Source organism: Leopardus geoffroyi, chromosome A2, assembly GCF_018350155.1.
Source record: "Leopardus geoffroyi isolate Oge1 chromosome A2, O.geoffroyi_Oge1_pat1.0, whole genome shotgun sequence".
Taxonomy (NCBI): domain Eukaryota; kingdom Metazoa; phylum Chordata; class Mammalia; order Carnivora; family Felidae; genus Leopardus; species Leopardus geoffroyi.
This window is the reverse complement of record NC_059331.1, coordinates 16,964,147-17,234,056: the sequence shown is the minus strand read 5'-3', so window position 1 is coordinate 17,234,056 and position 269,910 is coordinate 16,964,147. Positions and strand designations below refer to the sequence as shown.

Below are 269,910 nucleotides of genomic sequence, written 5' to 3'. Positions count from 1 at the left end.
CGGTCAGTTAAGTGTCTGCCTCTTGGTTTTGGTTCAGGTCATGATCTCACAATTTGTGAGTCGGAGCCCATGTCAGGCTTTGTGCTGTCAGTAGGAAGCCTACTTGGGATTCTCTCTCTGCCTCTCCCCTGCTCGCTCGCTCGCTCTCAAAATAAATAAACATTAAAAAAAAAAAAAAGAAATGCCGTTGTGAATGTTAAGTCTGAAGATGCGGTCCCTACTGTAGAAGACGTTCTGACAGAATGAGAAAAGCGTGTAAGCAAGTCTTGAAACCTAGAGGAAGCACTGCGAAAGAGACACAAGTGAAGCATTCTAAGTAGTTTTACTTCCTGCAGATTTTCTGTTTTTAGTTTTCTTTCTAAAGGTCCTTTCCTTTTTCTTGAGCCTTTAACTATTCTTAATGAATGGTTGTATCTGGTGGAAGTTGATAAAGTGATGCACTTTATAATAGGATGAGTGCCAGTTAGTGTCTTTTTTGCTTTCTCCCACATCTTTCATCTCTTGTTTGCTGCTCATTTCCTTATCACTACCTTATTTTCCTGGGTCCGGTCCATAGATCTCATTCTTTGGTAACATCTCTGTCTAGAAACTTCACTTCAGACCGTTGAATGCCTTTGAATTTCTATGGCAGTTTATTTTTCTCCGTGGGGCAGCACTCCAAGGTATTTCTTTGCTCCATCTTCCCCAACTAGAACACCAGCTTCTTTGTGTTATATTTGAGTCCCCAGTGCCATGTTTGGATAATTACCTCCCATCAGATTATTGTCCTGTGGATTCATGCCACTCAGGTTACTTTTCTTCAGTTTCTTAAAGTTGAAGTGTTGGTAGAACCAATTTTATTTTATATATTGAAGTGGAATTTGTGGCTCAAGGCCATTGAGCCACAGGAAATAGGGTAGAAGAACATAATTTTTGTCATGGGATCTACAGCCATGAGGAGTGAGATCTAGGACCTCTGTTACACCCCCAAGCTAATGTCACTGTGTGCCTATGGGAGATTCTGTGTTGCTAGCCCTACAGTATTTCTTGGATTCGTTTAAACCTGCCCACAATTTGTGTCAATAGCCTCATTTGTAAACTCTCTTCAGTTGCCTAGTTTGAGTGGCATTTTCCCCCCTTATGTTTGCTACTCCAGACTGAGGTAATTTTGTGGGTACTTCAAAGTAGGTTTTCAAAAAAGGCTAAACACTCCCTTTCTGTGCTTTGTCAAAGTCAAAGGGGACATTTAGCAAGATGTACTGTAGAGTTAGAAGATTAAGTCAGAACAAAGTTGAATGAGATGACTTTTAAGGCCATTTCAATTCTGAAATTCCATTACTCTAAACAATTCCATTTACAGTGAACTGGTACTTTTTCAGATCTCTATGTAAATATGGAAAATTCCATAAACTGGTTTTCATTAAGGTAGGGAATTAATTTCCTTAATATGCTGAGTTCAAAGATTAATTTTTTTTCAGTTTATTTATTTTAAGAGAGCGAGAACACAAGTGGGAAAGGGGAAGAGAGAGGGGGAGAGGGAGAGAGAGATCCCAAGCAGGCTCTGCACCACCAGTGCAAAGCCTGATGTGGGGCTTGAAACTCAAGAACTTCGAGATCATGACCTGAGCCAAAGTTGGACGCTTAGCCAACTGAGCCACCCAGATGTTTCCACAGATTAATTTTTTAACATCCATAATTCAACAGAAAATGGGTATTGATGGGGTCCCTGGGTGTGCCTGGTTAAGCATCCGACTCTTGGTTTTGGCTCAGGTCATGATCTCACAGTTCACAAGTTTGAGCCCCATGTCAGGCTCTGTGCTGACAGCTTGGAGCCTGAAGCCCACTTCGGATGCTGTGTCTCCCTCTGTCTCTGCCCTTCCCCTGTTTGCATTCTGTCTCTATCTCTCAAAAATAAACATTAAAATTTTCTTTTAAATGGGTATTGGGCATGAATAGGAAGTGAACAAAAATACATTGCATAATGACCATTAGGTCTAGGAAGAGAAAGTTCAACTTTACTTTTTTTAATGTTTATTTATTTTTGAGGTGGGGGGCAGAGAGAGGGACAGAGGATCTGTGCTGACAGCATAGAGCTTGATGGGGGCTCGAACCCACAAGCCATGAGATCATGACCTGAGCCAAAATTGGATGCTTAACTGATTGAGCCACCCAGGTGCCCCTACCTTGCTTTTTTTTTTTTTTAAATGTGTTATCTTTTATTGTAGCAAAATATGCATGACATAAAATTCAACATTTTAACCATTTTCAAGTGTACATTTCAGTGGCATTTGGTACATGTACATGTTGTTCAACCATAACTACTCTCTAGTTCCAGAACATTTTCATTACCCCAAAAGGAAGTCCCATATGTACCTGCTAAGCACTTTCTCCCCATCCTCCTCCTCCCATCCTCCCCAGCAACAGCCCCTGGCAACCACTAAACTGCTGTTTCCATGGATTTTCTCATTCCAGATATTTCATATAAATGAAATCATATAACATGTGGCCTTTTATATCTGGCTTTTTTTCAGTTAGCATAATGTTTTTAAGATTTATCTGTTTTGTAGCATATGTCATTGCTTCATTTTTTTTTATAGTTGAATAATGTTTCATTTTGTTCTATTCATATGTTGTTGGGCATATGGGTTATTTCCACCTTTTGGCTATCAGGAATAGCACTGCTGTGAACATTGATGTACGCATTTTTGTTTGAATACCTGTTTGTATTTCTTTTGGGTACTTAGCTAGGAATAGAATTGCAACTTTGCTTATTTTTTAAAGATACTTGGAACTATGAAACACACTTAGCATTCTTTCTTCAAGTATTGGTAAGATTTGTTTTCTCTCTTCATCTGGGTCTCTGCTCAGATGTTATCTCAAAGACAACTTCTCAGACCACCTTGTGTATTTATTTGTGGCATCCTTATTTATTGCTGGTTTCTCCCCTAGAATAAAGATCTTGAGGGCAGGGACTTAATTGTCATCGCTGTCTCATTAGCACCTTGCCCAATGTCTGGCACTGTCAGAAGTAGGTGCTGAATACATGTTGAATGAGCACTTGCACATGGGAGACAAGCATTCACATACTATTGTGGGAACTGTAAATTGGTAGTATTTATTTAGAAGTCAGTTTGGCAGTATCAGATTTAAAATGTGCATGCCCTGGGGTGCCTGGGTGGCTCAGTCCATTGAGCATCCAACTCTTGATCTTGCCTCATGTCAGGATCTTGTGGTTTGTAGGTTCAAGCCCCACATCTGGCTCTGTGCTGACAGTGTGGAGCCTGCTTGGGATTCTCTCTCTGCGCCCCCCCCCCCCAACCTGTACACAATGTGTGTGCACATGCTCTTTCTTTCTCAAAATAAATACATAAACTTAAATAAAATATGCATGCCCTTTGACCCATTTCACTTCTAGGAGTTTATCTCACCATACCCCGATATGTGACAGAAAATTCACTGCTGATTATTCATAATGTTTAAAAAAAGAAAACCTCCTAGGCACCTGGGTGGCTCAGTCATTAAGCATTACTTTGACTCAGGTCATGATCTCATGGTTTGTGAGTTCGAGTCCCACATCAACTAAGCTTGAGCCCTGCTTCAGGTGAGCCCTGCTTCTCTCTCTCTCTGTCTCTCTGTCTCTCTCTCTCTGCCCCCCTGTGGAATTTTCTCTCTCTCTCTCCCTCTGTCCCTCGATCACTTGCACTGTCTCTCTCTCCCTCAAAAAATAAAAATAAATACATAAGTAAACCTACCTATCCCTTATTATGGGGCTAGTTGAATTAAATAGAATATATCTGTATTGGGGTGCCTAGGTGACTCAATCGGTTGAGTGTCTGACTCTTGATCTCTGCTCAGGTCATGATCTCACAGTTTGTGGGATTAAGCCCCACATCAGGCTCTACACTGATAGCCCAGAGCCTGCTTGGGATTCTCTCTCTCTGCCCCTCCCCCATGTTCTCTCTCTGTCTAAATAAACTTAAAAACAAAAGGAATATATCTGTATTAGTCTCCAGATGTCATTATGAAATGCCACAATCTGGGTGGCTTAAAAAACAGAAATTTACCTTTTCATAGTTCTGTGGCCAGAAGTCCAAGATCAAGGTACCATCGGAGTTGCTTTCTGCTGAGGCCCTTATCCCTGGCTTGCAGATGGTTGCTGTCTTGCTATGCCCTCACATAGCCTTTCCTCTGTGCTTGTGTGGAGAGAGAGAGGTCTCTGGTGCCTGTTCTTTTAAGGACACTAATCCTATCAGATTAGAGTCCCACTCATGACCTCAATTAACCTTAATTAACTCCCTAAAGACCCTATTTAAATACAGTCATGTTGGGGGCTAGGGATTCAACATATGAGTTTGGAGGAGACACAAATCAGTCCATGATAACATCAATTAAATGAAGTAGTATGCAGCAATTTAAAAGAATGAGTTATGGGGCGCCTGGGTGGCTCAGTCAGTGAAGCATCCAACTCGATCTCAGCTCAGGTCTTGATCTCAGGGTTGTGAGTTGAGGCCCTGCATTGGGCTCCAATAAGTAAATTAATTAATTAACTAATTAATTAATGAGTTAGATCTAGTGTGAAACACTGAAAAATATCCAGGAAATGTTGAGCATAAAAAGGCATGTTTTGTGATAGTATGTTTATGATTCCAACTATGTTTTTAAAAAGACCATGTGTTTATACATATGCTTTTGTAAGCATAGAACATCTCTGCAAGAATATATCAGAACTGTTGTTTTTTGTTTTGTTTTTTTAAAGTAAGCTCTACGGCCAATATGGGGCCTGAACTCACAACCCACGGATCAAGGGGCTTCATACTCTACTGATCAAGCCAGCCTGGTGCTCCTATATTAGAATTATTACCTGTGCAGCTAAATTAGAGTCTCTTAGTTTCCACTTTATACTCTTCTACATTGTTGGATTTTGGGTGACCAAAAGTGTGTATTCCTTTTATGATAATAAAAAAACAAAGTATCTGGAATGTGTAGGGTTCCTGAGAAAGAAATTTATAGTGTTATATTTTATAACGGTAGCCATTCATGCATTTTCAAATATATTAGACTCAGATGTATGTTTCTTTTTAAAACATTTAGAAGTTTATTTATTTTGAGAGAGAGAGTACACACAAACAGGGGAGGGACAGAGAGAGGGAGAGAGAGAGAAACCCAAGCAGGTTCCACACTGTTAGTGCAAAGCCTGATGTGGGGCTTGAACTCATGAACCACGAGGTCATGGCCTGAGCTGAAGTCAGACGCTTAATCGACTGATCCATCCAGGCACACCTATATTTACTTTCTATTATAATTAGATAAGTTTATAGTAATTTCAAAATACACAAAAGTGATGAGATAGTATATGTTATGTCATGGACCTTAAACATCCCTGCAAGTTCACGTTGGATATACCAAGAATGCATGGCCCTACCTGCTCTTTACCTAGACTGTTTTTCAGGGCTGTGTTTTCAGCAGAAACCTGGAGAGATGAAGTATTGTCTCCCCCAGGACAAAGAGCAGATTTAACTTCCACTTGCTATAAAAACAATCTCCCAAATTCAGTGTATCTCTCTGATAATGAAACACTATGTGAGCAGACAACTATGGTCAACATTTTCATATTACACCCAGGAAACTTGGGGGGCATAGGGAACTGTTATGAAGCTCGGCTACTCATGAGGCTCAGCTACTGCTTTTGCTGTGATTGAAGTCCTTTGTGTCTGATCCAGGAGTCTTGTGTCTTCTGTCAACACCTACCAGGTAGTAACAGGGTAACTACCAGTTTAGCTTGTAAGTGGGATAAAATTCCAGACCTGCACCTGCATAGTTCCTGACAGTGACCCAATGTCCACCACCCTGGATTTTAAAAATCAGATTACAGCATTTCATTTGTAATTATACCAAAGTGCATCTCTATAAGATTTCTTTTATTTAAACTTATCCCTGTCCTTTGCACCGGTATTTTAAGCTTTGTATCATTGCAACATTGAAACATGAATATATTTCATTTATATATGTACTTCTTTCAAAGCCTTGAGTTCATTTTTGTCCCCAAACTGCAGAAATACGGGGATTTGGGTAATGGAGTATCACATTTTTCATTATGCACGCTGTTATAAATCAATTATGTTTTTAATGTTTATTTATTTTGAGAGAGAGAGAGAGTGCACGTGCATGCACGCACAGGGGAATGGCAGAGAGAGAGGGAGTGAAAGAATTCCAAGCAGGCTCCATGCTGCCACCACAGAGCCCGACGTGGGGATTGAACTTACAAACCATGAGATCATGACCTGAGCCGAAACCAAGAGTCGGACGCTTAACCAACTGGGCCACCCAGGTGCCCCTAAATACTTTATTTTTAAGCAATCTCTTCACCCAACTTGGGGCTCGAACCCACAACCCTGAGATCAAGAGTTGCACGCTTCACTGACTGAGCCAGCCAGATGCCCCTAAATCAGTTATTTCAGAAGAAAACTCTAGCTAGTGTCATTGGCCAAATTGCACAAATCAGTTACTCATTTCAATCTAGAAAATATTTTTTGGTAAAACTGGAAAGAGAATGTATAGCTCCCAGGCTGCCTTTTAGCTATCACTGTTAACCATGGGGTACTGCGAAAGTGCCAACATACAGTCTTTTTAAAAAATGTGAATGAAACTGGGCTTCTGGTCAAGGTAGCCTTGTACACACTTTGATGCCACTCCCTTTGTTTCAAACACATGGTAAAATTAATAAAAGATTAATATTACATTCCCGGGGTTGCCTGGGTGGTTCAGTTGGTTAAACATCGGACTCTTGATTTCCACTCGGATCATGATCTCACAGTTTGTAGGTTTGAGCCCTGCGTGGGGCTCCAAGCTGACAGCACTGAGCCTGCTTGGGATTCTCACTCTTCCTCTCTGCCCTCCCTACACTTGCATATGCATGCTCTCTCTGGCTCGCTCACTCTCTCAGATAAACTTTTTTTTTAAGTTGTTTTATTTTTTTTTTTTTAATTTACATCCAAATTAGTTAGCATATAGTGCAACAATGATTTCAGGAGTAGATTCCTTAGTGCCCCTTACCCATTTAGCCCATCCCCCCTCCCACAACCCCTCCAGTAACCCTCAGTTTGTTCTCCATATTTATGAGTCTCTTCTGTTTTGTCCCCCTCCCTGTTTTTATATTATTTTTGTTTCCCTTCCCTTATGTTCATCTGTTTTGTCTCTTAAAGTCCTCATGTGAGTGAAGTCATATGATTTTTGTCTTTTTCTGACTAATTTAACTCAGCATAATACCCTCCAGTTCCATCCACATAGTTGCAAATGGCAAGATTTCATTCTTTTTGATTGCCGAGTATATACATTGTATATACATACCACATCTTCTTTATCGGTTCATCCATCGATGGACATTTGGGCTCTTTCCATACTTTGGCTATTGTTGCTAGTGCTGTTATAAACATGGGGGTGCATGTGTCCCTTCGAAACAGCACATCTGTATCCCTTGGATGAATGCCTAGTAGTGCAATTGCTGGGTCGTAGAGCAGTTCTATTTTTAGTTTTTTGAGGAACCTCCATACTGTTTTCCAGAGTGGCTGCAACAGCTTGCATTCCCATCAAATAAACTGTTAAATAAATAAATTACATATCCATATTAAAAAGCAAGACAAAATTTTATGTTGGCCAGAAACAGAGTTGTAATCTTGGACTATATGGATCTAGAAATAGAGGCAATTTGAAGTTTATAACCTATAAGGTAATGTGATTGAGTGGGTGGGGACAAGTGCCCCATGTAATGTGGATAACTGGGCCCAGGATTACTGCATGCATTTAGGAATTTAGGTGGGGTTCCCTGAATTTAACAGAGACTAGAAAAAAATCCATCTATGCCTAAAATGTAGCTTACATGAAATTGTATACCTAGGAAGTAGACACAACCTTGAGTCCAAACCTAAATCCACCTACCCTCTCACTGGATGTGTAGATCTCCTGTCTCCCAAATTTTACAGTGGAAACAGAGTCTCAAGTTACTAATGTAAGGCTTGTTTCTGGTTGGGGTTCCTGGAGGATTGAGTAGAGATTATCACAAAACCATCAGGGGAGGAGATACATGTGTAAGGGAAAAATTCCCATTCATGAGTTGTTTATAAATCAAGCTTCCAAACATACAAGAAAACCTATCCAAAAGAAAAAACCAACAAAATCAACATTAAGAGATGAATTCACTGCAATTAAAATGAAAATAATGGAGGGGGCGCCTCGGTGACTTAGTAGGTTAAGCAACCAACTTCAGCTCAGGTCATGATCTCAAGGTTTGGTTCGTGAGTTTGAGCCCCGCATTGGGCTCTGTGCCAACATCTCAGAGACTGGAGGCTGCTTCAGATTCTGTGTCTCCCTCTCTCTCTGTCCCTCCCTGGCTCACTCGTTTTCTCATTCTCTCTCTCTCTCTCTCTCAAAAATAAAACATTTAGAGGGCACCTGGGTGGCTCACTTGGTTAAGCGTCCAACTTCGGCTCAGGTCATGATCTTGTGGTTCGTGAGTTTGAGCCCCGTGTCAGGCTCTGTGCTGACAGCTCAGAGCCTGGAGACTGCTTTGGATCCTGTATCTCTCTGTCTCTGCTCCTTCCCCACTCGCATTCTGTCTCTGTCTCTGTCTCTCTCTCAAAAATAAAAAAAAAACATTTTAAAAATCCTGTTTTAAAAATAAAATGAGGGGCGCCTGGGTGGCTCAGTCACTTGAGCATCTGACTTCGGCTCGGGTCATGATCTCACGGCTGGTGGGTTTGGGCCCCATGTTGGGCTCTGTGCTGACAGTTGGGAGCCTGGAGCCTGCTTCGGATTCTGTGTCTCCCTCTGTCTCTGCCCCTCACCCACACTCACTCTATCTCTCAAAAATAAGTAAACATTTAAAAAAAAATAAAATGATGATGGAGTAACCTAATAACTTGAAAATACATATTTTAGAGTATCCAAAGATATAAAGGAAGGATATCTGTTTTAAAAGAATACGAAATTATGAAATAAAAATTACCAGGAATGAAAAGTTGACAGGTAAATATTTAAAGAACCAAATGGAAATCCTAGAAATTAAAAATGCAATTGTTGAATAAACACAGATGTCATGAACTCCAGATAGGTCTTAGTGGAAAGAGGTTTAGTGAGTTGGAAAGTTATGTTGTATTCTGAGTGCATAGTTTATTACTAAGAGAAAAACAAAACAGAACAATTAAAAAACATGAAGACTAGGAGTGCCTGGGTGGCCCAGTCAGTTAAGTGTCCAATTCTTGATTTCAGCTCAGTTCATGATCTCATGGTTCGTGAGTTCAAGTCCCAAGTCAGGCTCTGCGCTGACAGCACAGAGCCTGCTTGTGATCCTCTCTTTCCCTCTCTCTCTGACTCTCCCCTGCTCACTCATGCTCTCTCTCTCAAAATAAGTAAACTTATAAAAAAAGACTAGATTGAAGGGCTTTAATATAAGTGTATGAGTTGCAAAAGATTACACTAGAGGGACTGCAGAGAAGTAATCCTGCATTTAACATGACGTTTGGAAATGTTCCAGAATTGAAGATGCATACCCTTAGAACAAATGTGCACACTGAATGGCATGCAAGATAAATAAAAATAATCACCTAGACCCAGTGCAATGAAACTACAGATATTAAGGATAAAGAAATCTTACAAGCTACTAAAGAGAAAAGGCACAAAACCACAGTGGAAAGCAATTTAACAACATTCTTCACAATAATAAAAGAAGACAGTGGAGTAATCTACAATTTGCTAAGAAATAACTGTCAACTTAGAATTCTATATCCAGCTAAACTCTTTGTAGGATGAGGAAGTGATAGATTTTCAGTTTCATAATGAGTAAGAGATGATCTCAGCCAGTGACCCTTACTGAAAGAAGAAACTAGAGAATGTACTTTACAGAAGAAAAGATAACCCAATGGGATACAATAAACAATGACGAGAACTAATATTAGAAAAATAAATTGGTAGGGATGCCTGGGTAGCTCAACCAGTTAAGCATCCAGCTCAGGTGAGATCATGACTTTGGCTAAGGTCATGATCTCACAGTTTGTGAGTTCAAGCCCCATGTCGGGCTCTGTGCTGACAGTTCAGAGCCTGGAGCCTGCTTCGGATCCTGTGTCTCCCTCTTTCTCTGCCCCTGCCCCGCTTGTACTTTTTTTTTTTCTCTCTCTCTCTCAAAAATAAATAAACATTAAAAAAAATAAAAATAGGGGTTCCTGGGTGACTCAGTTAAGTGTCCAACTCTTGGTTTCAGCTCAGGTCATGATCGCATGGTTTGTGGGTTCGAGTCCACATCAGGCTCCACACTGACAGCGCGGAGTCTGCTTGGAATTCTCTCTCTCCCTTTCTCTCTCTGCCCCTCACTCTCTGTCTCTCTCAGAGTAAACAAGCTTTTAAAAAAAGGGTTTTTTTCTTTTAAGATTTTATTTTTAATTTTTTTTAACGTTTATTTACCTTTGAGACAGAGAGAGACAGAGCACGAACAGGGGAGGGTCAGAGAGAGGGAGGCACAGAATCCGAAACAGGCTCCAGGCTCCGAGCTGTCAGCACAGAGACCGACGCGAGGCTCGAACTCCCGAACCGTGAGATCATGACCTGAGCTGAAGTCAGACGCTTAACCGACTGAGCCACCCAGGCACCCCTAAGATTTTATTTTTAAGTAGCCTCTACACCCAGTGTGGGACTCAGACTCATAACCCCAAGATCAAGAATCTCATGCTCTACTGACTGAGCCAGCCAGGTGCCCCTAGAAATATAATTTATAGCTTCTGATCCAGTCAAGGAAGATAAAGAAAAAATATTAATTGAACAGAAGGCAGGAGAATGAAAAAAATAGAAGAAGAATGAGGTAAACAGTGCACAAAACAACATATAAGATGATAGCATGGGCGCCTGAGTGGCTCAGTCGGTTAAGCGACCAACTTCAGCTCAGGTCATGATCTCGCGGTTTGTGAGTTCGAGCCCCGCATCAGGCTCTGTGCTGACAGCTCAGAGCCTGGAGCTGCTTCGGATTCTGCGTCTCCCTATGTCTCTGCCCCTCTTCTGCTCATGTTCTGTCTCTCAATAACAAATAAACGTTAAGAAAAAAAAAAAAAAAAAGATGATAGCAATACATTGGGCACCTGGCTGGCTCAGTCAGTTAAGCATCCGACTTTGGCTCAGGTCATGATGTCATAGTTTGTGAGTTCGAGCCCAGCATTGGGCTCTCTGCTCTAGGCATGGAGCCTGCTTCAGATCCTCCCCCACCCCCCCCACCCCCCCCACCCCCCGCCGGCTTGTTCTGGCTCTCTCTCTCTCAAAATAATAAATAAACTGAAAAAAAAAAAAACAAAAGATGATAGTAATACATCAAATCATACCAATGTTTGCGATCAGTGTAAAAGGTTTAAACTTGCCTGATTATTGTCCTCACACCAGAGAACACCAGTGGTTTTTTGGTACCAGTACTGTTTGGGTGTTTTGAGTGGGAAGTGTAATTCTTCTATTAAGCACTAGAGGTCAGCAGCATTCATTACTGAATTTTTTCACTATAAGATTTGTCGTACCTCTGTCAGATTCTCAGGAATCAGAAATGCGTTTCTTTTAGAGCTGACATATAATCTTTCATCTAAGGATCATTTCCAAATTTGAAAAAAAAACAGTTTCATAGCACTTAGAATTTCAGCTACTCAAAATAGTTGCCAAGAATGTATTTAACTGCCTAGTAGATCTAGCAGACACCCAAGCCAGCTTTTTTTATGGATTGCACTTTTTAATTGATGGGGATTAGTTAGATGTTTTGTGAATATAGCTTCTTTAGCTACAAGGATTCACACAGGACATAGGCAGCTGGAGAACCTTCATAGAATCTAAGGACAACTAGATTTATACAAGTTAATGGCCTTTATTGTTGCTGAAAGGCTGTTATCTTTCTGACTAATGGTTACCTTGGAAAAATCATACGACTTGTTCACTCTCTGGGAGGTGTATTACCAGATAGGATTCTTTTTCTCACTTCTATCTTTTTGTTTTATCAAAAGCTCATTGGACTTTGTTTTAAGTCCTGCTAGAAGATGCAGAACATGAACAGGGATTCATAAAGGGAGCACCCTTCTTCTCTGACTACTTGTCCAGTTTTGCTATTTTCATCTTTACTTTTACCTTTACTACATTAATTCTAGTGGCAGTGGCAACTAGTCAAGAGTCACTGACTGAAATTAATATTTGGTTACTTGTGCTGAGTTTAAAACCAGTAATTATGTTTAACTTGTGTTTAAGTAGACAATGGCTCCTTTTAACTTCATTTATTTGATGCCGTCATGTGGGAAAGTAATTTCATTGTGTTATACAAAGACATTATTACAGCCCATCATCGATGTCTAATACCTTTATGGAATCAGTATGAATTGGCTAATAGAATCTTTTCTTTCAGGTTTAACTACTAACAAATATAACCTTTATTTTTTTTAAGGTTTATTTTTTTTAAGTAATTTCTACACCCCATATGAGGATTGAACTCATGACTGTGAGATCATGTGTCACATGCTCTACTGATGGAGCCAGCCACGCACCCCAGGCAACTGATAGAACTTTTGAGGTTGAGCTGTAAAATTCACTTTTTGGTATATGCCTTTTCCAGAAATGAACTGTTCCATTTGTTAAAGTTTTAAAACCAGTAGTGAACTCTCAGAATTTCTGCCTTGGGTATGAATTATTTGTATGTGAAAGAAAGAAAGAAAGAAAGAAAGAAAGAAAGAAAGAAAGAAAGAAAGAAAGAAAAGAGAAAAAAGTGTAATTTTATTTTATTTATTTATTATTTTAGTTTTTTATTTTTTTTTACATTCATTTATTTTTGAGAGACAGAGCACGAGTGGGGGAGGGGCAGAGAGAGAAGGAGACACAGAATCTGAAGCAGGCTCCAGGTTTTGAGCTGTCAGCACAGAGCCCCATGTGGGGCTTGAACCCACAAACCGTGAGATCATGACCTGAGCTGAAGTCAGACGCCCAACCGACTGAGCCACCCAGGCACCCCAAAAGTCTAATTTTAAAAGTAAGATTCAGTTTTAAAAATCCTGAGCAATTTAAAGTATTATCAAAGTGGTAAAACTAACATCTGGTGCAGGAAGTCAAGAGAGTGGTAATCTCTGAAATTAAGAAGCGGTAGTGTTGGGGCGCCTGGGTGGCGCAGTCGGTTAAGCGTCTGACTTCAGCCAGGTCACGATCTCGCGGTCCGTGAGTTCCAGCCCCGCGTCGGGCTCTGGGCTGATGGCTCAGAGCCTGGAGCCTGTTTCCGATTCTGTGTCTCCCTCTCTCTCTGCCCCTCCCCCATTCATGCTCTGTCTCTCTCTGTCCCAAAAAATAAATAAACATTGAAAAAAATTAAAAAAAAAAAAAAAAAAAAAAAGAAGCGGTAGTGATTGGGGAAGGCATGGAGAGAAGCTTCTGGGCTCATTCCAAGGTTCCAGTTCATGAGCTGGGTGGTGATTACACAAACATGTCCACTTTGTCATAATCTGTCAAGCCCTACACTTACAATTTATATGCATTTCTGTAACTCCAGCAAAATTTTCAAAAAATTGTTGTTTACTGAATTTCATTTTCATCCAAACTGTATCCTAAAGTTCCATCAGATACAGGAAACTTTTCCAGGGTAGTCTTTACCCTGCTTTTTAAATACTTTGGTTTCTTTGTGTTCTGGGAGTCTGACTGAGATGTGTCTTCCACAGTTTATTCCAAGTAAAACTCAGGGGGATATAGAAGTGATGTCATCAGTATCCTCATGATGGTATTGTACTTTATGTTTTATGTTTGAATATTTGTGTCTTTGGTGGTTTTATTTCTTCAAAGTTCATTTATTTATTCTGAGAGAGACAGAGAGAGTAAGCAGGAGAGGGGCAGAGAGAATGAGGGACAGAGGAACCAAAGTGGGCTGCACTCTGACAGCAGAGTGCCCGATGCTGGGTTCGAACTCATAAACTGTGAGATCATGACCTGAGTCGAAGTTGGATGCTCAACAAACTGAGACACCCAGGCGCCCCTCTTCTGTGTTTTTATTTGATTCCCAGTCCATGTAGGCTCAGAGAAGGAGACTAGAAATGGCCTGGGAGCCATTACTTCAGTCAGCACATGAACAAATTATTAAACCTGGTTTGATCTTTATAAAGTTACTGTCCCTACTGTGATATCAAAAATTTGTCATAAGTTTTGGACTATAGTGTCAGCTATATCTAAGTGTATTTTTTTATATTTTGAAGTAATTTCACCAATAGAAAAGTTTAAAAAATATTGCAAAAAACTCCTTTGTACCTTTTACCAAAGACCCCTATTGTTGACGTTACCATATTTCCTTTATATTCTCTTTCTCTTTTGGGGCACCTGGGTGGTTCAGTCGGTTAGGCGTCCAACTTTGACTCAGGTCATGATCTCGTGGTTTGTAGATTCGAGCCCCGCATCGGGCTCTGTGCTGACAGCTCAGAGCCTGGAGCCTGATTCAGATTCTGTGTCTCCTCTCTCTGCCCCTCCCATGCTCATGCTCTGTCTCTGTGTCTTAATGATAAATAAACGTTAAAAAAAAAAATTTATATTCTCTTTCTGTTTTAAAAGTAAGTTGCAGGGCACCTGGGTGGCTCTGTTGATTAAGCATTTGACTTCCGCTCAGGTCATGATCTCATCATGCTTTGTAAGTACAAGCCCTGCATCAGGCCCTGCGCTGACAGTGTGGAGCCTGCTTGGGATTCTCTCTCGCTCCCTCCCTACCTGCCCCTGCCCCCGCCACCTGTGCACAGGCATGCACGTGTGTTCTCTATGTCAAAATAAATAAAACTTAATTTAAAAAAAGAAAGTAAGTTGGGGCACCTGGGTGGCTCTGTTGGTTAAGCGCCGACTTTGGCTCTGGTTGTGATTTTGCAATCTGTGGGTGCTAGCCCCGCGTCCGGGCTCTGTGCTGACAGCTCAGAGCCTGGAGCCTGCTTCAGATTCTGTGTTTCCTTCTCTCTCTGCCCCTCCCCCACTTGCACTCTATCTCTCTCTCAAAAATAAATTTAAAAAGATTTTTTTAATAACCCTGAGGCTCTGACACCCCATGTCAGACTTCCTCTCTGTGTAGAGGCTGTCCTCTACACAGACTTAAGACATGACTTAAAACATAAAATCTTAGAATCCCACAAGACATCTTTCTTGTTTTACAACATTAATATTGAGAGTTACTCACTACCACTTATTTTTCTCTTCATTTTTTTTGCAAATCAGGGATCATCTTGGTCTGATACCTATCTTTTAGAATTTCTGCAATTTTACTAAAATGAGTCTAAATGAGAATTTCTTAAAAAAAAATTTTTTTTTAACGTATATTCAATTTTGAGAGACAGAGACAGAGTGTGAGTGGGGGAGTTGTAGAGAGAGAGGGAGACACAGAATCCAAAGCAGTCTCCAGACCCTGAGCTGTCGATACAGTGTCCAACACGGGACTCGAACCCAAGAACCATGAGATCATGACCTGAGCCGAGTCCACTGCTTAACCAACTGAGCAACTCAGGAGCCCCTAAATGAGAACTTCTACTAGTCACACTTGGGATTTGTTATGCTTCTTGACTCTATGAATATCTGTAATCATTTTGGGTAATTCTCCATCATTATTCAGTTATTGCCTCTGTTCTCTCTCTCATCCTTTGAGACTCCAGCTCATTAAACAATAACTCCCATTTCCCCTTCTCGAGCCCCTGACAATCATCATCTACTATCTATGATTTTTGACTAGTCTATGTACCTCATATAAATGGACTCATACAGTACTTGTGTATGATGTGTGGGGGGTGGGTGGGGTGGGTGGGTGTGATAGGCTTATTTCACTTACTGTAATATCCTCAAGGTTCATTCATGTTGCAGCATATGTCCTATTTGTCTAACTTTTGTCTTGTTGCCTTTGCTTTTGGATGTCATATCCAGCAAATCATTGTCAAGTCCAATGTCATGAAGCTTTTTCCCTGTGTCTTCTTCTAAGAATTGTATAGTTTTCTCTCCTACATTGAAGTCTTTGATCATTTTTGGTTAGTTTGTATATAGTGTGAGATAAGTTCATTCTTTTGCATGAAGCTAGCTAGTTTAACCAGCGTTGTTTGTTCAAAAGACTATCCTCTCCTCATTGAATAGTTTTGGCACTCTTGTCAAAAATCACTTCGCCATATATGCAAGACTTTATTTCTAGGTGCTCTATTCTTTCCATGATCTATATGTTGTCTTTATGCCAGTACCACACTGTTTTGAAGTTAGAAAATGTGAGTTCTTCAGCTTTGTTACTGTTTTTCAACACTGTTTTGGCTATTTGGGAGTTTGAGGTTCTACATGAATTTGGAATGGGATTTTCTACTTCTGCAAAAATCATCTTTGGGACTTTAATAGGGATTGCGTTGGATCTATAGATTGCTTTGGGTAGTATTGACATTTTAACAATATTAAGGGGCGCCTGGGTGACTCACTTAGTTAAGCGTCCAACTCTTGATTTCAGCTCAGGTCATGATCTCACAGTTTGTAGGATTGAGCCTGCATCAGACTGTGTGCTAACAGTGCAGAGACTGCTTGGGAATCTCTCTCTCTCTCCTCCTCCCCTGCTCATGTTCTCTCTCTCCCTCCAAATAAATAAATAAAACATTAAAAAAATTAATTCTTCCAATCCATGAACAAGGGATGTGTTTCCATGTATTTATGTGTCCTTTAATTTCTTTCAGCAATATTTATGGTTTTCATCGGAAAATTCTTTCTCTTCCTTGGTTAATTCCTAAGTATTCTTTTTGATGCTATTGTTAAGTGGAATTGTAATTTCCTTTTCAGATTGTTCATTGTTAGTATACAGAAATGCAACTGACTTTTGTGTGTTGACTTTATACCCTGCCACTTTGCCAAAATCATTGTTATTATAACAGTTTTTGGGGGGAATCTTTAGGGCTTTCTACATATGAGATCATATCATTGCAAACAGAGACAATTTACTTCTTCCTTTCCAATCTGGATGATTTTTATTTCTTTTTCTTGCCTAATTGCTCTGACTAGAATCTCTAGTACTGTGTTGAACAGAAGTGGTGAAAGCAGGCATCCCTGCCTTATTCTTGATCTTAGAGGAAAAGCTTTTAGTCCTTCACTATTGAGTATGATGTTCACTGTAGATTTTTCTTATATGGCTTAAAAAATATATTTTTTAAAATTTTTAATGTTTATTTATTTTTGAGAAAGAAAGAGAGAGAGAGACAGAGCACAAGTTGGGGAGGGTCAAAGAGAGAAGGAGACACAGAATCTGAAGGAGGCTCTGAGCTGTTAGCACAGAGCCCAACACAGGATTCGAACTTATAAACCACAAGATCATGACCTGAGCCAAAGTCAGCACTTAACCGACTGAGCCACCCAGATGCCCCTAAAAAATCTTTTTTAAGTTTATTTGTTTTGAGAGAGAGAGAGCACGTGCAAAGTAAGGGAGGGGCAGAGAGAGAGAATCCCACGCAGACTTCATGCTCAGCTCAGAGGGCTTGATTCCATGACCATGAGATCACTACCTGAGCCAATATCAAGAGTCAGACACTCAACTGATTACACCACCAAGGCACCCCTCTTATATGGCTTTTATAATGCTGGGGTAGTTTTCTTCTATCTCTACTTTATTGAGTATTCTTATCATGGAAAAGTGTTCAATTTTTTCAAATCCTTTTTCTACATCAGTTAATGATCATGTGTGTTTTCCCTATTATCCTGTTAATTTAGTATATATGTTCATTGATTTCTGTATGTTGAAACATTGTTATGTTCTAGGAATAAATCCCACTTGGTTATGGTATATTGGTTTGCTAGTATTTTGTTATGTTTTACATCAAAGTTTATAAGTGATATTAGTTTGTCATTTTATTTTCTTATAGTGTCTCTGTCTGACTCTGGTATCAGGGTAATGTTGGACTCATGAGTTTGGAAGTGTTCCTTCTGGCCCAATATTTTGAAAAAGTTTGAGAAGTATTGGTATTAATTCTTCTCTAAATTTTGCTAGAATTCACCATTAGGCCCAGGGCTTTTCTGTGTTGGGAGGTTTTTGATTACTGATCTATCAGTATATTGTTTTTATAACTTATGAAAATGGATAATTTAATTTTTTAAATTTATTTTTTCAAAGAGTTTATTTTTGAGTAATCTCTACACCCAAAATGGGGCTCAGATTTACAACCCTGAGATCAAGAGTCTCATGCTCTACTGACTGAGCCAGTCAGGTGCCCCAAAATTTTCTATAAATTGGATGAGTTTAAATGTGTGACACAAAGGTGTAGATAAAAATATATCTAGAGGCACCTTGGTGGCTCAGTTGGTTAAGCTCGGGTCTTGATCTCAGGGTCATGAGTTGAATCCCTGCATTGGTCTCCATGATGGACATGAAATCTACTTAGAAAAATAAAAATAAATAAAAATAAATAAAATATATCTAATTAACTAAACCTTGTGGTAAAAGTATTTTAGGGGTGCCTGGCTGGCTCAATCTGAAGAGCATGCAACTCTTGATCCTGGGCTTATGAGTTCAAGCCCCATGTTGGGTGTAGAGATTACTCAAAAATAAAATCTTAAAAAAAAACCATAAAATATTTTACCATAAATATTGTAATTTTAAAAGTTTAATGAAATTAACAATAGTGTAATTTTCTCAAGCAGATCTCAGTAAAATTGAGTTAAAACAAGATGTTTCTATGTCAAAGGAACAAATATAACAGTCTTTGTCAGAGATCAACAAACTATGGCTTGCAAGACCCAATCTGGCTTGCCTTCGGTGTTTTGTTGTGTGTGTGTGTGTGTGTGTGTGTGTGTGTGTGTGTGTGTATGGGTTTTTTTTTTTTTTTTTGGTGGTGGTGGTAAAATATTATGATATTTACCATTTTAGCCATTTTTAAGTGCATAATTCAGTGGTATTTATTAGGTATATATTCACAGTGTTGTGCAACAACCCCCACTATCCATTTCCTGAACTTTTTCAATATCTGAAACAAAAGCTCTGCCCCACCGCCTGTTTTGTAAATAAAATGTCATTAGAACACAGCCATGCTCATTTATTTACTTATTGTCTACAGCCGCTTTTGCAATACAATGGCACGACTGAGTAGCTAGCTGTAACAGGGAACTGTGTCCTGCAAGTCTAAAACAATTGCTATCTGACCCTTTATAGAAAATGTTTGTGTTAAATCCTAGTCTTTGGTACATTATAGAAAAGCCTTCTCCGTATCCTTCCCAGAAGCTGAGGAAAATGACTATCATGCAGTTTCCAATTCTTTCCTTTTCCTCAAAACTGAAGAAACCTAATCAAATTTCACCTATAGATCAATAAAAATAATTTTTGACAGATCACTGTGTGAATTTAGTGTATAATTTGGAGAAGTAGGTGAAAAGTACATTTCATCTCTAAGCACTCTGGCATGCATATTTTTAACAAGAGCTCAATATTTGTCTAGAGTTATTTTTTCTTTTGAGGGAAAATTTACAGTGAAATGCACAGATCTTGCATACCATTCCATAATTGGTATGCACACTTCTGTGTAATGCAAATCTGTTGCAAACTACAGCTTATTACTATCACCCCAGAAAATTCCCTTATGCCCCTTTCCCTCCACTCTCCTGAGGCAACCATACTTTGTAGTTTAAGCCTGTTCTATAACTTCATCTATATTGAATCATACCATATATATATATATGCTTTTGGATAAGACTTATTTCACCCAATATAATGTGTGTGAGATTCATCCATAATGTTACATGTACCAAGTTTATTCTATTTGGTTATTAATTAGTCAACTGGGTTATTGGTCTTTTCATATTTGAGTTGTAAGAGTTCTTTCTATATTCTAGATACAAGTCTCTTATCAGATACATGATTTACAAGTATTTTCTTGTTTTTTGTTGTTTTGGTTTTTTTTTTTTTTTTTTCATTTTCTTATTGGTGTCCTTTGAAGCACAATTTTTTTTTTATTAGTTTCAGGCATACAACATAGTGATTTGACAATTCTATACATTACACTATACTCTCCACAATAAGTATAGTTGCCATCTGTCACCATACAGGGTCATTACACTATTATTGACTGCATTCCCTATGCTGTATTTTTTTATCCCTGTGACTTATTTATTTTATGAGTGGAGTTTCTTCTTCTTCTTCTTCTTCTTTTTAAATTTTTTTAATGTTTTTATTTATTTTTGAGACAGGGAGAGACAGAGCATGAACAGGGGAGGGTCAGAGAGAGGGAGACACAGAATCCGAAGCAGGCTCCAGACTCTGAGCTGTCGGCACAGAGCCCGACGCGGGGCTTGAACTCACAGACAGTGAGGTCATGACCTGAGCCAAAGTCGGACGCTTAACCGACTGAGCCACCCAGGCGCCCCTCTTCTTCTTTTTTTTAATGTTTGTTTATTTTTGAGAGAGAGAGAGCGTGAGCGGCGTAGGGGCAGAGAGAGAGGGAGACACAGAATCCAAAGCAGGCTTCAGGCTCTGAGCTGTCAACACAGAGCCCCATGTGGAGCTCAAACACACAAACTGTGAAATCATAACCTGAGCCAAAGTTGGATGTTAGACTGAGCCACCCAGGCTCCCGTAAGTGCAAGTTCCTACCTCTTAGTCCCCTTCACCTCAAAAGTTTCTTTCCTTCCTTCCTTCCTTCCTTCCTTCCTTCCTTCCTTCCTTCCTTCCTTTCTTCCTTCCTTCCTTCCTTCTTTTTCTATAGGCTCCATGCCCAGTGTGGGGCTTGAACTCACGACCCTGAGATCAAGAGTTGCGTGCTTTACTGACTGAGCCAGTCAGGCACCCCAAAAGTTCTTTTTTTTTTTTAAGTAGGCTCCATGCTCAAAGTGGGGTTCAAATTCACAACCCCAAGATCAAGAGTCGTATGCTCTACCTACCAACTGAGCCAGCCAGCCACCCTTACCTCAAAAGTTCTTAATTTTGATAAAGTCCAATTTATTTTTCTTTTGTTGTTCATTTTTTTTCCTAAGAATTCTTTGCCAAATCAAGGTCATGAAGGTTTGCCCTCATGCTTTCTTCTAAGAATTCTGTAGTTTTAGCTCTTACATTGAGGTCTTTGACTCGTTGTGAGATAACGTTTGTATATATTGTGAGGTGAGGATTCAACTTCATTGTTTTGTGCATAGCTAACCCCCCCTCTTTTTCCCAAGCACTATTTGTTGAAAAGGTTATTCTTTCCTCATTGAATGATCTTGACAGCCTTGTCAAAAAATTAGTTGACCGTAAATGTGTGGGTTTATATCTGGACTCTCAGTTTTATCCCACCAACCTATATGTCTATACTTGTGTCGGTAGCACAGCTGTCTTGATTACCACTGCTTTATAGTAACTTTTGAAATCAAGAGGTGTGAGTCCTTCCACTTTGTTCTTACTTTGGGCATTGCTTTGGCTATTCTGGGTCTTTGGCAATTCCATATACATTTTAGAATCTGCTTATCAATATTAACAAAGAAGTTAGTTGGGATTCTGATAGCAATTTTGTTGAATGTGTACATTAGCTTGAGGAGTTTGCCTGTCTTAGAAATGTTGTCTTCTTGGGGTGCCTGGGTGGCTCAGTCGATTGAACGTCCGATTCAACTCAGGTCATGATCTCACAGTTCCTGAGCATGAGCCCTGTGTCAGGCTCTGTGCTGACAACTAAGAGCCTGGAGCCTACTTCCGATTCTGTGTCTCCCTCTTTCTCTGACCCTCTCCCCCTCACGCTCTGTCTCTTTCTCTCAAAAATAAATAAACATTAAAAAAAAAATGTTGTCTTCTGATCCATAAACATGTTTTTCTATTTATTTATATCTAATTTCTTTCAACAATATATTGTTAATTTTCAGAGTATGAGTGTTACACTTCTTTTAAAATGTATTCCTAATATTTTACTCTTTTTGGTAGCATTGTGAATGTAATTTTCTTAATTTCATTTTAAGATTATTTATTTCGGGGTGCCTGGGTGGCTCAGTCGGTTAAGCAGCCGACTTCGGCTCAGGTCATGATCTCGCGGTCCGTGAGGTTGAGCCCCGCGTCGGGCTCTGTGCTGACAGCTCAGAGCCTGGAGCCTGTTTCAGATTCTGGGTCTCCCTCTTTCTGACGCTCCGCCATTCATGCTCTGTCTCTCTCTGTCTCAAAAATAAATAAACGTTAAAAAAAAAAAAAAAGATTATTTATTTCAAGTGTGTAGAAATACAACTGATTTTTGTACACTGATCTTATATCTTCCAACCTTGCTGAACTCATTAGTGTTTTATTTAATTTTTAAATATTTATTTTTGAGAGAGAGAGAGAGAAAACAAGTGAGTGGGGGAGGAGCAGAGAGAGAGAGGGAGACCCAGAATCTGAAGCAGGCTCCAGGCTCCAAGCTGTCAGCACAGAGCCTGCCATGGGGCTTGAACTCACAAAACACAAAATCATGACCTGAGCTGAAGTTGGATGTGAAGGTGGCCTGCGCCTGGGGAGTTCAGTTGGTTAAGTGTCTGACTTTTGATTTTGGCTCAGGTCATGATCCCACAGTTCTCAGGATCAAGGCCTGAGTCAGGCCGTCTACTGACAGCACAAAGCCTGCTTGGGATTCTCTCTCTCTGTGCCTCTCCCCAACTAGCATACATGTGTATTCTCTCTCAAAAAAAAATTTAGTTTAATTTTTTTTTAGCAGATTGCTTAAGATTTTCTTCTTTTTTAATGTTTATTTATTTTCGAGAGAAAGAGACAGAGCATGAGTGGGGGAGGGGCAGAGACAGAGAGGAGACACAGAATCTTAAACAGGCTCCAGTCTCTGAGCTGTCAGCACAGAGCCCCACTTGGGGCTCAAACTCCAGGACAGTGAGATCATGACCTGAGCCGAAGTCAGACGCTCAACCAACTGAGCCAGCCAGGCACCCCTAGGATTTTCTATATAAAGGTCATGCCATCTGCAAATAGAAGTGAGTGTATTTCTCACTTTCTAATCTGAGTGTGTGTGTGTGTGTGTGTGTGTGTGTGTGTGTGTGCGTGCCTATTTTCCTGGTTAAAACTTCAATGCTCTGGGAATGCAAGCTGGTGCAGCCACTCTGGAAAACAGTATGGATGTTCCTCAAAAAACTAAAAATAGAACTACCCTACAACCCAGCAATTGCACTACTAGGCATTTATCCACAGGGATACAGGTGTGCTGTGTCGAAGGGACACATGCACCCCCATATTTATAGCAGCACTATCAACAATAGCCAAAGTATGGAAACAGCCAAATGTCCGATGAATGGATACAGAAGATGTGTTGTGTGTATATATATATATATATATATATATATATATATATACACATACACACACAGACACACACACACAATGGAGTATTACTCGGCAATCAAAAAGAATGAAATCTTGCCATTTGTAGCTATGTGGATGGAACTGGAGGGTATTATGCTGAGTGAAATTAGTCAGAAAAAGACAAAAATCATGACTTCACTCATGAGGACTTTAAGAGACAAAACAGATGAACATAACGGAAGGGAAAGAAAAATAATATAAAAACAGGGAGGGGGACAAAACAGAAGAGACTCATAAACATGGAGAACAAACAGGGTTACTGGAAGGGTTATGGGAGGGGGGATGGGCTAAATGGGTAAGGGGCATTAAGAAATCTACTCCTGAAATCATTGTTGCACTATATGCTAACTAATTTGGATGTAAATTTAAAAAAATAAAAAATAAAATTATTAGAAAAAAACAAAAAACCCTTCAATGTTCAAGTGGTAAGAGCAGATATCTTTGTTTCTGATGTTAGGGGAAAAGCAGTCAGTCTTTCACCATTAACTATGATGTTAATGTTAGCTATGGGTTTTTCACTAATGCTCTTTATCTGGTTGAGGAAGTTCCCTTCATTTTCAGATTTGTTGAGTGTTTTTATCACAAAGGGTATTGGATTTTGTCAAATGTTTTTCCTCCATCTATTGAGTTGATTGGGTAATTTTTGTTTTTTTTTTTTTTTTTGTTGTTCTATTGATATGAAGTGAAATTCAAATCAAATATAAATAGCATTACAGAAGAAACAGCTGACCATGAAAATATTGACCTTGAAGCTCTTCCAGAGACTCTTGAGGAAATTTGTATGCCAAATATATCCATGTAAATGAAGAAAGTGATTGTGAATAAAAGGATGAAGACATTTCAGAGGAGTTGATACTTGCCAAAAGCTTCACATTAAAAGTGCAAAGAACAAAATGTTGGAAGCTGATCCCAACTTAGAAAGGGGTATGAGAATTTGACAAAACACAGAAAAAAATGCTTGCTTATAACTTATACGATGAGAAGTTCAACAAACTGCTTTTGGTGAAGTTGTTCACTAAAAAATAAAACACTTTCTTTTTTTTAATATTTATTTATTTTTGAGAGGGAGAAACAGAGTGTGAGCAAGGGGAGGGCAGAGAGAGAGGGAGGCACAGAATCCAAAACAGGCTCCAGGCTCTGAGCTGCCAGCACAGACCCTGACACGGGGCTCAAACTCATGAACCGCAAGATCATGACCTGAACCAAAGTTGGACGCCCAACTGACTGAGCCACCCAGGTGCCCCTAAAACACTTTAATTCTTAATGTGTCTGGTTTTTGAAAGTATTATTGTTAAAATTTGTTTATTTATATATACATAATCTCTATTTATATTTATAATATGTATTATCTCTACACCCAACATGGGGCTTGAACTCAAGACCCTGAAATCTAGAACTGCATGCTCTTCTGACCGAGGCATCCAGGCATCCCAATGTTCCTAATGTTTTAGATTGTATTATATAAATTGCATTTTACTATATACATTTCCTTATATGTTTATAACTGATAGGGTTTTTTAATGTTTTGATAAAAAAGTTTAAAGGCATGGAGTAATTGCAATTTTCTCCATTGATTATTAAGGTTGCTTTGTGTAGTTTAAGGTATTGTACTCCTGGGCAAAGAGAGGACTGTCTCTGTTATATTATGACCACTAAATTATTACATATTTAGACTTCATTAGGTTTAAGAATGATATCTTAAAATTTTTTTTAATGTTTATTTATGTGTTTTTGAGAGAGAGCGAGTGTGATAGAGAGCAGCAGTGGGGAAGAGAAAGAAGACAGAGAATCTGAAGCAGGCTCCATGCTGCAGAGCTCCAACCCATGAACTATGAGATCGTGACCTGAGCTGAAGTTGGATGCTTAACCAAATGACCACCCAGGCATCCTGATATCTTTTTTTTTTTTTTAAGTGTATTTATTTTGAGAGAGCAAGTGTGGGGGGAGGAGCAGAGAGAGGGAGAGAGAGAATCCCAAGCAGGCTCCACACTGTCAGCCTGGAGCCTGACATGGGGCTTGAACTCAGGAACCACTAGATCATGACCTGAGCTGAAATCAAGAGTTGGACGCTTAACTGACTGAGCCATCCAGGCCCCCAGAGAGTGATGTCTTATTACTTTTCCTATTTCCTTACCATCTCTTCTCAAATAATTCAGTTCTAAAGCCTATGGTGGTGTCAGTAAGATAGATAAGCATATTAGAGCAGCTTAGAATGTGATTGTAGGGGCCAAGAAGAGGGTACCTATACGGGAGGGTACCCCAGTATAGAGAATGGTTACATGTAGGTGAACTGATAAAGTAAGTAAATATAGTAAGGATAATGGCAGCCACATTTCTTATTGTTAGAGTTACAAATATGTACTTACTCAAATTTGGAACTGTTTGAGTTTATCTGATAAAAATAAGGGGGAAGTTTGATGAAGAATAGGGTATTTAATCTTCAGAATATCTCTCCAGAAAATACTAATTAATTACAAAGGCACAATGGATGACTTCACAGTAGGGAAGCCTGGCAGATACTCTCTTAATCAACTCATCAAAGTTATGGAAGAAATGAAATCATGTGCATTTATATGCAGTAAAATAACACAGCATGAAGAACATCAGCCAAACTCAATTGAGGAACATTCCAAAAAATAACTGGCTTGTAATCTTCAAAATTGTCGATGTTGTGAAAGTTAAAGACTGAGGACACTGTTCCAGATTGAAGGAGACCTGACACCTGATCTAATGCATGATTCTGTACTGGAAACTTTGGTGTAAGAGAGCTTACAGGGGCAGTAAGAAAAACTTGAATGGAATCTGAGGATAGTATAAACGTTAATTTCCTGGAGTTGAGGGTTGTATTGTGATTATCTAATTTTGTACCATGATATACTTGTCCGTAGGAAATAAACACTAGCATTTTTAAGAGTGATGGGTATCATGTCAGCAACATAAGCTCTTTGTACTGTATTTGCAACTTTTTTGTAAGTTTGAGATTATTTCAAAATAAAAACTTTTAAAACATGATCTAACCATTTTACTTAAAAATGTCCATCTTTATAATGTGCTCAATTATTTTTAATGAAAAATTTTAGAGGTTTTTCATCAAAAAAGAAAGTATACTGTTTTCCAAAAAGTTATATGAGCAAAAAAGTTAGAATACCACTGGCCTGGAAGAACTAACTTCCTTCTCCATGGCTCTTGGAAAATGAAATAGTTTTCTGAACTCCTCCAGGGCATTTTCTCTGCTCTGCTAATAAGCTGTTAATAGAAAACACAGTATACTTGGGAAGGGGGGGTGGGAAGGTTTAATTCCTGGGTGCAGGAATAATACTCTAATACCCATTAGCCAGTTACTTAACCTCTCTCTGCCTCAATTTCCTTATCTGCAGTAATACAGGTATACTTAGCATAGAGCACAACACATAAAAATGCCCATAAACACTAGCTATTATCAGTATTTCAAATTTTTTAACGTTTATTTCTAATTTTTTTTAATATTTATTTGTTATTCAGAGAGAGAGAGAGACAGAGCATGAGCGGGGGAGGGGCAGAGCTTAAGAGAGACACAGAATCTGAAGGAGGCTCCAGGCTCTGAGCTGTCAGCACAGAGCCCAATGCGGGGCTGGAACTCACAAGCCGTGAGATCATGACCTGAGCTGAAGTCGTATGCTTGACAGACTGAGCCACCCAGGTGCCCCTATTATCAGTATTCCTAAAGTCTGAGCTCTCAGAGGGCAAGATTCACACTTACTCATAACTTACTCTTTATTCTTATTTTTTTTAACGTTTTTATTTATTTTTGAGGCAGAGAGAGACAGAGCATGAACGGTGGAGGGGCAGAGAGAGAGAGAGACACAGAATCGGAAGCAGGCTCCAGGCTCTGAGCCATCAGCCCAGAGCCCGACGCCGGGGCTGGAACTCATGGACCGCGAGATAGTGACCTGAGCTGAAGTCGGGCGCTTAACCGACTGAGCCACCCAGGCGCCCCAATTCTTCTTATTTTTTTTTTTTCAACGTTTATTTATTTTTGGGACAGAGAGAGACAGAGCATGAACGGGGGAGGGGCAGAGAGAGAGGGAGACACAGAATCGGAAACAGGCTCCAGGCTCTGAGCCATCAGCCCAGAGCCCGACGCGGGGCTCGAACTCACGGACCGCGAGATCGTGACCTGGTTGAAGTCAGACGCTTAACCGACTGCGCCACCCAGGCGCCCCATCTTATTATTTTTTAAGGTAGGCTCCACACTGGGGAGCTCAACACAGGACTTGGACTCACCACCCTGAGTTCAAGACCTGAGTTAAGATCAAGAGTTGGATGCTTAACTTAGTGAGCCATTAAGGCCTACCACATTTTTTTCTTTTGATTTTTAGAAAAAGTTTATTTATTTTGAGAGAGTGTGTGGGAGGGGCAGAGAGAAAATCCCAAGCATGCTCTGCACTTTCAATGCTAGGTGCCCCGCATCTTACTCCTATTTTATTCTCATTGTTTCTGTCCTAAACTGTATCAGGTCATCTTTTTTTTTTTAATTAAAAAAAAATTTTAACGTTTATTTATTTTTAAGAGAGAGAGAGAGTGTGAGTGGGGGATGAACAGAGAGAAGAGGGAGACACTGAATTCAAAGCAGGCTCCAGGCTCTGAGCTGTCAGCACCAGCACAGAGCCATATGCTAGGCTCTAAATTACGAACTGTGAGATCATGACCAGAGCTGAAGTCAGACGCTTAACCTTAACCAACTGAGCCACCCAGGCTCCCCTCAGGTCATCTTTTTTCATCTTCTTCCTGTAATGTATCACCCACATATGCAATTGTTTTCTTCCTAATCTATAAACCTGATCATGTCATTCTCTGTGTTCAAGCTGGTTTCCCAATGCTTATAGGATTAAGTGAAAATTCACTGCCACAACCAAGTAATATTCCTGCTTCCACACCATAGGCTCAAGGAGGGTTTCTCCCAGCTTGCTTTCACACTTTAAAGCCTTTGATCCAGTTTTCCTGTGTCCGAATGTCCTTTTCTCCCTGATCACATTCTATTCATTCTTAAAAGTTGATCTCAAAAACTCACCAGACTTTCTCACAACCAATTAGTCGTCTGCTGTTCTATAATATTATAACTCCATAATGGCCAATCACATTTGTTAATAATTTAAAATCTTTCTGCCCCCCTATAGGTCACTCATTCACTTACTCAGCAAATATTTACGGAACATTAGGTAACAGGCTCTGCTCTCAGCACCGAAAGTACACCTGTGAATAAGTAAAAATTAAGTTCTCATGTGGTGAAGTGAGAAAATAAGAAAAATACCAGATCGTGGTGAGTGGTGCACAGAGAATGTCGAGTGAGTATGATTAGCTGTTCAGTTTTTCTGAAGTACTTTTAAGCTATGAATTCGAAAAAGCCTAAGCGACAAAGGGGAAGAGCTGTCCAGGTGGCGCCAACAGCTGGTGCTAGGGCCCCCGAGACAGGAAAGAGCTGGTGGTGCGGCTGGGGCCACGAGGGGGAAGTAAAGTGTGTGCCGCTGGAGCAGCTCCGGGTGGTGGTCCCAGATGGATGTTTACAAAGGCTACGGCGGCTTGATGTAGAAGGTCTGAGGGCAAGAGAAGGCAGACACAGATTCCCACCCTTCCCGTGGGTTCCTCGGCCAGCACTCGACACCCTAAACGGGCTTCCCCCTCGGAACTTCTCGCCAGGTCTTTTCTCCCCGGCTGTAGCAGGGGATGACAGAAGCTCCCTGCACTGGTTGACGGGACGCAGGAAGGAACTTGGATACAGCAAGACACGCAGAGGGCCAGACTGGGTAGCGGAGGAGGTGCGCAGCCTGCCTCGACTGGCGGAAGAGGCGGGCACAAGAGTTCGTCTGAGACCTGCCTGGCCCCGATGCTGCGCATGCGTGCGCGCGTGCCCTCTTCGGTTAGGGACCGGGTCCCCAGAAGGGGCGGGGCCGGCCCTCCGCGCCGGAAGGGGGTTGACTGGGCGGGGCCGGGAGGTGGCGGTGGCGGCTGCGCGCGCGCGCGCGCGGGTGCGAACGGGGAACGCTGCGAGGGCCGGGCCGGGCGGTGGGACGACGGACGGCGACGATGGCCGCGGCGGCGGGCGGCGGCGGGCTGGGGGCGGCGGCGGGCGCCGCGGGCGCGGGAGGCGCGGCGGCGGCTGCGGGCCTGGCCGTTTATCGGCGGAAGGACGGTGGCCCGGCCAGCAAGTTTTGGGAAAGCCCGGAGACGGTGTCCCAGCTGGATTCGGTGCGGGTCTGGCTGGGCAAGCACTACAAGAAGGTGGGTTCTCGCGCCCGTGGGGACTAGGGGCCACGCGACAGGAGCCCGGCGCAGCTTCTGGCCTCGCGGGCCTCGGGCCGCCCCTCCCCCCCCCCCCCCCCCCCCCCCCAGCGCGCCACGAGGGACAACAAAGGCAGGCGCCCGGGCCCGCCACGCCCCCGCCGTCCGCTCTCGGCGCCCGCGCGCCCGGGGCTCCACCGGGCCCTCGGGGCCGGGCCTCTGGGAGTTCCCGCACGCGGGCGAGAGCCACAGCTCACTCTAGTGTGCAAGGGGCAACTGGAGCTCTGCAAGAGGGAGGGCGTGAATCTCTTTTGTTAGCTGCATTGGGTGTGCGAACAGTAATTTTTACAAACTGTCCGAGCCTGTGTTCTAAGAGCAGCTTCAAGTTTTGTTTATAGACTCGCCTTCAAAGTCAAGTGAGGTAGCTAATGGTCTCCTACCTGTTGTTCATTTGTTAAAGAATGACTTTACGATTGTACTAGGAAGTTAACAGGCTGATATTATAGATGATAGACTCGATGAGCACTGATATTAAAAAATGATAGTTTTTACTTGTACTTTTAGTTCCGTATAGTGTGCGCACAAGAATTAACGTTCACTCGTACCTAATGTGTTGCTTAATGAGGCCTTCCCTGAGAACCCCGTTTATATTAGATTGCCCCACTTCCTATCACCTTTATTTTCTTGGCACCACTATCTGAGATAATTTTTTTTTTTTCATTTAGCTGTTTCTCCTGCTTTGGGGAGGTAAGTTCCGCTGAGTCAGTGGTATTGAAAGTTGTGACTTAATCTCTTATTTATCACAAGTGTTTTTTAACTTCCCCTTGCAGATATATAGGAATGACTCCCTTGGAAGGTGTAATGAAAAAAAAAAAAAAAAAAGAAGGTGTAATGAAGCAAACAGCCCAGATATTTCTCCCAGTGGAGAATATCCACTCTGCCCCAGATTTCTGAGCACTCTTTTCAAGTTCCCGAATTCCCCCTTTGAGAACCATACCACTGGGGCAAGGACCTTGTCAGGCCTCTTCACTGCAATGCCACCCCTCAACATGGTACTCATTGCCTCGCCCTTAATAGTTGCTTAGTAAATATTTATTCAGTGAATGAAAAGGTGAAGTAGTGTAGGAGCCTATTCATTTGAGTTCCGCAGCTCAGTGGAGTCTGTCAGCTTTTGGAGGTTGATAGGCAGGGGCAGGATGTTGTGTTCCTTCGACGTTACGTTGTGTGCTTTCAGAAATGACTGTTTCTTACAGAAGTTTTAGGAAGTGAGAGACCAAATATATTTTTATTTATGATATATTTTTAGATAATTTGACTTTTTTCTGCCTAAAATTTTGCAGTCACATTTGGGATTCCCAGTGTTTCTCATCTGCATGTATGCAGACAAGAATATTGCTCTCCCTAATACAGTGATAAATTGGTCACTTTTCTTGTGTAGGCAGCAGAGCTTCTAGAAGTTATGGGAATTGAATATATATTGGGTTATATATATATATATGGGTTATGGGAATTGAATATATATTATGAAAGTGTTATTTTTTATCACATGCCCTTCAGCCAATGCTTTGGGTTTTAAATTCAGTGTATCTTAATGTAGCCTTGCCCCTCCCCTATTTGGATATCTTTATTGAGGTATAATTGACATATTAGTTTATCGATGTAGTTTAAAAATTTTTTTTTATGTTTATTTTTGAGAGAGAGAGAGGGAGAGCGCACGCGTGCATTAGTGGGAGAGGGTCAGAGAGAGAGGGAGACACAGAATCTGAAGCAGGCTCCAGGCTCTGAGCTGTCAGCACAGAGCCCAATGCGGGGCTTGAACTGACGGACCACGAGATCATCACCTGAGCCAAAGTTGACAGCTTAACCGACTGAGCCACCCAGGTGCCCCAAGTTTATCAATGTAGTTTTAGCAGAAATATGAGGAATATTCCTTTGGATATCAAGGAAGAGAAAGGAAAAAGAGAAATAGTCATTTCTACCTCCAAACTTTGTGTGCATCTGTTTGGGCCCAGTTCTAAGAGAGCAGCTGAAGGCTTGGTTGTGTTTGGTGGGCGAGGAAGTGGTTATGAGGCTGGCTCAAGGATTTGTCTTAGAGTATTGAGGCCATTGGGTGAATATTCTCAGGGTTTCATAAGGCCAGAGTATATTCCCTGGGTCCCCTCCAATTCAGAATTGTATATTCCTTAGACCTGACACCCAGAATCCTGTCAGCCTCAGAGAGTGGTGTTTGGAGTGGTGAAAGTATTATCCAGAACACCCTATATATCTCTACTTGGTGTACACATTGTTGGGTTTTAACTAAACTTTTCTGTAGCACTTAATACTGCATTTTCAGATTCATAAATATCAGCAATTATGAAATAAATATGACATTGGTAGTCCCATTTATATTGATAAGTTTATCCATGCATTCTGCTAACAACTTGGCATCTAATCATATCTGGGCACTTAAACCATAACTCACTGAAATTCTTATAACAGTCTTAAGTAATAGATATTTATTTAATTTTATACATGAACGGAACCCACAGCTCCAGATTTAAGTGACTTCTCAAGATTACAAGTAGGAATGGCAGATTTAGAATTCAATGAAGGTCTTCCCTGGCTGTAAATCCCCATTTTTTTTTTTTTTTTTTTTTGCCACACTTAATGCCTCTCATCAAAGAACTTAGTGGAACGTAGCAGAAAATGTAGTGGTAAAGGTAGGCATAGACACCTACTTGTAACACTCACGTGGTTTCAAATTGAAAGAAAACTTGTATTTTTATTTTCTCTGTGTCCTTAGTGCTCTGTCCATGTTTGTTCAATGAATGAATGAACAGATTAACTAGGAACCTATTTGTTTAAGCTTTGTTGATGAATTTGGCTCAGCAGCACACAAAGGAGAGTGAATATTTTTTCACTGGAATGAGCTTCAGCTAGGCCAAAGAAGTCCAGAGGAGGTGACTCCTGGAGGGAAGCATAGGGCGGTTACCTATTAGCTTGAAATTGCATTTTTATTTTTATTTTTTTTTAATTTATTTTTTTTTTCAACGTTTATTTATTTTTGGGACAGAGAGAGACAGAGCATGAACGGGGGAGGGGCAGAGAGAGAGGGAGACACAGAATCGGAAACAGGCTCCAGGCTCTGAGCCATCAGCCCAGAGCCCGACGCGGGGCTCGAACTCACGGACCGCGAGATCGTGACCTGGCTGAAGTCGGACGCTTAACCGACTGCGCCACCCAGGCGCCCCGCATTTTTATTTTTTTTTAATTTATTATTTTTTTTAAATTTTTGAGAGAGAGAGAAAGAGACAGTGCGAGTGGGCGAGGGGCAGAAAGAGAGGGAGACACAGAATCTGAAGCAGGCTCCAGGCTCTGAGCTGTCAGCACAGAGCCTAACGTGGTGCTTGAACTCATGAACCCTGAGATCATGACCTGAGCCGAAGTCACACGCTCAACTGACTGAGCCACCCAGGTGCCCTGCATTTTTATTTTATTTTTATTATTTAGAGAGCGGGGGAGAGGGGCTGGGGGGGGGGGGGCGGAATCTCAAGTAGGCTCCATGCTCAGCACAGAGCCCGACATAGCGTTGAATCTCACGATCCTGGGATCATATCAGAGTTGAAAGCAAGAGTCAGATGCTTAACCAGCTGAGCCACCTAGGTGCCTTGAGGTTGCATTTTAAGTCCCAGCTGCAATGTAGAAGCTTGTTCATCTCCTGCCTGAGCTGCCTTCTTTCTATTATTGGGTACATGTCTTTCATTCTAACTTTGATGAAGATGAGAGCTGTATTTCTGAGTATAGTTTCTGAGTGGTTTTAAAATGATAACACCTCACTGATCTTAAATTGATTCAAGTCAGATACCTTGAAGGTGAAGTATATCTGTAAACCATTAAGATCCCAGGTAAGTTTCTTCCTGGTTTGGCTTATTCCTTAAAATAAGATTTAAGATGTCAGGATGATTTCAGGATGATTTCAGGATGATTTAAATCTAAGGGTGATCACTAAAACAGACCAGATTGCCTAAGGAATGCATTTCAGTACTCTTTACATAAAGTATTTAACAGTTAAAGACAGTTTTTTGTTTGTTTTATGGGACCTTGGCTGCAATAGGATTGTTCAGAGACAAGTTGAACTTTGGATACTCAATGTTATAGGTAACATAAACAGATGCATTGATACAATTTTCTAAACTTAGATCTTCTTGCCATTCTTAATCAAAACTCTTCAGACTAAAAGTCTTTGGTTGTCTTCAGTAAAACATGCTGTTGAACTTCTTTTTGATCAAAAGATAAAAAAATTATTATTTAAATTCAAGTTAGTTAACATATGGTGTAGTATTGGTTTCAGGAATAGAATTCAGTGATTCATCACTTATGTACAATACCCAGTGGTCATCTCAACAAGTGCCCTCCTTAATGTCCATCACCCATTTAGCCCATCTCCCCATCCACCTTGTTTGTTCTCTGTATTTAAAGAGTCTCTTATGGTTTGCCTCGCTGTTTTTATCTTATTTTTCCTTCCCTTCCACTGTGTTCATATGTTTTGTTTTGTTTTTTTTACTTTTTTTAATGTTTGTTTATTTTTGAGAGAGAGAGAGCATGAGCAGGAGAGGGCCAGAGAGAGAGGGAAACACAGAATTCAAAGCAGACTCCAGGCTCTGAGCTGTCAGCACAGAGCCTGATGTGGGGCTCAAACTCACGAACCATGATATTATGACCTGAGCTGAAGTCAGATGCTTAACCAACTGAGCCACCCAGACGCCCTGTTTTGTTTCTTAAATTACACATATGAGTGAAATAATATTTGTGTTTCTCTGACTGATTTATTTTGCTTTGCATAATATCCTCTAGTTCCATCCATGTTGCAGATGGCAAGGTTCCATTCTTCTTGATCGCCCAGTAAGATTCCATTGTGTATATATACCACATCTTTATCCATTCATCAGTTGATGGACATTTGGGCTCTTTCCATAATTTGGGTATTGTTGATAGCACTGCTATAAACATTGGGGTGCATGTGCCCCTTCCTTCAAATCAGCATTTTTGTATCCTTTGGATAAATACTAGTAGTGCAATTGCTGGGTTGTAGGGTAGTTCTGTTTTTAACTTTTTGAGAAACCTCCATACTATTCAAAAGATAAAATGATTATGACTGAAATAGTCTATAGTCATTAATTTTTGTTAATCAGGATTCAGTGTTTTAAAAGCTGTCAAGAGCCTTTTATGTTAAAAAATTTTTTTTGTTTATTTATTTTTGAGAGTGAGAAAGATAGAGCACGAGCATGGGAGGGGCAGAGAGAGAGAGGGAGACACAGAATCCGAAGCAGGCTTTAGGCTCTTGAGCCGTCAGTACAGAGCCTGATGCGTGCTTGGACTGACACATTGTGAGATCATGACGTGAGCCGAAGTAGGACACTTACCTGACTGGGCCACCCAGGTGCCCCAAGAACCTTTTATGTTTTAGGTGATATTTTTGAAAGCTTTTGAAATGAGCTCTATTATAGCAGTATGGGATGTGAAGAGCATTACACTTTGGAAGCTGTGAGTTCAGTACTCTTGGCTGCTAATTGGTGGTGTCCTTGAGCAGATGACTTGATTCCTGTTTTAATTTTCCATTTGTAGATTGGGAGTAAGACTAACTCCCATAAGACTGTTGTTTGATTCAAATGAGATAGTAATTGAAGATGGGATTATGTAAATTTGAGGTGATAATGATACTTTTGTGTACATCCCATGGTGATCTTGCTTCATTCTTATTGGTTAAATAGAATGTTAATTTTAGACATTTAAAAGTTGATTTAAAAACTTTAGTGGGGGGGCGCCTGGGTGGCGCAGTCGGTTAAGCGTCCGACTTCAGCCAGGTCACGATCTCGCGGTCCGTGAGTTCGAGCCCCGCGTCAGGCTCTGGGCTGATGGCTCAGAGCCTGGAGCCTGTTTCCGATTCTGTGTCTCCCTCTCTCTCTGCCCCTCCCCCATTCATGCTCTGTCTCTCTCTGTCCCAAAAAAAATAAATGTTGAAAAAAAAAAATTTAAAAACTTTAGTGGTATCTGGCTGACTCAGAGCACGTGACTCTTAACCTCAAGGTCGTGAGTTCAAGGCCCACATTGGGTGTGGAGCCTACTTAAAAAACAAATAAAACGTTATAGTCCTACATTGGCTGCATTTTCAGTGAGTGTGAGGTATGGTTTACACTAATGCATTGATGTAGCAGTTTATTTATGAGTTAAAAATGTTATGTTTCTAATTTCTTTTTTTCTTTTTGAGGGAGGGAGAGAGTACAAGTGCGAGTTGGGGAGATGGGCACAGAGAAAGGGAGAGAATCTCAAATAGGCTCCACACTCAGCATGGAACCCGATGTGGAACTTGATCTGATGACTATGATATCGTGACCTGAGCTGAAATCAAGAGTCGGATGCTTAACCAACTGAGCCACCCATTGCCCCGGAAAAAAAAGTTTCTAACCAAGGTTAAATATTTTGTAATTTAAAAATTGGATTTTAAAATAGCTAAATAATACTGAATGGACTTTGAACTTGGCCATCTTTATTCTGAAACTATAAGGTTGTCCATATGAAACTTTTACATGTTTTTTGTATTCTGAATGACAGTATATCAAATGAAACATGCATAATAGTGTAATTTAGGATGTATATGAAGCTATGTATGTAACAGTTACTAAGTTTAGTGTTTGCCTGAAGGGTTGATTTGGTTTTTGCTGACAACCTTCCTGTAAGGTGGTGTCTTTTTCAGTTTCAGGATTTGGCATTGTTCAGTGATCTGCAGGTATCTGAAAGATAAAAAAGTTAGGCTTATTAGTCTTTCGTGCTTTACGATGTGCAAAAAAAACTGCAGTACATTGTATGACTCCTTTGAGAAACCTATACTTATTAAAGATAATAAAGTTACCTTTTGGATATATATTCCATATTTTGTCAGTTCTGTAGGATACATTTGAAGAGTCTATTAAGATAATTTGAAGGGTGCCTGGGTGGCTCAGTTGGTTAAGCGTCTGACTCTTGATTTCACCTCAGGTCATGATCTCACAGTATGTGAGTTCGAGCCTCACATCAAGCTCTGCACTGACAGTACGGAGGCTGTTTGGGATTCTCTCTCTCCCTTCTGTCTCTATCCCTACCCTGCTTGCTCTCTCTCTCAAAATAGATTAAAAAAAAAAAAAAAGATAATGTGAGTGTTACAAATTACTTACCAATTGAGTATTTGTTAAAAGATTTACTATGTTGGGGCGCCTGGGTGGCGCAGTCGGTTAAGCGTCCGACTTCAGCCAGGTCACGATCTCGCGGTCCGTGAGTTCGAGCCCCGCGTCAGGCTCTGGGCTGATGGCTCAGAGCCTGGAGCCTGTTTCCGATTCTGTGTCTCCCTCTCTCTCTGCCCCTCCCCCGTTCATGCTCTGTCTCTCTCTGTCCCAAAAATAAATAAACGTTGAAAAAAAAAGATTTACTATGTTGAATAAATCGGAAAAAACCTGATACTGAATTTTCACTTGAAAGTGTATGGTTCTTAATTTTTTTTTTTTTTAACGTTTATTCATTTTTGAGACAGAGAGAGACAGAGCATGAACGGGGGAGGGTCAGAGAGAGAGGGAGACACAGAATCTGAAACAGGCTCCAGGCCGTGAGCAGTCAGCACAGAGCCTGACGCGGGGCTCGAACTCACGGACCGCGAGATCATGACCTGAGCCGAAGTTGGCCGCTTAACCGACTGAGCCACCCAGGCACCCCGAAAGTGTATGGTTCTTAAAAATGTAAACTTGATAGTTTTTGTAGGAATTGGTGATATAGGAAATGGAAATTGTAGTAGTTTTTAACATTTAAAAATTGTATAAATGTGTTTTAACTTTTGAGTTATAGTAAACTGTATTCTTTAAGACATAGTAATATCTGAAACATATTTTTTAAAAAGTTTAGGGGTCCTTAGGGTACCTGGGTGGCTCAGTCGGTTATGTATCCAACTGTTGATCTCAGCTCAGGTCTTGATCTCCTGGTGGTTGAGTTCAAGCCCCTCATTGGGCTCTTCGCTAGGTGTGAAGCCTCCATAAAAAAAAATGAAATAAAAAGTTTAGTGGTTCTTTTTTAGACACGATGTTTAAAAATTTTTTTTTTTGTTTATTTTTGAGAGAGAGAGAGACAGAACTCAAGTGGGGGAGGACCAGAGGGAGGGGGAGACACAGTACAAAGCAGGCTCTAGGCTCTGAGCTGTCAGCATAGAGTCCAAGGTGGGGCTCGAACTCAGGACCCACGAAATCATGACCTGAGCCATAGTCAGACGCTTAACTGACTGAGCCACCCAGGTGCCCCTTAAACACTATTTTTAAAAAATGTTTATTGATTTTGAGAGAGAGAGAAAGAGCATGAGTCTGGGAGGGGCAGAGAGAGAGAATCCCAAGCAGGCTTCGCACTTTCTTTTTTTTTTTTTTTTTTTTTAATTTTTTTTTTTTTTCAACGTTTATTTATTTTTTGGGGACAGAGAGAGACAGAGCATGAATGGGGGAGGGGCAGAGAGAGAGGGAGACACAGAATCGGAAACAGGCTCCAGGCTCTGAGCCATCAGCCCAGAGCCCGACGCGGGGCTCGAACTCAGGGACCGCGAGATCGTGACCTGGCTGAAGTCGGACGCTTAACCGACTGCGCCACCCAAGCGCCCCAGGCTTCGCACTTTCAACACAGACTTAGGGCTCAAACCCACGAACTATGAGATCATGAGCTGAGCTGAAATCAAGAATCAGATGCTTAACTTACTGAGCCACCCACGTGCCCCAAAAGTTTAGTGGTTCTTAAAGTAGGTTCCCAGTCTAGTTGTGTCACCTGGAAGTTGTTAGAAATGCAAATTCTTGGTCCTGACCTATTGAATTGGAAACTCTGAGTAGGTCTGAAATTTGAAAATATTTTAGATCAACAGAATTGACGTCTTATGTGCTTAATGGTATGAAACTTGTTAACATTTTTTTGACTGGTGTTCTACTTTGTGGTCTTATGGAAATGTGTTTTGACGGAATACACTTCATAAAAAACTTAAAAAATTTTTTTAAATGTTTATTTTTGGGAGAGAGAAAAAGACAGAATGTGAGCAGAAGAGAGGCAGAGAAAGAAGAAGGAACAGAATCCGAAGCAGGCTCCAGGCTCTATGCTCTGAGCTGTTAGCACAGAGCCTGACTGGGGCTCCAACTCACAAACCGTGAGATAACAACCTGAGCCGAAGTCAGACACTTAACTGACTGAGCTGCCCAGGCGCCCCTAGAAAAGAAAACTTTTTATAAGGATGACAGAGGAGTTGTCTAGAACAGGAATAGGCAGAATTTTTCTATTAAGGGCAGGAGAGTAAATATTTTAGGGTTTGCAGGTCATGTCATCTCAGTTGCAACTGCTCGACTCTGCTGTTACATGAAAGCAGCCATAGACAGTGTGTAATGAATGAGTGTGCTGTGTTTGGATAAAACTTTAATTATGGACAGTGAAATTTGAATTTCATCTAATATTAGTGTGTCAGAAATATTATTCTTTAAAATTTCTTTCCAGCCAGGTTTTTCAAAAAATTAAAAATAGAACTATTCTACAACCCAGCAATTGCACTACTAGGTATTTATCCAAAGGACACAGGTGTGCTGTTTTGAAGGGGCACATGAACCTCAATGTTTATAGCAGCACTATCATCAATAGCCAAAGTATGGAAAGAGCCCAAATGTCCATCGATGGATGAATGGATAAAGATGTGGTACACACACACACACACACACACACACACACACAATGGAGTATTACTCAGCAATCAAAAAGAATTAAATCTTGCATTTGCAACTACGTGGATGGAACTAGAGGGTATCATGCTAAGCGAAATTAGAGAAAGACAAATATATGACTTCACTCATGAGGACTTTAAGATACAAAACAGATGAACATAAGAGAAGGGAAGCAAAAATAATATAAAACCAGGGAGGGGGACAAAAACATAAGAGACTCTTAAATAATGGAGAACAAACAGGGTTGCTGGAGGGGTTGTGGGAGGGGGGATGGGCTAAATGGGTAAGGGGCATTAAGGAATCTACTGAAATCTTTGTTGCACTATATGCTAACTAACTTGGGTGTAAATTACAAAAAAAAAAAAATCAAAATCAAAAATAAAAGATTACCACCCTAAAGAAAAAATTTGTTTCCAACCATTTAAAATGTAAAAACTGTTCTTAGCTTGTGGGCTACAGAGAAACAGGCAGTGGGCTAGATTTTACCAACCTTTGGTCATGTAATATAAAGCATGTCAACAAAATACCAGTCTTAGCAAAGTGAACTGCATGCTGGTTGTTTGATTTAGAGTGGAAAGCTAATGCACCTGAATAGATAAAAATGTGGGAGGATACTAAGCTTTAAGAATTGCCTTTTTATATCATGCTTTATCTTTGCTTGGCCGTAGTACAAATTGAGAGCCATTCAATCTAGTAACAGTAGACTGCCGCTGATACCATTTTGCCATATATAAATCACTTAAAAATTATTTGTTGTAATAGAAACTTACCTCATTAATCTTCAAATGTTGGGTGATACTGGGAAAGAGGTTTGTTCCAGGAAGAAAAATTTGTTATTTTTTCAATTTCAAGGAGGTAGAGATGTTTTTTCCTGCTCAAAATTGGAGGTTTAACAAAAATTACTGAATGTATTGGCTTTTCAAAGTGATATTGAACATTCAATGCCTAATTAAACTTTTATATTTAATTTATGCTTGCTGATTTGTGCTTTTCCTATCATGTTGCCCGTTATCTTTCCTTGCTGTGGAACTATCTTGCTGTCTTCCACTAGTTTGAACATTGTCGACAGCCATGCGGATAAGTTTTCACATGTGCTTGTTTAAAAAAATGTTTTTTGTTGTAAAAAACAACAGAATTTACCATCCTAACCATTTTTAAGTTTACATACATATATTTTTTGATGCATAAAACTAACCATTTTATTATATTCAAAACTTCTTGCCATAAAATAACCATTTTATTATGCTTAGAGTTTCTGTGTGTCAGGAATTTAGAAGTTTCTGTGTGTCAGGGTGCAGTGGGGACAGTTGTCTCTGCTCAATGATGTCTAGGGCTTCGACTGGATAGATTTGATGATTGGGGATGACTTGACAGCTGGGGGCAGAATCATCTGGAACCATTTTTACTCATGTGTCTGGTGGTGGTTCCATCAGTTTTCTGGAATATCAGCTGGGGCTTCTGGCCATAGCATATCCAAGTGGCTTCTCTATGTAGCCTGTGCTTCCTCAAAGTATGATGACCTTTAGGTAGTTGGACTTCATGGTAGTTCAGGGCTCCGAAGGTGACTTGCCCCAAAGGACTACATGGAAGCTGTAGAACCTTTTTTGACTTATTCTCAGAGGTTCACAATATCACTTTTTTCCCCCTATTGCATTCTAACGGTTCCAAGTTCATCATTAAGGTTGGTCTTGATTCAGCAAAAGAGGGCATACACCCTACTTCTTTTTTTTTCTTAATTTTTTTTTTTTAATGTTTGTTTATTTTTGAGAGAGAGAGGGAGGGAGACACAGAATCTGAAGCAGGCTCCAGGCTCTGAGCTATCAGACACAGCCCGATGTAGGGCTCGAACCCACAGACCACAAGATGATGACCTGAGCTGCATGAAGTCAGACACTTAACCGACTGACCCACCCAGGCATCCCTGCTTCTTAATGAGAAGAGTGTCAAAGAAATTTGTGGGTCTGTTTTAAAAACAGTACAGTCTACTCTCTCGTCAGAAGTTATTTATATTCATCTCACATAACAAAATACATTTGCTAGTAGGTCTCATCTCACTACAGTGACTGTCAGGCTCAAGTTTGAGGTTTTGGATCTCACCGTCTACTTTAGGTCTAGGTGCACACGAGGTGACTTGGATTCATTGCTAGGACATGGTTTCTCTCATTCTGAAACCTGTTAACTAAAGAGACAAAGTTATTTCTCCTCACCGCCCTCAGTATTTGTTTTTTGTAAGCTCCTTTACAGCAGAGAGCATGGTTCAGACCTCTGCAAATCTGTCACCTTGTCAGTGCTTAGTATGTAATAGGAAGTAAGGGAACATTCTCTTCCACATGATTGTCCTAGATTTTGAGTTCCTGTCTTTATCTTGCAGTATGTTCACGCAGATGCTCCTACCAACAAAACGCTGGCTGGGCTAGTGGTACAGCTTCTCCAATTCCAGGAAGATGCCTTTGGGAAGCATGTCACCAACCCGGCCTTCACCAAACTTCCGGTAAGTACATCAACTTACAGTAACACTGGGGAATCAGTGGTTTCTGTACGAAGTACTGTCTACAACTCTTTCCTTTACTGCTACTATCCAACAGAAATAACAACAAAAAAAGAGCCTCAACAGAATTTTACCTATAGAATATTACCGTTTTTTAAGTGTGGGAAACTTTCAGGAGTCATTTAATATTTGCATTAAACATCATAACAAGTATTTATAGACTTAACATTTTAGTATGTTGTAGTTTTCCTTGTAGTCTCTACTATACTGAGTCTTTTCCATTCTTCAGTTCTTGTGGCTAGGATACTTTTTTGTGGAATTTTTATCTTCTGTAGCCAAGACTCTTCTGAGCTTGTGTGAAAATTTAATTCTGTTGTCCTTGCAATTGATACTTCGATAGTTTGGTCTCAGTTATGCTTTTTTTCCTTTTGAAATATGTAGGTTTTGTTCTTTCATTTTTTTATGTTTATTTATTTTTAATAGTTTATTTTTAATAATCTTTAACCAAGTGTGGAGCTTGAACTCATGATTTCAGAGATCATGAATCACATGCTCTACTGACTGAGTCAGCCGGAGCCCTGGTTTTGTTCTTTCCTTAACATTTGAATTTGTAGACAAGTTTGATACTTGATTTATTTTTGAGAGAGAGAGAACGTGCACTCAAGCAGGAGAGGAGCAGGGAGAGGGAGACAGGATCTGAAGCGGGCTCCGCACTTCAGTACAGAGCCCGATGTGGGTTTGAACTCATAAACTATGAGATCATGACCTGAGCTGAAGTCTGATGCTTAACCTACTGAGCCACCCAGGTGCCGTATTAAACTTTCTGTTTTAACAGCCCATTGATATCTCAGGTATAATTGAGAATAGGAGATAGTGTATGTTTTTTTACTGGTCTTTCAGTAAATGTATTTAGTTTGCTTATCATATTTTTGTTATCCAGACATTTTATTTATTTATTTATTTATTTATTTATTTATATTTTTTAATGTTTATTTTTGAGAGAGACCAAGCATGAGCTAGAGAGGGGGAGAGAGAGGGAGAAACAGAACTCAGAACTCAAAGCAGGCTCCAGGCTCTGAGCTGTGAGCCTAGAGCCCGACACGGGGCTTGAACTCACGAACTACGAGATCATGACCTGAGCCGAAGGTGGACGCTTAACTGATTAAACCACCTAGGTACCCTCCAGACATTCATTTAGTCAGATAACGAATTGTGGTATTTAAAAAAAATTTTTTTTTAACGTTTATTTTTGAGAGCGAGAGAGAGAGCATAAGGCAGAGGCAGAAAGAGAGGGAGACACAGAATCCAAAGAAGGCTCCAGGCTCTGAGCTGTCAGCATAGAGCCTGACATGGGGCTTGAACCCACAGACTGTGAGATCATGACCCGAGCTGAAGTTGGCACCTGACCGACTGAGCCACCCAGGCACCCCAAGAATTGTTTTTTGTTTTTAAGTAATCTCTACCTCCAACATGAGGAAATCTCTACCCTCAGTATGGGGCTTGAACTAACAATCCTAAAATCAAGAGTCACATGCTCTATTGACTGAGCCAGCCAAGCATAGAATTGTGTTTTTTGAATCAAGTTAGGAAGCTTTCACTTGTAGTGATAAGAAATTTAGTCAAGTGTTCTTCTAGTACTTGCATGGTTTCATTTTTTACACTTAATTCTCATCTGTTTAGAATTTGTCTTGGTATTCAGTGTGAGCGATGGATCCATTTTTTTTCTTATGATTATCTGGTTACCCCAGTGACATTAAAAAGTGCTTCTTTTCCCCCATTGATTAGAACTCAACAAGTAGGTCTGAAGCATTTGGTTATTTACCAAGTTGTGAGAATTTAAAGAGCAGGGTGGTGTATTGTCTGTCCTCGGGGGGCTCATGCTCTAGTGAGCTGAATGAATAAAGCCTTTGACTTTCCTGGTGATCTCAGGTAATGTTTTCCAGAGGAAAGGACATTTGAATTTGAAACCTGAGAGTTGAGTATGAGTTCTTCAGGGAAATGCTGGAGGATGGAATTTTCAGGTAGTGATAGCAACATGTAAAAGCATAAAGGCTTGAGAAAATGTGGTACTTTACAGTTGCAGATAGTTCAAGATTAAAACTGAGGACAATAGGTAGAGAAATGGGCTAGAATCAGTCTTTTTTTTTTTTTTTTAATTTTTTTAACGTTTATTTATTCTTGAGACAGAGACAGAGCATGAACAGGGGAGGGGCAGAGAGAGAGGGAGACACAAAATCTGAAACAGGTTCCAGGCTCTGAGCTGTCAGCACAGAGCCCGACGAGGGGCTTGAACTCAGGGACCGTGAGATCATGACCTGAGCCGAAGTCAGAGGCTTAACCGACCAAGCCACCCAGGCGCCCCTAGAATCAGTCTTAATAGGCCGAGTTTACTATGCTAGATTTGTAGTCTTTATCTCGAAAGTGATGGGGAACCACACAAGAGAGAGAGTGGAAGGTGGCTTAGTTGATTCTGGGTTTTAGAAAAATCCCACAGGCTTCAGTGTGAAGAATGGATTGGAAGCTGTTGAGATTGGAGGCTTTGAAAGTTTTGCATGAAGAATCTGCTCTCATAATCCACTATAATGACAACCTGCAGAGCAAGCAGTGGATTTAAAGAGGACAGAAAGGAATTGAAAGAGTTTAAGGGGGCAGAACTTGGTAATACTTTGGTGGGGGCAGTATAGGGGCTGGAAAAAGAATTTACTAAGGTGACTGTACCAAGCATTCAGACACCCTTAGTACTAAGGGGAAAGCCAGAGTAAAAGCAGGTTTCTAGGGAAAGGTACTCAATTTAGTTTTAATTGTGTTAGGGTTGGTTCTCCTATAGGCACCTTGGGTTTAGAAATTCTGTAGGTACTAGGAAATAAGATCTGGAATTTAGACTACGGGGTTGAATTAGAAGAGATTTGGGAGTTACTGGGTACTGGTTGAATTTGCAGTTGTAGAGCAAGATCATTCCTTCTGTTTTGATTCACTTTTTAACTTTATCCTTTTGATATACTTATATTTTAATGTGTGATTTAAGTTATATATACATGATGTATTAGCATTGTATAAGTGCATTATATAATTTGTGGATAGATTTTTAGGTATTAGAGGTATATGCTCATTTTTTACTAATGGGAATTACTCAACTGGATAATCAGTGTATTTCATTTTGTGAACTGTGTGACTAATTGAAATTTTTTTTGGTGACTTTTGTAAATTTAAAATTATTTCAAAGTAAAAATTTTGCAAGAATAGTACAAAGAACTTTCATTTTCCCTTGATTCAGAACCTCTGATTGTTAACATGTTACTACAATTGCTTTATCATTCTCTTTTAGTTTATGTGTATCTGTATTTTTTTCCTGAATCATTTGAAAGGTTCATGTTCCTTTACCTCTAGTTACGTGAGATTTTAGTTCTTATTCTTGTATATTATGAACCAGATTAGAATTATTAAATCAGGGGCTATTTGAAGTTATCATTTAAAACAGTGTAACATGGGGTGCTTGGGTGGCTCAGTCGATTGAGCGTCTCTTGATTTCAGTTTAGGTCCTGATCTCACTCACGGTTCATGAGTTTGAGCCCTGAGTTGGGCTTGTGCTGACAGTGCAAAGCCTGCTTAGGAGTCTCTCTTTTCCTCCCCTCGTCACACTCTCTCTCAAAATAAGTAAATAATCTTGGGGCGCCTGGGTGGCGCAGTCGGTTAAGCGTCCGACTTCAGCCAGGTCACGATCTCGCGGTCCGTGAGTTCGAGCCCCACGTCGGGCTCTGGGCTGATGGCTCAGAGCCTGGAGCCTGTTTCCGATTCTGTGTCTCCCTCTCTCTCTGCCCCTCCCCCGTTCATGCTCTGTCTCTCCCTGTCCCAAAATAAATAAACGTTGAAAAAAAGAAAAAAAATTAAAAAAAAAAAAAAAAAGTAAATAATCTTAAACAAAACAAAACACTGTAACATAATACATAGAGATTGCACTTTATCAAGTATAACATCGTTTAGAATAAAATTTATAGATAACATTACATGATGTATTTTATATAATGTGATTCACATTATGATTATATGAATGGTCTTAAAAAATAGTATCTACAGGAGGCTTTATTTATGGGATGTTTAACTCTTGGGAACTAAACCATTATTTTTTTCCAGATTAAAGATTAGGGAAGAGTATTTTTAGGCATAAGCCATAAATAAAAATAATTCATGGCTTAGTGCCAGTGGGACCAGATGTACTTCTCTTCCTCTTAAAATAGTGTTTAGCATTTAGCATTTTTCCAAATGAAAGGGATTGATGTAACGTATAATGGTGTCAAGCAAAAGTGGATGAGAGAGGCAATGAAGCCAAGAACGTTTTAGTGGAACATGTCAGCTACTTAACCTTAAAAGTTTTTTTTCTTCTCTTTTTTTCTTTCTGAATAAATAGTACTGGTGTAAGAGTTCACTATTTGGACTGTTTTTTTTTTTTAATCAAAGTGGAACTTTATATACTAACGTCTTAAGTCATACCAGATATTAAACAGCTGGCTCAGTGTAGGGTATGTCCTATATAATGCTAAACTGAGATGTAAGAGGATTTAGAGAAAATTTAAGGATTTATAAGGCTAAAAATATGTTGTATAGGCAGGGGTACCTTCCTGGCTCAGTAGAACATGTGAGTCTTTATCTTGGGGTTGTGAATTTGAGCCCCACATTGGGCATAGAGCCTACTTAAAAAATAATATGTTGTGGGGCGCCTGGGTGGCGCAGTCGGTTAAGCGTCCGACTTCAGCCAGGTCACGATCTCGCAGTCCGTGAGTTCGAGCCCCGCGTCGGGCTCTGGGCTGATGGCTCAGAGCCTGGAGCCTGTTTCCGATTCTGTGTCTCCCTCTCTCTCTGCCCCTCCCCCGTTCATGTTCTGTCTCTCTCTGTCCCAAAAATAAATAAACGTTGAAAAAAAAAAAAAAATTAAAAAAAAAAAATAATATGTTGTATAGACAAACAGCATGAATTGAAACAGAAGAAAAAAGTGTTCTTACCTCCACCACAAGTAAAAATTCTTGTTTTTCTATAATCTCTTCAAGGCTCAGTGCATGTGCATACATAATATAGTGATAAAGACAGGTTAGAGCCAGTTTTGTAATCTGCTTTTTAAAAAATAGATTATAAGGGTCTATGTTTAAAAACAACAAAGCTCTAAGACTTGGAGGACTACTATAGGGTCAAATCAGAGTCTAAAGTAGTGGAAGATTTTTTTTTTGTTTAAAGATTTACTTATTTTTGAGAGAGAGAGCACAAGTGAGGAAGGGGCGGGGGCGGGGGGACAGAAGATCTAAGTGGGCTCTGCGGTGACAGCAGCAAGCTTGATGTGCGGCTTGAACTCACGAGCCATGAGATCATGACCTGAGCCAAAGTCGGATGCTCAACCAACTGAGCCACAAAGGTGCCCCAAGTAGCAGAAGATTTTGAATATGTTCATGAGATGTTCAAAATTTTCAACTTACCATTACTCTTAAAAAAACTAATGATTTCATTTGCAACTATAACCTGACTACACCCTGCCACTCCATTAACTACACCCTGCCATTCCATTAACTTCGGAGTGGAGAGACTACCGTTGGGAACATGGAACTAGAAAGAAATCTTAAGTGTTTTATATGTATTGGAAGTTAGTTCTTTAAGTTTGTAGCTTAGACCTCTGTCTGATGAAAGTGGAATATAAGTAACTAAGTGAAATGATGTGGGATATTTACTTTGTGGAGCAATCAATGATTTACTTTAATTTTGCTTTTCTTTATATGGATCACTATGTTTGTATGCATCTCTAAAGAGAATCGTGTAGTCTTGGTGGTCTTTGAATTTTATAGGAATAGAATCATAAGTATTCCTCTGTGTTGTGAGCCTTGGAGGAAGTATTTGTAAACATGAAAAAACAAGTTGAGCCAAACATGAGGGAGATAGTCCAATTGAGCTGTTCAACTGTGTACCTGTAGATAGTACAATTTACTGTAGATAAAAGGATAAGTCTGAAACTAGTCCATTGTAATTCACCTACAAGGGCAGTGAGCCACTGGTCTGGCATGACTGGTCAGAGCTCAGTGGACTGCAGAGTATGGGCTTTTATAGCCAGGATCTGTATGCCAGGCTGAGGACATGCTGGGCCAGGTGTTGACCACAGCTCCAGAAAACTGTAGGACCAGTGTTAATGGCAGGCCTATAGTCCCATCCATACCGTGTGGATACACAAGTAGAAACCTTAGTTTAGTGGCATTGTATTTCTGATTTGTCTGGGTGATGCTTTGTTTATTTTTTACCTGTTTTTTTTCCCCCTTTGACTTTTTTTTTTCCCTTTTCTCTCTTTTCCCATACTGTTTATCTCTCTAGCTTTACTGAGGTATATGTCTGATTGATGTATTATAAATGGCACATATTTAAAATAATGATGAGTTCAAGGTAATGAACATTTCCATCACCCCCAAAAGTTTCTTGGAAGCCATCTTCCACCCAGTCCTCTGGCAACCAGTGACACTACAAATTCATATACAGCTTCATCAAAAAACATGTTTTTAAAGATCTTTTTTTTTTAATGTTTATTTTTGAGAGAGCACACACATGAGTGGGGGAAGGGCAGAGAGATAGGAAGACAGAGGATCCCAAGCAGGCTCCGTGCTGTCAGCGCAGAGCCTGATGCTCGGCTCAAACCGTGAGACTGTGACCTGATCTGAAATCAAGAGTCTGACGTTTAACCGACGGAGCCACTAAGGCACCCCAGATTCAGGAAATTTATATAAGTAGAATCACATAATACACTTTTTTTGCCTCGGTTCTTTTACTCATCATAATGGATTTTGAGATGGGCGTTATCTGTGTTCTACGTATTATTTTTCCCTTTTTTTTTTTTTGAGAGAAGATTGCGTGAGTGGGGGAGGGGGAGAGAGAGAATCCCAAGTAGGCTCCATGCTGTCAGCGCAGAGCCCAGTGTGGGACTCAATCTCACAGCCTGCAGAATCATGACCCGAGTTGAAATCAGGAGTCAGATGCTTAACTGACTCAGCCACCCAGGTGCTCCAAATCATAGTTCATTTATCCCTTTACCCTTTAATGGACATTTGGGTTGTTTCCAGCATTGTAAGTAAAGCTGCCATCATTGTTAATGTTCACATCTTTTTGTGGACATGTTTTCATTTCTCCTAGGTAAATAATCTAGGAGTAGAACGTTTGGATCATAGAATTGATAGCGTTCAACTTCTGAAGTAACTGCCATACTGTTTTCTCAAGTGGTTGTATCATATTACATACCACCTGGCAGTGCATGAGAGTTCCAGTTCCTTTGTATTCTTGTCAACAGTGGGTATGATTAATCTTCATAATTTAAAAAAAATTTTTTTTTTAGTGTTTATTCATTTTTGAGACACGGTGAGAGAGTGCGAGCAGGGGAGGGGCAGAGAGAGAGGGAGACACAGGAACTGAAGCAGGCTCTAGGTTCTTAGCTGTCAGCACAGAGCCCGATGCGGGGCTTGTACCCACGAACCGTGAGATTATGACCTGAGCTGCAGTCAGATGCTTAACTGACTGAGCCACCCAGGCGCCCCTTTCTCAATTTTTAAACAAATTTTAACTCCAGTGTAGTTAACATGCAGTGTTATATTAGTTTCAGGTGTACAATATACTGATTCAACAATTCTATACATTACTCAGTGCTCATCATTATAAATGTACTCTTAATCCCCATCACCTGTTTCACCCATCCCCCCCCCCCACCTCTCTAGTAACCATCAGTTCTCTGTAGTTAAGAGTCTGTTTCTTGGTTTGTCTCTCTTTCTCCCTCCCTCCCTTTTTTTCTTCTTTGTTTTGTTTCTTAAATTCTACTTATGAGTGAAATCATATATTTGTTTTTCTCTAACTTATTTTACTTAGCATAATAGTCTCTATCTCTATCCATGTCATTGCAAATGGCAACATTCTTTTTTTTAATTTTTTTTTTTTCAACGTTTATTTATTTTGGGGACAGAGAGAGACAGAGCATGAACGGGGGAGGGGCAGAGAGAGAGGGAGACACAGAATCCGAAACAGGCTCCAGGCTCTGAGCCATCAGCCCAGAGCCCGATGCGGGGCTCGAACTCACGGACCACGAGATCGTGACCTGGCTGAAGTCGGACGCTTAACCGACTGCGCCACCCAGGCGCCCCATCAAATGGCAACATTCTTTATCCGTTCATCTTTTGATGGACACTTGGGCTGCTTTCATAGTTTGGCTTTTGTAGGTAATGCTGCAGTAAACATAGGGGTGCATACATCCTTTCAGTGTTTTTGTCTTCTTTGGGTAAATACCCAATAGTGGAATTACTGGATCATAGGGTAGTTCTCTTTTTTTTTAAGTTTATTTATTTGAGAGAGCATGTGAGTGCAAGCCAGGGAGGGGCAGAGAGAAAGAGTGAGAATCCCAAGTAGGTTCCACGCTGTCAGTGCAGAGCCAGATGCTGGCTCAAATTTACAAACCTTGAGATTATGACTTGAGTGGAAATCAAGAGTTGGGACACTTAACTGACTGAGCTACCCAGGTGCCTCAGGGTAGTTCTACTTTTAACTTTTTATTTTTTTTAATTTTTTTTTTTCAACGTTTATTTATTTTTGGGACAGAGAGAGACAGAGCATGAACGGGGGAGGGGCAGAGAGAGAGGGAGACACAGAATCGGAAACAGGCTCCAGGCTCTGAGCCATCAGCCCAGAGTCCGACGCGGGGCTCGAACTCCCGGACCGCGAGATCGTGACCTGGCTGAAGTCGGACGCTTAACCGACTGCGCCACCCAGGCGCCCCAAAAATTTAAATTTTTAATGAGTTACGTGGCCGCAAGCAGGGGAGGGGCAGAGAGAGAGGGAGACAAAGAATCCGAAGCAGGCTCCGGGCTCTGAGCTGCCAGCACAGAGCCCGATGGGGGCTCGAACTCACAAACCATGAGATCATGACCTGAGCTTAAGTTGGACGCTTAACCGACTGACCCTCCCAGGCACCTCAGTTCTAAAGTATTTTCTAATTTGTTTTGATTTCTCCTTCAATCCTTGCATTATTATTTCAAAAGATAATTGGAATGATTGGTTTTTTCTTATTAAAATTTCTAATTTGATTACATTAAGAACATGTAATATTTTTTGTAACTTACTAAGATTATTGATGTTGAAAAATCTGTCAGTCCAGTTTTTTTGTTTTTGTTTTTGTTTTTTTAGGTACTCTCTTTCCCTATGGTTGCTTTTAAGATGTCTTTGTCTATACTGTTATGCAATTGTGTTATAGTGTTGAGGTGTAGGTTTTATTACATACTTTTAACATACCCCTCAAAATTGATATGCTTCTTGAAGCTAAGGGTTTAAGTCCTTAACAGTTTTAGGGAGACTGGGTGTCTCCCTCTCTCTCTGCCCCTCCCTGTTAGTACTCTGCCTCTCTCAAAAATAAACATTAAAAAAAAAAAAAAGTCCTTCACAGTTTCTAAGAAATTTTAAACTTTACTCTTCTGTGTGTGGTTGTCTATATAACCTGACAGGTGTGCTTTTACTTTCATTGAATGTTTATGTGCCAGAAGTTACATGTATTTATTTTTCAAATCTTTCTCTTTAGTGTTTTTAAAAAAAAAAATTTTTAAAGTTTATTTAGTTTTGAGAGAGACAGAGCACGAGTGGGGGAAGGGCAGAGAGAGAGGGACACAGAATATGAAGAAGGCTCCAGGGGGCGCCTGGGTGGCTCAGTTGGTTAAGTGTCAGGCTTCGGCTCAGGTCATGATCTCTTGGTTTGTGAGTTTGAACCCTGCGTCAGGCTCTGTGCTGATAGCTCAGAGCCTGGAGCCTGCTTCAGATTCTGTGTCTCTCCATCTCTTGGCCCCTCCCCTGCTCATGCTCTGTGTCTCTCTGTCTCTCAATAATAAATAAACGTTTAAAAAAAAAAAAAAAAAAAAAAGAAGGTTCCAGGCTCCGAGCTGTCATCACAGAGCCTGATGTGGGGCTCAACCTCACGAACCGTGAGATCATGACTTGAGCCAAAGTTGGATGCTTAGCCAACTAAGCCACCCAGGCACCACTCTTTAGTGTTTTTAATCATTCTATATATTCCAGTTATACAAATCCTATCATTTTGTTCTATTATCTGAAATATTAGGATTCTTCTTTTTTGTTGTTGATGTAAAGGAAAAAAAAGTTTTTGTGTATTTGAATTTTGGAATGTCAGCACTTCCTTCAGTGGAATTTTACCTGGGAATCCTGTTGGTCTGGGCTGAGAATTTGCTCTTTAAGGCACTTCAGAGGACCTGCTAAATTTAGGCCCAATTCTTATGTTAATTTGGTGTGGACTTCCTAACTGAGTGGTTAGTTAAGTTCCAAACTCAAATTGTCTTGAGATGGCAGCTTGTTATCCTCTTTGAATTTTGGCTGGCAGATATTTTTTTCCAATGTATGCTTTCCCTACTGATGCAACATTTTGATAGCCCTGCTTCTCCGCGTGTGTGGTGGATGATTGTTTTAGTTCTAATGTCCTCCCTTGCTTAGGTCTATTCCTGCACCATCATGTTGATGAATAGACCAGAACGTGGCATTATGTATGTGTGTTCTCCCTACCCATGTATACATCCTCCTCCTCCTCTTTTTTCCAGTTGTTAGCACTACCTTGTCTTTAATAAATAAGCCAAAGAAATAAGGACACTGTGGCACAGATTTTAAGCACTTCTAAGTATCGCAGTTAAATTTATCTTTTCTCCATTTCATCAGTTCAGCAGAATTTTTGGTGGACTATAATTAGTCAGGATGAGACCACTTACATACATCCAGAATAAGATTAGATTAAATTTCCCAGTTAGTTAACCAGAGATGGAACAGCTTATCAAAAGCAGTGTAGTCACATAGCTGGGAATAGAAGCAACCTATTAGAGCTGTCCTTGACCCCCAGTCTCTGATTGGGGTGTGTAGCTGCTGAGATAACTTACACAAAGTAGCATCTCGCTGGCTCTGGAAAGCTCAAGTTTGGGTATCCTCTTGTCCTTTTATTCTTTAAGTTTTTCAGCACTAATCAAGAGGAATTTACAATTAACAATTCATGCTTCTCTTGTGTTTGAATAACATCCAGTGTCAGTGAGGGCAAGGCCTCTTCATTCAGGGTGGCGGTGGTTGGGATGAGGGTTGAGTGAGGAAATACAGTTAGGGTCCAATAGGGGTGCCTGGGAATTCTCCTGTGTCTGCTTCCAGCTTTCCATCCCCTGACTCTGATCTGCTTTTTTACCCTGGTGATTTTGATACTGAGCTTATCATTAGAACCAGAATCCCAAATCCATTTCCATGCTAGCACTAGGAATCCTTGACGTGTGTGTGGTGAGTGTCCCTTTTTGGGTTTTTTTTGCCACACCTTTACAGATGTTTTCCTTTTTGTGCTTGTTACTGGAACTAGTGCCGTTGACAGGTTCCTGAGCTTCCCTCTTGCCCTTTATTCAGATGTTACTTCTGGAAAATTGGAAGTCTCAGTTTCTACTTCTTCAGTCATTACTTGTTCCTGTGGTGGTTGATAGAAGTTACTGTGTCTGTCGTAAGCATGTATCTGATAATAATGTTCTGGTCTGATCGATAAGTAGCACGACTGTGAACTTTTAAATGATCATAGTACACTTGAACTGTTGAGAAAAGTTTTATGGAGTACCTACATTAGCAGGCACTCTGCTGAATACTGATGTTAAATTTTTGAATAAGACACTGCTCCTGTTCTCAAGGACTTCATATTACAGATAAATCTACAGTCATTTCAGTATTCTGCTGTGAGTGGTTTGCATATGTACTGTAGTGATATGCATGTGTGGTTGGAAAGAGCATTTTAGTCTAGTCTCTAGGGGTTCAGGGAAGGCTTAGGAGGAGAACTAATTTCATTCTACTCTTGAAGATACCTCCCAGCATATTATTCTCATTTAAGATGCCAAAACTACAAAATTGTAATAACTTGTGCATTTTCTCAGATAAATAACATGTTGTCAGTGATAAGAATTGCACCTGGATGTATTTAAGAATATGTAATGCAACATTTGGGATGTACTGGGAATTAATTGTGTTGGGCAAGATATTAGGAACTCCAACTCATGTATTTAAAAAGCAAAAGGATAACCAGAATGACTTGGAGGCCTTACTTGTTAGCTTAATTTGGAAGAGCTCCTCTTAATGATTCTTCTTAATAGTTTTATTTATTAAAAAAATTTTTTTAATGTTTATTTTCGAGAGAGAGAGAGCACATGAATGAGGGAAGGACAGAGAGAGAGGGAGGGAGACAGAGAATCTGAAGCAGGCTCCACGCTGTCAGTGCAAAGCCCGATGTGGGGATTGAACCCTTGGACTGTGAGATTATGACTTGAGCTGATGTTGGACGCTCAATTGAATGAGACACCCAGGCACCCTGATAGTTTTTAAAGATGTTATTTAATTTTCACTACATTGAAAATATTTTGTTTTTTAAAACATTTTTCAACTGCCATAGCATTTTTTTTGCCATAGTATTTTATTTTTTTAATTTATTATTATTTTTTTAATGTTTATTTATTTTTGAGAGAGAGAAAGAGACAGAGTGCAAGCAGGGAAGGGGCAGAGAGAGAATGGGAGACACAGAATCTGAAACAGACTCCAGGCTCTGAGCTGTCGACACAGACCTGATTCGGGGCTCAAACTCAAAAACCATGAGATCATGACCTGAGCCGAGGTCAGACGCTTAACCTACTGAGCCACCCATGCTCCCCTTAATTATTTTTAAAAAATGTTTATTCATTTTGAGAGAGAGGGCATGAGCGAGTATGGGGTAGGAGAAGGGAGAGAGGGAGAGAGACATTCCCAAGCAGGCTCTGCAATGGCAGCTCAAAGCCTGATGAAGAGCTCAATCCCACGAACCATGAGATCATAATAACCTGAGCTGACACCAAGAATCAGATGCTCAACTGACTGAGCCAACCAGGCACCCCTAAAATATTTTAATTGCTTTTAAGTGTATAGTTCAGTGACATTATTATTATATTCACATTGTAGTCCAACAGTTACTACCATCCATCTCCAGAACTTTGTCATTTTTCCAAATTGAAACTCTCTGGGGTGCCTGGGTGCCTCAGTTGGTTAAGTGTCTGACTACGGCTCAGGTCATGATCTCACGGTTTGTGGCTTTGAGCCCCACGTTGGGCTTTGCACTGACAGCTTGGAGCCTGCTTTGGATTCTTGGTCTCCCTCTGTCTTTGCCCCTCCTCTGCTTGCACGTGCACTCTCTCTCTCTCTGTCTCAAAACTAAATCAGTAAAATTAAGGAAAAAAAAGAAAGAAACTGTGTACTCATTAAATAGAAACTCCCAGGGGCACCTGGGCAGCTCAGTCGGTTAAGTATCTGACTTCGGCTCAGGTCATGATCTCGCGGTTTGTGAGTTCGAGCCCCGCATCTGGCTCTGTGCTGACAACTCAGAGCCTGAACCTGCTTCGGGTTCTGTGTCTCCGTCTGCCCCTCCCCTGCTCATGCTCTGTCTCTCTCTGTCTCTCAATAATAAATAAACGTTAAAAAAAATTTAAAAAAATTGTAACTCCTCATTCCTCCCTCTCCCCAACCCCTAGCAAACGCCATTCTGTTTTTTGTCTTCTTAATATTTGACATCATGCTGTTCTTTTTATTATATTATTTTGTAAGAATCATTTTCAAGGAAAAAATGCAGGGTGTATTTTTTTTATATTTTAATGTATCTTTTAAAAAAATGTTTACTTATTTTGAGAGAGAGCAAACAGGGGAAGAGCAGAGAGAGGGAGTGAGAGAATCCCAAGCAATCTCCGTGCTGTCAGCTCATAGCCCAGTGCGAGGCTCACACACACAAACTGAAATCATGACCTGAGCCGAAATCAAGAGTTAGATTTTTTAAAAGTAAAAAAATTTTTTTTTAATGTTTTATTTATTCTTGAGAGAGAGACAGAGCACGAGTGGGGGAGGGGCAGAGCGAGAGAGGGACACAGAATCCAAAGCAGGCTCTAGGCTCTGAGCTGTCAGCACAGAGCCCGACGTGGGGCTCAAACTCACAAGCCATGAGATCATGACCTGAGCCGAAGTTGGACACTTAACCGACTAAGCCACCCAGGCACCCCTAGAGTTAGATTCTTAATAGGAGCCACCTAGGTGCCTTTGCATGGTGTATTTCTAATATTTTCATCTTACTAGCCTATTTGATGATCAGTTTATATGAAACTTTTACTTCCATAATATGGAAGTCATTCAGCATTTAAACTATTTGAGCTTTACTTTTATAATCCATAAAGTGCACTTCTCTGAAATTGTACAGATTTCAGCTATGGGTTTACATATAATTTATAGTTATACCATGTTTCAGTGGTCGTTAAAATATTATAGCAAGAGTTCAGTTATAATTTTTGTGTAATTTAAAGTCAGGAATTGGGGAAAAAAGTCTAACATATACTAATATTTTCTTATTCTATAGTAAAATTGTTGGAAATTGTTACTAGAATTTTATAATTTTAAAAATCAGGTTTTAATTAATTAATAAAGTTTATTTTGAGAGTGAAAGAGTGAACAGTGGAGAGGCAGAGAGAGAGGATCCTAAGCAAGCTCCATACTGTCAGCATAGAACTGATGCGGGGCTCAATCTCACGAACCATGAGATCATCACCTGAGCTGAAATTATTCAGGAGTTGGACGCTTAACCAACTGAGCCACCCAGGCACCCCCAAAAATCAGATTTTACATTTACTAACGGAATTTGTAGTATATCACTATTCTGTCCATTACTGTTTCCTGCTGAAACATTTTATCTGTTGTAAATCTTGTTTTTCAGTGACTTTGCTTAAAGAATAAAATGTTAGTTGAATTAAAAAAAATTTTAATCCACTTTTGGAAAAATTTCTTTATAAAACCTTATTTGGTTCCAGGAATTATTTAAGGAGGTTATTAAGTTTGCAGTTGTTGATATCTTTTGCATTTATAAAACTTTGAATTCAGATATACTCAGAGTAATCTTGTCAGAACTTTTATTTTTCTCATGTGTAACTTGTATCATTTTTAGGCAAAATGTTTCATGGATTTCAAAGCTGGAGGCACCTTGTGTCACATTCTTGGGGCTGCTTACAAGTATAAAAATGAACAGGGATGGTAAGTTTTTGTGTTACTTTGTATGTTTTGATGTGTTATTTAAGTTATTTAATGTTAAATCCTCTTCCTTCTTTGTGTGATGTTAGAGAATTCTATAAGCACATTATAATTTGCAAAGTGAAAGTTTTGTCTGGTATTCGAATTTACTTTGTTCCTACATCCAGGAAAAATATCAGACAACTGTTGCACTTGTTAGGTAAGTTATTTCTCATGTATGGTTGTATCTATATAATAGATGAATGTGCACTGTTAGCAAATTTGAAGGTAGGCTCATTGTGAAATGTATGAACATGTATTGTGAACTTAAGTTGTGCCAAAAGATAGTTTTTTTTTTAATGTTTATGTATTTTTGAGAGACAGCGTGAGTAGGGGAGGGGAAGAGAGTGAGGGAGATGCAGTATCTGAAGCATGCTTTACGCTCTGAGCTGTTAGCACAGAACCCGATGTGAGGCTCGGACCCATGAGCTGTGAGGTCGTGACCTGAGCCGAAATCGGATGCCCAGCCAACTGAGCCACCCAGGCACTCCTGAAAGATAGCAATGTTAACTGCTATGGTGAACATTTTGCTGATGAACATTTCTTCAGAATGAGAGATGTGTACTGTGTGTCCTCAGGATAGGGATGAAAGGAAGCTGGCTCCGGAACATGGTTACTAGGGCAGTGATGCAGCAAGGAGGGGAATTGCTGTTGCTTCTCCCTACATTCTTCTTTTTCCCTTTTCTCACACTGTCTCTCTGGTGCTTGCTTTCTTTTCTCTCTTGAACTCTGGGGTTTTTGCCATCTCTTGGTGGGAAGTTGAGCTGCTGAGACTAGTGAGTGTTTCAAGGTGATGGTTCTGAGTTCAGGGAGGGTAGGGAGTCCTTTCTCTGGCAGAGGGTAAGGGGATGCTGAAGTATATAGACTCGAAGTCGTTTCATGGTTTTAGTTGTGTTGTCTGTGTGCAGTTCAATCTTAGCATCTTTCCAGGAGAATACTCCTGTAAAGTTAAGCTAATCCGGTGTTTTACGGCTGGGAAATGTAAATAAGTGTCCACATCAATAAGTAGTACAAGTTTACAAGTAAATTATTTACAATAATTTGTATATCTGCCAAACTTTTTATGTATAGGTGGGTGTTTAATACTGGTTAATTGATGAAATGAGCATGAGGGTGTTGTCATCGGAAGTAGCTTTCTGTTTTGCAGCTCTGCTTCTGGCTGTGGTACTGTAACTCTCACAGGGTGTTCCTGAGCTAGGACTGACAGACTGACAGCCTGTCTGACTGCTGTCATACATGGTCCGTTCCCTACTGTTTGCTCTAGATTCCTAGATGGAACTCTCTTCTTAATTTCTTGATCAGCTTGTGTCCCAAATCCTGACCTGGACTCGAAGAGGACAGTCCCACAGTGAAATGACTTCTCCTAAGTCACATGTTACAGAACTTGCTTTGTGTGTCAGTATAATAGAATACTTTCATGTGGAAGGATTTGAGGTGGTTTAGAAGGATATGTAAAATAAAATGTCCTTAAATTAAAAGAAGGTCCAAAAAAGAAGGAAAGGATAAAATTAAGAGACTTTAAGAGGAGTGAGGAATAAGAATTTTCCCAAAACTTTTACTCAGATTGTACCAAAATCTTCCCCTTTGGGGCGTAATTAGACACTTAACTGCAATGCACACCTTTCCCCACCTCCTGTGACTTACACACTTGCAGTGAATGGATCTCTTACACTCTGACAGTACATATTTTAGTAACCACCCACCCATTTGGAGTCTGAATGGCCTGTCAACTTGACAGTGCCTGAAGTTTCCTCACACACAGCATTAGCCCTGTGAACCTAGTTTGTGTCCTCTCGAACCTCACAGTCTGGCTCCAGAGTTTGCTCATTTCCTTCTTTCAGCCAAACACTCTGCCTCTTGTTTCTGTTTGGTTCTTTCTTGCTTCCTGCTGTCTTTTAGCTTTCAGTGATGTCCAGCTGGAGTATCATTTATGTGGTTGAGTAGAAACACCAGGTAATTATTAGCATCTCTGTGAATAGACCACACAGATTAAGATTCCAGAGTGTTTGAGTTTGATCTTTCTGGGTGTCTGTTTTTGTTTGTTTGTTTGTTTGTTTGTTTATTGAGAGAGCAAATGCAAGCAGGGAGGGTTGGGGCTGGGGGGAGAATCTTAAGTAAGCTCCAAGGTAAGTATGGAGCCTGATGCTGGGCTTGATGTCACAAACCGTGAGATCACTATCTGTGTCGAAATCAAGAGTTAGACGTTTAACTGACTGAGCCACCCAGGTGTCCCAAAAGAGGTTATTGATTGAAAATGTTTTGTTTGTGTTTTGTTAGTTTTTTTTTTTTTTACATGTTTATTTACTTTTTGAGAGAGAGAGAGAGAGAGAGAGAGAGAAACAGAGCTTGAGCAGGGGAGGGGCAGAAATAGAGAGGGAGACACAGAATCTGAAGCAGGCTCCAGGCTCTGCACTATTAGCACAGAGCCTGATGCGGGGCTGGAACCCAGAACTGTGAGATCATGACCTGAGCTGAAGTTGGACGCTTAACCACCTGAGCCACCAGGTTCACCTGTTTTATTAGTTTTTTGTTTTTTTTTTTAATCTATTTTGAGAGAGAGAAAGTGCATACAGGCGAGTTGGGGAGGGGCAGAGAGGGGGTGGGGGAGCATTGCAGAGCCTGACCCGGGGCTCAATCCCACAGACTGAGATCATGACCTGAGCCAAAATCAAGGGTCAGATGCTTAACCAGCTGACCCACTCAGGCGTCCTGTGTTTTATTAGTTTTGCTTGGCAGTAGTGAACTAGGCTTAGCATAAAGTTAAGGCTGTGTCTTAACTTTAGAAGTGGCCTTTTTTCCCCCTATGACATGATTTGCTGCTGACCTTCATTTCTTGCAGACAAGCTCAGACCTACTTTTCTTTCTACCTTAAGACTTGGTTGTTCGGCTTTTATCTCCCCCACACCCTAAAGTCTCCTTTTGATTTTTGTTTTTCAGATATTACCACAAAAAGTTAGTCTCTGCTAGTGGCTTTTAAACTTCAGGAATCCCTTGGAGTACTTTTATTTTTTTCCTTTTTTTAAAAAAATATGTATTTTTGGGAGAGGAAGAGTGTAAGCATGAGAGGAGGAGGGGGGGGGGTGGTGGGGACAGAGGATCTGAAGTGGGCTCTGCTCTGACAGCAGTGAGCCTGACATGGTACCTGTACCCATGAACTATGAGATCATGATATGAGCCAAAGTTGGACACTCAGCTCACTCAGTCACCCAGTGCACCAGAGTACTTTTAATTATTATCTTTTAAGGTTTATTTTCATCAGAGAGAGAGAGAGCATGTGTGTGAGAGAGGGAAAGAGAGACAGAGAAGGTGGGAGAGAGAGATTCCCGAGCATGGGATTCTGATTGTCAGCACAGCCCCCTGCGGGGCTCAATCTCAGGAACCTTGAGATCATGACCTGTGCCGAAATCGAGAGTTGGATGCTTAACTCAGGTGCCCCCACTTGAAATATCTTTAAAAAATACAGATGACTGGGCTTCATGACATACATTATTAACTACTAAGTGTGGTGTGAAAACTGAGAATCTGCGTTTTCAAAAAGCACTCTCTGTGGTCCTCAGGCCTTATTTTGATAAATGTTGGTCAGTGAGATTGTCATTTTTTTTTTTTTTAATTTTTTTTTTTCAACGTTTGTTTATTTTTTTTGGGACAGAGAGAGACAGAGCATGAACGGGGGGAGGGGCAGAGAGAGAGGGAGACACAGAATCGGAAACAGGCTCCAGGCTCTGAGCCATCAGCCCAGAGCCCGACGCGGGGCTCGAACTCCCGGACCGCGAGATCGTGACCTGGCTGAAGTCGGATGCTTAACCGACTGCGCCACCCAGGCGCCCCAGTGAGATTGTCATTTTAGCACAAACATGGTTTAGATCTTTTGTGAAGAATTATCCATTTTTTAAAAATTTAAATCCAAGTTAGTTAACATATAGTGTAATAATGATTTCAGGAATAGAATTTAGTGATTCATCACTTACATGTAACACCCAGTGCTCATCCTTAATGCTTGTCCTTAATGCCCATCACCCATTTCGCCCATCCCCTCACCCAGGCATCCTGTCTTGCCTTTTAGAAGTTTGCTTCAGAAGCCCTTCACACCCCTCTCGCAGGAGTTAAACTCATTCTCCAGGATCCATTGTTGATTATTTTTATTCAGACTGGATTTTCTATATGTAGCTGAGAATGAGAAGAGAGCATCCCTGACTGTAGTCACAAGAGTCAGCAAAATGAGAGCAATACAGCTAATGAAGGCCCTTTAGACACAGTATGTAATGCTTCAGGTTGAAAGGCTGCTAGGAGACATTGCCCAGCAGATTGCCAGAGGAAAACAAAGCAGAAGACTCATTAATTATTAAATTCTCAGTGGACAGCTCATATTTACAGTCTAAGTGACCAAAGGTTTTATTTATTATTTATTTTTTTACATGACCAAAGGTTTTAAAAGCTAGAGAGAAACATGTTCATTTTTTGCCTTTTCTATAGGGCTGCATTAAGATTCAAAAAGTCTTTGTAGGGGGGTGCCTGGATGGCTGTCAGTAGACCACGCGACTTTTGGTGTCATGGTCATGGGTTCAAACCTCACGTTGAGCGTGGAGCCTGTTTAATAAAAAAAACAAGCCCCAAAAGACTTTATAATTTTAGTTTTTTAATTTGTATTTCTCTTGTGGGTAAGTTTGAACATCTAGATTTCTATATTGTAAAAAGTAAAGCTTATTTAAATATTCTTGTTAATTTCAAAGTAAGATTAAATCTTTCAACTAAAGGTTATACCATATTTACCTGACTTCATTTCAGGTTTTTTTTTTTTTAGTTAAAAATTTTTTTAAAAGTATTTATTTGAGAGAGGGAGAGAGCGAGCGAGCGAGCATGAGCTAGGGAGAGGGGCACAGAGACAGAGAGAAGACCCTAAATAAGCTCCACACTTAGCATGGAGCCTGATGCGGGGCTTGATCTTCCAACCATGAGATCATGATCTGAGACGAAATCAAGAGTCGGATGCCTAACTGACTAAGCCACCCAGGTGTCCCAAATACCTCTTTTGCTTACATAGCATGCTGCTGAATCAGGAAAGCTTTCATCTGTCATGTTATTAAGTCATTGTCTGGCAAACCATTTTAGTTATTTATTGTAGAAAATATTATTTATTGTGGAAAATATAAACTATATGTAAAAGGAGAGAGAATAATACAGTGAATTGTCATTTACTTTCATCTCCTTTATATAATTTCATCTAGATATACTAGTAATCTCTGTGCCCAACGTGGGGATTGAACTCATGACCCCAAGATCAAGAGTCACATGCTTTACTAAGCCAGCCAGGTGCCCTTACTAAAAAGCATAGGGGGGGCGCCTGGGGGGCTCAGTCGGTTAAGCGTCCGACTTCGGCTCAGGTCACGATCTCGCGGTCTGTGAGTTCGAGCCCCGCGTCGGGCTCTGTGCTGACAGCTCAGAGCCTGGAGCCTGTTTCAGATTCTGTGTCTCCCTCTCTCTGCCCCTCCCCCGTTCATGCTCTGTCTCTCTCTGTCTCAAAAATAAATAAATGTTAAAAAAAAAAAAATTAAAAAAAAAAGCATAGGATTGGTTTATTTTTTTATTTTTTTTAATGTTTATTTATTTTTGAGAGAGGGACAGAGTGCAAGTGGGGGGAGTGGCAGAGAGAGAGGGAGACACAGGATCGGAAACAGGCTCCAGACTCCCAAGCTGTCAGCACAGAGTCCAATGTGGGGCTCAAACTCATGAACTAGGAGATAATGACCTGAGCTGAAGTTGGACGCTTAACCGACTGAGCCACCCAGGCACCCAAACGTAGGACTTTTTTGAAGAGCATAATAATGTACTGTTATCAACTAAGAAAATTATCAATAATTTTTCAGTGTTATAGGGGCACCTGGGTGGCTAAGTCAGTTAAACATCCGACTCTTGGTTTTGGCTCAGGTCATGATCTCGTGGTTTGTGAGTTCAAGCCCTGCATTCGGCTTCACGCTGACAGTATGGAGTCTGCTTGAAATTCTCTCTCCCCCTCTCTCTCTGCCCCTCCCCTGCTTGCTCTTTCTGTCTCTCTATCAAAATAAATAAGCTTAAAAAAAAAATTTCAGTGTTATTAAATACCCCCTTAGTGTTCAAGTTTCCCTGATTATCTCATGGATGGTATTCAAACGAGTCATATATGGCATTTGGTTGATATGACTAAGTCTCTAAGAAAATTAATAGTTTTCCATTTGCCTTATCCTTCCAAGTTTTTTTTTTTTCTTTTACAGAAACAAATTTTCTTATAGAATGTTCTGTGTTCTAGATTTTGCTGATATGTCCCTAGTTTATTATTTACCATAGTCTTTCTAAATTTCTAGAAATGTGGTAGTTAGAAGCTTAGTCTGATTTTGTTTTGTTTTGTTTTGTTTTTGGCAACAGTACTTCATAGACACTGTGGTGTTCCTTTCTCTGGAGACATATAATATCTTGTTTCTGCTTTAAATAGACAGAAGCTGATGTTCAGTGCCTAGAATCATGCTATCATTACAATGTTATTAAGTGGTAGTGTTCATATTTTGAAAAAAAAAAATAGAAAAGAGATACTGTAGGGGTGCCTGAATGGCTCAGTCGGTTAAGTGTCTGACTTCGGCTCAGGTCATGATCTCGTGGTTCACAAGTTCGAGCCCTGTGTGGGACTCTGTGTTGACAGCTCAGAGCCTGGAGCCTGGTTCAGATTCTTTGTCTCCCCTTTTCTCTGCCCCCTCCCCCACTCATTCTCTCTCTCTCCCTCCCTCTCTCTCTCTTTCTCTCTGTCTCTAAGATAAAACACTTAAAAATTTTTTTTAAAGGTAGATATTATAACGTATAGATACAGCTCCTTATTTTAGTAATTTTTTGTAAGACTGTTATTCTCTCATTCCTTCTTCACTTATTAGCTGGAATACTGAGAAATTTAACTCACCAATAATTAGAAAGCTAGAATAAATTCTTGATTCTTTCTCTATTACCAGATGCATTTAGCTTTTCATCTTCATTTGCAGGTAAATCCAGGCAACCCTATTTTAATTTGTTTAACGGCTACTTTCAAACTATTTCTCAGATTTCTAGGAGAGATAATTTCCTTTAGCCTCATTTATTTTTTAAATTTTTCTGTTTTTTAGCATGTATTTTTTGAGAGGCAGAGATCAAGCATGAGTGGGGGAGGGGGCGACAGAGAGAGAGAGGGTGTCAGAGATTCCAAAGCAGGCTCCAGTCTCCGAGCTGTCTGCACAGAGCCCAACGCGGGGCTTGAACTCACGAACCATGAGATCATGACCTGAGCCGAAGTCGGACACTTAACCGACTGAGCCACCCAGGTGCATCAGCCTCATTTATTTATTTAGTAAGGAAGCAGTTTATGAATAACGAAATGGGTAAAGTGTTAAGTAAGCCACTCTGAAGTGAGACATTTTTAGACATAGTTCTTTTGTTATCAGAAGCCTATTTGTGACTCCTTCTTTAGAAAGGGGAGACACTCACATGTCTCTCCTTTTGTTTTGCTGAAAGAACCCCTGTCTGCTCTAATAGGGTTGTCCTGGTTAGTCGTGTGTTTTTCTTTTGTTCTGCCAGTTAATGGAAATTGCTTGGAAGAGGTTAGGGAAGGAGAATACTAAACAACCCCAAAAATGGAGTTTAAGAAAAAGTTCTGTGTACCAAGGTTAAATCAAGATATAGTTACTTGGGACAAAGGTCCCTCTTACATGTACATGCCATTTTTGAAGCTGCAACTACTTCTATTCTGAATTACCTGTTTCTGGGCTTTAGTGGACACTTTGCTTAATTTCCGAATTGGAATTCTTCAGGAAACATTTCAGTCTTGTCCTAGCACACTAATGAAAAAGTCATAATAAATATTAGACCTTAGTCATAATAAAAATTTCCTGAATGGTTTGCTTTATAAAGCCACACATTCTGTTAGCCACTAAGGATACATAGGACAATTTTCAAAAAACCTGGTCTTTGCTCTGAAGGTATCAAATGAGATGTCTTACAAACAAGATGATTCTGTTGTGGGCCCGTAACAGCAGTGTGCACAGGATATATTAGGAACATGACAGAAGACAGGAATAACTTCGTAGGGAAAATGGCTTGTGATAGGCCCTGGAGGTGATAGTATCAGGTCCATGGAGTAGGTAGTGACATCCAGGAAAGGCTGCAGAGTGGGGAAAAATGGTTGGAAGTGTGGGGAGCATTTCCAGGATAAAACAGGATGATCTGAGAGAGCATGAGCTCTAGACGCAGATTGCCTAATCCTAGCTAGCACATGGTAGTAATGATTTAAGAATGTTATAACCGTAGTTTAACATTGATTAATCACTTAGAGACTAAGCATAAATAGTGTCTCAAGCCCTTAGCATGTATACCTAATTTAACCTTCACAAAAACCTTATGGGCCATTGTTACTCATGAAGAAATTGATCCTTGGATTAGTAAATCACTCCCGACTACATAAATAAAAATGGGGTCAGGATTAGAACCCAAAGCAATTTGACTCCACAGTGCACACGCTCTCAATCACTGAGCAAAATTAAAGTTAGTGTTGAATAAAAAATAGGGAAAAATAAACATTCAGATTTGTAAAAATTGAATCATGTGGAAGTGACTGAGAATAGGCAGACAATAGCAGAATGTTATGCTTGGGTACTTACATAAAAAGACATCAAGAAAAGAGGAAAGGTAAATAGATGAATTTTACCACATTTAGGGCAATAGTAGGCTCAAAGAGAGCACAGACACTGTTGAATTTGAACAAATGACTTTGAAGCACATATAAAGTAGATAAACTTTCCTTACACTTAAAGAATGGTATAGTAGTTCACTGTCTTTAGATCCTGTGGGTTCCTATTCTTTATGATGTAAAATATTTTAGATTTAAGGGTAATGGCATACTTCATGGAATTAGTACTTCATTTTGATTGGAGTGGATCTTATTGTCACAACATTTAATATTTTGTGATGTTGACCTTGCTTTCTTACACTACTGAGAAAATACCCTCATATGGTTTTAGAGTGCTATTTTAATTTCTGAATCTTTGCAAATTCATTTTTGTTGAGTGCTAAAACTAAGTTTTCACTTTTGTTTAAGGTAGAGAATAAATTAATGATTTTCTTCTCTTTTAGGCGTAGGTTTGATCTACAGAATCCATCTCGAATGGATCGTAACGTTGAAATGTTTATGAATATTGAAAAAACATTGGTGCAGGTAACTCAGGAAGTTAAATTATTAAAATTTTTTTCCTTTAATGTACTTTCAGTTCTGTGATTGGCTTTATTGGATTGCCAAAAGATCAAAGGAAGAAAAATTTTCTGAAATCTATTGTTCCATTATTTTTATGGGTTTTGGGGGATTAGAGCTATAAAATATGACTAAAACTTGTCATTTTTAGAATATTGATCCTAAACTTCTGACAAAAGAATCTATGGTATTTTCTTTATTTCAACTAATCCATTATTTGAATCTCTTTCATATCTAACATAAACACTCTCAATCTACTGGTCACTCATTTATACAGCCCTTTTCTTTGGATATGTTTCATGGTTGTGCCATTAATATAGATCTTATTTCCCCAAGTAGATATAACATGGAAGAGAGAACACTTAATTTTCTTCTTTTCTTTCCTAATATTTTTATTGATTGGTAGTTTTTAATGATCACTGAACTGAATTAGCCTTCCTGGGGAAAAGCAGCTGGCAAGAATTCGCTAGGTATTATCAGAAACTTAATGCCTGAAACTTGTCTCACAGATGAAATAACTGTTTTTTGGTTAGTACGTTGATTTTTGGTGATGATTTGAGGAGTTAAAATATGCATGTTGTAATCACTGCTATTTGTAAGGTTAGAAATGGGAAAAAGAGCTATAATCTACAGCCTTTGTTTTTTAAGTAACTTACACAATGAGCCAAAATGGACATCTCCCCCTGAGCCCTACAACCCCCCCCCCCCCCCCCCCCCCCACCAGTTAAAGGTGTAGGTGGAAACTCTACATTAGATTTGGGCTGTTAACGTCAGTTCAGGTAAGATTGGCTATAGGAGTACCAATATGTCAGTGTGGTACCTTAATGAATGAAAAATATGATGAATTTCTTTAGGTTGTGATTCCCAGCATTTTTTGTCTGGGTGTACTTAGCTGCAGAGAAAGGATCTGGGGATAACATTAAGTGGCCTGCTGAACACTTAGCTTTTATATTGAGATGAGACTTCTGCAGTCTATATTAAAAAACATCTTCCTATTTTAAGCACTGTGGCTTTGAATGTCAGTTTTTGCCATTAGGGAATTCATGAGTAATGTGATATCATTTCAAAACCAAGAGAATTGCAAAATCTCTTTTTTCTTCCTCAGAGCAATTGTCTGACCAGACCCAGCATCTACCTCATTCCAGACATTGATCTGAAGTTGGCTAACAAATTGAAAGATATCATCAAACGACATCAGGTAATAGACATGATCACTTCAGAAAAGTGTGTAGTAGTAAGCTTCTTATAAATCTCAATTATAACGTCTTTTAGTTTCTGTATATGTCTGCTTTAAATGAGTTATCTCTTTTTGGTTCTTACAGTACCAAGTTTTTTTCCCTTCCACTCACCTCTAATTCTTAGCCTAGACTAGCATTTTCCTATTTAACATTATTGAGGTACAGTTGACACATAACATTGTGGAAGTTTAAGGTGTACCATGTGGTGATTTGATGCACATGTATATCCAAGATTAGCATTTAATAGTCATTGGTATGGAGTTATTATAGTCTTATTGTGAAATGTGCTTATGTAATTTAAAGAGACTGTGGTCTGAATCACAAACAGAGTAGGAGTTGATGACACAGTTGTTGGTAGGATATCAAATATTGTTTCCAGTAAACCTGTCTTCCCTCATTGCCTGCCCCTTTGATATGTGTTGTATTTGTATATGCGAACTGGAAAATTCTGTTTTCCTCATAAGCTTACTTTGTTTTGATTCACACGTACCAGTGCTATCTTCGGACATCTTTTTCTCCCTCCTTGAGCCTCATGTTAGGTTGAGACCTAGGGTATTTACTGCATGTAGGTTTGTGACTACACATGGCTGAACTGTAAGCAAACCCTTATCATGGTAAACTAGCTGAGGACAACCAGATGCTGTTTCCAAAACAACATTTGAGTGACAAAGTGTTTCTAATCCTTAGGGTTAGTTGAGAAGCCTCCTGAAATAATCTTTCTTCTTTCTGCTACAAGAAAGATTGCCAGTGGAATTATGTTTCAGTAATTAGTAAAATATCTTCTGAGTTCCTAAAGCAAGGATGTCTTTTTAAAAAATTTTTGAACATTTTTAAGGCTCTTGGTTCATATTGTCTATTCCAGTTTTTCTAATATTTATTAATTTTTGAGAGAGAGAGAGACCATGAGTAGGGGAGGAGCAGAGAGAGAGGGAGACAGAGAATCCAAAGGAGGCTCCAGGCTCTGAGCTGTCAGCACAGAGCCCGATGGGAGGCTTGAACTCACAAGCTGTGAGATCATGACCTGACCTAAAGTCAGACGCTTAACTGACTGAGCCACCCAGGCGCCCCTGAAGTAAGGATTTCTAATACTGCTTACATTTGGAGATTTACTATGGTCCTTACATATACTGACCCTACTGTCTCAAGTCTGGTTGCTCTTCTCACTTAACATTAGGATTTGGAACAAGTCAACTTAATCTTCATTTCTCTTCTGGACTATTCATTGGAGTGGCTGTCAAATGTAGTTTATTTAAAAGTTTTATTTATTATTGAGAGAAAGCAACACGCGAGTGAGCAGGGGAGTAGCAGAGAGAGAGAGAGAGGGGGTCAGGGGATTCAAAGTAGACTCTTCTGACAGCAGAGAGCCTGATGCAGGGTTTGAACTTACAAGCTGTGAAATCATGACCTGAGCTGAAGTCAGATGCTTAACCAGCTGAGCCATCCAGGTGCCCCAAGTGTAGTTTAATTACATGTGGAATGTTAGAAGGCAAAAATGGAACAAATTAGCCTGTTGGCTATTGCCTTCAAGCTGGAATTAGCTATATTCTTCTTGCTACCAGGTCATCCTGGAAGAAACTTACATATTTTCCTACAGTTGATACTGAACATTCAGTTGCCGTTTTTCTTCAGAAATCTGGTTGGCTTCGTGATTGTTCACTAGGGATAACCTCTAGAGAGATGTAAAGATCTCCCTGGTTTCATAGAGTCTTACAGAAGAGACCTTAAGCTAATATCATTGAATACTGATGATTAATCTTTTGTTCTGACATTCAGAATGCATCAGTAACTCCATTGTTTGAGTACCTGTCACCAGTCTTTGCTAAATTGCAACAAAATCTTGTGAAATACGTATTATTACCACTGTATGTCACAGAAGACACTGAAGCACAAAAAAAACTTAGGATTTGTGATGACTTTGGAGTGACTTTTAGAATTAGAAGTACTCATACTCCTGGTAAGATTACCTAGAGAGAGATAGGGAATTAGCCCAGAGGCACTTGCATGATTTTTCTCTACAATATAAACTGTGTCTGTAGATAATTTATGTGTTTTTATTTGTTCTTATTAACAATTATCCTTTTCCTGGACTAAAAATAATAAAAATATTACAGTCTTAAAACACAGAGTAATGTCTTGGAGATTCTCAGGCAGGTTGCATCTGGCGTTGCATACTTTGTTAGCCATGTGCTTTACTCTTATGTTGCTTATTCATTTGTTTTCCAGGGGACATTTACTGATGAGAAGTCAAAGGCTTCCCACCACATTTATCCATATCCTTCCTCTCAAGAGGATGGTAAGTTCATTGTTGGTTGTGAACTCGTTTCACTAGATTTTAAATTTTATCAGATTTATTTAAACGATATAACCCATGTTTTGCAGAAGAGACTTGCAGTACTAATAACTTACACAGATTATTTAAATGTAGTTTTCTGGTTTTTGCTGAATTGGCTAATAAGCAAACTAATTCTGTGATGTCCAACTTTCTAATCATTGGACTTTTATTTATTTGTCGGTTATATTATCTGGGTGTTAAGTTTAACGTATATTTATTTTTGAGACAGAGAGAGACAGAGCATGAACGGGGGAGGGTCAGAGAGAGGGAGACACAGAATCCAAAACAGGCTCCAGGCTCTAGGCTCTGAGCTGTCAGCACAGAGCCCGACGCGGGGCTTGAACTCACGGACCGCGAGATCATGACTTGAGCCGAAGTCGGCCGCTTAACCGACTGAGCCACCCAGGCGCCCCATCTGGGTGTTAAGTTTAGACATGCTTTATGTATTAACTTTGTTAATGTTTGCTATGTTGCTTGTGTTCTCAAAATTAAGAGACATTGCAAAATGAAAGAAAATCTCTGGGGAAGATGGGCTTAGTGGCTGTCTGAACAAGGCCTACTATATTTTAGTTTGGTGAATGTAAAATGGTTCAGATTCTGAACTTTTACTTCTGCTATCCTGAAAGTTGATTTTGTTAGTGGCCTGAGTTCTATAGAGCTATGGAAACTGATTTGTTGAGAAAGAAAATATGAATTAATAAGTTAACCACATTAATTTGAGAAACCCATCTCTTATAGGGCTCAAGTCTTCTGGTTAATATAACCTATCCCTGTAGGACATCTATATAAGAAGCCAAATTATGTCAGGTTTGAGTTGCTAATTGCCCCATGCTCAGTACTTTTTCTTGACCAGTGCAATTGTGCTAGAAGTCAGGAACAAAAAGATTACCAGACAATCCCTATATGTTTGAAAATTAAGAAACGCATTGCCAAGTAATCCATGGGGCAAAGAAGAAATTACAATGGAAGTAGAAAATCTTCAGAATTAAATGATTATGAAATGAATAATAAAGTGCAAGAACATTCTGTTGGATGCAGCTGAAGCTGTGTCCAGAGAGAAATGTATGTTTTTAAATGTGTATTTTAGGAGGGCACCTGGGTGGCTCAGTCTTTTAAGCATCTCTCTCTCTCTCTCTTTTTTAAAATTAATTAATTAATTTTAATGTTTGTTTATTTTTGAGAAGAGAGAAAGACAAAGTACAAGCCGGGGAGGAGGGCAGAGAGAGGGAGACACAGAATCCAAAGCAGGCTCCAGGCTCTAAGCTGTCAGCACAGAGCCCATTGCGGGGGATTGAACCCACAAGCTGTGAGATCCTAACCTGAGCCAAAGTTGGACGCTTAACTGACTGACCCACTCAGGCGCCCCTTAAGCATCCACCTTTTGATTTTGGCTTAGGTCATACATCATCTCACAGTTTGCGAGATGGGACCCTGCATCGGGCTCTGTGTTGATAGAGTGGAGCCTGCTTGGGATTCTCTCTCTGCCCTTCCCCATCTTGTGCTCTTGTGCTCGCTCTCTCTCTCTCTCTCTCTCTCTCTATCTCTCTCAAATAAACATTTAAAAAAAAATGTTTATTTATATTTGGGAGAGCACAAGCAAGAGAGGGGCAGAGAGAGGGAGACAGAGGATCCGAAGCGGGCTTTTTGCTGACAGCAGTAAGCCTGATGTGGGGCTTGAACTCAAACTGTGGGGTCATGACCTGAGCCAAAGTTGGAGGCTCAACCATCTGAGCCACTCAGGTGCCCCAGTAAATAAACATTTTTTAAAAGTTGTATATTAGGAAAGAAAGACTGAAAAATCAGTGGTGCACACATCTTTCTTATGAAATTGGAAAAATAATAGCAAATTAACCTAAAGAAAGAAGGAAATAATTACAGACAAAACTTAATGATGTGGAAAATAAACAGCAAGGCGTGCTCAGCAGTGTCAGAAATGGCTCTCAGAAAAGATCAATGAAGCTATTGCAGTTGTTCTGCAAATAAGCAGGGAAAAAAAGAAAACAAAGTAGAGAATGGAAGGGAGACATTGCTACGGATCCTACAGGTATTGAAAACAATTACAGGAGGTTAGGTTAGGTTTGTTTGGTTGCTTTGTTGCTTCTGTGTTTGGTGTCAAATCTAAGAAACCATTGCCTCATCCAGAGCCCTGAAGTTTTACAACCTGTCTCCTCTTATGAGACTTTAGTTTTGCTGTTACATTTAGGTCTTTACATCATCAGTGTGATAACTAAAAGTTTGATTTTATTTGTTACAGTCAGAATCTCAGCCCTGTGATTGTTGTGCTTTTATAAAGTGAGAAACTTCATCCTTCATTGTTGAACAGGTTCTCAGCCTTTATCCTGTTAGGTAATAGCCACTGATCTCCACTAGATGGGGGTAGTGGATTGCTGTGGTATTAGAATACTGATTCTGTTGCAGGCTCTGTTTCTCCAATAAGACTGATAAAAAAACTTTTAGCATGTGAACTTTATGAAAAAAATCACCTTTTACAAAAGATTTGACCTGTAATTGTTATACAAGCTACTAGTGATTCCTTACTGGTGCTGGTTTTATTTTTCTCCTTGGTTTAATACAACCTAGTTTACTGCGTACTGATGCTTGCTTGATATTATCAGTAGTTACATCACTACAGTTGCTCTAACTACTGATAATATTCTACTCTAGTATAATCAATAAGACAGGATTGTGCACACTGTATGATTTACCTTAGAGTAACGGACTGTCAGGTAAATGTTGACCCTTAGCAAAGCCCTGTGCTGGGCTCCCTACATGTATTTGTTTCAGGTAAGTGTGTAGATGATAGCAGTACCAGCCAGAAACAGATTAGAAACTGTGTTGTAAGATCCTCAAAAATGCCACATGTCTTTAATGAGGATTAGTCAAAATTTTAAATAAAATGTGATATTTAATTGGCCTTAATCTTTTGGTAAGATTTTGGGTATGGCATCCTAGAAGAGAATGCAAAATAAGCAAAAGTATAGAGGTAAAAAATTAGGATCCTTTGCTTATTTTTTAGTTAGACTATGTCTTTATTGTTGAGTTGTGAGAGTTATGTATCTGTCCTCAGTTTGGGCTAATTTTTACTCATAAAACTGGTTGTTTTATTGGTTCTGTGTAGCTTATAATCATCTCTGGGAAGAATGTGGATTTACATCTTTAACCTTTAGTTAGTTTTGCTACCAGGCAAACTTCCAAAGGCAATCAGTGCCATAGTTTCTTTCTATCAAAGTCACTTGTAAAAAGGAGGATTTTTTTTTCTTTACCTCCAAAAGCTGCACAACCTTTGAAGATAGATTTAGTATTCTTTTTTTTAATTTTTTTTTTAACATTTATTTATTTTTGAGACTGAGAGTGACAGAGCATGAACGGGGGAGGGTCAGAGAGAGAGGGAGATACAGAATCCGAAGCAGGCTCCAGGCTCTGAGCTGTCAGCACAGAGCCTGACGCGGGGCTCAAACTCATGGACCATGAGATCATGACCTGAGCCGAAGTCGGACGCTTAACTGACTGAGCCACCCAGGCGCCCCTAGATTTAGTATTCTAAAGGGCAGCTCTTATTAGTTAAGAGTCAGTATATTTTGTCACTACATAGTGAGTTATGAAAGACCCACTGACCTCTTCACTTTTTCCTTGGCCATTTTGAGAAATCAGGCTAAGGAACAGTGCTTGATTTCTTCCTTTTCACATTTCTTTCAAGATAGTCGGGTGAGCAATTGGATGCTTGAAAAAGAACACAGGCACTGGACACTCAGCTGGCTTTTGATCTCAGGGTTGTGAGTTTGAGCCCCATATTGGGCGTGGAGCCTACTTAAAAGAAAATGCGTGTGCGCGCACACACACACACACACACACACGCACACAGAGGTATGTGGTCTTTCATGCCTTTAGTCAGTGAACCTGGGGCTATTTCTTGTTGAAATTGGCAACGTAAAGCCCCTTTTACTTAGCTGGTTTCACTTTGTTGTTCTGTTTTGCTATTTCTTGGGTTTCAAAGGGCTGGCTTGACTAGTTCCCTCTGAGCAATAGAAACAGGTTATTAAGCTAAATTTAGACTACCAAAGAAACAGACACACAAGTGCTGAAATGTAGATATAATCCAACTATGATTAAAATCAGTAAGAATCATCTTGTTGTATAAATTTGCACCTATCTTTGCTAAGGAGGCTCAAAATAAAAATATCCAATGTGATCATACTGCTTACATTGTTGATGGAAGGACTAAATTAACAGGATGCCGTTAAAAAATAGTAAAAATAGTATTGATAAAAGCTTTGGTGTAGCACTGCGTGAAGTACTATAGGATGCCAGAGGCAGTAAATATAGAGGAAGAAGACCATGTAGTAAAACTTCCATCAAGGACATGAAGCATGACTTACACCTTGAAAAATGTACAGTAATTGTAAAGCTTCACACAAAAAGGGAGGAGAGGTTTTACATGGAAAACATGGCAGTAAAGAATATATAGTGTTCATGATTTAGATGGAATTGCAGACAAACAGGCAGGTGGATAGGAGGAGAGTATTTTACTGTGTGGACAATTGGATTTGCTAAGAGCAATGGATAATAGGTCTAGAATCTAGTAATTCTGAATACATGGCTGAAAAACTTCTCCTTAATATGATAGACACAATGTTTAATTATGAGAAGAATTTTTTGGAGTTTGCTTACTAGCAAACTAAAAATTCTAAGTAGAAATTTAGTTAAAATAATAATTTATTCATTTATTTTGTCAGCCCGACTAAAGTATTTTCTTTTTCCCTTTCAGAAGAATGGTTGAGACCGGTGATGAGAAAAGATAAGCAGGTGTTAGTGCACTGGGGGTTTTACCCAGACAGGTAATGTCGATGTGTCCTAAGATATGGGACAAAGATTTTTAATTTCCGTGCAAGCCAGACTTATTTACATGTAGTTTCACTTTCCCAGTAATGACAACTTTGTTTCATTGCTTGATCTCAATTTTTGAGTATTACTGATTTTTCTTATTTATGGAACTCAGTTCAGTCACATGGCTTTATTTATCTTAATAAACTGATAGGTTGCTGCATTTGCCAAAGCACCCCTTTAGCACAGTATTAGAATGCTAATCTAGATTTGTTTCCTTCAAGAAATGAATTTTTCTAATATTTTATGACTATTTTATTTATTTTTTCAAAAAAAATATTCATCCCATACTATAAGGGATGAATTATTTTATGTCTAAAGAGGAGACTTTTTCTTCTTGGCAGAAATTTATTTCCCTAGTGTTATTATTACTTTGAGATAATCATAACTCATAGTGTGTTTCAGTTTTCAAATATAAAGAGTATTGTAAGAACTAGATGTTAGTGATGTTAATGAAAATGGTGGTCCTTGTTTAATTAGTATTACACCTACATAGGATGCTTCCGAATAAAGGATAACCTTCCATGAAGTTCACGAGAGTCTGTCCATAGTGGGTTTTTGATGTCAGACCAGTCTTCCTTCACCTATACCCCCATCCACTTTTAGCCTTCTCATATTATTGGAAGCAAATCCCAAATATAACATTTTAATAGTAAATATTTCAATTTGTATTTCTAAAAAAACAAGGCCTCATTTAAAAAAAAATGGTAAAGTAATATTACTGTCAAATCTAAAAACACTTAACAGAATTCCTTAATACAGTGTCCTCTATCCAGTCATTGTCATATAAGTGATACATATGATTATTTTATAGATTGATATTTGTTGAAAGTAGAATTCAGCCACATTTTGTGATTCATTGATATATTTGTAAGCACATTTTTCAGTTTCTAGGTTCTGTCTCTGTCTTCCCTACTCCCACCACAGGCATTGTATTATTGTATTATTTAAGAAACCAGGTTCCTTGTCCTGTAAAGTTTACCACACTGTGTGTTTGTTTTTTTTTTTTTTTTTTTTTTTAATGGCATCACTGGTGTTTTTGAACATGTTTCTCCTTTCTCTGTATCTCCTTTAAATTGGTAGTTAGATCTAGAGTTGATCAGAGTCCATTTCAGTTTATGGAAGGAATAAGACTATTGCATAGGTTTGTATTTTTCATCATCAAACGATGACACATTATGTCTGGTTATGCACTCTTTTTAAGTTAATCTATTTGAGTCTCTCTATTTTACTTGTAAAGGTATTTTTGAAGAAGAAAATAATGTTTTTAGATACGTTCAAAATTTGAGGAGTATATGCACAGTTTTCGTATAGGTTGAGTTGATTAGGACAAGATTAAGTCAGTTTGCTAATCAGCCTCTTCTGAACCAGAATTGATTACTTTAAATGAACTAACAGGTTTTTAATATTTAAATGCTTTCTGTATAACATTTCTAGTCTTGAGGCATCAAATAGTCCTTGGTACTGTTAAACCTTCCAAGGGTGTAGGAAGTCTTAATAGGAAATCAATTTGCCCTTTGAAACATTTAGGTGGAAACTCGAATTTGTGATGACAAGCTTCGTAAGTATACAGTTGAAATAAATTTTATAATATTAAGAGATGTTAAATATATAACAGTAAAAACATGTTAGCCTGTTTGCCAACTTTTTCTTTATGTATCACATAAGATAAAGCATCTAGTGTGAGTCTTGTCTTCTCAAGGGGCCTTGTTCACTGTTCACTTTATTAACTCTACAGCAGTCCCCCTGACACCCTCATCTGCAGGGGATTTGTTTTAAGGCTCCCAGTGGATACCTGAAACCATGGATAGTACCAGACTTTTCATATGCTATATTTTTTCCTATATGTACATACCTAAGGTAAAGTTTATTAGGCACAGTGACAGATTAACACCAATAACTAATGATAAAATAGAATGATTGTAACAATATACTGTGATAGAAGTTACGTGAGTGTGGTCTCTCTTCTGTCAGAATACCTTATTGTACTGTATTCACCCTTCTTGTGATGATGTGAGATGATAAAATGCCTTCGTGATGAGTTGAAGTGAGGTGAGTGACACAGGCACTGTGGTGTTGTCTTAGGCTGCTGTCGACCTTCTGATGAAAGGTCAGGAGGAGGACCATCTGTCTTCAACCATGTTTGACTGGATAACTGAAAGTGTGGAATGGGGGACCCTGGGAAGGGGGGATTGCTCGAGTTTGTGCCTTTCTATCTTTATAATGTTTTGAACTCAAGACTTTGAGAGAATGTAAGGTTATCAGACTCATCATTGTAATCTTTACCTGGTATAATTCATAACTTGGCAAAGGAACTTTTTTCTCCAACTCATGTTTTAAGTGTTACTGGGAAACTTACCAGAGTGCTGTGAATAGGTATGTAGAGCTGTGCTTGTTCCAGACGCTTTTGAATTAACTTCTGAGTAGTAGCTACAGGAAGCCCATGCTTGTTACCATACTTGTGTTTCATTTAGGTATCTCTTGGTTTTACAGTTAATTTGTTGGCTAGTATAGTAGCATTGACACAGTTTCAGTTTGGTAGATAATTCTATGCTCATTTCAAAATTGTGGAGGAGCAGGAGGAGTACTTGAAAGAGCGAACCCGTTGAGCAAAGAGATGTGAAGATAGGAGGGTGAGCCATATGATTCCTGGGTAGTGAGGAGCCTCTGTAAAGGGCTTGAAGTGGCCACTGCCTGGCATGTTTAAAGAACCCAACAAACGCCCACATGCCTTGACTATAACATGAGTGAGGGGAGAGTATTAGGAGATGGACTCAGAGTGACAGTCACGGGACTAGATCATGAGGCCTTGGCAATCCAGTAAGGATTTTGGCTCTTACTTTGAGTTGTGTGGGAGTTGTTGGAACATTTTGAGTAGTGGTAATGTGGACTGACTTGATTTTCAAAAGGATCACTGTGGCTGCTTTATGAAAAATTGACTCGGGCTTTGGGCAGAAGTAGAAGGGTGAGAAGTAGATAGATACTGGGCATATTTTGAAGGTGGAACAAACTATAGAAGTTGCTGATGGTTGGATTATAGGAGGTGATTGAGAGTGAAGTCAGGGATGTCTCCAAGGCTTTTGGCCAGAACAACTGGAAAGATAGAGTTGGCATTTACTGAGATGGAGATGATTGCCTAGGGCATGTTACTGAGGTCAGGATGGCATTATGTGTTTAAATTCAGTGTTAGTTTTGAAAGCCTTAGTAAACATGTAGGTAGATACAGAATTGGCAGTTGGATTCATGAGTCTGGCATTTAGAGAAAAGGGCAGATGAGTATATAGTTGAAGCCATAGGGTTGTGTGAGATCAAGAGAATGAATAGAGAAGAAAGGGATTGTTTCAAAAACTGAAACTTAGGACTTTCCAGTGTTGAAGAGGTTTGGGAGAAGAGGAGAAACTGGCAATGAAGACTGAGGAGAGGCTGGTGACTAGAAGGAACATTGGAGGATACTGCTGTCTTAGAGGCCAAGTGAGGGAAGTGGCTTTGAGGAGAGAGTAATCTACCCATTAAAATTCTGTGCACTGAGGCTTGAACTTTGGATTTAACAGTGTCAGGATCACTACAGACCTCTACAGAAGAGTTTTTTTGTCAGAGTAGCAGAAACAAAAATGTATGAAATATTATGTTACTAGATCCTAATAGTATTTCTAAAATATATTTTTACCTTTTGATGAAAAGTCTTTTTAGTGAATGAATCTGAATTCTAATCTGTTTTTCCCTTTTCTCATTTCCTTTGTAGCTATGATACTTGGGTCCATAGTAATGATGTTGATGCAGAAGTTGAAGATCCCCCAATTCCGGAAAAGCCATGGAAGGTGAAAGATCCCTTTTTAAAAACATTCTTGTGTAACTTAATAGCATTTCTCAGCTCTTTTCCATAACTATGTTTCAAGGAAATACAGAATGAGGATCTTTCTTTCTTGTTATCCTATTAAGATATCCATGGCTATGAGACAGTGGTGTTTGAGGAGACCCCAGAATCCAGTTACCTTGTGGTTTGAGACAATTGAGAGAGGCGCGTGAGGAGTACGGTTGAACATTGGTCGTGTCATTTAGGAAGGCTGGAAACCATGTTCATGGCTCTTATTATAATAGTCATTTCTATTCTAGTCATTGTAATAGTAATAATCCACGCATTAACTCTTATTTTCTTGCTTTTTTAAAGAATGTTTATTTTTGAGAGAGAGAGGCAGAGGAGAGAGAGAGGGAGACAGAAGATCTGAAGTTGGCTTGCACTGACAGCAGAGAGCCCCATGCACATGGGCTCAAACTCATGAACTGTAAGATCATGACCTGAGCTGAAGTTGGATGCTTAACCAGCTGAACTACCCAGGCGCCCCATTTTTTGGCTTTTAACATGGAAGTAATTCTGAAAGTTGCAAGAATAATACAAAACAAAATGCTGCTTTATGCCCTTCTTCCAGATTCGCCTGTTTTTCGTTATTTAGGATATTTAAATTTTTTTTTTTAACATTTATTTATTTTTGAGACAGAGAGAGACAGAGCATGAACGGGGGAGGGTCAGAGAGAGGGAGACACAGAATCCGAAACAGGCTCCAGGCTCTGAGTTGTCAGCACAGAGCCCGACGTGGGGCTCGAACTCACGGACCACGAAATCATGACCTGAGCCGAAGTCGGCCACTTAACCGACTGAGCCACCCAGGCGCCCCCTAGGATATTTAATTTTTGAAGCAATATTAATACCTGATACAGAGCCTATATTTTGTTTGCACCAAATGTCCCATTGATAGAGTAATTTTTTTTTTAAATTTTTTTATAATTTATTTTAATGTTTTTATTTATTTTTGAGACAGAGCATGAGCAGGGGAGGGGCAGAGAAAGAGGGAGAATCCAAAGCAGGCTCCAGGCTCCGAGCTGTCAGCACAGAGCCTGACACAGGGCTCGAACTCACAGACTGTTAGATCATGACCTGAGCTGAAGTTGGACGCTTAACCAACTGAGCCACCCAGGCACCCCGGTAGAGTAAGCTTTATACTGTGTCTCTTCCCTGATCCAGGATCCAGTTCAGGATCACACAATGCATGTAGTTGTTAGATCTTTTTAGTCTACTTTAATGTTGAAGTTTCAGCCGTTTTTTCCATGACACTAGCAGTTTTGAAATGTATAAGCTAGATTTGTGTGTGTGTGTGTTTTTAGAATGTCTGAATCTGAATTTATATGGATATTTTCTCGTTATTATATTCAGGCTATGCATTTTTGGCTGCAAAACTACTTCAGTGGTATTCTGGTCTCAGTGTGTCACATCAGGGGGCATGTGTTTTGATTTTTCCCATTATGGCTCATTGTTAAGGTATTATCTGCCTGGTTTTCCCACTGTAACATTACCATTTTTCTTCTTGAAATTAAAAATATGCAGAAATACTTTGACATTATATAAATATCCTTTTCTTTTTTTTTTTTTTTAATTTTTTTTTTTTCAACGTTTATTTATTTTTGGGACAGAGACAGAGCATGAACGGGGGAGGGGCAGAGAGAGAGGGAGACACAGAATCGGAAACAGGCTCCAGGCTCTGAGCCATCAGCCCAGAGCCTGACGCGGGGTTCGAACTCCCGGACCGCGAGATCGTGACCTGGCTGAAGTCGGTCGCTTAACCGACTGCGCCACCCAGGCGCCCCTAAATATCCTTTTCTTCATCAAATTTGTATCCCTAAGTTTGCTCACTCGTAATTCCTGCCTGATTGAATTAGTTACTACTAGTGGTTTTCTCACTCTGTCCATTCTATGCTTGTTACTGACATTTTACATGGTAATGAGCTTTCTTTTCTCCCTCTACATGTATCTATAGTCTCACTATGCAGTCGTGGAGCAGTGACATTGCCATTCTTCAGTGTGATGAATGGTCCAGAATTTGGCCAGTGGGAACTCCTTTAAGCTGCCTCCTGTGACTTTTTGGTATTATTCGATTCATTTTTGCATATTTCCTATTTTCTGGGACAAAAAGAATTTCCAACCTCTTTTTGCAGTTCTATATCCCAGTCCTGGAATCAGTTATTTTTGCAGGGAGATCTCACTTTCCATGAGAAATGGTAATTATACATAGTTTCTATTGGCTGTTTTATGTGGTATGCTGAACACTTAAAAATATTAGATGTTACACCTGATTCAACCTAGTTTGAGTTGTGTGATGTTCAGAAAGACTTAAAGCTTCAGATTTCATATGAGGAAGCTGGGATTAACAATTTAGTCTTTTTTTGAAACCCTTTTATTTGGAAATATTTTCAAACTTAAATAGCAAGAGTAAGAACAGTAGGTGGCATACCTGTACACCCCTTATCCAGATTTGCCTATTTTTTACATTTTACTCCCATTCTGACCTATCACTTCTTCTCTGTGTGTTTTTATTTTTTATTCATAACCTTTTGAGATAAGGATGCATATATCACAGGCCTTTAAGACATGTTTGTGTTTCCTAAGAATATGAGATTCTCCTACATGAGCACATTGCGGTTGTCAAATTCAGTAAAATTTAATGTTGCCACAATACATTACTGTCTGTATTCCAGTTTTGTCACTTGACCCAAAAAAGTTTTTTGTAGCATTTTTTTCTGCTACAGAATACTGTTTAATATCAGCTGTTACAGTAAAATATCCTGTCTCTTTCGTTCCCTTTAACCTGAAACATTATCCTGGTATTTCCTTGCCTCCTAAGACATTTTTGAATTTGAAAAGAATATTTCTCATTTGGCATTTGTGATCTTTTTTAATGGTTAAATCAGGTTCTGTATTCTAGCCAGAATATTGCATAAGTGATGTTGTGTCCTTCTCAGGGCGTCATACTGGGAGGCATGCCTTGTCCATCTGTTACTGGGTGGTGACACTGATCACCCAGTTAAGGTGTGCTGTGATGGATCCACTGTATAGTTCCTTTCTTTTTTTTTTTTTTTTTCACTTGCAATTTATAAGCAATCTGTAAGAGATTCTTTTAGACCATACAGATACCCTGCTTCCCATCAAAATTCTCCATTCGTCACCCAGATTTAACATCAACTTGAAATTCTTGCCTGAGCCAATCTTTTCTTTGATGATTGCACAGTGATAATTTTCTATTCCAGCCCTTCCTCCACATTTACCAGTTGGCTTTCAGAGTTCTATAAGCAAGAGCCCTTCCTCTCCCCTTATTTATTTGTTACCAGTATGGATTTATGGAGTTCTCGTTTTTCAGTGGTCAGTAACTTATTTAATTTAATTATTTTCATGCTGAAATTATTTTGCATTTGTCTACACAGGGAAGAATTGTCTAGTCCCAATTTCCAGTGTACTCCCTATGAGAAATTGTATTGGATAATTCCTGTTATAAGCTAGGTCTGTGGTTTAAATATCTGTATGTATATAACATTCAGAAAACCCATCATTTTATTAATTCTTACTCAAAAACATTAACAAAACAAGAGAAGTTGCCATGTAAAGGGCTTGTAAGAATCCTGAATCTGATTTTCACTTCTCCACCCGCTCCCCTACCTTGGCTATTCCTGAAAGGTTTCCAGAAAGCACCTGTGTACTTGACGCTCTGTAAATGTTCTCTTTCGTCATTCCTTAGAATTTTGTCGAATGCATAAACATAAAGACATCCTTCATGCCTAGAGCAATGGCTAGCTTTGGCCTATTGCTGTTGAATTTTTATCAGTGGTTTTCATCAAGATAAAGATGACATGATTAGTGAAATAAGCCAAACAGAGAACAGTAAATACTGCATGATAGTGCTTTTATATGGAAGTTCTAAGTTCTATGGAAGTTTTATATGGAAGTTCTAAGTTCTAAGGTAAAACATGGTGACTATAGTTGATAACACTATTGTATAATTGGAATTTGCTAAGAGAATAGAACTTAAAATGTTCTCACACATAAGGAAGATAAGTATGTAAGGTGATGGTTGTGTTAATTAATAGATGGGAGGATCCTTTCTCAGTGTATATGCATATCAAATCACCATAATGTACACCTTGAATATCTTACAATTTTATTTTTCAGTTATAACTGAATAAAGCTGAAATAACAATGACGTGATTATCAAATATAAGGGTCTTAGTTATCAAAACTTTAGGGGCCCCTGGGGGGCTCAGTCAGTTAAGCATCCAACTTCGGCTCAGGTCATGATCTCATGGCTCGTGAGTTTGAGCCCTGTGTCCGGCTCTGCTGACAGCTCAGAGCCTGGAGCCTGCTTCTGATTCTATGTCCCAGTCTGTCTTTGTCCCTCCCCCTCTGTCTGTCTGTCTGTCTCTCTCTCTCTCTCTCTCTCAAAAGTAAATAAACATTAAAAAAATTTTAAAAAAATCTCAGTCTATGCAAAACCAATGATACTTTCTTACTATACTCAGTAACATGAAATAAAAATTAGAAATGGTTAAGTTGCCATTCACAGGTCTTTAATGGTCTCATGTTTTTAAACTCTTCTATGCATTTGAGGCTTTGAGAATAAGAAGTCAGCTTCTTTTGTTCTGAATACTTTATACAAACTGTAGTGATTTATTATTTATATAGATACACATGCTTCATTGTGGTTTTAGGTTCATGCAAGATGGATTTTGGATACTGATGTTTTCAATGAATGGATGAATGAGGAGGATTATGAGGTGGATGAGAACAGGAAGCCTGTGAGTTTTCGTCAGCGAATTTCAACAAAGAATGAAGAGGTATTTGGTTTGGTACCGTTTTTCTCCTCTAGCTGTTTCTTCTCTGGGCCTCATTGTTGTCAGATTTTCACTAATAAACTCTCACATACAGCCCAAGGTGTATCAGGTATATTATATAAAAAGTTACCAAATGGCCATACAGCCTTCTCAGGAGCTGGCATTCCCACAAAAGGGGCAAGGAAGTCTCAAAGGGTCATTGAGATTTCAAGTGACGCATGCAGTGTGGCAACATTCCAGCTGATTTTTCTGTGTAATCTCTACACCCAGCACAGGGCTTGAATGTAACCCCAAGATCAGGAGTCGCATGCTCTACCAACTGAGGCAGCCAGGCACCCCTAGTGTAGTTGATTTTCCTTTCTAGATCTGAGTTTTAATTTTGTGAACCAAATATTATCACGGGATAATTTAATTTAGGTGTTGATTTTTCAAGGGAAAATTGGTTTTGTCTTAGTAGTTTTGAATAGCTTTGTTGCCATATACATACACAGTAGGTAGTACAAAGTATAGGCCTTCAAGGTCTCAAAGGTATGGTTCAGCCCTTTTTTAAGGTGGGAGGATGTGAGATTTATTACTCTTTAAAGTGTTAAGAAGCCCAACCACCTAATATTTATCCATGATTCTTGAGAAGCCACAACTTGGGAGGTAGATGCGTCACGAGAGGGAGGGGGTTCTGAGAAGAAGGTTTGGATGTGTTGGTCTGTTGGCTGATGACCCGCTTCGGTAAGATTCTCATTCCCTTTTACTGGGGATGCATAAAGTTTTTGCTTTTTGTTTTGTATTTTATTTCTTTGAAAAATTGTTGAGACAGAAATACTTTTAACTGTTCACTTAGAATGTACAGTTTTTTCATATCTCTTTTCAGCTGACACTTTCTTACTAAAACTCTTTGTCATGCTGTGTGTATTTTTTTATTTTTAAGAAAAATTTTTTAAAAGTGGGTCTTTTTCGAGGTGCCTGGGTGGCTGAGTCATTTAAGTGTCTGACACTTGATCTCAGATCAGGTCTGGATCTCACGGTTGCGAATTGAAGATCCACGTTGGGCTCTGCAGTGGGCATGAAGCCTACTTAAAAGAAACTGGGACGTTTTCATAGCCTTTGATTTTTAATTTGTCCTTATTTGCTTTGGAATTTGACTTAAATCTTTTTTTTTTTATTTAGCGCCCCCCCCCCATATGCTTACATATTTGTTTTCCTTTACTGTATTTCCAACCAAGTCTTTTTTGTCACTAGGAATAGTCTCATTTCTACATCACATTATTAAACAGGTCTGCCCATAGCCATTTCTGTTCAGATTTAGATGGTTTATTTATTAATTTATTCACTTATTTTTAGGGAGATTCTGTAAAAATCGATTTAAAAAGAATTTTTTTTTAACATTTATTCATTTTTGAGAGACAGAGCATGAGCGGGGAAGGAGCAGAGAGAGAGGGAGACACAAAATCTGAAGCAGGCTCCAGGCTCTGAGCTGTCAGCACAGAGCCTGACGTGGGGCTCGAACTCCCCAACCGCGAGATCATGACCTGTGCTGAAGTTGGGTGCTCAACTGTCTGGAGCCATCCAGGTGCCCCAAAATCGATTTAATCTGTATTTTTAGGGGCGGGCACCAGGCTGACTACGTTGATAGAGCAAACAACTCTTGATCTTAGGGTCACGAGTTCAAGACCCACGTTGGACGTGGAACCTACTTAAATGTTAAGGGGTGCCTGGGTGGCTCTTGTGATTGAGCATCTGACTCTTGATTTTGGCTCAGGTCATGATCCCAGGGTCGTAGGATTGAGCCCTGTGTCAGACTCTGCACTGAGCACGGAGGTTGCTTAAGATTCTCTCTCCCTTTGCCCCTTTCCCCCACTTGTGCTGTCTTTCTTTATCTAAAATTAAAAAAACAAGAAAACGTTAATAGCTCTTTTTAAAAATTTAACTTCAGGAGTGTCTGGGTGGCTCATTCGGTTAAGCGTCTGGCTCTTGGTTTTGGCTCAGGTCATGATGTCACACTTTGTGAGCTTGAGTCCTGCATTGGGCTGTGCTGACAGTGTGGAACCTGCTTGGTATTCTCTTTCTGTTTCCTCTCTAAAATAAATAAATAAAATTTAAAAACCTGGGTGGCTCAGTCATTTAAATGCCTGACTTCAGCTCAGGTCATGATCTCATAGTTCGTGAGTTCGAGCCCCGCGTTGGGCTCTGTGCTGACAGCTCAGAGCCTGGAGCCTGCTTCCGATTCTGTGTCTCCCTTTCTCTGACCCTCCCCTGCTGTGCTCTGTCTCTCCCTCTCTCTCAAAAATAAATAAACATTAAAAAAAATTTTTTTTAATGTTTAGCTTCAGACTTACTGTACAGTGTGTGCAGTTTAGATTTTTTCTAAAGCTTCTTGTATAGCTCTGTACAATGACTCAGATTTCCATTTGATGCTACAGAGCTTCTGAAAGGAAGCAGATAGTTGTAAGGAGTATGATGGTACCAGAGATAATGAATGTTTAATTGATGTTTTAATCTCTGTTTTTTTTATTTTTATTTTTTGCACCTCAAATATAGTACTTTGGGTCATCTTAGGTGTTAACTCTTTATTGTCTGTTTTATGAAATCCATAGTTATCATCTACAGGTTGACTCTTGTATATTGATATGTGTATCCTGCACCTGCTGAACTCTTTAGCTCTGAAAGTGTTTTCTAGATTCCTTAGGCTTATCTATGTATAAGATCATGCCAGCTGCAAATAGAGATATTTGTACTTCTGTAGATTGACTTTTAAATCATAAATTGCAGTCTTATTTAACATCTCTTATGTCATAAAATTTTCTCATATTCCTTTTACTGATGTGTCAGGAGCAGTTTCAGAGACATTTCCACAAGATTATTCACCAGTCTTTGTATATTATTAGTCTAATAGCATATGTTTCATATTCTTCAGTAGTTGTTGAAAGTGCTTTTCCCATCTGGAAATAATGTGAACAGGAACATATTTTAGTTGTGCAGGATTTGGGCATGTCTGTTTTGTAGCATAGTTTGAATACTTGGGGGATGGTTTTGATATTTCCATTGGTGCTGCATCACCTGGAGGGTCAGAGAAAGTCTTGACTATGGGTGGTCCAAGACACTTAATGATGTTCCTTTCAATTGCTCTGAGCTAGGTGAAAACCCACCTTGGGCAAAGGTTTGTTGAAATGGAGGAGTCCGAAAAGCTGGCTGATATTTATTTCCATTTACTTCTTCCTAGCCAGTCAGAAGTCCAGAGAGAAGAGATAGGAAAGCATCAGCTAATGCTCGAAAGAGGAAACATTCGCCTTCCCCTCCACCTCCAACACCCACAGAATCCCGGAAGAAAAGTGGAAAGAAAGGGTAAGAACTGCAGCGTGACTCAGAAAGCATTAAAACAAACTCTAAAGGATGTTCCACGTTTTTACATTTATACTGGAAGTTTTGCTCAAGGGAAGTTGGCTGACTTACATTTATACTGGAAGTTGGCTGACTTTGGCAGCTCATCTTGTCAGATGTTATCTGATAGCCATCTTACGTTGTATTTATGCTAAGGCACCTTGTGTTCAAGGAGATCTGTACAGTGACATAATCATAGTCTAATTAACATCCAACACCACACAGTTAGAATTTTTTCTTGTGATGAGAACTTTTAAGATTTACTCTTTTAGCAACTTCCAGATACACAATATAGTGTTAACTGCAGCCACTATACTGTATATTACACCCCCAGGATTTATTTATTTTATAACTGGAAGTTTATACTTTTTCACCAGCTTCACCCATTCTCCACACCCCTTGCCTTTGGCAACACCAGTGTATTCCCTCTATGATTTTTTTTCCTAGATTGCACATATAAGAGAGATCATATGGTATTTATTTTTCTCATAGTTATTTAACTTAGCAAAATGACCTCAAGGTCCATTCCTGGTGTCTCAAGTAACAGAATTTCCTTTTTTTTTTTATGGCTGGATAATAGTGCGTCATACACACACACACACACACACACACACACACACTTATTTAACTTTATATTCCACAGAAAATATACTATGATATCTAATTTGTATTTAAAATATAGCCACTCCAATTCCATGATCAAATTCAGAGAGAATCTATTTTTCTCTCTCTGGGGTAGCTGTGGGAAGGCAATAAACCTTGGGCTTCTGGATTGGAGCTTTGGTTCACAGCTTAGTGAGAGTGGAAACCATGTACAGAATCTTAAAACTGAAAGGGATCTTTGAAGTATCATAAACATCTTTATCTTAGGAAGCAGGGATTGAGGTTCAGGGTAGAGAGGTGACTCTTCCAAGGTCACATAGAGATTTTTGCTTAGAGTCAGGATTCAAAGCTGGACGCTCAGCTTCCTGTTCCTGTATCCTTTCAACTAAATTCTATCACCATCAAGGTCTGAGGGTAGATTGTTTGGCTCTTCGTCTTTCTTTCCTTTTCCTCTTCCCCTCTCTCTTCCTTCCCCTTTCTTCATCTCCTTTGTAAGATGGCCATCTGATGTTGGCACCTTGAATACAGTCTTTTTTCTGTATCTAATTGTATATTGAGCAATGTGGCTGGTAAGGAATTTAATAAATTATATATTCACTAATTTCACCAAGAAATTAGTGTCTCTCATTTTACCACCTGTCCTATTTGTGATCAGAATGACTCCTAGAGGAAATGAACCTATGTCCATTTCATGTTCCAACGTAGTGCCTTGTTCAGGGCATCACATTTGTACTTAGTAAATCTTGCTTGAGTGGGGATTTTGGTTTCTGTTGAATAAGTTGTTTTGGGGATTAAGTGAGACTTTAAAGCCCCTGTGCAGGTTCTGGCCTGAAATAGATACTTAATAAATGGCAGATAATACTTAACATTTATATATTAAGTAGATACTTAATTTCAGGTTTGTCTGGCTCAAAATAATTTTAGTCTTAGAAAATGACAGCTTGCAAAATTTATGCTTTCATGTGACTATAAATTGGTTAAATTTTTGGCTGTTGACTGGACTGTAAAGATGTATTTTGTATCTTCTTTCCACTAGCTTCCTCTTACTGACTCTGTGGCTAAATTAGCCTTTCTTTATGCCCAGAACATGCCTTGAATCATGTTATTTCTTGAAGGGTAGGGTTATCTGAACCATTGTTAACTATGCCTGGAAACTTTTAGGGATGTGAAAAAGGTCTAAGTTTTGTCATTTTGTCAAATATACTGTGATATAAAAAACTCACAAAAATAGATTTTTCTTTAACTATTATGAGAGTAACCTTATTTCTTAAATCTCTAATCTGAGCCTTATGGTTGATGTGCAGAGAATTCAGCGCTCCCTGATAGCCCTGTGAAGAAAGCCACACAACTTTGCCAGGTGTTCCTGGGCCTGAAATCGATGTACCCTTCTTCCCACTTAAGGGCTGAGGTGCAGTGCCAGGACACCAGTGGTCACCAAACCAAGACATGGTGTCTAGGAGGCTCACAGTGATCTTCCCCTCTGAGTGTAAAGCCCACCAAATTGAGTCTCCAGATAGATGTGTGTATGTCCTTCAAGTGAATACATCTGTCCCCTCATGAACAGGCATTTGAGCTTCATTGTAAGTTCCCTTTAACAAAAAAAACACTGACATTTATTTTCCTAATGTTTGTTTTATTGATCTTCCCTGCTTCTTTCCTTCCTTTTTTTTTTTTTTTTTTTAAACATATTTTATCTCCCTGCCACCTTTAGGTTCATACACTTTTAAACAATTGTCATGGAGTTTTTATTAAAATTTTTAAAAATATTTTTGCCTATATACCTGATTCTAATCTATTCCAGTATCTTTTCCTTCTTAGAAGAGAACTTTGCTCACTCTCTCAGCAGTGTGAGGACTCGTGCTGGCCCACTGTGTGTTCCCATCACTTCTTTCTCCACTGCTTCTCACTTGCCAGTGTGCTCAGGGTTCCTGCTTATTCCTCCCCAGAACAGGTTATTTCTTTTCTTAATACCTTTATTCCTTCATTCATCATCCTGAAATATTGCCTACTTTTTGGTGAATTGTTAGAGTTCCAAGTTAGCTTAACTGTCCCTTCAATCCTGATTAACTCTTATTTTCTTGGAATATTTAATTATTTGTTTATTATAAAAAATATATTTTTATTTCTTTGTGTTGGTACACATCATGTTATTGGAGGTTGATGATAATTTCTGTCTTGTATCCTGTGTAATTCCTCAAGGTAAGGAATTATTCCATTCTTGTTTGAACCCTAATCTGCTTTCTGGAATATGTTAGTTTTGAAATAAACTAAAGAAAGAGCAATAGCAATTTTTACAAAAAAAAAACCAAAAAAATAGTACCATCCTAGGTGATTTTACTTTGCAGTTCCTGATATTTGGATGATACAAAGAGCTAGGAAAATATGGTTGTACGTATCTTTGAGAAAATTTCTTATGTAAGTGATTGTTTATGATGTGAGATAAAGTATGTGCCGTATATCCTTAGCAGATGTTCTTTTATTACACTAATTTAAAACCCTTTAGGATGCTGTCTGCAGTTTGTATCGTAGGATTTCTGTACTCATTTCTTATGCCCAATAACCTTTATTTTCCTTTTGGCTGGTTAGATGTAATTTGGGAATGTACCTACTTCTTTTTTTTAATTTCTGTTTGTCTTTTAAAGCAATTCTGAGCATAGGTTATAACAATGAGGTAAAGCCTTTGAAATTGTCTGCTAGGAGTAGCTATAGTCATTCTTATTTACATATTTACATACCTTGTGTGTTTTAGCCAAGCTAGTCTTTATGGGAAGCGCAGAAGTCAGAAAGAGGAAGATGAGCAAGAAGATCTTACCAAGGACATGGAAGACCCAACACCAGTACCCAACATAGAGGAAGTGGTACTTCCAAAAAATGGTTTGTATTCTTCTGTCTAGACTATGAGAGTATTAGTGTGATTTAATCATTCTTAGCAGTGCTTTGGAATGAATCATTTCTTGCTCTGTGTCCCTGGTTACCAACTTTCAAGGTCAAAATGTTTATGAAATTACCTGGTTCACAATCTTTTGGTGTACTTTTGCTGCTTATTGAGAAAAACACTGACTGAAAAGTTCTCTAGATTTAGCAATACTTTAAAATTAATGGTTCTTGGGGCGCCTGGGCGGCTCAGTCAGTTAAGCGTCCGACCTCAGTTCAGGTCGTGATCTCACAATCTGTGAGTTCGAGCCCCACGTCGGTCTCTCTGCTGACAGCTCAGAGTCTGGAGCCTGCTTCGGATTCTGTGTCTCCCTCTCTCTCTGCCCCTCCCCTGCTCATGCTCTGTTTCTCTCTGTCTCAAACATAAATAAAAACATTAAAAAAAAAAAATTGTTCTTAAATCCTAGTAGAATGAATATACATATGAGAAGGTGGAGCACTTATCCATGTACATTTTAATCTATTTAAATCAGTTATTGGGAGTAGGATGTTAGTTAACTGTATTTGTTTTTGTCTCTGATTCCTGTGAATTTTTTTTCTCTTACGTATTTTCATATACTTTGAAGCTCTGTTACTAAAGGGCATATACATTTAGTACCATCATGTCCTCCTGATGAACTGACTCTTGTGTTGTGTGTCTCTAGGTGCCATTGTAGTGCTTGTCTTGAAGGCCAGGTTCTCTGCTAATAGTAAAGCTCATCAAACCACACTGTTCTTTACTTCTACATTTTTTGTATTAGTCCTTATGTACTCCAATATAGCAGTTCTGTAAATTACATAGCTTTGTTCTTACGCTTTAGTTTTTAAAGTTTATTTATTTAAAATTTATTATTTATGAATAAATATTTATTTTAAGGTTTAGTTATTTCTCTCTGTCTTTCTCCTGTGTGCGCATGGGGGAGGGGCAGAGAGAAGGGAGAGAGAGAAACCCAAGCAGCTTTACACTGTCAGCGCGGCGCCCTATGTGGGCCTTGATCTAATGGTGAGATCATGACCTAAGCCGAAATCAGGAGTCATATGCTTGAGTCACCCAGGTGCCCCTGTTCTTACACTTTAGATTTCTGACTTACATCTCTCTTGCATCCTGTTAGTTTCACTTTGATTATGTAAAGTATATCACTTTTAAACAGGATATTGTTGAGTCTTGTTTTTATTCTCCTAAAAAAACACATTTTTAAAATCTGTTTATTATTTTTTAGAAAGTCTGTTCTCACCACATTCTTTTTCAAATTTATTTATTTTGAGAGACAGCGTGTGCATGCTGCATGCCTAAAGAGTGAGTGGGGGAGGGGCAGAGAGAGAGGGAGAGGGAGAGAGAATGCCAAGCATGCTCTTTACTGTCACCTCAGAGCCCATCGTGGGGCTCCATTCCAGGAACCGTGAGATCGTGACCTGGGCCGAAATCAAGAGTTGGTCGATTAACTGACTGAGCCACCCAAATGTCCCCACATTTTCTGTTTTTAATTAGAATATGAAGCCCACTAAAATGTAACAGAATTGTTGATGTGGTTGGGCATAAGTCTGCCATTATGATTTTTTGAACAAGGGAAGGGTGAGAGAGAGAGAGAGAGAGAGAGAGAAGGAGAGAAGGAGAGAAGGAGACAATCTGAAGCAGGCTCTAGGCTCCAGGCTCAATCTGTCAGCACAGAGCCTGATGCGGGGCTTTAACAAACTCAAACCTGTGAGATCATGACCTGAGCCAAAGTTGGGCGCATAACTGACTAAGCTACCCAGGCACCCTTCGTTATTTTATTTTATTTTTTTAAGTTTATTTATTTAAGTAATCTCTGCAGCCAACGTGGAGCTCAAACTCACAACCCCAAGATCAAGAGTTGCATGTTCTTTGGACTAAGCCAGCCAGGCACCCCCGAAATATTTATTTTAAATAAAAAAACTAAGAAGGTGGTGGTAGTCTTAATAGATAACTGTCTAAACTATAAACCTGTAATAATGAATAGTGTATGATTTCGACACAGGAATGGCTGAATCCCTTAGTGGGGTAGAATGGTTGGTTCAACTGTAGATCCATATTTGTTTATAAATTTAATTTACTGTGACTTTCGCAGTGCCAGTTTGTGGGAAAAGACCAAACGGTTGCATAAATACATCTGGAAAAATTTTGTATTCTTTTTTGTGTCATAAATAAGAAGTTAAGCTTCAGGTGGATTCAAGTTCCAAATTTAAAAACAAAATTATTTAAGTAAACTTCCAAATATTGATGTACTTAATGCAAGTGTTAGCCTTAGATGAAATATTCATTAGTCATTTAACAGAGAATTCGAACCCTAAATTTGTATTCCTCCCCTCCCCACTGGAAGACCTACTTTATTATTTATTTATTTTTAAAATTTAAATCCCAAATTAGTCAACATATAGTGTTAATGACTTCAGGAATAGAATTTAGAGATTTATCACTGACATATAATACCCAGTGTTCATCCTAACAAGTGCCCTCTTTAATGCCCATCACCAATTTAGGCCATACCCCCACCCAACACCCTGCCAGCAGCCCTGTTTTTTCTTTGTATTTAAGAGTCTACCTCTCTGTTTTTATCTTATTTTTGCTTCCTTTCCCCTAGGTTCATCTGTTTTGTTTCTTAAATTCTATATATGAGTGAAATCATATATTTTTCTCTGACATATTCTGCTTAGCTTATTATACTCTAGTTCTATCCATGTTGTTGCAAATGATAAGATTTCATTCTTTTTGATCTCCTAGTAATATTCCTCTTTGTGTGTGTGTGTGTGTGTGTGTGTGATGTCTTTTTTTTTAAATTTTTTAAATGTTTATTTTTGAGAAAGAGACATAGAATGCAAGTGGGGGATGGTCAGAGAGAGAGGGAGACACAGAATCTGAAGTGGGCTTCAGGCTCTGAGCTGTCAGCACAAAGCCCGACACAGGGCTCGAACTCAAGAATGGTGAGATCAGATCTGAGCTGAAGTCAGATGCTTAACTGATCCACCCAGACGCCCCTACACCACATCTTGTTCATTTATCAGTCAATGGACGTTTTGTCTCTTTCCATACTTTGGCTGTTGTCAATAGCACTGGCAGAAAACATTGGGGTGCATGTACCCCTTTCAATCAACACCCGTATCCTTTGGATAAATACCTAATAGTGCAATTGCTGTGTTGTAGGGTAGTTCTATTTTTAACTTTTTGAGGAACCTCCCTCCTGTTTTCCAGAGTGGCTGCACCAGTTTGCATTCCCACCAGCAGTGCAAAAGGATTCCTCTTTCTCCACATCCTAGCCTACATCTCTTGTTGTCTGAATTGTTAATGTTAGCCACTCTCACCGGTGTGAGGTGGTATCCCAATGTGTTTTTGATTTGTATTTAAGGGCAAAGTATTTATGTACTGGTAATTTTATCAAATTTCAGGGCCATTAAATGTGTGGAAAGATGCTCAACCTCTCTTAATCAAGGATATATAAATTATTAAAGTAACACTTTTCATCTATTAGATTTTCCAGACTTAGAAAATAGATGATTCACAGAGTACTGATGTTTTGAGAAAGTGGGTATTTTCAGATGCTGTTGGTAGAAGTATAAATTAATGAAGCCACTTAACACAATTTATTTGTTCAATTTTAATGTGTATGTGCAGTAGCAGTTTTAATTTCAGAGCCCATTTTAAGTAATTATAGGCACGCTTAGAGATGAACGTAAGATGGGGCACCTGGGTGGCTCAGTTGGGCGTCTGACTTTGGCTCAGGTCATGATCTCACAGCTTGTGAGTTCAAGTCCCGCATTGATCTCTGTGCTGACAGCTCGGAGCCTGGAGCCTACTTCAGATTTTGTGTCTCCCTCTCTCTCTTTCTCTCTCTCTCTGCTCCTCCCCCGCTCATACAAAAAAAGATGAATGTAAGAGGATGTGGATTATGTTATAGTGAAAAATTGAAAATAAACAACAGTTGCCATCAATATAGGGCTGGTTACCTTATGTATGACCCATCCATGGACACAGTGGATTCATTTCATTTCATTTAAATGAAATCGTTGTATATAATTTAACTATAAATGTAACTAAAAACACTTAACATGGAATGGTCATATAGGCACACAGTTGAATGACATGGGTAGAATGCTAAGGAAGAAGCACAGTATGGATAACAGAGCTGTAAGATTTAAACCCCTCATACAGGTTTTGTGGGTTTTTTTAGGTTTATTTATTTACCTTGAGAGAAAGAAAATATGAACAGGAAGGGTCAAACAGTGAGGGAGAGAAGCTCAAACAGGCTCCACGCTCAGCATGGAGTGGGACATAGGGCTTGATCCTATGACTGTGAGATCGTGACCTGAGCCGAAACCAAAAGTCAGATGTTTAATTGACCAAGCCACTCAGGAGCCCCTAAACCCCTCATACAGGTTTTGAAGTTTACAGAGATATATAATAGGTATCAGTTCTCCCTGAGTTTATTTACCTAAATGAATGCCACAAAAATGGGAATCCACAAACACACAGAAAATGTAATAAAAAATACTTTGGGGGAAGGGATTGAAAGGTTCTTTTCAGGTTTTGCTCTCTATATTTGTGTATTGTGTACTTTTATCATGAAAAAATTGATGCTTGGGTAATTAATTGCAAAATGGCAGTCTTATATTAAGTGTTAGTATTTTTTTCATCAGATTTACAGTTTTTCATGAAGGTGAACACTGGATGGTGGTGGTTTGCAATGAGATTCGTGTACTTTTTAATCATCTTTTATTTTTTCTTCTTTTAAAAAAGTAGAACTTTCCCCCTAAATCATGACTCTTTTTTTTCTTTCTAGTGAACCCAAAGAAAGATAGTGAAAATACACCTGTTAAAGGAGGAACTGTGGCAGATCTAGGTAAAAACCAAACAATCTGTACATTTCTGTGTTGTTGTCTCTCTTATTGATTCAGCTCCTCTAATGATTCTTCCTTTCCTGAGAGATGTTGCTTCCAGTTGCTATGCTTTCCAGCGCAGACAGTGACTATGGTCACCCTAGCACCACTGTTAGTTTGGTTTGCTGCCATATTAGGAAATTTAAATTCCTGTGATCATTTTTTTCTACTCTTTACTGATTTGATTTTTGCATCTTTAGAGCAAAAGTCTATTGCCTTTTTTTTTTTTTAAGTCTGTTGACTCTTAAATACTTCAATAGAAGTATTTCTTCTAGTTGGCTAAATAGTATAAAATGAGAATCCTATCATCCATTCATAGTAGTATTTACAAATTATACAGAGTACATTTTTATGAGGACATCATGGTCCTTGGATGTGCTGGAGGGTGGGAGAGAGGAACGTAGTCACTTGTTCCACTTAAAAAAAGTAGAGGTGGTTGTAAACATCTTTGTTTTTGAGAATTGTATATGGATCTCAGTTTCTCTGTTCACTTGTAAAAATTAAGGGAGAACCTAGTGTTTTCAGGATTTATATAATTTATATATTTATAAATTTATACTGAATTTTTGACTTTAGGGAATTTTATACCTGAAAGGGTTTTTGAGGTCTCCTTATGTGGAAAATGAAACTTCAGTTTCTTTATCTTTTCACTAAGTGAATTCTGTATTTCAAATAAATTATAGAGATTCTTTTTTTTTTCAACGTTTATTTATTTTTTTGGGTGGGGGGACAGAGAGAGACAGAGCATGAACGGGGGAGGGGCAGAGAGAGAGGGAGACACAGAATCGGAAACAGGCTCCAGGCTCTGAGCCATCAGCCCAGAGCCTGACGCGGGGCTCGAACTCACGGACCGTGAGATCGTGACCTGGCTGAAGTCGGACGCTTAACTGACTGCGCCACCCAGGCGCCCCAAATTATAGAGATTCTTGATGGCAGCTAGTAGGTAGTGAGGGTTTTTTTTTTTTTTTTTTTTTTCACTTCATTTCACTATATCATCCTTTTCTGGCTTAAAGCCTGTCATTGAACATCAGGTCCAATTTTGATGTCAGAAATAGAAATAGAAAATTATCTTGATGACAGTTTATGTAAAGTTGGTGTTAGGTCAACAAAATAAATGAAACAAATGCTGTCAAAACATTTCTATCTTAATTGTCTTTTAACATTCTTAATAGAATATTAATAACTATTAATAATTTCCATTTTCTATAAGCTTGTCTATTCCACAACTGGTACTTGTCCACTGAATCAAAGGCCAAGAAAACAAAACTAGCTATACATAGACTTTTAATGTTTTCTGTAATGTGACAGAGTAAATGATTGTTAAGACTGGATACTCTTTACTGGGACAGTTTGTTAAATAGAATTATAGTTTCAATTTTTTTTTTAATTACCCATTTTATTTTATTTTACCTTTATTTTAGAGAGCTTGGGAGAGGAAGGGAGGGAGAGAGAGCGCACAAGAATATTAAGCAGGCTCCACGCTTAGCACAAGCCCATGCTTACCTTGACCCCATGACCCTGGGACCATAACTTGAGCCGAAAGCAAGGCTTGGATGCTCAACCCACTGGACCATCCAGGCGCCCTGATAGTTTCTGTTTTTTAATTACATATCCTAAAAAGGAATCAATCTGTAGTTTTATGAGTGTAGACAATTGTCCTTTTAAAAATGGGAGCTACTATGAGAGTGTTGTTTTTTTTTTTTAAAGTTTTTTTTAACGTTTATTTATTTTTGAGACAGAGAGAGACAGAGCATGAATAGGGGAGGGTCAGAGTGAGAGGGAGACACAGAATCTGAAGCAGGCTCCAGGCTCTGAGCTGTCAGCACAGAGCCTGATGCAGGGCTCAAACTCACAGACTGTGAGATCATGACCTGAGCCAAAGTCGGACGCTTAACCGACTGAGCCACCCAGGCGCCCCGAGAGTGTTTTTTTAATGGACTTTATCAAAGTAGTCAAATCGAAGCCAGTTTTAAGAACTGGATAGAAGTTTCAATTGGATCTAAAACTTTCAGTGCTGGGTATAAGAGCTCTTTGTGTTTGCGAATGGCTCGAGGTCTAAACAGCAGGGGTGTTATGGCTGAATGAAGATGCTGCTCATCGCAGCTGGAGAGCTAGAGTCTGTGGAATTTTAAATTGTTGTCCTGGCCTCTCATCTAGGAACCAACAGGCTTTTCCACGTATCACTTAATCATCTGGCTTTCTGCATTAGATATAACCTGAACCATGTGCCAAGGGTAACTGATTCATCAACTGGGAATTCCGCTTCACAGAGTTGTTTATTGTTTTATTAACTGGTCCATATTCTGCCTTACATGTCACCTAGCTAAATATCCCCAGTCCTTCTTTCCTTCCTTCCTTCCTTCCTTCCTTCCTCCCTCCCTCCCTCCCTCCCTTCCTTCCTTGAGATCACTGAAAGGTCCAGATTCCAGGGGCTGAGGTGAAAGTGTGATTGTCCACATCTAGAAGGAGGAAGAGAACATTTATGAGTACTGTTTAGGAATCCATAAGCAGGTGGCCCTCCTACTTTAGTATTAGCAGAAGTGAATTTCCTTTGGGTACCAAGACTACCTCTGGGACAGAAATCTGTTAAATATATTTTTATTTTATTTATTTAAAATTTTTTATTTAATGTTTATTATTTTTGAGAGCGCACGAGTGAGAGCGAGCGCTTGAGCGGGGGAGGGGGAGAGAGAGAGGGAGACACAGAATTCAAAGCAGGCTCCAGGAGGGGCGCCTGGGTGGCGCAGTCGGTTAAGCGTCCGTCTTCAGCCAGGTCACGATCTCGCGGTCCGGGAGTACGAGCCCCGCGTCAGGCTCTGGGCTGATGGCTCAGAGCCTGGAGCCTGTTTCCGATTCTGTGTCTCCCTCTCTCTCTGCCCCTCCCCCGTTCATGCTCTGTCTCTCTCTGTCCCAAAAGTAAATAAACGGGAAAAAAAAAAAAAAAAAAAAGCAGGCTCCAGGCTCTGAGCTATCAGCACAGAGCAGGGCTTGATCCCATGAACTGTGAGCTCATGACCTGAGCCGAAGTTGGAAGCTTAACCGACTGAGCCACCCAGGCGCCCCTGTCAAACTAAATTTAAATGGTGTGTTTTGACCAGAGAGAGATCATTAAGTTGTGTTACCACCATCTAGTGAAAAATTGGTTATCATGGGGTTTACCAAGATCCAAAGAACAAAAAATTCATTTTGACAACCTTATTTAGAACTGTTAGTCACTTCCTGGAAAAAAAGTAGTCCCTGTGCAGAACTGGGTGACCATAAGTTATTTACCACATGGTGAATCTCCTATTCCTGCTAGCAGTTGTTTGTCTAACTTAGAAATCAAACAACAGTGCCCATCTCTGTTTTGCCTAAGTACCTGCCAGGTATCATTCTACATATGTTCACATTTCATTGTAAAACCATGTTAGTCTTGTGTTATGTTTTTTTAAAGAAATAATTTTTTAATGTTTATTTATTTTTGAGAGAGAGAGAGAGACCGACAGAGCTTGAGTAGAGGAGGGGCAGAGAGAGAGGGAGACATAGAATCTGAAGCACGCTGCAGGCTCTGAGCTATCGGCACAGAGCCTGATATGGAGCTCAAAGTCCCAGGCAATGAGATCATGACCTGAGCTGAAGTTCGATGCTTAACTGACTGAGTCACCCAAGTGCCCCAGTCCTGTGTTATTAATGAGGAAATGAGCCTAGAGGGGTTCGGTAATGTTTCCAAACATAAAGCTATTAAGCGGCAGAGCACAGACTCCGGTCTAGGTCTAACTTTAGTGCCAGTGCTTTGTGTCACTGCACTCTGCTCTTGTGCTCATTTCTTCCAGCCTTCAAAGCTCATAGTGACCTTTCAGATTTGTGAAGGTGTCAGGTTCGTCCCCACCTGAGGCTCTTTGATCAGGCTGCTTCCTGTCCCTGGAATGCTTTTGTCCTTCCCTTATGTTTCAGCTAAAATGTTACCTTTTCAGAGACGCTTCCCTCTTTATTTAGAAGGGTTCACCCACCCAATCCCTCTCTAAAATATATTGTTTTTCTCTGTATACCAGCTTTCATCATCTGAAATCTTTTTGTGTATTTTCTCTCTAGTCTGCCACTCCCAACTGGGGTGTAAACTCAGTGAAGACAGGGACCTTTTCTTGTTTTTCATTGTGTCCTTAGCATTTGGACACATAGTAGAGGCATTCTATAGAATATGGTTGAACGTTTGAGTACTAATTGTTCATGTATTACTGATCTTTTTATATTCTCTAATGTAGATGTTGGCATACTTATCTGGAAAGGGCCAGCTGGTATTTTATACAGTATGGGCTATATGGTCTCTGTCACAGTTAATCAACTTTGCCATTGTCATGTAAACGCAGCAATAGTTAATATATAAACAGATGTCCACACTGGCACTTTTACTTTTTGCTGTGGAAATCAGCTGCCTGGTTTAAATTATACTTGGGTTTATTCCTGTTCTTTTGCAAGGCCAGCATTTAGGTTTTGGAGTCTTCTATCCTCAGAAGGTATTAACACTCTTACCAGGACTTTGTAGTGATTGATTCTCACCTCTTTTCTTTACTCCTCATTTCTTAACTCATTTCCTCTGAGATCCAAAATGTCATTACTTTGTTTCGTTAAATCTCAAGTGGCTAGAGTCCTAATCAAGTCCCTTACCTTTTATTAGCAAGATCATAACTGAGATTAGTAGCCTAAGCAGTAATTAATTATAAATTCCCTGTTGTTGGAAATTTTAATTATTTAATGCTTGAAGCTCTATTCATCTTTGTGCTTCTGTGTACAGTACCGCTTTACTGAATTATTAGAGGTGGGTTTGCTTTAATAATGTTTTATTTCTTTCCTTTTCCCTCTCTAGTAATAATTATATAAAGTTTTAAAAATTATCTTGAAGTTTCCAAGTAATCCAAAGAGCGCATATACCTGATTTTTACATAATTGTATATTTTGATTTTGCAGATGAGCAGGATGAAGAAACAGTCACAACAGGAGGAAAGGTAACAATTTAATTACGCCTGGTGCAAAAGTAGCTATCTAAGGGTTCAATGTATGGAGCAGTAGAAACACTGATTGAAAGTGCCTTAGAAATACTCAATTTTGAGGCCCTTCTAATTTTTTGTTTTCAACCCATCTCTGAAATAATTTGTCTTTCTCGACTCCTAAGATTTTTCAAAAGGAAATTTCTATCTTCTCATGTAGTGTCTCTCCTATGCTAATTTCCGATTCCATTATAGCTCTGGTTGCAAGGTGGTAATCAGAGCTGAATGCAGTGTTCCAGGTGTTATCCGATGGTACAGGTGAGCAGGGACCATACCTTGCCTTGATTTTCTCCCTTCCATTTATATCAGTACAATTTCAGTCCACAGCCAGTACAGCTTTTGATCATGCTCTTAACCTTTTTGGAGCCATTACAGTCAGCTGCTTCCTGTTTGATCAGTTCTACGGTGGAGACATATCAATAATTATGCTGTTGAAAGGTGTTGGATTTAAGGCAGGATTTTACTTTTCTTTTTAGTAGATGGCCCATTGTTCATTCAAAGTGTCGTTTGTGTTATTAGTAAGTGTAACCAATCCCTAATCTCTCTGAAATAACTTTCTTCTTTTGCTGAAAATGGATAGTTCTTTTTCATTGAGTCAGAGAAATCCCCCAAATTGACATTTATTGTTTTTATACATTCAAGGAATGAATGTATTTATGACAGGATTGCCCTGAAAAGTATTTCAAGAAACTCCTCTATGTAAGGCTCTTCATCTGAATTGTCCTTATGATTTTAATTTTTTTTTTTTTTAAGCTTTTAATTTTAAGTTATCCCTTATCCAGTGTGGGCCTTGAACTCATAACCCTGACATCAAGAGTTGCATGTTACACTGACTGAGCTAGCCAGGCACCTCTATGATTTTCTTTTTTAAATCAGACTTCTTCAGTTAACCAACTACTTAAAATCATCAACAGATGTTACATTTATAAAAATATGTCATCATCTTGTGTAAGTACTCTTATGTGGTAGTGAAAGAGACCCAAATAAAAAGCCAAACAATTGGGCATAGGAGATTTTGTTTATGCCAGGGGCAGGGGACATTTTGAAACCAAGGCTAAGTCTGTTGTATAACTGAACCCAAAACTTGTTAGACGTATTTACTGTAACACCTCGTCCCACGATGCCATCCCGTGTGATTCCTTACTCAGATAATTAAACCATAGACTGTTGGCCTTTATTTGTTTATTTTTTTATCAAGAAAAAAGTTTTTTTTTTTTTAAATCTTTATTCATCTTTGAGAGACAGAGCATGAGCGGGGGAGGGGCAGAGAGAGAAGGGGACACAGAATCCGAAGCAGGCTCCAGGGTCTGAGCACTCAGCACAGAGCCCAGTGCGGGGCTTGAACCCACGAGCCGTGAGATTATGACCTGAGCTGAAGTTGGACGCTCAACCGACTGAGCCACCCAGGGGAGGGGCAGAGAGAGAGAGGGACAGAATCTGAAGCAGGCTCCAGGCTCCAGGCTCCGAGCTGTCAGCACAGAGCCTCACACAGGGCTTGAACTCATGAATGGTGAGATCATGACCTGAGCCCAAGTCGGAGGTTTAACTGACTGAGCCACCCCGGTGCACCCTCTTGGCCTTTATTAATTGCAGTGCCATTCTCTCCTGAATAAAGGATATATTTTGTGTTCTAATTGAGTTTGTGAAACCTTCATTTCAAAACCACTTTAACCATGTGCATATTTTTTGCTAGCTCCCCTGATTTGGGAAATAACATTTTTTACTTTTGTCATCAATATTAGCATACTTGTTTCACCATCATTTAAGTAACAACCAGAGTTCCTTGGGGCTTTCAAACATTACCTTTTTTCTATACTCATTGATCTTAAGGAAATTACTGTCTTAAGTTTCTAGGCAGTAATACTAGATCCTCACTTCAAATAATGCCGCACAGATATTTACACTGAATGAAGTTAAAGATAGAAATTAAAGTGTAGAACTGGTTTTTAATAGGAAAGAATTTCATAAGAATAAAAACAGTAAAAACACAGATGAAAGGTTGTAGATTTAACTGTACAAAATTGGAAAACATCTGAGTGTCAAAAAACTTACTTCCTGTAATATTTTTGATAAAAATGTTTAATTGCAAGTTAATTATGAAGAATCAATAAGATAAATAGAAATTGTTAAACATTGTACAAGTCGTGTGGTCTGGAGTTTTAAAACCTTTGAATTTCATTAAATACACCCCCAGAGGGAGGCAGGGATTAAAGGTAACTGAAGAGATGCAAATGTTACTTAATACGGATTTCTTGATTAGGTTCTGATTTGGGGACAAAAATGTATAAAGGGCATTTTTGGGTTAATTGGAACCATTTGAATACAAACTTTGTATTACATGATATTATTTAGAAGTAATTATTACTATTTTTTATTGGAAGCATAAGAAATGTTCTTGTGTTTTGACCCACAGCAGTGATTTTTAAATTATTGTATTAGCCAGGCCAGGTTTTCAGGTGGAATCATTAGTTAAAACCTCTTTAAATTGGATAAAAATCAGAGCTGACTTTTATTAGTGAAAATGATTAAGAGTGTAGGCCCTCTATCCGGGATTTCTGGAATTCTACCTACCCTGTTTATTTATTTATTTATTTTTTTTTTTTTTTTTTATTTTTTTATCTTTACTTACTTTTGAGAGAGAGACAGAGTGTGAGCAGGGGAGCAGCAGAGAGAGAGGGAGACACAGAATCGGAAGCAGGCTCCAGGCCCCGAGCTGTCAGCACAGAGCCCGATGTGGGGCTTGAACTCACGAACCGTGAGATCATGACCTGAGCCGAAGTCGGATGCTCAACCGACTGAGCCACTCAGGCACCCCTACCCTGTTTATAACTTAATAGCTCTGTGCATCATTTTCTCACCCACAAAAGTAGTAGTAATCGCTGCTGTTACTGTGAGGAATGAATAAAGTGCATGTAGCTGCTAGCAGATACTTACTGATGAATCTTTGGGATAGGGGAAAGCTTGTCATTATGCCTCATTAGGGTCTTTGAGTCACCTCCTTATAAATCACTTGAGAGCTAGATATGTGATCCCAGGATTAGATAAAACTGGACAAGCAAGAAGCAAGCTATTGTGAGAAAAGTTTTGAGTCTTCTCTGAGTTGATTCCCTCATCTGTAAAAGCAAGGAATAAAATCTGCTGTGTCATCTGGGAATCTTGTGAAGGTACCTTAAAACTGTGAAGGGTTGTTTTTATTTGAAATTTGTTTTTCTAATCCTTGAAATTGGATCAACTGGCCTCATTTTATGCCCTAATATCAGAAGTTTGAAAGCTGTTACATATCTCTCTGTAGTTCTCTGTTTCTCTCAACTCTGGCTTCTTTTCTATAGGAAGACGAAGATCCTAGCAAAGGTGATCAGAGTCGTTCACTTGACCCAGGAGAAGATAATGTGACAGAGCAGACCAATCACATTATTATTCCTAGTTATGCATCATGGTTTGATTATAACTGGTGAGTGGGCCATGTATACCTGTGAATAAGATACTTAGGTGTGGGAGAACTTCTTGAAGTTATCTTATGCCTTTCTGCCCAAGTCCCTCTTGTCACTAATCATTGTCAGATGGATGAAGGAAGATGGAAAGTGATTTTAACTTTGGAATGTGTTCTTTTTTTTCTTTCTTAAGTTTATTTATTTATTGAGAGAGAGAGAGACAGAGACAGACTTTGTGCATGCGAGTGGAGGTGGGTCAGAGAGCGAGGGAGTGAGTGAGAATCCCAAGCAGGTTCCACACTGTCAGAGTCTGAATCGGGGCTTGAACCCATGAACCGTTATGTATGATAACTTGAGCTGAAACCAAGAGTCGGACGCTTAACTGACTGAGCCACTCAGGCTCCCCTGGAATGTGTTCTTTAAAGCAGTTTAGAGATGGAAACTAAGTTGTGTTGTAACTTGGGGGTGTAAAATTTTGTAAGCTTAGACTTAATTCATTTAGAATCCGTTATGATTCAGATGGGCAAATAGTTAAATATTTAATAATTATAAAATATTGGCATTCATTACATGATTTTGAAACACTAGGGGTGCCTGGTTGGCCCAGTTGGTAGAGCCTGCAACTCTTGATCTCGGGGTTGTAAGTTCGATCCCCATGTTGGGCATAGAGATTACTTAAAAATAAAATCTTTAGTAATGGCTTCATTTTAATATGATTTTTTTTTTTTTTTTTTTTTTTTTTTTTTGTGAGTGTGCTCTAATAACCAATGTGGGGCTTGAACTGATGACCCTGAGATGAAGAGTCACATGCTGTACCGACTGAACAAGCCAGGTGCCCCAGTAGGAAATATTTTTAACATTAGGCTTTTCATGTATAAACATTTCAAGAAAACACTCTCCTCAGCATCTTCCCTGTTATTTTTACCAAAACCGTTTGACATCATTGGAGTGTGGTTGGAAATAACTAGTCCTAGGTATTTTATTTATTGATTACTTATGAAGTGTGACTGTTTCATGTCAGGCTGATTTTTATCTGGCTTTTTATTTTTTAATTTATGTTCCAGAACTTACCCCTCCAAATAGTTAGCTTCTTTAAGGTATTTTCATTGGAAAGTTATATATATAACTTACGCTTAAGTGATGGATGGTGCCCTTTCTCAGAATCTTGTGGTCTTACTTGGATCTGTTGCCTGCTCTCAATAATTATACATTATCATTTTTTAAGGATAGGTGTGATTTTATGTATGTGTGTCTTTCTACATGGCATTTAGACATATATACATCTTTAGAAGCCAATTTAAAAGGGTAGATGATCCATTTGGAGCTATATTTTTTTCCAAAACCACAAAATATGACTCTAATATTGAGACTTCTCTGCATGCCTTTAACATTTCTGAATGCAGTTCCTAAATGTTTTGAATAAATAGAAGCTGGAACAGAATAAGTATATAGCTCTTCTTTGAAGGTCAATCTTCATTACATTGATTGTGTTAAATTATTTTTATATTTGGAAGTGTCTCAGTATCAGTGTTATTAATTATAATTACATGTTCAGGTTCCGAACAGTTGAAAAGGACACACTTGAGGAAACTAGTGTTCTTTTCCTCTAAAATGAAAAAAGTCTTAATACTACATAACTTGGTAAGTTTTTATAGGTTACAGAAACACTCATTTGCATCATAACCATTGTGTGTCATAAAGCTTGCTCTAGTGGATAGTGGAGGTGTGTGTCACACCCCTGTTTTGTAGATAAAGGTAAATACTGTGTCCGTGTAAGCGCTCAAAGTCACATTTGACAATTGGGAGAACTCAGATTTTCTGATTCTGAATACCCCACTTCCTTACTCATTTTCAGAACCTAAGCAATTAGCTGCCTGCACGTAAGGAAAAGAAAGTTCTTTGGATTAAGCATTCATGTGTGTTTTGTTCTTGGTGAATATAGAAATTGTATTGTTTTGTGGGCCTTTCCTAACCTGTAACAATAAAACAATGAGAGGTATATTAGAACTATATAATTAATTGCTTACAGCTATTCTCTTCATAGTAAAACTTGGAAAGTCATTACACATACGTATATAGCATTAATTTGTCTTAGGGATTATCTTCCTAGAAGTTTCCAGGTAATTCATTGTATTTATAGTATTTGGCAGTACAGATCCAGTTCAAACAATTTATATGTTCCCAAATAATGCAAGAATGAATGGTTTTTAAGTAAACTCAATGTGGGGTTCAAACTCATGACCCAGCGTCAAGAGTCACATGCTCTACAACTGAACCAGCCAAACGATGCTTTTTGTTACATTCACAGATTACTGATTTGCTCTTCTCTGTGTAACCAGTACATGTTGCATATCTGGAAAGCCACTGAGAAACTAGAAAGTGTCATCAGTAAAAAACATTGATTTGTAGTAGTGTCAAAACCTTTGTACTAGATACACAGGTGGGTCATTTGTATAGTTCATGAGGCCTGATTTTTACATGGTCTCTATAGTGCTTTCATCTGTAACATTTTGCAAAATTATCAGGGCCTTTACATAAATAGTAAAAATTAGTTCTGTGATTGATTTCTTTGTTTATAAATGTTTATATTTTTAATTAAAAAAATTTTTTTAAATGTTTATTCTTGAGAGGGAGAGTGTGTAAGCAGGGGAGGCACAGAGAGAGGGGGAGACACAGAATCTAAAGCAGGCTCCAGCTCTGAGCTGTCAGCATATAGCCCGATGTGAGGCTCAGACTCATAAACCATGAGATCATGACCTGAGCCAGAGTTGGATGCTTAACTGACTGAGCTATCCAGGCGCCCCTATAAATGTTTATTTATTTTTTTTTTTTTTAATTTTTTTTTCAACGTTTATTTATTTTTGGGACAGAGAGAGACAGAGCATGAACGGGGGAGGGGCAGAGAGAGAGGGAGACACAGAATCGGAAACAGGCTCCAGGCTCTGAGCCATCAGCCCAGAGCCCGACGCGGGGCTCGAACTCAGGGACCGCGAGATCGTGACCTGGCTGAAGTCGGACGCTTAACCGACTGCGCCACCCAGGCGCCCCTATAAATGTTTATTTTTGAGAGAGCACAAGCAGTGGAGGGGCAGAGAGAGGGGGGTACAGAGGATTCAAAGTCGGCTCTGCACTGAGAGCAGAGAGCCCCATGTGGGGCTCAAACTCAACGAACCATGAGATAGGACCTGAGCTGAAATTGGACACTTAACCGAGTGAACTACCCAGGCATCCCTTGTTCTATGATCTTTATAAAGGCAGTAGATTGCCGAAATCTTTTTTTTTTTTAATGTTTATTTTTTCTTTTTCTGAGAGACAGTGTGAGCAAGGGAGGGGCAGAGAGAGAAGGAGATACAGAATCCAAAGTGGGCTCCAGGCTGTGAACTGTTAGCACAGAGCCTGACACGGGGCTCGAACTCAAGAAGTGCAAGATCATGACCTGAGTGGAAGTCGGACGCTCAATCGACTGAGCCACCCAGGTGCCCCGATTACTGAAATCTAAAAAAAAAAAAAAAAAAAAAAGAGTTTATCACAAAGTTTCTGAGGGCTGGAAAAAAGTTGCATTGATATGAAAAACCCAAGAAACTGATCATTGTAAATTCCATCATCTTTTGGCTGGTTGTTCACTTCACCAGTTTGTTTCTGTGCCAGCTGCTACGATGTTCGTCAGCCAGTATCCAAAGAGCCTTTAGTATTTTGTGGTTCATCATGTGGTCATGATATGTTATGTCAAGTACATAATAAAATGTATTGCTTTCAGTGTGTTGATTGAAGTTTTTGAGTTTGGTTATTGGATTAGAAAAACTACAGTTACATATTGAGGGTTAGAGAGGGAAACCTTTATTATATGCTCTTCATACATAGGAACTTGTGCAAGCTAGTTGATTTTTTAAAATAATGCTTGAGGGGCGCCTGGGTGGCTTAGTGGTTAAGTGTCCAACTTCGGCTCACAGTTCGTGGCTTCGAGCTCCACATCAGGCTCTCTGCTGTCAGCACAGAGCCTGCTTTGGATCCTTTATCCCCCTTTCTATCTGTCCCTCCCCTCAAAAACAAGCATTAAAAAAAATAATAATTGTTTGCCTTTTGGATTTATATCAATTCTACTTTGAAAATTACTTAGCTTAAATTTTAAGATTTTATTTTTTTAAGAGGACTTTTTGTTTTTTATTCCCCAGTATTCACGTGATTGAACGGCGTGCTCTTCCTGAATTTTTCAATGGGAAAAACAAATCCAAGACTCCAGAAATGTGAGTGAAATATAAAGATGTAATCCTGATACTACTTTAGAATGGGGCTGAAGTATAGAGAAATTGTTAATTTGCATGTGTTTGGCAGGGGTTTCTTCAAATTGTTTTAAATTTTTTAAAAAAGTATTTATTTATTTTGAGAGAGCATGTAAGTGGGGGAGGGGCATAAAGAGCGGGGAGAGAGAATTCCAAGTAGGCTTTGTGCTGTGCTGTCAGCTCAGAGCCCAACTTGGGGCTTTATCTCCCAAACCGTGAGATCATGACCTGAGCTGATACCAAGAGTCGAACACTCATTTTTGCTAATGTTTGGAAGTTTGCAAATATGTTACTCCATGCAGAACAGTGTTCATACCTCAGCCGCACAGAATTCCATGCTGTAAAGGAATTTTTTCTACATTTTTTCTTCTTCCATTTGTATCTTGAACTATATGCATGTGAGCTCTTACAGCCATGATTGAAATTAGTAATAGTCATTCACCAAAATGAGCTGAGGTTTCTCCTTAACAGTTCCCAATTTATGTTACAGATTATGTATATTTATGTATGGTAATCTGAGAGACGGTGGAATCTTTATCTTGTTTTCTTAATGAATGATTACTAATTGAAAGAATACCAGATATGATGACATAGCTGCCTATAAATTGATCTTAATTACATAAAGCATTGTTGTGCTTTTGCATTGGAGATAAAACCTTTTTGGAGATGGAAGAATCTTTTGGGGAAGTATTTTTGTATATTTGCCTGGTGACTGTTAAATACACATTTCTGGAAACGCTTGCCCCCAAATAAATCCACACCTGTCATACTATAAATACTTTTCCATATATTATCTTTATAGTATTAATTCATTGCTTGTTATACTCATGTGACTTCACAAATAGATGTCTTTTGCTTAAATTGTTTGGGAAGGGTGATTTTCCACATTGAACGCATGACAGAATATAGATAATTGAATAATAAATATTTTCTTATAGTAGATTGTCCACAATAGTTTGAGGTTGTAAGTTTAGATAATTCTAGCCTTTCCATAACAAAAGTGTAAGGATTCATTTAAAACCACAGTCAAAGATTTGGCATAAGAAACCCTGATAGTCTTTCCATCTAGTGAGACATGGTATATTCTTCTAGCTAATTTGCCAATTGCCAGTGTTTGTAAATACTTCTGGTTCTTGGCAGTCTTCTGTTTAAAAGCACAGTTTATCATTTTAGTCCGCTTAAATCTGAAAATTTACGGTTTTTATTTATTCATCTATGCGTATACTAGACCTTTTTTGAGCAGTGTACCTTTTCTATTCTGATGTAGCCCACCTTAACTTTGCCAGACTTTTGTTTTTCTTTTGTGGCTAGGTCTGTAGCTTCTTAAAATCTTGTTTTAAATATTTTATCGCAGAGGGGCGACTGGGTCGCTCATTCAGTTAAGCATCTGACCCTTGATTTCAGCTCAGGTCATGATCTCACAGTTTGTGAGATTTGGCCCCAAGTTGGGCTCTGCATTGACAGCACAGAGCCTGCTCGGGATTCTCTCTCCCTCTCTCTCTCCCACTCTCTCTCTGCCCCTCTCCCACTTGCACATGTCTTCTCTCTCTTGCTCACAATAAAAAAAGGTTGTTGCTTAAAAAAGACAGTAATAAATAAGTAAATGAATGAATGAATGAATAAATATTTTGTCACAGAAGTGTTTGGGTTTGTTGTAAAATAAGTCTCCTGTGACTCTGAATCCCAGTTTCTCTCTCCTTTTTTATCTGTTCTTGGTTTAGCTTTGATTTTGGCCTCATGGGTTCTGCTCATCGCCTGGCTGGGTATATAGCCATTGTCAGAGCCAGATCAATATGTGGCTCTACTAAGAATATAGAAATGAGAGGCAGCACGTGTTAAGAGCATGGATTCTAGAGCAGCCCCCCCCCCCCCACTCTGTTTGCTAAATTCTGGCTCCACACTTACCAGCCTTGTGGTCTAGGGCACTTTTTTTTTTAATGTATATATTTAAAAATTTTTATTTTATCTATTTTGGTGGGTGGGGTGGGGCAGAGAGAGAGAGAGAGAGAGAGAGAGAGAGAGAGAGAATCTCAAGCAGGCTCCACTGTCAGCATGGAGCCCAGCACAGAGCTCGAACTCACAAACCATGAGATCATAATCTGATCCAAACTCAACAGTCAGATGCCTAATTGACTGAGTTACCCAGGAGCCCCTAGGACACATACTTTAATCACTCTGTGCTTTAGTTTCTTCATCGATAAATGAGATGATAGTGTACCTTTCCTTAGGGAGAGATTGTGAGGTTTAAATGAATTACTGTGGATACACAGTAGTTCTGCAGACAGCATAAATAACCAGGTGTTTATCCATTTACCCCTGTGACCAAGCTTGTATTTATATTAGCTCGTGTTATTATTTTAACCTATCTATTTTTAAGTAAACTCTATGCCCAATGTAGGTCTCAAACTCCTGTCTCCAAACACAAAACCCGCCTGCTCCACCAGCTGAGCCAGCCAGACACCCCTATGTTACTTTACATTAACTTCATCGTTTTATTCTGTTACTTATCGTTAATATTAGTAAATAGTTGTTTTGCATATTAACTATTATCCTTAATTACATTAATGACTGTGAGCACTCAATAGTATTTGTTGGAATATAAACTTTTTGTTGGATTTGGTTATAGGGAATCAGAAGATTATTGGCTCTATGAGTTATTATTTCTGAAAGGATGTGTGTTCACCTTATGAATTTTGCCACTGCTTTTTAGATACTTGGCATATCGAAATTTTATGATTGACACATATCGCCTAAACCCCCAAGAGTATTTAACCAGCACTGCTTGTCGGCGAAACTTGACTGGAGATGTGTGTGCTGTGATGAGGTAAAATGCCTGACTTTTTCTTTTTTTTTTTTTAATTTTTTTTTTTTTTTTTTCAGCGTTTATTTATTTTTGGGACAGAGAGAGACAGAGCATGAACGGGGGAGGGGCAGAGAGAGAGGGAGACACAGAATCGGAAACAGGCTCCAGGCTCTGAGCCATCAGCCCAGAGCCTGACGCGGGGCTCGAACTCACGGACCGTGAGATCGTGACCTGGCTGAAGTCGGACGCTTAACCGACTGCGCCACCCAGGCGCCCTCCTGACTTTTTCTTAGACACTTCACTGCAGGTGGTTACTGATTCATTGCTGTTTAATGTTTGATTGATCCAACTGGATATTTTCTTTGTTGATAAAATACCTTAATCAAATGTTTTTTATTTAGGGGTTGAGTATTTTTAATACCTTGGCATTTTCTCTTCTTTTTAAGATTTTACACTTGATATCTTTTATTTTATGGTAAAATCGTAAAATGACCAGGGATGGAGAGTGGGTTGATCTGGAGAGTGGATAAACTCTCTACACTAGATCTGTCTAAAGAAACAAATCAAATGGGAATCTCCTGGTTTGAATTTGGCCTGTGTGTGAGTTTTTTCACCATGGACTAAGTGAACATTTGTTTTCTTCTTTCTGTGATGGAAATAATCAGGCTTTGTATTAGGTTTTGGGTGTTATGTTATCAACATGATGTTGAGTTTGTAGAAATTGTCCCTCATACAACAAACCAAAATTGTCAGTTAACTTTGTGGTGCTTCATAGCCTATAGAGAACATTTTACTTGTTTTATTGTTTTGATTTTTTAGTGAAATGTGATGATGGTTAATGGAGGAAGTGAGTTACAGTCTCTAGATGTTAAGTTTCAGAGCTTTACTCTTCCAGGGTTCATGCCTTTTTAGAGCAGTGGGGGCTTGTCAATTACCAAGTGGATCCAGAAAGTCGACCCATGGCAATGGGACCTCCTCCTACTCCTCATTTCAATGTATTAGCTGATACCCCTTCTGGGCTTGTGCCTCTACATCTTCGATCACCTCAGGTAAATTAATGATTACACAAATATTATTATAATTCTGGTTTTTGTAATTATTACTCTAATAACCTAATATTAGGCATTTTTAATATTACACTAATTATACACTGTATGAAACTTCTTCCCCTTCCTAACATTTGGAAAGTGAACAAACACATGTTCTTGAAAAGATTACTATGTCAACCAGATTTTATATAGCCTTAAGTTGGAATAACATGAGTCTAAGGTGTAAATTGTTCTTCACTATGAAATGGGGTAGCATATTAAAGAAAATTTATTGTCGATTTTCTCTGGGATTTAAATGAGGCAGAAAAGTGTTGCTTATACGCAACATTTGTTGCCTATGTTGAAATGTTGTTAGAAGTGTAGGGCAAAGGTGTGGTTATTTATTTTATTCTGAAATCTCTCTACGTGTCACTATTATACAGTGCTTTAAAAATTCTATCCCTTTAACTTTGTAGAGATTAATAAAGCCATTCATCATTTTTCTGACTCCTAGGTCCCTGCTGCTCAGCAGATGTTAAATTTTCCTGAGAAGAACAAGGAAAAACCAATTGATTTGCAGAACTTTGGTCTTCGTACTGACATTTATTCCAAGAAAACCTTAGCAAAAGTAAGGACTTTGTTTCTAGACCCACCTGGGCTGCAATGCAGCATGTCCTCTTTATTCTTCTTTGTAAGAAGTATCAGTTTTCATAAGAAACGTAACTTTCTATGGCATAAGAATGTGAGCATTCTAATTAATCTATTGGCATTTTATAAAACCACAATCACTTATCTTACCACTTTTTCTGTATGGTTAGAATGTAGGTATGTTAAAGTAATGATGAATAATATGTTAAAACAGGAAAAAGTGGAGAATTTCAACATAATTGGAATATATAGACTCAAAGGAGTATTGTATAATTGAGAAATGTGCCTGAAATTAACCTCGTTGGGTGGTTTTATTTATTTTTATTTTTTTTTTTTTATTTTTTTTTTTTCAACGTTTATTTATTTTTAGGACAGAGAGAGACAGAGCATGAACGGGGGAGGGGCAGAGAGAGAGGGAGACACAGAATCAGAAACAGGCTCCAGGCTCTGAGCCATCAGCCCAGAGCCTGACGCGGGGCTCGAACTCACGGACCGCGAGATCGTGACCTGGCTGAAGTCGGACACTTAACCGACTGCGCCACCCAGGCGCCCCTCGTTGGGTGGTTTTAACAGCAGGCTAAACACAACAGAAGACAGGAATAGTGAGCTCAGACAGGTTAGTAGCTACCTTGAAATTGAAGCACCAAGAGAAAAATAAATTTGATCAAGGTGGCGGAGGGGGTCAAAGAGAACAGACTTTAAAGGACACGTGAGAAATGGTAAAAAGAATTCATGTTTATCATTAGAGACCTATAAAAAGAGAAAGAATGAAACAGAAGTGATATTTGAAGATGTGATGGCTAATCAGTTTTGATAAATAATAAAAAGATACCAACTCAGTAGAGAGTCTAAACTGATCCACATTTGGATACAGAGGAAAACATGTTTAGGCACATCATGCTTAAACTTACCTTAAAAACTAACATCTTAAACAGGGCGCCCGGGTGGCTCAGTTGGTTAAGCATCTGACTCTTGATTTCGGCTCGGGTCTTGTGGGATCGTTCCCCTTTCAGGCTCCATGATAAGTGTGGAGCCTCCTTGAGATTTTCTCTCCCTTTCTCTCTGCCCCTTTCCTCCATTCACACACATGCATGCTCTCTCAAACAAAAGAAAACAAAAAAACTAACACCTTAAAAGTAGCCACCACATTGGGCAGTGAGTGGCGTTGGAGAAGAACACATTAAATTCAAAGAAATAATCATAAAACTGATGTCTGACTTTTCAGCAGAAATGACAGAAGCCAGATGTTTATTTTTTGAGAGCGAGAGAAAGAAAATGCAAGCAGGGGAGGGGCAGAGAAAGAGGGAGACACAGAATCCGAAGCAGGCTCCAGGCTCTGAGCTGTCAGCACAGAGCCTGATGTGGGACTCGAACCCATGAACCGTGAGATCATGACCTGAGCTGAAGTCGGATGCTTAACCGACTAAGCCACCCAGGCACTCCAACACTATAGTAACATTTTAAATGCTGAAGGTAAAGCTGTCGGTCTGGAGTTCTGTATCCAGTAGGAATACCTTTCAGGAGTGAAAGGGCAGACATTGAGAATGGGGTTAGGTTTTCACTAGCACACAGTACAGGAAAACTGAGGGAAGTTTTTTTGGGTGAAGGATATTGATCCCTGATGGACCCACAAGACTAGGAAGGTATATGTCTAGGGAGACGAATGAATGTACGATTAAATATGAAGAAATATAGACTGTTTAAGCAGTGATCATTTTAAGGAGTTTATAACATGTAGAAATGACCAAAATGGCAGAAAGACAATTACATGGAGTTAAACTCCTGATATAATTTAGAAATGTGATAAAAAATGCTGCTTCAGGTTAAAGTATATAATACTTTGGCAAACACTTTCCAAATACTTTTGAAGGGGATTGGATCTACATGGAAGAACAATGAATGCCAGAAGAGGTCAGCACCTGGGTCAGAATAAAAGATGTTCCCTCCTGATTTGTAGTTTTAAAAAATGGTAATAGACTACTTAAACCAAAAATGCTAACAGTATATCTCTAGGTTTTCAATATGTGTTAAGGACCAAACATGGCTCAAGGTACAGCAGAGGGAAATGGAAGTACACTATATTAAAGTTCTTATGCTATGTATATGGCACCTAATATGGTATTTGAGGATACACCATGACACGTTAGAGATGAGGATTCTAAGTCACAGAGTATTTAAAGACCTATAGCTAATAAGTCAGTAATGGAGATAAAAACAGAATAATACTCCACAAAAAAGTTACTTCTCAAAAAAAGTTACCCCATAAGAGGGAATGAATGAGAAAGGAAGGGGTAGATGTGATGAGTAGAAAATAGGGAAGTGGTAGGTTTACATATGACCATGGGGATAGTAATAACCTTATTTGTAAATGGTTGTAATATTTCAGTTAAGCAACAGAGATCATCAAATTGCATAAAAAACTAAGAATCATAAATTGTCTGTAAGAAATCTAATTATAAAGTAAAAGAATGAGAGAAGACGTGCCTTCTAGACATTAATCCAAGGAATACCAGTTATGTTAATACTAGTGAAAATAGACATTAGAAATTATTTTACCAGAATTAAACATGGACATTTCATAATGATAAAGGAGTTAGTTAATCAAAAGGACATGATTGCCCTAATTAGGTGTATAGTTCATTAAAAAACTCCGAAATATATAAAGCAAAACTGATAGAATTGTAGTTGGAGATTTCAATAGTCTGCTCTTAGTAATTGATAGAATAAGTAGGTAGGTAGGTCAGTAAGATAAGACTAAAGTTCTTGGGGAACATTCACCAAAGTATATTCAATTCTGAGCCATAAAATGACTCTCAAGAAATTTTAAATGAATGATACTATAAAATGTGGTTGTATGATTTCATACACGTGAAATAAATATGGTTAGCTAACCACAACAAAATGAAACTAGAAACCAGAAACAAAAAAACAATACAGAAAATTAACGAAATAAGGAGATGGTTATTAACGAAATAAGGAAAGGATCGATAAATTTGATAAGCCTCCGACCAGAGTGAGTGATCAAGAAGAAAAGAGAAGACACAAATTACAAATCAGGAAAGAAAGAATATATTACTGATTCTCTGTACATTGAAAAGATATTAAAAATATAATCAACAACTTGATAATAATATGTTTGACACTTTGATAAGACGGACAAACCCCTTGAAAGCAACAAAATAAAAAACTTTACTCAGGATGAAATAGGTAACCTAATGTAATAGCTTGAAAAATGTCCTCTAAAGAAATCAGATCCTGATGCCTGGAACTTGTAAACATTACCTCATTTGGAAAAAGGTTCTTTTGCTGATGTGATTAAGTTAGAGATCTTGAAGATGAGATAACGCTGTATTATCCAGGTCGGCCCTGAGTGCCATGACATGTGTTCTTCTAAGAGGTAAATCCAAAGAGATTTGAAGACAGAAGAGGAAAAGGCAGTGTGACCTCAGGCACAGAGGTTCAGATAAGGCAGCTGCAAACCAAGGAGTTCTGAGTCAGCCACCAGAAGGTGGAAGAGGCAGAGAATGAATTCTCTTCTGGAGCATGCATAGGGAGTACGGTCCTGCTGACACCTCAGTTCTTGTCCTGGTTGTATTGATTTTGGACTTGTAGCCCCCTGACCTATGAGCGAATGAATTTTTGTTATTTTGAATGTTTCATCAAGTTTGTGAGAATTTGATTATAGTAGCCATATGGAACTAATAGACTTGAATAGCCTTGTATATATTATATCTATATATTTTTCAACATCTTTCTGAAAAGAAAACTCTAGGCCCAGATGATTCTGCTGATGCATTTGTACCAAACATTTGAGGAAGAAATAATACCAACCTATATAAACTCTTCCAGAAAATAAAAGTGGAGAGAACTATTATATTCTTTTATAGTTAAATATAAATACACACACACACACACACACAGTCACTGAGCTTCTGGCTATATAAACAATATAAATAAGTTTAAAAAAGAATGAATGTATAAAAGAATATGCATGATTGTCCTTAACAGCTTTATCCAAGATAGCCAAAAACCATAAACAATCAGTCATGTAAATGGATAAATTGTAGTTTATTCAAACAATATAATATTAACACAAAAATGAAAAGAAATGACTTCATAAAAAGAGTGTGGTTGAATATCATCGACCTACTGTTAAACAAGAAGCCAGACCCACAGACTACATACTGAATGGTTTTACAAAGTTCAGATCCAAGAAAAACTAGCCTATGATTATAGAAGTCAGAATAGTGTGTACTCCTGTTGGTATCAACTTGAGGTTTAAAGGAGAGAACCCTTAGATGTTGATTTAGGTGATTATATGGGTGTATATGTGAAATTGTATCTAACTGTATACCTAAGGTTTGGGTTTTTTATTGAACATACATTCTGCCTTAGTAAACACCAAAGAAAGCATTTCTAAAACCATGCACAACCCCCACAAATATCTCAAGGATTATGAGATGAGATTATGCACCCTTCTCAGAGCTAGTTTTTATCAAGAGGAGAAACTGTACCTTTGTGGCTGAGACGTGGAGAAATGCTCACTGCCACACACCTACCTAATAAATGTCATGTTTAGGTTGTACAGATCTTTCCTGTTATTCAGGTTTTCCTTCCTTAGAAGTTAGATGAAATGTTAATGAATGTTGTTCCTCTTGGAATTTTGTTCCTCTGATTGACAGTCATTTCTGAGATTAGTTCATTAAAAGATGAAACTTGTTGTCTTAAAGTAATCAGTAAGGGTTATGGGGCACCTGGGTGTATCCTCAAATACCTCAGTCAGTTAAGGGTCCGACTCTTGATTTCGGCTTAGGTCATGATCTCATGGTTTGTGAATTTGAGCCCCACGTTCGGCTCTGTGCTGACAGTGCAGTGCCTGCTTGGGATTCTCTCTCTCCCTCTCTTGCCCTTCCTCCACTTGCATGCTCTCTCCCTCTCTTTCTCAAAATAAATAAGTAAACTTAATAGAAGTCATTAAAAAGAAAGTAATCCTTAAGGAATCTGAGCAATGTATTATGAGTTCTAGCTGCATGCCTTTTTGTCCATCTCACAAAGTCCTGCTTTAAGACTTAATTCTACAATGCTTAATTCCACAATGTTTTAATTCCTCTTTATTCTCTAGTTAAAGTAGTTATTTTTAGTACAGTTTTTTGCAAAAATTTCAGAATATGTATTGAATACCATGGAAACCTAGCAAATCATAATTTAACTTTTACCCACAATATGTAACACAGTATGCAGAAAGGTTGAGTCAACAAATTGAGAGGCTTTGTTGTCACAAACAAGGAAATCACAGACTATAGAAATTTTCTCTTCATTTTTAAAACTATAATCTACCCAAATAGAGTTTACAGAGAAGGGATATGTTAGAATGTATATTCTGAGTTAATAACATTTGCAGGTAAAGAATAATGTCAGGTATACCACACATCCAGTCTTCTGACAGTCTCTGAAGGGAGCAGGGTGTACAAATCAAGAAGTATGAATCAATTGATAAATCTTAGTTTTTAGGTAACACAAAGTTGGTTTTCTTATACCCCCCCATGCTCATGTGAGTTGTCAGTTAAAGGGATTCTTTTTTTAAAAATGTTTGTTTTGGAGGGAGAAGAGGGGGAGGGGCAGAGAGAGAGGGGGAGAAAGAGTCCCAAGCACTCTCCACCCTTAGCATGGAGCCCACATAGCCTGATCCCACAACCTTGAGATCGTGACCCGAGCCAAAATCAACAGTCCAGGGCTCAACCCCCAGTTAAAGGGATTCTTACGGAAAGAGTGATTTGCAGTTTAGGGAATTACTTGGTGATTATTTTATTCAAGAGATGTTGAAAATATGAAGTTGTTGCAATTGGAATCAAGAATCTTTCAAGGGGTGCCTGAGTGGCTCAGTTGGTTGAGCTTAGATCATTCTCTCCTGGATGGAGTTCGAGCCCCATGTCGGGCTCTGTGCTGACAGCTCAGAGCCTGGAGCCTGCTTTGGATTCTCTCTCTCTGCCCCTCTCCTACTCAGTCTCTCTCTCTCTCTCTGAAAAATAAACAGGGGCGCCTGGGTGGCTCAGTCGGTTAAGCATCCGACTTCAGCTCAGGTCATGATCTCACAGACCCTGAGTTGGAGCCCTGCATCAGGCTCTGTACTGACAGCTCAGAGCCTGGAGCCTGCTTTGAATTCTATGTCTCCCTCTCTCTCTGCCCCTTCCCTGTTCATGCTCTGTCTCTCTGTCTCAAAAATAAATAAAAACATTTAAAAAATTTTTTTCTAATAAATAAGCATGAAAATATTAAAAAAAAAAAAAAGAATCTTCCAGAGTAATTTATATGTAGTACAATTTGTCTTTGAATCTTAGAAAAAGTACTGTGTTCAAGTTATACCAAATGTTTGTGTTACGTTTATGATATCCAACCAGTTCATGGTATGCATTAAAATATTGTGCCTTTGTAGCTTCAAAAGTATTTTCAAATTTCAAAATAATAGAAACAACATATCTAAATGGTCTATGAGTCCTTAATAGAAAACAAGAAATCTTTGAAATAGGTCTGCCTTTCTGTTGGAAGTTTAGAATCCTCAAGTGTTTTATTTCTGTTGCTCAGGGACTTTTTTTTTTCCAAAGATTTTATTTTTAAGTAATCTCTACACCCAGTGTGGGGCTCCAACTTAACCCCAAGATCAAGAGTTGCATGCTGTACCGATTGAGCCAGTCAGGTGCCCCACCTACTGCTTAGGGACTTACTTGGTTGTGTGCATAAAACAGCCCCCTGAACTTAGAAACTACTCCTGCTGAGCTCCTTGCTCAGCCTTTAGGAGTGAGTGTCTAATTTTTGGTTTTGTTTCTTTAGAGTAAAGGTGCTAGTGCTGGAAGAGAATGGACTGAACAGGAGACCCTTCTGCTCCTGGAGGTAAGCACATTAATAGTGGAGCCTCTTTATCCACACAGGAGGTGGGTGCTTAGTTTCTGTGACTCGCATTTGAAGTACACCTTTGGAATTAATCTTGAAGTTTTTTGAACTATGTATTGAGTTTTAAGAGAATTTTCTTGGTCCATTATTATTTAAATATCATACCTAGAAGTGATGTGCTGGCTATCAGTAGGGAAGATCAGACCTGGATATGTGTTATTTTGGCCCAGGTTGGGTTGTTTCATTTTAAATCTTTGCCAATATTAAACAATTATTAGGGCTTTGCAAAAGTAGTCTAGATCTGTAACTTTTCCTCCAAAATTGGAAGATTTGGCACTTCTGGCACCTCATTCCCATGTAACAATAATTTGCTGACCTTGAGTAGCAGATGTTACTTTGAAGTGGAATGTTTCTTCAGATTCCAATTGTTGTTTTTGTAACTTAGCCCACCTCGGTCATTGTAGATGAGTTCCCTGGTGCTGGTGTGCATTTGTACAACCTCCATATTTCCCAGAAGGCATTCCAGAGAAGTATATGAAGATGCCTGCCACTGAAAATACTGTTTGTTCTTGAAAGTAGAACACTGTCATAAACTAGTGGTAATTCAAGATATGTCAGTCAGCTTGTTGAATACTTTTTGGAATTCTTCATGTCTTTGGAGATTCTTGAAAATACTTACACAAGTAACTCTTAGCAATTATTTCTACTCTGGAGAGTAAGAGAATGTTAGGTTCCATATTTATCAACCATTTTTGAAGAGGACCATTTATCTTTAGTTACAGAACAGTGATTGGGTAAAATGAAGACTGCATGGTACTACATAGTATTCGTGGGTAGAATGTACGTGTGAGAGCCAAATTAGGACCAAATGAGGAAGTGTACTGTTAGATCTCTTAGGAACGCTTTTGCCTACAAAGAACAGGATGTAACTAGCAAAGATTAAACCAAAAAGGACATTGTTTTTTTTTGTTCAACTGGCTATCTTTAGGTTGGCAATTCCAACAAACGTTTTACTACTCAAGTACATCATCAGGTTCCTAGCTTCTTTCTTCTTTTGTTTTCCTTCTTTAGCTGTCTGCATTCTGTCTCTCTGTGTTCTCTTCTGCTCCCAGCAAGGCTGATTTATTCACTGGTTTCATATCCCTGTTCAAAACAGTAAGAAAATTGGAAATGGCACTTCTGGGGCCTCTTCTGGGGCTCTTGGGATGAAAAGCTTAACCAGAAGCCCCTCATCAGTCTTCCCTTCTATCTCAGTAATCAAAATGGGTCTCAGTGGTCACCAAGTACTGCAGGTGGTGCTGGGAAAAGAACGAGTTTTCTAGTTTCATTAATGGGGTCAACCTGGAGGGAGGTATGATTGCTGCTGGTAACTTCTAGTGCTTGCTCTGTTTATAACATTTAGAGCAAAGAACTTGCAGAGGAAGAGAGCTCATTTTCAGTGGAGTATTCATCTGATCCAAACTTGTATATCATGTGTAACATTTGCAATTCAGAAATGAAGCATCAAATAGAAGATTAGACTAGGTCAGCAGTTCTCAAACGTTTTGGTCTCAGGATATACTTCTACCCTTAAAAATTACATTGAGGTTTCAAAGAATTTTTGTGAGCTAATCAGTGTTTTCTGTATTGTAAATTAAAACTGAGGAAACTAATTTACTTAAAAATAACAATAAGCCCATTGCAAGTTTTTATGAAAAATTTTTATCAGAAATAGATTTTGAAAAACAAAAGTGTGTTAGTAAAAAGTGTGGTGTCACCTTTAGCCATATCTATAATGTTTGACTTAATAGAATACAGCTGGATTTTCATATTTGTTTTTATCATCATATATGTTGTTTTAGTTAAAATACATTAGGACTATTTAGTATCATCTGGACGTGTATTTGGAAACACAAAGAATATCTTAATGACCTTTTCAGATAATTATAAATACTCCTGTAGGAGAGGCTTTCATGGCAGGTACGTATTTTTCAGAATTCTAATTTTCACTTAATCATTGGCAAAAAGCACTCAGTTGTTTTCTTCAAAGTGACACTTTTGACAATCCTGTTTGCTTTTAAGAAAACATTTGCCAGGCTGTTGTTGTGGTGAGTGCCTATTAGTCCCAGGTGCCCAGAAGGCTGAGGCAGGAGGGTTGCTTAAGTCTTAGGTTCAGGACTGGAGTGTGCTGTGCTAGCTGGGTGTCTGCACTAAGTTTGACATCAGTATGATGACTTCCTAGAGCGAGGGACCACCATGATGCCTAAGGCAGGGTGAACTGGCCCAGGTCAGAAATGGAGCAGATCGGAACTCCCGTGCTGATCAGAAAATGTCTGCCAGATATCTGTGCCTACAGACCATGGTGTGTTAGCCATGGTGTGCTAGCATTTACATGCTAGTAAAAATGATGTTCGGGGTGCCTGGGTGGCTCAGTCAGTTGAGTGTCTGACTTCAGCTCAGGTCATGATCTCGCTGTCTGTGAGTTCGAGCCCCACGTCAGGCTCTGTGTTGACGGCTCAGAGCCTGGAGCCTGTTTCAGATTCTGGGTCTCTCTCTCTCTCTCTCTCTCTGCCCTTCCCCCACTCATGCTCTGTCTCTCTTTCTCTCTCTGTCAAAAATAAACATTAAAAAATTTTTTTAAAAAATGATCTTCAATGAAAATGGCTAGTTGAGCTTGAAACTCAAATGATCACACAGTGCTTTTCCTTCAGACAGCCATAATGCTTGGATAGTTGATTTTTAGTCTTCTTGTGTACCTCACATTTCATAGTACCAAATATTAAAAACAAGTGAACTTTGATGTTTAAATTTGTAAGATTAATAATTTTACAGTAAAGTTGGATTATTTTTGTGAGTGTGGCAGTGAAGAAGAAGGTGATTATTAAGATATTCTTGGGGCACCTGGGTGGCTCAGTCAGTTGAGCATGCAACGTCGGTTCAGGTCATAGTCTCACAGTTTGTGAGTTCGAGTCCCACACTGGGCTCTGTGCTGACAGCTCAGGGCCTGGAGCCTGCTTCGGATTCTGTGTCTGTTTCTCCCTCTCTCTGTCCCTCCCCTGCACGCACGAGCTCTCTCTTTCTCTCTCAAAACTAAACATTAAAAAAAAAAAAAAAAAAAAAAAGACTGGTGCCACTGCCTTGATTCATGCTGAGGGTAGGTGGTTCACTCACCACTGCTTTAGCATCCACCTTGCACATGTCATCATAGTGAAAAAGCAGCAGTGTCCTGTTGCTATTGTGAAAACGGTTTTGATCTCTTGGTTCCCCTGAAAAATATGGTGCCCCATGGGTCTCCGAGCTACACTGAGATACACTGGACCTGCTGATAGCTCATCTTCCTTCCTTCCTTTCTTTCTTTTTGAGAGAGAGAAGGAGCAAGTAAGCAAGGGGCAGAGAGAGAGAAGGAATGAGAATATCCCACAAGGGGCAGAGAGAGAGGGAGGGAGACAGAGACAGAGAGAAGCAGGACTCACCCAGGGCTTGTGTTTTGCCCAAAGCGGGACTTGTGATGGTTCATGTTTCTGTATTGCTTTTAATTTTGTTTTTTGAGTTTTTCCAACAGTCGTATTTGGTTTAAGAAGTTTTAGTGGTGTATTAATTATTTCTTTTTCTTTTCTACATCCCTCTTCTCCTTTTCCTTATTCTGTCTTCTCAATATCTCTGCATTAAAATTCAAAAAGATTTCTTCTTTTTAAGTTTTTACCACACTTTAAAACAAAATTACTTATTTTTGAGAGAGAGAGAAAGAGACGAACGGTGAGGGGGAAGAGAGAGAATCCCAAGCAGGCTCCAAACTATCAGCACAGAGCACAATGCAGGGCTGAAACTCACGAACTGCAAGACCATGACCTGAACCGAAACCGAGAGTTGGATGCTTAACAGACTGAGCCACCCAGGTGCCCCAAGTTTTCACCACTATTTTGATGTACTCTTATCTACTCATTTGTTATCGGTAATATGCAGAGAGCTTCTTTTCTGAACCACTTTTTATTTATTTCAGGACTGTTTTGTCTAGTCATATTTGCCCTGGACGTTTACTTAATGTGTTTAAAGTTTTTAGTACTTGGCAGGGAATATACTTTCATGTTGCTTTGGGCTTTAGGGAGTAATTAGTTGTACAGCACCAATTGGAGTATCGTTCTTATCAGTTCTTTTTCTTTCTATACATTGACACTGAAAATTTTCTCCTCTTCTACGTTTAAGAATAGTGAATAGTAAATAAGAGTGAGAACAGAATGGCTGAGTTGCTGTTTATCCTGAACATATTCAAGAAAACCGCAGTATCCTTACACAATAGTGCATTTTTTTTTCTCCTGCAGGTGGAACCTGTAGAATGGTTGGTTTTTCTTTTAAACATGCAGTTGAATCAACAGGTGTTGTCTCTGCTTACACAGAGGTGCCCCAGCAGCATTGCTTACCACTAACATCTTCTATTTCTGTAGTTTATTTATTGATAATTAATAGCTTAAGAATATGAAGCCAGGGGCGCCTGGGTGGCGCAGTCGGTTGAGCGTCCGACTTCAGCCAGGTCACGATCTCGCGGTCCGTGAGTTCAAGCCCCGCGTCGGGCTCTGGGCTGATGGCTCAGAGCCTGGAGCCTGTTTCCGATTCTGTGTCTCCCTCTCTCTCTGCCCCTCCCCCATTCATGCTCTGTCTCTCTCTGTCCCAAAAATAAATAAACGTTGAAAAAAAAAATTTAAAAAAAAAAAAAAAAAAAAAAGAATATGAAGCCAGATGAAAAAATTTTTTTTTAATTTTTTTTTACATTTATTTAATTTTGAGAGACAGCACAAGCGGGGGAGGGGCAGAGAGAGAATGAGACACAGATTGGAAGCAGGCTCCAGGCTCTGAGCTGTCAGCACAGAGCCCGACGCGGGGCTCGAACTCACAAACCGTGAGATCATGACCTGAGCCGAAGTCAGACACTTAACTGACTGAGCCACCCAGGTGCCCCAAGATGAAAATTTTTTAAAGGATTTATAACCAAATGACCAAAACCAGTCAATTTTTTCCTAATAAATAGATAAATCTGGAAGATGCATTAAGGTTTATTGTTTCCCCCCAATCATATCATTTTATTAGACAAGTATATCACACAGGCAGCACCCCAACTATTTTTAGATTATTTCTGAGACCACCTGCTTTTATTTTAAAAACACCTTATTTGATATGGTCTCTCATCAAAACACACACAGTTCTTCTGTGGAATGCTGCAGATTATTATCTGTGATTTTGTTTAGTACAATGTTTTATTACATATATTGGAGGCATAGTTTCAGCTTTGCAAATAACCAAAATAGAATCTACACACTGGATGAATAAATGGAATTTGAAAAGACCTTGAATGAATTGGTAGACAAGAAGGCTATATAAGGCTTTCTGGTAGCTTTTTGAAAAAATACATTGCGTAAGATCAAGATGATGGAGACTTATTTGAGTAAATTTCATTTGTAAGATGTGTAAGGAATTCCAGGGGTTTCACCTGAAAATGTGCCACCAGTTTAAGTCACAAAAGGCTGATAACTCAGTCTTCTGAGCAGTTTGACATTGCATTGACAGATTCAGGGTGCCAGAATGGAAGAAGAAATGTCAGCATTCTATTTCATAGTGTTTAAGGGGGTTTTTTAAAGAGGCTTTTACAGGGGCGCCTGGGTGGCGCAGTCGGTTAAGCGTCCGACTTCAGCCAGGTCACGATCTCGCGGTCCGTGAGTTCGAGCCCCGCGTCAGGCTCTGGGCTGATGGCTCAGAGCCTGGAGCCTGTTTCCGATTCTGTGTCTCCCTCTCTCTCTGCCCCTCCCCCGTTCATGCTCTGTCTCTCTCTGTCCCAAAAATAAATAAACGTTGGAAGAAAAAAAAAATAAAATAAAAAAAAATAAAGAGGCTTTTACAATATTAAGTCCTCAGCTTGTAACAGTTGTCTTCCTGGTCATTATAATTGTCCCTGGGCTTGAAATTGACAAGACCTGAGTCTGGGAGCTTATTGGTTCCTCCCTTGTTAACTTCAGTCTTTCTCTTGCCTGCTTTGTTTTCTCATGCCTTGTGTTTATTTTCCCTTAGATGATTAGTGGACATGAAATCTTGTACCTGCAGATAAAATCCATTAAGGTTATTAACGTTTATCACTGAAAGAGTTCCCCACGTTTTTTGTACTGGCTAGATTACAGAAGCAGTAGCATTGGAAGATACTCCGTAAATAGCATCAAAGATTTGCTCGTAGTGTGCATGTCCCTGAAACACCTTTCCTTGATACGCTACCCAAGGAGTTGTTTTTTCTGTGTAATTTTGAATTACATTTTAGATGAGTACGTCTTCCAATTAAAAAAAATATTGTCTTGAGGAAGAGCCCTTTTTTACAGGTTTTGTGTGGGGTTTTTTTGTTTTGTTTTTTTACATTTGGAGCCATGGGAAACACAAATTCCTTTCCTGGTCTAGTCCAGTTCCCTGTGGTCACGTTCAGCAAATTTTATTGGTTACTGTGTTTAAGGCACCGCGGCAGATTCTGTAGACCGAGATGGCTAGGCCATAGTCTTTGCAGGTAAGGGATTCAACGGAAACAGGTTAAAACAAAAAAAATGAGTGCAGTGTCCTCAGCTTCACGATTGGAGCCGTACCCAGAGCACAAGACAAGTACATAGGGATGGCTGTGTGTCAGGCTGGGTGGATGAGACTCAGTGCATGGCTTCCTGGGAATGGGACAGCTGTATTGTTGGCTCCAGTATATGATATTTTGGGTACAGAGCAAAGTGTCCACAGGCACAATGACTAGGAAGACTATTTCTGGATATTCCTAGAACATGAAAGAGTAGTGAGTAGAGTGGAAGAAGTAGGCAGAGTCCCGATCCTATGTGGACTTCATTCAGTAAGATAATAACGAGCAAGGAAATAATTTTAGGCAGGAGAGAGACAGTGTCATGTGTGAAACATAGTTCACTCTGGCAATAGGAAGAAAGATGAATTTAAGGATAGAGAGAGATGGGTGATTCTGAGAATGCAGGTAAGGAGCCAGCTCATAGCAGGAAGAATGAAGGTGTTTTATACTCCTGTAAAATGTCTGCTAATATATCAGCCTTCCTCCTCCTTCCCAGCTAGTCTGTCACCATGTTCTGTTTGAAAACATGTCTTTGATTCCCTGTTATGTAATGCTGCCATTAGTGCCCAAGCTTGGAACTTCACTCGTTTCTCAGCCTTATGCTTTTCGGAATGCTCTTTGTTGATTTTTGCATGTCAAAGGGTTCCTTAGTTTTATTCTGGAAAAAACTGCCTGAACTTTCTTCATGAGGAAAAAAATAAAGGAAGAAATTTTTTTTAAGTAAATTTCTTTGAAAAGTCTGTGATAGAGTATCCTAAGAAAATCTCCCCATAATCAGATACATAAGGTGGTCCCTAAAGTTACACATTTCTGGCCCCAACGACCTTAGTGAGAGAAATTGAGTTTTATTTTTTGTTACATTCTAGGTCTTTTTTCTAATTCCTTCTAGAACTACCTGAGGCCACTGGCTATCCAGAGGAAACCCAGAATTAGCCTTGTTTTTTCAAGGGATTTAAGAAATACGATCATTCTCTGGTGTGGGTTTTGAGGAGTCTTCTACCACTGCAGCAAAGAAGGCAAGCCTGGGTCGGCAGTTGGAGCCCTGGGTTAGGAATTCACTTACGTAAACATGGAGAGAACCGTCGTCATCACAAGCTCAGCTCACAGTGTAGCTCAGCAAATCAAGCTCTAGAACAGGATTTTTCAGCCTCCCACAATGAACATTTGGGCCAGATAGTTTTTTGTTGTGGTGGCTCTTCTTACGTGCATTAAAGAGAATGTTTAACATCATCCATGGTTTCTACCCACTAGATGCCAGTAGCACCTCCTCAGTTGTGTCAACCCAAAATGTCTGCATACATTGCCAAATGTCCCCAAGGAGGCAGAATTGCCCCTGGTTGTGAATCCTGTGAGAACAGCAGCTTTGGTTAGCTACTGAATAGGTTCTTACCCAGTTAATTCCTTGACTTTCTTCGTACCACGTATTTCTGATTCTCTTTACAACCTTCTGTCCCTCTCCCCCTTAGAGACTGCTTTTACTCTTTTTGAGGGTTTTTCAGCATTTTTCTCTGAAGAATAAATTTTTAAATTGGAAATTTATATACTTCATAAATTTTAGCCTCAGTTTCTTAATTTCTAACAATAAAGACTTGGAGTTTGAATGGGATTGTGTTGAACCTGCTATTCTGTTTGGAGAGAGTTGACATCTTAATAATATTGGGTCTTCTAATGGATGAATACAGTATATCTCTTCATTTACTTAGGTCTTTAATTTCTCTCAGCATGTTTTATTTTTTTCAAGCATGTTGTTCTTACATATTCTTTATTACATTTGTTCCTAGTTATTTCGGTTTTGTGCTATCTTAAAGACTTTTTTCCTATTGAAAACTTTTCATTGCTTGTACATAGAGAAATATAATTGAGTTTTTGTTACCTGTCTATCCTCTGACCTTGCTAAACTTTATAGTTTTAGTATTTTTCTGTAGACTTACTAGGATTTTCTGTGTAAACAGTCATGTGTGTATTCGTGAAAGACACTTTTTCTTCCTTTTATATATGTGTTTTTTATTTTTCTTGCCTGAGATTTAATGTAATTAGAAAAGCAATCAAATCTACCTATTTTCTTACGTAAAGTATAATCATTTTCATTATTATTTTTTTAAACTCCGAACTGTTTTTAAGAACAGTCATAGGCTTTTGATATTGTTACATATTAGTTCCTTGTTACCTGATACTAAAGCACCTGGATTTTTCTGTTGTAGGCCCTGGAGATGTACAAGGATGATTGGAACAAAGTGTCAGAGCATGTCGGAAGTCGTACTCAGGATGAATGCATCCTCCACTTTCTGAGGCTTCCTATTGAGGACCCGTACCTTGAGAATTCGGATGCCTCCCTGGGACCCCTGGCTTACCAGCCTGTCCCTTTCAGTCAGTCAGGAAACCCAGTCATGAGCACTGTTGCTTTTTTGGCATCCGTGGTAGACCCTCGTGTGGCATCTGCTGCAGCAAAAGCAGCTTTGGGTATGGACTTTCCTGAACCTTGTTATCAGCACAGTAGTTTCAGATAATAGCCTAGTACTTGCCTTTATATATGTGTTGTCTCTGACTGGCAGGTTATCAGCTGCTATGTTTATTTCAGTTAGCAGAAAGTCAGACATTACCTCTTTAAGCTACCGTATTAAAGAGTATTACAACATTTTTAACTAAAGCACTTAAAATTCATAGTTTTAAAATTAAGAGCATTTATTAAGAATTGGAGGGGCAAAACAGTTTTTTGTCGTATATTTTATGATTCATTTGGACTTTGACATAACCAGCAAAAGGAACCATTTAACGTTGTTGGATTTTATTACAATTAGAACTTTGTCACACTATAAACTCTTTTTCAGCTTTCTGGTTGTTTAATCCTTGCTATTTTCTTTACTATCAATCTAGCTTGCAGAGTTAGGTTAAGTTTGGGCAGAAATTTTGATTGTTACAGACAGAAATTTAGAGATCTTTGTTACTTACACAGCAGGATACTGCGACACATAAGTTAAAATGTACAATCTTAGAATTTCATCAGCATACGTGACTACCTCATTTGGCATTCTTGTTTTGCTGGAATAGATAAGCCTGAGCACCCAGAAAGGTCAGTGCTTGTAAGACACTAATGTGTCAGAGTCCATAGTGGTCTATGTTAAAGCAAATATTTGCACACTAGGTCACACTTGCATTTTGATTCTTGTACAGAGGAGTTTTCTCGGGTCCGAGAGGAGGTACCACTGGAATTGGTTGAAGCTCACGTCAAGAAAGTACAAGAAGCAGCTCGAGCCTCTGGGAAAGTGGACCCCACGTATGGCCTGGAGAGCAGTTGCATTGCAGGCACGGGACCTGATGAGCCAGAGAAGCTTGGTGAGTCACAGCTGTCCCCACGGGCAAGGGTAGTAGATGCTGTATTTTCCTCTCAGCTTGCTAAAATAATTGGGTTTGTTTGTGCTTAAAAGCAAAAACAATGATCAGTATCAATTTGTCCTTAAGATTAACATTTTATTTTTTTCTCTTATCATTTTCTGTTATGGTAGATAGAATTTAAAGGCTGTTTCAGAACTGTTAATAACATCACAGCTGTGAAGTATTTGATGCCAGTTTTTAAGATTTATTTGTTTGTTTGTTGGCTGGTTGGTTTGTTTAAATAATCTTTATACCCAGCATGGGGCTCAAACTCACAACCCCGAGATCAAGAGTCACATACTTCACCAACTGACTCAGCCAGCCAGGCACCTCGTGATACCTGTTTTTATTTTTATTTATTTGTTTGTTTGTTTATTGTTTATTTATTTTTGAAGGAGAGAGAGCATGAGCCAGGGAGGGGCAGAGAGAGGGAGAGACACACAGAATCTGAAACGGGCTCCAGGCTCTGAGCCTGACATGAGTCGGCACAAAGCCTGACATGGGGTTCAAGCTCAGAACTGTGAGGTCATGACCTGGGCCAAAGCCAGACACTTAACCAACTGAGTCACCCAGGCTCCCCTCATGATAACTGGTTTTAGATCTAGTTTTTGAGCATATAGACATAAGAATACTGAAAGGACTTCTGCGATTATTTCAATTTATAAGTTGCTGGGTAGGTTTAAGTTCATTGTTGTTTTTCATTACTTTTTAATTGAGGTAAAATTCACATAACATAAAATCCTCCATTTTAATCCTTTAAAAGTATAGAATCCAGTGGCTTCTAGTACGTTCACAGTGTTGTATATCTGTCACCAGTAACTAATTCCAGAACACTTTGATCACTCCAAAAGACAATCCCATACCAATTAAGCAGTCATTTCCCATTTGTTTCTCTCATGAGCCCTGGGAACCACTAATTTGCTTTCTGTCTCTATGGATTTGCCTATTCTCTATGTTTCCTGTAAATGGAAGCATACATTATGTGGGCTTTTGAGTCTGACTTCTTTCACTTAGCTTAAGGTTTTCAAGTTCATCCATGTTGTAGTGTAAAATCAGTACTTCATTCCTTTCTGTGCTGAATAATATTCTTTCAGTGGATATTCCATTTTACTTATCCATTTATGAGTTCATGTGTATTTGTACTGTTGTCACTTTTTCACTATTTTGAATAATGCTGCTATGAACGTTGACTACTGTTTTGTGAACATAGTTTGTTCGATTTTTGGTAGGAATGGAATTGGTAGTTCTATGTTTAGCTTTTTGAGAAATAACTCAACTGTTTTCCATAGTGGTTGTACAATTTTAGGTTTTCACCAGCAATGTATGAATGTTCCAACTTCTCCACATCCTCACCAACACTTGGTTTCCCCTCCCCCACCCTTTTAAAAAATAAACCACAAGTGGATGTGAAGTGGTATCTTGTGGTTTTCATTTGCATTCAATTTGTGGAGTGTTGCCATCTTAACAGTATGAAGTCTCAATGAATACAGGATGCCTTTCCCTTTAATTAGGTCTTCTTTAAGCATTGTTTTGAAGTTTTTAGTTGTATGTTCTTGACACATGTTTTATATTTCCTTTAGTTAAATTTATTCCTGTGTATTTTATTCTTTTGAATGCTATTGTAAATGAGATTATTTTCCTGATCTTGGGAGGAATGCATTTTGTTATTAAGTGTGGTGTTAGTTGTTGGATTTTCCTAGATTCCTTTTATCAAATTTGGAAAATTCTCTCTATAATTTGTTGAATGTTTTTATCCAGAAAATGTGTTGGAATTTGCCAATTGCTTTTTCTGTATCAGTTGAGATGGCCATGTGGTATTTTTACCCTTTTCTTTATATATGTTGTATTAATTGATTCCTGCCTGTTGAGCCACTCTTGGGTTTCTGGGATAAATCCCATTTGATTATGGGAATTATAATATTCCATTGGATTTAGTTTGCTTCTAGTATTTTGTTGAGGATTTTTGCACCTATATTCATAAGGGACATTTGTTTATTGCTTTTCATTTTTTGTGGTATTTTTATCTGGTTTGATGTCAAGGTAATACTGGCTTCCAAGAATGAGTCAGGAATTGTTCTTTATTTTATTTTATTTTTTTTGAAGAATAGGAGAAATATGGATGTTCATTCTTCTTTAAGTGTTTTCTGGCATTCACATGGGAAACCATCAAGTCCTGATTTTTTTTTAAACTGTATTCACATTTCTATTTATTTATTTATTCATTCATTCATGAGAGAGAGAGAGAGACTCCCACGAGGTGCGGAGAGAAGTGGGAGAGAGTGTGGAGCCCAGAGCAGGGCTCCAGCTCACACAGTGAGGGGCTCAAACTCATGACCCATGAGATCATGACCTGAGCTGAAGTTGGATGCTTAACTGACTGAGCCAGGCGTCCCATGGGTTATTTTTGTTGTTATTTTGTTTGGTTTTGTTTTGTTTTCTAAGAACTGATTCCAATCTGTGTACTTGTTGCAAGTCTGTTTAGGTTTTCTATTTTTTTTTTTTTGAGTCAGTTTTTATAGTTTGTGCCTTTCTAGAAATTTGTCCATTTCATATACATTGTCTCACATATTGGCCACACACACACACACACACACACACACACACACACACACAGACACACAAACACAAATCATAACAACCATAAGTGAAAACAATGCAAATGTCCATCAGCTGATGAATGGGTAAACAAAATGTGGTATTAAGATGGAATATTATTCAGCCATAAAATGGAATGGAGTATTGACATATGTGACATCACGGATCATCCTTGAAAACATGGTATGTAGAAAGAAAAACAGAGGAAGGGTGCCTGGGTGGCTTAGTCCGTTGAGTGTCCGACTTCTGCTCAGGTCATAATCTCACTGTTCATGAGTTCGAGCCCCGCGTCAGGCTCTGTGCTGACGGCTTGGGGACTGGAGCCTGCTTTGGATTCTGTGTCTGTCTCCCTCTCTGTCTCTGCCCCTCCCCTGCTCATGCTCTGTCTCTCTCTGTCTCTCAAAAGTAAATAAACATTGAAAAAAAAAAAAACAGTGAGAGGAGAAAATATATTATTTAATTCTAATTATATGAAATATAAACAGGCAGATTTGTAAAGACAGAAAGTACATTAATGGTTGCTTAGGACTAGGAGGAAGAGGCACAAAGGAGGATGATAGCTAAAAGGTATAGGGTTTCTGTTTGAGGTGATGGAAAGATTTTAAAATTTACTGTGGTAAGGGTTGCACGTATGTGGGAATATACTAAAATTCGTTGAATTGTACTCTTTTAATGGGTTGATCATACGGTATATGAATTATATGGCAGTAAAGCTTTTTTTTTTTTTCACAATGTCTTTTTACATTCCTTTTTATTTTTGTAAGTTTGGTAGTAATATCCATATTTTCATTCCTGATTTTAGTACTTTGGTCCACTCTTGGTTTTTGTTTTTGTTTTTCCTTCATCAATCTAAAGACTTGTCAATTTTATCTTTCAAAGAACCAACTTTTGACTTCAGTGATTCTTTCTATTGTTTTTCTATTCTCATTTATCTCCACTGTAATCTTTATTCTTCCTTCTGCTTCTTTTTGCTGAAGTTTGCTCTTCTAATACTTTCTTACGTTGGAGGATGGGATATTGATTTGAGAAATTTATTAATGTTGACTTCCATATTAATATCCCTCTCAGCACTTCCTTTTTACTGCAATCCATAAATTTAGACATATTTCATTTTCGTGTTCATTTTTCTCAAAGTGTTTTATAACTTCCCTTTTGGTTTCTTCTTTGACTTGTGGGTTGTTTTAAGAATGAATGGTTTAATATATACCAATTAGTGAAGTTTTTAGATTTCCTTCTGTTACTGATTTCTAATTTTATTCCATTGTATTCAGAGAAGATAATTTGTGTGGCTTCTGTCTTCTGAAATTCACTGAGACTTTTGTTGCCTAATACATTGTCCTGGAAAATATTCCTTTTGCATTATGCTCTTGTTGAATGGCATTTTCTGTGTGTGTTTGGTGTGGCTGGTTTATAGTGTTGTTCAAGTTGTCTATCATTTTTCTGGTTGGTCTTTACTTTATTGAAAATGATGTCTTGAAATTTCCAACAATTATTGAACTATCTATGTTTCTTCAGTTCTGTCTGGTTTTGCTTCATATATTTTAAGGCTCTGTTGTTAGTTGCGTATATTATCATTGTTCTATCTTTTTGGTGGATCGGCCCTTTTATCATTATATAACCCCTTTTTCTCTTGTAATCTTTTTTGCCTAAAAGTCTCTTTTAGCGGATACTAACATACCATTCCACCTCTGTTTGGGTTGCTGTGTTTGTATGACATATCTTTTTCCATTAATTTACTTTTCAGTCTATTTGTGTCTTTGGACCTAAGATATGTCTCTTATAGATAGCATATTGTCTGTTGGATTTTAGGATTTTGCAGACTTTGATTGTACCTTTGGTTCTGCCCTGTAGAGGCATAGGACTTTCAAAAGCTATTTACCTTCATTAGCTCTGAGTTCTCTCATCTGTGATGTGAAAATGATGATTAAGTACTCTCTATAACATATTGCTGTAGCTATGCCAGTCTTTGATATTGGACAGATGACATTTTTGCTATTAAGGACTTTACTCATCTATTTTTATTTATCATGAGAGCAGTAAAATTTTAGTAAAGTAGCTTCTTAGCAGTACCTGGCTTCTCAAATGGCAGTGTTCCCGTAGGTTAAAAGAGGCTAATTTTCACGCCAAGTAAGATATTTTGTATAGAGTTATCAGTAGTTGATTCCCAATGTTTCTTAACCAACTGAGCCACCCAGGCACCCGATTCCCAACATTTCTTACATTGTGCATTAATATTTTTCTTTTCATTCATTACAAAACAGTTTCTTTTTTTGTTTTAAGGTTTATTTATTTATTTTGAGAGAAAGAGCATGAGCAAGGGAGGGGCAGAGAGAGAGGGAGGATCCCAAGAAGGCTCCATGCTGTCAGCTTAGAGCCTGACATGGGGCTTGGTCTCTCTCACTCACCGTAAGATCATGACTTGAGCTGAAATCTAGAGTTGGATGCTTAACCAACTGAGCTACCCAGGCACCCCCATTCTGAAACAATTTCTGATGAATAACTCAAGCTAAACGTTTATTGCTGTCAACCTTGCCTGATTCCATCTCTGTCTCAGTCGCATACAATTTATACATTTAGACTTCAGCTACAGTCACTTTTTTTTTTTTGTCTCTTACATTCTTATAGAATAAAGGTAATGTGAAGTACAAATTAAAATTGCTGGGCGCAGTACTCCACAGATGATACATTTGCCTCCTGGTGCTCTGTTCTGGGTGGTTTGAGTCGACATCAGTGAGGTCTCTTCAAACTTAAAATTTTATGGTCTCCATGGGTTTGCATAGGTCCTTCCACTGTTGTTCCTCTGCTTTCTTAAAAGTGTCAGTCTTGCTGTCACATTTTGTAGATAATGTCTGGGAACAGATTTCCAGATTTATCAAAAACCTCTCACTCTAACCCTAAGTGCAAATTATTGACCTGTTCTTAGCAGAGTATGTACACTATTTCTTAGTTTGAAAGCTCACTTATTTTTGTCTTAGGTAGATACCCAAATCAGCAAGCCAAGCCACATCTCTGTTGCTTTTTATTGATTCTGCACCAGCAGGCAGTGCCCAGCTCAGGCAGGGGAAGCCTGAGCCTATTGAATGCCTGGGAAATGTGTCACTTTCCTCGACTTTTTTGTGGTTTGGGTTCATTTTGTAGGGTCTTTTGGTTCCCTGTGGTCATAGAATTGAAAAGGATTGGCACAGCCTTCTTAATTTGATTCAAAGAAGTTTCTGTACTCTGCAAAATGAGGGACATGTTTTTACATGTAAATCTGTTTTTAAAATTTTGGTAGGTGATACCCTAGAGAATTAGTGGTTAAAAAACAGATTGCAAACTTAGCTATTTCTAGTTTAGCAGGATTTAAGAGGACAAAAACAAAATCTAGTAACCTCAGTCTGACCCAGTAGTGAATGTATGCTTTTCACAGTGTGCAAAGCTTGGATCAGACTGCTGCAGGTAGCACTGGAGGCGACAGGGGATGATTCTTTGAATGGCATGAAAAGTAAAATTCATTCATAGTGTCTGGAAATAGCCTATCAGATAACTTCTCTGATTTGCAGTGGATACTTAACTAGTTGCAGCAACAGAATTTGAGTCCTTTTACCATTTAGTAAGGCATAAAGAAAATACCAGCGTAACATGAATGTTTTGGGATGTGCTGTAAATAGAATTCTATAACTTAACACTGACCTATGATAGTTAATGTGATTTATATTGGGCTGTGACTAATAAAATAAATTAGGAGATAACAAATGGTTCTTGCTGTGGACTTGGCTCAACAAAATTATGTGAAGTTAACAGTGTACCTCCTTTCCTTCTCATTCACATTTCAAATGGGGAGATAGAGGAAAGAAAGTACAGTAAAACCTTGGATTGCAAGTAACTTATTCTGCGAGTGCTCCACAACACGAGCAAACATTTCTAATAAATTGTAACTTGATAAATGAGTGATATCTTGCAATATGAGTAGTATGTGACACCGAACATCACACAATTACAATTGAGCCAGTGGTTCTTTTTTTTTTTTTTCCCCAATATATGAAGTTTATTGTCAAATTGGTTTCCATACAACACCCAGTGCTCATCCCAAAAGGTGCCCTCAATACCCATCGCCCACCCACCCCTTCCTCCCACCCCCCATCAACCCTCAGTTTGTTCTCAGTTTTTAAGAGTCTCTTATGCTTTGGCTCTCTGCCACTCTAACCTCTTTTTTTTCCCCTTCCCTTCCCCCATGGGTTTCTGTTAAGTTTCTCAGGATCCACATAAGAGTGAAACCGTATGGTATCTGTCTTTCTCTGTATGAGCCAGTGGTTCTTGAAATTCGCTTTGATACACAAATGCTTTGGATTACAAGCATGTTTCCAGAAGGAATTATACCAAGCTTTACCTATATCAATTTTACATAAATATTTATTTATTTATTCATTCATTCATTCATTCATTTTTTGAGAAGGAGAGAGAGCGTAAGCAGGGAAGGGGCAGAGGGAGAGAATCCCAGGAAGCTTCTGTGCTATCAGCACAGAGCCCGATGCAGGGCCTTGATCTCGTGAACCGTGATATCATGACCTGAGCCAGGATCAAGAGTCAGGACACTTACCTGACTGAGCCGCCCAGACACCCCTCAGATTTACATTTAAACTGACACTTGGTATAACAAAATAGCACCTTATCACATAGCACGCTGATTTGAAATAGAATGGTGTAGGATTTTTCTTATCAAGATGATGTACTTGAGTGGGAGGTTCACATACTGTTTATTGTGACATTTATTTTACTATGTTCCCCATGTGTTAACTTGTATGTATTAACAATGGTAAATGATATACAGGAAAAAATAAGTTTTCTTATGAAATACAGGACAACTCTTGGATTTCTCCCATTAACCTATCTAACTTCATTGAGAGTTTGTATTGGGGGGAGCGTTTGGTAAAACGAAAGTAAAAATAGATGAAGGTCTGAAACACCTCTTATTTTCATTTAAGAAACGAGTGCTCGCTTATCAGGAGGGGCTTGTCTGTCCTCTTTCACTCTAGTCATTTACCGGTATCTTCTGACGTCTCTAAATTTGTGTGGTCTTTTGTTTTTGTTTGGTCAAAGACCATTCTAGGAATAGAAAAAGTAATACTGATATTTGAGACCTCTTGCATTTACCTAAAATTATTATCAGGTTTTATTTGCCCTGGGTTATAGGGGAAGGTAAAGGAAGTTAAGATTAAAAAAAAAAAAGAAAAATTCTTAAACATTTTTCAGAAGGTGCTGAAAATCATCATTTCTTTCTGAGTATCTATATCCGTGACACATTATATAGGAATTTTCTGATTAATCCTTTGAGTTTCTTTTCTGGATAACTCTTTGGAGGAAGCGGTATTGTTTTTATTGTAAAACCAAGAAAGAAAGTTTTTGGCAGGTTACATAGACTTGTGAGAATTGGAGCTACATTTTGAACCTAAATCTCTGATCCTAAAGCTCACCTTCTTTTTATTGTAGCATGCTGCCAGAAGTAGCATATGTGGTGCGTCTGTGCATTTTTCATTCATTGAACAAGGATCATTAAAGACTTGATAGCTCCATCATACTGTCCTGCCTTACATCCTATGAGAAATATAATGGGGAAAGACCCAGACCCTCTTATAAACCTGTAGGAGCTGTATAAGGAGACAGGCACATGTACCAGGAAGAGCAGCTGGATGATTCATCTCTACAAGATCAAGTGCTAAGAAACCCACGGCAAAATTTCATCAGAGTGATTCAGTGTATGAGCTTATATCGCATAAGCATTCTTGAATGGGAGGTCCGTCTTAAGCTAGGCTTTTTTTTTTTCTTTTAACTCATAGGGATAAATAAGACTGTAAATGTGTTATGTTATTGTGTTGTTTCATTGTGTTTTAGATGCTAGGGTACTGTTGACCAAAGCAGACCAAAATCCCCACCTGCAACTGCAAGAATTGTTTGTTTGTTTGTTTATTCATTTATTTAGAGAGTGTGCATGTGGGGGAGGGGGGCAGAGAGAGCAAATCCCAAGTAGACTCCTTGTGCTACAGGGCTCTGTCTCACAAACCTCAAGATCATGATCTGAGCCGAAAAAGAGTCAGAAGCTTAACTGACTGAGCCACTCAGGTGCCCCAGGATTGTATCTTTTCAAGGTGGAAGATGAAATATATGGTATATAAAACATAGATTGTGTAAATTAAATACAAATATGTAGAAACAGTTTGTTGGTTGATAAGTGGTATGGTACAAATTAAAGCAGGGTATGAAGATAAATTGTGAAGTGTGTGGAATTGCGATTTTCAAGTAAAGGTCAGGGAATATGTTATCAAGAAAGTGACATTTGGACGAAGCTGTAAATGAGGCAAAGGAAGGTCAGAGTGCTCTAGGCATTGGGAGCAATCAGTGTACAGATAGGAGATGGGAGCTGCCTGGCATAGTTGAGGAATAGCAAGGGGTATCATGGACAAGTAGCTGGATTGCACTGAGGAGGAGGTCATGGGAAATGATGAGGGCCTCGTGGACCACTGTAACATTTTAGTTTTTACTCTAGGTAGGGTGGAGCCAATGGGGGGAGGAGGTTCGAGCAGAAGAGCATGAGTCTGACCTGTATTTTTAAAACTCATTCTATTAGGCTGAGAATACCACACATCTAGGAGTTAAGTTGATTTATTTTCTAAATAACTTATGTAATATATTTGAAAATCAAAGATTTTTTTTACTGTATTTAATTTTTTATTTTATGTTTATTTATTTCTGAGAGAGAGGGAGACACAGAATCTGAAGCAGGCTCCAAGCTCTGAGCTGTCAGTGCAGAGCCCGACATGGGGCTTGAACTCATGAACTATGAGATCATGACCTGAGCTGAAGTCAGTTGCTCAACCGAGTGAGCCACCCAGGCACCCCTAATTTTTATTATTTTTTAAAGTTTACTTATTTTAAGAGAGAGTGTGTGCGTGCACAAGTGGGGGAGGGACAGAGAGGAGAGACAGAATTTCAAGCAGACTGTGCCATCAGTGCAGAGCCCGATTCAGGGCTCTAACCCACTGAACTGCAAGATCATGACCTGAACCGAGATCAAGAATCGGATGCTCAGCTGAGTAAGCCACCCAGGCACCACAAAAACTTTTTTTTTTTTTTTTTAAGTTTATTTATCTTTGTGTGTGTGTGTGTGTGTGTGTGTGTGTGTGTGTGTGTGTGAGAGAGAGAGAGAGAGAGAGAGGGAATGAATGAATGAATGAATGAATGAATGAATATGAATGAATGAGAATGAGAATCCCAAGCAGGCCCAAGCCATCAGCACAGAGCTCAACTCAAGACTTGACTTGGGGCTCAGTCTCCGTGAGATCATGACCTGAGCTAAAATCAAGAGTTGGACATTTAATCAACTGAGCCACCCAGTTGCCCCCTAAGAAAACTTTTATTAAACACATTTATTAGATTTTCCTTTAATTAACATGGGGTCTAAACAAAATAGCCTTTCTAATAATGTGTTTACTTGTAGCCAAACAATACTGAAATAGTGATTGTAGCACAGTGATATTTCATGTGCCTACTAGTTAGGTTCAACTTTGCCATATTTATCTATCCAGCAGTCTAAATGATTTTTATTTTATTGTTTCTGGTGAACTATTTCAAAGTAAGTTATAGATACCATGATTCTTTGCACTCTAGATCACTCAGCATGCATCATCTCCTAGGAATAAGGACGTTTTCCTGTATGATTGTCGTAGTGCAGTGCATCTTAGTCCCTTTTTTGGTTGTCAGTCCTTCCCCCAGAGAGTTGGAATTTACATGCATGTTCAAGGGTCTGTCAGAGACTTAACCTTGGTAACTTCCCATTTCATGATCTCAGGTATTGGTTTTCTTTATTTAATTCTTTGCTACTGTGAATTGATTTATGTATCTTAATCCTGGCTTAGAGAAATTTGAAAGATTATGTTAAATGATTTTTATTCCTTACAGTTGACTATGTATGCTCTAGGGATATCGAGTCACAAATAGAATATTCAGAGAAGATTCTTTTATGTCACTGAGTGGATTGTCCACCAAGTTCCTTGACATCCTGTGGAATACAGGACTCCAAAGAATGCATCTTGAGCCATTTGTCACAGTTCTGTGTGGAGGAACCCAATTAATCACTTCTGGTTTTCACGAAGGATAAAAACTAGTCTCTAACCCATCAGGAGATTAAGAAGAACATCTTGAAAGTGATAATATTGAAAGGGTCACTTTCTCGGAACTGAAAGCCCAGAAGTGACTGTTACAGTTCTTGCCTGAGATACTATTCATCGCTTATAAATAGCCTCATTCTTCTCACTGTGAGGACTTCATACCATTTTACAAATCAGGCACTTCTAAAACACCATGTGTGAAACATGCGAGGCTAGTGAACCTAAGAAAACAGTAGAACAGTATTTGATCATCAGACTTCCATCATGTGGAGTGGCTTCTCTCTTCTCTCTGTCAAGGTTCTATTTGAAGGGCTCTTTCAGACCTATTTCAAGAGGCAGTGAAGGATAGAGTCAAACTTCTGAGGAGCTCATAATAGGACACTTAACATCTAGGGACTAGCTCATACTGGCTAGAATTTAAGTGACTTGTCTAATGACCCATATTTACTAAATGGTAGGATACATATTTTTAGGGAGAAATTGGCTTCCATTATGTAGTACAATTATGTAATGCTTTTTGGGGACTTTATCAAGTTAGGCTTTTTGGTTACTTGTTAGAGATCTCTTGCTGTGGGCTACTATATAAGATATAAGTAGATCCTCTATTAATTGGGACTGTTTTTTTGTGATGAGCTACACATATGTGGAAAAAATCATTCTGTGTTGGGAGGATTGGGAATGTAATGAAGCATACATAGTATTAATTGTTCAAGGGGGACTGGACTTGGGAGGTGCTGTAAGAGTTAGCACAAAGAGACATGTAAGTTTAGACTGGGGAAGACTTTACAAAGAAGGGATTTGAGCTGAACGCTGAAAAAGAGATTTAGGAGGTCACTGAGCCATATTGGAGCAAGTATTCGGTTCTGTAGAACAATGTGAGCAAAGGCACAAAGATGGTAACAGAAGGTTGTACAGAGGGTGGGACGTGTAAACCAGGTTAGCCTCAACCCAGAGTTCAAATAAGGACATGGAGAGATCAGATGTGCAGCTAGATTGGAGCAAAGTCACAGAGAGTGACAGGGTGATGCAAGCTTGGACTGTATATTGGCAGCTCTATGGAATGCTTGAACTTAAAAAAAATTTTTTTTTTCAACGTTCATTCATTTTTGGGACAGTGAGAGACAGAGCATGAACAGGGGAGGGGCAGAGAGAGGGAGACACAGAATCGGAAACAGGCTCCAGGCTCTGAGCCATCCGCCCAGAGCCTGACGCGGGGCTCGAACTCCCGGACCGCGAGATCGTGACCTGGCTGAAGTCGGACGCTTAACCGACTGCGCCACCCAGGCGCCCCGGAATGCTTGAACTTTAATGCAGAGAATGACACGATCAGATTCCAGAAGGGTTGAGTGAGTTCCCACCATGGGCCTTATTTTGTTCTTCCCTGAGAAGACAAAATCTATAGGACTAGCAGTTCTCAAGCTCTTTTGGTCTCAGGACTTCTTTATATTCTTTAGAAATAATGAGGAACCCAAAATGTGTTAATTTATTTGAATTCTATCTGTTGATATTTACTGTATCAGAAGTTAAAACAGAAACTTTTTTTTTTTTTTTTTCAACGTTTATTTATTTTTGGGACAGAGAGAGACAGAGCATGAACGGGGGAGGGGCAGAGAGAGAGGGAGACACAGAATCGGAAACAGGCTCCAGGCTCTGAGCCATCAGCCCAGAGCCTGACACGGGGCTCGAACTCATGGACCGCGAGATCGTGACCTGGCTGAAGTCGGACGCTTAACCGACTGCGCCACCCAGGCGCCCCAAAACAGAAACTTTTAAACCAGAACAATACACAGGTGCACGTCTGCTGTAGCTGACATCATCATGTGTCATGCAGCCTCTGGGAAGCCACACTCCACATTTGCGGGAGATGAGAGTGAAAAGGGAAATAACAATCTTTGTGTTGTTATAAAAATAGTTTTGACCTTGGGGACATTTCCATGACCAGGGGAGGGGGTTTGGTACCTGGCCCACACTTTATGAATCACTGAATTAAACACTTGTCCTTGAAGGATATTCTGTTAGGGTGGGGAGACATTGTAAGTAGGTGGGTAAGGTAGGTAAGAAGGAAGGAAAGAAACGAATACAGTTATAGAAAGAGGCGCATGTGGAAGAAACACAAGTTCTGATTGGGTCAGTTAGGGAAGGCTTCACAGAGGAGGTAACCTTTTAAACAATAATGAAAAAGGAAAAAAAGGATGAACATGTGTGGCATATTCTGGAAATAATGCCAAGAAGTCTGTGGGGAGCAGGTACTGTGACCAGGTGCAGCTGTATAGATGTGGGGGGGAGGGGGCTGATTTTGAAGGGCTTTTACCTCATGGAAATTGAAAAGTCCCCAGGGAAGAGAAATAACAGGATTCAGTCTATTTTAATTTTTTTTTTTAACGTTTATTCATTTTTGAGAAAGAGAGACAGAGCATGAGCGGGAAAGGGGCAGAGAGAGGGAGACACAGAATCTGAAGCAGGCTCCAGGCTCCGAGCTGTCAGCACAGAGCCCGACGTGGGGCTCGAACTCACGAACTGCGAGATCGTGACCTGAGCCGGTCAGACGCTCAACCGACTGAGCCACCCAGGCGCCCCGGATTCAGTCTATTTTAGAAATTACCTGCTGACAATTTACAGATGACGTGCAGGAAATAGAAGAGTTCCCACCAAATCATCGTTATTTATTACTTTTGCAAGCATTTTGTTCTGTCCTCCACACTAACTTTCCCAGTTCTTTCAACTCTTTAGGAGATGGTTTCTAGATCTCCTCATTCTGGTTTTGCTGGCAGTATTATCCTCACTAGAGCAGGAAGCACTTGATTGTAGAAGCTAGGAAAAAGATATGGTGCCCGTGAAGGACAGCATTCTGGCTTGGTGATGGGAGGAGACAGAAGCTCAGCTCTCTAAGGATGAGAGCAACACATACCCCTCAAGCTAAAGCATGTTTGGGGGCACAGAGCAAACGTGGAGGCAGAGGACCGGAGCCAGTTGTGGTATCAGTGCTGCATCTGTGGGAGACAGGGCAAGGGATAGAGTGGAACCAGACTGGCAGTACCATTTCCTGTTCCTAGTGTCTGAAGATACTGCTGTCACGGATGCCAGCTAATTTACCTCTCATCTTTGGTTGAGGTTCATTCAGAAGTTCAGTAGGTGTATAGTTATCCATTGCTGCATAATAAATTACCATAAAGTTAGTGGCTTAAAACAAGATATATTTATCTCCTTGCTTCCGTGAGTCTGTGCCACAGCCTTACTGGGTCCTCTGCTGAGGATATCACAAGGCTGCACTCAGGGTGGTGACTGGTCTGTGTTCTCATCTGGAGGCTTGACTACTGAAGAATCCGCCTCCATGTTCACTCCTGTTGTCAGAATCAATTTACTTCCGGGTGTGGGGCTGAAGGTTCCAGTTTCTTGCTGGCTGTCAGCTGGAAGCTGCCCTAACCTACTAGAGGCCACCCGCTGTTGTTCACCATGTAGGCTTCCCCAGTGTGGCAGCTTGCTGCATCAAGCTGGCAAGGAGAGTCTAGAGTGAGTGTAGTAAAAAGACAGGATCTTATATAAATGAACATCCCATCACATTTGCCTCACACTCACGGGAAGGGGATTGTAAAAGGATATGAAAACCATGAGTCAAGGATGAACGGGTCCACCCTAGAATATGACCACCTTGGTAGGCATTTTCATGGGTTCTGGTCACATCCCCTATTTGCCACTGTCCCTCAATTCCCAACATTGAAAACTGAGAATTTGAGAGTAGACCTCTCCTGAGTATCTTCATTCATAGGCAGAACTATCACAGCATGAATTTTTCTGTCACGGGTCAGCAGACATTTCTATAAAGGCCCACATGATAAAAATTTCAGGCTTTTGCATACCGGCCTCTGTCATAACTACTCAGATCTGCCTTTGTAGTGCAAAAGCAACCATAGACCATATTTAAACAAAGGAGTGTGGCTGTGTTCTAATAAAATTGTATTTGCAAAAATAGGCAGGAGGACTATAGTTTGCTGACCCCTGGTAAGTCAGATTGGTCGGCTATCCCTGACCCATTAGTAACATTTTAAAAGAATGGGACAAGGGCATGTGCTTCTGTAACACTCCTTGACCCTTTACAGGAAAGTCAGAAGTCACATGGGGAATAGTCTAGTTAAGAAATGGGCAGAAGACATGAATGGGCATTTTTCCAAAGAAGACATCCAGATGGCTAATGGACACATGAAAAGATGCTAAACATGACTCATCATCAGGGAAGTACAAACCAAAACCATGATGAGGTACCACCTTATGCCTGTCAGAATGGCTAAAATTGACCACACAGGAAACAACAGGTATTGGCGAAGATGCAGAGAAAGGAGAACACTTTTGCACTGTTGGTGGGAATGCAGACTGGTGCAGCCACTCTGGAAAACAGTATGGAGGTTCCTCAAAATGTTAAAATATAGAACTACCCGGGGCGCCTGGGTGGCGCAGTCGGTTAAGCGTCCGACTTCAGCCAGGTCACGATCTCGCGGTCCGGGAGTTCAAGCCCCGCGTCAGGCTCTGGGCTGATGGCTCAGAGCCTGGAGCCTGTTTCTGATTCTGTGTCTCCCTCTCTCTCTGCCCCTCCCCCATTCATGCTCTGTCTCTCTCTGTCCCAAAAATAAATAAACGTTGAAAAAAAAAATTAAAAAAAAAAAAAAAAAGAACTACCCTATGATCCAGCAATTGCACTCTTAGGTATTTACCCAAAGGATACAAATATAGATTTGAAGGAGTACATGCATCCCAGTGTTTATGGTATCAACAATACCCAAACTATGGAAAGAGCCCGTGTCCCATCGGGTGTTGAATGGATAAAGACGATGTGTGTGTATGTGTGTATATCTATATTACTCAGCCATCAAAATACACGAAATACTGCCATTTGCAATGATGTGGATGGAGCTGGAATGTATTATACTAAGCAAAATAAGTAGGTCAGAAAAAGACAAATACCATGATTTCACTCATGTGGAATTTAAGAAGCAAAACAGATGAACATATGGGAAAGGGGAAAAAAGAGTTGGGTGGGGGGCACCTGGGTGGCTCAGTTTGTTAAGCGTCTGACTCTTGATTTCTGCTCAGGTCATGATCTTGAGGCTTGTGAGTTGGGGCCCCACATTGGGCTCCACGCTGACAATGAGGAGTCAGCTTGGGATGTTCTCTCTCTCTCTGCCCCCACGCTGATCGCACTCTCTCTCAAAATAATAAACTTAAAAAAAAAGAGGAGGTGCCTCGGTGGCTCAGTTGTTAAGCATCTGACTTTGGCTCAGGTCATGATCTCACAGATTGTGAGTTCAAGTCCCATACTGGGTGAGCTCAAGCCCTGCTTCCGGTGAGCTTGAGACCCGCATCAGGTGAGCACGAGCCCCGCTTCAGGTAAAAACACGAGCCCTGGGTGAGCACCGCTTCTCTCTCTCTCTCTCTGCCCCTCACTTGTGCCCTCTTTCTCTCAAAAAAAAAAAAAAAAGAAAAAGAAAAAAGAAAAAAAAAGGAAGCAAACCATAAGAGACTCTTAATGATAGAGAACAAACTGAGGATTGATGAGGGAGGTCGGTGGGGGATGGGTTAAATGAGTGATGGGTATTAAGGAGGGCACTTGTTAAGATGAGCACTGGGTGTTATATATGATGAATCACTGAATTCTTCTGAAACCAGTATTACACTATATATTAAATAACTAGAGTTTAAATAAAATTTTGAAAAAAGAAAATCAGCTTCCAACAACCAAAAAAAAAAGTCACAGGAACCAGAAGTCACAGATGACATGCCAGATTGGGAAGGACCTTTGGAAATTCAGGGCAGAATGACAGCCCTCTGTTATTGTCACTGAGGCGGTGCCAAAGGCCACTGCAAGGGCTTATGCTAATAGATAAGTCTGGGGTCCAGCCTACTGTATTTATTAATAATATTAATATTGTTGAGTACTTACTATGAGCCAGTTATTAGCATTTTGCATGAAATAATTTAATCGTTAGCACTATGAACTATTATTATTCTTTTGTAGATAAACAGAATGAGGCATTTGTCAGCTAAGTAGCTTGACCAAGGTCGTTTCAGCTAGTAAATTCAGAGACAGGATTCAAACCGAGACAGTCTGGATCCAGAACTCACCCTCTTCTTCTGGAGCAGGGGCTAGGAAATTTTGGTTCTTGGGCCAAATCCAGGTTGCCACCTGTTTTTATTTAGCCCAGAAGAAATAAGAGTAGTATTTACATTTTTAAATGATTGGAAAAAATGAAAAGAATGTTATTTCTTGACACGTACTAACTATATGACATGCACATTTCAGTGTCTGTAAAGTTTTATTGAAACACAACCATGCTCATTCATCTTCAGGCTGCTTTCATGGCTGACTTTGTGCTCCTGTGGCAGAAGTGAATAGTTGCAGCTAAGACTTACACCGCCTGCAAATCTGAGCATAGTTACTGTCTGTCTGCTTTTTACAGAGCCCTTGGTCTAGCATAAGGTCTGATTGTGAGCTATGATGTTATTTTCCCTTAGCGGACCGGGCATTCCCCTCATAGCTCAGTTACAAGTCAAAGGAGTTTTTATTTTTTCCTCCTTTTTATGTTGGGCGCATGGTCCACTGGTGTATGTTAGGTGTCTTCTTGCTTAAGTTGGGATTTTTATTTTATTCATTTATTCATTTATTCATTCCTCTTCATTTATCTTTGCAGACATGGGTCATACCACACATTTGTAGGGAAAGATTTCCAACCATCTAGTTTGTAGACATCAACAGGATGACATGGCATATGTGAGGGACTGCAGCCTCTTAAGCATTTACAGTTCCAACCAGAATTCAGACCAAAGAGAAGCTGTTGTTTTGCGTTTCTTTTTCCAAGATGTCTGAAAGCAGCTTGAAAAAATGTTTTGTAGGATAGAAACCACTTTACATACTCCTCCACATAGCATCTTGAGGAATACACAACTCATAATTAACTCTTAATAGATGTCTTGTTAAAGGTCTGAGTGCTTGTCTTCAGGTTTCTCCCCTTAGAGAAGGTATCTTTAACTGTACCACCATTATGTGAATAAATATTAATATTATGTAACTGTTCATCTTGGACTCCTAGCTAATTAAAAGAGTTAATACCAAGTTGGACTTGCCTTACAGTAGACACGGGGAGTGTGTAATCTTTTAGAATCTGGAGCTGTAGGTTGTGGGTAGTTATTTAAAAGCAGATTATCTTTTTTGAAAAATACTGCATTTCTCCCACATAATACCCAGTCTGTAATTAAGCTGACTAAGCAAAGGTGGCCCACTGCACATTCAATTAATAGTAACTTAGGAAGTTAGGGTTTTGTTGTGTTTTTGTTAACCCCACCTGTGTTTGGTTTTTGTTCACATCTCTTCATTGTTAATATTTGAATGTGTCTTAATGAGTGTTACATATTTCATCTGAACTAAGAACTAGAGCATTCGCAGTAATTTTCATCTCTTTCTCCCTTATCTTCTCACCTTCCTGCCGCCAGCACTAAGAATCCTAAATTTTGAATCTTGTTCTACTACTTTGTAAGTGACTTGTATCACAAAGAAAAGATGTTCTTGGGGCGCCTGGGTGGCTCAGTCGGTCAAGTGTCTGATTCTTGATTTTAACTCAGTTCATGAACTAACAGTTGTGAGATTGAGCCCCTGTCGGGCTCCGTCCTGGATGTGGAGCCTGCTTAAGATTTTCTCTCCCTGTCTCTCGCTCTCTTGCCCCTCACTGCCAAAAAAAAAAAAAAAAAAAAAAAAGATTAAAGATGCGCTTAACATGTTAGGTGTAATTTTGTTTGTTTTTCAGCTTTATAAAACATGGTTTATTTAGACTTCTGAGACTTTGTTTTACTATTATGTTTTCAGTGCATATCCATGTAGTTACATTATCCACATAGGCACAGTTCATTTATTTCCACTGCTGTAAAATATTTTGTTGTGTGATTACAGCCCTGTTTAATCATCCATTCTTCTATTACTGGTGGGCAGTTTGGTTTGTTCCTGTTTGTTCTCAGACACGTGTCCAACCTTGTACGTGCCCCACAGGGCACCACTGCTCCTTGACGTGTGCTTGGTGGACTATTTGCCACAACTGAGACAAGGAGTTGGAGTCACTCAGCCCTCCGTTTAATTCGGGTATCGCTTTTTCATAAGGCAAATTTTTTGATAAAGGAACATTAGTGCATTGAATATTTTGAACATTGAACCTTGATTATTCTTGTGTAACTTGTTTTGTTGTGGATCAATCTGTGAGTTACAGGGTTTTAGGAAATTCTGGGTTTTTTCCCCAAAGCAAGTGTATCACTTGACACTTTATCCAGTAACACTTGATCATACACTTCTAGTGTTAATCTCTGCTGATAATAGTAGGTATAAAGTGACATTCCATTGTGGTTTTATTTATTTATTTATTTATTTGCCTTATAAACAACATTTATGTCTCTGTTCTGGAGGCTGGAAGTCCATAGTGGTTTCAAATTACACATCTCTGTATAACTGATCTGAGTATCTTCTATTTACTGGGCATACATATATCATTCTGTAACACAGCTATTTTTGTTATTTGGTCACTTTTTAATAGTTTTTATGATTTCCTTTAGATATCTGAACTGTTGATCTAGTTGCTGTACTGCATGTGTTTTCTACCATTCGGTTACATGTTCTTTCCTTTTGGCATCTTTTAATGAAAAGAAATCTTTAATTTTAATTGACTGAAGTTAGTCCTTTATTTTATGATTACCACTTTTAAGATACCATTTAGCTTTTGTTTTTTCATGTGTCTTTACCTGGAATTGATTTTTAACATATGAAATGTGGTTGATTTTGTATGTTAATTTTATAGCTAACCACCTTGCTAAACCCTGTGATTATTTCTAGTAACTTTTCTGCAGATTTTTTCAGGTATACAGTTTTATTCTCTGCAATCATAACTACTTTTCTTCTTTTTCTTAAATGACACTTTGGGCTGCAACTTCCATGGCAGTATTGAAGGGAAATAGTAATACTGTTACCCATGTCCTACTCTTGATTTCAAAGGAAATACTGTATGCATCTCTCCAGGAACTTTGACATTCGTTTTAGGATTATCGATAACAGTTTTGAGGGCTCAGGAACTTCTTTTGTATCCCTGGTTTTCCAAGAGCTTGTCATGAAAGATACTGAGTTTTATCAGACACTTAATGGGTGTGATCAAATAAGTCTATAAACTTACAGATTTATAAATTTTAAATTACTTTTCCGGTACTATCCTATTATTTTGTCATAATGTGTTGCCTTTTTTATACACTGCCATGTTCTGTTTTCAGATTTTTTGCTTAGGAGATTTTCATTGTGATTATGAATGAGATTTAGCCTAGTGGCCTCTAATATTCATTATTTGTTGTCTGTATCTGATTTGTGAATCAAGGTTATACTAGCCTCAGAGAATGGGGAGGCGTATTCTCTCTTCTTTTCTCCAGAAGAGTTTAAGTAACATTATAATCCTCCCTTCCCTAAAAGTTTGGTAGAATTCCCCCAGTAAAAACATCTGGACCTGTGGTGGTTTGGTTTAAATTTTTTAATTATTCCAGGTTTTTTTTGTTTTTGTTTTTTGTTTTTTATGGGACTCCTCAGGACTTCTATTTTCTTCTTGAATCTGTTTGGTAAAATACTTTCTAATAATTTGTCCATTCATTCATTCATTTGTTTGTTTTGAGAGAGAGAGAGAGAGCGCGCGTGCGCCAGCACGAGTGGGGAGGGGCAGAGAGGGAGACAGAATTCCAGATAGGCTCCTCACTGTTAGCACAGAGCTTGATGTGGGGCTTGAACTCACAAAACCGTTAGATCATGACCTGAGCTGAAACCAAGAGTTGGACGCTTAACTGACAGAGCCACCCAGGTGCCCCAGTAATTTCTTCATTTAATCTAATTTTTCTATTCGGCATTAAAGTTTTCGTAGTACTTTGTCACTTCCATTTTGACTTATTAATAGTTAGGACCTTTCTTCCAGTCCTAATACAATTATTTTGTGACTTCTTTCTCTTTTCCCGATGTGTCACACTGATTTATTGCCTTTATTATTTCAAAGAACCAAGTTTGGGGTATATTGGTTCTCTCTATTGTGTATGTTTTATCTCTGTTGTATTTTTGCTTTATATTTCTTTGATTTTTTCTTGTTGTTTGTGTACCTTCTATATTCTGTTACCATTTTCCTGCTTATCAAGAACACAATGTGTAAACATTGAGCATGTTTTTCTTTTCTAATGTAAGTTTAAGAAGACTTTACATTTCCCTTTTCGTGCTATATTTACTGATTTCCAAAATTCTATTTCTAAGCACAGAGAAATTACGTGTATATTTTAAACTTCTAGTTTTATTGTATTATGGTGAGAAACCTTGGCTTGTGTGTCATTGACTTTTCAAAATTTGTTAAAACTTGCTTTTTGACTTAATTTGTGATCAGTATTTTTTAACGTTGCACATGAGCTTGAAATTGAGGAAAGTATGTTCAAATCCCTATTGTGAGGCACATTTTCATTTCTGCCCTACCATTCTATCAGTTTTGGTGTTACACATTTGACACTCTTTTATTAGGTTTAACAGTATAAAAAGTTAATCATTTTCTAGTGAATTAAACCTTTTTCTCATACATTGTCACCCTTTATTTCTAATAATGCTCTATTTTTGATGGCTATATTATGGAAGAAAGCCAGTGTTGATTTTGTTTAGCTTAGCTTTCATGCTTTCATATTTCCCATCTCAGTAGTCTCTGTGTGGATCATTTCTTTAGATGTGTTTTATAGTTTTGTGATTTTCTTCTCACCCAGTTTAATCTGTTTTTCTCTGACTTCATTTCTAGAAAAAAATTTTTTTGGTTTTATTTTGTTTTTAATGTTTTATTTATTTTTGCAAGCACAAGCAGGGGATGGGCAGAGAGAGAGGGATGGAGAATCTGAAGTGGGTTCTGTGCTGACAGCAGCAAGCTCAACGTGGAGCTTGAACTCTTGAACCGTGAAATCATGACTTGAGCCAAAGTTGCCCGCTCTACTGACTGAGCCACCCAGGTGTCCTGTTTCATTTTGTTTTTTTGCCTCTGCAGACAACTGGACTGAAGGATAAAAGCATTTAGAAAAACTTTTGATCTTTAGGGTTTTTTAAAATATCTCTGCATATCTCTAATATTTTTTTGTTGGTTAGAGATCTTTACGATTCTCTCTTTTACTTATCTGTTGCATCCATGGCTGTGCCAAGGTTCGGGATTCAGATCTCCTATTGGCAGTCCTTGAGTGCTGAAACTGTTGATTAATATTTCTGCCCAGTCTTGGTTGTTTCCTTTCTTGGCATTTGCTCTAAATGGCTAAAATTGGGATTGGAAAGACTATCTGCAGAGGATGTTGCTTCTCATAGCTAGGGGTTGTTGCCATTGGCTTGAGATCCCATTGGCCAACCCTATGGCTGGCTCTGTGTAGGAATCCTGGCTTCTTTTCTCTGCCCTTGAGCTGGCTAGTCCAGGGCTCAGCTTCCTGACGGTGAGCTACTACAAGCAAATATGTCTGGGTGTGACCCTTCCCCTCCAGTTTTCCAAATACTTGATCCCAGATACAGGATCCAAGTTATAGATCCTGGCCCCACTTCTTCCACACTCTGGTCTCACTTCTGGTACTGTAGCCTTTTGGCATTTTTTAGAAGGTTGTAATCTTCTACCTTATGTGAGATTCATGACATCCCAAACTACCATATCCCCTGGAGCTCCTGGTCAGTCAGAATTCTGGAAGTGAGGTCTGGTTCCACCTGCAAGACTTAGAGCAAGAGGGATTTTCCTTTTCAGTAACTTTGACACTGTTAGTTTTAAATATGTTTGTTTAAATATGTTTGAATACTCTCATTGATGATAAATACTATTAGTCTTATCATTTATAAGAGGATACTATAAAGATTTAAGCTGTAGGTTATTTAGATGTTTTTATTTAAAACCACAGCAAACCCTCATCATATGTAAAATATTTGTTTTTGTTTTGGGGTTTTTTTTAAATGTTCATTTATTTTTGAGAGAGAGACTGAGTGAGAGCTGGGAATGGGCGGAGAAGAAGGACATACAGAATCCGGAAACAGGATCCAGGCTCTGAGTTGTCAGCACATTTCTGATTATGCTGTTTTTGTTTTTTAGAAATCTTGATTAATTTCTTACCTATAGGATATAGTTAAGACTCCCTTAGTACCACATTAAGGGCTCTTCCTCATGAGACTTTTACCAGCATTATCTCCCTGCTGATTTTTCCTATCTGCCTTCCCCTTGAAAGTCATCACCAACGACATTTCCCTGGCACCCTTGAGTCTTTCAGTCTCTTTCCTTGAAATGTCCTTCTCTATATTTGTATTACCCACCTTGTCAACCATGTCCACCTAGAAAATGCTCACGTAACCATCTATCCTTTCCTGATTGAAACGGTTGTGCCCTCTGTGCTTCTCACAGGGTCTCATGCGTGCATGTATGTGGTAGACTTGTTGGTTTGTGTCTTCTCTGGCCAGTATGTGATGCTCTGGATGCTCAGTGAATACCTAGCTCTGCAGTATTTCTCCAGTGCTTGACTCAAAATATATACTCACAGGGCGCCCAGGTGGCTCAGTCGGTTAAGCATCTGACTCTTGGTTTTGGCTCAGGTCCTAATCTCACAGTTTCATGAGTTTGAGCCCCGAGTCAGTCTCTGCTCAGAGCCTGCTTAGGCTCCTCTCTCTCTGCCCCTCCCCCACTTACGCTGTCTCTGTCTTCTCTCAAAATAAATAAACATAAAAAAAGATAATACAGGAAAAAAAGAGATATACAGGGGTGCCTGGGTGGCTCAGTCGGTTAAGCGACCGACTTCAGCTCAGGTCATGATCTCGCGGTCCGTAAGTTCGAGCCCCACATCAGGCTCTGCACTGACAGCTCAGGGCCTAGAGCCTGTTTCAGATTCTCTGTCACTCTCTCTCCCTCTCCCGTTCATGCTCTGTCTCTCTCTGTCTCAAAAATAAATTAAAAAGATACACACATGCACACACTCATTAAGCATTGGTTAAATAAATTATTTGGGGCTTTTTTTTTTTTTTTTTTTTGCTCTTTTTTACTTGAAATGTTTTTGAGGGTTTTATTTTTATACCTACAGAAAATAAAAGCCCTCATTGGACAGCTCCATGCATTTTCACAAATTAAACACATTCATGTAAAGAGCCCCAGGATCAGGAAACAAATCATTACCAGCACCTCAGGCCCCTCCTTTATCCCACTTTTGCTTGCCCACCCCTTCCTTGGTTAACTGCTGTCCTGATTTCTAACACTATTACTTTCATCTGTTTTTGAACTTTAATACAATCATGAAGTTTGTGTTTTATGCTGGACTTCTGTGAGCCTTACAGTTGTGAGACTCATTATTGCGCATAGTTGTATTTCAGATACAGCTGTGTGAAAGCTTTTACCTTTTTTCCATATTGTGTTACTTGTTCTTATTCTTTTGTTCGTAGAAGGGGCTGAGGAGGAAAAAATGGAAACAGATACCGATGTTCAGCAGCCTGAAAAGGTGAAAGTCTGTTTGAATTCTTCTACAACAGAAAAGACACAGAGAGAGCATGCCTTTCGTAGCATAACGGTTTGGGTTTATTTTGTCTTTTGTCTTTGATCCCTCTCAGGGATCTACAGATGATTCTGTCAGCCATTTGGATTTTGCTGGTATAAGGTATAATTTTCACAAAGCATAACATAGGACATTTTTCACTTATTCATTCGAGGAAGATTTATCCACTCCCTAGCCTCTTCTTTTATATCCCTTTTAGGCACAGTTGGGGAAATGAATACAAAATTGTGGTTTTTACAGATACTGAATTATAGGGTTGGGTCCTATATTTGTGCCAGAAGAAAACTATAGAATACTAAGGAATTTTGTAGGAGATTTAATGGCCAGCAGGAAAATAGTTAGAAAAGTCTTAATCAGAAGGCGACATTTGAAGTAGGTTTTAAAGAGCAGGTAGAACTATAAAAATTGAAATAGAGGAGAGGGAATCGAAGATTCCACTGGCATGGAGGAGACACTGAAGCTAATGTGCAGAAGGCAACAAAGTGCCCCATGTGTTTGTGACTTGATCTCTGACTCAGAGAGGCTATAAACACAAGGTGAGTGAGGCAGTATAGGACTTTACAGCCTCTTCAAGATCAGGGGCACATGATTTAACAATGGACAAAGGACCTGAATAGACATTTTTGTAAAGAACATATACAGATGACCAGCAGACACATGAAAAGATGCTCGGTATCACTCATCATCTGGGAAATGCGAATCAAAACCACAACAAGATACCACCTCACACCAATCAGAAAAGCTAGTATCAAAAAGGATGTAGGGAAAATGAACCCTCGTGCACTGTTGATGGGAATGTAAATTGGTGCAGCCACTCTGGAAAACTGTGGCGCTTCCTCAGAAAGTTAAAAATAGAACCACCGTATGATCCAGCAATTCCACTACTGGGTATTTATCCAAAGAAAACGAAAATGCTAATTCAAAAAGATCTGTGCATCCTTATGTTCACTGCAACGTTATTTATAGTAGCCAAGATATGGAAGCGACATAAATGTCCACAGATAAATGAATGGATAAAGAAGAAGTATGTATCACACACGTGTGTGTGCGCGCGCGCACACACACACACACACAGGAATATTATTACTCAGCCTTAAAAATGAATGAAATCTTGCCATTCATGACAACATGGATAGACCCTAGAGGGTATTAGAATAAGGAAATAAGTCAGAGAAAGACAACTACCGTTAACTTCTATATGGGCTACTGGCACGAGAACAGACACTCAGATCAATGGAACAGAATAGAGAACCCAGAAGTGAACCCACAAACGTATGGCAAACTAATCTTTGACAAAGCAGGAAAGAATATCCAATGGAATAAAGACAGTCTTGTCAGCAAGTGGTGCTGGGAAAACTGGACAGCAACATGCAGAAGAATGAACCTGGACCACTTTCTTACAGGATACACAAAAGTAAAAATAAACTCAAAATGGATGAAAGACTTAAATGTAAGACAGGAAGCCATCAAAATCCTCAAGGAGAAAGCAGGCAAAAACCTCTTTGATCTTGGCCTCAGCAACTTTTTACTCAACACGTCTCCAGAGGCAAGGGAAACAAAATGAACTCCTGGGACCTCATCAAAATAAAAAGCTTCTGCACAGCAAAGGAAACAATCAGCAAAACTAAAAGGCACCTGATGGAATGGGAAAAGATATTTGCAAATGACATATCAGATAAAGGGTTAGTATCCAAAATCTATAAAGAACTTATCAAACTCAACACCCAAGAAACAAATAATCTAGTGAATAAATGGGCAAAAGACATGAATAGACACTTCTCCAAAGAAGACATCCAGATGGCCAACTGACACATGAAAAAATGCTCCACATCACTCATCATCAGGGAAATACATATCAAAACCACAATGAGATACCACCTCACACTTGTCAGAATGGCTAACATTAACAACTCAGGCAACAACAGATGTTGGCGAGGATGTGGAGAGAGAGAGGATCTCTTGCCTTGCTGGTGGGAATGCAAACTGGTGCAGCCACTCTGGAAAACAGTATGGAGGTTCCTCAAAAAACTAAAAATAGAACTACCCTACGACCCAGCAGTTACATTACTAGGCATTTATCCATGGGATATAGGTGTGCTGTTTCGAAGGGACACATGCACCCCCATGTTTATAGCAGCACTATCACCAATAGCCAAAGTATGGAAAGATCCCAAATGTCTGTCAATAAACGAATGGATAAAGAAGATGTGGTATATATATATACAATGGAGTATTACTCAGCAATCAAAAAGAATGAAATCTTGCCATTTGCAACTACGTGGATGGAACTGGAGGATATTATGCTAAGTGAAATCAGTCAGAGAAAGACAAAAATCATATGACTTCACTCACATGAGGACTTTAAGAGACAAAACAGATGAACATAAGGGAAGGGAAACAAAAATAGTATAAAAACAGGGAGGGGGACAAAACAGAAGAGGCTCATAAATATGGAGAACAAACTGAGGGTTACTGGAGGGATTGTGGGAGGGGGGATGGGCTAAATGGGTAAGGGGCACTAAGGAATCTACTCCTGAAATCATTGTTGCACTACATGCTAACTAATTTGGATGTAAATTTTAAAAAATAAAATAAAAAAAAACACCTTCTATATGGGATCTGAAAAACAAAACAAAACCAAAAAATCAGAAATAGACCCATAAATACAGAAAACAAGGTGGTGATTGACAGAAGGGAAAGGGGGGTTAGTGGGATGGGCAAAATAAGTAAAGGAGGATTAAGGTACAAGTTTCAGTTATAAATAAGTCACGGGGCTGAAAAGTACAGCATAGGGAATATAGTCAGTACTGTAATAATATATGGACAGGAAGTAGATTTATCATAGTTAGCATTGTGTAATGTGTAGAATTGTCAACTGTGTTGTAAATCTGAACCTGATGTAACATTTTATGTCAACTATACTTCAGTTAAAAAAGATAAGATTAGAAGCCTTGATGAGCATTCACTCAATATTTGAGTGAACATATACAATATGCGATTTAAGGTGTTGATTATGTGTGTTGTTTTAAAGTTGTATATAGATAAGGACAGGATGAGGATAAGAGTAAAATTAATTATAATTCTTACATTGTTCAACATACTGTGCTTTGTACTTTCCATTTGTGAATTCATCTAGTTCCTAAACAGTCTCATCAAGTCAATGATGATCTCTTCATTTTATAGACAATGTTACATGATTTGTCCAAAGTCACAAGGATTTCAGAGTCAGTAAATGAAACCAAATTCTAACCAGAAGAATTGAAGTTTTCAGTCCCCAGAGCATAATCACTGATGCCCTATTGTGGCTCTTACTAAAAACCATTAGCAAATGACTGTATTAAAGGCTTTGTCAGCTTTTAATTTTGGCAGTATTCCATCTTCTCGGTTGATAATGTACATTTTAAATGCTCTTGATTCTTTTGGACAGGTAATCAGTAATTCATTTGTTTATTAAGTATTTCTCTATTTAACCAGTAAATAACATAAATGAATTTCCATGCCATTCCTTTGGACATTGTGACCCTGGCTTTATAGCACAGGGCACAGAGAGTGCAGGGACTGTGTGTTGTGGAGGCGTATTAACATGTGAGCACTCAGGTGTGGAGGTAGTGAAAGGTGTTTCTTTGAATGTATTGATTTCTAGCTCTTCTCTCCAAGGCCCTTGGGCCTCCAAGGCCCTAGTGCACTCCCTGCCCAAAATAATGGAATCTTTTGTTACTCTTAGATAATATCACTAGTTGAAGGACTGGGTTTTTTTGCTCACTCTCTGTTCTCTTCTTTTATACCTCCTCGTTCAGGCAGAAAACAAAGGGGAAAACGAAACAGATGAAGGTGATAAAGCACAAGATGGAGAAAATGAAAAACATAGTGAGAAGGAGCAGGACAGTGAAGTTAGTGAGGATACCAAATCAGGTAATTTGAGGAAACTCTTTAGACTTTATTATGTAAAACTGACAAGCCCTGGAGAACTGTGAGTAGTTTAATTGTATAGAAATTTTCCTCACTCATTAGGTTTCTTTTTTTTTTTTTTTTAAGTTTATTTATTTATTTTGAGAGAGGGAAAGAGAGTGTAAGCAGGGGAGGGGCAGAGAGGGAGGGAGGGAGAGAGAGAGAGAGAGAGAGAATGAGAATGAGAATCCCAAGCATGCTCCACACTGTCAGCGCAGAGCCCATCATGGGGCTTGATTCCACAACCGTGAGATCATGACCTGAGCCACAACCAAGACGGACGCTTAACTGACTGAGCCCTGGGTTTGTTTCTTAATGTAACAATAAACAAGTGTTCGAGTTTGAGTTTTATTTGGCTCCTAGGCACCAGTGCTAATACCAATGGCTACCTTGTTTTCAGTAATATGTAGATAAACAAGTTGCTCATTGTGACAGAAGTCACGGTCAGTGGCTGGCGGATCCATCGTGCCTGTCTCAGAAGGCTTGCGGAAGTGCTTTGTTCTCATTTCCTCCAGACACTAGGGTTTCTCAGAGCCTTTCATTGACTGATCTTTTTGGTCTTACGGCAGGGCTTAGTTCCCTTTATATCCTAGGGAACTACACAGAGAGCTTAGAGAAATGAAGGAAAGACAAAGCATACTATTTAGAAAATCCATCTCAGATGGAGGCTCCCTTACATGCATGGAATGGCTCTGCAAAAGTCTTACAAAGAAGAAGGCACTGAGATCTCTTTGTAACCTCAGTCCTAGTTTGTCATGTGGCGGAGGTGAGAAGTAAGCTGGCTTATTGAGATGGGGCACACTGGTAATAAGGCTTTCTGATTTTTTTCAGAAGAAAAGGAAACTGAAGAGAACAAGGAACTCACTGATACTTGTAAAGAAAGAGAAAGTGATCTCGGGAAGAAGAAAGTAGAACATGAAATTTCCGAAGGAAATGTGGCCACGGCCGCAGCAGCTGCTCTTGCTTCAGCTGCAACCAAAGCCAAGGTTTGCCACTGACAGCCCTTTCCAGGCTCTTGCCAGCCATGAATGGTTGCATTGTTGTCAGTTATTGAGAATGTTTAGTATAATGAGCCTTGCACCCAACACGAGATGACTGCTTGACCGGCATTTCTAGGTTAAGAATTGTGCAGGCAGGAGGGGTGGGGGCGAGTCGCAGATCTGGTCCTGGAGGGGGGCTGCCTTCCAGGCCTTGCTTATACCACCCCACTCAGCTCATGGAGACCGCAGAGATGTAGCCGAACTTAAAGTCCCTCACATTTGCCTGCAGAACTTGTCTTAGACTACTGTTCCAATTTCTGTTCGATTGAAATATTTGTGATTTTTAAGACAAAAATCTGTTTCCTTGTATAAATACTTCACCCTGCTCTTACAGACTGAAAGGAAAGAGGGGGATCTAAAATAACTTTTTCTTCTTGAATTTGCCAGCTTTTCTGGGGGTGGTTTTCTCTATTTATAACCTAGTATTGGCTTCACAGCATATTTAAGAAAAAAGGAGAATGTTATTTTTCCCACTTTGTGTTGCTTTCGCATTTTAAAACATTCCAAGCATGAATATGTGAAGTTTTGAAAAACCTTTTCACCCCTTCTCCATCCTACCCTCTGAAGTAGCTTCCTTCCATTATAGGTTCCCACGTTTTGAGGAGCGTTTACTGGAACATACCTAATCTCTTTATCTTGAGCTGTTCTTAATCCATTGGTAAAGATATTCTTTCATGGCCTTTAGTACCTATAGACTGTTCAGCTGCTGCAGACGACTTCTCCAAGTGCTTAATCTGTGGTGCATGATTTAATAACAGACCCACAGGTGACCCAGTTTAAACCACAAGACCATTGTTTTGAGTTCCCACACATCAGGCCTAGGTGTGGACAGTGAGGAGGAGGGTGTTTACAGGGCACAGTCAGTCCAGACAGTAGCCCCAGCTGAAGCTGACTCTTACAAGAGCTGGAGATCCTGTGTGTTCCTACTTCCCAGTCTCTTCCACAGATGCCTCCCGATCTTCATGGTGGTTTAGTTGCAGTATTAGGTATTCTCTCTCCTCTACCGTTCTCTGTCTCTTGGGATGAGTGAGTACTTCTCTGGATGCCAATTTGACAGCTGTTTCCTGTTCATTTGGTTTTGCTGCTTCACTGGAAGCAGTTTTTTGATTCTCTGTTTCTCCTGTCAGGCTGGACCCTTTGGCACCTCATTGCCTCAGAGCTAAGTTCTCGTTCAGACTGCTACCAGGGATCTTAGAGACCTTAAGGATGGTCTTGGGATTATTTCATAAGTGAGCTGGAGGCCAGGAGGGCCTCTGTCCTTTGTGACATTTATCAGGAGACAACACAGCCATCCACCAGTCTTCAGAGTTGCAGCCTCAGGTCATCTTGGTCTCTCCTCATTCTTTCACTTTCCATAGGTATTCAGCCACCAAATCTTCCTGGTGCATTAGTGCCTCTGGTAATGCCCAGGCCCTTCACTTTTCCCTTAGGCCGGCATCCCTCATCCTCTGCCTATCTCCTCCAGCCCATTCTCTGTCTTTAGCAAAGTAATCTTTTTTATTTTTGAAATTTTCTATTGATAATTTACATTTGTATCAGTAGATATATATGTCTACACCTAGTGAATTATTCACAGGTGGAGCCCACCTGTGGGCTCACACACAGCACCCACTTCAAGCAGCATAATATTCCTAGCCTTTCAGAAGCTTCCTCATACTCCCTTTTGGCTACCGTCCTCCCCCTGCCCCCGCCCGCCCCCCAAGAATGGTTGCTAACCTGTCTTCTAATACAATGGACTACTTACTGCTTTTCTGAAGAATCTTTAAAAATACAAATAGGAACATGATACTTTCTTAAATAAGCTCTCTATCTCTCTCAGGCTAAAATTTCAAACTCTTTAGTGTAGAATTCACAAGATTTTCATGATCAGGACCCGTCTCAGTTCTCAAGCGTCCTTTCTTGCCTGTCCATCCAGAACTGTTCCTTGTGGTTCTCCCAGATAGAACCCACTGTGTGATCTCCAGTTGAGCTTTTCGGACCCTCTTCCCTCTCATAGAGATATTTCTCTCTCTCTCTCTCTCCCATTATTTCTCCTCCTTCTGCCACTGTGTCAGCTTCACTGTAAGTTGCTGGAGAAGGAACTAAAATGGTGGATGACCATAAATCGTTTTCATAGCTGATGAAAAACATGATGGCCTCATAGCTGTTAACATGTGCAACTTTGGGCACAAAAGTTTGCGTGCTGTGTACTTCTGACCACCTTGCCACAGCTGTTGGACTCCTTTACTGCAGAGAAACTTTTATGGAGCAATTGCTCTGCTCCTTAGAAATTCTGTGCAAGGTTTAGAAGAGTCCAAAGAACATTTTCCTTCCAGGTCACCGAATTTTCACTCCATCATCCTCACTCAATCTTGTTTCTAATAACTGGGAAAGGAGATCTTTATTCTCATGACAGCTGTGTTTTCCACAGATCTGTGAGTGATACACATGCGTGTGACACATACTTGGCATGCATGAACTGTTCAGTGCCACTTAACAGCTGGGTCTGATGCATTTCACAGCACACATAATCATCTTTGTGCTACTTGGGAATTAAGGGTAAGGAATTCACTTAAATTACTGTAATTAGTACAGCTGATCTAGCCAATCCAAGTTTTCTCTTATTCTTTTTTTTTGTTTTTCTGTATCTATAAACAGCTTTGTTATTAAGACTTTTCCTTGATACATTTTAATTGTTTGTCACACTGACATGGAGTAGTAATTAGAGGTTCTGAATCTAGCTCCAAAACACATAGGGACGGTGGGCATGCATTCTGGCTTTTCCCCAGCCTTGCCATATGAGGGACTCTTTGGTAGCATATCCATTTCTTCATTGCATCTACCGACAAGCTGTGAATTGACCTACCTGAAGAGTGGTGTGTGGGTGTGGGAAGGAACACCATCGGCTGGGTGCTCTATATCCCTTCCATCTGGGTGCTTAGTTTTAGCTGGAAGGAAAAGTTCAGAACTATTGCTAGAATAAATTAGAAACCTTAAAAACTAGAATGTTCTCCTTATTCAGCATCAGCAGGACTCAATTCCTCCAAGATAGCATAGGTCACGTTTTCTTTCTTTTTTTTTACTGTTTGTTTATTTTTGAGAGAGTGCAAGTGGGGGAGGGGCAGAGAGAAGGGGACAGAGGATTTGAAGCCGGCTCTGGCTCTGCACTGACAGGCTGACAGCAGTGAGCCTAATGTGGGTCTTGAACTCACCAACTATGAGATCATGACCTGAGCCAAAGTCAGATGCTCAACAGACTGAGCCACCCAGGTGCCTGAGATCACATTTTTGTAAGACTTACAGACATTTTCTTTAGATTTATTCTGTCACCACCCCATTCCTATATATCTTGAAATGGCTAAAGTAGGTTTGTCTTCATGGTAACTAGATATTAGTTCTGGGGTAACAGGAAGATTCTTTCTCACCTCTCAGAGATACCTCTTACTTGCTCCCCTTTGCCTGAAATTCTTTTTTGAGATAGGAAAGTTTTTCATTGTACGTTGTAGTCGTAAGGCTTTACCAGATAAGTGTTTGCTGAAATTGATTGACACTATATGCATTGATCAGTGAAACGATGTCCTTTTACTTGATGATATTCTAGAGAGAAAACCAAAAGAAAAATTGACCTATTGGATCATTTTGCCTATAGTTAGACCTATTCACTTTCATCTTTATATGACTAAACAGAAAACTACTCCTGTTCCACCAGCTGGACTTCAGGCTTTGTTATGTAAAGTTCACCTCAACTCTGTTACAACCAAGTTACCTTTGTGGTATCATTCATCTCTTTTATTTATTTATTTATTTATTTATTTATTTATTTATTTTCAACGTTTATTTATTTTTGGGACAGAGAGAGACAGAGCATGAACGGGGGAGGGGCAGAGAGAGAGGGAGACACAGAATCGGAAACAGGCTCCAGGCTCTGAGCCATCAGCCCAGAGCCCGACGCGGGGCTCGAACTCCCGGACCGCGAGATCGTGACCTGGCTGAAGTCGGACGCTTAACCGACTGCGCCACCCAGGCGCCCCTCATTCATCTCTTTTAGGTCATTTCTCCACATAGCACACATCTGGGCCACACTCCCACACCTCATCATTCTTAAAAAAAAAAAAAAAAAAAAACCAATTTTTTAATGTTTACTTATTTTTGAGAGATAAAGAGATAGAGCACGAGTGGGAGAGGAGCAGAGAGAGAGGGAGACACAGAATCCGAAACAGGCTCCAGGCTCTGAGCTGTCAGCACAGAGCCCGACATGGGGCTCGAAATCACAAACTGTGAGATCATGACCTGAGCTGAAGCCGGATGCTCAACCGACTAAGCCACCCAGGCGCCCCTCATCGTTCTTAAGTTCCATAAAGCCAGTATGTGAAGGGATGTGAGCTCCCGACAGCCCTTCTTGGGGAAGCCCTGGTCGTCACTGCTGCCAGACCTTCAGGAATCCTTAGCTTGAGCGTTAGTAGTGCTCCTGCCCCAGTTACCCAGGGCTATGTAACCATTACAAAACCAAGCTTAAGACCATCATCACTTTATTGCATCTTATCATTTTTATGACTGAGGAATTAGGCAGACTCAGCTGGACAAGCCCTGTTCCATGTGACATTGGCTAAGGTTGCTCACAGCTGGGCTGTGAAGGGAGGACCTGAGGCAACCTCCCTGCTGTGCCTGATGTTAGGTAAGCAGGGTGGCTGTATGACCTGGGACTGGCTGACATCACTGTCTCCACACAGCTCATCTACAGAGTTCGTTATCTTGGGCTTCCTCACATTAGGTTGGTATCAAAATAGTTGGACTTTTTACTTGGAAGCTTATAATTTTAAGAGAAAAGTGTCCCAAGCCACCAGAAGGGAATCTCTGTGTGTGTGTGTGTCTGTCTCTCTGTCTGTCTCTGTCTCTCTGCCTCTCCCCCACTGGCGCACGTGCGCACTCTCTCTCTCTCAAAAACAAACAGCAAAAAAGTTCTATCCAAATTCAAGGTGAGGGATCATTGACCATGCCTCTACACAGAAGGCATGCCACCTTAAACCCCCCAGTCTATCCTCTGGTCACCAATTACCTACATATCTCCCAACTGAAAAGTAAGCATTCCATGGTTTCATGTTATTATGATAATCAGGCTAAGGCTGGGCTTTTGAGATCTTCTCTAAATCAATTTCGGGTACAGAGGAAGCTCTCTTTAGGAGTGGTCTTTCAGGTGCAGCTCCTTGCATGTTGGTCATCTCAGAAGAATTTGAGGACTGACATAAAAGTGGTTGGAAACTTGGAGAGAAACTGCACTCACATTCAGTAAGTGTGAAGATGGAAGGCCCTGAGAGAGCACACATAGTTCAGAGCAACTTTGAAATCTAGTCAGGCATATGTTTCCCCTTTCTGTCTTCCCAGGGCCCCAGTCTTGCCCTCTGTGACTTATTCTCTACAGCTTTTGGCTTGGCCCTGTGGTCTTTGGATACTGCATTCTGAATCCTTTTCCTTTGCCATTAAAAAATCAGCCCAATTTTGCTGCTGTGAGGGGCCTTTCTTAGCCTGTAATATGAGTCCCAGAAGGAAAGGAAAGAGTGGAGGCGGGGGGTAGGGGGGTTGGTGGGAATTGTGGCTGATGAAAACCTTCAAACTTGTTGGAAAACATTAACTTGTAGTATTATAGAATATAGGAGACATGCTCTTGAAGATACTTAGAGGCCCTCCTGTCTAGTAAAGAGAGTCTAAGAGTATAAGAGGCAAGAATACCCTTATTCTTAGAAATTCTAAGATTCTTAGAAATCCTACGATACTTTTTGATCAGAATGTCTTACAGCCACACCTTGAGCTGTTTACTCTCAGGTCACGACTAACTGGTAATGTTCTGGATTTTATCTTTGTCCTGAAGCCATTTTTTAGTTTCAAACCCTTGCTGGGAGCAACTAGAGATGAGAAAGTTTCATTTTAAACCTTGTTGTATTTGCTCTTAATTGTCTAGGAGATTTCTAACTCCAATAGTGATGGCCTGAAGATGGAATAGTTCCCTCTTTGGTTCCTTTCTCTTCTGGCTGCTTGTAATAAAATGCCTAAAGAAAGTTTATGTTTTGTCTAGAAATCACTCCAGCCAGATTCACAAGTTCATTGATGACTCCTATTTTCCACATCACCAGAAGTGACAGTGTTTCCAAACTTCTCTTTGGAGAGAAGATCTGCTTCTCTCCAACCTCCAGGAACATTTTCCTCTCTGTTCTAAAAGCTCTTGCCAGTGGTTTTCTTGAGATCCTTTCAGCCTGTGCCCACTGCATGATCTGAAGCCATACTGAAAGTTTTTGATACAACAGCACCCCATTTCCAGATACCAGATTCTTTTCCCATAGTGGGAAAAGAATTTAGTGTTTTTAAAAAACAACCATTTTTTATTATAGCTCATGATTGTGCAAAATTTGAGCACTAGACACCTGTGCAATTCTGCTCCATGTGGTATCAGTTGAATCATTTAGCAGTACTCACCTCACAGGTAGGTTCATGGAGAGTCTGAGACAGATTCCTTCAAGTCCTAATCCTTGGTAGAAGTGGCTGGTTTCTTTTTCCTCTTCATGCAGTCTTGAGGTCTCTCTCTGTGGTCTCTTCCACGTTGATCACATGTAGTATATGGCAGCTAGGGACTCCCAGAAGGAACGTTCCAAAAGACAGGACATGAAGTTCCCAAGCTGGGAACTGGAAAATGGCACCACTGTTTTCTCTTGGGCAAGGCAATTAGAGAACCTGCCTTGATTCGAGAGGAGGGATTATAGACCCTCCTCTCCATGAAAAGAAAGCCAGTGAGTTTATGGCCATCTTTAATCTACTGCACGTCCCTTCTAAGAATTCCCCGGGAAAGTATCCACTAAATATTAATTGTTCTAAACAGGCATTTGTGGATAACTATAAAAAGCTTTGAATTTAGAATTTAAACTTTTAGTTCCGGCTCTACCATTTACTAGTTTCTTAACTTAGGCAACTAAAATAAATTTTCTGAACCTATATCATTTTGTTTGAATCAGAGCTCCTTTCTGATCTACCTTTTTTTAAAAATTTTTTTCTTTTTTCAACGTTTATTTATTTTTGGGACAGAGAGAGACAGAGCATGAATGGGGGAGGGGCAGAGAGAGAGGGAGACACAGAATCGGAAACAGGCTCCAGGCTCTGAGCCATCAGCTCAGAGCCTGACGCGGGGCTCGAACTCACGGACCGCAAGATCGTGACCTGGCTGAAGTCGGACGCTTAACCGACTGCGCCACCCAGGCGCCCCTGATCTACCTTTTTAACAACGTTATTATAAGAATCAAGTTAAGAATTAAAAACGCATTCTGGGGGCGCCTGGGTGGCTCAGTTAAGCGCCTGACTTCAGCTTAGGTCATGCTCTTGCGGTTCGTGGGTTCGAGCCCTACATCGGGCTCTGTGCTGACGGCTCAGAGCGTGGAGCCTGCTTTGGATGCTGTGTCTCCCTCTCTCTCTCTGCCCCTCCCCTACTCATGCTCTGTCTCTGTCTCTCAAAAGTGAATAAAAGTTAAAAAAAAATTTTTTTTTTTTTTTTAAAAAGCATTCTGTAAGATGGAAATGCCATATTTTGATTATTCATTTAACTGGTATTTGAGGGTCTACACAGTGGTAGGTTTATTTGATGCCAAAGAAATATGGATGGTTCCTGCCTCTTAGGAACTCAGCCCACTAACCTTGAACTTCACATTTTTCTTGAGCCATTAGGATATATATTTAGTTGTGAAGGAAAAACAAAAAGAATATGTATAAAATGCTAGAAATATAACCTTAAGAAGTTAGTATTAAATGAGATCTAATTAGGAATTAAATACAATTTTATATAATTTCTTGGAATGAAACTTTTTTACAACACATAAATCTGTTCTACTTTTGCGTATTTCATTTTTACACAAGTTATGTTTATAACTGGATTACTAACCTTAGTACACACTTTAAGTTCTAACAGGAAAGATGTTTCATATGTTAATATCACAGATGATTTTTGAGTTTCTTAAACTCTTTCATCTCATAGATGTAGAAACAAACCCAGAGAAGTTGATGAGAAGCCTCAGGTTATATGACTAGTTGTAGAACAAAGACCAAAACCCGGATTCTGCAGACTTTGAGTCTGGTGATCCCAGCCAATGCATAAATGTAATCTGATAAAATTCTCCGTTTCGAAGATAATGTTTTCAAACATTGTGCAATTAAAAACCCAACAGCTAGCTCAAAAAAAAATACCTTCTTTTTTTGTTTGTTTGTTTTCTTAGTATGTCTGTGATTTAAGTTTCTAATTTTTAAGAACCAAAAAATAAAGAACAGAAGAAAGAGGGAAACATTAACTCCTCCATGTCTCCATGTGTCAGCTTTCTTAGTGGCTGGTTTTGTTTCAAGGTATGCTTCAGAACTGAGTTTCGTTCCCAGTTCACTTAACTGTGACCGTTGGCAAGATAATTAACTTTTCTAAGCTTTAGTTTTTTTCTTTCTATATAGAGTTCAGTTTCTTTCTATACATAAAAATTCTTTTTTGGTAGGTTATTAGAAATAAAAGAAGTACCATGAAAATACAGCATGGTGGCTAGAATGATGTCAATGCTTAATAAAACCCAGGATATCCCCCAGGTCAGTAATGCATTTCAACAGCTCACTCTTGCTTTTACATTCTAAGATTCTTTTTTTTTTTTTTTAAAGCAGACATGAGTAGTATTTGGATCCCTTTATCACTTTTGTCCAGTGTTTGGTAACATTTATTCAGCCACTTCAAGCCTCTGCGAAGGCTTTGTAATTTCCTGAAGAATTGGCTCCTAAGCCTTTGTGACTTCTACTGGATTGATTTGATGCATGTATGTCACCGAATCCATAAAGTAGCAAAATTTAGAGTCTTGGTGGCAGGACATATGCTGTTCTGTGAAACATACTACCTTCTTGTCATCTCTCAGGTGCAAGTGAATCTTGTACCAGTAACAATAAGAACAGTCATGGAAGTTAAGTCAAAAAGGAGGCTCAGGGCACCTGGGTGGCTAAGTTGATTGAGCATCCAACTCTTGATTTCGGCTCAGGTCATGATCCCAGGGTTATGGGATCGAGCCCTGCATCGGGCTCTGTGCTGAGTATGGAGCCTGCTTGAGATTCTCTCTCCCCCCTCCCCCTGTCTGCTCCTCTCCCCCGCTTGCTCACCCACTCCCTAAATAAATATTTTTTTTAAAAGAGGCTCTAACCCCTAGATCAAGAAATGCAGAAGATCGAGAAATGACATGTTAACACATTCAGTAGGATCCACTCAGCAAAATTCAGAAAGTGAGATGGTACAAAGGACCAGGCCACTTCTTTCAGAGAAATCTGTTGATTTCTTCTCTCACAAATAAGAATTGTGAGCTAGAGCAAAGTAGAAGATGTAGTCATTTGGTTTTAACAATCATATAAAGAAAATCAGAACTTGTATGTAAGTATTATTATTAAGACATGAAATGTGAAAAAAACTAAATTTAATGTGCAACATTAGTTCTTTTCTCCTATTTCTACTCAAAACCCAGATGTTATCAACGTTATCAGTGAATAATGCTTATACTTGTAATGGGGTAATTTTGATAACTTATTAAAATTTTTTCTTTAGGGGCGCCTAGGTAGCTCAGTTGGTTAAGTGTCGGGTCTTGATTTTGGCTCAGGTCATGATCTCACAGTTCATAAATTTGAGCCCCACATTGGGCTCTGCACTGACAGTGTGGAGCCTGCTTGGGATTCATCCTCTCTCTCTCTCTCTCTCTCTTTCTCTCTCTCTCTCTCTCTCTCTCTCTCTGACCCTCCTCTGCTCTTTGCCTCTTTCTCTCAAAATACATAAGCAAACATTTTTTTGAAAAGTTAAAAAAAATTTTTTTCTTCAACTAGAGGTCAGTGTAATAATTCTGTAAGTCTTTAATAGTAAATAAACTGCCATAAAGTTTAGAGGATGAAGTTTTTGTTTCTTTTCCTGAGTTTTTTACTCAAATTTTTTTCTTTAGTTTGCGGGCCATGGTTTTTTTCATCCTTCATTCCAAAGTGCCCGCATTTACTTGCAGAGATTTCTAGTGGTTTTTCTAACCTTGAGCACAGGTGAATTCTAGGCTTTTGATAAAGGCTGCCTCTTTTCTCTGTTCACTTTCCACCTCATATCCTTGTTTCCTCCTTTAAAATTGCCAAGCCTGCAAAATACAGGGCATCCTCGAGCCTAGGCCCTGGAAGTGAACATCAAGTGACTAAATAAAGTGCAGTTCAGTGAGTATTGTCATTGTGACTGTGGGAGCCAAGAAGCTGCCCAGAGGAAGTGATTCCTAATGCTGAGTCTTAAAAGACATGTTGAGGGGCACCTGGGTGTCTCAGTTGGTTAAGCATCCAGCTTCGGCTCAGGTCATGATCTCACGGTTCGTGCGTTAGAGCCCCGCGTCAGGCTCTGTGCTGACAGCTCATAGCCTGAAGCCTGTTTCGGATTCTGTGTGTCTCTCTCTCTCTGCCCCTCCCTTGCTCATGCTCTGTCTCTCTCTGTCTCAGAAATAAATAAAACATTAAAAAAAAAAAAAAAGACGTTGAAAGTGGTTGGTGCAGGTAGAGGAGAGTCTCCCAACAAATTAGGCTCCCAGGTTATCAGCCGTGTTACAGCTCACAAGTATGAGACACCCACTCATACTGTTACTCATACATACTCCAGGCACTGTTCTGCATACATTGTGTGTGTCCTCCCTCCTACCCTGTCGTGGGTGCAGTTTTCCAGTGTCACAAATGAGGAAATAGTCACAAAGGGGTAGGGTAATTTCCAGGCCATGGTTACAGAATACTTCATTTTATTGTGCTTCACGGATTCTGCATTTTTAAAAAATGTTTGTTTATTTTTGAGAGAGTACAAGTGGGGGAGGGACAGAGAGAGAGGGAGACAGAATCCAAAGCAGGCTCCGTATTGTCAGTGCAGAGCCCAATGCGGGGCTCAATCTCTCGAACTGTGAGACCAGGACCTGTGCCAAAATCAAGTCAGACGCTTAACCGACTGAGCCACCCAGGTGCGCTCCCCCCTTTTTAAAATATAAATAAATATGTATAATTTATATGTGTATTATATATACATACAAATTATAGATACATAATTTTTATGTATATATAACATATATAATATATACATAAAACGTATATTTGAGCGAGAGAAAGAGTGCGCATGCGCGCACTTGTATGTGTGCTGCCAGGATGAGGCAGAGGGAGAAGAGAGAGAGAGAATCCCAAGCAGACTCCACTGTTTCAGCACGGAGCCTGACCCAGGGCTAGATATCACGAACCACAAGATCGTGACTTGAGCTGAAATCAAGAGTTGGACACTTAACTGACTGAGCCACCCAGGCGCCCCAAGCCTTACCCTTTTAAGCCTGATCTTTGAGTTGTTATTTTCGGTTAGTATATATTTTAGTCATAATTTCAGTCAGGTGTATATTGATTCTTATACAAAGTGTAAATATATTGAAATTTTCTTTTTATCCATATTTTCCTACATTTTCTTAAAAATAGTGATCTTAACTTACTTTAATGTTCTCCCCTGCTAATAAGTCCAATGCCTGCGCCATTTGTGGATCTGCTTTTTTGATTGAATGCCACATATGTATAAAAATTTAGGTTGTCCAGGGATGCTTGGGTGGCTCAGTCAGTTCAGTGTCCAACTCTTGATTTCGGCTCAAGTCTTGATCTCATGGTTCGTGGGATTGAGCCCCATGTTGAGCTCTGCACTGATAGTGCAGAGCCTGCTTGGGATTCTGTCTCTCTCTCTGCCCCTCCCCTGCTGGTGCACACTCTCTTTCAAAATAAGCAAACATTAAAACAAATTCAGATTCTCCGTGTAAAAAGACAAGGAGAAATATATATATAAGATCCAGATGCCCCAGGTGATAACCAAACTGATTGAGGCAGGGATTGAGTTGAAGCTAGATGACACTTTGGTCATTCTCCTCCAGGACCACCCCTGATCCTTGGGTGTGACTTTCCAGAACTTACAGTTGAGATTTTGAAATAATCTTGATCACACCAAATGGGAGTTTTCAGGAATTTCTTTTCTTCCTTGAACCTAACTCCTTAGCTTCCCATCCTCTGCATCTTCAAAATTTGCCAAGTGTCTGAGATGGTGACCAGCTTGTATTTGAAGTCCCACACATTCCTACCAGCATCACTTCATCCATAGGCATGAAGTCTAAGAGTTCTTCATATACGCTGGACACAACTCTTTCATCACACATATGATTTGCAAATACTTTCTCACAGTCTGTGAGCTGTGTTTTCACCTTCTTGATGGTGTCCTTTGAAGCAGAGATGTTTTTGATTTTGATGAACTTCAAGTTTTCAACCTTCCCTTTTAACATTTTTGCTTTTGGTGTCACATCTAAGAAATCTTTCACTTAACCCAAAATCATTTAGGTTTACTTCTGTTTTTTCTTCTGGAATTGAATTTTTTAAAATTTATTTTTGAGAGAGAGAGACAGAGTGTGTGCAGAGGAAGGGGGTGGGGGGAGGCACAGAATCTAAAGCAGGCTCCAGGCTCTGTGCTGTCAGCACAGAGCCCAATGCGGGCTCGAACTCAAGAACCACAAGATCATGACCTGAGCCAAAATCAAGAGTTGGACACTTAACTGAGCCACCCAGGCTCCCCAAATCATGTGATCTTTATTTAAACTTGTTACTGTTGTAGTTCAAAGTGGTTAGGGAGGCAGATGTATCATGAACGGCCATGGATTATTCATAAAATCTGCTTATCATCACCTTTTGCTTATACATTGCCTCTTCCTATTAATGGATCTCTATGGTATAAAATTGCATTTCTCTTTTCTAACTATAAGAGAGTGAAAAATAAGATTCTCATTTAAGTGTCTGTTAATTTAGCTCCCAAAAGCCTATGTTACATACCTCCTGCATGTTAGCTCCTTCTAGATTCTGTAAGAAACAGAGATTAGGACAGCCACCTTGTGTTACTTCTCACTCGTGTAGAAGCAAGATGAGCACATAAATTCAACAGATGTAATGAAAGTGAATGCAAAATGCTATTGGGGGTTTGTTAGTGTAAGCTCTTAGATGGTGTCTGGATTAGGTGGGATTGACCCATTCCCAGATACAGGTAGTCAGGACCAAATATGGGACCCTCATCTTCTCGGTGTAATGTGGTGCCTTCCTCTGTGTGCTGCTGAGTAGGCAGGAAGTGTGAATGAATAGGGCTCATCATCCATCCTGTAGCGGGTGAGTAGCACATTCTTCCAGTGTAACTTCTTGTTCTGTACTATATTTGTTCCTCTTGCTCTGGATCCTATCTGCAAACATAGGGGTGGAATATTGTTCACCCTCTCCTTTCCACACGTGGTTCCACTCACTAGAGAGAAGCCAGAAGCTTTGTGTCTGAGTGTTGGGTGCTGAGAGAATCCACTGTTTAGCTGTCCCTGGACAGTTCATAAAGGGGGAAGGATAGTGAGGGGAGGCATAGAGTAAAAGGGTGAGGGTGCGAGGTAGGTGGGTGGTAGATGGGAAGTGTACCCCAGGCTGCTTGTGTCCTCCTCTTTGCCTATCAGTGTTCTGATTACACTTCCCCTTTGTGGTGGGCTCTTTTTGAGGGGAGTAGTTTACTGTGGGAGGGAGGGTTTTGGGTTTTTTTTTTGTTTTTTTAACCCTTTAACAGGGTTATTTATACCTATAAGGACCAGAAATTCAGCAATAGTTATTTTAAATTGAAGTAAATGTTTGGTAGAAACATAGAAAGGGGGCATCGGTCATTGTTCTTAATTATATAATCCCTACTTTGAATATCAATGTGAGCATTTTGTTTCTGTATTTTAAGCAAATGTTTACCTACCTAATTTGAATGATCTTTTACACTTAGCACCTGGCTGCCGTGGAAGAGAGAAAGATCAAGTCTCTGGTGGCCCTACTGGTTGAGACACAAATGAAGAAATTGGAGATCAAACTGCGACATTTTGAGGAGCTGGAAACTATCATGGACAGAGAGAAGGAGGCTGTAAGTAAGGGGAAGTTTGTAGTGGCTTCTTGACAATTAAATAATGACCACCTTTCCTAAACTACAAGTTAGATAAAATGAATAGTAACCTACTCCATTGGTCCTTGTTTATGTGTTTACTTTGCCCTTTCAAAGGGATTATCAGCCTTTGATGATAAACAAAAAGCACTCTTTTCTCATTCTAAAACTAATGATTTACACCTCAGCTTTTACACCTCTCCGCTTTCCCAGGTGCATGATGGTATCAATTCTTTCGTCTATAGAAGTTACATCTTAGACTTACTCCCTACTTGTTACCAATAAAGTAGAAGTCATGTAGCTCCCTTGTCTGATTGAAGAATTTTCTTGATTTCATGTCTTCTTCAATACAAATACCAGAAAGTAGGAGTTAATCTCATCTTGAGTGAGGAGCCTTTTTTCTGTGATATCTTTTAACCAAACCCTCCCCTGATCCAACCTTGGACTTTCAGTCTTCCTTCCTCCCCTGCATGGCGGAGGTCAGGTGGGCCTTGCTGAGCGCCTCAGTAGTATGTATGGGGACAGACACTTCTGATAGAAGGATGTGGCCCAAACAGGATCAAGAGAATGATGAAAAAGGCCAAAAATGAAGAAGGAAGCAACAAAAAGAAACGTACAGTGAAACAGTTAATTATTCAAAATTACAGAGAAATTTATTTTAATGAATTGACCAGAGGAGGAATTAGTAACTTTCTAAGCAGTGGATTTAGCTAGGACTTGTTCTGATTATTTTGACTTTTTTTTTGTTTTCCAGTTTTTATTTCTTTATTTTGAGTCCAAGCAGGGGAAAGGCAGAGAGAGGGGAAGAATCCCAAACAGGATCCGCTCTGTCAGCACAGAGCCCCATGTAGGGCTCGAATTTAGAAACTGTGAGATCATGACCTGAGCTGAAATTGAGTCGAACGCTTCACCAACTTTGCTACCCAGGCACCCTGTTTTTGACTTCTTTATGTATGAGATACTGGTATCTCTAAATGGTAGATAATTTAACCTTAAGATTAAATTATCCCAGAAGAATTTTGGTGGCGTTTGTTTGTTTGTTTGTTTGTTTGTTTGTTTTAATGTATATTTCTTTTGAGAGAGAGCACAAGCAGGGGAGAGGCAGAGAGAGAGGGAGAGGCAGAGAGGGAGAGAGAATCCCAAGCAGGCTCCACACTGCCAGTGTAGAGCCCGACATGGAGATCAATCCCTTGAACCGTGAGACCATGACCTGAGCCAAGTCGAAGAGTTGGATGCTTAACCAACTAGGCCACCCAGTTACCCTAAGAGTTTTAATTTTAAGGACGTGTTTGTGTTTATTTAGCTATTTCTTAGTGGTCAGCCTAGTCGCATCCTCTGGCAAATTCCTCATTCCAGTAACTATTACAAAACAGACCATTTTCATTTTGTCCTGAGATCAGCAGGTTTTCTGACCCTGAAGGATGGAGAGGCTGCTTCGGTAATTCTCTTACCCACCCCCTCCCATACCCACCCCCAGTTTCCTGACCTGTAAGCATCTCTCACATCATCGGCCCTCTCCTTCCCTAGGAGCTGCTGGCCACCCTGGTCTCATCTCTGTCACCCTCTGTATACTAGCCACACCACACCACATGCAGGCTGCCCTCATGGCCTTGTTCTCTGTGCCCCCATGTGCATTGTGCTCCTCTGCCAGCAAGGCCCTGATCCCCACTTCTGCATCCCTCAGCACTGCCCCTATGGGTGACTTGCCCACCCCATCTGCTGTCGTGGCAGCCTGATAGAGCACTTACACTGTGTGGTAGTTGCTGATTCGTGTGTCCATCTCGCATTCCAGAGTATATGCCCTTTGAGAGAATTGATCGAGTGTCTTGGTAAACACAGAGCTGGCACATCATAGGCCCTGGTGTCAGCAAATATTGAATGAATGTACACCAGCATCAGTGTTGGAAGCTGGAGAAGTGGAAAGTCTGCCCTTTGGTTTAATGGGGGAGGAACTCAAGAAAACCAATGATGATACAGTGTGTTCAGTGCCCCAGTGAGGGCAGAGAGGAGGCAGACCTGGAACATGGGGAGAGCAAGAGGGTGGCAGAGAATACTTCTCTGAGGTGAGCTGGAGCTGTGAGGCATGACTATTTGTGTTTATCTTACCCTCATAAGCTGTCTTTTTGTCATTTATGGATTTTTTTTTTAGTGGCCTTAGGGTAACAGGGGGTTATAACATAGTGGATTATTGGCACATGCAGGATCTACATGATGATTGGGTCATTCCCACTGACAACCAGATGCCTTTCTGTCCTTCATAAAACAGAACTGATGTATCAGCCTGGAAGATTGGCATGACTGGGCACTTACAGAACATTGTCCAGATTGTCAGGGTGCTCTTTTCTCAGCTCTAAGTCACTTTCTTTCAGAGGTTGTACCTGGGGATCCCCCACTCTTTTAAACCCCCAGTGAAATTGTCACCTAGATTAGAACTGCCCTCTGCCCTTTTCCAGTTCTCGCCACTGATTCTCAGACACCCACTGGCCCACTATAATGGCTGCACTTCTCTTGGACCTTCAGAACTTCCCTTGTCTGTGGATTTGTAATAATTATTGTCTCAAATTACATTGCACTGTATTTTTCTTACTTGAGTCTTGTCTTTGCTATTAAATTCTAATCAGAGCCCATAAAACATTTTAGGCTAGTCTCTGAATAAAACAACAGAACTGAAAACGTTGGGACTGCATTTCTGCTGACTCTCTCCACCACACAGGGTTGTTGTGCTGAAAATCTTTGTGGTTGTCCTGCCTTCTCTCAATCAGCATTTGGAGCAAGAAAATTTTTAGTGTGGGACAGTCCCTACTCCTTGCCACTCAGTGTCAGTAACACAGCTGTGTTATTTATTGCTATGTGGAAAATGACCCCAGAGCTTAGTGACTGAAAACAGAAAACCAAGTCTTAACGTGGTTTCTGAGAGTTGGGAGGTAGGCAGCTTGGCTGGGTAGCTCAGGCTGGGACCTATGAGGTTGTGGACTTCCTAAGTTTCCGCAGGGCCAGAGCTCACACTTCCCAACTGACTCCCATGGTTGTTGGCAAGAACTTCAGCTCCTGCCACGTGTACTTTTCTATTCATGAAGGAGCTTCCCCAGAGTAAGTGACTACAAAGAGCAAGAACATGAAAGAGCCCCCAGAATGGAAGCCACACTGTCTTTTGTAACCTAAACATGGAAGTCCCATCCCTTCGCTTCTGCTGTGTTCTCTCTGTTACACATACCAACTCTGGTTGGGGGGTAGACAGGGTTCGGGACGGGGGGAGGTATAAACACTAGGAAGTAGGAATGTTGAGGCCAACTTGGAGGCTCATCTCAGAACCAGGGAGTCCAATGAAATTCAAAATGTCTCCCATTCATGTCATGCACAGTGAAGACAACCTCTTCTACAGCAAGCACTGCTATCCTGTCCTTCCCTGTGGGCAAGCAAAGCCATGGCTACTTTTCTACCTGTGATTTCCACACAGGACTGTTGCGAGCATCAGATGAGAGGAGTGTGGCGTGTGTCTGGTGCAGTGCCTGAGCACGCAGTAGGTGTTCAGTAAATGTTGATGTACCTCCTTTTCTTTAGGTACACCAGTACCCAGTTACTGTATATTAGATCCAAATATTTGTAAGCCTTTGTTAGCTTTCTAAACACATATTTGACAAGTCACTGTGCTAAACCACTTTATATAGATTTTCTCATTTAATCTCTCAAAAACTGTATGAGGAAGCCATTAGCAGAAAATACTGATTGCTTTGAATCTCCCTGGACAAGAATCCACCAGTAATGGTAGATGGGAACATAAGGCCAATTTTTGGTAACTCTTCTTACAGACCAAGAGACTTGGGCGTAGGGGATATTATGTTCCTCCAAACACAGTTCGTAATGACAGAGCCAAGTGTCAAACCTGTGTTTGTTCAGTTCTGTGTTTTCATCTAGCACTTTATATTTATAAGGAAAAGAGTTATTCTCATCTCATTTTAACCAAAAGACTCTGAGATAAGCAAGGTTTTATCATCTCTCTATTAGGGTTCAAGACAGTTGACACTGGAAGGTCCAGGTCAGCTAGGACCAGAGCCTTGAGCTCACCGCCTGGTGCTCCTCTCCGTACCACATTGCATCGTGTCACTTTAAGATGCATTTCTGCTCATCTTTCTCTATAAGCGGTAGTCCCAGGATGTACTTTGTTTTCATTAAACATGTGGTTTTTTTATATAGCAATGGATTTCAAAAATCTGTTCTTAGACTTTAAGAATCAGGTAGGAACTTTTTTTCTCTAATGACTTAAAATCAGTGCTCTTGAGTCTTTAAGTATTTACTAATTAAGGACAAGGATATAAAAGTTGTACATCTTTTATAGAAACTATGCATATAGCTATAATTAGAGTTCGGTAGATATTGTTACAGCTGTCTCATGAATGCTAATATTGGAGGAAGGCAGTTATGAAATGTGCAGAGTCCGTCAGGGAAATGATGTGATCACAAATGTTGGCTCTAGTTGAGGTGAGGAGGCTGAGCTGGTGCTGGGTTCACAACTCAGAGGGTCTGCCCACCTAAGCGGCCTTAATGCCGGGAGAACAGCACACATGAGTCAGGAGAGCAGGTTTCAGACAGGGGCTTTGTTGAGGACTAGGGCCACCTGGGGAGACTTGGGAGCATGGGCCCTATCTGAAGCCTGGTTCCCATTTGGATCTAGTGGACTAAATGCTTTCTGAGTTTCTGCAGGTCATTTGGCTAGATATAGAAATTGAATACCTTCAGAAAAGAGGGACGTTGTGGGAATCCCAGACCCAGTCCTCAAGGAAGTTAGAGGGTGTCTTGCTAGACACAGAGACACCGCTTATTGCAAGGATGGAAATCCAGAGAGGAGGAGGCCATGGTTGGCTGAGATTATCAAGGAAACTTTCCTAGTGAAGGAGAGACTTAGCTATAAAAAAGACCTAAATCCAGAATGTGGAGAGAAGGGCATGATTACAGAGGAAACTGAAGAGTTCTCCTGCCCAGAGTTGATGGCTTTTGCCACATAGGTGTTGGATTAAGGTCATTTGTTCATTCAACAGGTATTTATTGAGCACTTACTTTGTTCTAGGCATGTGTATGGTACTGGGGATGCAGTGGTGAACAAAACCCAACCAAACTCTTTGCCTTTGTAGAGTTTGAAATGATTAATGAAGGGTGTTAGAAGATGTTCTGTGCTCTGTGTGTATATATACATACATATAGCTCTATGTTACAGGCTGGATAGAGGCGATGGGGGAGGGGCAAAGTAGACATTTCACTTTTTTTTTTCTCTTAATTTCTAAGTTTATTTGTGACAAAAAGTGAGCAGGGAAAAGGCAGGGAAAGAGGAGAGATTTCACTTTTAAGTGGTGTCATCTGAGTAGGCCTTATTCAGAAACTGACAGGCATGTGCTGCTAAGGCCTACATATTGCGCAGAGGCTCTCAGGCAAGAGCATGTTTGGAACTAAGGAGTAGGTGCGTGGGCTAGAGCATAAATGAGGAGGAGGTGACAGGATAAAGTCAGGGATATGGTGACATAATCACAGAAATCCCTGTAAGCCATCCAGAGGCCTTTCGTTTTCCTCTGATTAAAGTGTGGAATAACTGTAGAGCCTATTTTATGCATTCCATAAAAATATGGAATAAATGCAGAGGGCTGGCATGATCTTCCTTACAGTTGAGCAGGGATCAGTGTACCTGCTCTGTTGTGGAGAGTAAATTAACAAAGTGGGAAGGTTCGAAAAGGGGAGACTGATGAAGAGATTGTTAAAATAATCCACATCAGATGATGATGGCTTAGAGCAAGGCAGTGGCCATGAATGTAAAGAGAAATGGTCAAGTTCTGGATAAATGTTAAAGGTTTTGCTAATAGGACATCATCACACATAGGATGTAGATTTAGGAAAGTTTGTTGTACTTGATGACAAATTAAGGAAGAAAGAACAAAAAGCCAGAAAGTGAATTTTATCCTGCCCCAGGAGAAGTGTATGTAACTTTGTTTTCTGCAAATTTGGACTAATGCATCTCTACACAGCCGGCCATGTAATTGAATCTGTTGTCAGACATGCACCATTATGTTACGGGTAGTTTTATTTGAGATGAAGAAAGTTGTACTCAGTTGTGTAGGTTTTGTTCTGAATCAGAAAACAAGAGACAGACACAGGGCAGCAGGACCGAAGACCTGTCATAACGAAGTGCCGGCTGCCCCTTTGTGTCTCGCCTCCAGAGACACACATGGAGGCAGCAGAACGCAATGGTGGAGTTCTCTTTTCCACGGGTGTAAGAAGGAATGAATATGTATGTCTTGGACTTGGTTTTTCGTTAGTGGATGTCTGGTTACTGACCCCAGACGTTTCAAAGGAAGGCATGATTATTTACTTAGTTCTGAGCCCAAGTAGTCAGAGGTTGTAGGTCTCAGCTGATATTGCCGTTCTGGGCAGTGTAGATGGGCTTTACGCGCCCCCCCCCCCCCCCCCCCCGCCTTCCTCCCTGCTGTGTGCATGTGAAGTTGGGAGAAGAGCTTTGTGTGAGCTTTGGATGCTGCACTTTGCAGCTGTGTCTGCGTTTGGTGTCTGGGTGCAGAAGAGTGCTCTGCTGTGTTCAGATTCCGCTTGGAATTGGCTGTTTTCTGCATACACAGTGTAGGAGTGAAGGGGGAGAGGAGGGCAGAGTTTGAATGTGGAGGAGGAGCGTGTGTCTTCAGAGCAGGGCTACTGTGTGGGGTTCCCTACAGCCAGATTGGAGCCACGAAAGAAAATGGACAGATTCATTAACATTCTGTTTACTAGCTGTTGGGACTTTATCCATAGTCCTAGGAAATGGAAAAGAGAGGAGAAAATCAAGCTATCTGTAACATGTAATTTGGCTGCTTTTACTGTTTTGGTTTTTTATTTTTTTATTTTAGTGGTTTGTTTTTTAACAAAAATATTTGTGATGAAAAAACTTTCAGTAAAGAAAGAAATGAATTAAAAAGTCTCTCTTACCCTCAATTTCATTTCTAGGAATAATCACTTAATTTGTTTGGTATTCTCTGTAACATTTTCAGTGTGTATATAAAGTGTGTGCACATGAACACAAAGTTTTTTTTGTAATATAATTGGGATTATGTAATAAATACTGTAGCTTCTTTTTTTAGTTCTGCGTATCGCAGACAGTTGTACATTATAGGGTGCTGGGTGGCTCAGTCAGTTAAGCGTCCCAACTCTTGATTTCAGTCCAGGTCATGATCTCACAGTTTGTGGGTTCAAGCCCCGCATTGGGTTCTGTGCTGACGGCACGGTGCTTGCTTGAGATTCTCTCTCTGCTCATACTGTCTCTCTCTCAAAATAAATAAATAAACTTTAAGACAGACAGACAAACAAAAACCAGGACTTTAATTACTGTCCTTGGTAGGCACACATACATAGTTTTATAGAATAGATTCCCAGATGTACAATCACTGGCTGCATGCATTTAAAATTTGCTCTGTACTGTCGAACTCTCCTCAAAAACTGCCATTTACATTGTTTCGGATTGCCAAAAAGTGAATTCAGTCTTTAGTCCAATTGAGTAACAGCAAAGTACCCACAACAAGGAGGTACTTATTTCTTCTGCGTGATGAAGCCACGACGTGTCCATGAGCTGTGCTCCGTATGCCGCAGAGCAGAGACAGCCCTCTGGGAGCCAAGTTGGTAGCTCTCTGTCCGGACGTTTCTCTCACCCCAGAGGACCTGTTCAGCCCACACTGGAGCTTTAGTTTAAGCTGGGTTCTCTTTCAGGGGTGTGTGTGCTTGTGCGTGCACGTGTGTGTTTAATCACTTAATCTATTTTAATTCTTCTAATTACTTTCTTTTAATTAACTTCCATGTTTTGAAATGACAAGTGAAGCTCTGGAAAAAGTAGTATAATTAAGGTTAGTAACCATTGTAGATACAGAAAATGGGGCAAGTTTTTCTTTCTGAGGTTAATACCTTGAGACTAAGGTCAGCTCTCAAAGAAGGACTGGCTTAGTTTAAAAAGAAAACCAGTGAGATAGGCAACACAGGGACCAAAATTTCCCTTCAGAGACACAAACTCTCTTGTAGTAACAGTTTAGCTTCTTTATAAAGCAGATCTTGACCTAAATTCCGTAGTTTTTACATAACTGCAGGACTTCAGCCAAGCCATCCAGACCATTAGTGGCTTGACCAGAACATAGATAGAGGTCCTTTTCTGGCAACCTCTTATGTCTAATCTCGGTAAAGTCCTAAATTTCCTAGAAGGAATGGTTAGGAGAAAACAAATCCTAGGGCCTGTAGCCAGAATTTCTAGATCCCTTTTTTATCAGACTGCCTCTTACTCCTTGATTACATGTTCTCTTCTTGCAGAGCTGAACTTCCAGAGGACTCTTGGTTTTTACAGCTTGGAATTCCCTGCTTGTTAGGCAAACAGGGAGGAGGCGGACGGGACCAGGCTTTAGCCTCTTCAGGTCACCCTTCCTAGAAAATGAGGCTAGCGTGTTGGCTCCCTGCCACACTCCCTCCTGATAACCCTCAACCACTCACAAGATTATTTTATTTCAGATCTTCTCCCTAGGGAGACTCTCTGCAAGCCAGCTAACCAGTGGGACATAGGCTTTACCGTCTATTCTCTCCCATTTTTCTTCCCCCTCATCTGGTCATGCCTGTTCTCTTCACCCTGTACCTGTGGCCTGTCCTCCTGCACCCCATCTGTCCATGGACACTCCCTAGTTACTACCCCTGATAACCAGTAATACTTCTCGCTTGGGTCCACATGGTCTTCTCCTCAGGCAGCTCTCTTGCTGACAGCCCATATTCTTAAGCTAATTCTCATGCGTATTCCAACCCCTTTTTCCTAATGACAGTATACAGTATTTATTTGTAGAACTGAAAGCTAAAATGTTACATATTTTTAATCTATTAAATGCCTTGGAATAGTGCTATCCAATACAAATACAGTGTGAACCATATATGTCATTTAAAATTTTCTGGTAGCCACATTAATAAAAGGTGAAATTATGTTTATTTCATCTAGTACATACAAAATATTATTTGAATATGTAATCAGCATGAAAAATCAATTGCTTTCCATACTAAGACCTCGGAATTCAGTGTGTTTGATATTTACAACACATACCACTTCAGATTAGCCACATTTCAAGTGCTCAGGAGCCATTTGTGGCTTATGGCTGCTGTGTTAGACAGAAAAAGCTCAAAAAAGGTCTCCCAGTGACTTACGTCTTGCCATTGAAAATGGTGGGATCGAACATTATTGGAAGGAAATAGATCCGTTAACCCTCCTTAAAATCTTTACACTTCTTCAAGAAATCTGGATTTTTATTTTTTTTCATGTTCAAGTTGATTTTCTTTTTCAGGCCTGAATCAAATCAATTTTGATAGCATATGAGGTGTGCTTCATCCTCTGAACTACTGTCAGGCATATGGTTTCTGGATTTCCTGGCACATATAATTGCTTATTTCTCTTTATTTTAACTTGGGTCCCAGAAAGATTATCTTGAGTATTGAAATGCTTACATTCTTTAAACCAAGATTCATGCACATCTTTATTTAGGCATCTGAGATATTCTGTGAATGTGTCACCCAGTATAATTTTGGGTACTTGAAAGCTAAGATTTGCAGTGGCACTGTCAAAGCTCCACAGAGAAAAGTGTGTATATTTGCAGCTAAGGCCACATCCACTATCCAGAGGATTTAACTCTGTGTCATGTTCTAAAATAGTAACCAGGGGCATCTGGGCTGCTCTGGCAGTTGAGCATTTGACTTTGGCTTGGGTCATGGTCTCACGGCTAGTGAGTTTGAGGCCCGTGTCAGGCTCTGTGCTGACAGCCCCGAGCCTGAAGCCTGCTTCAGGTTTTGTGTCTCCCTCTATCTCTGCCTCTTCCCCTACTCATGCTCTGTCTCTCTTTTTCTCAAAAATAAATAAAACGTTAAAAAAAAAAAAAAAGTAACCAAAAGATCATGTCCAGAAGAGAGCACCTGGGAAGGTTGTGTGGACTTGAAATTTTAGCAGTTGAGGGGACTATTAAAAGGACAGGAGAGGCTTGTTTTACCTGGAGAATATTAAAGCAGTCATGGAAACTATTTTTACATATCTGAAGGCCTGCCAAACAGAGGATTACATGTATACTGGGTGGGCCCAGAGAACAGTTAACCTCACTGGGTGAAGGTTGTAAAGAAAGGCAGACCTTGTACATAACACAAAGACCTTGATCTTGTTAACAAGTGTCCAAGTGGAAATCTGCTACTCAAGAAATAATGCCTTTTCTCACTGTAGATCGTGCAGGAGGTGAGGCGGCTATGTACTGTGATGCGGTATAGGGAGTTCAGGCATCAGGTAGGTGTCCTATGTGTCATCCATTCCTGAGAACCTCTCATGGTGTCATTTCTCTTTCCTTTCTTTTTCTTAACAGTTAGAACAACAGAGGCAGCAGTTGCTTACTGAACGCCAGAACTTCCACATGGAACAGCTGAAATACGCTGAATTGCGAGCCCGACAGCAAATGGAACAGCAGCAGCATGGGCAGAACCCTCAGCAGGCACACCAGCACTCAGGAGGACCTGGCCTGGCACCACTCGGAGCAGCGGGGCACCCCGGCATGATGCCTCATCAGCAGCCTCCTCCCTACCCTCTCATGCACCACCAGATGCCACCACCTCATCCACCCCAGCCAGGTGAGAGGCACACTCTGCTCACAGACAAGACTGGGTCATCCCTGTAGCATAGCATGAAAGGAGCTAACCTTTCAAGACACGAACTGTGACTGTCATGTTCATTGTCATCCAGGTCATGGTAGGCAAATGAAATCTGGTTGTATAGCCACCACCACATAATGCCTGCCATGTTCTGTTCCTGATGTGATGCCTTTCCTTGGTCAGTCTCTGAGTGGCCGGCAGATCCCATAGTTCCTTAAAAATTCATCCTTGGATTATCTACATTTTTTTTTTTTTTTTTTTTAACTTACAGGTTAAACTTACAAGTCTAAAGATAGACACACACAAAAAAGCATAGTGCCATGAATTCTTATGACCCAGCTTCAATACCCATCACCTTTTGTGCCATTTTAAACTTTTTGTTATAGGAATCTTCTATCATAGACAAAAGTAGAGAGAATAGTATAATAATCCTCCCTGCATACCTGTTGTACAGCCTCAGTTATCAATATTTTATCTGTTTCTCCTCACTTTGGGGCAAGAAATAGACTTCAGAATGTATCTCTAACTGATGGAAATCTTAACTCTTTAACATAACTATCATGACACCCGGTGAAAGTAACCATAACTCTTAGTACCATTAGCTGAATGTCTTTGGATGCTTCATTTGTTGGAATCAGGGTTCAAATAAGGTCCACACATTGTATTTGTTCTCTTAAAACTGTTTTAATGTGGTAACAGTTGACCTCCCCTCCTTTTTTTTTTTTTTTCAAATGTCATTCAAGTATTGAAGAAACTAGGGTTTTGACTGTGCCTGCATGTCCCCTTTAGGTGCGTAGTGCCATTTTGTATGTTCTTCTCCCCACTTCATCTCTCTCAACACCTCTCCCATAATCCAGAGGCTTGCTCTGAATGTTTTACCAGGTTCAGGTTCACTTTTTGGGAGCTGGCAGTTTTACTGTAATTTCGGTTGTCTCTCTTGGTGACAGTAGGGTTGGTTAGTAGTTCTGGTGTTGTTAGGCTGGTCGATGCATTCCCCATCAGACTTCACCAAAGATTTTACCTGCCTTTGAGAATTGCTTTGTAGATCCGCTATTTAAACCATCAGGTGTTGCAAAATGGTGAGATGTCTAAGTTGATTATTCCTTCTGCATTTATTTCTATGTCTTCTTCATTTATTAGCAGTAATTCTTTAACTTAAAAAAAATTTTTTTTTGGTCAGTCATTTAGTTATCCTGAAAATGAGTCCTTACAGGAAAGACTGAGTAAATGCTTCATCCTTTCTCTTTATTGGTTACATGGATAATGAGTTACTAACCACTGCCGCCTGCACCAAAGGTGACAATAAGGGGTTTTCCCCCCCTGTTGTGTGTATATGTTTTTAGTATTGTGAATTTACATATTTTTGTGTATTTTGTGTGTTTTAATCTATTATGGACATTACTCTTGTTGATGCTCAGATTGTTCTGTCTTTAGCTGACGGGAGCCCTTTCAAGGTGGCAACTACTTGCCACCTTTTGACCACCTTGAAAGTTGATCTCACAGTCCTTTTAAACTTACCTACCCAAAACTACCTACCCACATCTTGAAAACCTAAAACGTACCTTTCATTTCAGCTTTTCTTCGTGCTCCCCCCTCCCCCAACATTTCTTCCCTCTGCGGAGAGCAGTGCATATGGGTGTGTGCCGTATGTCACTTTGCTCAAGTAACAGTCGTCCTGGAGCGTTTTCGTAATTACCCTACAGCAGCGTGCCAGGTGTCTAGCAGAGCCCAGGCTTGTGCTTCTTGGGGTGGGATGCAAATTCTTTGGCCAAGGCATGTAGAAATGAACTAAGGTAACGGAAAGTGACCCTTGGAAGCCAAAGAAGGTCCCAACATGACTAATAACATCCTGACTTCCTCAGATGACAAATTTTCTAAATCTGCTCACGGAAATAACCAGGCATGTTCGCCTGAGGAAGCCATGACTGAAAAAAACTATGATCTGGCAACTTGTATTATCAACATGGATCTTTTAATTCACAACCGAAAACATGTTTTAGGTATTAGTTTTTATTGGCTTTACCCCAGACTGGGGCTAGGTTGACTTCAGTTGGGAGGCCTTCATTTCACACACACGACTCTTAAATGGCCCCTGTGGAATTTATAACCCACCATCAGACTTGCCACTTGATCTACATAATATTTGTGGATGTAGTCTTTGGGGTCTGCCCTGCTCACAACATAGGATCCTTCTCCCTCAGTCTTTCTGTCTGCTTGAGCATATCTTAAATTCTCTGTATGAGATCTAATTTTCTTCAAAGTTAAACTTTCAGAAGATACAAATGCTTAACAGAATGAAGACCACAAAGTGATTTTTTTAGAAACAGTAGTTATTTTTAAAATTTTGTTCCTAAAGCTACTGGGTTAAAAGTTCACTGTGGCTACTTGGTCTCGATTCTGGCTGGTGTTAAGTGGCATCATCCGCAGTAACTGTTCACCAAGGACTCCTAAAGAGCTCTAACATCTGCGTCTAGCTCATAAAAGATGGGAAGAGAGATGCTGCCTTCTTCCCTAAATTCACGCCCTGGTGAGGACAAATGTTTGCATGCAAGGCCTGTCACCTATATTGTTTTCGCTCACTTCACAGTTCAGGAACTGTGCGTGCATGGTGAGGACCACGTGACCTTGCATGGTGGAGCCAGGATTTGTGCTGGGCTCCATCTGATTCCAGAGTGACCCCACGATGCTGCCCCGTGACAGCACTAAGAGGGGGCTTACAGCAAATTCAGATACAGCTATTTCTCTTAGGGAGACCATGCCAAAGGAACTAGACTTCATAAAAATAGCCTTTAGAATAGGGCGTTTTCTCTTTTTACTTTCTCACAGAAATAAGCTTTTCTTCAGTGAATTTTAAAGAAAAGGATCATTGCATGTATGTGGAGACTGGTTTTTTAAAAATCTGTCATGAGATCATCTTTTTTCTTACAATTTTTTATTGAAATAAAATGTACCTATGAAGAAAAAGGTACAAATCATGAGTATTTAGTGAGTTTTAACAAAGAGAATATGCCTGTGTGACCAATACCCAGAAGCCCCCATGATACTCCTCTCAGTCTTCTTTCCTCCAGGACCAACAACTGTCCTGATTCCTACCAGCACAGACTAGTTGGGCTGGTTGTGAGTATTATCTAGAGGGAATCACACAGTGAGTTTTGCTTCTGTCTGGTGTTCGTTCTTACAGATGGTAAGTGTTGCTCTGAACATATGATAAACATAGGTATACATTTCTGTTGTGTGTGCCCCAAAGTACCTAGAATGGGTCATAGGATATGTGTATGTTCATATTAGTAGATGCTGCCAGTAGTGTTCCAAAACAGTTCTGTCAGTTTACATGCTAGCAGTGTGTGAGAGAGTTGTAACAGCTCAACGTAATTGTGTTGTGGGAGTGTTCTGGAGTTCAAATGTAAAATTAAATCAAGTGTGTTCAAGAGTAAAATTAAGAACAATAAATTGAACCCACTAGTTAAAAGTTGCCTTCATGTCACCAGTTCAGAAAAAGCTGGTTGTAACAGGTGAGTCTGGTACACCATAGACTAGCAATCCGCTAAAGGGGCCTTCAAAGCAGGGCAGGTAAGGAAGTGGGTAGTGTTTTAGGTGAAGTTCAGCTTCAGTCTGATTTGCTACAGGTGTCAGTTAACTCTGAGCTTGGTCCTTCCAACTATTGTTTCCCAAGTTCTAGAAAAGTTTACACGCCACAGCATTTATTTTAGGAGCTGAGGATGATTATCCAGGTCATTTGGCTAGCTTTTAGTATTTGGCCAGAATTTATAGTCTGAAGGAAGGGGAAATCAGCCTCTGAAAAACCAGCAAGGTTGGAGAAGTGGTGAAAAGGTCAAGACAGATTTATCACTGAGTGGTTAATTTGTCCAACCTTCTGACTTAGAGTTGGTATAATTATGGAGATAAATCCCACGTAATCTTTTCTCCACAAAACTGTCTGTCAGTGGTAGAGCCCGTAAAAATAGTGGCTCAGTCTCATGAATCTGCCAGGCTGTCAGATGCATGGGCCTGGTCCCCAGAGTGGCTGGTATAAACCCATACCTGCATATATTGCATTTAGTTTGAACCTCTGCAGTTTTCCTCCTCTACTACCCCTTAATTCATTCAGATCCTTAGAATTTTGTATAGAAAGAAAGTACTGTCTTCATGCTGTCCTTGCTCTTCCTTGGATCTTATTATTTGGAAATAACTTAGGAGCTCCAACTGTGTGTGTGTTTTGTTCCTGTCTCTGACAGAGGGTCCCAAGTTGGTCTGTTCCCTACCAAACAAAAAGGCAAAGGAAGTATCTATAGTAGTGTGTTTCTGGTGTACAGTGGGCAAATGGAAGCTGGAGGTGGCCCCAGCCATCTTTGTACATCCTTTGGGTTTTGCTAATCTAATAAAATACACACCACTGCATTTCGTCTTTTCATTTAAATTGGAAAACTGTGATTTCATGAAGAGATTTCTAAATTAAAGCCTTACTAGTACTCCCTGTGAAACTACCATCCCAGATGGCACAAGTTGAACAGTCATGATAGCAACAAGTTTTTGAGCAGGTACATAGTATCCTTTGACCAGGGTATAGTGACAGCACATGGGGAACCAGGAGAGTGGCCTGGGTAGTGACTGCTGCTTCCTGAGGTGTTCTTGATTGTGCTGCTTACCTGAGCCAAGAGGGCACCTCTGACTGTGTGGATCTCCTTTATTTTTTTTTTTTTTTAACTTATTTATTTAAATTCAAGTTAGTTAACATACAGTGTAATATTCACTTCAGGAGTAGAACCCAGTGGTTCATCACTTACATGTAACACCCAATGCTCATCCCAACAGGTGCTCTCCCTGATGCCCACCACCCATCTAGCCCATCCTCTCACCCACTTCCCTCCAGCAACGCTCAGTTTCTCCTCTGTATGTAAGAGTCTCTTAAGGTTTGCCTCTCTCTCCATTTTTATCTTATTTTTCCTTCCCTTCCCCTATGTTCATCTGTTTTGTTTCTTAAATTCCATATACGAGTGAAATCATGATATTTGTCTTTGACCTCTTTCGCCTAGCGTAATACACTCTAGTTCCATCCACATTGTTGCAAATGGCAAGATTTCATTCTTTTTGATGGCCGAGTAATATTCCGTATGTTTGTGTGTGTGTGTGTGTGTGCGCGCGCGCGCGCGTGCCTGTCCATCAGTCGATGGACATTTGGGCTCCTTCCATAATTTGGCTATTGTTGATAGCACTGCCATAAACATTGGGGTGCATGTACCCCTTCAAATCAGCATTTTTTTTATACTTTGGATAAATACCTAGTAGAGCAATTGCTGGGTCATAGGGAAGTTCTTTTATTTTTTAATTTTTTGAGGAACCTCCATACTGTTTTCCAGATTACATTGCCACTAGTTTGCACTCCCACCAACGGTGCAAGAGGGTTCTCCTCTTTCTGCATCCTCACCAACATCTGTTGTTTCCTGAGTTGTTACTTTTAGCTATTATGACAGATGTGTGGTGCTATCTCATCGTGGTTTTGATTTGTATTTCCCTGATGGTTGAGCATCTTTTCATGTATCTGTTTTCCATCTGGATGTCTTCTTTGGAAAAGTGTCTGTTCACATCTTCTGCCCATTTCTTCTCTGGATTATTTGTTTGTTGGTTGTTGAGTTTGATGAGTTCTTTATAGATTTTTGGATATTAACCCTTTATCTAATATGTCATTTGCAAATATCTTCTCCCATCCCGTCAGTTGCCTTTTAGTCTTGTTGATTGTTTCCTTCACTGTGCAGAAGCTTTTTGTCTTGATGAGGTCCCAGTAGTTCATTTTTGCTTTTGTTTCCCTTGCCTCCACAGACATGTCTAGTAAGAAACTGCTGTGGCTAAAGTCAAAGAGGTTACGATTTTGATGGTTTCCTGTCTCACATTTAGGTCTTTCATCCTTTTTTTTTTTTTTTTTGGTATGGTCTAAGAGAGTGGGCCAATTTCAGTTTTCTGCATGTTGGTATCCAGTTTCCCCAGCATCATTTGCTGAAGAGACCGTCTTTTTTCATTGGATATTCTTTCCTGCTTTGTCAAAGATTAGTTGGCCATATAGCTGTGGTCCATTTCTGAGTTCTGTACTCTTTTCTGTTCATCTGTGTGTCTGTGTGCCAGTACCATACTGATTTTGTGATGATTATGGCTTTGTAATACAGCTTTAAGTCTGGAATTATGATGCCTCCAGCTTTGGCTTTCTTTTTCAACATTACTTGAGCTATTCAGGGTCTTTTCTAATTCCATACAAATTTTATAATTGTTTGTTCTAGCTCTGTGAAGAATGCTGGTGTTACTTTGATAGGGATTGCACTGAAGGTGTAGATTGCTTTGGGTAGTAGAGCATTTTAACAATGTTTGTTCTTCTGATCCATGAACATGAAATGTCTTTCTATTTCTTTGTGGCTTCTTTAACTTTTTAAAAAAAATTATTTATTTACTTTAAGAGGGAGAGCACGAGCAGGGGAGGAGCAGAGAGAAGAGATGAGAATCCCAAGCAGACTCTGTGCGGATAGCACAGAGCCGATATGGGGCTCAAACCCACGAACTGTAAGATCATGACCTGAGCCAAAATAAAGAGTTGCACGCTCAACTGACAGAGCCATCCATGCAGGTGCCCCTTCTTCAATTTCTTTCATTTCTTCAGTTTCGTTCTATAGTTTGCAGCGTACAGATCTTTTATCTCTTTGGTAAGGTTTATTCCTATGTATCTTACGGTTTTTGGTGCAGTCATAAATGACATCGATTCCTTGATTTCTCCTGCTGCTGCTTCATTTTTTGTGTATAGAAATGCAACCAATTTCTGTATGTTGATTTTATATCCTGAGATTTTGCTGAATTCATGTATAAGTTCTAGTAGTTTTTTAATGTTTATTTAATTTTGAGAGAGACAGAATGCAAGTGGGTTAGGGGCAGAGAGAGAGAGAGAGGGAGACACAGAATCCAAAGCAGGCTTCAGGCGCTGAGCTGTCAGCACAGAGCCCGACGCGTGGCTCGAACTCACGGACTGTGAGATCATGACCTGAGCTGAAGTTGGACGCTCAACCGACTGAGCCACCCATGTGCCCCAGTTCTAATAGTTTCTTGGTGGAGTCTTTCGGGTTTTCCAAGTAGAGTATCATGTCATTTGTGAAGAGTGAAAATTTGACTTCTTCTTTGCCAATTTGTATGGCTTTTATTACTTTCTGTTGTCTGATTGCAAAGCTAGGACTTCCAGTACTATGTTGAACAACAGTGGTGAGTGGACTGTCCTGTCATGTTCCTGTGAAGGTCTCTTTTAAATTTTTTTTTTTTAATGTTTATTTATTTATTTATTTATTTATTTATTTTTAATTTTTTTTTCAACGTTTATTTATTTTTGGGACAGAGAGAGACAGAGCATGAACGGGGGAGGGGCAGAGAGAGAGGGAGACACAGAATCGGAAACAGGCTCCAGGCTCTGAGCCATCAGCCCAGAGCCCGACGCGGGGCTCGAACTCACGGACCGCGAGATTGTGACCTGGCTGAAGTTGGACGCTCAACCGACTGCGCCACCCAGGCACCCCGATGTTTATTTATTTTTGAGAGAGACAGAGACAGAATGCGAGTGGCTTAGGGGCAGAGAGAGAGGAAGACACAGAATCCAAAGCAGGCTCCAGGCTCCGAGCTGTCAGCACAGAGCCCGATGCGGGGCTCGAACCCACGAGCTGTGAGATCATGACCTGAGCTGAAGTTGGATGCTCAACCGACTGAGCCACCCAGGCGCCCCAAGTGAAGGTCTCTTTTAATGTAAAGTGGTCAGTACTCCCAAGGACTTCAGCCTATTCTTTTTTTTTTTTTTTTTTTAATGTTTCTTAATTTTTGAGAGAGACACAGACAGAGCAGGGGAGGCACAGAGAGAGAGGGAGACACAGAATCCAAGCAGGCTCCAGGCTCTGAGCTGTCAGCATCAGGCACAATGCAGGGCTCAGACCCATGGACCTTGAGATCATGAGCTGAAGTTGGATACTTAACCAGCTGAGCCACCCAGGTGCCCCAGGCCTCGGCCCATTCTTAAAGGAGCATGACGTGTCAGTGAGTTGAGTCAAAAGGAAATGACAAAAATCTAGTACATAGGTGTGGTGTAAGCTCTGCCCTCCTTTCCCCTGGGCATTTATAGTAAATGAAGCACTCTGGAATTTTCATGGATCTGGAATGAGCTGCCTGCATTGAGGAAGCCTCCATGTGTGAAAAGGAAAAGGACACACTGGCTTAAATACCTTTATGGTGTCCTCGTGATTAATAGTAGAAGAATTTTTAGAAGTGCCTTAAAAAACCAGAATAGGAATTGGTCTGAATTGATGAGAACTCAGACATGGTATAGATGATGTTTTAATGATAAAACTAGAATTAGTAAAATGTTGGTTGTTTAAGGAAATTTCCACCAAGGCATTAGTCACTTGACTTTTAAACCCCCAGGTTAGACTCACGTACACAACCCTACTTGTGAGAAACGGTGCTTAGGAAAGGATTCCAACCAGTCATCCCTTCGCAGCCCACCCCCTGAACTCCCAGCCCCACACCAAAAAGGAAAAAGGAATGGCTCATCACATTGGCCAAGTTTTTAGTATCTGCTGGGCCTTCAGTCCTGCTTGCGTCACGTGGATAACAAGGATCCTGAGCCACTTTCCGGAGTAGCAGGTTCCCCTTACAAAGAGAACAGTGAGGACCCAGTCTTCAACAAAGAATGTCTGTTGCAGGCGCCCCCCCCCCCCCCCCCGGAAGCTCTGCAGAAGGAGGAGTCCCCTAGGAGCCTGGGCTTCCCCTCACTTGGCCCCAATTGTGTTATTTCCGTTCTCCGGGGCACTCAGCCAGTGGATGTGTTGTGGACAGTTAGAAACGGAGCAATGAAATGTGTTCAAGATTGGAAATTCACGAGTTTCCTTTCCTAGTTTCATGTTCTTCTGCCACCTGCCTCTCCCATCCCCAAAAATAAAAATCCTTAAATATTCCACCAGGCATGTTGGGTATCATGCTTTAGTAAAAGAGCTAATAAACCTGAGAGAGTGTGAGGGATTTTTCCACTAAGCTAAACCTAATTTTAGCAAACCTTTCCATTTTTCAGGCTTTGGATGCCTGCTGTTTTTGGGGTGTGTGTGTGTGTGTGTGTGTGTGTGTGTGTGTGTGTGTGTGTTTTAGAGCTTGTATGTAGGTCAAACTCCCACCAGTTTTTGCTTTGATGCTGCTCTCAAAGCCTCATGTCGTCTGTCTCTCTCACCTCCCTCTCTACCAGGGAAGGAGATACCTGAATTTTTTTTTTTTTTTTCCTGGAAGACACATACAAGTGCACCCTTTTTTGCTTCATAAGGTCTACTCCTGTGCATTTCACGTTCATGTGGGCCAGATCTCTTCCTGTTTAGTAAAAGGTCATGAAAGTACTTTCAGACATTGTCATCCTTGTAAAAGTGATAAGAGCTTTGTCAGACACCAGAAAGAACACAGGAATGTTTAGATTTCAAGAGGACAGAGTTTGTATTTCGAGAAATTGATTCTGTTCTCTTACCAGTCCTCTTAAATTCTGCCCCATTTCAAATTTTATGTTAGAAAACATCTTTTCCAAGAAGAGAGCTCCTCCATCAAGGTAAGGTAGTGTAGGTGTTAAGGAAAAGAGAACGAGCCTTGGTAGCAGACAGACCTGAGTTTGAATCTTCTCTGTCTCTGTTCTTGGGATTTGGGGCCAAATTACATAGTCTCTCTGAGACTTCATTTCCTTATCTTGAAACTGGGCTCTTTCTGTCTTCCAGTCTGCCTGACAGCCCAGAGATTTCAGTGAGATAGCTGTCATTGCCTGGCAAATTGTAGACCCTGACTGAGAATGACATCCTTGTCTCCCGCTATCTGTGCCCTAAATGCATTGCCCTAGATGCACCCACACCGTGAGTTGTATAGCATGACAGCAGTAACCTCTGGATGGATATTGACTGCTCTTCATGCCCCTTCCTTTCCTGAGAAGTGTTTGTCTGCCTAAGTAGAAGTCAACTATTTTTCCTCTGATCCTTCCTGTCTGCTGCCACCTCTCTCAAGGAGCTATTGTTCTCTTGTACCCTGTACATCTGTGTCTCAGTGGCTTTCTTGCCCTGCTATGACAGGAAGGTAGGAAAACTTTGGTTTTCAGAAGGCTTCAGGATTTAGTTCAAGAAAAAGAAGTTTTTTTGCAGCCATTAGGTTTATGCCCTGGGAAAACCCTAAAGCTGCCCTATCACAGCTTGTTGCCGTAAAGAAATAGGGAAATAGGTAAACAGGCCACTGCCACTGAGCACCTAGCTTCGGAAATGGCACCACTGGGCCCTGATGGCAAGAGCCTGCAGCCATAGCCCAGTGCATGTTGGATAGGCATCACCTCATGGGTCTGTGTCAATCTGCAGTCGATTCTCCTCTTTCCCAGATTGTTTCCTGAATAGCTTGTTTCCCTGCTGGAACTCCCACACTGAGCTGCTGGTTGGAGAATTGTTTCTCTCTGGAGCTGGGTGTGGGTCAGAGAACTGACCCATCGGTTTAGTAGCAGCAAGGATTGCATCACACAGTCTGCTGGACAAAGGATGGATCCCCTCCTTCAGACCCTCATCCACAGGGTGCACTGCAGTACAAACACCATCTCTGGAGCCACAGTACCCAAGTCAGATCTGGGCTCTCCTGTTTACACACTTTATGACATTGGCGAGTGACTCAGTCTTTATGTCTTCCCCTTTCACAAACTTGGTGACTTAAAACAACAGACATGTGTTCCCTCCGTTCTAAGAGCTAGAAGTTCATAATCTAGGAAGGCTTGCTCTCTTCAGGGGTCTTAGGGGATAGTCTCTTCCTTGCCTCTTCCAGCTTCTGATGGCTGGTGGCATTCCCTGGCTTGTGGCCATGTGTCTCTTATAAGGACACTTGTCATTGGATTTAGGGCCCATCAAGATAATCCAGGGTGATCTTCTCATCTCAGGACCTTTAACTTAATCACATTTGCAAAGATGGCTGCATTTACAGGTTCCAGGTATTGGAACATGTCCATATCTGTTTGGGGGTCACCAGCCAGCCCACTGCAGGGGGCCAAAATGTGTTTGTTAAATTAAAAACTTACTGCAGGGGGCACCTGGGTGGCTCAGTCAGTTAAGCAGCTGACTTTGGTTCAGGTCATGATCTCCCAGTCCGTGAGTTCGAGCCCCGCATTGGGCTCTGTGCTGACAGCTCAGAGCCTGGAGCCTGTTTCAGATTCTGTGTTTCCCTCTCTCTGACCCTCCCCCGTTCATGCTTTGTCTCTCTTTGTCTCAAAAATAAATAAAGTTAAAAGAAGAAAAGAAAAACTTACTGCAGGAAGCAGAGCGGTCTTATAATAGCAAAGAAGAAAACATGGTGGCTGGAACTAAAGTATACACCTTAATTGTTTTGTGTGTTTTTGGTTTTGTTCTTTTAAGTAGGCTTCACACCCAGCACAGAGCCCAACACTGGGCTTGAACTCACGACTCTGAGATCAAGACCTAAACTGAGATCAAGAGTAGGACACTCAACCTACTGAGCCACCCAGGCACACCTGATTTTTATTTTCTAATGCTGACTGTTCTGTTAAGTCCTTTCACATGAACTGTTTCATTTGAGCAAAGAATAGTATGATAGAGAATTTGATTTAGAGTCTGAAGACTTGGATCTGATACCTCTTACAAATTCTGTTTCCGGTCTATAAAATGAAAATATTTGCTCTCATAACATGTTGGAAAAGCCAGTGACATAATAAGGCACTATAACAAGCCATTTCCTTGATGATACAGAAAGTCATAAGGTGAGAGGGGGCAGATATCTAGCTTCACTCTATATAATCTGCAGACCAAGGCTCTGGGCATCCTCAGTGACTTGCCCAAGAACACTCGTCTCGGGGTGAAGTGGAAGTGAGATCACACTGTTTAGTTTTCCAGTCTGGTTAGTTCCATCTGTACTTTCCTTGTTGAGGATGGTACTGGGTGGCTACTGACAGGGATGCCCACTGGTGATCCAGGAGGTGGGGCAATCTTGTCCTTCATGTCAAAGCCTAAAGCTCTGGCCTGCTGAAAATAAGAAGTAGTTGGGACTGCACAGTCGTGTATCCTGCCATTTCTGTGAGCACATACCTGCTTGCTCGCTCTTCTTCCTCCCTCACCAGGACTCGTTCTGCCCTTTTTTTGTAAAGGCATGCTTCACTATTGCCTTCAGTTTCCTGGAGAGAGATCTGAGAAGGGCAGGCAAAATGTTCTTCCCCGCTTGCTTGAGGCCTCTTGTCCAGGTTGAATTTGGAAGCAGGAGGCAGCTTGTACCCACTGATAGACACGGGCTGTATTGGCTGGTCTAGCACTTGGCTTCCATTGACCACAACTCCATGAAAAGTGTTTCATCTCGAGGTTAGAATTGAGAGGTTGGAGGGGTGCCTGGGTGGCTCAGTTAGTTCAGGTCAGTTAGCTCAGTTAGCTCAGGTCATGATCCCAGGGTCGTGGGATCAAGCCCCACATGGAGCTCTTCTGCACATGGAACCTGTTTGAGATATTCTCTCTCTCTCTCTCTCTCTCTCTCTCTCCCTCTCTCTCTCTCTCTCTCTCTCCCTTTCCCTCTCTCCCTCTCTCCCTCTCTCCCTCTCTCCCTCTCTCCCTCTCTCCCTCTCTCCCTCTCTCCCCCTCTCCCTCCCTCTCCCTCCCTCCCTCTCTCCCTCTCTCCCTCTCTTCCTCTCTCTCCCTCCTCCTCCATCCCTCCCCCCTCCCTCTCTGCCCCTCTCCCCAACTCATGCTCTCTGTCTCTCTAAAAATTTTAAAAATTAAAAAAAAAAATAAAAGTCCAAGGCTTAAAAGCGGGCCTCCTGCCTTCAACAACAAAAGTCTGCTGTCTCCCTGTCACACCACCAGAATACCTTTAACAATGACTTGTAGAGACTTAGACTCCAGAGCAGATGGTGACTTTTAGTAGTGGCCTAGTTCGGGTACGTGGCAGTAGAGGTGCTGGAAGAGCATCTCCTAAAAGTCACAGCCTCTTGAACAGCGGCAGAGGACTGGCCCTGACTCAGAAGTCTGGGGCACTGCCCGTGGGAACCTTCAAGAGTTCGGTACCTTCCCTGCACCCCACCTCATCACACTCCACTCACTGGGTGGCCAGTCCCATGTCTCTCTTTCCCAGAGCAGGAGTCCTTGCCTGTCCTGTCCACTTCATCCCCGCTGCACTCTGCCCGCTAAATTCTTCCCTGTATGCTTGCCCTCAGCCTTGCTCTCTCACCCAACCCCAGGTTGCCTGTGGGGTGCTGTCCCCCACCCACCCCTAAGCTCCTACTCTTATCTACACTTCCTGCCCTCACACAGCCCTTGCTTCTCTGCAGAAGCTTTTTTTCTCTGCTTTAGGCTCCAACTCCTCTGTATCCCTTCTGAAAGCTCTCCACACAGGCCATGAGCCCCACATTCCTCCCTCTTCCAAAACCTTTCACCAGGGGCCACTTGGGTGGCTCAGTTGGGTAAGTGTCTGACTTTAGCTCAGGTCATGATCTCACAGTTTGTGAGTTCGAGCCCTGCATGGGGCTCTCTGCTGTCAGCACAGAGCCCTCTTCAGATTCTGTCTCTTTCTCTCTCTGCCTCTCCCCGACTCATGTGTGAGCGTGTGTGTGTCTGTCTATCTGTCTGTCTGTCTGTCTCTCTCTCTCTCTGTCTCTCTCTCTTTCTCTCTCTCAGAAATAAATAAGTCCCCATTCTCTGCAGGGCTCATCCAGCCCCTTTGCTGAGTCCTATCCGACAGACCGTGGGTAGCATGGCCCTAACCTGAGTATGTTTTTCTTAACCTTTTTGAGCCTGCTGCTCCTCAGCGAAGTGCAGGTGATGGGTAATAACTTGATGCAGGTACCTCAGGGAACAGCAAGTAGAAAGATGCTACAACCAAGTGGCAGCTCTCAGGAGTAATAGGAGTGACACTCATGTTATTTTCTGATTGCTTAACTCAGGCTGGACCTTGTGCTTAGGAAAATCTGCTGTTGTCCTATCTCTAACCCCCTCCTTCAGTTTATTGCACATCATCTAAAATCCCAGGTCATCCACAAGATTGTCTAAGTTGACTGGAAGGTTCCAGGTGTTTTGGCTTGCTCCTTCTGTTGTTTTCCTCTTCCAGCACCCTGCTACCCCTGTACATCTGTGGGATGTGTGATGTATGACATATTCTTCCTTTCATCCCCATTTCATTCTCTAAGTTGATAGGCTCCTCATCACTATCTGTATGTGTCCTCGCACTGTGGTATGGGCACCCAACAGCATTTGGCTCTGATGGTCAGTTGGTATAAGAGTGGGTGGCAGTGTCAGACCAGAAGTAGGCCCAGTAGCTGCTCTTGCCTCCTCTGAAGCGATTTGACCAAGCTGTCCTCCAGTGGATGGACCTTGGAGACTCCTCTGCTGGGCTCTCAAATGATTGCATTATAGAGCTCAGAAAGGTGGGTCTCAGGGCCCAAAGCTTGCTGTCCCGTTTATTCTGAGGCACGATGTTGGTATACTTTGCTTTACAAAAATTGTCCCCCAGAGACAGTAGACCACTCTTCCCTGACCCTTGAACCTCCGGAGTTCTCTTCACTGCTACCCCTGTAGTGAGGGCCTCCTTTGTCTGGGTCCTACCTAGGTCGGAGAACAGACACTGGAAATAGATGGTGTGAGGCTTGAAGCTTTGTACGTCTTTCTTAAGACAGGGCTTTTTCTAAACAGTGACAGAGGACATCCCTTAAGTTGTCTCCAGTACTGCTCTGTATGTTTTATTTTTTTATTATTTTTTGTAATGTTTATTTATTTTTGATAGAGCACAAGTGGGGGAGGGCAGAGAGAGAGGGAGACACAGAATCTGAAGCAGGTTCCAGGCTCTGAGCTGTCAGCGCAGAGCTCAAACTCACAAACTGTGAAACCATGACCTGAGCTGAAGTCAGACGCTCAACCGACTGAGCCACCCAGGCACCCCGCTCTGTCTGTTTTAATTGACCATTAGCTATCATTCCCATCTCCCAAATTTTCCAAGATTGGACCTCAAGCATTCTTACTTCTAGCTGTCTTAGAACTATGTCTAGAAACCTGTATTTAATTTTTTCTTTCTTTCTTTCTTTCTTTCTTTCTTTCTTTCTTTCTTTCTTTCTTTATCTCTTTCTCTCTTTCTCTCTTTCTCTCTTTCTTCCTTTCTCTCTTTCTCTCTCTCTTTCTCTCTTTCTTTCTTTCTTTCTTTCTTTCTTTCTTTCTTTCTTTCTTTCTTTCTTTCTTTCTCTCTTTCCATTTAGAGAAAGAGCACGTGAGTGGGGGAGGAGGGCAGAGGGAGAGGAGGGAATCCCAAGCAGGCTCCATGCTCAGTGCAGAGCCTAACTAATGTAGAGCTTGATCCCACAACACTGGGATCATGACCTGAGCCAAAATTGAGTGAGACACTCAACTGACTGAGTCACCCAGGTGCCTCCTTTGTTAAATTTGTTTAAATTTTTATTTGTTTTTAAAATAATCTCATGGGGCGCCTGGGTGGCGCAGTCGGTTAAGCGTCCGACTTCGGCCAGGTCACGATCTCGCGGTCCGTGAGTTCGAGCCCCGCGTCGGGCTCTGGGCTGATGGCTCAGAGCCTGGAGCCTGTTTCCGATTCTGTGTCTCCCTCTCTCTCTGCCCCTCCCCCATTCATGCTCTGTCTCTCTCTGTCCCAAAAATGAATAAATGTTGAAAAAATAAAATAAAATAAAATAAAATAATCTCTATGCCCAACATGGGGCTCAAGCCCACAACCCGAAGATCAAGAGTCGCACGCTTCACTGAGGCAGCCAGGTGCCCCGAAACCTGTATTTAGTTTCAGAGATACTGAAATGACCTTACCTTACAGAGATACTGAAATCCCTAGATTTATAAAAACAAAACCATAGATTCTCTTTCCTTATTCTGTAGAGACTATAATTTACTTTACATGTATGTAGAGTTCATATGCACATGCAAAAGAGTGCTTCAACCTTGGTTTGTCCCCATTAAACTAGTCTCCTTTGCTTGTGGCCCTTTAAAACCAAGCCTAGCAGCCAAACTTCTGAGTTTAAGAGGAAATACTCATATCTAAAGCAGGATTGGCAAACTACAATCTGCAGACCAAACCTGGCCCATCTCCTGTTTTTGTACGGACCACAGGCTAAGAATGGTTTTTACAGTTTAAATGGCACGGGTGGGGGACTCAAAAGAAAAGTATTTATATCATATGAAGATTACATGAAATAACACATTTCAGAGTCCGTAAATATTTGAGACTCAGTCTCACCTATAATCTACGACACCTGTATGCCATCTGTAACTGCCTTCATGCTACCTACAGTGGCAAAGTTGAAAAGCACATGGGTAGCTCAGTCGGTTAAGTGTCCAACTCTTGATTTCGGCTCAGGTTATGATCTCACGGTTCATGAGTTTAAGCCCTGCATCGAACTCGCCACTGACCGTGCAGAGCCTGCTTGGGATTCTCTCCCCGCCCCTCCCCTCTCCTTCAAAACTTAACTAATTAGTTAATAAGAAAAGCTGTGAACAAGACCATATGATCTGCAAGGTCCAGATATTTACTATCTGGCTCTACAGAAAATGTTTTCTGAAAGTCCTGAAGGCTCAGTGTGAAACTGCAGACAAGGAGGTATTTTACTGTTCTTGTGTATAGTGTCTCCGTTTGTCAATTTCAAACCGGTAGAAAGAGATGAAGGTATTATCCATTTTTCTTGCTAATCCCCCACAACCACCACCACTGTGGTTCTCTGGGGCCGGTGCTTCATGGTGGGGTTTTGAAGGAGAGACTTTTTGTGGACAGGACTTGGAGATTCTGGTCAGAATCGCTTTATAATGTTGATATCAGTTGTGACCAGTACCTTTTCAGATATTTCCTCCCACAAAGCCCATGTGTAAAGCTCATTCTTAACTGAGCTGCTATCCTCAGACTGTGCACTGATGTGCTGTTAAAGTCCTCTCCATCCCCCGTGGTCTGTCCTTGGCATTTTGTGTCCTCAGGAAGATGTATGACCACTGTCCACCCAAAGTAACCAAAATGACAGCTTTTTTTTAGGGTGTTTTTCTTGTAATGGTTCTTCAGCTGCCTGCCTATACCAGTCATTCACTCCATAGATGCCCCATTATCCTTCCTCCTCTTCCAAAAAATGAAAATCTGGGCATAGAGATTATTACAGATTATTGTTCTTTTGGTATTTCAAATCCTTTGGAGGGTTAGGTATTTGTATTTAGCATTCTTGGGCATTGAATTGATCCCTTTCTTCCTAGTACACTTACCTTAATACTTTAAATCTCTTTCCACAGGTCAGATACCAGGCCCAGGTTCCATGATCCCTGGGCAGCCCATGCCAGGCCGCATGATTCCCACCGTTGCAGCCAACATCCACCCGCCTGGGAGTGGCCCAGCCCCTCCCGGTATGCCTCCAATGCCAGGAAACATCTTAGGACCCCGGGTACCCCTCACGGCACCTAACGGCATGTGTAAGTAGCGTGGTGGGGGGAAGCATCACCCTAGGGTCTCTCTGGGAGGGCTGGAGACAAGGGACAAAGGCTTTGTTCTCTAGATTATCTATAGTGTGGCAGGTCCGTGGACAGTGCAGCCTGTGACAGGGATTCCAGAAGATCGATCTGTGGTCCATGCTCTTCACCGCCCCTGATGAGCAGGTGCACAGGTGACGAGTACAGATGCTTGCAGCATTTGGCTGCATGTGCCATAATCTTTGTGGCCTGCACTCTCGACACTGAGGTCTGTGGGGAGGCCAAAAGGTCATTCCTCACCTGCTCCTATTTAAGCCGGTCTAGCTTGAATCTTATTAGACATACTGAGCTGCTAGTTGTTTTCCTACAGGAGCCTCTATGGACACAGGTTTCAAAATTGGAGGGTCAAAGAAAGAAAAAAACAGTTTAGGGCAGAAATAACAAGTTTCTCATATCTACTCCGGGATGGCGGTAGTAGCAACTTGACTAAGGAGGGAGTATTGAGGGGCTATGTTGAGAAGGAACAGGAGGTCCCAGCAGACTCCATGGAGAAGACACAGTGTGTGTCTGGCAGGTGTATGAAGCCAGTTCCTTACTCTCCCCCAGTCCTGGCCTCCAGAAGACTGCTTCAGAAGCTCTGACCTGTCCTTTACTCCTGTAGATCTTCTCAGAATGGTCCCAAAATGCAGTCAGTAGTGGCCAGATAACCCAGCCACGTCTTTAGTCCTGGTTCATTTAGATGTTCACATATGTGCCAAGGAGTCAACTCCTATTGACAGTACCGAGAGCAAGGTCTCAAGAATTCCTAGTCTCCAGGAGCTGTAGTTGGGAAAACGAGAAACGAACAGGTGGATAGTGGTATACAGGATTTACCACAAAGTGGTAAAGTGCCTGGAGTGCGCTGCAGCACTCAGGGAGGCTTCACAGGGCCAGGAGACAGGCTGCACAAAAGCTCATCTCCTTTCTCTCTGGGCCCCTAGGGACTAAGATAGTGTGGGAGCATGGAAGAAAGCCGTGTAGCTGGGTATAGGATCATGACAATAGAAAAAATGATCTCCTTTGAGTCCCGGTCAGAGGTTGTAGTATAGGGATACTTCTTTTCCTTGGCAAGAGAACCTTCACGTCGTTAACTTACAGATGGTAGGCAAATGTGTCAGCCTGCCAGGAGACTTGCCCATTTTGCCATCCCAGTTGCAAGAGCTGATATCACTGGTCTTTACCACTGTCCAGGATTTCATCCTGAAGGGCCGTCAGGGGAGCACCTTGAGAATATGGAGGGTTTCAGGTCCCCACTACCTGCCACAAGTGAGTGTTTCAGGGATTCTGAGCCACTGACTTGGCTGTTGGGTACCAGGCAGGCCTCCTCGGCCAGGGTGCTTCCTCCCTTCAGGCCTTAGTTTCCCCCCCTGAAAAGAGGACTCAAGAGATTTGACCAGTGGGCTCTCTCTCAGAGCTTTGAAGAGCTTTGGCAGTTTGGTGGCAATCTCTTGGGGGGGAGGTTGGATGAACTGACCGGTGAGCAAGGCCGTGCTTGAATTATTTATTTGTTTCATATGTTTTTATTTCTGACAAAATCCAGAGGTTTTAAAAGCCCTGGATTAAATAATCTCTAGGGTTCCTTTGTACGCTAAGCAGCTAAAGTTGAAATAGGAAAGAGCCCCAGACACTGATACTAATTGTTCCCTTCAGGACCTGACCTAGTTTTGGCCAAAAATCCAAGGACTGCAGTTCAGGAGCTGTGGGGCATCCCAGGACTGTCCACCTTGTGAGCAGCCGCCTCGAGTGAAGCTCTCTGGCCCTGGTGGAGACACTTAAATCAACAAGAAGTTATTGATAATCTATTTTGTGCCCACCTAGGCCAGGCACTGTGAGAGAAAGAAGACACAGAACTTGCCCAGGAAGGAGCTTATCATTTAACTGAAGAAATAACAATTAGAACCATCAAAATGCAATAAACTCAAAATACACTTAAGTTCTGACAAGGTCTGGAGTGATTCTTGGAAGGGGTGGGCCTCGCCTTGGAGGAGGTTGGGACAGATTCAGACACCCCAGCACCTGAGGGGGGACCTGGAGGGCCAGTGAACCTGAACTGCGCAGACCACAGTGGCAGCAGTGCCACAAAGTCTGTGTTAATTGCCTGCTGCGAGGAAAATTACTTCCCGTGGCATTTCTCTCTGAACGGGCTCTTCCCCAAGCCCTTGCGTTTCCAGCAATGATGAGTCCCTCTTGGCTGTGTTTGCAGATGCCCCTCCGCCGCAGCAGCCGCCACCGCCTCCGCCGCCCACGGATGGAGTCCCTCCGCCTCCTGCTCCAGGCCCACCAGCCTCGGCCGCCCCCTAGCCTGGAAGATGCAGGCCGCGTCCACGCCCGGCGCCACCGGCTGGAGTGCGGATGACGAGACTTGTGTTCCTCAGCTTCCTTGGGTTTCTTTTAGGATTTTTCTCCTCACAGCCCCAAGCACGCATCCCATATTTCCCCATTCCTCTTGCCAGCCCTCTCCATGCTCTGACACCTCTTGTGTTAGTTCCTCAGCCAGTACACAAGGAGAGGCTTATGGTGACAGTGTGCCCTGGTCATCCTGACAGTAGCCCGCATCCCCCACAGCCTGGTGTGGGGTATGCGTACAGTTTCTCCGCAGGTTCTGTCAGCATTAGATTTTGATGTCTGTCATTTTGGCTCCCCCACAGTTTTTTGCTTTGTCTTATGTGGATAATGCTTTATAATCATTATCTTTTTTTGTTTTCTTTTGTCATTGTTGCTTTAAACGAGAGCATCCTAAGTTAATAGGAACCAAAAAAATGGTGATGGGCAGAGGGAATAGCCAAAAGGAACATACCTAAAGGCATTATAAGTGACCTTATTTCTGCTAACCTGAGCTGAGATTGGTGCTGATGGTGAAGTTTCATGAGACTTTTGCCCCACACAGACGCACCAAAATTCGAAGAGATGGGGAAGGGACCCCACTGATTTTATTCCCAGCGAGGACCATGAGGGACCTCCACCCTGAGTAGCGGAACACGCCCCTTCAGTCCCTGCTAGGGTAGCGCACAAGCGTTAGAGCAGACCCACTCCATCCCTGGCCCACCAGTTTGGCTTTCTATGCAGATGGTTTGTTGGTTTGGGGGAGGGATTTGGGGAGGCATTCCTTAGTTCCCTAGACTAGCCAGGAAAGCTGTAGGAGCCTAGGGCAATGACTATCGAATGAGTCTAGTCCACTATTCACTGCTTTGTACACTCATTCTTTTTTTCCCTCTTTCAAAAAACCTTTAAAAAGGAAAAAAAAAAAGAAAAAAGTAAGTAGATAGTGCTAAACATTCTTGCTCATGGAACTTGGTTAGGATGGCTGGGGGTTCAAGTCCCCAAACTACCTCTTGCAGTCCAGGGTGAGTGGGGTTTAGTGAAGCGGTACTTTAGGTTTGGGATGGGATTGGAGAAGTGGGGCAGGATCAGTGGCCTCTCATACCTTCTCCCTTCCCTTTCTGAGATCTCACATTCCATCTGTCAGGGTTGTCAAGGAGATGCTGGGGGTACCAAGGAACCCAGTTGGCAATCAGAGCATCATGCTTTTGAGGGCTGGGGTACTCGGAATGGGAGATTGGAATGCCATTCCAGAGGAAGAGCCACAAAAATGCCTTAACTTGAGCCCATTTCAACCCCTGCTGATGAATGACTTGAGAGTTCTTGGTTTTCTCTTGTCCTTCCTGCCTTCTATCCTTCTGTGGATGGGGGAAGGGTGTGTTTGGTGGAGCTTGATTTCCAAAGCACCTGGCCTCTTCATGTCACACTCTCAAGTGGCAGTTTCATTATTTAGAATGCAAAGTGGAACACCTTTTGGGTATCTTTTTCTATATATTCTGTAAAGCTTTACATACGAGAGGATGTAGGGAGGTATTTGTAAAACACCTCAACTTTTTCTCTTAGTATCAGAAAGCAAAAAAATAAATAAAACCACAATTAAAATTTGCCTTTCAAACCCTCAGGTGTTGCCTCTAACCAGGTAGCCCCGGTTACCATCAGAGTACTGGAACCAAGGAGACCTTGTTCCTTTTGTGTGTGTGTTCTAGACTCTCGGAGTGGAAATGAGCTCGTTCCTGCTGGAGTTTGATTCCAATGCATTTGCCTCCAGAAAGATCCCAGTGCCTTTTGACAGTGGCCAGGGTTTTTTTTCCCTATTTCCTGCCAGTCTTTCCCAAAGGAAACTCATTCCAAATACTTACTTTTTCCACTGGGTTCTTAGAAGGAAAATGGAATTCTGGTTCATACTGTGGTCCCTTGTAACCTCAGGTCTTTAATGTGATCGCTTTCAAATTTAAAAGATCCAGGTGGAAATATTTTTACTATGCTGGTAACAATTCTACAGAATACCTGAATTCTTAACACTGTTATGTTTCAATATAAGTGGTGACTTTTTCTTTTCATGTCTTTGATCTGGTTTCGTTCCTGTAATACAGCCACCCAATTTTGGGGGGGGGGGGGGATAATACGTGGGGTTTTTTTTGTACAAACGTGTTTCTCAGTGTGGTGTTATTTTGGAGAAGGGAGTTTTGGAAGATTGGAGGAAATTGATCAAGAAGGCCTAATCTCCCTTTTTCAGTGAATAAATAGAACGTTTCTGGATTCTAGTCCCATTCTCTGCATTCACACATCAGTCTCTTCATGTGTCCTATGAAGAACCTAAATATTCAGCCCCACCCAGTCCTGGTCAGCAATTAAAGTTCAGTGATTCGGGGCCTCCTGACTGACCATTTCATGACACTTAAGGAGTACACAGTTAAATGTGCCTTGCCCACTGTTTGTTTCCATGGTAAAAATGAAGAAAGGAGTATGGCCAACATCCTGACCCTGCCAAGAGAAGAATGAGTAGTTTTGCTTTGGCAAGCTAGAGAATGTCAGGATGCAGTGTAGACAGCCTCAAGTTGGAGGCAGGCCTTAAGGGCAGTTAATTCTGTAAACCTTGATACACTTTTAAGGACAGCCTTTGAGCACCCACAGATGCAAACCCTGTGCAGAAGACAGCAAACCCTGTGCAGAAGACAGAAGCCATTGCCTTCAAGATGCTTATGAACCCAGCGAGGCAAAAAAAGTGGAATCTGGGTCTGCAGAGAGGTGAACGTTCGGCTTCTCCCAGAAGTGTGCCGGGCCAGTTGTGCTTTGCTTTCGGACCTGTTCCAACTCCTTCCTCCAGTAAGGGGTGTTCAGGCCAGCGGGGTCCCCCAGAGTTCCATTGCTACCCTAGGGTGATGAAGGAGGTTAATCCTTGATCCAAGTTAAAGACTGGTTTATAAACTTGAGTGTGAGTTCTATTTAAAGCATAACAGGACATGTACAATCAATCTCTCACAGTCTCAGATCTTTACTGTGGTGTGGTTCCCCCAAATGTGATTAAGGACAGCAGTTTTCCAACCTCAGTATGGATCAGGGTCACCGATAGGATTTTTCGCATGCCAGCAGCTGAGCCCCGCCCTCAGAACTGATTCAGTAAGTCTGGAGTGAGTTCTGAAATTTTGTGTTTTTAACATATTCCCAGGGGATCCTGATGCACCTGGTCAAAGGACCACCCTTTGAGAACCACTATTTAGGAAGGCTGTATGGTAGAGCAAGATCTCTACGGTTCCTGACAGTCCATCCTATGAGCTCCATTAGCCCAGTTAACATTTGCAGGCGTTATGTGCCAGGCATTGGACCTTGCATGCCATGAAATAATAACTATGAATAAGGTAGGCAAGGCCACTGCACTCCAGGCTGCTTATGCTCTTATGAGGTGGAGGAATACCAGACCCAAAGTAGCTAGTAAGAAATAGGATTTTTTAGAGAGTGCCAAGTGTTCCTGAAGAAAAACGGTGTAATTGAGCTTTCTGGGGGGTAAGGTAAATAGTCTGTGAATTGTATGTGCTTTCACAATTTCTGTCCTGTCCTGTCCCGCTGGATGTGGTAACCCGAGGAGGGTTCATCTTTACAGGAAGACCTCATCCTAATAGAGCACCCTTTTGTCTGGATATGCAGTGCCAGCCCTGAGATGTCTTTATGGAAACCCCGCTGCTTTCTGTGCAACCGTTCCTGGAACATGATGGCACTTCAGTTGCTCCTGTTGACGGAGGACTTCTTGGGGACAAGGTCAAAGTACTTTGATCCCCTGTTAATGGGTTATGTCCATCCAAGAAAGTCACCTTGCAGAATGGGATGGAAGCCCAGGAGCCCTGATGTTGGGTCTCCTTGTGAATGGCCCCCCTGGACTTCATTTCCCTGTGGCCTGTTTTTAGGCCTGCCACCTCTCCTATTAGGAAGCACCTTTGACCCTGAACTTGAAACCAGAGCTGAGACAGTAGTGACTAAAGGGGGAGAGTCCTGTGAATCAGCTTCATCAGAGGTTCCAAAAACAGCTGGAGCTAGCTCTCCCCGTGGATCCCCCAGCCCTCTCCCAACTCGTGAGACCCCAAGGAGGGAGAGCCTTTTCTGATCCCCTCTTCCTGTTCCTCACCTGCCTTGAAGAACTAGAGCCATCTCTATTCTCTTGTGTCCCCAGAGGCCTCTCGAGGCCCTTCCACTACAGACCTTTAGGGTATAGCCTTTGCAGACTTCAGCAAAATAGCCATGCCTTAATACAGCACTGTGACCACCACCTTCAGACAACTGAGGAAAGAAAATACCCCCCACTCTCTTCTATGGCAACCTCCCACCTAAGGTGCTCTCACTACCACCAGATGGTTCCTGAGGGAGTTAGGAAGCAGCAGTGACATTGGATGGTAATAACCCCGTTGCACAAGCTGATTTCCATGGCTGATTTGGCCCTGCCACTTACGGATTTCCCATGGCCATCCAGATTGACTGGCATTCCTTTTTCCGGTCTGCTTATTGTACAGTAGCTGTGGGGTTCCTGAGAAGCACTTGGAGAGGTCGCCAGCTGGGAGAGGCCTAGTTGCTCCATATCTGATGCTGTGTTGGCTTGTGCTGTGTGGCTTTCTCCCAAATGACTTGGCTTTAGGGTAATGAAATTCAGGGGCTTTTGCAGCAGTCTTGCAGCAAACCCACTGCCTGCCTGGACAAGATGCCCACCTGGACAAGATGCCCACCTCTAAATTGTCACATGCTTTTCTAGGATCAATACTTGTACAATTGAGAAGAACCCAGTTCCTGCGTGAGGAGGTGGTTGTCAGCGCAAATAACTCAAGTCCCTGCCCCTTGGTTCTTCCCTTCTTCCTGGTAATAGTGCAAGAAGGTCCACTACCAGCAGCCCATCCTCCAAAGTGGTCAGAGCTGACTGCCCTGCAGCCCAGAACTCTCCTGGCAGGGGAGAGGTCATGCTAGGTGGCCCTTTCTGACTCTGACTTAGGACATGAGTCTGGATTATTGTCACACTCTACCCTGTTAAGAAATCATAGCATTAATGTTTCAATGCCCAGGTGTGGGTGTTGGGGTTGGGAAGAGAGGCAGGGCTTCCATTCTGCCAAGTGAGGCCTGACCTCCGCATCCTGATCACTCTTATGAAATGAAGCAAGAATGAAAAGGTTTGAAATCAAGATCTTAGCATAAGTCCTGGCCTTACCAATCTGTGTCAGTGTGCAAATGTGCAAAATGGTAAGGTATTTGTAGCATGATGGTGAAGAACGAGACAAATTAGAGTACAGTACTAGGAAAACTAAAATGACAGTAGTTACTACTGAGGAACCATGCTGCATCCTGTCCTGATGAAAGTATGTCCCAGCCATGGCAACCAGAGAAGCTCCTGCCCTGGACAGCCCCCTAGTTAAGCTAGAGGCTTTCTGTGCACATGGAGGCAGGCTGTAGCCATGGCAATGGGCCTTATGCCTGCTTTGGTACTGGAGGCAGGTTGCCAAACCCAATAGGAACCTCCGAGGCATATGGAATCTTCATAAAGCATCCCTGATGCCCAAATGCAAAAAACTTGAATGGACATGGGCACAAGCTCTAGATAGAGCTAATTTTCCTTTTCTTTCACTCCTATGTCTTAACCACTGTGCCCAGAAAAAGTATTGCATTCACTGGACACTATGTTTACCACTTTCAACATATGTGAGTTGAGTTACTGACTCTCCCAAGGTCACACAGATCTGATGCCGAATCCTGCTGTGTCACACCCCATTGCACGATGAGCTTCCATCCATCTCCGAGGTGTCACCAAACCAGGTATGCTGTGCTGAGTTCTGAAACTGCTGGTGAGGTCTGCTAGGGAGGATCAGAATGAAAGTGAGTGGCAACCATTGATTTAAAATCCCAAAATGAAGAAGGTTAAAATTTGTCTCCCAGGAAGGGAAGAAGGTCGTTGAGGAAGGAGACTTTCCATATTTCATTTTATGCCATATGCTCGTTATAATTCAAAAATTGAACTTAAGGGGTGTCTGGCTGGCTCAGTTGGTGGAGCATGCAACTCTTGATCTTGGGGTTGTGAGTTCAGACCCCAGGCTGGGCGTGGAGCCTACTGCAAAAAAATTTTTAATTGAAAATAAAAATATATTTAAATATTTAATAAAATATTTTAAAACGAAAAACAAGTAGCTAGAGTCTTAACAAAGAAGTGGAAGAATGGCCCCGTTCAGACCTTATGAAAAACACGCGGGTAGTCATACCCCAGACCTCAAAGGGACCCATCCTTGAGGCATCCTTCCCACACAGACTGGCCTCAAGGAGGAGGAGATAGATGTGTCCACCAATATCCTCCACTCTGACAAACCACCACTCAAGAGTCCAGGAGACAGAGAAGCAGAGGAACGCCTAAAAACATGTACATAGGCCAAAAAAGAAGATACAGGGATAAGCTACAGACAAGGGAAGCGAGATGGGGTTGGAGGCTGTATTAGTGCCTCTGTGGCCAACCAACAAGTACAAAGCCCAGCCTGACCCTCTGCTCAGAGAAGGTGGTTGTTCCAAACTGGTATTTACTGTCCCCAGAGGCAGCAAGAAGCCATGTGGAAAGAGCCTCAGGAAGTCAGCCCCTTTGCGGAAAGCTCCAGACCTATGGTTCTGGGGTGGGAGTACCTGGTTGCCATTCATTTGTTTATGCTTCTACACCTCAGGGAGCCTCCCTGTGCCTGACCCTGTGCAAAGTGCCTTGCAATCCAGTGGGGAATTATCGTAGACAATTCAGTGACAGGTTCCCAGAGGCAAAAGGTGACAGGAACTGAGCTTTCTGGGGTAAGGAGTTTGCCAGGCAGACCTGGAAGGAAGGGAACACCAGGCCTGCTTAACAGACCGCTGCAGCAGTAGTTTCAGTGAGAGAAACACACTTTGAACCAAGGAAATCCCATCCAGAGCCACACGCTAGGACATTAAGGGATAGATTCTCCAATTTAGCCATCTATGTGGCTGCCTAGTTAGATGGGAGTGTCTCAAATACCAGGGGTGTCACGTCTAAAGTTGACCCTGAATGTCATCATTCGGGTCATTAACACATCAGGAGGTAGACGGTTGCTTTGGGCAATAAACTAGGTAACTAGGCCACAACTCTCCAGCCAAGCAGGGCTCTGGGGATGAGGGGTCCCTGGCCGAACTGAGCTTTGGACGGCCCGCAGACTACTCTAACGCTGGGTCTGGTGCCCGCGCGTCCATAGGCTGTGATCTAGGCCATTTGGGTCTGTCCAGGAGCTTTAACTTTGGTGACCTGGAGCACATGGGCGGTGATGTATCCTGGGAGGAAGGGACCAGGATTAAAGGCCGCTGTCCAGGCTGCCCCGAAGAGGCAAGAAGGAAGGTGGGGTAGTCGCAGTCTGAGGAAGGTCTTGCCCCCTGCCCCTGGGATGCGTTGCGGCGGGCCTGGCTGTGCAAGGTATGGGCTTTGGCTATGGACGGATTAGGTCTGATCCGATTAGAGCCCGGGCAGTCGGCTTCGCCCCCTTGCCTGGCGCTGCCAGCGCCCGCCCCGCCCTCGTGGACACCCGCAGACCTCCCCGAGACCCTTCCCCTCCCCGAACACGGCATTGGCGCAGAAATCTGAGAGGCTCCGTGCACCCCGGGCTCGGCTCATTTCCACAGCTCCAGCTCGGGCTTCCGCCCCCTGCGGCCCTTCCGAGCCCCGCCCCAAGCTTGCGGGTGTCTGGGCCCCCGCCTCCGTTCTCGCCGCGTGGCGGGTGGGTTCCTCGCAGGTGGGGGGCCCGTGCCAGCTCTCCACGGGGAGGGCGGGCCCCGCCCCACAGGTCTCCCGCCCGTGCACCTGTCGGCTAACGCCACGCACGGCGCTGTGCTCCGCACCCGCGCTACTCCACGTCCGTTTGTCTCGGCGTCCCGAGCCGGGGGTCTGTCTGTCCCCGGCAGGCGGATCGAGCGGGGCCGGCGTCAGAGCTACGTGCGGCGGGGCGGGCGCGGCGGGCGGGGTGGGGGCGGCGCTGAGCGCGGCAGCGGCGGCGCGGGGAGGCGGGGAGGCGCGGCGCTCCGGGGACAGCGGCGGACGGCGGCGGCGGCGGCATGCGGCTTCTCGCGCTGCCCATCGTGGGCTGAGACGGCCGCAGCGCGGGCGGGAGGCGCGGCGGCCGGTGAGCCGAGGGCGCAGCCAGCCGGGCAGACCGCGGACAGCGGTCGGGGCGCCGCGCCATGGGCCGAGCCGGGGGCGGGGGCCCGGGCCGGGGGCCGCCGCCTCTGCTGCTGCTTCTGGGGGCCGCGCTGGTCCTCGCCGCCCGGGCCGCGCCGGGTAGGTACCGACTGCGACCAGGACCCCCGCGGCCCTCGCGCCCCACCCTGGGCCAGGGTCCCGCTGGCCTCGGGTACAGGCGGAGTTAGCGAGCTGTGGCAAGGGGGCGGGGCAGCTCCTTGCCCGCGACCGGGGCGGGGGAAGGGGCGCGAGAAGAGGTGGGATACTTGGGGGAGGCCGAGGGGTTGGGGGCGGCCCAGGCCCGGGTGTTCGGACAGAGGTGCCGGTTGGGGGAGGGGCCTGGGTGGGAGGGGCCTGAGGGTGAGACTTCGGGGCGGGACCTTGAGGTGATGGGGCCATAAGGATGAGAGTTGGGGCGGGGCCTGGCGTGGGGCGGGACCCTGAGGGTGCGACTTTAGGGCGGGGTCTGGAGGTGAGGTGGAGCCCTGAGAGTAAAACCTCCGCCTTGGGCGGGAGGTGGGAGCAGCCGCGGTTACACTGCGGGCTTGTCGGGGGCGGGGTATGATGGCCGAGGGGCGGGGCCTGAGCGAGAAAAGGGCCCGGGCGGGGTGGGGGCGGGGCCTTGGAAAACCTTGAATTGGTCTCTTCGGGTGGGCGGGGGGCGGGGCCCTGACGCCGCGCCCCCTACCTCCCGTCCACAGCCCGTGAGGCTGGCAGCGCCGTCGAGGCCCACGAGCAGGTGAAGAGCATCCTGGCGAGGGAGCCGACTGCCAACGAAACGAGGGAGAAGGCCGGCCCACCAGCAGCTGAGGAAGATGAGACCTCGTGGACCGCACCTGGCGGTGAGCAGGCCATGATGGGGCCTAGTGTCGGGCCAGAGGAGGTGCTGGAGGCGTCGGCAGCGGTGACCGGCGCACCCTGGCTGGAGGCTGACAGCCCTGGCCTGGGTGGAGTGACCGCAGAGGCCGGCAGCGGCGACACCCAGGCCCTTCCAGCCACGCTCCCGGCTCCCAAGGAGGCCCTGGGACAGTCATCGATGGCCCCCTCCATCCCCAAGGCTACAGAGGCCAGCAGACCACCCTCCCCCACACCTGGCGACATGTTGAGCCCCGGCCCAGAACACCCCAAGGAGAGTCCCTTGGAGGTTTGGTTGAACCTGGGAGGCAGCACACATGACCCTCATGGGCCAGAGCCCACATTCCCCTTTCAGGGCACAATGGAGCCCCAGCCAGCGTCAGATATAATTGACATCGACTACTTCGAAGGATTGGACGGTGAGGGCCGTGGTGCCGACCTGGAGAGCTTCCCAGGGTCGCCAGGAACCTCAGAGCACCACCCTGATACTGGGGGAGAGACCCCTTCCTGGAGCCTGCTTGACTTATACGATGACTTCACCCCCTTTGATGAATCTGACTTCTACCCCACCACATCCTTCTATGATGACCTTGATGAAGAGGAGGAGGAAGAGGAGGATGACAAGGATGCAGCGGGAGGTGGAGACCTGGAAGATGAAAGTGACCTTCTGGTGCCTACCGAGAAGCCTGGTCTGGGGCCCGGGACTGGCCAGCCTACGAGTCGGTGGCATGCTGTCCCCCCACAGCATACTCTGGGGATGGTCCCTGGCAGCAGCATCGCCCTCAGGCCCCGCCCTGGAGAGCCAGGCAGGGACCTGACCCCAAGCGAGAATGGCACTGAGTGCCGCAGCGGCTTTGTGCGACATAACGGCTCCTGCCGGTCAGTGTGCGACCTCTTTCCAAGTTACTGTCACAATGGCGGCCAGTGCTACCTGGTGGAGAACATAGGGGCCTTCTGCAGGTAAGGGTGTGGCAGGCAGGTGCACAGGGGCTTGTAAAAGAACTCCTGAAGAGTGTATGTGAGGCAGACTCAGCAAAGAGGGGGATGTGATAGGCACAACTTCCAAGAGGTTGTGTGTTTCCAGGCCAAGAGGATCAAGAGACGTTCACTCAGATATCTTCTATGGGGAACTACTTCTTAAATGTACTTCCTGTGATCTCATCACAAGGAGAGATTCCTCAGAAATAAGATTTTGTATTTCCTCCAAGCGTGTTTTCTTTACCAAACCACTAAGCTTTATAAAGGCAAAGGGAGGGGACTTCTCTAAGGGTTTTGGAAAGAGGTCTTTACTGGCTTCAGGTGTTTCGTTGGAGAGTTCCGGCTATGCTAGCAGAAAAAGTAGGCCTATAAGCCTACTCTGGAAGAAAGATGGCTGCGGAGCACTCCTCCTGAGCCATGTGTGCGGCTAGAGGAAGACCCTATCTCCCTGCAGGGCATGTGTAGGGAGGTGGGCATGTGAAGTCAGAGTGAGGACCTTCTCATTGGGAGCAGACCCCAAAAGCAGCCATTCAAAAAGGTCAAGTCAAACAAAGTATCTTTCCTGGCATATCAGATGTGGTAGGGTCTCTTAATTTGGGGTAGTGGATTTTTCCCTTCTACCTTGAATTTTGTCTTCCTTGGGATACCCAGTGCAGAATGTTTTGAAGACCCAGAGAGGTTAGTGTCTCTAAGGACATTGACTGTAGCCACCATCCCATGCCACCTCAGGAATACCTCATACACCTGCCGTCATGGTGTGAGAGCTCACTGGCTTTTTGTGGAATAATCACAAGTCAGGGGTGATGTGGATAGTTTCCTTGTCTCCATCCTCTACAGGCCCTAGAAGTAGAGTAGAACCCCCAGATTCCGCTGGTACCTGTTTCCATTGGTCCTAGGAGGAGAATTTCTGTAATCTGGGGGTCTCTTTAAATGTCATTCCTGATGTTTCTCTTTCTTGGTTTTTTTTTTTTGGAGGTGTGTAAAGAATTCAAATTCTGTAGGTCTTGATGTTCTGATAGAAGAATAACATGTAGAAGGCGTGAATGTTGTGCCTTTGGCATTAAAGCTTGACTTCTAGTTCCTTCTTTCATATAAATGATCGTGAGATGATTAGGGTCAGTCATATAGGATGTGCCCACACGGTTCTGATTGGAGTAGTCCAGTCATTGCTAAAAGGAACCATGATCAAGAAATTATGGCAACAAGACCTTGCCTGTTGGTTAAGGGCTACCAGAAATATGTGGAAACCCTGTGATTTTGCTCCTCAAGCTTTCGTTAGGGGGAACTACAGTGATGATTTTAGCCCGGGAGCAGTGAAATCATTATCTTCCATCCTATCGGAGGCCCGCATTTTCACCTTCAAAGTAGTCTTTTCCTATCACAGTATGAAATGTAGGGTCCTTGCTGCTTCTGGAGAGCTAGAAAAGGTCCCAGAACCTCCTGGAGCTCTTGGGACGCCCCAGTGAGAAATTAAGCTTGTCCTTAGTAAGCTGTGTGGGTGTGCTGACCAGGGACCCTCCAGTGGGTCCTGCCTCAGAAGGGCTTTTCCGTAAGTCTCCCCTCGCCCACCTTCCCCACCCCCTCAGTTCCCCCCCTTGCTCACCTTCCATCCAGGGGTCACTCTCCGGCCTCCCCCCTCCTCCCCCAGAGCCTCCTCCTCCCACTGTGCACAACCAGGCTCGGCTGTGGCCCGGAAACTGTTTTGCATTCCACTCACAGGAGACTGCCAAACCCTCAGTTGCAGACTGCAGCATGCCTTTGTCTCCGCCGCCCTGGCCCACTGCAGGGAAATGATCGGAGCTACAGCAGAACTTCTCCAGAGCAGCAAGTTAGCAGGATCTTCTTTCCCCGCCCTCCCCAGACACATAGCCTCCCTGGACTGCAGAGGGTCAGTTGGAAAAGAAAGAATTTCCTGTTAAGTCACATCTCCCCACCCTATTCCGGAGGTGGAGGAGCCCAGTTCTCCAATGCTTAATTTCCCCATTCCTGGACCCCTTTTCTCTGGTCTGTCATTCACCCTGAGGTTCATGTCCTCCCTCATTTGCCTGCTTCTGTATCCTTCCACATCTTTCCTCTTTGAAGCAGCCTGGTTCCCATGGAAACAGCAATGTCATTGGAAGAGTTGGAGCCTGGGAATGTCCCCAAGGGCAAGAGAAAGTCACTCAACAAAAGGACTAAAACCCACCCAGAGGGTTGATTCTCACTGTGCTTTCCTGACATTTCTCATGGTAATAGGACACGAAGCTTTAGGGGCAGAATTTTGGGGGCTGCGATAGGAGGGGAATGTACATCCATCTTTGTGTTTGTCCTTGTCTGTCACTTCCTTACATTTTGGCGTCTGGATAGCCTGGTGAACTAGATGGGACTGCAGAACAGCAAGATAGGTTCTCATGTGCTGAGTGGATTGACTGCTTTTGGAGCCAGAGGTCCTATTATCTTGTCTTTCACCCAGAGCCAAGGGCAGGGGGAGCTGAGAGAATCCTGTGATTGTCATTGAGGCTGCGAGGGGGAAAGCCAGGGTTCCCACCCTCCGCAGTCACTTCATACTCATGGGAATGACCAGTTCACTCAGTTTCTCAGTGCCCTGGTTGCCTTGTTTATATCATGGACCTTAGCGCTGCTCTGCCCACTTCATGGGACGTCTGTTTAAGATTTACTTAAATTCAAGTTAGTTAACATACAGTGTAGTACTGGTTTTAGGAGTAGAAGCCAGTGATTCATCTCTAACATACAACACCCAGTGCTCATCCCAACAAGTGCCCTCCTCAGTGCCCGTCACCTCATGGGGTGGTTGTACAGAGTCTCAGCTATGAGGCCTGCACAGACTGGGGACATCACACTTCCTCAACACAGTCCCAGGAATGGGCTGTTGAGGTGAGTATGGGGCTCAGGGACCAGGCCTTCGCTGTGGCCACGGCTGCCTGCCTGTCATCTCAGTCTCTCTCTGTCGCCGCCACAGGTGCAACACACAGGACTACATCTGGCACAAGGGGATGCGCTGCGAGTCCATCATCACCGACTTCCAGGTGATGTGCGTGGCCGTCGGCTCAGCCGCCCTTGTACTGCTCCTGCTCTTCATGATGACAGTGTTCTTCGCCAAGAAGCTATATCTGCTCAAGACAGAGAATACCAAGCTGCGTAGGACCAAGTGAGTCTGTGTGGGCCCGCCCCACCTGACCCTATGTCCGCGCCCCTCCACCTGCTCCTGGGACATCGTCACGAGGGGCCCGGGCACCTGCTCTACGTCCCTAGTTGTGTTTTTCACACCAAACACTCATCCAAGTGTATCCATTCCTATGTGGGATGTGCTGGCATTGCCGCAGAACCCAAGACCCCATGGCCCCTCTGCCGCTGTCTGGCACTATTCCCGACACCCCCCACCCCGGGGATAGATGGTGCTTAAAGAAAAGGCCACCAGTGCACCTGGCTGTGGTCCCCCGTGTAGGTCACTATGCTCAGCCCACCACTGGCTGACTGCACCTGTTTCCCAGGGCTTTGTCCGTCATGGCCGGTGTGAGGATTCCACTCACACATCTACAGGAAGGAACCCCAGCTCCCTCAGACCTGCTGTCACTCGGTACGGGCTCTTCCTCCACGAACACGGAAGAGAAGGGGCTTGGCGGTGCATTGCTGTTGAAAACTTGTCAACCCTTGGTCCGGACAAAAGTGCAAGGAATTTAGAGAAATCCACCTTACCTCTCCTAAGTAGAATATTGGGCGTGGGAGGGGCTAGGCTTAACTTCTGCTGTGGATTTTAAGGGCCAGATGGGAATAGAGTCTCGTGTCAGCTTCTCTCTCAGCAGAGGAGTGGCTGCTGTGTGCTTGTGACAGTCAGCACGCATTTGCCTTTACATCCGTGCCTTCAACACTTGGACGTGACCTTACATGCTGAGAGAATCACTCTTAGCACTGAGCCAAAGAATGTCCTAAAGTGTCACTGGAGTCAGAAAAGGAGGAGGTGGCAGTTGAGCCGCCTGGGGGCCCGTGAGAAAATTTATGCAGAACTGCCCCCAACTTCCCTTTTACCCTGTTGCCCCCTTATCCCCTCCCCCCTGACCTGAGACCCCCTCCAGAGAATGTGACTGAAGGACTTTCCCTGGGTCCTGGGAAAAGGACAAACACCATCTGTTGTTGCTCCTTTGCTGGGTAAACTCATGCAACGTGCACTCGCTGGCCTTTCAGCTCACCATCCTGGGGCAGAAGGGGTCTCTCCATTGTGCCTGTGCACTGAGGCGGGGCCGTATCTGTGCGTGTGATCACAAGCCAGGACCCTTGTTTCCCCACACCTGCACCCAGGGCGGCTGCAGCAGAGGGGAGCAGAGGGAGAGGGTGCGACCACCTATCAGGATAGCTGCTGAGGAGGGTGGGGGAGAGAAGGGGCAACTGCCAGGCGGGCAGCAGCCAGAGACAGGGCCCGTTCTCAGCCTTCCTTCCCTAGCAGGCTACACATTTTGTACAGAGCATGGCCCCCGTGCCCCTTCAGCTCAAACGTTGTCACCCTCACTTCCCAGGGCCGGTTACCACTCTGATAACACCACACGTAGCACGACAGATACTGCTGTGCTGTACTGACTCTAAGATACACATCACCCCCGCCCCCATATTCACATGTCTGAAATTGGTCGCTTGTATCTTATAACCACTGTTGGCCAGATGCAGTCATGATGTAGTTGTAAGTGTCTGGCGTTCGCGATCCTGGCCAGAACTGTTCATATCACCATCAGTTCTTTATCTAATGTCACAATGAGCTACTTCCAGTATATAATAAACGCTCTAGGTGATAAGAAAGTATTGGATCACAGTCTAAATGGTAGAAGTTTTTTTCTCAGAGGTCCAGCAAGTAATGGCACATCTTATTACGGCCCGTGGCATTTGATGAAATACAGTATTTGACCCAGGAAACTCTCGTCAGGTTTGGCCGTGATCACTTCACTCACATTTTCCCTGCTCTCTTCTGTCCTAACCAGCAAATTCCGGACCCCGTCTGAGCTCCACAACGATAACTTCTCCCTCTCCACCATTGCCGAAGGCTCTCACCCAAACGTAAGGAAGCTTGGAGACACTCCCCGTACCTCCTTCCCCCCTGCCCTCACCTTGGCTCTCTGTGGTAACTTGTCTGTCAGGTAACTCGTCTTCCCCCCACAACTCCCCTCAGGCTAATGCACACCTGGCCCCTACCCTGTCTCTGATCTATTTCCAAGTGAGTGTGGAACCCCTCCCCACAGCTCTGGAGGTCAGCTCAGGGTGACCTGCTGGGACCGGGATTGTGGGACTGGGGGCAGCATGGCGTGTCACTTCCTTGATGAGCAGAGTTACAGGTAGTATGGAAGCTCTTTGTCTAGGAGGACTCCTGATTTTTAGCTTCATCTAGACTTTAGAAGTCTGATTGGTCTTTCTCCTTGTCTCTCTACATTCTGTATCAAGAAGAAACACTCTGCTTTCATTGAGAGGGAATTTCCTGGCAGGCACTGAAGTGAATGGTAGTTGCTCTTTGGGATGAGCGCAGAAACCTCTGGATGGCTAGGAAAACAGTGTCCTTTATATTGTTTAAGCACCCTAAAACTGGCAGGCATATATCCACTGGTGAGGGTAAGGTAAGCCCAGAACACTGGTGGAAGCATGAGTCTGGGGGTAAGTTCTCTTCTTAGGAAGATGGGCTCGTAAATGTCAGTTGAAACCCAATAGAAGGTCCCAATAGACCAGTTTCTAAAGATCCTGGCTTAGTGTGTTATCTGGACCAGACAACCAGTTAAGTACTGGATACTGTCAGAGAGAATTTCATAAATAAAGCGGAAACCATCCAAGCTCCAGATCGTGTCACAGCCAAGTCCAGGAATTCGGCACATGGCTCGTGCTACCGTATGGGACAGCACAGATCTAGATTGTTGTTTTCCTTTTATAGATGGGTAAGGTGTAGCCCCCAGAAGGAAAAGAGAGAAGAATAGTAAATGGGACCTTGTTCACCAAACCCCAGGAAAGAAGAACTTGGCCTGGTGGAGGAGGAGCAAAGAGGTCCTTTAAATAAGAAATGAAAGAGGTTAGTTTAGGATAATTTTTTGAAGTCTTTGATATAAAGGGCAGAGAAACAACAGATATTATTTTACTTGGTATGCATCAAGATATTAATAAGTTCAAGATGGACATAATAACCAAGGAAACAAGATGTCTTATAAACTTTAGTCTTGATAAACACATTCATCAGCTCACAGGATATAGGCCTGTGCGTATACCCCCTTCCCACCTAGCCCAGCGCCTCGAGGTAGTATGCATTTAGTCATCTGTGGAATACTGGTGACTGATGGTCTACTGCAAGGTCTTCTGGTTCTGTTGTCTGATCTGCCATCTCATACATGTGGGGCAGCAGGTCAGACCTGTACGATGGTTCCTCCAGTCAGGGTATACATTGTCCGCAGAGTGCAAGTGTCTTAGGAAAGTTTCTGACACATACGTTTTCTGTCACCCCAAGTGTAGAAAGACTCCTTCCCTCTTCCCAAAGAGGGAGAGGAAGGAATTAGCTTTTCTCGGAGGTCTTGGTTGCATGAGCCAATACAGAGGTTTCCAGTTCTTCTTGGCTGACCCAACTTTGTGGAAGGGACAGCATTTGTCCACGAACGTTCCCACTGACCTTGAACTCAGAACATGGCAAGCCTTAAAAACGGAGTGGAGCAGGGACTGGGCAGCTATGGTAGACTCTGCTGAGAAGGGCCGTGGGGTTTTCTGGGCAGTGCTCAGGACATCTCTCAGTGAAGCGGCGGCAAGATGAGGTTCTGGAGGTCTCTGTCACCTCTTGGATCTCGAAGGTCATTCCCACCTGGCATCTTTCCCTCAACTTGTGTCCCAGGGGACATCATGTCCTCTCTGCCAAAGCCCTGAGCATGAGAGGGGATGCCTGTCCTGTCCAGCAGGGTGTGTACTTGTGGATTTTCTACCTTCATCTCTTAACTCTCTCCACCTAGCCCAAAAGTCAGACTCGGTCATACTGAAGGTCTTGCAGGCACTGGCAGTTAAGACCGTTGCCACTTTATTATGACGTGAAGCTCTATCTGTTGCTCAGCCGCCATATTGGCTGCTTACCAGTGATGCTAGCAGCAGGATGAATGCCGGGAGATCTCCAGGCGAGCTGGGAGGGGGAACCAGGCGCCTCCAAGTCACACCCGCCCATGTAGTCTCTGCCACCTCCTTCCCCTCACCCCTCAAATGCCCTTGGTATTGAAGGCTCCGAAAATTTTGGAGAGTCCTACTTATCTTAATAGAGGGGTTATTTCTTTTACATAAGTGAAGTGGACTGAGTGGGTCATTTTCCCCACCCATCTCCAACAATCTCTACAGGCCACACTCTGAATGATTTCAGACAACATCTGGGAAGGAGCCAGTGTCTGTGCCGGCGACACTTCCCCTCCCCACCACGGCTCCAGTGGCCTCGTGCGGCTCCTCGCCTGGGTTCCACAGCCAGGGAGCCAGTGGCCGAGAGTGCGTGGGCCCTGGAGCTGAGCAGCCAGCCCCCCGAAAGGAGCATCGGGGAAAGGGGAGGAATGGCTAGTGTGTGGGCAGCACAGCGTGTGGGAAGTCACCCGAGTCCCACGGCAAACGCTGCACCGTCAGCGAAGGTCGTGGATATAACTTGGCCTTCCTGAGATTTGACAGACCTTCCAGGATGTCCGTCTAGTAATTACTAGACTTGTCCATGGGGTCCTTTAGTCCTCCCCTGTTTAAATCTTTCTTACTCCTAGGCTCAATTTCTTTCATGTATTTGGTAAAATACTGACTTCCCATCCCCTTCTGAGAGAGATTTGTGTCTGGGCAAGTGGGGGTGCAGGCCTGAACCCACACTACCCCTGGGCTGAGGGATGTCCGTTTGGCTGGGGTGGAATGCCGGGAAGGGGGACGCAGAGCAGTTGCCAGGACTTGGGCCAGATGGAGGGCCAGCTCCGTCTCCACGAGTGACTTCCGCAAACCAAAGGCAGACAGGCCTTCTGCAGAGGGTTTCAGCAGCCCTAAGCTTAATAGGATCTAGTTCTGGAGGAGACACGTGGATTAGGATAGCTCCATCTTGGTTTAGACACTGCCTCACCTGTGCTGTTTGTTGGAAGTACTTAGCTTGTCTAATAGCATCGTGGGATACATATGTTCCTTATTTTTAGAATATCCGTATCCCACCTATCGGCCCAGAAGTCGGTTTTCTCATCTGTCTAAATCCCATGAGCCCTCAAGGGGCCAGGCTTCATTTGGGCCCTCACCTTCATGGCATCACAGCTTAGATGTCCAGATCTGTAAACACCCCTAAATCTACTTTTCCTCACATGATGCCCCTGTTTGCCCTCAAAGCCTGTCTGATGTCAAGGATGGGGTGGGGGGAGCAGGATGTTGAACAGCACGGAAGTGAGTCCTGTCCTCGTGAGAGGGTGGGTGAACACAGGCCATCCTCTCCTGTTCCAGGCTTGCTGTGATCCAAAGTCTGTTCTATCCAGGATCTTTACTTTTTTTTTTTTTCAAGTTTGTTTATTTATTTTGAGTGTACTTGGGCATGAGTTGGGGAGGGCAGAGAGAGAGGGAGATAGAGAATCCCAAGCAGGCTCCGTCCTGTCAGCACAGAGCCCAACAGGAGGCTCCAACCCACGAACCGTGAGATCATGACCTGAGCCAAACCAAGAGTCGGACTCTTAACCGACTGAGTCACCCAGGTGCCCCGACCCAGGATCTTTAAAGGCCCACCTCTCAAGCTTCCGTGCCCAGTGTCTTTCCCCAAACCACGCAGAAGTACATGGAATGAAAATTGCAGTTCTACCCCCTCCCGCTTCCCTCTCCTTAAAGCCTGTGTGTGTACATGTGTGTACGTGTATACATATACTTAATATATCATGGAGATCTTTCCATCTCACCACATCTAAATTTATGCTCTTGAAAAGGTTTTTTTCTAAATCTCTCCCAGCAGTAATAGAAAATATCAAGTACCTGAAATCTGCCTCAACACTATATGAAGTTCATTTCTTCTTATTCTTGTGGAGTTGTGAATGGGGAACGTGTGTTCCCCTGTTGTCCATAAATCATTCCTGAGGTCTTTGAAACTGTATTATAATGATGTATTCAAGCCAGTCTTCTGAAAAAGTGCTAAGTGAGGCTGGGAGCAGGGGGAGGTGACAGTGGTTTGTTTAGGCACAGGACTTTTGAACACCCGTAGTATCCTGTATAAGCCTGAAGACTTTCCCTACCTTCTGTCCAACCAGTCACTACCCTGACCTAGTGCTGTTATGGGTCAAACTCAGTAGCAGTCAGCATGGGCAAGGACTCGCCACAGTTGTGTGGAGACTGTCCTGTTCCTTCAGCATGATGATGACCTTCAATTTTGGAAGTTGTTAAACCAAGAAAGGTCTGAGCTAGCTGGTCAGATAGCAACATTCTCTACCCTTCTGGCCACCGGTGAGCCTGCCTGGGTGTTCACCCGACCTCTTTGATCAGCAGAGTTCCAAGCACTTACAATAGCTATTTGGAGTGCCTAAGAAGGAACTGAGGCCAGCTGAATCACACTGGGTATATAGGCATATCTCCAAGGTATTGTGGGTTCAATTGCAGACCACTGCAGTAAGTGAATGTCAAGATAAAGCGAATCAGACAAATTCTGTGGTTTCTCAGGGCACATAGAAGTGATGTTACAGTGTGTAATCTAGCAGGTGTGCGATACCACGTTGTCTAAAAAGATGTACGTATTAATTAAAAAATACATTATTGCAAAAAATGCTAATCACTATCTGAGCTTTCACTGAGTCATAATCACTGATGACAGATCACATAACAAAAATAATAATAATGAAAAAGTTTGAAATATTGCGAGAATCACCAAAATGTGACACAGAGACATGAGGTGAGCAGTAGCTGCTGGAAAAATGGCACCCACAGACTTGCCTGCTGCAGGGTTACCACGGACCTTCAGTGTAATAACATTTTGGGGCGCCTGGGTGGCTCAGTCGGTTAAGCTTCCATGACTTCGGCTCAGGTCATGATCTCACCCTTCGTGAGTTCGAGCCCCTCATCGGGCTCTGTGCTCAGCTCAGAGCCTGGAGCCTGCTTCAGATTCTGTCTCTCCCTCTCTCTCTGCCCCTCCCCTGCTCACAGTCTGTCTCTCTCTCTCAAAAATAAACCAACATTAAAAAAAATAAATTTAAATTTAAAAAATTTAAATTTTCATGAAAAGAAACGGCAGTGTCTGCAAAGCATAATAAAAATGAGGTGTGCCTGTCACCCCCAGATGGCCCTGCAGGAAAAGCATGGCAGGAAGGCCGGCACCACTGTGGGAGTTCTCTGAATGCCCAGAACACAGACCTGGAGGACTATGTACTGGTGTGGGGTTTCCAGAAAACCTCTGACAAGCAAATTCAGTTCAGGGCCAGGAGCTTGTCACAGGGCTGCAAGCAACGTACATGGAGAGACATGCATACATGGGGCGGGTTCACGTCAGAAATGGGTGGGAAGCTAGCCGCATGAGTATTGTGAGTATTGTCTGACGCAAAACCGCACGAGTACCATCGAGGCGGCCAGACTCACCCGGGCATGGATTGTAAGTTAGCATCTTTTTTTTTTTTTTTTTTTTTAACGTTTATTTATTTTTGAGACAGAGAGAGACAGAGCATGAACGGGGGAGGGGCAGAGAGAGAGAGGGAGACACAGAATCGAAAGCAGGCTCCAGGCTCTAAGCCATCAGCCCAGAGCCCAATGAGGGACTCAAACTCACGGACCGTGAGATCGTGACCTGAGCTGAAGTTGGACGCTTAACCGACTGAGCCACCCAGGCGCCCCTAGCATCTTTTGGTAGATCAACTTCTCCTGGTAAAGGGGCACGCACATCTCCGGCCTCTTGTCAAAGGAGGTATACTTGCCATGGGGAGAGGGGCCCTAGTTTTGCTGGGAGCAGCTCTGCACCTGACCATGGGCCTATTCATGCCCCTGACTAGGGGAGCTCCCTGACCAGTACCTTTCTGGAAAAGCAGAGCCGCAGCAGGATGGAAGGCCCTGCCCAAGGGGAGCTCTGAGACTCTTGAGGGGCCAGATCAAGTGTTAAAGGGACTATTTCTCTCCCCCTTCCCCCAACCCCTCCCCCTCCCCTCTGAAAACCTCAGACTGGCCTCCATTAAAGGGATTTGTAATCCGGTTACCTGCCAGGTTTCATCCCTGTCTGGCTAGTGTTTTTTTAGGAAGACATTCCTAGAAAGTAGCTGCTAACGAGTCACTTTGGTCCATTCAAGTCTTAGAGCCTCTTTCTTTCTTCTTTCAAAAGCCTAGATAGAGTGTTATTTGATCCCTCTACCCACTGTCTCCTTCATGCCCCTCCTCATCTTTTCTCCTCTTCCAGGATGACCCTAGTGCTCCCCACAAAATCCAGGAAGCTCTCAAGTCCTGCCTGAAAGAGGAGGAGTCATTTAACATCCAGAACTCCATGTCACCCAAACTTGAGGGTGGCAAAGGTGACCAGGCTGACTTGGAGGTGAACTGTCTTCAGAATAACCTAACCTAAAGCAGAACAAGAAGAGAGGATATGGGGGGAGGGGGGGGTGCGGGGAGAAACATGACCTCCTCTTGTACAGAGTCTATTTCTTGTAACCATTTGTTAAACTCTTTTCTTTTTCTGATCTCATGGCATGCTTTGATGTATTTTGTACAGGAGGGGAAACACACACACACACACACACACACACACACACACACACACACACACTAAGCAAAGAACCCAAACAAAATTGCATACATTGGGTTGTTTTGTCTGTGCTGTCTGTACATTGCTTCTGCTGCTGTGATTTCTAAACCTACGCTGTTATTCAACTACTTTTTTTTTGTACTTTGACCCACCTTTTTTTGAAATAAGAGTAAAAAACAAAGTTCTTGAAATAAAACTTTTTAAAAAGCCATTTTCCTAATGTCATTGTGTCCACTCACCACCCATTCTTGTCAGTTTGAGTTTGAATTCTTACCTTCACTAAAAGTGTATATTTGTACATGTTTGAAATCCCAGAAATGGTCTATATATTAGCTTAGATGGCCATAACAAAATACCACAGACTGGGTGGCTTAAACAACAGATATGTCTGGAGGCTGGGTGTCCCAGATGAAGGTACCATCAGAGTTGGTTTCTGGCAGGGCCTCTCTTTCTGGCTCGCAGACAGCCACCTTCTTGTTCTATCCACCAATGGCCTTTTCTCTATGCACACGTGGAGAGGGAGGTCTCTGGTGTTACTTCCTCTTCTGATAAGGATGCCAGTCCTATGGATTAGGACCCATTTAACCTTAATTACCTCTTTATAAGCCCATCTCCAAATACAGTCACATTAGGGGTTAGGGCTTCAACATGCAACATTTGGGATGACACAATTCAGTCCATGAGTCTGTAGCGTCTATTACTAAGAATACCCTTTCCTAGGGGTTCCTGGCTGGCCCAGTCAGTAGTGCGTGCTACTCTTGATCTCAGAGTCATGAGTCCCCAGCCCCATGTTGGTTGTAGAGTTTACTAAAAAAAAAAAAAAAAAAAAAAAAATTCCTTCTTTCATAAATATTTACTGAGCACTCAGCCAGGTGTTACGCTAGATGCCAGGAACCCTGGATGAATAAGACATACCCTAACCTAAGGAAATTAACAGTATACTTGAGAAACAGAATTCTAAACAAATAATTATAATACACTGTGCCAATGTCATAATAGAGGTATATACAAATCTGTAAGAGTTGGAATTACTAGGTTAGAAAGGCTTCAAGGAGAGAGCTTTAAGTTGGACTTTGAAGGATGAGGAGGCATTTTTCAGAATCATGTGGGAAGAGAGGACATTCAAGGCAGCAGGAGGATACCCATAGGAAAGTCTTGCCATATGACCAAAGATTGTGAGAGGGAGGTGTCCTAGGTAATGAGGCTGGAAAGGGCAACTTAGGACAGATTGTGAAGGGCCTTGAATGCCATTAAACATGCTGAAACAATGGCAGATTTCTTTTCTTTTCTTTTCTTTTCTTTTCTTTTCTTTTCTTTTCTTTTCTTTTCTTTTCTTTTTATGGTTTCAGGTGTAGAATTTAGTGATTCATCACTTAAATACAGCACTCAGTGCTCATCCCAACAAGTGCCCTCCTTAATGCCCATCACCCATCTAGCCCATCCCCCCCACATCCCCTCCATCAACCCTCAGTTTGTTCTCTGTATTTAAGACTCTCTTGTGGTTTGCCTCCCTCTCTGTTTTTATCTTATTTTTCCTTCCCTTCCCCTATGTTGATCTGTTTTGTTTCTTCACATATGAGTGACATCATATGATATCTTTCCCTGACTGACTCATTTTGCTTAGCATAATACCCTCCAGTTCCATCTTGCAAATGGCAAGATTTCATTATTTTTTATCACTGAATAATATTCCAGTGTGTGTGTGTGTGTGTGTGTGTGTGTGTGTGTGTGTGTGTGTGTGTGTATCATCTTTATCCATTCATCAGTTGGACATTTGGGCTCTATCCATTATTTGGCTATTGTCGATAGTGCTGCTATAAATATTGAGGTGCATGTGCCCCTTTGAATCAACATTTTTGTATTTATTCTTTGGATAAATACCTAGTAGTGCATTTGCTGGGTCATAGGGAAGTTCTATTTTTAATTTTTGAGGAACCTTCATACTGTTTTCCAGAGTGGCTGCATCAGTTTGCATTCCCACCAATAATGAAAAAGTGTTCCCTTTTCTCTGCATCCTTGCCAACATCTGTTGTTTGCTGAATTGTTAATTTTAGCCATTCTGACAGGTGTGAAGTGGTATGTCATTGTGGTTTTGATGTGTATTTCTCTGATGATGAATAATATTGAGCATCTTTTCATGTGTCAGTTGGCTATCTGGATGTCTTCTTTGGGAAAGTGTCTATTCATGTCTTCTGCCCATTTCTTCATTGGATTATTTGTTTTTTGGGTGTTGAGTTTGATAAGTTCTTTATATATTTTTGGATACTGACCCGTTATCTAATATGTCATTTACAAATATCTTCTCCCATTCCATCGGTTGCCTTTTTAAACTTTTGTTGATCGTTTTCTTCGTACCTCATCAGATTTGTTTTCTAAGAAGACAGCTCTGGAGAGAGTGGTGACGGCAAACAGAATGGAGATTGTATCAGTGCAGGCAACAAACAAGGGTGGATTCGAGAGACAATTAGGAGTTCAAATAGCCAGAATTACTACTGGGGGAGTTTTCTAGAATTTTGCCTATGTTCAATCTGTGATAATTCCAATAACTGGAATTGCTGTGTGTGTGTTTCTGTTGCCTAATTTCTGCTACTTCTCCTGATTTGTCTTCCCAACTGCCTCGTTATTCTTTATTTTGTGATGGACGTTATATTTGGAAATAGTTTATTGAAATATTTTAAGGCCTAGGATGATTTCTTCCTTTAGAAAAGGTTTTTGTTTGTTTGTTTGCTTGCTTGCTTGCTTGCTTGTTTGTTGCTTGCTTCTATCAGGTGCCCAGGGGCCCTAGAATTCTGGGATCACATTATTCCAGATCAAGGTTGGAGATTTTCCAGGCCACTGAAACCAGTCCTATCAGACTGCAAGGGCTGGTTTGCTTTGGGTTCATCTTTACCTCTAGGGCACAATCTTCTGGGGCCACAGCCCCAAAAAGGCAGTGGTTTACCAGCATCTTTCCACCTTTGGTGGGCCCTGTGCTCCAACTTGCCCCCCATGCCCCCAAATGTTTGGAAACACTACTGTCCTCACCCCCTCTTCCAAATGGGTAAGTCCCTCCAGGGAAGAAGTGGCCCTGAATGCTGGGCTCATCCGTCTGATTTCCTGTCCTCTCTGGGACGTCAGCCTTGTAATTCTTTAGTATCTTGTTAGCTCTCTGATGCTTTTCATATGTTTGCACAGCTTTTGGTGTCCTTAGTGGAAGGGTTGGTCCAAATTTACCTAGTCTCCCATTTACTAACAACAGAAGTCCTCTGTTTTCATCTTGGGACTCTTGCCCAGATGGCATTCAGCTGGTGCCATGAGCTCAGTCTGCTCTTTGCTATTGGATAGGGCTGCAAATTAGGATGTTGGGTTATGGCCTGTGTGTATTATGGCTTCCTAACCTGATGCTTATCCACTTTAGGGGGTTTGGCATGGTTTTACTTAGGATTTCCTGTACTCTCTGAATTAGGGGACAGACCTGTCTTTCATGGTTAGGCACCTCTGGCTCCTTTCACGAGGAGGCCCAGTCAAGAGGGATTGTTTGTGAAAGTACTTTGTAAGTTCTAAATCCCATCCAGACATGAGGGTTTGTTAGTATCATGTTTTGTTTTTCCCACAAGAGTATTATGGGATGCAGATCACTGCCCTTGGCTCTGTCCCACCTTCACAGCATATGCAGGAGGGATAGAAAAACCCAGATCTGAAGGGGAGCAGGAGACAAAGCAGGCCTAATGAATAGAGTTACCAGGTGTCGCCAAGAGTCTTTGACCCAATGAAGAGGCTGCTGTGTTGCAATAGGATATACTGATGTCTATCTGTGCTGGCCCTCTTTCCTGCCAGAGTGTTTGTGCCTCTCAATGATTGTGCTCCAGGAGGCCAGCCAGCATCCTCTCTGGGGACCTCAGCTCTGCTGTCAGCTCACTCACCCGCCCCTCCGTGATTATCTAGTGCTTGAGACATCCCCCTTTGGCACCCTCGTGCTGTCAGGCGATGGGCCCTAGATCCCTCCTCTCTGTTTCTTCCATCCCACTCCATAGCCTGTTTTGTGTCCTCCTCTCTAAGGAAAGGACAAACCAAAAATGTAGGAAAATTAGGCATCACAGAAGAAAGTTCATTTGTCTAGGCGCCTTTCAGCACTGATGGATCGCTTCACTTAGGAGGAGTACGCACGCAGTGCTGAGCCATCTGTCTCTACAGGGCACATCCCTGCCACATACGCCTCACCTGAGTCAGCTTCCTGGGGCTGCCGTAACAGATGAGCACAAACAGAACAGCTAACACAACAGAAATGTATTCTCTCTCCATGAAGGCCAGAGTTCTAGAATCAAAGTGTCAGTGGTACTGTGCTCCCTCCGACTGTTCCAGGGAAGAATCCTTCCTCACCTCTTCCTAGCTTCTGGTGGTTGGCCGATAAACCCTGGCATTCTTCGGCTTGTAATCACATCACTCCAATTTCTGCCTCTGACTTCATATGGCCATCTTCCCTTTGCATGTCTCTGTCTCTTTACCAGGCCTTCTTATAAGGACACCAGTCATTGGATTTAAGGTCCCCTCTAATCCATTATAACCTCCTCTCAACTTGATTACAGCTGCAAAAACCCTATTTCCAAATAAGATTGTACTCACAGGTAATGGAAGTTAGACTTCACTATATCTTTTTGGTGAGACACAGTTCAACCCACAAGCATACCTTACCATTTTTAACATTTTTTTAATGTTTATTTATTTATTTATTTATTTATTAAAAAAAAATTTTTTTTTCAACGTTTATTTATTTTTGGGACAGAGAGAGACAGAGCATGAACGGGGGAGGGGCAGAGAGAGAGGGAGACACAGAATCGGAAACAGGCTCCAGGCTCCGAGCCATCAGCCCAGAGCCCGACGCGGGGCTCGAACTCACGGACCGCGAGATCGTGACCTGGCTGAAGTCGGGCGCTTAACCGACTGCGCCACCCAGGCGCCCCTAATGTTTATTTATTTTTGAGAGAGAGAGAGAGAGAGAGAGAGAGAGAGAGAGAGCATGAGCAGGGGAGGGGCAGAGAGAGAGAGAGAGAGGGAGACACAGAATCTGAAGCAGCCTCCAGCTCTGAGCTGTCAGTAAAGAGCCCGACACGGAGCTTGAACTCACGAACCATGAGATCATGACCTGAGCCGAAGTCAGATGCTCAACCAACTGAGCCCCTTACCCTACTATTTACAATACACTTCATAGCCATGGTCTTCTCACATCCCTACTGGAGCCTGGCGTTGGAGTCTTAGGACCAGAAAGCATCAGTGACAATATTGGAACCCAGGCTTTAAACTTCTATTTCAGTGTCCTTTCCTCTGTGTGACATCACACCACAGACACAGTTCTTTGTCCTTTCTCATACAATTTATAGAAATGAAAGGTGAGCCTGTGCTCTGAAAAGCAGCACTAACACCAGACTCAGAGCTAGAAGGCTCCTAAATGGAGTCAGATGACCTCTCTGAACCTAAGGTTCTTCATCTGTAAAGTCCTCACCTCTTCACAGGACCACCTAGGCATCGGGGATTACAGCAAAGAACAAAATGGACCAAATCCCTGCCCGATGGAGCTTACTTCCCAGGGTCATGATGTGCATACAAGGTAAGGTATGTGAATGTATTCTGAAAAGTAGAAGGGGCTGTACAAACCCACCCTCCAAGCCCAAGGGAAAGGGAAGTAAAGGCAACTTTATTGGTCAAACAAGCAGTGAGGTGTGTGAGCACCGCCACCCCTGAGATCGGTAGCAGAGGCTCCTCCCTCAGCCCTGGAGCTCCTCACAGGCATATGAGAAGCTTCGGGGAGGGGAGAGTCTCTACTCAACCGAACACGGGAGTGATGCCTCCTGGGCGTGCAACCATGAGAGTATACAAAGTGGGAGTGACGAAGAAATGCACAGTTACCCTGAGGGATCTGGTGGCCAGTCAGACGAAGCAGTACCCTGGCCAGAAGTTCATCAAAGCTAAAAGAAGAATGTGTCAATCATAAGGGTTGGCTTCGGAATGTATAGTGCATGCAATTCTGAGGTATATATGTAGGAGCAGAACTGCTAGGATGGAATTTAGCCGACCTTTACCTTGACGAGATCATGTGAAGGTGGCTCTATCAATCAGCAGCTCCCACCAGCAGTGGATAAGAGTTGCCTTTGCTGCACACCCTCATCAGCACTTGATATGCTCACACTTTTTAAATTTTAGCCACTCTTTAGGCATGTCGTGGCATTTGCATTCTCTCCATATGTTTATTCGTCCTCTACATTTCTGCTTTGCTTTTATTTTTTTTAATATTTATTTATTTTTGAGGGAGAGAGAGACAGAGCATGAGCGGAGAGGGGCAGAGAGAGAGAGAGAGAGAGAGAGAGAGACAGAATCCGAAGCAGGGTCCAGGCTCTGAGCCGTCAGCGCAGAGCACGACGCTGGGCTTGAACCCACAAACCGTGAGATCATGACCTGAGCCAAAGTCGGACGCTTAGCCGACTGAGCCACCCAGGTGCCCCATTATTTTTATTTTCTTAATGTTTATTTATTTACTTTTTTTTGAGAGAGAGAGAGAGAAAATGAGTAGGGGAGGGGCAGAGAGAGAGGGGGATAGAGGATCAGAAGCAAGCCATGTGCTGACAGCAGAGAGCCCGATGTGGGGCTCAAAATCACAAACAGTGAGATCACGACCTGAGCCGAAGTTGGACGCTCAACTGACTGAGCCCCTCCAGGCGCCCCCCCCATTTCTGCTTTTGTGAAGCATCTTCTTAACTCTTTAGCCCGTTTTTCTCTTAGACTATCTTATATCCCATTTATGGTCTGTTTTATTGGTCAATATGTATAGCAAATATCTTCTCCCACTCTGTGGCTTGCAATTTCATACTCCTAATGTTTAATTAATATTAACCCTAATTTTTATGTAGTCAGACTTATCAATTTTCCTTTGCAGTTCCAAAATCATTCCTGGAAACTTGCTTCCACCTAGGGTGCTCAAAGTCACATGAGGACATCACTTACATCCTAATAGCAAGAAAAAAGTCAGATAACCTGCACAATCACGACTTCTTGGGCTCTTCAAAGAGCTCGGGTCACAAGGCAGCCAGATAAACTGAAATCCAGAGGGCAGCAAGCCCCTTCAAAGAGAGAACACATGCATTTTGTCCATGGCAGAACCTGGGAGGAAGGGACAGCACCCTAAAAATGGGAAGGGAGACAGCCATGTGGTAATGAATTCATAAAGGCAGAGTTTAGCTAGCCTGACACGTCAGAATCTCTGGAAGCTCCAGACACAAGGGTTGTCTGCAGTCATTCACACGCTCTTTTCCATAAGCCCCAATTGGGTGCTCACGAGAAAAATCGGGCAGGGAGCATGAGACCTGAGAGCATCCAGTTAGTGGTGCGCAAGAACAAGACAACACCCACTTTCCAGACTCTTCTGTCAATCGAAGCAAAGCCTTAAGCTTCTGGAAACCTTCCTGTTCCCACAAGCAGGAAAAATGAACTGCCTCTGAGGGTAAGAGCACAGCCACCTGTCTCTGCAGGGGCGGGAAGCTCCTCTCCCCGCTACAAGCCTCATTTGCAATAACCGTGAGGGAAGAACAGAATCCTTTTGCCATCAATTCCAAGCAAAGGTATGATTTAGGGGGCGAATGCAAACACAATGTCCCTGGGGAGGAGGGGAAGGGGACCCAGACCCTGCTTGCAAAGGCGTGCAGCCTCTTGGAGGCTAAAGACTGTCTAAAGACTGGCTCCCACCCCGGACTCCCCTCACATACAAGTCCCAGAGTTTGGCTGGCAAGGAAGGGAAGGGCAAGAACGGGAAGAAAGGCCCACCCTGAGACTCAAGTGCGCAAGGTCTACCTAAGCGTGAAGCTGAAACAGGAAAAAAAATGACAAAAACTGCCCCCATCACGGGTCCTGCCCTGGTTAACAAGCAACAGCAGTTTACATCTGAGGGAGTGGGAAGAGCAAGAGAGCCTCCTCTGAGGTTCAGACACACAGGGCCTGCTGACAGTGGAACGCAGAAACACTGAGAAAAACACTCTGGCATCTCAGGCCTCACATGAATCAAAAGGTGGCAGCAGCTTTGCCCATTGGAGAAGTTCTAGCAACAGCAAAACCCAAGCTCAGCTCTACTATTGACTGGACTGATTCAATCCCTGTTCTGAACAACCTAACAGAAAAGAGACATGCCCATCCTTGGGCATCAAGACTATTTACCTAACGCTCTACCCTTCTTTTACACACAATAGCTAGCATTTATTCCACACCCAGAAATGAAAGAGAAAAGAAAAACCACTGTCAAATGATAAACGGGTCAAAACAACCAGACCAAAGGATGACCCAGGTAATGAAACTACCAGAGACTAATCTGTTAAAGGACCCAGTGGAAAAGACAAACAACATGCATAAACAGATGGAGAATATGAGCAGAAACACAGAAACTACAAAAAAGGAGTCATGAAAATGGTAGAAATAAACAGCAAAAAGATCACCACAAAACCAGAAGTGAGGAATCCCTTCAACTATATTAACAACGTGGAAAATAAAATTCAGAACAATTTTATAAGGATAAAGAGGGGCATTACATAATGAGAAAGATAGTTTATCAAGAAGACAGGACAGAGGTGCCTGGTGGCTTAGTTGGTTAAGCATCCAACTCCGACTCAGGTCATGATCTCACAGTTTGTGGGTTTGACCCCTGCGTCAGGCTCTGAGACAGCTCAGAGCCTGGACCCTGCTTTGGATTCTGTGTCTCCCTCTCTCTGACCCTTCCCCACTCATGCTCTGTCTCTCTCTGTCTCTCAAAAATGAATAAACATTAAAAAAATTTTTTTTGAAAGAAGACAATTCTAAAAGTGCATAAACCTAATGACAGCTTCAAAGTATACAAAGCAAAACCTGATTGAAAAAAAAAAAAAAAGCAAAACCTGATTGAAATCAAAGAAGAAATAGCTAAACTACACTTATAGTTGGAGTTTTGTTTCTCTTTCTTTTTTAAGAGAAAATTTATTTTGAGAAAGAGAGCTTGCCAGTGGGGAGAGGGACAGAGAGAGAAAGAGACAGAGAATCCTCAGCAGGATCCATGCTGTCAACACCCAGGGCTCGATCGCATGACCATGAGATCATGACCTGAGCCAAAATCAAGAGGTGGGATGCTTAACTGACGGAGCCACCCAGGGTTCCCTATAGTTGGAATTTTCAATGCTCCTTCCTCAGGATATGGAAACCAAAAAGTCATTAAAGATACAAAATACATGAATAGCACTATCAACCAACTTGATCTAATTGATCTTTCCAGAATACTGCCCCCTACAACAGCAGAATACACAGTATTTTCAAGTGTGCATAGAACATTAGTCAAGATAGATGATATTCTGAGCCATAGGGACACCTCGTTGGCTCAGTCAGTATAGCATGCAATTCTTGATGGGTTGTAAGAGCCCCATGTTGGGTATAGAGATTACTTAAAAATTAAAAAAAAAAATCCTAAAAAAAAAAAAAGGAAAAGCTTTTAAGATGATAGTCTGGGCCATAAAATAAATCTCAAAATGTAAATATATTGAAATCATACAAAGTGTGTCCTGATTAAAATAGAATTAAACTAGTAATCAATAATAAAGATATCTGGAAACCCCCACCTCCAAATATTTGGAAATTAAACCACACATTTTGACCCACAGTTCAAAAACTAAATCACAAGAGAAATAAAATATTTTTTATTGAATGAAAATGAAAACAGCAGATCAAAATTTGGGGAACAGAGTTAAAGCAGTGCTTAAAGGGAGATTTAGCATTACATGCTCTTATTTAAAAAGATTTCAGAGGACACCTGTGTGGCTCAGTTGGTTGAGCATCTGACTCTTGAGTCAACTCAGGTCACGATCCCACAGCCCTGCATCAGGCTCCACTCTGAGAGTGGAGCCTGTTTAAGATTCTCTCTCTCCCTCTGACTCTCTCCCCTGCTCATGCGTTCTCTCTCTCTCTCTCTCTCTCTCTCTCTCTCTCACAAAAACAAACAAACAAACAAACAATGAGAGACTGGGTCACGCAGCACTACAAGTCCTACAGACATTGAAATAATAATGAAGAATGTTGTGAATGATTTGATGCCAATAACTTTATTAGTCTCAATGAAAAGGACAAATTCCTTCAAAGACAACTAGTACTAAAACTCAATCAAGAAGAAATAGATAACTGTAAGAGCCCTATATTTATTAAAGTAATTGAATTCATAGTTAAGTTGTATTGATAAAATGTTTTATTTTGAAAAAAATTGAGAATTTCTGCTCTTTGAAAAACACTGTTAGGAAAGGGAAAAGATAAGACAGAGGGAGGAGAAAATATTTGCGAAACACATATCTGATAAAGTACTTGTATTCAGGATAAAGAACTATTATAATTCAATATATGAAGACAACCCAATATTTTATTTTATTTTTAAGTGTTTTATTTATTTTTGAGAGAGAGAGAGAGCAGAGTACAAGCAGGGGAGGGGCAGAGAGAGAGGGAGACACAGAATCCGAAGCAGGCTGCAGGCTCTGACCTGTCAGCACAGAGCCTGAGGTGGGGCTGGAATCCAGGAACCGTGAGATCATGACCTGAGCTGACGTCAGATGCTTAACCAACTGAACCACGCAGGTGCCCCTGAAGACAACTCAGTAGTTAAAAAAGCAAACTATTTGAACAGACATATCAATATAAAATATATTTTGGGGGTTCCTGGCTGGCTCAGTGGGAAGAGTGCTCAACTCTTGATCTTGGGGTCATGAGTTCAAGCCCCACATTGGATATAGAAATTACTTTTTTTAAAAAAGATATTTGGTAACAAGCACATGAGAAGATACTCAACATTGTCAGTGTTTAGGGAAATGCAAATTAGAACTACAATAAGATATCATTCGATAGCTGGTAGAATTGCTAAAATTAAAAAGACTGACAATACCAAGTGCTGGTAAGGATGTGGAGCCACTGGAACTCTCAAACATTGCTTCTGGGAAAGCACTCTGGAAAATAGTCTGGCAGTTTCTTATAAAGGTAAACACACATACACCCCATTAATTGCATCTCTAGATACTCAACAGAAATAAAATATACGTCCATACAAAGACCTATATGTGTGTGTGTGTGTGTACAGCAATTTTATTCATAATCACCAAAAACAGAGAACAACCCAAATGTGCAACAACTGTGAACACATAAACTGTGGTACAGCCTTACAATGGGAAACTGTTTAGCAACAGAAAGGAATGAGGTATTTATATGCACGTGAACATGGATGAATCTCAAAAGTAACAGGTTGAGTTAAAGGAGTCAGAATCAAGGGGCTATATACTGAGGTGCCTGGCTGGCTCAGTCAGTAGAGCATGTGACTCAACATCTCAGGGTTGTGAGTTCAAGCCCCATGTTGGGTGTAGGGTTTACTTAAGGGTTGCATACTATTTTATATTCTGGAAAAGGCAACACTATAGGGACAGAAAATAAATCAGTGGCTGTCAAGTGGCTGAGGATAGAAGGAGAGAATTGCACAAATGCATAAGGAAATGTTCTATAACTTCCTTGTGCTGGTGGCTACACAGGCCCATCAAACTGTATATTTTAAAAAGGTGAATTTTGCACCTTGTGTCAGGAGTCCCCAAGATCATCCCCAGGTATAACGATTCACTAGCAGGATTAACAAAAGTCAGCACACAGTCCTATTCACAGCTAAGATTTATTACACTAAAAGCAATACAAAGCAAAATCAGCAAGGAGAAAAGGCTCGGAGAGGCAAGTCCAGAGAGAACAAGGGGTGAGCTTCCAAGAACTCTCTCCCAGTGGAGTCAACACAGGACACACTTAATTCCTCTAGCAATGAATTGTGCAAACAGATTTGAAATGTGGTCTATCGGGGAAGCTCAAAGAGATTCAGTGCCCAGAGTTGTTAATGGAGAGCTGGTTACGTAGGCCCCCACTGCTTAGCATGTACCAAAATTCTGGTCTCCCAGAAGGCAAGGCAGGTGTTCAGTATAAATAAACCTCATTGTTTGCAGAAACAGTTCAGGCACAGTGAGGCACTGGTAAGAGGGAGTGTGAGAACCCTTCTGATATCTGAGTTCCCAGACACCAGCCATGGGTCAACCTTGTAAGCAGTCCTTTCCCCAGGTGGGCTATATTAACTCTTTTCTACACCTATCTCAACGAACCTAACCCAAAAAAAGAAAGAGAAAAAGAAAAAGTTCCCTGTGTTAAGATGATGAAAGTACTTTCCCAGGGCTCCTGTATGGCTCAGTTGGTAGAGGATGAGACTTTTGATCTCGGGGTTTGAGTTTGAGCCCCTACCTTGAGAATAGAGATTACTTAAATCTTAAAAAACAACTTTTTAGAATTGTAGAATAATTCCATATTTTTTCACAAAAACTATGTTTTGCCTTTCATATTTAGGTGTACAATCAGGGTGGGCTAGAGCTGGCTTACACAGGCTCAAGAGAAAGTTTGTTAAATTTTCACGTACCTTGTGAGCCAATTGTTAAATACAGCGATTACTAAAAATTAACCTGTATAAACTGAACAATTAAATAGATTATGTAAAAAACAAAAGCAATAAAAAAATAGCCCAAATTCATCACTTCCTACTCATTTTACTTTTATCTCTGTTCTTGAGGTTATTGATGTCAGTCGAATCTGTATGGAGATACCATCTACATACTGCTACCACGCGTTGTTTTCCTCCTACTCTGCCTTCAGTGACCTTACGTTGGTTGCTTAGAATCAGCCAGGGTAGGAGTATTTACACCACAGAACTCACTAAACGTTGAAAGTCAGGGATTTTGCCCTTTGGGGAGCAGCAGGTTGTTGAATATTCATCAAGCACACTGCTGGGACTGATTTTTGTAAATCACATTAGGTAGGGATCTAATTTCATTTGGAGGGGTATCCAGTTGGTCCAGCATCATTTACTGAAAAAGCTCATTTCTCATTTCCCCATTTCTCATTTTGCCATTGCTCTATTGCTTTTGCATTATTCAAAGGTATCTATATGAATGGATCTGTATCTGAGATCTTCACTGTTCCTTTGATCTACTTGTCTACCTCAGCACCACTATCACACTGTGTCCCCAGATTCATTTAAACCTTGATATCCAGTATACCAAGCCCTCTCAGTTTGTTTCCCAAAAGTATCCTAGCAATTCTGAGTGCTTTCCATTTCTACATACACTTTAGCAACGGCTTGTCGGGTTCCACCAAAACAAAAGCATAAACAAAAACCCTTGAGATTTTGATTGGAACTGGGTACAATCTTAGGTCAGTCTGGAGAGAATTGATCTTTACAACATTGAGTTGTCCAATCAATGAACATGGTCTATCTCTCCATTGATTTGCATCTTCTAGAATTTCTCTAAATATTGTTCTATAGATTTCTACATGAAGTGTATTTGTTAGATTTCTTAACAGGTATTTGATTTGTTTATAGTATTATAAGCAAGATCTTCAGAGTTTTTTAATTTTCTATTTTCTATTGTATTTTATACAGAAACAATTATTTTTAACATTGATTTGATATTCAGCAACTTTGATAAGCATGCTTATAATAATTTACATGTAGATTCTTTTGTATTTTCTATGTATACAATTATATAATCTGCAAATAATGATAGTTGTTTCTTCTTTTATAATCCTTATTCATTTTTTTTAATTTAACCCTCTTTTTATTTATTTTTATTTTTTAAAGGCATTCTTCTTTCTTTGTTTTTTAAATTTTTTAAATCTTTATTTATTTTTGAAAGAGAGAAACAGAGTGTGAGCAGGGGAGGGACAGAGAGAGAGGGAGACACAGAATTTGAAACAGACTCCAGGCTCTGAGCTGTCAGCACAGAGCCCGACGTGGGGCTGGAACCTACGAACTGTGAGATCATGACCTGAGCCGAAGTTGGACACTCAACTGACTGAGTCACCCAGGCGCCCCTAACCCTCTTTTTTTTTTCAATATATGAAGTTTTTTGTCAGATTGGTTTCCATACAACACCCAGTGCTCATCCCAAAAGGTGCCCTCCTCAATACCAATCACCCACCCTCCCCTCCCTCCCACCCCCCATCAACCCTCAGTTTGTTCTCAGTTTTTAAGAGTCTCTTATGCTTTGGCTCTCTCCCACTCTAACCTCTTTTTTTTTTCTTCCCCTCCCCCATGGGTTTCTGTTAAGTTTCTCAGGATCCACCTAAGAGTAAAAACATATGGTATCTGTCTTTCTCTATGGTTTATTTCACTTAGCATAACACTCTCCAGTTCCATCCATGTTGCTACAAAGGGCCATATTTCATTCTTTCTCATTGCCATGTAGTACTCCATTGTGTATATAAACCACAATTTCTTTATCCATTCATCAGTTGATGGACATTTACCTAACCCTCTTTTTAAAAAGCTGTTTATTTATTTTGAGAGAGAGAGAGAGAGAGAGTGAGCAGGGGAGGGACAGAGAGAGGGAGAGAGAATTCCAAGCAGGCTCAGCACTATCAGTGCAGATCCTGATGTGGGGCTCGATCCCACGAAATGTGAGATCATACCCTGAGCTGAAATCATGAGTCAGGCACTCAACAAGCTGAGTCACCCATGTGCCCCATATAATTCTTATACATTTTAATTCTCTTTCTTGGCTTATTGCATTATCCAGGACCTTTCAGTGTGTTGTGAATAGATGTGGTAAAAGTAAACATCTTTGTGTCATTGCCAGTCTCAAAGGGAAAGCCTTCAACCTTTCATCATTAAAAATAATGTTTTCTGTAGACTTTTTGCAGACATAGTTTATAAAATTAAAGACATTCCCTTCCATTCATATTTTGCTAAGAGTTTTTACTTTGAATGGATGTTAATTTTTATCAAAAGCTTTTCTGTATCTATTGAGATAATCATGTAATTTTCATCTTTTATCCTCTGAATACATAAAACTACATTGATTTTTTTCAAAGGCCAACCTAATTTTGCAAGTTTGGAGTAACTATAACTTGGTTGGAAGCATTAACCTTTCAATTTGTTGCTAGGCTATATGTTCTAACATATATTTTTAGAAATTTCACATACACATTCCTGAGTTAGATTGGCTTGTAACTTTCCTTTCTTGCACAGTCTTTGTTAGGTGTTTGTTATCAAGGTTATTTCAGCCTTGTAAACTGTATCGGGTCGCCTTTTAGGGTTCCAAGACCCAATTCTAATGGAGGGATCGGGGTGGGCCTTCACATAGAACACTAAGCAATTCTCAGACACCAGCAGGGTGTCCAAGATTTCAACTCAATTCTGATAGTATCTACCTGGGGATAACATCAGATCCAACAGGTTAAGGGTTTAGTCCTACAAGGCTGCCCCACAACCCTCCTCTTCAGATGCCAGTCACAAGCCTCAGACTGTTACCTGTGCTTTGGACAATTCACTACAGATTGGAGGTTCCAATGACCTTCTTATGTTTGTTTGTTTTGCTAGAGGGCTCACAGAACTCAGGCAAACACTTACATTTACCAGTTTATTAAAGGCTATGATAAGGGATATGAATCAATAGCCAGATGAAGAGATACATTGGACAAAGTCCCACACAAAGGAGCTTCTGTCCTCAGTAGAGCTTGGAACCCACTGTGGTGATATGTGGAAGTGTCCTGGTTCCCCAAGTATGGAAGCTCTCCAGAAAAGTACCAAAAAGCTGTTCTCTTGGGTTTTTATGGAGACTTTATTACAGAGTCCTGATTGACTAAGTCATTGATTATTGGTTGATTCAACCTCCAGCTCCTCTCCCCTCCTGCTGCTATAAACAACTTTGTATAGGGCTTTATGTGGACATAAGTTTTCAACTCCTTTGGTAAATATCCAGAAGTGTTATTGCTGAGTGTTATTGCTCGATTGCTGGTAAGAGTATGTTTAGTTTTGTAAGAAACTTCCATAAAAAAAAGAGAGAGAGAGAGAAAGAAAGAAACTGCCAAGCTGTCTTCAAAGTGACTACACCATTTTGCATTCCTACCAGCAACATATAAACAGTTCCTGTTGTTCCGCATCTTTGTCAATATTTGGCATTATCACTGCTTTGGTTTTTGGCCATTCTAATAGGTGTGTACTGGCATCTCATTGTTTTAATTCACATTTCCCTGATGGCATGTGATATGGGCCACATGCTTATTTGTCATCTGTACATCTTTAGTGAGGTGTCTGTTAAGATTTTTGGTCCATTTAAAAAAAATTTAACATTTTTTAATTTATTCTTGAGAGACAGACAGAGTGCTAGTGAGGGAGGGGCAGAGAAGACAGGGAGACACAGAATCAGAAGCAGGCTCCAGGCTCTGAGCTGTCAGCACAGAGCCGGATGTGGGGCTTGAACCCACAAAGTGTGAGATCGTGACCTAAGCCGAAATCAGACACCCAACTGACTGAGCCACCCAGGGGCCCCTTGGTCCATTTTTTAATCAGATTTTTATTTTTTTATTTATTTAAAGATTTTATTTATTTTTAATTTACATCCCAGTTGATTAGCATATAGTGCAATAATGATTTCAGGAGTAGAATCCAATGATTCATCCCCTACATATAACACACAGTGCTCATCCCAACAAGTGTCCTCCTTACTGCCCCTTGCCCATTTGGCCCATGCTCCCACCCAGAACCTCTCCAGCAACCCTTAGTTTGTTCTCTATGTTTAAGAGTCTCTTATGTTTTGTTCCCTCCCTGTTTTTATATTATTTTTGCTTTCTTCCCTTATGTTCATCTGTTTTGTATCTTAAATTCCACATGAGTGAAGTCATATGATATTTGTCTTTCTCTAAGTTCACTCAGCATAATACCCTCTAGTTCCATCCACCTTGTTGCAAATGCCAAGATTTCATTCTTTTTGATTGCCAAGTAATTCTCCATTGTATATATACCACATCTTCCTTATAAAAGATTTCATTTTTAAGTCTCTACACCCAAGGTGGGGCTCAAACTCACAACCCTGATATCAAGAGTCACACACTCCACTCTCTGAGTCAGCCAGGTGCCCCATTTAATCGGGTATTTAAAAATTATTGTTGAGTTTTTTTTTTAACTCCCCCAACTCCCAACCCATATTTTTGAGTTTTAAGAGTTCTTTATATATTTTGGGTAACAGTCTTTTATCATATGTGTCTTTTTAAAAAATGTTTGTTTATTTTTGAGAGAGAGAGGACAAGCAGAGGAGGGGCAGAGAGAGAGGGAGACACAGACTCTGAAGCAGGCTTCAAGCTCTGAGCTGTCAGCAGAGTCTGATGCGGGGCTCAAACCCACAAACTGTGAGATCATGACCCGAGCCAAAGTTGGACATTTTACCAACTGAGCCACCCAGGCGCCCCTATCATATGTGTCTTTTGCAAATAATTTCTCCCAGTCTGTGGCTTGTTTTCTAATTCTCTTGGTCTTGTCTACTGCAGACCACAAGTTTTTCATTTTGGTGAAATCCAGCTTATCAGTTATTTCTTTAGGAGATCATGTCTTTAGTGTGGTATCTAAAAAGGCATCACCATACCCAAGGTAATCAAGGTTTTCACTTATGTTGTCTTCTTGGAGCTTTATAGTTTTGCTTTACATTTTAGTTTATGACCCATTTTGAGTTAATTTTTATGAAGCATATAAGATCTATGTCTAGATTCTTTATTTTTTCTGAATGTGGATGTCCAGTTTTTCCAGGACCACTTGTTGAAGAGATTATCTTTTCTCTCTTGTATTGCCTTTGCTCCTTTTTCAAAGATCAGTTGATTATATTTGTGTGGGTCTATTTCTGGGTTCTCTTTTCTGTTCCATTGATCTATTTATCTGTTATTTTGCCATTATCTCACTATCTTATTACTGTAGCTTTACAGTAATTCTTGAAGTTGAGTAGCATCTATTCTTTAACTTTGTAATTCTCCAGCAATATAGTGTCAACTATCCTGAGACTTTTGCCTACCCATACAAACTTTGGAATCATGAATGTTGGTCCATAAAATAACTCGGTGGGATTACACTGAATCTGTAAATCAAGCTGAGAAAAACTGACATCTTGACAATATGGAGTCTTCCTATCCATGAGCATGGACTATCTCCATATTTATTTAGTTTTTCTTTGATTTTATTCATCAGAGTTTTATAGTTTTTCTCATATAGATATTGTATGTATTTTGTTATATTTATATACCTAAATATATCATTTTTGGGGGTGCTAATATAAATAGTATTATGGTTTTTTGTTTTGTTTTTTGTTTTAATTTTTATTTATTTATTTTTGAGAGAGACTGCATGTGAGTGGGGGAGAGGCAGAGAGAGAGAGGAAGAGAGAGAATCCCAAGTAGGCTCTGTGCCATCAACACAGGGCCCAGTGAGGGACTCATCTCACAAACCATGAGATCATGACTTGAGCCAAAATTGAGTTGGATGCTTAACCAACTGACAAACTAGGCACCCCAATAGTATGATGTTTTTAATTTCAAATTCCACTTGTTCATTGTTAGTATATAGGAAAGCAATTGACTTTTGTACATTAACCTTTTATTCTGCAACCTTGCTAAAATAGTTTATTAGTTTTAAAATGTTTTTGTTGATTCCTTCAGATTTTCTACATAGACAATCACATCATCTGCAAACAAAGTCAGTTTTATATCTTCCTTCTCAATCTGTATACCTTTTATTAACTTTTCTTGCCTTATTGCATTAGCAAGGACTTCCAGTATGACGTTGAAAAGGAGTGGTAAGAGGGGATAGCCTTGCCTTGTTCCTGATCTTAGTGGAAAAGCTTCAAATGTCTTAGATTTAAGTAAAAAGTTAGCTGTAGGATTTTTGTAGATAACTTTTATCCAGTCAAGAAAGTTCTTTGTAGTTTTCTGAGAGTTTTTATCAAGAATAGTAATTGGAGGGGTGCCTGGGTTGCTCAGGCAGTTAAGCATCTGACTCTTGATTTTGTCTCAGGTCATGATCTCATATTTGTAAGATTGAGCCCTGAGTTGGGCTCCGTGCTGAGCATTGAGCCTGCTTGGGATTATCTCTCTCCCTTTCTCTCTGCCCCTCTCCCTCTCGTGCTTTGCACTTGCTCTCTCTCTCTCTCTCTCTCTCTCTCTCTCAAAACAAATAAATAAACATTAAAAAAGAATTTAAAAAACAATCATTGGAAAATAAGTCAGTCAGAGAAAGACAAACACCATTTGATTTCACTCATGTGGAATTTAAGAAACAAGACAGATGAACATAGAGGAAAATTTTTTTAATTAAAAAAAAAGAGAGAGAGGCAAACCATAAAGAGACTCTTAACTATAAGAACAAACTGAGGGTTGCCAGAGGAAAGGTGGGCAGAGGGATAGGTTAAATGGGTGATGGGTATTAAGGAGAGCACTTGTGATAAGTACTGGGTGTTATATGTAAGTGATGAATCACTAAATTCTACTCCTAAAACTAATATTACACTATATGTTAACTAACTGGAATTTAAATAAAAACTTGAAACAAACAAACAAAAGTTAATACAAAGTGGCAAACTAGGCATTAAGATAGGGTGGTACAGGGGTGCTGGGGCAGCTCAGTTGGTTAAGTGGCCAACTCTTGATTTCTGCTTAGGTCATGATCTCATGGTTCATGAGATCAAGCCCGGCATCGTGCTTTGCACTGAACAGTGCAAAGCCTGCTTGGGATTCTCTCTCTCTCTTTCTCTCTCTCTCTCTCTGCCCCTACCCCCCCCCTCAAAATAAATAAACTTTTTTTAAAAAAATAGGAAGGGTGCCTGGGTGGCTCAGTTGTTTAAGTGTCTGACTTAACATATCAGGTCAGGATCTCAAAATTTGTGAGTTCGAGCCCCACTTCAGGCTCTGTGCTGTCAGCTCAGAGCCCACTTCAGGTCCTCCGTCTCCCTCTCTTTCTATCTATTGATATGATCATATGGTTTTTCTTTCTTAGTCTGTTGATGTGATGCATTACATTAATTGATTTTCAAATGTGGACCCAGCCTTGCATACCTGGAATGAATCCTACTTGGTCATGGTGCATATAATTCTTGGATTTGATTTGCAAATTTTTGTTAAAGATATTTGCACGTATGTTCCTGAGAGATCTTGGTCTGTAGTTTTCTTTTCTTGTAATATCTGTATCTGGGTTTGGTATTGGGACGATGCTGGCCTCATAGAATGAGTTAGGAAGTATTCCCTCTGTTTCTATCCTCTGAAAGAAATTGTGGAGAGGAGCGCCTGGGTGGCTCAGTCAGTTAAGCATCTGACTCTTGATTTTGGGTCAGGTCATAATCTAGCGGTTCATGGGATTGAGCCCCACATCAGGCTCTGCTCTGACAGTACGGAGCCTGCTTGAGATTCACTCCCACTCTCTCTGTCCTGCTCATGCTCTCTCTCTCTCTCTCTCTAAAAATAAATTAAATAAAAAAAAATTGTAGAGAATTGGTACCATTTCTTCCTTAAATGTTTGGTAGTATTCATCAGTGATTGCATCTGGGCCTGATGCTTTCTGTTTTGGAAGGTTATCAATTATTCACTCAATTTCTTTAATAGATACTGGTCAATTCAGGTCATCTATTTCTTCTCATGTGAATTTTGGCAGATTCTGTCTTTCAAGGAACTGGTCCATTTCATCCAGATTATCAGATTTGTGGGATGCCTGGGTGGCTCAGTTGGTTGAGCGACCGACTTCGGCTCAGGTCATGCTCTCATGGTTTGTGAGTTCGGGCCCTGTGTCCAGCTCTGTGCTGACAGCTCAGAGCCTGGAGCCTGCTTCGGATTCTGCGTCTCCTTCTCTCTATACCCCTCCCCTATTCATGCTCTGTCTCTCTCTGTCTCAGAAATAAATAAACATAAAAAGATTATTGTTTCAGATTATCAGATTTGTGAGCACAGAGTTGTGCATAGTATTCCTTTATTATCCTTTTCATTTCCAAGGGATCTGCAGTGATGTTCTCTCTTTCATTTCTGATATCAGTAACTTGTTTCTTCTTTTTTTTCTTAGTTAACCTCACTAGAGGCTTATGATTTTATTGGTATTCTAAAAGTTCCAGCTTTTGGTTTAATTAATTTTTTTCTGTTGCTTTCCTGTTTTCCATTTCACTGATTTCTGTTCTAATTCTTATGTATTTTCTTCTGCTCACTTTGAATTTAATTTGCTCTTCTTTTTCTAGTTTCCTAAGGTAGATACTTAGATGATTGATTTTAGATTTTTCTTCTTCTCTAATATGTATGCATTTAATGGTGTAAATTTCCCTGTAAGCACTACTTTCACTGCATCCATAAATTTTAATGTTACGTTTTAATTTTCACTTAGTTTAAAATGTGTTTAAATTTCTGTTGAGATTTCTTCTTCAACTCATGCATTATTTAGAAGTGTATTGTTTGGGGGCGCCTGGATGGCTCAGTCAATTAAGTGTCCAACTCTTGATTTCAGCTCAGGTCACGCATGATCTCACGGTCATGAGATCGAGCCCAGCGTGGGGCTCTGCTCTGGGCATGGAGCCTGCATTCTCCCCACCATCCCACTTGCGTGCACGTTCTCTCTTTCTCTCTCTCTCTCTCTCTCTCTCTAAAAAATAAAAAAATAAAGTAGGTTTCTTATAGGCAACCTATACTTGAGTCTTGTTTTTTGATCCGTTCTGATATTCTATTTTAATTGGTGTATTTTGGGCATTGTCATTCAAAGTGACTATTGATAGACTTGGATTAATAGTTACCACTTCGTTATTGTTTTCTATTAGTTGCCTTTGTTTTTGGTTCCTATTTTTCTCTTCCCATCTTTTCCTGCCTTTTGTTTAATTAAACATTTTATATTATTCCACTTTCTTTCCTTTTCTCAATTTTTCTTTGTAACAGCTTCACTGAGATATAATTCCTATGCCATACAATTTACCCATCGAGAGTATACAATGCAATATATTTAGTGTATTCAGAGTTGTGAACCATCACCTCAATTTTAGAACATATCTATTACCCCAAAAAGACAACCCATACCTATTTCCCTTTTCTAACCACCCCCCCCCCATAGTCCCTTGCAACCATGCATTGATTTTCTGTCTCTATGGATTTGCTTTTCTAGATATTTCATATAAATGGAATCATACAGTATACGTTCTTTTTGTGAGTGACTTCTTTCGTTTAGCGTAAATGTCTTCAAGCTCTACCCATGTTGTGGAATGTTTCAGTTTTTCACTCTTTTTATGACCACATACTATTCCATTGTAGGGATATATCACATTTTATTTATCCATTAATTGGTTGACAGGTGTTTGAGTTTTTTCCACTTTTTGGCTATTATGAATGTGCTATTATGAACATTTGTGTCTAAGTTTTTTGTGTGGACATATGTTTTCACGTCTCTTAAGTAGATACAAAGGAGTAAAATTGTTGAGTCATATAGGAATTCCATGCTTAACCTTTTGAAGAACTGCCAGACTGTTTTCCAAGGTGACTGCACCATTTTACATTTCTACTAGCAGTTTCTATGGGTTCCAATCTCTTCACACACGAAACAATACTTGTTATCATCTGTCTTGTGGAGTGTGGTCATTTTAGTAAGTGTGAGGTGGAATTCCATTGTGGCTCCACTAGTCTTGATATGTAGTATTTTTGTTATCCAGTTTCTTCCACTGACCCTTTGCTTCTTAGAATTATGTTTCCTTCTTTCTAAACCTGTAGGAGTTGCCTGATTTTGTAGTTGTTACTGAATTCTAACAAAACTGTGTTGTAATTAAAGAACATATTCTATATAATTGAAATCCTTTAAAATTTGCTGGCATGTGCTTTAGTGATCACATATGGTCATATTTTGTCATTTTCTGGATGCATGAAGAATTATCTGCAGCATGGAGTTTAGTGTTCTAGGTACGACAACTAGGTTATGGTAATGTTACTTACATTTTCTGTATCTTAATGGTTTTTGGTCTGGTTTTTCTATTGACTGTGAGAAATGGGTTAAAAATTTCCTATCGTGATCACGGATTTATCCATTTCTTCTTATAGTTATATCAATTTTTGTTTTACAAAATACAAGGCCGTGTTACAGAATGCATACTGATTTAAAATGATTATATCCTAGTGAATTGAACCTTTATAGCATTATGGGGTGACTGTCTATGTCTGTTGTAATGACTTTGGCCATTTTGTCTGATCTGATGGTACCATAGTTACATCACTTTTCCTTTGGTCAGTGCTTACAAAGTGTATATTTGCTTTTTTTTTTTTTTTTTAACTTTCAACATCCTGTATCCTTTTCTAACTTTTTTTAAAAACCTATTTATTTATTTTGAGGGTGGGCAAGAGATAGAGGGAGAAGGAAGAGAGGGAAAAGGACAAGAGAGAGAAAGAAAGTGGTAGAGAGAGAGAGAGAGAGAGAGAGAGAGAGAATCCCAAGCAGGCTCCACACTGTCAGTGAGGAGCCCAATGTGGGTCTCAAACTCACAAACCATGAGATCATGACCTGAGCAGAGGTCTGACACTTAACTGACTGAGCCACCCATGCACCCCTGTATCCTTTTGTTTTAGATACTTATCTTACAAACAGGATATGGATGGTTTTACCAGTCTGGAATTCTTTTTTTTTTTTTTTTGCTTTAGAAGTTCAGTTACCTTGGAGTTTATTTAAACTAAGAGAAAAAGGTCACAATGTTTTCATGCAATACATACTTGGTTCTTTTTTTTTTTTTAATGTTTGTTTATTTCTGAGACAGAGCATGAGCGGGGGAGGGGCAGAGAGAGAGGGAGACACAGAATCCGAAGCAGGCTCCAGGCTCTGAGCTGTCAGCACAGAGCCTGACGCGGGGCTCGAACTCACAAACTGCGAGATCATGGCCTGAGCCGAAGTCGGTAACTCAACCGACTGAGCCACCCAGGCGCCCCCATACTTGGTTCTTTAAATAACAACTGTGACAAATAACAGAACTATGGAATGCTGCACTTGTGATCCATACAAAACACCAACATTTTGGATGGTACATAGTTGAAAGAAATGTCTCACACGCTTTTTGAAATACTGTAGTAGCCAATACATAGAGGCATGCCTTAGGTGGGCACAGGAATGCAGCTTAGAAAAGAAAACAAAATGTCACACTGGAATTACTCCATTTCTTCAAAATCACCGAACAGGAAGAGCAACATTGAACTTCCATACCAATTTTACACAACTTCTCTGTAGTACCTTGACTTCAATCCAAGAGCAAAGGTTAATACTCTCCTCCTCTAGTTTTGGTAAACAACTGCATGGTAAACTTAGATGACCTTCCCCCCTGGATTTTCCCTGGGAGTGGCCTTTTTAATTTTTTTTTTTTTATTTAAAAGAGGGCAGGTTTGGCACTTTTATACTGATGTCACCAATGTTAATATTTCTTGGGATCTCAAGAAGATTCATACTCTTTACAGCTGATACAGCACAGGCTGGAGCTCCCGCTAAGCCAGCCTCAGATTTCTCCAGTTTACGCGTCAATTTGTGTCACAATCTCATTCATGTTGATCTCCAACACCATTCTCCCCATCACCATTTCTGCAAGAATATCGTGAACCTTGTCCACATGGAAAATTAAATCCGGTTCAGACATCTTCAAAACACTTGTCTAACATTTCCACAAATACTTGAATTAGATCTAAAATGCCAACTTCACTTTCTGAAGAATCCACACAGAAGACAAAATATAATGTTGCATCATGTCTATCAATCAGTTTGCTGTCAGATCCTCCAATTAACAATCCTCCTTCTAGGAAATTACAAACATTTTCATCTCTCTTAGATACCAAATGGAATTTCTCCCTGATGATTTGCTGTTGTGTATCTTCACTGTAGGGGCTGGTAGAACTTGGAGAGCCACGGCTTCCCGTGGTTGTTGAAGATGAGGATCGCCTTGATCATGGCTGAGCCGGGCCCACTGGGTGGGCACTGGGGGCCAGGGCGGGGGCGGGAGCGCAAGCCTCGCCTCGGGATCTCACTGGCAATCGTTCCCCACCCGCCCCCTCCCGCAGGCGCGCTGGAAAAATTTTAACTGAAAGATTTAGTCCATTTGTATTACAATTTCTGATAAACTTAGATTTAAGTCTCCCACCTTACTCTGAACTTTATCTTCATTCTCTGTTCCTCTTTTTCTTTTTTTCATCTTTTAGATTTTCTTACTTTTTAATTTTTTGCATCAAAACACTCTACACTTTTATCTACTACCTGACAAAATATTTTTCTTTCTTTTTTTTAATAAACTCTGTGCCCAACGTGGGGTTGAACCCACAACCCTGAGGTCAAGAGTCACATGCTCCTCTGGCTAAAGCCAGCCAGGTGCCCCTAGCAAGATCTTTTTGAACAATCTCCTTTGAAAATTCATGTGTTGTGTTGAGTTGGAGCTTCAAAGTCGTCTTGTTTACCATTTGCCTAGTTTCAAAATGAAATGATTATTTTTATCATTGCATGTTTTGCCACTATCAATTTGAAAGTTAGTAACTCCTTTTCTTTGTAAATGTTTATTTTTGAGAGAGAGAGAGAGAGAGCGAGAGCGAGAGAGAGAGAGCGCACGCATGAGCGGGAGAGAGGTAGAGAGAAAGGGATCTGAAGCAGGCTCTGCACTGACAGCAGAGAGACCAATATGGGGTTTGAATTCACCAACTGTGAGATCGTGATCTGTGCTGAAGTTGGACACTCAACCGACTGAGCCATCCAGGCACCCCTATTAACTCTTTTTCTGTTTATTTAGTGGTTTCTCTAGAACAGTTCTGACCAATTTTCCATCCTGTGATCACTGGAAATGTTCCAGATTTATGCTGTCCAATGTAGTAGCCACTACTAGCTACAAGTGGCTATTGAACATTTGAAATGTGGCTAACAGAACTGAGGAACTGAATTTGAAATTGTCTTTTAGTTTTACCTTGCTTGATTTTAAACACCCATATGTGGCTAGTGGCTACCATGTTGGATAGCACAGCTCTCAAAATTGCAGTACACATTACTTTCTTTTCAAAGTCTGATACTAGTATTGTTATTACCCTTCTCCCAGACAATGCAAAAACCTTAGGAGGCTAACTCACTTGTTCCTCCCTCGACATATATGCTACAGTTAATATTTTAAAATTCTCTCCATATATTTGCAATTTCTAAAGATACTATCGTTATGATTTTATGCTGTGTCCCTTTGTTCAGTCCATTCCTAAGTCACTCTGGTCTTTCTTTCCCTGAGTTGCAAGCTCATTTTCACCTCAGAGTCTTTTTGTACTTGCTATTCTGTCTGCCCAGGCTATCTTCCCCTTACGTAGATGTAAGATTGACTTTTCCTCATTATTCAGATCCCCACTCAGGTGGATTTTTTTTCTTTGTTTTGCTTTTTTGTTTGTTTGTTTGTTTAAAGTAAGATTCATGCCCAGCATGGAGCCCAATGCAAGGCTTGAACGCATGACCCTGAGGTCAAGACCTGAGCCGAAACCAAGAGTCAGATGCTCAACAACTGAGCCAACTGGCACCCCATGGGTGGATATTCTCAATGAAGCCTTGCCTTACAGTCTATTGCATAATTTGTTGACTGTCTATCCATATGGTATCACATTCCTAACAGCCTTCATCATTATGCCTCTTCTGAGAGACCCCATGTTTCAGGGTAGGTCCTGATTGGCAAGCCAATCAGGGTTATCTCTGTCACCATGCCATTGATTGGTTTTAAGCTTGAGCATGAGATGCTGCCCTGGTAAATGAGAGAAGCTTGCTGGAGGAATTCTGGGAAAAATTTCCTACTGCCAGGAAATGATGATCTCTTTAGTAAATGTCATGCCTGCCTGTAATGCCTGGCACTGCAACAGCCACCTTCAGACTGTGAGGGCACTAGCCTGAGGGCAAGGCTAAAGATAGCAACACAGAGAAATGGAGAGTGCCTGGTTCTTCAGAGATATCACTGAACATAAGAACTGGCCAGTTCTGGATCTGTCTGTCTTCAGGTTTCTGGAAGCCAAAAGCATTTCAACTTTTCCCTTTTCTAATATGCTTCCCTCCACACACACCCTCCCCATTAAGGTCCTCATAATACTTTTCACTATTGGGCACTATTTTTATTTTTTAACAAATATTTGTACAGTATTTACTATATGCCATTTACAGTTTGAAGTACTTTACAAATATTAACTCTTTCAATCCTTGTAACTATGCCATATGATAGATGCTTTTATTATCCCCACTTTCCAGAGAAGAAAGCTGACGCAAAGAAGTTTTAAATAGCTTCCTCTTGGTCAGAAGGTGGAGCTAGAACTGGGATTTGAACCTAGGATTTCTGACCCTAGAGTTAATGCTCATACCCACCGTTGCCTCTCTGGGTTTTCATTATTGGGTACTTGTTTTCTGTCTGACTTACATGGAATAGCAGTAGTTTCTTGAGAGCAGAGATCCTGTCTTGTTCACAACTGTGGTTCCAGGACACTGCAGGTAGGTGGAAGTCTTTATTGCATGGATGAATGAATGATTGAATGGATGAATGGATGGATGGATGAATGAATGAACTGTAGACTCTAGTTCCCTGAGAACAGGGCAGTTTCTTATTTACATCCACAGCCTTGGGCCAGGAATAGGACTGAGCCTTCCTCAGGGTGTATTCATTGGGGCCTGTAGAGTGAACCCATCTCTGGATCCCTGATGACGCCCCATCTCTGGGGTCCCCAGGGGAGGCTTGTGCAGAGGTCCCAGTAGGCCTCAAAAGCATGGCCCTTTGTTTGGCATTGCCTTGTTGTTGCTGGGTGCTCTTGTGCTGGCTCCTTCTCATCCCTTCCCTGCAGAAGGAACGGAGCTGGCCTGCTTCCCCCTTGGCACTACATGTGCTCATTTGAAGTTCCTGAGGCCAGGCCCAGTGGGCGGCCCAAGCTGCCATCATTAATCACACAGCCCGCTGCTGCCTGCCCACGCGGCCTGCTTTGAGGGTTGGCCAGAGACTCCGGTGGGAACTGCTCACTGCCCTAATTGGGCCTCTCTTGGGAGGCGGCAGGTCCTGCTTCTCACTTGTCTTTACCCTGGCTGCCACTTCAGCCTCTCAAGGAGGACAGCATGCTTCCTGGTCTGGCCGGCTCTGTGGCCAGCCAGGGCAGAAGTTCACCCTTGTTCTACAAACGGAGAAATGGAAACCCTGGGGTAGACTGGGTCCCTGCCCAAGGCCATGACAAGGCCAAGGAAGGTTGCCAGGAATAACCACCAGAAAGCCAAGTGACACAGCTCTGTTCCTCACTCTGCTGGCAACTGGAATGAGTTCCCACAAGAAAAAAGACCTCCCTTCGGCTCCTGTGGCCACCCAGGCCCTGCCAAGCACCAGGCACAGGACTCTGCTCTGGCATCCGTGCAGATGTGTTCATGTGAGAATTGTCACCCTCCCCAGAGACCCTGCCAAGCCCCCCAAAACCAGATGAGATCATGGCCAACAAAAGTAGATGGCAGGTCCCCTCTGAAGTGTGGTGGGCCAAGCTGGCTTGCCAGGTACTGCTGTGACGTCTCTGCTCTATACCTCAAAATTTATACTTCCTGGAACATGGAAAGAGTTCTCAGATGTTTGATGGTGGGACCAGGGGAGGCCTTGTCTGTGAGTGACTTGCAAGGTGCCACTCATCAGTCAGACTCAGGTCAGGGAAGAGCTTAATTATCAGCTGGTCCTGGTCACCTCTCTGTAGCCTAAATCACCTCTAGAAAAATCCTTCAAGATCAGCAAGAAGGCTCTCATGACCTCCCTCCACAGTCCATTTTTCCTTTTCTGCCACCTTCCACACCTTCTTGTTACAAGAGTCATTTTTTTTTTAAGTAGGCTCCGTGCCCAATGTAGGGCTTGAACTTACAACCCTGAGATCAAGAGTTGGATGCTCTACCGACTAAGCCAGCCAGGCATCCCTAAATGGGTCATTTTGTATTGAGCCCTCTGGCCCCTCTGTCCATGTCACCTCCTGGTTCTCATTTCATTCTCTATTCACTTGGAATGAATCAGGAAGTCTCTTTGTTGCTTTGATGGTCTTTTCAGGACTCAAAGACAGCCAGAATGCTGTTCCTGAACCTTCTCTTCTTCCAGGTGAATGTCTTAATCCCTTCAGACATCCCTCATATGATGGCTCTCCTGGCCCCCTGGTTTCCTGGGTGCTCTTCTCAGGAAATCCTGGGGGGGTCCGGGGGTCTCTGTACTCTAGATGTGAACCCAGAGGGGACACTTGCCCAGGTTCACCCCAGCACTCACAGGGCCAGACCTGAAGTACAAATGCAGATCCATGTCTGAAAGTTTACAAGTTACGATTCACACTAACCATTCAATAAGCTCTGCTACTTGATCTTCGTACTCTCCTAATGTCTTGGAAGGCTAAGCTTGCATGTAGGATTCTTGAACTTGGAGTTCTGCCCGAGTGTGATGGAGCTGGGACAGCAGTCCTGCGGCCTGGTCCCCTTCCCTCCTAGGCCTGTCTCCACCTTCAATGCAAGACACACCAGGAACATGCATAGGGACACCTGAATCCCCATGTTCCAGCTCTGTCTATACCCCTCAGCCTCTCTGACCCCATCCCTCAGAGAGAGGGCTAAGGAAGCAGGCTCAGGGCCATTTGGGCAAGAGATTCTGGGGTTCCGGGTACCGAGTGTGGCCTAGAAGAGGAGAGTATGGATTCTGAGCAGGCATGTCCCTTGACCCTGAGGACTCTTCTTGCTTGGGTCTGAGGACCTTGACAACTTGCCTTATACCCACGCCCGCACCGTGCATGCCTCTGTTGGGTCGTCCTGAACTGATACCCATGCAGTCCCTGAGGTCATTTTCCTGAGGAACGTGACTGCTCTAACTCTTCAGTTGGGTTTGGGGACCTGTGAGCTGGACTTGGCCTTTGTCAGAACCAAGTTTCATATTTCTAACCTGGTAAGCTTATTCTGAGCCCTACAGTTAGTTGTGTCCTCTAGAAATATGTAAGCTCTAACTGCCCATATCTTCGCCACCCTTGTGTTTGCTGAATGTGCCACCAGGACACCCCCAACCAAGCCCTTCATAAGTCATCGTTCACGCTGGGGCCTGGCTTTTCCCCTGCTATCAACTCCTCTCTGGCTACATCAGTTCTGGGGTGTAGGGTTAGTGGCGTTGAAAGCCAGCTAATGACGACAGTGGGGATGGCGAATGGGGAGTGTGAACGGCGCTTCGTGAACTGTGAAGCTCCCACACAAGCTCTCCTTCCTGGCGGACTTTGCAAGCCCATCAGCAGAGCTGTAGGCAGCAGGTTGCATGGCTCTGAGCTTCAGGATGTAACAGGGTTCACAGCCCCCAACTCCCAGAGCTCCAGCTGACTCAGGGTCCACCCACAGGCCAAGCTTCCAGGTCATCTTCCCCGTTTCTTCATTTCAGCCCTCCCTCCACATAACCTCGCCCTGATGGTCCTTCCAGCACCTCCACCTCTGTGCCCACCCACGTCCTGTGTCCTGTGTCTGAGCGCCACCACCCAGACGCTCCCCCAGGAAGGACCTTGGTCAGCTGCTCGAGGTCACCCCCTTCTCACGGTGGCCCCCCACACCCAACAACTGATCCAGCTGGGGGCAAAACCCCTGGCCACCTTGGCCCAATGCCAGACCATCCTGATGACCCGTTTTAGCTCCAGGCCTCCCCGTGGGGTCAGCGGAGGCTGCCATTGGGCCTGCATCACATCTGGGCTCCTCTGGCGCGATACAGACAGGAACATGTAGGTGACAGCAGGCTTGATGGGGGAAATTTAGAAGGTTGCTGCTCAGCCCTTGAATGACCATGATATTCCTTCACCGTAACCCTCAATTCCTTGGGCTTTACTGAATTGTGATTAGTATGCTTACTAAGAGCTGCTCTGGAGCCAGGTACCAGACGAGGCGCTCAAGAGCATTACTTCATCTAATTCTCACGACAGCCCTCAGACATGTTGTAGGCATCACTTTCTCTGTTCTTCAAAAGAAGGAATGTGAGGCTCAGTGAAGTTAATCGAGGATGGGGACACACGGCCAACGAGAGAGAGAGACATCACACCAGACGGATCTTTCTTTCTTCTCCCCCCCTCCACTTCTTTTAATGTTTATTAGGTTTACCAAATGTGCTTTATCTTTCTTTCAACTGTGCATTTTTTTCTTAAGAAACCTCAACTGGGACGCCTGGCTGGCTTAGTCAGTAGAGCATGCAACTCTTGATCTCAGGGTCGGGACTTTGAGTCCCACGTTGGACCCAGAGCCTACTTAAAAAAGAACGAAAAAGAAAAAAAACCTTACCGAAGGCACATTATTCTCAAGTACACAATTACAATAATGCCACTCATCCCAAGATGATTGCTTAATGTATTTTACTTTTTTAACCAAGTATACAGAAAGAGGGACATAAAAATTTAGTAGTATATTTCTACAGGTTTTTTTTTTCAGACCAGCATTTTTTAATCCCTTAACCTTCTTATATATTCATTCAAATATCTTTATGTTCTTATTAATCCTCTAGGGAAAGTTATTTTGAAATTTGCATTAAACAAATCTATAGGCACAGTACTTATTTTCTGGTTTCTCAGTGAAACAGCTGTCTCCCTCCTTGTGTTTCCCGAGGGCCCAGGAGAGGTGAATCCTTGGGGGTTAAAGGAGTCATGAAGGAATTACTGAATGGAGCAGCAGGGGTGACAAGTGTATGACAAGTGTGAAGTACAGTGAGAAATCTTCAGAGAGCTATCGGAACCTTTCAGCTCTCAGCCGCAGATTTGGGGACCACACTAAGATCCTTTGCAATAGGGGGGTCAAGCAGGAGGGGTTCCCAGCAGGGGATCAGGGCTGTGAGATGTGGTAGAAAGGAAGGGGCTGTTCTTTTGTCCACACCAAGCAGAGAGCCCTCAACACCTGCAGCAATTGTTCTAAAACCAGAAATGTAAGCCACTGAGGGCTCAGAGCCCTGGGGAAAGAGGAGGGAGCTGCAAAGGAAATTGAGAAGGAACAGTGGGGGGAGTAGCTGGACAGGCAGGCAAATGAGCTGAAGAACCCGTGTCAGGGTGTGATGGGCCATGTGAAGGGCTGCTGAAGCTCCATGAGGTGGGGAGCAGTGAGACCTGGCCGTGGGTGAGCCACGTAGGTATCCCGGATGACCTCGACTTGAACAGGTCCAGGGAGTGGTGCGGGTGGAAGCATGATTAGAATGGAGGAGAGGCAGGGGCACCTGGGTGGCTCAGTTTGTTGGGCATCCGACTTCGGCTCAGGTCATGATCTCACAGTTCATGGGTTTGAGCCCCGTGTTGGGCTCTGTGCTGACAGCTCAGAGCCTGGAGCCTGCCTGCTTCGGATTCTGCGTCTTCCTCTCAATCTGCCCCTCCCCTGCTCATGCTCTCCCTCTCTCTCTTTCTCAAAAATGAATAAACATTGGAAAAAAAAAAAAAAAAAGAATGGAGGAGAGGCAGTCCACAGTGTGCTGGGGGCCCCGTTGCCTGGGGCCTTTCCTGTGGAGGCTGGGGGCACCCATGTTGTTGGGCCCATGCCTGGCTCCCAAGTGCCAGAGAACCCCACCTCTGGCATGCATCAGCTCTGGGACTGGGCAAGGCTGAACCTGCGGGCCCCACTGCAATCCTGTCCCGGGCTGCCCCCCTCTCCCCCGTCTGCCACAGAGGAACATAGGCGCAGCAGCAGGCCGGGGTCTACAACCCGCACCTCTGCACGTCGGGGTGTGTGACCTTGCCTGCCCCCTACTTCCACTCTGGCTTCTATCCCAGGACATCACCATCCCTGTCTCGTCCCTTCTCCTGGGTTGCTGCACAGTCTCCTCCCTGCCATGGACTCAGTTGCCAGTTCTTCCCGCCCACGGGCCTGAAGTACGTTGAGGGGCCTTCCTTCCAACCAGGTTCCCGGGACACACAGCGTTCTGATCCTACCCTTACCAGGGCACATTCAAATACCTGCCCATGGACATGCATCTCTCCCAGCTGCACCTTACGGGTGGAAGTGTTGGCCTGATGGCCTTGGTGGGCAAGAGGGTCTGTCCAAGTGTAGACCTAAGTTATGTCCCACCCTGCTCAGGGCCCTGGGTCTGCTAGCAGAGTCTGAAGTATCTCTACAAACACACATTTTTTTTTTTAAGTCTCTTTATTTCATCTTTAAAATTCACATGAAATTTGCGTTTGACTTCATGGTTCTGTTTATTTTAATTTTAATTTTTGTTTTTAATGTTTATTTATTTTTGAGAGAGAGAGAGAGAGACAGAGTGAGTGGGGTAGGGGCAGAGTGAGAGACAGACACAGAATCCGAAGTAGGCTCCAGGCTCTGATCTGTCAGCACAGAGCCCAACATGGGGCTCGAACTCACGAACTGTGAGATCATGACCTGAGCCAAAGTCGGACGCTCAACCGACTGAGCCACCCAGGCGCCCCTGTTTATTTTAATTTTAAAGGATTGACTATTGTAGCACTTATACATTAAATTCTTAACTTCTCAGGGCGCCTAGGTGGCTCAGTTGGTCAAGCTTCCAACTTTGGCTCAGATCATGAACTCATAGTCTGTGAGTTCAATCCCCTCATTGGGCTCTGTGCAGACAGCTCAGAGCCTGCAGCCTGCTTCGGATTCTGTGTCTCCCTCTCTCTCTGCCCCTTCCCCACTCATGCTCTGTCTCTCTCTCTCTCTCTCTCTGTCTCAAAAATAAATACACATTAAAAATTTAAAAAAAAATTCTTCACTTCTCCCCCAACTAAATATTCAAGTAAAGCCAATGCCCAGGTTGTCCCCTGGCTTCCTGAAGCCCTGCCTCCCTGGGGTAAGTGTCGCCCATTGCAGGTGCCCAGGCCTCCAGCACAGGTTACATTTTACAGTGTCTGTGTGGCCATTGCCAGCTACTCTCCCCACATCCTCAGAATGGGCCTGTCCCCTCTTCTCCCAGCCTGGTCCCAGTGACCTGTCCACCCCCTCTTCTCTCTTCAAAGTTTACAAAATCTTGCCCAGCCTCCTTGGGGTTGGGCAGGTTGGACGCACCTGCCCGTGGCCACACTGTTGCTGTGGCACTTCTTGGCTGGTTGGAGGTGTCTGTCCCTCCACTCCTATGACAGGGGCTCCGATTGTGCTTCCTGAAGGGGTGGGTGAGCTCAGATAGACCCTGTGACTATCCAATCAAGTCCCCCCGACTTTATCGCTTGAGGAACAGTCTGGGCCCCCAGGGGAGGGAGGCAGACCCTTGGGACAGGCCACACTGGGCAAAGTTGGGGCTCTGTAGATCCTGGGGCCGGTGGATGCTCAGACTCTCTTGGGCTGGCCAGTCCCGGCCAGAGCTCACAGTCTAATGGCTCCATCATCAGAGACCTGAGTGGTGATTACATTCAGCTGTGCAGTTCCTTGGCCTGGGATGCCAGACTGTGCGATGGGACGGGGCTGGCACCAGAGTGTGGGACGAGGGACGGCTGGCAGGGAAATCAGAGCGGCCCTTCTGCCACCGGCTCCGGCTTTCCGCTGCTGACGTGTAAGAGGATTAGGGCTCAGAACTCTGGACAAGGGGCTTTTATTCTCAGGGCTGCATTTTCATTGGCTTGCACAGCCCTAGAGACAGGAACAAAAGCTGAGGGGGCATTGCCAGATCTCTCACCCTCCGAGCCCTGTGCTTTGCAGGAGTGAGGGAAGCCCCAGCCCACTCAAGGTCGGTGCCTGGCATCCAGCCCCATCTAGGTCTGCCTGAGGCTGGGGCTCCAGACCCCGAGGGAGAGCTCCTCACCCTGCCTGGGAGGCCCAAGCCAGCCTGCAGGCTGGCTCAAGGGATTTCCCAAGGTGGCCATGGCTTGCAAGGGAATCAGGGAATCCTGGAATGTCAGGATGGGAGGAAGCATCAGACACCCATTCCAGCCTCCACTGAAATGTACATGGGGGAAACTGTGGCCCAGAGAGAGGCCATGACTTGCTCAGGGTCACCTGGTGAGGGAAGGCCCGAGCTGGGACTAGAAGAAGGAATGTGAAACAAAGAGGCTGCCTGGCCTTGTCTGGAAGTCAGGCCTTGCCCTCCAGAAAGGCACTGAGGTGATGTCTTCCCAGCACTGGTCAGTCTTGCCTGCTCTAGAATTGGTTATAAATGGAATCATTCAGTATATACTCTGTTGGATAGGATTTCTTTCTCTCAGCATAATGGTTTTGGGTGTTGACTGTGTCAGTATTTTGTTCTTATTGCTGAGAATACGGCACAGTTTATCTGTTCACCACCTGATGGGCATTTGGTCTGTCCCCACTTTCTATTACAAAAGAAGCTGTTATGAACACTTATGTACAAGTCTTAGTTTTATAAAAAGTGTTTTGTCATGGAAAGGATAGAAAATAATGTGGCAAATTCACTTTTTAATCAAGTGTAAGCATCTTGCCATATTTGCTTGTTTTCTTTCGAGAAGAAAATACACATATGATGAAGGCCCCTGATATTTGCTTCCTGGAGGTAACCACCATCTAAACTAGCATCATGATTCCTGTGTACATTGTTGGTCATTTTACTAGGTATAGTCATTCATTCTATTCAACAAATATTGACCACCTACTATGTACAAAGCCTGGATCTAGGCACTGGTGGTACAGCAATGAAGCTGACAGGCGAAAATCCCTGCCCTTGGGAGACACTGAGTAATTAAAATATATGATACGTCAGGTAGTGGTGAGCGCCAGGTAGAAAAATCAAGTTTCTATGGCTGTGTAAGAAATCATCCCAAACAAGTGGCTTATGCACCAGAATCACTTACCATCCCTCTTGGGTTCTATGGGTCAGGAATTTGAGAGCCGGGTAGTTGTGACTCGGGGTGTCTCATGAGGTTGCAGTCAGAGGGTGTGTGAGCCAGGACCATCACCTTGAGGGCTCCTTCACTCACATGTCTGGTGCCTGGTCTGGGTGAGACCCAGAGAGCCACATCTCTCTCTGTCTCTCTGTGCTCTCTCCACTTGCTCTCTCCCCCAGAGCATCTCATGTTGCAGTCAGGGCTCTAGAAGCATGTGAGTGGGAGAGATTTCCAGCTTTGGAAATCAGGGTCACTTCTGCCATCACCTTGGTCAAGGCAATTACAGAACTCTGTCGGGGTCCAAGGGAAGGAAACACAGACATCATCCACCCTACCCCTAAAGGAGTGTCATTATCATGTTGTAAGAAGATCATGTGGAATGGGATTTATACTGATATGGGAGAGATATCATCTGCCCGAGAAGATAGCATTTACATGGAAGCCTGAAGGAGGCAAGGGGCAACCAAGTGCAGATCTTATAACTGAGGGAAGAGCATTCCAGGCAAAGGGAACCAACAACAGTTGGAGGTAACTACCTGGGGTGTTCAAGAACCAGCAAGAAGTCCAATGCGGCACCGAGGGGTGAGTGATGGGGAGGCTGGTAGAAGAGGTGAGGTCAGAAATGTAACCTAGGCAGTGAGGTCACTGCAAGGGCCCCAGCTTTTCTCAGAATGTGATGGGATCCATAGAGGGATTTACAGCAGAGGGGTGCTATGGTCTAACTCAGTTTTTAAAGGGTCACTGCACTTAGGCTGAGGCTGAGGCAAGGGCAGGAGCAGGAGGACTGGTTAGGAGCCTACTGCACTGATCCAAGCACGTGGTTCTGGAGGTTCAGAGTGGGCTGGTGGTTGTAGAGCTGGGCATATTTTGGAGGCCGAGGCACCAGGTGTTGTTGATGGATCCCATGTGGGGATGAGAGAAAGTGAGGAATGGAGGGGAACTTGACTTCAACACCAGGAGGTCAGAACTGGGGGAGACTGGGGGAGAAGCAGGTTTGAGGAGATGATCATGAGTTGGTAGGAGGTGCCTATTAGGTGTCCATGTACAGATGTCAGTGAGACGCCTGGAGAGAGATGTGGGCTGGAAATGTGAGTCTCCATGTTGCCTTGTACTGGAAGTTCAAGCCAGGGTAATTGGCAAGGGAATAATATAAAAAGCATCCAGATTGGAAAAGGAAGAAGCAAAATTACATTTATAGATGGCATGAACTTGTATGTAGAAAATCCTAAGGAACATACACACACAACTATTAGAGCTAATAAATGAGTTTAGTAAGGTTGAAAGATACAAGATCAATATGCAAAAATTAGTTGTATTTCAGTACAACGAACTGTCAACGAAATTTAAAATAATGCCATTAATTCTCATCCTTTGTTGGTGGGAACGCAAAATGGTATAGGCACTTTGGAAGACAGTTTGGCAGTTTCTGACAAAGCTAACCGTACTCTTACTATATAGTCCAGCAGTTTCCCTCCTTGGTATTTACCCAGAGGAATTGAAAACATGTTCACACAAAAACCTGCATGGGATGTTTATAGCAGCTTTATTTATAATTGCCAAAACTTGAAAGCGACCAAGATGTCCTTCAGCAGGTGAAGGATAAATAAATTGTGGTACATCCGGTAATGGAATATTATTCAGTGTTGTTAAAAAGTGAGCCATCTGGGGCGCCTGGGCTGGCTCCGTTGGTGGAGCATGTGACTCTTAATCTTGGGGCCGTCAGTTTGAGCCCCATGTTGAGTGCAGAGTTTACTTAAAAAAACACACACACGCGATTTCATACGTCACCCAGTGCTCATCACAAGTGCACTCCTTAATCCCCATCACCTGTTTCACACACCCCCCATCAATGTTTTCAACAGTATGCCTTGGGGCATAAACTGATCCACAGACTGATCTAGTTAAGATGGGGCTCCTTTGAAGGAATCTCTCTCTCTCTCTCTCTTTTTTTTTTATAAAATGTTTATTTTTGAGAGAGAAAGACAGAGACAGAGCGTGAGTGCGGGAAGGGCAGGGAGAAAGGGAGACACAGAATCTGAAGCAGGCTCCAGGCTCTGAGCTGTCAGTACAGAGCCCAAATGCAGGGTTTGAACTCATAAACCATGAGATCATGACCTGAGCTGAAGTCAGTCACTCAGCCAACTGAGCCACCCAGACACACGCCCCCTCTTTTTTTTTTAAGTCTATTTATTTATTTAGAGAGAGAATGAGCACAGGAGGGTCAGAGTGGGGTGAGGGGAGAGAAAGAATCCCAAGCAGGCTCTGCACCCCCAGCACAGAGCCCAACGCCGGGCTTAAACTCATGAACCGTGAAATCATGACCCAAGCTGAAACCAAGAGTCAGACTCTCAACTGACTGAGCCACCCAGGCACCCCTGAAGGAACATCTCTTAAGGGCCATGTTTGAGATTTGTTCTGACCCCAGGATAGCTCTTCTTGGCGATATCTTTCCCCAGTTCTGTCTGGTAAACTAGCCAACCTACCATTTAACTTCTATCTCTAATGAATCTCCCATAATTGCTTTTCAGCACAACATGCCTTGTTTTGAGAGCGCCCTTAGGCTGGAACTTCTCCACACTCTGCTGCAAATGAAGTCAGTTCCTTTGAGAAGAAACTTGGAGTTCCCTTTGCCTTCTCCTCGTCCCAGGCAAAATCTCTGAGCTCCAGCTCAGGACAATCTTAGGGACAGGGCCCCTCCGTCTCTGAATGACCCCCTGCTCCAGGAACTGGAGGGAAGAAGCTTCAACTCTTCCCAGCTCGTCTCCACTTTATGAGCCCGGGTGAGGACGCGAGGGCCCCAGTGTTCTCAGTGGCACTGAAGCCATCTACAGCCTCTCACATAAGAGGGACCTGAGCTGAGTAAGGGAGCTACAGCCTCAGGTGCACCCACCCAGAACTTAGCCTCAGCAACGGGGGAACGGAGTGGGGGGGGGTGTGGAGGGAATACCCCATGCTGCCCCTCACAATTTCTGCTCTTTTTATAGGAAAGAGCTGCAGAAAGTAGAAATGTTACTTCAATGCTGATGATGGTCACCTAGTGATTTGATATCTTGTAACATCCAAGCAAAATAGTAATGATACCTTCAACAGTCCCCTAGAGGTCCACTTCTGGCTTGACAGTATGAGGAGCTCTGCAGTCCCCTTCCCCAGTCCAGCTGGTGACAATTATAAAGTCTCTGGAGGGGCACCTGGGTGATTCAGCCGGTTATGTGTCTGACTTCAGCTCAGGTAATGATCTTGTAGTTGGTGAGTTCCAGCCCTGCGTCGGGCTCTGTGCTGACAGTTCAGAGCCTGGAGTCTGCTTCAGATTCTGTGTCTCCCTCTCTCTCTCTGCCCCTCCCCCTGTTTGCATTCTGTCTCTCTCTCTCTCTCTCTCTCAAAAATAAACATTAAAAAAAAAAATGTTAAGTCTCTGAAAATTGACCTAAGGGCATACAACAAACAAAGAAACATGTATTCAAAACACCTACTAACACTCGGTAAAAGAAGGAAAGCGAGGGGTGCCTGGGTGGCTGAGTCAGTTAAGTGTCCAACGCCATTTCGACTCAGGTCATGATCTTACGGCTCGTGGGTTCCAGCCCTGCATCGGGAGCTGTGCTGACAACATGGAGCCTCCTTGGGATTCTCTCTGCCCCTCCCTCACTTGTACTCTCGCTCTCTTTCAAAATAAACTTAAAAAAAAAAAAAAAAAAGCAACTTAAGTAAACTTAAAAAAAAAAAAAAAAGGAAAGCTATGATATTTGAATCAGTGCCATTCACACTCTCTCTCCTCCTAGTTCGGCGGGATGGAAATTCCACTCCAGACCGATGAGGGCCAGAAGACAGAGCTCTCTCTCCTGCCAGCTCCCGGTCAGAGAACCATCTTCCTGGAAGGGGCAGGTGCCCTCAGGTTGGAGCCACAGCCTCTAAATTTCCCAAACTCCTTCATCAGAGACTCTGCAGGTAGAGCCAGCCATATTGAGCTTGGAGCCGTGGCATGGTTACCTCACATTAGGGCTGAAGAAGTATATACTTACTAGACACCATATTCTTCACATTCCATGGCAGCTGTAGGCCCAGACTTTTCACGGCCCGGCTCCCGCAGGGCCCATTCACCGCCCTCTATTAGGAGGTATGCATTCCAACCCTGCCTTGCCTATCCACACAATTCTCAGGGACCCAGGTGGCTGTTGAGATTTTAAAGAATGATTTATCTTTCTCTTGGCCTCATGAAACTCCAAAGGGGCAGCCCAGACCAGACACCCCCCTCTATCTCTGATTGGTAGTGAGGAGCCTCGCAAGGGCTTCTGTTCTCCCTCTACTCCAAAGCTGGGCAGGGCAGCAAACTGGGCAGGCCAGAGCAGGGGGTCTGGGTATCTATTCGCTCCTGGAGGTAACAAGGAGAACCACCGAGGCGGCAGGAAGTATGGCTCATCTGGGGAGTCATATCAGCCAGAGCTCAGCCAGCCGTCTGGAGCTAAAGGGAGCCTTAGAGACTCTGGGATTTTAGACAAGACCAAGGGGAGGCCCAGAGAGACGGCCCTTCCTCACTCCAGCCAGAACAGCGGTGATCCCCCACCTAGTTTCTGACCCAGACCACTAACCGGGCCACAGGTTCCCATGTAGGCTGCCGGACATGCCCACCTCCATGTCTGGGGCCTCAGACACGTTCATTTTAAACCCATGCCTCCCCCCTCACCTTATCCCTTCCCCCCTGCCTCAGTCTTGTCACCTCTCCAGCCTGCATGGCATTTTCAGATTCCTCCTCTCCTGGTCCTCACTGCCAAGCCCAGCTCAGCCCCTGTGAGCTTCCTGCCTCACCCCCTCTACAGCAGCTGTGTTGTGGCTTCTGTGCCCTCCTTAGCCACATTCTGATGACATCACTCCCACCTCCTGGCCAGCATGGCCTCTGAGTCCCCTGCCTTCACCTCAGCGGTCACACAGCACCTCACAGACATTCCTCCATGTCAGCTTTGACTCCCTCTGTGTGTTCGCCCCTCACCCCAAATAGGCTCTGCAGAGGGCTTGAGGGTACAGGCAGTGTGCACTCCCGGGCGACCCTCCACCAGTGGGGATGGAAACCAATAGAAAAAGTTCCAGTCACCTGTCCTGCAGGTGCACTCTGCATGCTTTTCCCAGCAGACTCCTGCACTTTGACAACACAACCCTGCCCCAGTCCCCCCACTTCTGTCTCTCCCTGCTCCGGGTTTCCCTTCCCTGTAAGTGACGCCATCTCGGCTCAGCTTTTAGGGAAGCCAGGCTAAGAATGCTCCTCCATCTTTTACAACCTTTCTCAAAAGCACATCTTCCAGCTATGCAAACAAACCACAGGTCCTTGTCCCATTCATTCCTCCATCACATTTATGTAGCACCGGCTGTAGGCAGGCACTCTTCTAGGCACTCTTCTTTATTCTATGAATAAAGAGACAAAATCCCTGCCCCCACCCAGCCTAGTGAGGAGGGGCCCTGGGTAAGCCAATGAAAAGATGGGGGAGGCAGCCTGATCGGGGAGAAGGAGAGGAGAGCTTGGTTGGTACAAGGGCAACAAAGCCTCAGTGGGGAGTTCTGGAGCAAGTTTGGTCTGTCAGAGTGTCCCATCTGGGCTGGAAAGGTCAAGGTGCCATAGCCCCTGCCTCACTCAACCACCAGAGGCTGTGAATCACCTGGAAGACTGTGACCTCAGGGGAGGCTCTGTGCAGCTCAGGTGGACCCTGGAGGGTCTGAGAGCTGGAGGTTATCTGGTGATGGCTCTTCCTGAAGATCTTTCTGGAAAGGGAGTCTGGCTAGTGCAAGCTCCGTGTCTACCACAAGGACTGAGCTCAGGGAAGGCCTCGTGGAGTGGACTTGAAGGAGATCAGGGAAGCAGAAGCTGAGACATGTAGAGGAAGAGTCCTACAGACAGGAAACAGAGAAGCACATATCCCGGGTGTGCTTGCCACTGAGGCCACTGAGCAACGCGAGGCTGAAGTGAGTGAGCAGCAGGAGAGGAAGTCACAGCAGTAGTGGGCCAGCTCCAAAGCCACGTGAAGAGTCCCACCTTTACTCTGAGCAAGAAGGGCGCCATGGATAGGCGGAGGGGTAAGGGTAGTAAGGACATTACCGAGGGAGGGCGATTCTGGAGCAGGAGAGCCCATGAAGAGTCCACTGCCGAGTTTCCGGAGAGGGGAGCTAAAGGCGGTCAGCGCCCGCACGCTGGAAATGCTCTGGAATGCAACAGTTTCAGTATCACCCAGGCCTTGTTTACCCTGCATCTTTAGGCAGTATCTGCTGCCCTCTGGTGGATGTGCTAGAGATTACCCACACCCACTTCCCGCTTTGCTTTGCTTTTGCCAGCAGTCTATGGGGCCTGTGGGTTCACCTTCAACTTGCAGTTATAAGAACTCTTTTGTCATGGATCTGATTGTGGAGGTATCAGGCAGCACTTGGTGAAAAAATTTCATCAACTTAGACAAAGGAAGGCAAAGGGAAACTGTGGTGTGGATGCAACAGTATTTGAAGTGGGGCTGGGGCAGGGCCATGTGATGTTTTCTACCAGTGATGATTAGAAGCAGAGAAGTGGGGCTGAAGAATGTATCTAGGGCTGGAGGCTGTAGAGCAGGCACTTGTTCTCAGGAGAAGAACAAGGTGAAAACACTGAGGGTGCTTGCTAGAGGGCTCTGAGTTCCAGGGCAGTCATGGGATCATGCTGGGAAGGGAAGGGAATGGGGGGGGGGGCAAGTCCCAATTCACAGAAAGAAAATGGGACACCTGAAGGCCTGTAGGTCAAAACAGAGCTGGATATCTGGTGGAGAGAGAGTGTGAGAAGACTACAGACAAAGGGGGAGCAATGGGAGCCATGGAGCCACTGGAAGCATTGCTGTGGACTTGGCTGCTGCTGGACAGAACCCAGGCACCTGCACCCCCACTGCTCCTAAAACTCCCCACCACTGCTACAGCCCACAGTCACCCACACTGAGGCTGACACAGGGAGGGAGGGAGGAAGGAAGGAAGGAAGGAAGGAAGGAAGGAAGGAAGGAAGGAAGAGGGAGGGCCAGAAGGGAGGAAGAAGAAAGAAAAAGAAAAGATGGCATATATATAAATACATGCAACAACAAGTTGAAAGACACTGGACATCAGGCAACAAAGGACAGTGACCCTGCAGAAATGGGCAAAGAACAAGGTGAGCCCTGTGATTGTCCAAGCTGTCTTATTTCCAGACAGGGAGGAGGAACTAAAGTGTAATACTCCCTGAGTTGAAAAGTTGAAGCTAAGAGCCTGGGGAGACCAAGGCTGCCTGAGTTCGTAGATAGGACAGAGTACCAGCAAAGAGAGAGTTGCACAGAGAAAGATCCTTGAGACCTGCAGGGGGTCACCCTCAAGTACTCAGCATGTGAGGGAATGCCCATGGCTGGGGAAAGAAACATCATAAAGAATAAGAAGACTAAATATGCTAGAAATAGAAGGGAACTTCCTCAACCTGATTCAGGGAATCCATGAAAAACCCACAGTTAACATCATACTCCGAAGTGAAAGATTGGATGCTTTCGCACTAACAGCAGTAACAAAACAAGGATGTCTTACCTCACCTCTCCTATTCCACAGCATACTGGAGGTTCTGGCTAGGTCATTTAGGCAAGAAAATTAAATAAGAGGCATCCAGATTGGAAAAGAAGAAGTAAAACTATCTCTATTTGTAGATGACAAGATCTTATATATAGAAAATCCTAAAGAACCCACTTAAAAAAACTAGAATAAACAAGATCAGCAAGGTTGCAGGATACCAGCTAATATACATAATCAATTGTATTTTTACACATTTGCAATGAACGACATGAAAAATGAAGAAAAAATTCCATTCACGATAGCGTAAGAAAGAAAAAAGGAGTAAATTTAACAAAAGTACAAACTTTATATTCTGAAAGCTACAAAACATCGTTGAAGGAAATTAAAGATCTAAGTAGATATAAAAATTTCCAATGTTCATGAATTTGAAAACCTAACATTGTTAAGATGACAATATTCTTCAAATCCATCTACAGATTTAACACGGTCCCTATACAACCCCAGCTAAAGGGATCCTTACCTTACACGATGTACAAAAATGAACTCAAAACAGATTAATGACCTAAGTGTGAGAGATAAACCTAGAAAATACTTAGAAGACAACACAAGGGTAAAATTTTCATGACCTTGGATTCTGCAATGGATTCTTAGATGACACCAAAAGCCCATGGAAACAAAGAAAAAAAGAAGATAAATTAGATATTATCAAAGCTAAAAATGGGGCACCTGGATGGCTCAGTCGGTTAAGTGTTGGACTTGGACTCAGGTCATGATCTCATGGCTGGTGAGTTTGAGCCCTGTGTTGGGCTCTGTGCTTACAGCTCGGATCCTGGAGCCAGCTTCAGATTCTGTCTCTGTGTTTCTCTGCCCTTTCCCTGCTCACACAGTCTCTCTCTCTCTCTCTCTCTCTCTCTCTCTCATACAAACAAACATTAAAAAAATTTTTTTAAGCTAAAAACTTTTTTGCTTCAAAGGAACCACCAAGAAAGTGAAAAGACAGCCCATGGTTACAGAAAAATACATACATCCATTACTTCAAAATGAGTACCTGCCATGTGCCTGGCAATCTTTTAGGCACTGAGGAAATGAGACTTAAAATGAGAGACAAAAATCCCAGCCCTTCTGCCATCTGGTGTGGAGATTCAAATAAGGACATTAACCTGTCCAGCTGTTCATCATCAACACAGATAAAACCAGCTGTAACCAGAAACAGTATTTCTCTCAAGAAATACTGCAGCTGCTAGTCTGATAGTATCCTATTTCTCTGAGTGACTCCTGCTTTCTTACTGAGAAACTGTTTTCTAAAGTTGAAATTTGGCTGCTAGAAATCATGTCACTTCCTTCCAGGCAACAACCACCAGAAATTGATCTATTGTTGAAAAGTTGGGTTTGTTATTCATTGCTGTTAAAGAGAATGCATACCATGGGAAATCGTGGGGTATATCATTAAGAGTGTTAGAACATAATTACAGGATTTGGGCTTGTTAGATGATTGGGAGGAGGGTTTGGGATAGGATGCGGTCAGAAAGTGGGGATAATTCTATAATTGAGTACCTTAATAGATTTCATCTACAGGGAGGCCAACTAGAGTGAGGCTAAACCTGGGACTGGTAAAGAAGCCATAGTCCTCAGGTTGGGGAGAGGATGTCTAGTAACTTGTGGTTTGGACAATGTTCATGTTTTGTGTTCAACATAAAAGCAGGGGAAAAGACAGTTTGCAAATTTAAACAGGATGGTCAGGGAAGGCCTCGAATATAGTGACATCTGAGCAAAGAGACCTTAAGTAAGTGGAGGATTTTTTTAATCGTCTCAACATCTAGAGAAACAGCATTCCAGTAAAGAGGAACAGTTGGTGCAAAATCCCGGGCAAGAGCATGGGTGTGTTCCAATCATATTTTCATAGGGAGTCTACCCTCACAACCTCTTTACGAAACCTACCCCTACCCCACCATTACTCCCTCATCCTGCTTTTGCTTTTTTCCAAGAACTTTTCAACGTACAATTCTGTGTTCATTGCGTTTGCGAGAAAGGGCAGGCATCCTCACTCATCTCGTTCCCTATGTAGCCCTAGCTTTGAGCAGTGGGGGACACACAGCAGGTGCTCGACAGGCACGTGTGGAGGGGCGAACTGCATTGCTCCAAATCCCAGCGTTGGGGAGAGAGCGAGGCCAAGTGAAGGAGCAAAGCACCAGCACCTAAGACCCTCAGAAAAAGCGCCGCAAGACCTGTACCATCCACCACCCCAGCCGGATGCCCGCCCTCGCGCGTGCGCCGGCAGCAGCCCAGATCCAGGCGCTTGGCTGA

The 269,910-nt window shown here is 41.8% G+C and overlaps 3 protein-coding genes and 1 pseudogene across 10 annotated transcripts in view; 3 read left to right on the top strand and 1 right to left on the bottom strand.

Moving 5' to 3' along the window:
- The first annotated feature begins 29,241 nt into the window (after nucleotides 1-29,241).
- Nucleotides 29,242-205,054, top strand: SMARCC1 (SWI/SNF related, matrix associated, actin dependent regulator of chromatin subfamily c member 1). 5 transcript variants are annotated; one of them, XM_045492726.1, is made up of 28 exons: nucleotides 29,242-29,533; nucleotides 41,645-41,764; nucleotides 56,769-56,854; nucleotides 66,011-66,092; nucleotides 67,231-67,323; nucleotides 69,587-69,656; nucleotides 74,461-74,530; nucleotides 78,319-78,394; nucleotides 83,106-83,231; nucleotides 86,443-86,564; nucleotides 89,953-90,077; nucleotides 94,910-94,969; nucleotides 99,951-99,988; nucleotides 103,360-103,481; nucleotides 107,634-107,705; nucleotides 110,452-110,565; nucleotides 111,440-111,593; nucleotides 112,087-112,200; nucleotides 119,049-119,108; nucleotides 127,878-128,136; nucleotides 128,848-129,009; nucleotides 153,247-153,302; nucleotides 157,154-157,268; nucleotides 158,136-158,290; nucleotides 172,170-172,304; nucleotides 182,708-182,969; nucleotides 200,264-200,440; nucleotides 202,127-202,409. In XM_045492726.1, coding segments are annotated over exons 1-28 (3,222 nt in total). In that variant the 5' UTR covers nucleotides 29,242-29,338; the 3' UTR covers nucleotides 202,129-202,409. The 5 variants fall into 5 exon arrangements, with proteins under 5 accessions (XP_045348682.1, XP_045348679.1, XP_045348684.1 ...); XM_045492723.1 differs by lacking the exon at nucleotides 202,127-202,409 and adding an exon at nucleotides 202,680-205,054 and having other exon boundaries at nucleotides 29,258-29,533; XM_045492724.1 differs by lacking the exon at nucleotides 202,127-202,409 and adding an exon at nucleotides 202,680-205,054 and having other exon boundaries at nucleotides 29,310-29,533; nucleotides 158,139-158,290.
- Nucleotides 205,055-210,835: 5,781 nt separating this feature from the next.
- On the top strand, nucleotides 210,836-263,355 carry CSPG5 (chondroitin sulfate proteoglycan 5). Of its 3 annotated transcripts, XM_045492730.1 has the most exons (6): nucleotides 210,836-211,076; nucleotides 211,679-212,792; nucleotides 215,770-215,958; nucleotides 217,778-217,853; nucleotides 229,986-230,080; nucleotides 262,614-263,355. In XM_045492730.1, exons 1-6 carry the CDS (start codon nucleotides 210,980-210,982, stop codon nucleotides 262,675-262,677), a joined length of 1,635 nt encoding a protein of 544 aa, XP_045348686.1. In that variant the 5' UTR covers nucleotides 210,836-210,979; the 3' UTR covers nucleotides 262,678-263,355. The 3 variants fall into 3 exon arrangements, with proteins under 3 accessions (XP_045348686.1, XP_045348687.1, XP_045348685.1); XM_045492731.1 differs by lacking the exon at nucleotides 229,986-230,080 and having other exon boundaries at nucleotides 210,837-211,076; nucleotides 262,614-263,354; XM_045492729.1 differs by lacking the exons at nucleotides 229,986-230,080; nucleotides 262,614-263,355 and adding an exon at nucleotides 224,155-224,707 and having other exon boundaries at nucleotides 210,841-211,076.
- LOC123605614 lies at nucleotides 248,336-249,806 on the bottom strand (annotated as a pseudogene).
- A 6,307-nt stretch (nucleotides 263,356-269,662) lies between the features above and the next one.
- ELP6 (elongator acetyltransferase complex subunit 6) overlaps nucleotides 269,663-269,910 on the top strand; it is a 14,332-nt gene continuing 14,084 nt past the window's right edge. Inside the window, exon 1 of one of the 2 annotated variants that reach the window (XM_045492719.1) lies at nucleotides 269,663-269,910. This exon is cut by the window's right edge and continues 193 nt beyond it. The gene's annotated coding sequence lies outside the window, so the exon portion shown is untranslated. The other variant, XM_045492720.1, reaches the window with a different exon arrangement.

Excerpts from the sequence above, each read along its gene's own strand:
- SMARCC1 (XM_045492723.1), top strand. The coding sequence starts at position 29,339 with ATGGCCGCGGCGGCGGGCGGCGGCGGGCTGGGGGCGGCGGCGGGCGCC. Across the intron at positions 56,855-66,010 it reads TATAAAAATGAACAGGGATG|GCGTAGGTTTGATCTACAGA; the intron begins GTAAGTTTTTGT and ends CTTCTCTTTTAG. Across the intron at positions 112,201-119,048 it reads CCAAGAAAACCTTAGCAAAA|AGTAAAGGTGCTAGTGCTGG; the intron begins GTAAGGACTTTG and ends TTGTTTCTTTAG.
- CSPG5 (XM_045492729.1), top strand. The coding sequence starts at position 210,980 with ATGGGCCGAGCCGGGGGCGGGGGCCCGGGCCGGGGGCCGCCGCCTCTG. Across the intron at positions 211,077-211,678 it reads CGCCGCCCGGGCCGCGCCGG|CCCGTGAGGCTGGCAGCGCC; the intron begins GTAGGTACCGAC and ends TCCCGTCCACAG. Across the intron at positions 215,959-217,777 it reads ACCAAGCTGCGTAGGACCAA|CAAATTCCGGACCCCGTCTG; the intron begins GTGAGTCTGTGT and ends TGTCCTAACCAG.